The following is a 288358-nucleotide window of genomic DNA, read 5'->3' as shown; positions in this document are numbered from 1 at the left end:
AACATTTTTTCCCTTTTTGATTGCTCAGTTAAATACCTCAGCTAAATAACGTGTTTTATATAAATCTATATTGCGAATAGAACTTTTTGTTAATAAACTGTATTTTACGAACCGTTACATATTAAAAAATACTAAAATATTAAGTAATATATATTGTGTCAGTTATTGTGAATAATTGCCCGTTGCGATCACTCAACCGAAGTTTATCGTTGTTAATTTTATTGGATAATATTACTGATGAGATGGTGAGAGCTTCATACATTATTTCTATGATAGCGTAACACGCTTCCATATAACTTATTAATGTGCTCTATCCAGGTCTAGACAAACAAAGGTTAAATACAACCCAATAAATATATGAATTTTCGTTTTGATCAAGGAGGTTGAATTTGGAAAATAGCTCATTTAGTTTCTTAAACAATTTATTATCTTGAATATATGAATTTATCTGGCGCGGGTATTGTGTTATCTCTAAGTTTTATATACATTAATTTAGTAGTCATTTCAGGTAGCAGTATACAAAAAAAAACGTGTCCTCATTTATTAATAAACATTCATCACACCTATGACTTTTATTAATTTTAAATATAGAATACTAGCAAATTGGTAACTTGTTGCTTAGTATTACCTCCGCTCATTGATATCGGTCATGTAAGAAATGCCGTAAATACGTCATTACACATATAATACGTATATAATAATTATTATCTACACTTTAACAAGGACTCAGAATGTAGAGTTCGTTTTTGTGTGTACTACAGAAAAATATAAATAATCGTTACAATTAACGACAAAGTAGTTATGAATCGCTAACTAAGTAATAATTTCTTATTTATAGCAGAATAACTGAACCCAAGTGGATGATATCAACCCAAATTGACTTGGAAGATGGTCGTTTAGAAATTATTTATATTGAAAATATATGTAATAAATCATGAATTATATAAACTTTACTTATTTTTCTTTTTAATCTATTTTCATTTTTTTTTATAGTACATATTTTCGGTGCATAATTTCAAACATAACGAGAATATATATAGTATGTATATAGTATATAATATAGTTCGCAGAATTCCCACTGCTTAGCAAGGAACATCATGTGTTTTAAGGAGAAGGAGTTGAAGTATACCACTTGCGTTCCATTACGGGTTGCTAAATAATATACATGTCTCAGAATTTTATCCGACGGATGCAATTTTCTTTACGACGTTAACCTTTATCGCCGAGCACGAAATGCTACCACAATAGCGGCGGTAAATTATTTAACTCAGATTTTGTCGAAGCTACATATGTATCGTGCACTGCACTTCTTCGGCTCTAAATTAATATTTTTTATGGGAATAATTAAAAGCTCATGTTAAATTAACAGATAATAGGCCATAGAAAAAAAAATACATTATCGTTGAAGAGGTGAACGGTAAAAATATACGGTCGAAAGAGCCGCTCAGGCAGCAATAAAATAATGAATGATGTGATACTTTAATTGTAGCTTCCGGAATAAAGCAATAACTGCTCCTTCATTAGTATCACCTTTTGAAGTGGCGCGACCAGCTAATTACAGGACACCTTGTATTAAGCCTTTGACAGCACATGGCGTTATGGGCTCCCGGGGAGAAATGTCAGCGTATGTGAATGTCACCATTAATAAGTATTAGATCAAAGTAATGGGGTCTTACTGTTATTACTGTGTCATATTTAACATCTTTATTATTGAAATATGAATTAATGAATGTGAAAGAACATTGCGATACGCTATTATATATCTAATTATGTAAAATTAAATTTGAATTTATATGAATTCACAGTCATTGGCGAGTGAACGTAAAAGTTTAAGTCAAGCCTGACGAATGTACATTTTTTTTAATGAAATTTACGACATAACTAATATGGCGATAAAGTACAAAACGTAATCTATTTTAATAGACAGCCAAGAATTACATCTTAGAAAGCCAGGATGTAGTATCTCAAATCGAAGGAAGGAAAGACAGTCGGAGGTCTGTCCGATCAGTCGATTCATAAAGATGGTTGGCCTGTGATAATGCAATCGTTACGGATGCTGCAGCGATAGCCGCCCTGTCTCCTCAGGCAGGGCAGCCCGTTTCATTACGTCTGCCACGCATTAATATGTCATAGGGCCATGATAATAAGGTATTTATGATGCTAAATGGTAATTTGGTGAGCGTTTATAAGATGTAAATCATCTGCACCTGCCGGCCGCTTGCATCTCGCGATCTCAGCACGCCTGTGCAACACGACTTTGAATTGTTTTAGGTGTAATAAGATTTCGTACGAAATCGAATATTTTTTCTTAAATTTAGTGAATAGTCCGTATTATATAACTATATCAATTAAGTCTGTAGTCTATCTCCTAATTCGAAATTACAAACATGAATGTATACCTAATATTCTCCACTGTTTGACTTTTTTTTCAACTAATGGATTCATTCATTGGCAAAAGCCTTCCTTATATAAGTCGTAATTTTGATTTGCTTAACTTTTTCATTGCTTTCATGAAAACTGATTTTCTTTCACCGATTATGCTCAGATCAGTTATTTTCTTTTACTAAACGGTGGTAGTTTTTACTTTGACCATCATCATAATTATATTGAATTTGTTTTTTAATTTAATTCAGAATATAAATATATTTAAAAAGTAACTGTTTTTATTCCTGTCAAGAAGTTCTTGATAACAGCTCGGATTTAGATTATTTGCGGTGTGCACTTATTTCCCTTGAAAAACACTTAATCAAGCATTAATTCTCTATTTCAATTCGTGAAAGATTCCGAGGAACAAGCCGATACTACAGATCTCCAACGAAGCTAGTGGCTAGTATCCATTGGGTTTGTGGAGGAAATAAAACGTGTTTTTTTTGATAAATTATAGAAACTTTCAGGGAATTATTAATATATAATAATAATATTCCTCTTCTACCCTCTATTTAAAGGAACTTGTGTTAATGTGAATGACAATAATGACATAAGGATTCGGGATCAAACCTGTAGCTTGCACAGCTCTAGTCAGCCTTTATTTCGCTTAACTATTGAGACTACAGTTAAGACGCTTGAATTAAAACAAATATTTCATGATACATCCGCAATCATTAACAACTTGTGCAATTAGTTGTATTTAATAAACTTGTAAATCTACTTTCTCGTGGAGTTTGTTAACACGTAATTAAAAAATATTTATTAAAATGAAGATTCTAATAGATACAACAGACACTCCATCTAATATTATTGCTACTAATTCGCGCAATTATAATTTTGAACAGAGGCATTTTTTAATATTATTTATTGAAACCGTTAAAAGCCGTGGTGAGTAGACCAGTAGGTATATGACGTGAATCTTAAGCGATGATTCTGATTTTAAAGTCTGGGCCCACTGATTTCATGTGTTTAATTTGTATTTATAATTCATCTCGTAGTCAGCGGGAAAGGAAAACATCGTGAGGAAACCTGATGAGGATCTGCCACGTGTATTCACTGACCCGCAATGGAGCAGCATAGTGGAATAAGCTCCAAGCCTTATCCTCAAAATGGAGAGTTTACTTATTTAATCAAATTATATATATATATATATTTGTATTATTTATATATCTTGTTATATACTCAGTAGTGGTAGTATATGTAAATAATTCACATCTAATAAGTTTTGACCGAGATGGCCCAGTGGTTAGAACGCGTGTATCTTAACCAATGATTTCGGGTTTTCATGTGCTTAATTTGTGTTTGTAATTCATCTCGTGCTCAACGGTGAAGGAAAACATTGTGAGGGAACCTGCATGTGTCTAATTCCAACGAAATTCAGCCACATGTGTATTCGACCAACCCGCATTGGAGCAGCGTGGTGGAATATACTCCAAACCTTCTGCTCAAAGGGTGAGGAGGCCTTAGTTCAGCAGTGGGAAATTTATAACATAACACAAATAACATTGTTACGTATGTAACGTAACGTGTTTTACAAATTAACATTAACTAAATCCGCGTAAATTTTAAATTCACTATATTACATAGTCTTAGTAAATTAGCTATTCGTGTTTGGTATTTTTAACATATTACATAATATGGGTATAATTGTAAGTTGCTTATAATGATTTATGCATTAAATTTTATGTTTATATTCAAGGAAAAGCGCGTTGATTGCCCAGTAATTAGAACACTTGAAATTTAACCAAAGATTGTGGGTTACCTGACCTTCACGTGTTTAATTTGTGTCAATAATTCATCTCGTGGTCGACGGAAGTAAAACTAATCTAAATCTGCCACACGTATATCCACCAAACAGCAGAGTAGCGTGGTGGAGCTCTCTTAGCTCCTCCTTCTCTGCAAACAGAGAGGATGCTTAGCCTAGCAGTGTAACATTTACAGACTATTGCCTACTATTCAAAAATGTTAGTATATATAGATATACTTAATATTGTTTTATTTTATTTTGTAATATAGTAGCTGTATATGGATAGTGCTAAAATAAAAAGTTAAGTGACAGCCACCTCTTCTCTTAAAGGCACGTTTTGCAGCTTTCACCACAAAAATAATTTCAGAAGAAACCAATTTTTTGTAAACTACTGTTACACATGAAAAAACAATGGTGCTTGGCCGGATTTGATACTACGACCTCCGACTCGGACTCTGTAATTCCATCCAATGGGCTAACTTGGTTTAATAATTATGTTATATTTTAATTATAAGGTATGCTATCAGTTGAACTCTTTGAGATAAATAGATTTTTTTTTATAATTTTACGAGACCTTTTTTTGGAATGTTAGTACCTACTCTATGTTAATAAAATAAATTTTCATTCCATGAGACTCACACAGACAATATTTATATTGTATATCTTAGTGCCCGTCACAATTATAAATTCCACAACAAAAATATTTCATTGAAAAAAAAGAAATAGAACAATCCTGTCATATTTTTATTATAGTTAGATTATTTTAAGGACTGTCAAAACCGGCAATCACATAAGATTTAAAGTTTGATGTTATCAGTAAGGTGACTTCGCACCTTTGCCGAAAGTTATCGATCCCATATCTGGGAGAAGCTGGGTATTGTGTTAGAAGCGACGGCCGGTCGAGCTCTCATCCATCAAGTGCTAAGCCCTCAAGAAACAGCCGCCACCGGCCTTGATCATGACGCATCCTTACAAATATTTATGATACGATTTCACTTTTGATGAACCGTAATCTTTGTTATTCTTCCATATAAAAAGTTAAGTCACACCGTGTGACCTACAAATGTTTATTACTTATTTATTATTTTATCTGTGGACATACTAATTGTATACTATAATTTGAAATTGACGGTTAATAATAATAACAGAATTTTGGATATTATTTTTAATGGCAACCCAGAATATATTTTTACCTTGTTTTTCACTTCAGTACAAGTGAGTACGTAATACCGACTCCATGAAATATGATAGCCATAGAATATGATATGTACCTACTGGCAGCAAACGACGGCAACAAAGTGTTCGTGTGGCTCAAAGCACTCCGTCTTCGCGTTTATTTATTAAACGTTCCGGGAAACGTCGCGTCGATCAACCCTTTGAAAGGTTCGCATGAATTATCGGGACTTTTTTGTTTATTGGTCTTATATCGCGATGAGTACTGTTTGTATTAAAAAGCAAACATTTCTGTTGAAGAGGCGCTTTTGTGGCTTATGTTTTATATACAAATATTCGTTCGTTCGTTTTCTGTGTATTATATTGTCAATGAATGTTTACAGACAGGTGAACTTTAAACCAGTTTCGTATTGGCTTCTGGACAATAACCTTTTCTTTTGGATTTTCATGTCATAATTGTAAGTTTTGAAAGTTAAATAATAGCCTATCATTATTTAAATAATAAAGTCTTCTATCAATATCTCAATAATAAATAATGAAATATGATATGTGCTAATATTATAAATGCGATGTTTGTTACTTCTTCAGATTCGATTTACATAATATATCGTTTAGAGTCCCGGCGAACACAGACTACTTTTTTAATTCATCACATATTCGAAATTTTCTTGTCTATTGCTCTTTCATTTGCAGGTAGTCTCAGCATGAACTAAAACATTGCACAATTAATATTAACGAAACAATTAACATGAATTAACCACATATATGTAAATCTGAATACATTGAAAGTTGAAAGAAATTTCAATTTGTTTAATTATATTATTAAAAAAATTCTAAACGTGTTTTTAAGATACACTCACTATGCACAGAATCTTTTTCACTATTTTGATGCATACCAAATGAAGTAATATTTAATATCGGTGTAATATCCACAGTTAACATCTAGGTAGACATAATATTATGCGTCAACATAACGCAAGTTGTAAGGATCATAAATATTTAATAGATATTTTCCCACAATGGGGTAGTCATTGACACCCGTTAACCCTCAAGAGCGTTGTAAAGAATCGATTGGAATGAAATAAATTCCATCAACCCCCCAGAGCTTACTAAGCAAAATTATTAGCTCTCATTCATTGTTACCATTCAGTAACGTTATTTAATACCACTAGGAATAATTTTGCTATTAACTATAATACGACCATTTAAAAAATATATTTTATTACGTGAATGTATTAAGACATTAAAGTTGTATAATAGTCGGTTCTTTTTTATCTTATTGGTAAGTGATGTCGAAGAGATATAAATGTTATCTAAAGGTTCATCATATATAAAAGATTAAACAGAGTCGCTCCTGTGCATATGACGGCTTTATGAAAATTGATATATATATTTTTTAATTGAGACAGGCAAGCGTCTTAGCTTTTATGGTTTGTTTGGACCCATTATGCAGAAATGATTGATACCTAAAAATATACATATATTGAGAATTCAACCGAAGAAAAACTAAATATAAACAGACCCTAGATTTACGTATTCCATGCAATTCGTTAATAGCTCAGCTATATAATAATTGTACTCTACTAATAGTTCTAGAATAATATATCTTTATTTATAATACAAGACTATTCCAATTCGCTACTTATATCCACTTTTTAGTTTTACTTCCAAAGTTCCGACAACAGCTTCGTCGACGTTTAAAACATATTTTTTTCGCAAATGCATAATTAATGTCATAGATTATTTAAGTTCTCGACCAATGATATCGCCTCAATTCCATATCATATTTTATTCATTCAGCTCTTGTTTTTTTTACATTGAAGTTCAAATTTAATAACGTGTATTTATTTCTTTGCATTAAACGTAAAACTACCTATTCGGGATGTAGATTTTACCGAGAAGAACCGGCAACGATCTACGTACTTAGTTACTTTTGCCAACATTTCAGATACAAAGTTATATCAATCAAATACGACAAAAATTGTAAGTATAGATATCCTGGCTGAAAGTCAGCAAGTATTAGCTCCAGGCTTTTATCATCTTTATAATCATGTGTTGCATAATATACCTCATTCGTATCTTTTTTTAACAAGCTATTTGAATTCCGCCCTATGGTTCTTTATACAGTATCATCCCGCAAATGACCTTAAGCTGGGCAAAGGACTTGGTGGATATTTCATACTTATCAATTTTGTTCACATAATGTTTGTTTCACTTTTTACAGACATTGCATCTTTACCTTTATCATAAAGTACGACATTATCATAATCACAAATTAGGCACGTGAAGATAAAGTGGTGTTTACTGGTATTTGAACCTATTATGAAACTGTAATAATTCACGAATTACTTACTGGACCACTCAACACAGAACTCTTTTTCTATTTTTATAAATTATTATTTTATGTGAATTTATTAACGTTAAATACCAAATATTCCACTTATCCGAGATAGAGTAAACCAGAATCCTTCTCCTTAAGTTGGGCTATTATTACTAATATACATTTTTATTCATTGTTATCATTTGATTCGATCGTGTGTTATAAATAATAAAAAATTCCAATGTCATGTCGACTTTTGAAACGGTTCCGCCTATTAGTTGTTAATTGACGCCTACGACTTTTATAAAATTCTGGGTCACTGCTGTCCGTCGCGTTATTGACAAGTTTCGGAGAGAACTGCTACCGGCTACATTAATATTTACTTAGAAGATAAAACACCGGACGTTTGCTTGAACTTCGTTTATAATAATTACTAATAAACAGTAATAAATGCAACATAAAAACATGAATGTAATATTTTTAATAGGTTTTATGGGTTTGGAGAAACGAGATAGCTCAGAGGTTAGAATACCTGAATCTTAACCGAAGATTTTAATTTTGAGCCGTGGCCAGTGCCACTGAATTTCCATGAGCTCAATTTGTGTTTATAATTCCGCTCGTGCTGGGTGGTAAAGGAAAATATCGTGAGGAAATCTGCATGAAACAGATAGAGATCTACTATGTCTACACCCATCAATCCGCGTTAGAACACATTGCTATGTTACTCTCGGTAGAATAAGGCCCTAACCTTCTTTTCCTCAAACGGAGTCTAGGTTTTACCCCAGCAGTGTTACTACATGGGATTTAAAGGTTTTTAAAAGAAACTCATAAGTACTGTATTTGTTCACGCTCTTTCTTTAATCTCGTTAGTTTTGTAATGTATTTAGTAAACAAAAAAAAAAAACAATTATTCTTGCGTAAAGTAAACATGCATTACAAATTAAAAAATGTTTTAAATACAGTAAACGTATTGTGTAAGTACAACATGTTCAACCTTGCTTTCAAAGTGGCACGTGTAACTCCGGCATTAGACAACACTATTCACGCCTCCAGCTACTATCAATACAATGAGTTGAATATAAAATGACACATAAGACGAAATAATAGAATATATAATTAACTTTACTGCTTTGTAATAAAGTTGTTATTCGTATGTTATTGTGATTCTTTTCAATTTTCCTCCAATCGAATTTGGCTGTAACATCAATCGAGTTCCCACATTTTCCGGGCGCACTTACACAATATCAATCAGGTTTTATTGGTGTTATCGAGGCGGGTGTCTAGGGGAGGGTGGGGCTATTTGTATCAATAACCTGTCAATGGGCTCCCGCTCCGCAGGGACGAACTCCGCCACCTCGGTTACGTCTGTGACCGCACTGATTTGATTACAAATCTATTGCTCTGACCGTGTGAATGGAAGTTTTGTGCGAGACCATAAAAATCCATATTGCTCAAGGAATCATTTTGCAAAATCATTGCGAGCTTCGTCATTATTGGTCTATGTCTAGACATAGACCATCGCATCGTATCGCAGACTAACTGTTACGTAGGAAACAGTTAGTCTGCGAATTGGACTTATCGTTTTTAATATTTAATCTATTACACGTTAATAATAATTTTAACGTAAGAGTAAGTTGCGCAAAAAGTATAGATAAATGTCTTCCAATTTTATTCTTAATTCAACAATTACTCCGACAAAAGCATACTTGAAGTATAAAAACTATGTTTTCTATAAAAAATTCAAATTAATTGCTCCTCTCTCTATTATATACGTATGTGTTAGAAAAGTATATTAAAAAAAAGGCAAAATAATATATCTGTTAGAATGGGCACAAACCCAGCGTAACATTAGTTACTCTCAGTAGCGGCCGAAGAACTGTAATTGGGGACACCTTATTTCGTTGGCTGGTTTGCAAAACACGTTCACGCTTCCAACCTATTCCCACATCTCAACGCTTATAGATACTATCTGTTACACTTATTAAAAGGCCGAAAATGAGAACTTTACTTCAGATTTTTTCGTACATTACTGATTGGCTATGATAGCAATGCTGTTCATAGTCAAATTAAAACGCAATGGATACCATTGCGAATGTAGTTTCCAAATATATTTTACGTGAGTGGTACATGGTCAGGTGGGCGCCGTCTTCGGGCTGATAACACGCTAATGCCCTCAACTTTGCACCACAGAGGGGGGGATGGGGCGTGGTGAACGGGGGATGAGGCTATTCGTGGAGTAAAAATGGGAAAAGTCAGATCATTCGCTTTATTGAACAGAAATAACTTTATCGAGTTACAATAAGCGTTGTGATACGAAATGGTAAAGAATTATATCAATTGTCCGTGTAAACGCGTTTATGATATACAAATATACTTATTGAGACACTATAAAACTTGAAATCTTTGTCTGACTTTTGAACGAATAAATGACATAAAAGAGTGTCCTTTTCTTAAAAAAAAAAATTAAATAGTTTAAGCATGTGACTTGTATCTTAACTAGGGCATCGTTTCTAGTATCTCATAAGGTACGTTGAATAACATAGGTATACGTACCTTCATTAGACAACGAAAGAGTGAAAATACGAAACATAAATTAAACACAATAATGAATTACGAAGCCATTTAGCAAACGGCGCACAATTACGGATACATAATAAATAAAAATAATCAATTTATAACGACCCCTTTTGATAATATTACTTTGCGAGATTCTGTACTATATCATGGCGTAACGTATGCGTTAACGTAAATGTTTTCTATAGCAATGCGCGTTTTGTGAATACGGTGGACCGTCGATTTGTTCCGGTAGCGACTGCCAAGGTAAGTAAGTATAGGTACATATATTTGTGGTAATAAACGTAAATTTATTGCCCAGTTACGTTTGCAGTTTTCCTGAAATGTGGAGATGTGTGTGGAGCGGCGACATTAGCGCCGGCTGCTTACTACCACCCCCTCCTACCCGTGCGTTACGTAGACACCTACCTACAACATAATAAAACTTTATTTGCACGTTTAGTACCTACCAAAATATAAAAACCATCTCCGACAGCGACTTATTATGCCGTTAAACTGTTTTATGTCAGCGTTTTTCTGTATTTTTGTTTTTAAGAATATTTTGAATGCTATAGAGCCATCTTTACTGATATGTATAATCTTACTCATATGTATGACCATCGATTAAAAATAAATTATATTTGTTATAACTGTATCAAGTTATTGGTTTTAGTTTGCCTGTTGTTTTATTCTGATTTTTGCGGATATACAATATAATAAGTCGTAAATTATTGCTATGAATTATTATAATTTAAATATAAAAGTTATAATATATTTCACGTAATATTTATAAACCTCAATCACAAAATATATCAGATAGTTACGAGTATTTCTGACGGTTAAAAGAAAATACCTATTGTCGACTCCTCAATACAATAGCTTACAATAGCTAAGGAGTGCGAATGTTTGCGAAGAGAAAAACCGGAGTGTACACATTCAGGACACGTTCATCCGGGCCGGAGCCGCAGTTAAAAGCGGATTATGAGCGGAGTGGCCAATAACACGGTATTACGTGCGATACGCCCTCTGCCCAAGAAGCCTGTCGATAATCCATCTCGTACGCTTTGTTTTGAGAGCATGATGAGAAAACCCTCGTAAGATATAATAGGACTGAGAACGTATGTTTCATATATATAACATTTTATACTTATTTGTAAACCAGTCTTTATAATAACTAGAGATAATTTCCATACTTTCGTTCCTACTGTAATGTCTGTCGTTCGTTTTATTCTTAGTTACAAACAATGTTCGAAGTTTACGTCGTAATAAAAGTCATTTATCATATGAGAGATTATACGACAGCGAAATGAGAAACTCAGTGAGATGGCAAATTCAATCAGACCATGTCGAAAGTACGGCGTCATTCGAACAATTTCTACGATTGAAAACAGTTTTACAAGCAATAAATTCCTGCAGCCATCGGTGGGTACAACATTTATTAGCTACAATCCCGATTAGATTAGCGTTGCATCCCTCTAGTCCGGGACCCTCGGGAGATGAAATTTGTCCTAGTAATGTGGCCACGCGCCGAACTAATTCGATGGAGACGACCCTTCCTCTATGTGACTCGAATGTCGCCTCGCCACTGTTTCATTTTAATTGAATAGTTGGCGTGGGGTGGCGTTGTTTTCCTAGATAACTTTATAGTCGCTTTGCATAATTGCGGGTCGTGTCGCTCTAATTTGTTACAATTTCGCAATCTGTCACGCTTTGTCTCTGACATAAATCAGCGATTGTTCGCCAGCAATAAAAGCAAATGTTAAGTGAAATCTTACTGTCATTCTCTCCGCGAACATTTTAACGACAAGCTCGATTCATACATTTCGTAGTATTATTTTGTTTCGTTCTTATCAAATATATAGATAACAGTGGAATTAGTATTTATTCGTGATATTCGTCCTCACGCAGGTATCATTAACACAAAAAATACAATTACGAATTTGATAGCTTTTTATTGACACGAATTTATGTAGTTCAATTATTATTTCTCAATCAAACGATAGCAATTTGAATTGCTGTGGTACAATTTCGGGTTGAAGAGTGAGAGAGCCAGTGTAATTACTTTTACATTTACATTTGACATAACATCTAAGATACTTTGTTTGGTATCAGGTGAGCCTCCTATTCGTTTGACACGTATATCATAAAAAAAAAACAAGACTGTCCATTTGTTAGTCTGTCTTCCTAAATTGAATAAAAATTCCACTTTGGATGACGAGTAAAAATATTAAAAATAAACATGATTTGGAAACTTAATTCCTCACAAAGTATATGCTTATCCAATTACATTTATGTGTATACTAATACCAAAACTATCAACAGAGCGAATTTTCCAAACTCAACAGTTGTTTAAGCCGATGGAATGTAACTCCTCACGCCATCTACCGGTGTTTGCTTGGACAACTACAAACCGGTTCTCATGACCCCGGGCCTACTTAATGTAGAGTTACATATCTATATCAAACATCAATGAAAATATAGAGTAAATTATATGTTTTCTCGAATGTCTATCAATGGTAGAGACTAGTGACGACTGAGAAATATTTAGTCGTGATTTTGATTGCCGCTCCGATATTCTTATTACGCTGATAATGGATTAAGTTTAGCTATTGTTCTTTTGAATCGTTTTGTCTTGGAAAATCCTTATATTAGATAATGATAAGTTGGTCTGGTTGTTATGGCAAATTATATAAAAGTAAAAGATATATAATGAGAATAATATTTACTGAAATATTTCACTCACTGATATTTCATTTAGGATTAATAGAAACATTACACGCGATTACTGCTAATACCACTGCTATAAAATAATAGGCTGTAAATGTCCCACTTCCGAGATCTTCCTTTGAGGATAAAATATGGAGACAATTCCACCACGTTCCAATACGGGTTGGTGACACATGCAGCTTTTGCACGAAGTTTTCCTTTCAGTAATTCGCGTTCTAACCTCTCGGCTCGTAAACGCTAACACAAAACACCTAATTCTTGTAGGCCATACTTTTAGGCCATAATACTCAGATAATTTATTATTTTTACTGTTATTATTTAATTTACGTAATAATCATACTTTTATTTTCTATAGCATATAAGAGCGACACTTACTTTTTGATTGGTGGATGAAGTGTACCAAGCGATTACTGATTTGGGTATTGGTTAAATCTAATTCCTTTAAAATTCAGTCTTGATAATAATATAATCTAGTGAAATAATTTGCGAGACGATTATATTTTATTTGAAGTGATACGTACGCACTGTTTTATATTAATTATTCAAATTGCTATAGTTTTAATAAGTACTTTGACTTTTATTAAGTATTTTAAAGTTTTACTAAGTATTGTTGTTTTTTGCGTTTTGTAGGACGAGTAACCCAGTGTAACTTCTTTCAAAAGGTACATAATATCTTAGTTCTTAAGGTTGGTTCGGCGATCTAAGAAATGATATATAATATTTTTAGTCTAGTTATATTGTTCCATTCTTCTTGGTGGTAGGGTTTTGTGCAAGCCCGTCAGGGTAAGTACCACCCACTCATCAGATATTCTTCCGCCAAACAGCAGTACGCAGTATTGTTGTATTCCGGTTTGAAGGGTGAGTGAGCCAGTGTAACTAAAGGCACAAGGAACATAACATCTTAGTTCCCGAGGTTGGTGGCGCATTGGTGATGTAAGGAATGGTTCATATTTCTTACGTTGCGAACTTCTATGTGTGATGGTGATCACTTTCCATTTGTAGGCCCATTTGCTAGTCCACCTACCGTATTTATAAGACACCTAAATTAGAAGGAGTGTTCGTGTTGAGTATTTGGAGTTTAGTGGTTTTGCAAGACAAATGTGTCAAATAGATAAACTTCTTCGTAGTCACCTTCGCATTTACATCAAATTAGAACTTGAGTTGAATTTGAACTTCGACTTATATAAATCTATTATTTTTCAAAATAAATATCAACTATAATATTCTTTAAATTCCCATCAAACAACCACTCTTCACAATAGGCTATTTGACAATGCGAATGATTAAGTGTCAATTATTGTAATCAGTATATATTATGAGTTTAAAAATGGTTATTTATCAACGAAAGTTGAAAATAATAATTAATTTATTCAAATATCCATAAATGAAAATGCATTTTTTTAAACGTTTGTCACGTGACAGAAAACGCTCCTGATTAGTCGGGCTCATGATGACGTCACTTGCTTATTAACCTCGTTTGCCTACTGTATGTGGAGTATATGTGCCACAGATTAAAATGCAGGCAAGTGACGTCACCGACCCCATTGCAGCGCCATATTGTCAAAGTAGCGTTTTCGCGCGCTATTTAAATATGAATTTTTTATTTTGATATTTTTCGGCAAATATGTACTAGAATTAAAAAAAAACAACTTTTACTGGGTTCCTTAACCTCTACTAAATAATAAAAATGCATTTTAAAAACCAGTCTAGCCTATTGATAACAGTTTTGTGCGCTCATTAATAGTTTTACCTCTAGTAATCAGATACATAAGTAGTAAAGGAGTGATTGGCCTAGAGAAAAGTATTATTTTTTTTAATTTGCTTATCTATATTGTTAAAATTTATAAAGCTGTTTCACCGGTCAGTAAGTAGCGTGTTAATTGAAAGTATTTTCTGACGTTGTATGGAATATTTGGTGAGAATTTTGGTTTTAGAGAAAAAAATAATTTAAAAATAGTTTTATAATATTATTTTCTCTTTTGTGCTTAAAGTAGAATTCTCTCAAATCTGTATGATAAAATTTACCATTATCTACATTTATGGTTATTTTCGTGTAGATTCTTTGACTGATTACGAGGATCGTGGGGAGTTGCTTTATGCGGATAGCTTAGATTATTTATGCGTACATCTAGATAGAATTTCGCAGTACAAAAGAACTAAAATAGACGAGCCAATTTGGTGTGCATGACTGTTACGCTTGACACAAGCTAAATGTCATCCTACTTTACTAGTGTGCCTGTACTTAGTATAACTTTTAGGCTTTTTTTCGATTATTCCCAGCTTTGACGGTCTTTCTAGTCAATATCAAAGGTGTGGTGATGGCTTGGGTGTTTACTCAGTGGTAGACGTCTTTCATCTGAAATGATTATGATTATGACGATGAATGTACCTTAAAACCTACTCCAAAAATATTTGCAATTTTTTTGGTAAGGAAAAATATATCAGATATTCTTTGTCTGCTCTTCACCTATTTTAAAGATATGATTACATGCCTGAACTACGTTCAACTCTTGTAAGTGCGACAGATTAAATAAAAATAAAACAAGTTATTATATGTTAACAAACATTTAATTTTTTATTCATTATCAATATATTATTTATAATAATTATAATTTAACTACATAGTTAATATAGGTACTTCTATTTGTCCATTTATGATACCACAGAGTACCTTAAACACAGACAGCAAGTATATCTACATTTTAATTATAATATCTATCTTACTACAAACAGCTAATTTGAAACATTATGATTTCTTTTGTATTGCACATTTCACCTAACAACTTAAATCATTTGCCAACTTAAGAATAATTTGAAAATACCGGACATGTCGAAATATTTCACCAAAAGTTTTAAATTGTTACAAATGTCACTTTATTCAATGTATCGATGTTATTGTGAAAGTAAAATCAGCTAAAATAATATAATTAGGAACATAATATTATTCTATAACAATAATAATTACAACCTTAAGCTAAATTTAAATATTTTATTTTACAATATTGTACACAATGATTGGCGACACTGCGGACCTAACGTCTATAGAATTCACTCGCGAATGCAGAAGCACTATTCATTGTTTTTGTAATTAAATATGAAATGTACTAAAACTCAAATGTGCTACTATAAACACAGCGTCGCCAAATTAAACTTCGAGTTCACAAAAAAAGCATTTACAGAGATCGTTATTAACCAGTCGCTGTCACATAACGGAATGCACTAAGTGGGACTGTGCGGCGGGTGCGGAGTGTGCGGGGCGTGCGGGGGGAGCGGCGTGTGTGGCAAGGAGTGGGGGCTCGCATCACGTAATGAGTCCGGGGAAGACCCGGGCGAAGCACGCCGCGGCGGATAAGGCGAGAACCGGTGCTGAGACAGCGGCGGTACACTGCCAGGGTATACCGGACGCGGCAGCTGTAACCCGGATCCAGAAGCAAGATGCTGTTGAGCCAGTAGTTGCGGCGCCAAGCACGCCCACTGACCCCAGAGAGCCGCCGCCGGAACGCCGTACAATGGGTACGCAGCACGCAAGAACAGTTGAGACCGAGCCGCAAGTATCGCTTTTTCTTCCAGAGTTAGATTGTTGTTGTGCTGGTCCAAGTCGAACGGCCGTAATGGAGACCTTAAATAATGCTGTTCCGCTAGCATCGACTCCATCGTTTCCCTGCAAAAGTTTGAAAATTACTTAGGATTTTGCCATTTTGCAAATATACTAAACTTAAAGTACATATAATTGTATCTAGTTATCTACCTAGAATTGGCAGCGCTGTAGCGCGCGTCATCGGGGAAGACGGGTGTTCTTTCGTGCTCCCCCGTGATATAGAATCTCAAAAAGAAACAAATTCAAAATAAAATAAACGTAACCAACAAAACGTAATTAAGTCGTTTACACAGGAAGCGGCAACTTGTATTAACACAAATAACGACTATGAGAAATCGTAACAAAATTATAAACCATCGAGCACTGTAAAGCGATTCCACATTTATCTCGATTCGATTACTAAGAGTTAGAGATAGACTCGTAATTGAGTAGGCACAGGCATCAATCAGTGTCGCTGCGCTTGTTTCTGAGAGCGTGTCCGATGCTCGATTAGAGAACAGATACCAAATTCTGTCATACCCGTAATGAGGACTACTGCTCGCGGCCGAGTGAATGATATGCGGTGAGCATACCAGTAGGTGATTATTATCGTGCTTTTGCGCTGATACAGTTGACAATTTTAATGCTGGCAACTCTTTGCAATTCTTAAGAAAGTAAATTCTTACATACACAACATTTAATAAAATGATTTACAACTAAAGGTAGAATTAAATATAATATTGTTGTGTTGTAACACAGAGGTTGCCATTTTTTTTTCTAGCGGAGAGCTTTACACACGCTCACATTTATAATCTTAAACTCTATACAAAATCTATATATTGTAATATAATGATAATATTAATTTGAAAAATATAAATAAATATATACCTCTCAAATTCTGTGAGACGCGAAGAATCCCGAAATCCCTTAGCAAATGGATTACTGTCGATTTTGAGTTTAGTAATCTGTAACAAAAATAAATAACGTTATTCCTCTTTATACATTGTATTACTTGGTTGGTTGGTTTATGGATAAACTATGTTAGATTTAATAACAAATGTCATATAAAATAAAAATAACAAAATATATTTTTATTTAAAAGGTTCTAAATTTGAACTACAATTTAGTACAAATGACACTATAAAATTTGTATTTTTTAAATATGATTTGAAACTTATTATTTAATAAGTTTAATGAAATAATAAAAACATATACGTATTGTTTTAATATATGACTACTTCTAATTAATTTAAGCTCGCTATACTAATTATAGACGTAATATGACTTGTATTAAAATGTATATTATTTAACGAAAATGATAAAGTAAATACTGACGAACTTTATCGTTTGAGCCTATAGTGTATAATTATGTGTTCGTATGTAGTAGCTTTATAAATTTCTTGGAATCCAAGCGGAATTAAGTCGATGCACTCATAAAATACTCTGTTGATTTAGGTACAGTCGGAGGTGTTAAAAAATGTGTTTGGCAGAGGCCAAGTACTGTGATGAGAAATCGCCCCCTCGCTGCGCGGGCGCTCCCGCTGGGACCTCTATACAATTTGTAAATAATATTTACGACAAATCTCCCGCGAACCCGATGCCATTCAAATGGCACTCAATCGCCTAATATCCGAACAGTTAAAAGCAAGTTAATAATAAAATACTGTTTATACTGTTTTGACAGAGCTTTTGCTTCGTGTTAAAAAACAAAAGCTTAACATAAATGTAACCGGATTAAAGCAATATGGTCAAAAATTTTACTCGTACGCATAAATATAGAGCATCTTTTTTGTCCGAATACAATAACAAATATCTATTCTTTCTTAGATTTTAACTTCTTAATTTTACCTGTCAATGAATAAATTTTAATTAGAAAAGTAAAATAAAAACTGTATGTGTCTTACAAAAAATATATTTTGGATTTTTTTTTTCTAGAAACTCTGAGACCAAAGTACATAATATCAAAACATTCGTTTCAAGATTATTAGTTAGTCTAAGCGAACAGAAATAACTGAATATCACATATTGAGTGATATGTTGAAAGATAATGATCTCGTTTAAGATAAAATAATACTCGTTCTTCTAAATCAATATATTAAGCAAGCTATTTGTATTATTGGTTCTAGAAATCAATTTAGTTCATGAAGCTTAAATTGGTTTTGAAATTTCTACAAAATGTTCAATTGAATTGCCAAGTCAATTGGCGAAGTGTGAATTCGGCATTGCGGTATTTGCAATAAACAAGTCATCGGGCAGCCATCGAGCTCATGTCAATCTTTCAGCAATGCGTGTAGCGGCGGCCGGCGACGCGCCAGTAATTATCTGCCGAGTGATCCCGCACTATGCGAGCTGCTGAGCTATTCTAGCAGACATAAGCGCTACAACCTCGTCTCGCATGTTTTATTGTCCTCTTTGCTTAAGTGCTACAGCGCTGCAAATGTCACGAAGTACACGAGTGTTCCACTTGACTCGCCTACCTACACACGAGTTAATTGCATGGTATTTTGACAAGTTCGCACTAGACAGGTAATTTAGGACGATGAACTCGATGGAAGAACGTCGGAAATTGCAACGTTAACGATATTCACTGAAAAAATATTTCAATTTTTTCAAACGTTTCAAAAATATTTCAAGCGACGACGATTAAACGCTTATTTTACTGTTAAAAATGTTTATGAATCTGTTTGATCTTACGTCAAGACGGCGCGTTAATCTACGAAACGTCTTGATAAAGTCGCATAGTATTGTTCCAGATCAAAAGGAACAATAAACATTACGATATATTGACCGATTTATGTCAAGTGTTCGTGTTCTGTTAGTGAGGAATTTAATAGAAGTATCTAATTAATACGAAAATAATACGACTTTTAACTATTGCAACTCTTAAATTAGTAACGAACTTTTGTGTCTTGAAGACGAGTAACTATTTACAGTTTCGTTCAGTATTCACTTTAAATCTAACTTTATAATTAATGCATAGTCATTTGAGGTGAATAGGATTTGAGAGACACAATGAGGTCTCGTATCACGGTACGGACATGTTTCTTCGCCCCTCGGAGTGAACGAGGACCAGGGATGAGGTGTCGAGGGTCACACAGCTACTTACAATTGCACGCCCACCTGGCAAGCTATTGACTACAATGGCGTCTCTCGCGCGTGCGCCCCGTGTAATAAATGCGCCTACGATCAGGTAGCTCAAATATTGTCCTATTCTAATTATATATGTGGTGGCATTAAGTACTTAAATACGTGTAAGTTGTTGTGATCATAGCTTAAATAATGATGTAAATAAATTGTCGCTCAATCGTTTAATATGCAATCAAGACGGTTAAAAGTCAATACATTATTGAAATACTCTTTAAACATAGGTTTCGCATTATTTTGAAAGAGTGAGAGAGGTTTATTTTTTTATATAAAGTGATAAAAGATTATAGAATGTTGTGAATCGATTTACTCGTAAGATTTTTTTTTTGCAATATTGTCTGTCACCCTCGTTCGGATTTGAAAAAGATATAGTTTTATGCAACACGATATGTTAGAATACATGAATGTTTATCGTCGATCGTATGCATCACATCGTAATCTCGTATCGTGCTCGTGCTTGGGACGGATTAAATTTTGCGACGATTTCCCACTTACCCATATTTGGGCAGTGTAGTGGAATAAGCTCAAACCCATCTTCCTTAAGAAGACTGTGGCACATTTGCACATTACTTTTGATATGAAAAGTTATAATATTTTATAAGAAGTATAAATATGGTCACCATACTATAAATGTTATCATAATGACAAATTGAATTGTTTTCTTGAAATAGGGTACATACGTACTACGTAACGCACTTGAGTAATGAATGAATCGCTTTCACGTAACAGACGTTTATTAGATTTAGTACAAACATAAGGACGAGGCGTGTCAAAACAACCTAATTTAAGTATCAACAAACGTTCTTCTTGGGCGGCGTGCCGCGCTCGCTCACTGACAACATTAAAGGCGCCTTAATGACATTATTCCCGGGCGGGAGACAAAAAACTTTCAGAAAAAAGCGTTAAGACGAGGTGAATTTATATAGACGAGGTTAACTTACTGCGCCTGTGCACGCGTAGTTAATATAGAAATTTTAATAATGCCATTATTTATTGCCAACATTCTCAGAAACGATATATGGAAGATCCATTGGGATGTTGCATTCGTAAAAAAAAAAATAAGATTATTTAGAAATAATAATAAACTAGAACTTTATTGAAAATCGCAATCATTGTAAAACTAAAATTGTCGTAGGTATTTAATATTTAACAAAACTGAAACAAATATCCTTGCGGGTTTGGCTTGTAAGCTTATTTTAAAATGAAAAATAAAGAATCATTCGTGTAAACATGGCGGTACGAGGAAGGGGACATGACAGCAACATTCTAGGGAATAAATAAATGTCACGTTACCACGACCGTTCTCCTTATAGTTGTATTGATTGATATAGGGCGCTGTCTGATGTACGGGATTGTAGCTCTTAACTGTTAACTGTTTTACTGCTAATTTAACAACAACATTATTTATATTTTTAATATGATATCACTTTGACCACAATTTATAAAAATAATTCAAATTAAATTCGAAGCGTTCTATAATTAAACAAAATAAATAAAAGTTTATTTCTATTATGTATATATTTTTATTTTATTTTTTCCTTGCACTAGAAAAATTGTGCATCTTAAAAAATAATTTACTAAGTATTTATTTGAACATGTCTATGTTTAATTAACGTTAATGTTAACGTATGTAATTCCTTAAGTAGATATCTAAAGTTTCAGTGATTATAGGAATTGCGGCAAGACAATAAATTTAAAACGACCAACAGCTGCGGGAGCTGTAAACGACGATTTCGAGAATGCAATGCTTTATTATTTTGCAAGTGTTCCGAAATTACGGCCGATGCATGTGGCATCGATAAGTAGGTGAAGCCCGTTACATTCCTTCCTTTTATTTATTATAAATAAACTTGTGCTAACATAAGCATTTAAAGGTTACATTATCGACTATTCACATTAAAACAATCAAGAATCATTTAAACTAATAATTATTTCATAAATTTAAAAACTTTAAAGTCGAAATGCGTGCGAGAAGTCCGAACAAAAGGAACGTTTATAGCTCATCTTCTTCGTCCAGTAATTCGATAAGTTGTAAACTTTCACGTATTGTGCCAATCGAGAGAATAAAAGATATTTCATGTAAATTGTATAATTCATCAGCAATTTCATTTGCAATCCTTACTAGTACTCTACTCATCCACATAATTTGCAGTCGATATTTCTATCAATTATATATTTATAATTTTTTGGTTATCATTATTTATTAATTGAAATTTTAAATCATTCGTTTTATTAATTTCCATATTAAAAATGTTGATTTAATATTGAATCCCGTCGGAAGTTCCTCTAAGCTGAGTCAAAAGATCTCTTAATGGGCCCACAGTCAGTATGAGGTCGACCTTACATTCGTGTCCGTAATCACGACTGTAGATTCTAAAGATCAGTGAGTAGGCGATCTGCCACATTTCAATACAAAAACAGTTTTTATAAACAATTTACATCAAGTTACAACGGTGGTGAGAAAATAAACAGAATTGAAATGACATACGTCAAAGTCAAATCTACGGTTGGTTACATATGGTACAGATTAAAAATGTGATAATCGTGAAGTGCTCTTAAGCTAAAACAAGGTCAATTAATACGAGTATATTTGATTTAGAAAAAAGGTGTGTTGGTAAAGATGACAATTGAAGGAATATATCTACCATATAAAGCAGAAAGTGCTTATTAAAATGCCGTTAATTACTAAGACGAATCTAAGGCTCATACAGAGCCTCAATTGAGCAATAATAGCTATGATTGATTTAAAATAAGATATTCATGGTATACTCGATGGTTAGTAAATTATAAATCTAAAATATTGATTAAAATTTATTTCATTATATAAAAATTAAGATCGTGTCAAGGTTTATATTTTTCTGTTATTTTATAAATGGTACGAAAAATCTTCTTAGTGCATGATAAAATATCATCAGAAATTTATCCTCTACCGTTTATTTGATATGGTTTTTAGTTTATTAAGTAAATGTAAAGCTTAAGCTACGATATATGTATGTAGATCTTTTAAGGTGGCTGGGTGCGCAGACGCAATAAATTCAGACGGGCCGCACACGACGGCTCTGCGTGACGTCACACCTCGCGTGATCGATGGCGAGTGAGAAGGAGATCAAGCTTTACCAACCTTAGTCCGACATACCGGGAGAGAATGAGACAGAACACCGATAAATAATTTCATGTTAAATTATTTTAAATCCTCTCATAAGCAAGTACGTTGACTTCTTGTATTTTGAATATCATATTATTCGTTTAATTATATTATTATAAATATAATTTGCTTAGTAATATCAACGATTTAGATCGGATGCGAGAGTTCGGTTCAATGTTTTATGTTTAAACGTGCGAAGTTACGCTGAACATAAAGCTCGTGTGTGCGAAGCAATGACCTTATAGATAAATCATTAGTCATTTATGATATAATCGAGAAATATTAATAGCAGCTCGTTGACAAATATAAAAGGATCGTATTCATAAGAATGAATCGATTATTTGAAGAGAAAAAGAAGTGAGGGCGAGAGGTGCGCGGCGCGGAGGAGGGACACTCGTGACACCTGACCGCAGCCATTTTGGCCCGTGAAATATGTTTATTTGTCATGGCTGCCCTTTGTTATTGAAATTGTGTTTGCCTTTACTCCTTCTTTATATTGTTCGATTATGTCTGAGTAGAACTCGTTTGTGGATGTTCAATGTGAGAATAGCCTCGGATTGAAGATTTTAGAATATTGATTGTTGATACTGAGAAATGAGAAATAAATTTCAATTAAGTAGCTATTGAGCGTGTTTACGCATCTACGTACGTTTACGTACGGCTGATTAGGCGCAGTTATTTTCGTGATTATCTCCTTTAGACGTGTAATATTCTAAAGGTATGACTAACGAAACTGTTGGCTCGATCTCTCTAATCGCTATATTGTGTTTTCTATGTGCACTTCGAGTATTGAAAGTAATTTATGCACAGTCACTTGTGTTCCTAAAGGTTTTACGTAAACAAATGTTTATTAGATAATACGCTTAGGGATAAACATGTTTGAACAGTCGATCCGTCACGCCAGGTTGCCATCCGCGAGATTTTTTCCGTTCTCCCTCAACAGAGCAATCGATCTTAACAAATTCACTAGTCATCGGTTATTAAAAAACGCATTGTGTGTCGAGGACGCGTAAACTCTTACAAACATTGTCACCTCAACCCGAGTTGAATCCGGGACAAAAGATTGTTCACAAAACGAACGACTGTGTGGTGGGTGTAAAATGTTAAATATTAAAGCAGGTTCGTCGCTTTCCCGGGAAACCACCCCGCGGCGCGCGTCCTCGGCGACGTCGAGTCTCACGGCAAATGCACAAAAAATATACTTCACATATTTTTAAAGATTTTATCTCATCTCATATCAACGTTCCGATATGATAAAGCACCAATAATGATGTTATATTTTGAATCGATTTTATAACCAACGTGAATAAATTTTATTGACACATTTTGTAAAGTTGTTACATTGTTTATTACAAATATACTTATGTATGTACTTGTACTTATAATAAAAATGCTAATGTTATTAAATATCCACAAAGTACGAGCGCGATGGCTTGGTGGATAGACTAATTGAACGTTTACCGAAGATTCATGGATGAATTCGGGCAAGCGCCTCTGTTCTTAATTTGCGTATTATCAACTTGTGCTCCAAGGTGAAAATATCGTGTTGCAACTTCGATATATGCCTCAACCGACCAACTCTCACTGGAGCAACGTTATGTAATAAGGGAGGCCTTTGTCCATCTGTGGGATATTTACGGGCTTAATTATCTAAACATTACAATTAATAACTTTAACTATAATCAAAAGATCACAAACTTAAACTGATGAATGTTTATTCACGAATACCTTAAAAATATGTGTAAGTGAATTATCTTTATTTTTTAGTGATAATAGTTTATAAATGTTTTAGATTCACCGATTAAACCAAGCGACAAACACTTTATAAATTTGTTGTCAAAAATAGAATTATGTGGGTATAAGACGTATCGGTCGGCGCAGGTGCAAACACGTTAAGTGTGCTCTTATTGTTGTAAGGGATTGGGTTATCAGTGACACTATCTCCGCGTTCGACAAATGTTTAAGCTGTCAGAGTTGTGACGTCAGCCAAATCGTAGCTGCGCCCGCGCTGGCTTGTCGTGATCAAAGAGTCGATACCACTTTAAAGTTTTATTTTTATTATGACATTTTTTTTTGTAAACTATTACTTTTATTATTTTAATTTTGGTTGCTCATATAGAATACTTATTATTATTTATATTGTCGACTAACTTTGATTGAAAAACGATTTATTCCGTTAGTAGTACCAATAGGCTTTGGCTGTAAATCTAGTTGTGCGTTAGAATCAATAGTTATCAATAACCCTGCCCTGGGGAGTCATTCCTACGGCTAATCGTATAGACGAAACCATTTAGTAGAGCAAGCAAACTATTACCTATAGTAAAGGAGTTTGTTAAAAGTTAAAATTATTTGAAATAAATATTCAATAAAATCTTACACATATTGCCTGATATTAATTAACGAATTGTCCAAACATGAGTCGGAGTTAATATTTTAAGAAAACCGAAACACGAGAGCTAATTAACGGGCGAATGAAGATTTATGTAGCCCGTTGTCGATATAAAGTAACGCTTCCTTTATGAACCTCAAAACGTCCTAATTACTGCGCGGGAGAAAACAAAACGAGAAATTGTGACGCCCAAACGCTCTTGTGACAGGGAATTAATTGCTCGTGGCGACACATGCAGCGTGTGGACACGGGTGGGCTTAGCGGTACCACAAGCGGAGCGGGAAACGAATCGACCCTTTTGTGCCACTATGGTAGCAGTCTTATATCATTTTGTTATGTATTGAATTATACCAATGTATTTATTTATAACGTTTTGTTTAGCTGCCGAAATGGCCAAGTGGTTAGAACGCGTGCATCTTAACCTATGATTTCGGGTTCAAACCCAGGCAGGCACCACTGAATTTTCATGTGCTTAATTTGTGTTTATAATTCATCTCGTGCTCGGCGGTGAAGAAAAACATCGTGAAAATCTGCATGTGTCTAATTTCAACGAAATTCTGCCACATGTGTATTCCGCCAACCCGCATTGGAGCAGCGTATTGGAATATGCTCCAAACCTTCTCCTCAAAGGGAGAGGAGGCCTTTAGCCCAGCAGTGGGAAATTTACAGGCTGCTAATGCATGCAAATGCATGTTTTGTTTATACTTTTTTAAATAGACCAGGATGTATCAACCCGTTTTGATAATCGTAAAATATAATTGGAATTAAAAACTTTAATGGCGCTGAGTCGGTGACTTTAAAATATTGTTTAACAAACGTGCATAATTTTTGTGCGGTTGAGATGTAACAAGAAAATCCATTAGCATCGATAGACCGTCGATGCTCAATCGAGTCAGACAGTGGTATATTTAGCTCGGTGAAAACTTGAATCGTCAGCACGCGGCCGTCACCCGCGCTGTCCGTCCATCGTCGGCGTCGCCCTCGGTGGCCGGTTGATAAACAAAAAATTATGTGCTACCTCCCTTTGTTCAGACTGGACATACCTTTCAACGAGATGCAATTAGTGCGCCAGAAATAGATTACGTCGATAGTCAGCCGACAACTCGTTGCAATTTCAAACGTTTGCTCCTCTGATCTATTTTAGAAATCGAATGATACCCAACAAATGATGCCAAATAAAACAGTGGACATCTTATTTATGACCATCCAGACCGAGCTCGGGCAGACTATGTTACAGTATGTACTTACAAGTTGGTTCTGGTAGGCGGTGACTGCGGTAAACACGCATTCCGGAAAAATGAACGTCTTGAACTCTTCTTGCTCGAGGTCTGTTATCGGCGCGTTTATAGCACCTTCCCGTCTCAAGACAAGGTGGATACGAGGCTGATACTTGTGCATTGAATTCAACACCAACTGTGAAAAAATGCGTACAAATTATCTTATAAATTATTAATTTACATAACGTTATTTCATAAAATACGAATAATGGAAAACAATTCATTACCTGTCCATTTTTGTCCATCTCATTGTTGGTGAGCTTGACTTTCTCGAAGGAGACGACCTGCTTCCTCAATTGATCGCCGGAGAAGGGCGAGTCGGGATGCGGGTAGAGGCGCGCGGGCGCGGGCGGGTCCGCCTTGCCCGCCACCAGCCACGAGGAGCGGTGGTATGCGTAGCGGTAGCGCTTGCCGTCCACCGGCACCACGTCCAGCAACACCGCGTATCTCGCCTCAGCGCGGCACCCCGCGAACGACACACGAACAGTCGGGAACATGCGTCTGTCGATAGTTATATTTGTTAAAACAAAGTAAACTGAGATCTATATGCATTTCAAAGCATTGAGATATCGAAAGACTTTAATAATTATAAAAAGTATAAAAAATGTGACCCTAATTCAGACTATTATTTTTAATTTAGCATAAAAGGCAAGTCAAACGCATTAGTGGCATATTTTTCTTTTATTTTATCGACTTCCTCGTTCTATTGTTTTGTTAAAGCGTATATTTTCACATTAACGCAATTATTCGATAATTACTTGCATGAGTTAAAATTATCGCCTGCTGAAACCGGCACCAATCGTCTTTGCTCATTAGAGGTTAGGTTATCGCAAATAATAACAGCTACGTTGCCTTATAAATTTGCTTTTATGATATACCTTGTAATTTCATATTTAACATTTAGTAACGGATATTTTAAAGATTTCTAATATAAGAAATACATTAATAGCATATTTATAATATTTCGTAGCGTCATAGGATGTCAAAATTGATAAATATATACCACAAAAAAATACTAACAATATTAGGGACAAAAACTACTAACATTCATTAGAGCCTAAAATAGTCCAACAGTTGTAAAAAACACACAAATACATATAATTATATCAGAACGGTTCCTATACAACTATCTAACTCTAACTCCCCTTCCCCTTCTTAACAGAGACATTCTTTAATGTCTCCTGTTGTAGAAAGATGAATGGGTAGACATTTTTGTATAGGTGTGTTTTAGCTTACTGTTTGTGAAATTGCCTGTGGTTGGACAAAGTAATGGCTCTTATTACCCTATTCCCTGTGAATGTGGTTTCCTGGCATTCATTTTTTCCCTAACAAGGAGTGTTATTCGTTTAAAGTTTAACATTTCAAAACACTAATAGTAGCAGTTACTAATGAGGAACAGAACAGCGAAATTGAAATGTAAGAAAAAACGATTGAAGATAATAAACTCGTTGTAAGAAGAAAGGAGTGTCACAAAAACTGGTGTCGGTAGCGGGCGCGTGTAACACTATCTTCAAATCGACATAAAATGGTAGTCATTGAGGCGGCAAGAGCGGAAACAACAAATCTTTGATGTAAGCTGAGAACAGGAACATGTAGCGGTCGCTCACTTTTTTGTTAACATTACCAGAAGTGACTCGTATAAAAGCAATTGACAATCTCAATTTGAGCAATATGAATTATAACGTGACTTGACTCGTGACCCCAAATATAAGGCTAACCGTAGCCTCAATCGTTTAGACCACCCATAAAGATAGTTTTCATTGGATTCCTTATAATTCACAATAGCTATGATCGGTTAAAGATTTGTAATGAAATCTTTACGTTTCACGGTTATAGTCGTGGTAGTTAATGCGAGATGTAACAAAGGCAAAGCGTCATTAGCAGTGTACGTTCTAACGATTTTACAACATCGAGGGAGAACGAAAATAAGAATACCATTAATAAGATTTATGCACCTTTAGCCGTGGTCGCGCGCGTCGATTTGTGAGACGCCTCTTATAGCATTCACGATAGTGCAAGTGCGGGCACGGACAATTTCGCGCATGCGTTAATGGCGACACTCGGCGTACACCGATATATATTGCCGCAATGATATATTACCACCGACGTCGTCCATCATTCTACCACCCAAAAGTTAGCGGAAAAGCGAGTTGGAGCAAAAGGATTAAGAGACGTGTACGTACACCAGATTTAATGAGCAGATACCGAAGACAGAAATAAGGGGCGACCGTTTTACCGCGTCTCGTTATTGTTACGACATTGTTATATTCCCGTGACGTGATCGAGATAATTTGATACTACATCATATATTAAAGAATTATAACTGAAATATAGACATTCACATTTAATTTTTTTTTTGTAATATTTACACCTATATTTCAAGGATTTCATAATATAGATAAGCAATTATTTTAATATAAATACGGTTTAAAAATAAGCAAAGTGTGTTGTGTCAGTGCGCAAGCGCATTTCATCTTAATTAGAGGCGAGGTGCAAACTCGTCAATCATTGTTTCCCTACGCGTCGGTTTGATGCATCTCCTCAACGCACTATTGCATATCTCTCGACCATGAATCCCTGTCATATTTCTTTTATTAGAAGGAACCATTTATAAAAGTTCTTACTGATTCATTATCGATATTTTTGGATTTATCTTTGTTTGACAATATTTTGTAATATATACTTTGCAAGATATATACATATATATAAATTAGAATGGTTTTAAATTTTTCACGTCATAACATTTTTTTAATCTCTCAGTAATCTAAGACTCTTTTTTATATATAAATAGTCTTAAGCAACATTATTTTACAAGTGAAGTTTACACAAGTAGCTACTAATACTATTAATTAAATTTTTGAAAAATTAAAGACAGTTGGAAAATTGGTATCCGTGTGAACATAGAACAAAAATGTGAGGAATGTCTCGAAAGTCTTACATAAATATAAATTAAGATATTATTCTATGTATGATAACAGAATGGCTATTACAGGATAGGCAGTAAACATTAACGCTATGTTATCACGTCGTGATAGGGCCGCTCGACCAATCAGCGCGCGTCTAATTATACAGAAAAGCGCTTTATTATTAGCAATTATACGCCGCCATATTGCCAGCGATTTAATTAACTCGATTCGTTGATTAGGGACAGATGGCGCGCGCATATTTTGCTCATTAACGCACTTGAAGCAATCGCTTCGTATCATTAATGATGTTTTGATATATCCAGATTTATCGAGTAATAATCATTTTAATCGAATCGATTAATATCTTTAATTAAATTGACAATCAAATTACGTAGCTGAAATTTTAATATAGATGTCTTAATATCTACCATTATTAAATGTTATTGTTGTTATAACAAAATATACCAACTTTTTTCAAGTAGGCGTTTGCAAGTAATTTTGAGTAGTCATTTTTCAGTATTATATTAAATGTAAAATCACTAGTTCGAGACATCTCGAATTCAATAATTTATTGTCTTTAGGAAAATAGTTGTTCACGATTAAATCCAAATAGTTCAGGAGGACGATTATATACTGACATTTCCTAATTGAGGTATGTATGCCTCTTAATTTATTTTATAACCCGATAAGACATCGCTGCCACCTGTAGGCCTCTATGGTACTATGCTAAAATGTCGTAGGATGTCATCGTGTGTCAACAATAATATACTTCCACTCAAGCGGACATAAGAATGCTTACGGGATAGACAAACAGACAAATACGTTTTATATATTTAAATATATATCTATAATTGTAATAAAGTAGTAGTACTATAGACAAAAATATAAATGTAGATAAAGTAACTAATTACTGATACTTATTTGCTCGTTACGAAGTAGCAAATATTAGCTTAATTTAGATTTACATATATAGATCAAATATTAAAAACTCTTTGTTATTTATGGCTAACATGATTTTACATGACATCGAAGTAAATACACGTATCGATACATTAATTATCTGTGGTACATATTATGTGTGTGCGTGTGTGTGTAGCTAATTATAAGTATCAGTCTATATTTTAAATATCGCAGACGGTATATAAAATACCAATGCTCAAAATAATAATAACAAAGTAGTAGTATTTAAATAATAGGTACTAATGAAACGTATTCTTCGAAAAATATGGTCTTGGATTTGCACAGATAAAAAATTATCTAATTTAATTTAAAAAAAATCATATCGAATTTGTAGTACACGTGTTAGGTACTAGTCATAATAGTTATGAGAACATGTAGCCGTTAAATTGATTATCATGCGAGCAATTCGCATTAGTTCAAATTAGCGGTAATAGTGAGCCGCGGGTGAGTTCTGCTGCATAATTCAAGTGACAACAATCCTACCTGGTGGCCAATGAATATTTCATATCAATAATGGCTCCACTTACCGCTAATTTTACGGCCGCGGGCACATATCTAACTGTGATTATATCTACGTACATTATCATGATCAGCGAGTAATTGATATATATATGCACTTATTGTTGATTTACAAACAATGTTAAACGTATTAAAGTATTTATCTTTGGAATATCATTATATGGTAACGATTAAATATTCTTTAGGTTAGCCATTAATGTTTATGTGGAATAAAGTATAATAAAAAAGTAAAATGTTTTTTTTTTTTAAATTACAATATGGTAAAATTATATATAAAACCTTATACATCAATTAATATTATCTATATAATCTACAGTAAAAAATAAACTTGATAGAAGGTAGTGAATTCTTGTAATCATTTTTATAAGGCAGACGTATATTAAGAAACATAACCACTTCTTTAACTGGTAAAGCACCGTAATCCATGGGATATAAGTCGTTTAGGTACTTATACCTAGAGACCTTAATCCCTTGTGGCTACAATTACACTGGGTCACTCACTATTTAAACTGAAATACAGCAATAAAATGTATATGTAATGGCAGTAATTTGGAGTCTGCACAAAGATCTTAGCTCAGATAAACCATTCAATTGATGAATGAATTTTAACGATGAATCTTGTTGCTAAAAAATATCGAGAACAAATTTTATGAGGTAGTGTCTCTTATCTGTTGAAAAGTATTTTTCCATACCTTGATACTTGATTTTAATTAAATCTAATCTTTTGCCCGTTTTCGCCGAAATATTAACAACCATATTGCCTTAACAAGTCAAAATGTTCGGTATCATATTCGAGCAGTCACGGGTTTGGTATCATGACAGATTGGTATAACTGACTGACGTGCGGCGCAGTCACGACTTGTCGCCTCGCATCCGATGCGTTTGAAACACTAAACCCGAGTTTAATACGTTTGAGTGCGTCATTTATACTAATTATATAAATACTCAAAATAGCTATTAAAATCGATTTTATTGCATTAAATCGTAACTCGTTAGTAAATTGAAAATGATTTAAATTTCTCAATAATGTAATTAATTATCTTTAATTTGAAAATACAAGCTTAACATCATCGTCTGAATTTCGAGATGCGATTATGGAGAAGGGCGTAACGGCGCTGACGTGTGAGTGACGAGATGACAAATGACCGTATGACATCCCACAATAATCCTTCTTATAATAAGGATGGTACGTCCTATAAAATATCTTGAACAGATATATCTATAGAATTATATAAAGCTAAAGATTTCGCTCGTTTAATTGCATGTTCTACTAGGTAAATATGAATAAAAAAATGCTTTAGATAGTCATTGAGTAAGGATATACAAATCACGGGGGCGGAGCACTAACGCTTAGCGCGGGTAAGACCGCGCGAAGCAAAATGTATAACCTTGGTAACTTGGTACATGGGGTTTTTGGAGGTGATAAGTCGGTCTTGGCAAAAAATACGAAGTAATTCTAATATGTTACGGTGCTCACTTCGATCAAAAAGCAAAAATACTAATTCAAAATGGAAATTTCTAAATTTAACAATATTTTTTTTATCTGTATCGAAGTATTGATTTACTTAATATATATAATATAAATTTAATTCAATTTCTTAGATATTTATAATTAGTCAGTATTAAGGTGAAAAAATATCGTACCTACATTGTACTTCAATATTATTATATTTCTTTGAGTTTTTCCCGTGAAGTATAAAAATATATATTTTTGCATATTTTTTTTCTCATAACGGAATTTTATATTTAAAATTTTAGAGCATTCGTTTTTATATAAGAAAATTGTTGATTTTCAATGTAATAGAGTTTTTATGGGCATGTTGGAATGTGTGAAAGATTGATGTGTATTAGTTGCTTAATGAGCTGGTAGGGCGGGGCTGGGCGGATGGCGCATAGGGTGAAATATCGCTCTTCTTGGGAGGTCCGGGTTCGAAGCCGCGTTCAATTTTCGACACTCGCACGATTTTGTCAATTCTTCTGATTAATATCTTCGTCAGACGCGGCGGCGAGATCTCAGATACCTACTGCGCTTGTCACGGCCCACTTGCAACTTACGTATTTTTCTTGTTCTCTTTTTTTATCAGAGTAACGCTTTAAAAATTTCCTTATTGTTTTTTGTTTCTATTTATTTTTATAACTTGTTTGGCGGTCGGGTAAATGGGCGACCCGATGGTAAGTAGCCACCACTGCCCATCAAACATTGGCTCCGTATGAAATTTTAACCATTCCCTACATCGTCAATGCTCCACCAACCATCGGAACTACGATGTTTAATCCTCGTTCCTGGGGTTTCACAGTAAAGTCATAAGTTACAGTCTAGTCTAGTGACCCAGTACGAGGGTCGACATAAAAATGAATGCTAATACACATTTTAATCGGTTCACGTAAAACTCGTGTTCACACGAACAGAAAATTATAAGGTAGGAGCGCGGTGCGGCGCGCGTAGCAAATAAAACATTTCTACAATGCAACACAGCGGCCATTACTGCAGCAGATGTTGCATGTAAGTATTTATTAGCGGTTGTATAATTAGTGATTTTATACAAATATTACTTAGGCGTACAGTTTTAATTGCGTGTTGAGGCAATGACACAGTGCACTCTTGCCTCCTACCCTTATTAGGTTTTATGTAATCGAGGGGTCCATAATGAACTTTCGTTTTAAAATGTTAAATATTAAACTTTAATGAATATATGTTGTTGGATGTTTCTTTAAACGATAATTAATGTCCAACGAAGTGATCGGTTTAAATGATTTTTGCGTCACTTCGATACCATAATTATAGGTAGGTATCGTTAACGTGTATCTATATAGGTATATCATTTCTTTATTGAGTAAGCAGAAGATACAAAGATTAAATCAATGTAAAGACCTATATGGCTTTGACAGGGTCGGAGTTAAAGGTCATGGCCAGTACAGAAATATGAATAATCTTGTATATTTGATAAGTTATTAATAAAAACTATCTCATAGCAATGAGTCTCGGTTTTTGGGATCCCCTAAATGTGACCGGGGCTTATGAACTGCATTATACATTAACAGGATCAAAGCAGTAAGTCTAAAGCAAATATTGGTGGTTAATTGTAAAATCTGAATTTTAAAATTTTAGTCTTTCCAATAAACCAAGACCGTCGGACCCGGAAAGATTTCAATATTATTTAGATACTTATCCAAGTACAAGATAATATTGTTTTAGTCGCGAAATTATAAATGTTCTGTTCATATGTTATATCAAAGCAATAATTTCTAAATAGTACGAATTTTATGAGTAACATTCCTAAAAATAATCAAACAAGCGCTGAAAGTCGCAGTAAATAAACTAGTTTAACGCTTCTATATTGAATAAAGATTTTGAGTTTGACTTTAAATTATATAATAACGTACCCTTTGTACGTAAAATTACACTGACCCAAACTTCAAACCGAAAAAAAATCAAACAAAGTACTTCGGTTTAGTGATAAAATGAACAGTCATTACACAATAAAAAAATATGTTTTATCTTTGTTGGTAATGACAATCATCTCCTAACTTAACTTTAAGAAATACACTAGACGAATACATTCTTGTGTTATAGTTCTAAGTAAATTAATTGGAATTGTTCGGGATATATTGAAATAATTCGCGGTGAATACGCGTTAATACCCGCAAATCCCCCGATTTAGCACGTACGAACAGCACGGGTATATTCAAGTTACACCTGTGTTTTCGTTCTCCGCGGCGCCGAGTTTCGCAAGTCGACGCTGAAATTCAGAAGTTACGGGTAATATTATTGATACTATCTATAAATGTTTGCGTAACGAAAACGTGAACTTAAACCACGCATGACATTATTCTAAAATTAACTCGATTAGAATAATTGTATGTGTTTAAAAAAATATTCATCGATGTTGCTTATAATTTATGTAATATTTATAAAAGGACACGAATGATGATTATGTCAATTGCAAATTACGGTACATGACGACATTTGCATGCGCATAAAACACGATACTACTTAAAGTAAATACATAGAATATATTTATTCTATTCTATTACGTGCTTCGGTTAGTAGAAAAAGTGAGTCAGTGTAATTGCACAAGACTTCTCTCTAGGATCTTATGGCGGTTGATTTTACACTTCAAAGTATGTCTATGGTCAGAGGTTTAACATCAGAGGGCTCATTTTCTCGACCGCCTTCTCGCTAAAATAATAAAAAGTAATGTCAGTAGGAACTCATGCATGCGTAACAGGACCCAGTTGATTTATAAATACGTATATTATTAAACTGCGTTTAGGTCGTGGCTCAATGCATGCAGTCTATACTTAGGATGTTTTCATTTTCATAGCGATGGCGTAAACTCATTCACTTGTACGGAACTGAGGCGTAACTATAAGCAATCCAAGGCGAATGATAAGAGAAAAAAAATCCAAAAATAGAGATAACTAAAGTATGTTATAATATCATTTATGTCCTCATATAACTTAGAGAGTATGTTTGGTATGCGTTCACGTCTTAACTGCTCAACCACCAATCATCATGATTTTTCTATACATGTTGTCACGTGAAGGACTCAGAAACACCAATCACACATGGGCATACATAGTATTTAACAATAAACAATAGGTAGATATTGTTTATAGATTGATAAAAAAAATTAAAATTTAATTAAATTGAGTACGTGTCTACATGATCGTTACTTTCCCGGTATTAACTTTAAATATATATGCAAATAAATGTACAAACATATTAAAGCAAACACAACATACATTACGTGCATGCAAATAACAGTAAAGTGCATTGAATAGGTACCTACACGTTGAAACATGTAGGTACCTATTAAATAACAACAATTCCTGCCTGTACTAAAGTTTATTTTAATGTTGCTAATACGTTATTGTAAATTCGGTGCTATTTCGGACCATAATACAATAATTATCTAATTTTAAATAACATTCGACGATAAGACTTAAATATATAGCATATCGTCTAAGCACATAGTCAATAAGTAGGTATGTCAGCGTCTGGCAAGCGTGCCCTGTGTCTGCGGCTGCTAACGTCGTCAGCTGCGGAGAGGGGGCGCACGTACGGTCTGTTACACGACATGTCAGCGAGGGTGGGGCCTCCTCTAACCTACGGGGGTGGAGGTCCGTTGATTGTGTCATGACCTTGCTACTTCATTGCTGGGTTAGATAATCTGTGCTTTTTTGCTTATCTGTTCTTTTTTTAATGAATTTCTACTATAATTATCACAAATGCGACCGCATTTTACACGTATAATATAACTGTAGGCGAGTATATAACGTTATGATGTATAGTATGGAACAAAAATAGTTTTATTCAATGTAACGCCATATATGAAAAGTGAACATTCACAAAAAAAAAAAAACAAAACAGAAAAGCATTAAGTTATCTATTAAACGTCAAAAGAAAAACGATTCAAAGGATATCCTTTTTGAATAATTTTGAACTTAATTTAGAAATTTCGAACACATAATTTATTTCAATTATCAAATAGGCATAAAAATACTTATATCCTACGGTTGTCATTAATTTATTAATTTTAATGCTTACTAAGTAGTTTCAAGTGATACGTGCGCCGACAGTCGGATAACAAGCACAATAATCGTCACGTTAGCTTCTAAATCTGCCAACAAGGGAGACCGAACACAGATAGCAATGTACATGCGTCACGTGTTACAGCTTTTCTCGAAACCGGAGATCAAAGGACTAAATCATGAACGAAGTTATTATCTGCTTATAATATGTCTATTTAAAACGACGTTTGTTTAAGCTAATTTCGTATAATATAGTACTTACAAATTATAATGATATCCGTTATTAAAGTAATAAAAAAGATTTTGATTGGTAACAATCGAAGTCGTGTTTTACATTACACGAATACATAATTCTAGTACATATAGGGAGGCTACCGGATGTCATCGGCGGAAAGCGGGAGGGCTGTTGTGCGTACATAAATATTTTCCGCGTACTTACTTTCATAAATTAGTTCCCGCTAAGGCGCGGTATAAATACCCGCGAAACGCATGGTCTCTCGCTCATTACCTCTAATAGTCTTATTTATTGGTTTCCTGTTCCACTACTACTAAATCAATTGAAAATTAGTTAATGGAACGACAAGAAATAACTTAGCTTAACATTATTAATGTATCTCTAGGCTACACAGTAACACTATCTTATCGCGATCTCATAAAACTTTTCTTAAAATAACTTGTTTCGTTTCATTTAATAAACTCGCATATATAGATGCAGCGTATAATCATTCGCTTACAAAAGCAACCATCCCATCGTGGTGTTAATAATATCAAATTATATGTTAAAAACTGTTTACGAGACACTTATCCTTTAAAAAACTTTCCAACAATGACCTATCATTAGCGCGCGAGGCGTTCGGCGGCGCACAAAGGGTGACACCGGAAAAAAAACGATGAAAATTAAAAGTTTTCTCCAAACAAACCAACAGCTGTCATATTAAACCGTCAAAGTAAAGATTACAAATGAAATATTCACGGTGAAAGCGACGCTCAGCCCGTGGTTATGTAAATAAGTGGCTACGAAAATGTACATAATTAGTTTACACGTTTTCTCCGTGGCGCCCACCACCCCGGCCCCGGCATATTGCGTGGGGGCCGGGGTGCGGGTGAGATTAGCCCACGATACACTTGCTAAGGGTACATTTACATGAATCACACATCTATTACACGCTGTGTTCAAATAGGCTGCATGTGTTCACTTCACATAACCCAGAAACAACAGATAGGGTTGCACGATTTCATTAAATATGTATAGAGCTGTTTAGCCTATAAAAAACGTTACTTTGTTGAAATTAAGGTGGTCTCCTACGACGTTGTAATTAAAAACAAACTTATGTTTTTAACCATGTTATTACGAATAAGGGATTATAAGGAGACATCGATGTTTAATTTCAATAATTATTATTTATTAGTACATAAACAAAAGCCACGAAATAGTACAAGTGAGCGTAACGAAGTAAATTGAAGGTTTATTATTATTGCAAGACTGTTTATTTAAATGAAATAGCGTCGGAGAGATCGCTGCTGGAGTGACAGCTAATCTCTTAATAAGACACAAAGCGAAGTGAATTCGCGAGGTGTCGGAGCGCGAGGGGCTCCGGGCCGGGCGGCGTCGGTGTCGCCGCGTCAACGTTCGCGACGCAACCGCGGGGGCGAGGTGCCTCCTTAATTCTTTTGTCGTTTTCAGCTCCGTCAAATATCGCGTTTCCCGTTTGCATACATTTACACTGACTCCCGGCCCGCGCCTCCCCGCCACCGCTCCGACGCCATCTCTCACGAATAAAATTAGTGTCGGCAGCGTGACACCAACTGAATTTAAGCTTAATAAGATATTTATAAAGAAATTTCCGATTCAGCAGCAAAGTTCAAAATTTGCCTAGGACTACGTAAAGAGTTCGGTGGCGTTTTCAATTTAAACTTGGAGCAAGTTAAATAATGTGAGAGCTCCGGCCAACTCGATTCATTTAAGGTTTTAGTGAAATTAGCTTTTGAATTCGAATGACATTAAAATCCAGAAGCGCTTGGTGCTGAAGTTGCGGGCTCGTATTCTTTATAGGGAGTTGAATGTATTCGAAAGATCTATATAATGCAAACCTTCACTTACAAAATCTAACTTAAATATCGATACATATTAATAAGAGAGTTTCATATAACATTTTTGAGAAGAACTTTTAGATCATTAGTTACGTATGTAACTTTAGAAATTTTAGTTTAATTTCAATTATTAAAGTATGGATATACAGAGATTGACTGATATACGAAATTGTTGCGAACTGCAAGTTCAATAATATATAATAAATTGTAACACACACAACGTTCAGTAGTTACATCAGGTGAATAAGAGGTGAGGGTAATCGACCTGCGTATGCATTTGCGAGTTAGCTCGCTGGTAGTTAATATGAACATAAATCAGCAGTAACACGGTCACCCACCACCTCTCTGCCGATAAAACTCCAAATTGTTTCTCGCCCCCGGTGGGCGCCGCCCTCAGTTCGCTCTTAAACGCCGTTTCAACTTGCACTTGTGAATCTTACTTTTTACTGCTCCCAAAATTGACGTTGAGAATTACTTTTCTTCTTCGCTATTTTTGTACTGCGGCGAATTCTTCTTTGCGAATGTAACCGAAATCGGTAAGCGTTTTTTTGATTGCGAACTATAGCAAATATAGGAGACACGCTGGCATTGGCAAATGCGAGCCAATTAGAAGATAAAGCGTTGACAATTACGGTGTTGGATCGCGATCGTATATCAACAATTATCGTGCGAGCACGACAAATGGCGAGCGGCCCGTGTACGTGTAAGCGCGGTGCACCCAGCGCGACCTGCCCGGCGAATAGCTTCGCTGGATGGGTCTTGTTAGTTTCCATATATTACGACCTGACCTTTGATTATTTCTTATAATAAACATTTGATTTTTACATATTCTATTGGGATATATAAATAACTCTTGTGAATATTACATGAAAAGTTTTTAAATTAGGAACACAATTATTAAATTTTCTACATTCGACACCTAAGGTACAAGCTATGAAGAATAACGTATTCATTCATAAAAGGCCTGGAGAGAATACGAATAAGAAAATTTATAAAGATTTCTAATGATAGCGTAATAACTGACACTAGATGCGGTTTTTTTTATTTTCTTATAACTAATAGTACACAAAAATATGATTTTTAAATCAGTACAGTAAAAACATTTCTATTATTTTATTTTTTGACTTTTAATTATTTAATGGCCATAATAAATGTCACTCCTTTCATCATTGATCAAGTGACATATTTCTATCTCAATTACCCTTTGCCTAGACGCCAGATGAATTCAAAACATCAAAGCGATTCAAGGAAACAATTAGAAAACACAATGTTTTGTTTCTCGTGAAATATAAAATATTTTACGCAAGTATAAAATATGTGAATGTTATTTATCATGCGAGGATCAAATATTTATATGAAAGAAACGGTGGTGAGAAGTAAATCAAAGCGGCTGTTGTCTGCCAAGTCCGTGATTGTAATGCGTTGGCAACATCGCGCCGGAAAACATCTTAGCCACGCTCCGTTGCCGCTTCACGATAGACTCTTATATCAAAACATGTTAATTTAAATCAATTAAGACAAGTTTACAATCGCCATTTACAATATCAAAAGCGATATCAAAGCGTAAGATTTATGAGCTCAATATATTGAGTTTTATTTTCATCTGGTTCTAATCGTGTTTACCGATTTAATAATTATAACGTAACTCACCAAATACGTTTATCGATTTTTCGTTCCGTTACACGTCGTCATTTTTATCGTAAATTGTTGTGATTATAATAATACGTAAATTTACGAAGACATCGTTTAAAAAATATCTTCATTAAAAATGAACCATATTAACGTCATAATATTTGCTGAACGAATGAAATATGCACAGTAATTGAATGGAGTGAAGGCTCACAAAGACTGTCTTTATAATGATGTTTACCGTGTTAGATCCGCGCGCGATTAGCATGACAACAAACCACCACGAGATGGTTACTTACATTATTCTATTACGCTTGTTATGATAATCTCTTAGGGGTGAATGCGGCTAATGTACTCGGATTTAACAACACCACATTTTTCCTGTGCCCTCGTCGATGTATATGCAAATCAAGTCAATTTCGCCGCATTATTCTTAGTCTCTTTAAACAACATAACGTTAAGCGAAAAAAGAATTAAATCGTCTCTGCGGTGACCGAAATGATATAGTAGCAATAAAAACCCGTTAGATTAAGTGGGTGCACCTGACTCGGCATTTGCAACAATTCAGCAGATCTCAGTAGGGCAATTCAATTACATCGAAAGATCCCTCATAAGCGAATCGTTTTTCCGAGTCATTAATTTTTTCGAACGACACAGGGCTCCGCGTGATACGGCGGGGTGGGTCCAGGCGCGGCTATCTCGCGAGATAATGCTGATTTATTTGAGCGAGCAACGGTCGCGATTCGTCGCGCATCGTCCTGCGACATGTGAATGTCGTGCGATCGCATGCCCTCCTCGTTGTTTGTTTAGTTGAATGCGTGTATTCGGCAGTGTATCTGCTGCTCATTTGTGACGGTTAGTTGGCGAGATTTATGCTAATCGACGAGGCCGACTCGGATAAGTCCGCGTGACGGCGTGTGGCAAATTGTCTCCCAATGTGACTTTTGAAGCCCAGTTTGAGCCTTTAATCTTTTTATACGACCGTATCGAAATGTAAATGATAAAATTGGGCATCATATAACATAGACAAAAAACAAACTTTTATCGATACTCGACAAAAATATTTTAAAATATACAATTAAATGCAATCTTACTTATAAAGTATTGTATTGTTTTAAGTGGTATCAATTTTTTTCATAATTATTATGAATCAACACAACATAAAACACACATTGTGAATGCCATGCTTCGCTTGATTTGAAAATAAATGCGACTGTTATATTTTCGAATGTCGTATTTTATGGTGCATGGTAGAAAAAACTGAATGCTTGACGTCGTTAACTCGAGAACATTATAACGTATAAATATGTAAGGTACTCGTATCAATGTGCCTTTAAAGTCCATGAAAGAGCGTTCATTGTTTCGTGCACTTAATCTACTTACGATGATATTTAGTGGCATTGCAGAATAATTTAACTTGTAATTGCTCTGATGCCTTAAACTTCTCACACAATATTATAAAAAACCTTTAACTGATTTACTAATCAGTAATTTTGAATTGTCCATATTCTGTGTGAGATAATACTCTGCAAATATTACTGAAACCAAAATACTGTTATCTAAAAAGAAATATAATCATTTTGAAAGGAATCTGTGAAATGAAATAGGTCTAGCTTATCAGAAGATTGCGTTAGCGAATTTGTCACGATCGGCGAACTGTCGCGTTGATTTACGTCGCCCGATAACGTCGCCGCATGCGACGTAACCGCTATGGACGTCGCCTTGTTCATACGATAATTCCAACAATTACTAATTTAGCAAATAAGCGCACCTTTCGAATTACATGTTTCTTTATTAGGCACGTATTATAAAGCACGAGTAAATAATGCATTTTAGTTTAAGTAAAATTGCCGATAGTCTAATTCTATACTGGCATAAGTAATACATCCATGCATGCTCCGCTAGCCGCCCGTGGTTTGTAGGGGGCCCAACTAGCGTGCTAGCCCCACGTGAAAGGCTGCCCCGCCGGCCACGCATAATCCCGGAGTTGCTCCATCGTTCCGGTTGGCGACCGGATGGAGAGGACCCGATGGCGACTCCCGGGGGCGTTCGGGCGTCCCCGCGCTCTCCAAACAAGTTCCCCATCGGTGTATTGTTCCTTGCGGGCTGCTTGTCTCCTGGTTTGGTACTTTTTCCCAACTTCTTTCCCCTTCCCCTATTCACTCTAACTATGAAAAGAACCAAAAAGAAAAGCAAGTTTAACCAGCGGTTGCACTTCCTCTTCCTTAAAGTGCATTTCTCTAATATCGGAGGATTGCACTCAAATCTCAATGATGTCCATCACCATCTCGAGACTGAAAGACCTCACTTACTCTTTCTAACGGAGACGCAAATCTGTAACCCGTCCGATCCAACATACCTGCACTATCCAGGGTATATCCTGGAGACCCAATTCCGTGCCCACGCAGTGCGTATACATCAGGGACGTGATCTGCTGTCAGCGTCTTCGTAACTTGGAGGTTCCTGACCTTTCTGTTTTATGGGTTCTTGTGAATACTGGCCTTGATCATTTGATCAATGAACTGGCGTAAACTATTTAGTTTACGCCAGTGTCTACCGTTCGCATAGCGGGGACCAGGAGACGACTAGGCTTTTTAACCATTTCACCACCACTCGGGACATCGGATCATTGTGTGGTGAAATCTGTGTCGCACTACTCGCCTCCTGACACCAGTCCTAAAGGTACTAGGCGAGTGTGGCGATACAAGACAGCGGATTGGAATGAGATGCGTCCCTTTTTCGCCTCTTATCCTTGGACGCAGGTATGTTTTTCTTCTAGAGATCCATCGTGCTGCGCATATTCTGTCTCGAGTGTGATTTATCAAGCTATGGAGTATTTTATTCCTTTTGCTGAAGTATCCCTTGAGACCAAAGCTCGCCCGTGGTTTAATGCTGAATACCCCTTAACTGAAAAGCGTAAGCATGAAGCCTATTTGTCCTGGGCTGACGCTCGTAAAAGTAAAGCCTTGGATATCCAGGCAAAGAAGAACATACAACGCAGCTACTAAATCTTGTAAAAAAGCGATAAGAAAAGCTCGTTTTGACCACATTAGCCGTATAGGGGGAAAGTTAGCTTCTTTTCCCTCAGGGAGCAAAGCTTTCTGGAGCCTCGCCAAGTCGGTTGAGAAAAACTTCTGTCGCTCTTCGCTGCCTCCTCTGCACAAACCTGACGGATCCCTGACCCACAGCGCTAAGGAGAAGACAAATTTATTTTCCCAATCTCTTCGCAGAGTATTCTCGTCTGGACAGCAACGGTAAGTGTCCACCTCAGTTACCTCCGTTTGGCCCTAAAATGAGCGCCGTTAAAATCCACCAAAAAGAGGTACTGAAATGTTTGCTGAACCTGGATGTTAATAAGGCCAGTGGTCCTGATGGCATTCCAGCAGTGGTACTGAATTGTCGTGCCCCGAGTTGTCTCCTCTTCTGACCCGTCTATACCAACTCTCTCTAGAAACTGGTAAAGTTCCGAGATCCTGGAAGCTTGCTAATGTTCAGCCTATTCCCAAAAAAGGAAGCCGTGCAGACCCAGCCAATTACAGACCTGTCGCGATCACCTCTATAATCTGTAAGATTATGGAGCGTATCTTAAATAATCGTCTCCTGATAACCAATATGGTTTTCGCAGGGGACACTCGACCGGAGATATGCTAATATATGCCACCCACCTTTGGAGCGAGGCCTTGGAGGGTCACGGTGAAGCAATAGCCGTTTCATTAGACATCTCAAAGGCCTTTTACCGGGTCTGGCACGAGGCACTACTTAGTAAGCTTCCAGCAAACGGCATACCTACTGAGCTCTGCGAATGGATATGTGACTTCCTGAGGGAACGGTCGATTCGAGTTGTCTTGGATGGCTGCTCTTCCGATCTAATGGCAATCAATGCTGGGGTACCTCTAGGATCTGTTCTCTCTGCTACCTTGTTTTTGTTGCACATAAACGATCTTTTAAAACCCGGTATTATTAGCTACGCCGATGACAGCACCGTAATTGAGAGGTACGTGTCCAACTCGCGAGCTAGTCCAGAGGAAATACGGTCCTTGAGAGAGTCCATGATTGAACGGGTGAATGAGACATTGCAGTGGGTGTCCGATAGGGGTGACGCCAATCTTGTCCAGTTCAACCCTTTCAAAATACAGGCGTGTCTTTTCTCCGCGAAAAAGAGTAGCTTAGATGTAACACCCACTTTCAAAAGTGTATCCTTACCGATTACTAATCATCTAGGGCTTCTAGGTATTACCATCACCTCTAACCTCAACTTTGGCCAACAAATTGAGTCTATGGCACAAGCGGCATCCAAGAAATTATCAATTATTTCAAAGGTTCGGCGGTACTTCAACTCTGAACAACTGCTTAATCTTTACACTGCCCAAGTTCGATCCCGCATGGAGTACTGCAGTCATCTTTTGAACGGTGCAGCCAAATATCATCTGGAAGCTTTGGATTAAGTTGACCGAAGAGCCCGTAGGTTAATTAACAACGAAAAGCTCTCAAATAGCAGACTACCCTTGAGCATCGTCGTCGAGTTGCCAGCTTATCGGTTTTTTATAGGATACACTTCGGAGAGTGCTCGAAGGCTCTTTTCGAACTGATTGAGCCATGTCCATTCCTTTATCGGACAACTAGGCGCAGGCAAAAGTTTCATCCATACGTTGTTGACATACCCAAAATTCGAACTAAACGGTTTGACAGCTCGTTTTTGGTGAGAGTCGCCAAAATTTGGAACGACCTGCCTGGGTCTATTTTTCCTGATGAGTTGAACTCTGGAGCCTTTAAGAGTAGAGTGAACATGTTTCTTTTGGATGGGCGTGTACCACCTTCGTCTTCATCTACACTTTCCATTTTTTATTTTGTTATCCAAACAATACTGCCCAGGGCACAAACAAAATTATCATGTTCCAAAGATTTCTATATAGATATAGACTTACAGGTCAAACTAATAAAAGCTTAAAAGAGGTTTAGTTCTTGATTTTAATTGCAGTAATTATGGTAAAGAGTTTCGATACATTAATGTTTAGCAGTGTATATTTAGTCGCTTCCTTTAAAAATCGGAAATGTATCCTAAGTAATTTTTAATAATAATTTGTCCCGTTATCTAGTTAAATCGCTGTAACTTCAAACCTAGCATGTCTTGGGTCGCTTTTATTAGCTATATCAAGAGCATTATTTACGTACGATTAAATAGTAACACTAATTTTTCGTATAAGCAATTGGTCCTAGTGGAATTTCATGTCCGTTTTGGTGAGCGGCGGTTGGTCTCACGATTACCCATTGTTCGATAGCGAGGCGCGACCGATACGCCTCGCGCCGCCGCGCCGTGTGCCACCTACCTTATCGACATCAACGCTACGATATTGCATTGATTTCGTTCAAACAATGATTTCAATTACCTACCACCGCGATTTTTAACTCTGCTGTTGTGAATTTGTACATGATTCGACATGACGGTTTATTTTTGTAAATTACGACGAATTTCTTGGGCTTCAAACTACGTAACGTCTACAAATGTATAGTATCAGATTCATATTCTAATGGGGAAGGTCTGTATTTTTGTTATGTCGTCACGATTTAACTATTGAACCGATCGTAATGAATTTTGACTCAGTAGTTGCTACCTCTGATTTTAACCGTAGATAAGTAGCGGGAAAAGCTAAATTGCCGCGGATGGAGGCTTAAGTTCCACCCTTGAAGTCATACTCTTGGAATCTAAAATCGGTCTTAATTAATTTAATATATTTAAGTGTTTATTTAATAGTTATTGTAATTATTGTGTTTATATGAAAATAATAAAAATGTAGAATTATAATACCTTCCAGTTTTCGTGATGATCATTTCAGTTCCCAGTTCGTTGAACTTGTCCCATAACTCCTTAGTTTCAAGATGGCACTGTATGTGTCGCATCTCCTCACTTGACCAACGCTCCGCGAGCTGCGGGTTGCGGGGTGGAGGAGAGAGTGCTCGCGAGCCGCTCGGAGCGCCGCTCGCCGAACCTGCCTCGGAGGTTGACGAAACATCGACAGGGGAATCTCGCTCGTATTCAGCTAACGGTGGCGAAGGTGACCCAGAAGCTGACGCCGTCGCATCCACAAACTTTTCTGTAAATATGTACGTTTTATAAGACCCAATTTCTGAATTAACTATAATATTCCATTATTTTTTTTTGAATTCTAAATATGAATTTTTTATTCGGCTACACTAAACCCTTTTTATGATTCGTATACTGTAATTTTATTTATTGATTTATATTGTATACTTAAATTTACTACATTATTAGAAAACTGTATGAATTCCATAAAATAGTTCATAGTATCTAATTCTATAAACAGTTTTTATTTTGTTTAAAATTTGGCATCCTATCCTAAATATGTTAAATATACATTAAATAAAAATAAGCTTTAGTCGAGTAACACATACTAGCTGTCTGTAAAGAAAGTTGATATAATTTAAATTATTTTTTCAAGATGAACAACTAAACGTCAACCTACCGCAGAGTATTAATTCTAATCAGACGGAATAATGTGAAAATGTTTACGGATGTTTCAAAAATAAATTAAAATTTCAGAATAATAAACGCTAGCTCTATTTACGCTGTATTATGTAACTTTTGTATCGAGTCTTAGTAGGAAAAACGAAGTATTCTTTTGTAATTATTTAAACATAATATTATATACTTGATGAAACATTAAATGATATTTAATAATAGGGCATGTAGGTTGTGTAATTAAATTGAACTAACTACTTGCTAATTAAAACAAAACATAATACACATTGAAACCTTGAAAAACATTTATAAATGCCTCGATAAGAATAATTAATAGCGATTACAAATGTTTAAAAATTAAAAATATATTAACGAAATATCTGCATTCGGTTGAAGCTTCGTCAATGATGTACGTACATTATCGTTTAACATAAAAAAATGGTGTTATTTAAAATTTACATTTTGTATGCGAAATATTTAAAAATTAGGTTTTTTAAAATTTCAAGTTATTTTTGTTATATTTTTTTGTGAGTGTATTGTATATTTTATATACAAATACATATTTTGTTCTTTTCTTATGTGTATTTACGAAACGCTAAACATATTTACAACTCGTTAGTTGTTCTAATCACGTGCAAGGAGATTTCTGCCATAGATATATGTAGATGCAATAGACAGACGATCGGATATTTTGTTAACAAATAATTTAGATTACAACGCCCGGTCGTTAGCTATTATTAAATTTGTATTTTTACGGGACAATATATATTTATAGTTATATAATATTTGGTTTCTTTAAAACGATAATATAAATTAATTATCGGAAGGTATAAAATATTCTCTGGTTAAAATAAAATAAATTAAAAATATATTTGGAATTTTTATTGGTAAGTCTAATTTTAGGTTCAGTGGAATTATTTATACGATAAAAAAAAATATCCCGGTAATGCTATAGGTAGTTCTATCAACTAATTTAATGTTATGTTATATAACACATTGCAGTGTAGGTAATATATTTAACCTTTTTGCGTGTTATATGATGATTGATGATGATTTTATTATTCTATGAGAGTTATAATTAAATATTGTTAAATAGAATGAGATATTTAAAAAATCTTAGTGATTTTTAATATATGTATTGGATGCTCTAAAACTATAAATTTAATTGTTTTTCTATGTTATACAATAATTGATTTATTTACATAAGAATCATTTTATAATTATTAATTGATTAAAACTGATAGATTAATAAAAATGTATAAAAATGAAAATTTATTATTCATGTTACATGTTTCGGAATATACCTAGAATGAAATGAAGTTACCTTCATATTGTATTTTTGAACGACTATTTAATAACTTATATTTATGTATTTAATCTAACCTTTGTAAGTTTATATTATTGGGATGTTCTGTTTAATCCTTTGCCTTTTATTTATTTAAGGTAAATAAGAAATAACGTATCTGTTTCTGAGTTTATTTTATAAATATGATACGTGATATAAGTTGCATTAAATTTTTTTATAAAATATAAAATAAAATCCAGATTATGTTTTATAACAGTATTACTTATTCATTTGGCGTAAATTGTTTATGTAGTATTATTTTAAAACCTAGGTTTTTAATTTAAAGACAAGAGATAAATTATATACTTGACACTAAAAATATATTTTACAACAAATATATAATATATAAAATACACTTTTTATTGAATTCACATTTTATGTGAATTACATACAAAATGCAGAGCAAATTGACATTTGCTTAAATGAAATACTCTCGTCAAGTTCTCTACGTACATTGCCCTGCGTCAAGGTTTGCTGGTGATGGTTTACTTTTAATAAAATATTCTTAGTATAGCTAAGTTCGTAAACAAAGATGAGATCTAGTAAAGTAAACGTAAAATTCAGTACCTACTTATTATAGTTTTAAATAAATATTTATCTAATGATATTTTTTAAAATGGTGGTAACGGGTACCTTCCATCTTAAGTTTACTTTGTGGTGGCAGTTACTTGCTTCATCCTTAGTCTAGTATTTGAAAAGGAGTTATCTTAAATTAATGTTAACAAGAATAATACGAAAACAAAATATGTAATTGGTTGTTGACTAACCTAAGGGCGTAAGTGTGTCTTCCCTGGGGTCTCTGTGTCTCCTCCGTTCCCTGCGCTCCTGCCGATCCCTGGCCATTATAGCAGCGATGGAGAAGTCAGTGGCGCATGGCCGCGCCGAACAATCATCCTCCATGGCAGGCCCCCGGCCTTCACCCTGCAGCAGCATCAAGCTCACGGCTTCTGAGAACCTGCGGCCCCACGCTTCACCGACTGTACATCCCATCAGTGGCACATATCATAGTCTTCAAAGAGCTCAATATAATTATATCTTGCTACCACTTAAATGTCTTTTGTATATTATATTTGCTGCTTGACTTTTATAGATAATACTCGAAACTGGATTCTTTTTATAATTCTAAATGTAAATGTATTTTTGAAATATCACTAATATTCTACACAAGTAATATATATTAGTTCATAAACGCTTTGTCAATAAACTTATTCGTGTCGATAACTGAAATAAGTTTAGGTGTGTTGTCACCGCGATCAGAAGTTTCGGAATAGTAGGAAAACTTTTTACGCGCGGAAAGGAAGGCGATAGAGCGGACCGGTGCGACTCCGCGCGCTGTGAACCCGACTGAGGCGGCGGCGAGGCGGCGACGAGCCACAGGGAGGGGCCTGATCGCCGCCCTATGCCACCACACTCCGACCACGCACACAACCGCTTTTTTATTACTTCTTTCTTATTACGTCCGTCTCGCTCGCTCCGGCCGCGCGTCTCGTGCCATGTCCCTTTCGTCCGGCGAGTTTTTCTCCGCGCGATAACTATTGAAATTTGCTAAATGGCTCACCGCGGCTCTGAAAAGGCTTTGGTTAAACAGCGAACCAATTCTATCGAAGTACTTATTTGCGTTTCTCGTTCACATCACTATCTATGGACTTTAAAAGCTCACCATGGGATTGCGTTTCTATTGAATCGCTAATATTTCTAAAAAAAAAACTTTATAAGCAACTATTAATATCTCGTGAAAAGTACCGTGAAATGTTGTAATAAAGATGAAGTGTTTGATTAGGTTAACATATTTTTGAGTTTAACATATTATGTCTGTATTGTAATATTATTTACATTTACATTATTTAGTAGGAACTTTTTTTTTATATATATGTATATCTTATTATTGTCGTTTTTACGTACTGGGTATTATTATGTTAAATAACCCATATTTTAATGATAACGTGTCACAAATATATTTTAGCAGACATCATAGAATAAAGCTCTACATAGTCTACAATACAATAACTAATTGAAAAAGTTAATTATGCTACACACACATTGCAGCACTAAATCAAATTTGCGTAAAATTGAACAACAATCTTTCGGTTAGTATGTTTAAAATAATTTACAACGTAAGGGTTCAAACTAACCGTATCGTTACGCAGTAAACTGTTATCGGGAGTTTTGAACGTTAGTTAGGTCGGTAATGGTCGTTCAAATGTTGCCGATGCGCGAATTGTGACGAATCGAATTAATTATTTTGTTCGATTTTTATATCTTAACTTAACAATCAAATTTTGTTCGTTGAGTCGCTAAGTTTGCACCGTTGTACGTTCATACCGTATATATAAACATAGTTTTTATAGATTGTTACAAATTTATCATAACAAAATGAAAGATCAATTGAAATTCTAAAGAACTGGGTAGATATAATCATGAATCATGAAAATTTTAATAAATGTTAACAGCATTTTATTAGTGTAATTTAAATATATATATTTTTTTACTTTTTAAAATAAATAAACATCTTTGTTGCAAATTAAGGATGAATAGAAGTTTAAACTTTAAATGTTTTTTCTGTTTGTTTTAATATTTTTCTTTAGTAGTTCTTTGAGTAATGTGTGCTATGAATTGATATTAAATAATGAAATAGGTATTCCTCCTTGCGAGATTAGAGTAAAATATTTTAATAAATATTAATTTTCATGCTCAATATAATCGTGTGATATTTCTTTAAATGAAATAATAATAAACTATATAATATAATAAATAATAAACGGTTTACAATGTAGTAAAAAAATATAAATAATACAATATATATTTACTTTGCCATGATTTGGCAATTATTTTTTTAGCTCCATTTGTAAAATAAACCATACAAATATTGTAACCGATCAATTTTCTCAAAAATACGTTTAATAGATTACCTATTTTTTAACATTTTCATATTTTAATATATTCAATAGAAATCTATGTATTACAAAATATAATATCGAAATTATTTTTATTGACTACATATTTAAATAAAAATATCTCTACTATTAAACTTGCAATAACAAATATTATCTATTAAATTCTTCTTACTGAAAATAGTTGTTATAGTAAATAATAAACTGATAGATAATCTATAAAATATTAAATTAAAACATAAAATTAATATATGTCATCTGTGCGTTAAGAAGGCTGACTGTCCCTCGTTGGTATCAGAGGCTTTTAACTTGTCACTGGACACGTTCATTCCACTTTTTGTACAAATCAACAGCCGAGTTGTGATTAAAATTTAAAAATAAGCAAGTTGTGTGAACGCACTCGATGCTACTCGGAGGGGGGAGCGACGCCCCTTGGAGGCGGGCCGAGGGTGGCAATAGTGAAAAACGACTCTATTATCTAGGGCATAAGTGTTATTATTAGTTCGACATCTGGGTGCATAGAATGCAAGCTGTGTTGGAGTGAGGGTCTTGCTAAGTAGCGTAATAAGCATTCTGGTAGTGTAGTTTTTTCGTTTGAACCCTTCACGATATCATCGATTCCATTGTAATGTCCATGGTTTAAGGGTGGAATGGACATTGGTCAACCTATTATTATCGAGGGACCGAATGTTTCGTATCTATTTAAAATTATAGCTTTCTTAGATTGCTATGAGTAATAAAATTATGAAACCGTAGGTAATCGTTCAAGATAATAATTTATATACAAATTTAGTCAGCATCTTAATTGTTCTATTAAAACCATCAGTGTTTGTTTGGTTGTTACGGTGAATCTCAAGATCTATTATTATGTTCGTTTAATCTCTATTTACTTTTTTTATTTTCATGTTCAGCTAAAATCGGATAAGGTATCTAGTATTATGCATTACGTATGTGTAAAGATTAGATCAAACAGAATAGCTCCACATGTTGTAAGAACCCTTATTCGAACAATGAAGTCATGAAATTGAAGTACCAACGCGATATTGAAACAACTAAATCACACATTTTAACCTAAGAACATCTCTGTATCCTGTACGTAATGTGATCGTAGCGATATTAACCTGTAGCCTACCTACCTACACGTGTAATATCTGCTACACGTGGCTAGAATGTATTCAAGAAATATATATCATATTTGATTACTAACTGGCTATTACGAGAATATAAGTCGACATGATTTAGTTGATAGGACAATGGAACTTAACCGAATAATGGGTTAAAATTTATGCGAGTACCAGTGAGTTTTCTTGTTAATTAATTTATTTGGTTAATAGCTTAGTGCTCAAAGGTGAAATGGATATCTGTGTTGAATGAAAAATTGCTTTATCTGACCAAACCACTGTGTTTGCCGATAAGCTTCCTTCCAAACAAGAGGAGATGCCATTGCCCTACAGTGGGTCACATACGGTCTACTTCTTAATAATACCTTAGATCCCGATTGATTTATTAAACGTGTTTGCATATTTCATCAAAATAAAATAGTATTTAATTGTTTCTATTATAAATAAAAATATACACTCATTTAAACAAATATTTTCATGAAATTGCGAATATCTCTACATAACTGAAAAAATACTAATTAGTTGTTCTTTAGAAATAACATAATGTTAAGTTATTCAAGAAGCTTAGCACGTTTCAAGAATATAATTGATTCTCAGTGTAGAGGAAAGAAACTAAAGGATGACACTTTTCTTTTAAAATAACAATGGACATAGTTTAGTGACAGAATTCAAAGCACACATGTCACAGGATCAATCAGAGAAGCAGACAAGTCCTTGATGGAGGCCTTGATTAGGTAATTGCAGCAAAGAGCAACCATGTGAACCGATATCTGGAAACTTTGACACATCTTGAAAGGCCTTCCAGCAGTCGTCCGAAAAAGGTTGTGAGATAGTATACCTACTATTTTCAGACGGATATATCAACAGAAACATATATTTTTTAATCATAGATGCAGTAACCATTGTTGATATTACAATTAGATAATACTAAATATTTCACTTATTAGTCGTGAATCTGACGGAAAATAATGGACAAATTATAATGCATTTACACGTGTATAAATCACGTGTGTTAACATAAATGTTGCTTAATTGGTGGTAAAACATTACATACCTAAGTAACTTACCTACTAGGTAGAACTTACATTTTAAATTTAATGTAAAAGCCATCAAAGTGCTTGTTTGAATTCTACTTAAATAAATTGTGATGATTTTTTTATTGATTTTTAAAATTTACATCATCATCAAATATGGGTTCTTCCATCCAGTAGACTTCAAAAAGTTTCGGGTGGCATAGAAACTCTTTTAAAGTCCCACACAGTCTTCATTTTTCGACGAAATATAATCCCTGTAGGTACAAATTAATAAGGGTTAAAGTAATAACTTGGATACATCAGGTACTATTGTAATAAATTACTTTACAATGTATCGGTCGTGTAGCGATACTAGAAGACAAGGGTACAAGCGGCAAAACGTCGCAGTAGCGATCTTATGTCACTTAAATAAATTAGGACGGTCCGATCTTAATTAATGGCCGACAATTACGCTACTACTTTTATCGTGATTAACAGACTTAAAATATTTAATGAATTTGTGTTATATGTACCGACTAACAAAATTCGGATTTGAAAAGTTTTGTAGGAGAATTCTGATGGAATATACAGAGTTCTGGGGTTTTGATAATGTTTTTTTTTTTAATATCCACTCATCATATGTTACTCACTCTTGAATTTTATCTCAAATGTCACAAAACGTATGATTATTATAATTTTATTTGAATCGTCGAGCTGAAATATTAAACTGCATATAGATTCTAAACTCGAGACGAACCAGAAGGAAACTTGGTAACAACTCTCTTTAATCAATAAAATTATATATTAAGACATTTTATATTAAGACTATAATACGCCTTATTTATTAATAAATTTTTAAAACGAGATTTAAAAGAAGAGTAACATCGCCTCCAAATTAATTTTATTCGAAGCGTAATTGATTAGGTTTTCATCGAATTGAGTTGAGCGATTTATCTTCATTTTAAAAACTGTTTCCGTTTTGTTTCAAACCATAAGTTCTTAGTACGGATAAAACGATTTTTTGTGTTATCTCGTTAAGTTTATGATCTTACTAGATCAAGATCTGAGAAAAATATGTATAAGTATAAGTTGTAGATAAATACAATTACAGCCTCATTTTAAACTCTGTTTAATTAAAGCTTGTTTTCTCTCTTTTTTTATTATCAATTTAATATTCGAAAGGCGAAGACATAACATTGTTTATATAATCATCCCGTAAGCATTGTGTGTCGCCAGGCAAAGTCAAATTCAAGATTCAAGTTCATGTAACTAAAAATATGCATGTAATTAACATATGGGAATGTGTTCATTTGTCTTATTGACATTTAAAATTATTGGAGAGTTGAATTTTACCTTCGATTGTTTTTAATGTCCAAATAATTTGATACTACAAATATATTTATAACAACAAAAAATACATTAAGTTGTTTGTATGATCAAATTTTGCAATTATCAAGTTATGAACAAGTGGAGTAAAGGTGGTCCTCGGTAAAGAACACTTTATATGTATGACCTGCTGTGACATGCTGTTTAAGCAAATCTATATATATATTTTCCAATGTAAAACATTTAGAAGGTATTTTTAATTAAAAAAGGCAAAAAGCCATTTTATATTCGACATTGCATGCTAAGATTGGGACCAAAATCAATCTTAATAACTGAATAATGTTATTTGTAACCAATAGGCTACTCGGCTCTCCGACTATTACGTATTTTTTTTTAATTCCTTCTAATATAACGGTACCAATAAAATTACTAATTTTTTTTCTAGTTGGGATATTACTAGAAAATAAATTACTTTATCATAATTTATTAAAGTTAAATATATAAAGAATTAAGAAAAAATCTCAAAAAGTATTTAATGTAAATTATTAGTAATATATATTATCTGTGCCTTAAGTCGATTATATTTTTAATCTATTATTTATACAATACATTCGCTAAGACGAATATAAAAATACGTAAACATATAAAAAGTCAATTTATTTTAAGCAAACAGATCCTTGCCGTGTGAATCCCCAGTGTGGGGTGACAATTCGATGTGTGGCAGATGGACAACTCTTCAGGGATTTGTTAAATGTAGCGTTATACTCCTTTTATTTAATCTCTTTTGTGTATTCTTATTAAAGATTTTTAAATTCAAAAATAGAACAATAGTGTCTTCAAGTGAATTTAAATCGACACTGATGAGTTTTTCAATATCTTAATTTCTATATAAATAATAATATAGGTACATCTATTTATTATGTGATGACGGAAAATATTGTAAGGAAAAACATTTTTTTTTTATTTTTACTTAAAAACATTAAAAGATTCTTCATTGCTCACTCACCTCTGCCATTATACTCTGATATCAGTTAATCAATCAATGACCCAATAAAATGTAACGTCATAGATCATTATAATATTTTTTTTTATATTGCATTCCTTCAGGGGTTAATGAGAGCTAACATAATAAAAATAAAACTACACCTATTCTGGGTTGAAGAGTGAAGTTACTCTCTTAACCCTTTCACAGATTGTCATTGAACAAAATTGTATTTTAATATGTGAAAATTTATGTGGTGTGATATGGGTCTCCTGATTTATCGTGGTCACCACCGCCCATAGACTTTGGCGCTGTTAGAAATATTAAATATCCCTTTCTTCGCCAATGCGCCACCAACCTTGGGAACTAAGATGTTATGTCCCTTGTGCCTGTAGTTACACTGGCTCACTCACCCTTCAAATCGGAACACAACAATACCAAGTATTGCTGCTCAACAACATTACACCAACTCATTCTAAGAATAGAAGTCAATTTGGTCATGAAATGCAATATCTGTAGAATACTTTATATTTAATAAAAAATATTTCATATTTTAATTCACTTTACCGAAGCGGGAGGGTAACGGCTAATTTATAATATATACAGGTACTTATATCCGCCAATCCGCAATAGAGACGCGTGATGGATTAAGCTCAGAATCCTTCTCCCTAACAGGAGAACCTTTTTCTATTAGTGGAGCATTTGTAGGACGTTACTTGACTTAAAATCAATAAGCCTATGTTACAAATACTTTTCTGAAATATCGATAGTGCGTACTAATATGTATATACGTGTACACGAAATATATTTTTAGGTTACGATAGTATCGAAGGAGGATTGTTTTGGATATTTATTTAAATAAAAATAAAACAGGTACATTTTTTTTATAAATAAAAATATAAAATAAATGTAAAATATGTTTTTATAAATAAAAGCATTATTGATTTATTATAATTTGTATATTTTTTTTGGCTGGATATATTAAAATAGTTTTACAAGGATATTAAAAAAAAATATATTAAGAAAATAGACTTGCAATGCGATGTTCTAATAGAACAGCGTCCACATAGTCATAATGTGCAAACGCCAAGCTCTCCGCGTTTGGCTGACAGTGTTCCTCGTTGGTGGTGAGGCTTAGTCCCACTGTAAGCGACGATTTTCGAAGATCAAGATGAAATCCAAACTATGCTTATCATTTAACAAAAAAATTAAATGTTATGAGTTGTTCATTTGTTTAAGATTCAGTTATTTTAATAATATTTTGACTTTAAAACATCTTAAGTATCATAGCGTTTTCGAACTAAAAACCTTCACGTATTCACCCTATCTTATGATTTAACATGTCATTTTTGAATGGTATTTTTGTTTAAATATGTAATAAAACATTCATTGAAGCAAATTACGTTTGCGACAGACAGGGGTTAAAAAAACCGAAATGATTTTTAAATTAACTATAATTATATTTTATTTAAAAAACTTATTACAAATTAATCCTACGAACGGAGATTCCACTTCAAAGTGGAGTATGGAATAATCGTTCTTACAATTTTATTATTATAAATGAATTTGTAAAATGGTTACATAATTGCTGCATTGACAATTTAATATATCAAATATAATTCAATAGAAATGTAACGTCGGCGTTCTATAATATAAGTACAAAATATTAATTAAAGGAAACCGTTTATATACAAGCTAACCGATCCAATACAATACAATATCAATTGTTGTAATCATAAAATAAACGAAATAAAAAAATCCATAGGTGACGATTTCCAACAATCGGTCGTAAATAACCAACTCCGCCAACAATAAGAACTTACTAGAGCCACCGAGGCAGAGAGAGGCGCGAGCTTGCTTTATCTGCGCTGGCTCTGCGCGAAACAATATATTTATTGGACAGTAGCACGCGGCACGGCGATCCGGCGGATGATCTATTCACTGCACACTTACCGCAGAGAACAATAACACAGAGCTATTTGAGTACACGGACCAAGATTAAGATTTGACAATTTTTTCGTTTTATCAGGAGCAAAGATTGATTTGAGTGCTGTCATTACAAATTTCATCGCTGTAATTACCTTGATGATAAATATACCTATTATAGTTTATCAACTCAGCAGCGATTCAAATTATATTGAACAGAAACAAATTATACTTGTTATTATAGATATATTATTAATAAATAAACTAAAATAATAAACAGTGTTGTTACTTATATGTACGTATGTTGTAGTTTTATCAAACTTAAAGTATGCTGTGAAAAATACTAGTAAAATAAATGTTTTGATATTTTACTGTTTAGTGTTAGTCTACGGCGCGCAGCGGAGCGCAAACCGTCCCTCATTCGAGAAGGTCACAGTTTGCACAGCCCGCCGCCGCCCCCGTCCTGTCGTGCTGCTCCTGTTTTACGACACACCGCAGTTTTGTTTCCAAGATTAAGCGAAACTAAACTGCTGCCGTACACTACTCACTGACCTCACATATTTATCGCCATTTTACTAACAATATAAATACACCTTATCTTTTTTCTTCTAAGCAAACAAATAAAAAGCCTTCGTAAAGTCTAGAAGCATTTTAGGTATAAATAAAGATTCAGGAGACTCAATCACGACCCTATTTGTTCGAAACTGGTCTCGAGAGAGGCGAACAAGATGGATCGTTGTGTCAACAAGAATTTGCATCCCTTGTTTGTCTCCACGGAGTCTCGGTGAAAAAAACACCGCAATCTCATTGGGTCGGTGCACCGAGCGGTTCGCATCAGTTATTCGCCGGTGCGGCCGGCTAACACGATTATCTGTCGTTTCGACCGAGACGTTCTTTTTTTCCATTTCCTTGTTTTCCAACTTCATGTCTACTCCGTGTTTTTCTGAATAGGAAATGGGATATGTCAGACGAAAAATTGTCAAAAATATGGCCGGCACCGATGGAAATAGTGGGTTTTGCGATTACATCAGCGGAATCCACCGAATCCCGCCGCGTGCTATCAAAATTTATTTACAAGATGATTTCCTTGTTTTTGCAGATTGTTTGCTACTATATTTTTGTTATCATATTTCAAGCTATTTCTTTTTTTTTTTTGACAAGTCCACATAAGATTGTTTTGTTTACACTCTGAAATGATTTACTAATGGTTAATGTTGTTTTTATGTTAAAATGAATTTGCTTTTGTCCAATATTTATTCATGCATTGTAAAAACATTCAGTTATAAGTAGGTGACTCTTATGTGTTACAGATTACAATAAGTGTAATGCTAGATTAAAACGTACTTTATTTAAAACAATGTAGTAATAATTAATACATCAGCTTATTAATATATAATAAACATAAATATTAAAAAAAATAAACTAGTAAATTGTACCGTATGTGTGCAGAATAAGGTGTTTTTTCTTAAACAATAATCTCATTAGCGCCAGCGGTGGCAAAAACTAACAAAAACCTGTTCCTACAAAAACCGCGGGTTGAGAGACGCGATTCCAAATATTTCGGCGATTCAAAGTCCTTCGTAACAAGACACTCATCTGTGATTTATTACGCCTCGTAAACCATTACAAATTGTTTTCGAAAATGTGGAATGTCATTAATTTTTTTTCATTCGAGTCGTTTATGAAAAGTAAACACTATTAGTTTCATACAAAACATATTTTCCAAAGATCAAGCTCGTTATTTTTTCAATTGTTTCCAAAACATTATGAGAATTCAATGGACAATTTAACCTACTGTATACTCTTAGCACGCAAGAGATTACGGAGATCGTTCTAATGTCTTTATTTGACTTTTTTAAATGGACACGAAACTACTGGGAACGGATCCACTAAAGTAATAATTTCCTCAAATTCAAACTCCCCACAATACCTCACACGCTCTAGCCAAACCACTGATTACGTCTTGATTATATCGAACAAAAACAATTCATGACCCGGAACTTCCATTACCTGCAATAGCAAAAAAATAATATAACGCCTTATGATAGTAATTAGCACCCATCTGCTGGTCATTTTAAAACTCATATTAGATTCACTTTAAGCAATTATACCAATTATAATGAGAAAATAATATCTGTATATAGATTAGTTGCTTTATTGAAAGCGAATAAGGATTTATTTGGATTCTAGCGTTACGCCACAGATAGGAGCGTATGGAGGTGTGAAGCTTACGCCTCTATCGGACGGCGCAAGCGGACCACCCGCACCGTCCACCGGCCTCACGAGGCGTGCACTACACATGGACAAATTTCGAACTCGAAGCTCGTTTGTGCAAAAAATATGTATTATTGCTTTACTGCTGAATAGTTTTTTGTATACAACGTAGCGAATCAAGATACAACATAGCTCGAACTCATGACTAATTGTTATTAGATTTACCGACCACATTTTTCAACGATCTCTGCTCTTAACTTGTTTTTGCAGACGTTACCAGCTATAAAGAGTACTATCGTTATTCGTCTTTTAGATAATGATCGTTCGAATGATTTACATACGTCAACAGGGTTGACCTAGAACGGTATGTTCTCATGGCTCTCAGTCTGTTCCAGTGTGGTCCGTCGTCCACGACGCTGTCGGCGCATGCGCACCGGCACGCGCGCTATGCGACCGCGCGAGCGCACCTCTTACTCTCACAGATTAATAAATGACCAGCGTACAGTATTAGGCGGATCGAATATATCATTTATGTAAATTATGACGAAGACATATCTAGCCAGCTCGGGCGCTGCCTTCACTCCACACGACTCGCATTCCATGCCGGCTGGTTAACACAAATAGTTAGTGCTTATAGTCGCGTTTTTAAACATGACTTATGTTCCAGTTTTATATCGACAAGGACATATTGTCGTAATTTAAAAATAGTAGCAAGAAAGTTTTCTAAATTACAAAAGATTTGTCGAAACTAAAGTTTCCTAATTGAATAAATACATATGATATTTATATATTCTGATTAAATTTTAGGAATAATTGAGCATCTAAAAGTATATCTTCAGAAAATTCTCACCAGGTGTAATTCCAAAGGTCCTCTTGTTGACTCTTGGTTTTGTATAGTATTGATTTCTATTGTATTCATGTATGTCGCAAAAGATCTTTCAATTGCTTTTACACATCGATAGGCTATTGTTTGTTGAACAATTCTTTATTGTAGTGTTGTGACAACTATTTGGTGACTCAATCTAAACAAGATTGATTGGGGGATATCTGTCTCACTTTGAACATTGAATACTTATAAACTCTTTGCGACGCTTTTTAGTTTCTCTTAAACTTTTGCGCAATTTATCTAACAATTATTTAGTTGGGATGATCTTAATCGTTTGGCATTGACTTACGAATGTTCCTAAGAATTTATTAGTTACATTTCTAAATCAATATTTGGCTGTCTTATATGTAGTAGAAAACATTTATAATTATTATGAGCGAATAAAAATATTTTTTTAGAACTAAATTTATAAACAAAATCTTTTAATTTTAAATTAATGTCTATTTCACACCTATAAAAGGGCAGTGGTGACCACTTGCCATCAGGTAGCTTCCGTCAATCTATATTGCTCATCCGTCAACCTATATCACAAAAACGTATTAAACTGTTTTAACTGTAGACAATGTTATTGTCAACCAATTTTCATTTATTTTGTTCGATAGCTACTGATGAGTTTAAGTGTTGTTAAGAAAAAAATATTTGAAATTAGATTAGAAATTTGAAAATGATTATGAACACTCTCGGCGAAAGCTAGTCAAAATAAAAAAAAAAAAGCGCGTGCCTTTAAAAATTGGTAACTTGCTTCGTTAGAAACGTTATGAACTGTCCACTTATAAAGATATACTCAATAGGAAGAAGTTTTTTTCACGTTAAATGCTATACATATTGCAAAGTCATACATTAACTATTAGCCCCTACCGAGTATCATTCATACTATTGACTCTTGACTCAATTACGAAGTTTGCAATACAATGCTTTTGTACTTTGAAATATTGTGGGCGTTCCTTACAATGGTCTTATAAATACAATAGTTTGCGGTAAAAAAAGGCGTGTGTGCGGTAACTATATTGTAACATGAGTTTTATTTTACCTTTTATTTGTAATGTAAACTGCTTCAATTATTTCTATTCATAATTGAGAGATCCACTTATATCTGGTCAATTTATGGACATAAATAATAATGGACATTATCTATTAATAATAATACGTTAAAGAGGATGTGAATAAATTTAAAATAATAATGTAATATAAAGTACTTACAAAAATTGAAATTTATAATCAAATTTTGTATTTTCACTTTCAGTAAATTATAAAGTAAATATAAAAAATTTCATTTCAATAAAAGTAGTAACCTAACAAATGAGTCGTTAAAGGTAATCAATAGTTTTATTTTACGAATATTTCAATTTGCACGTGTCATATAATGGTCGGTTTCGCCACGTGTCGGTATCGCCTCCGGAGGTCTGTTTGGACATGTCACCCGCCATTAACATCGCATCTAGCCCGCACCCTGCGGTTCCGTTAAACTTTTTCCATTGCCTCCTCTGTTTGTCATCTTGCACATTAGCCAAGGTGTTTCCACACTGGAGGTCTGATTTTTTGCGCGTCGTTAATTGGTGACAATAGTGATCATCAACCATTCTAGTGAAGAGAGATGTTTCCTCAACAGAATTTTTTTTTTTATTTGTCTTCCAACTGTCTCGACATCATTATATTGTCATAAGTTTTTTTGGACTAAGTTGTAGCTTATTTGAATAGTAATATGAATTGTTGTGCAATGCTGGCTATCAATAACGAAGAGGCTAACCGAATACCATCTAGACCAGCCTAGGAATCCAGTCCAACTAAGATTATGAACATAAGAAAGAAAACTGACACGTAATAGGGATATAATAAGGAAGCCACAAACATAAAAATACAATAACGGCAATTAGAATCGCTATGATTAAATTGCGATTATGTTGCTGCCTAGAAATGAAAACATGCAGAAATATCAAACTACTAATTTTAATTAAAATTATATAGATATACTCTGAGATAGAGATAGGTTAAAGCTTTAGGCTTAATACTGTTCTGTAAAATTATAACTCAAAAGTGCTGGTAAGTAAAAGAAAAAATATATTATACATGTTGTTATGAATTTATAAATAATTGAATAATTAATTTTGATTTTGAAATAATAAAAAAACAGCGCTGACTTCTCTAAATAAAATATCTTTCAATTTGTAAATCGTATTCGTGTGCAGATATAAGAACAGGCAATTTTTATAATGTCGTGCGAAATACAGGCGAGATAATACAACAAAATATACTATATGTATAATTTAATATGAATCGATGAGCAATGAAATAACTATCCTCTCTCAGAAAATATACAAGTACACAAATATTCAAATGTAATTCATTATAAATTAGCGGTGAAGGAAATTATCCTCAGGGATCCTCTATAATGGATCAAGTATGACTCACATCCACCAAATAAAGGTCCTTGATAACAGAGGAGCTTATGCCCAGACATTTACCGACCGTAAACATTATCATTATATTATATAGTACATAATGATTTAAAGTTTAACTACATGCCTTATTATGTATAATTATAGCACAGATTATAAAAAAGGGTGTTGGCAGAATGAAGTTACCCCAGTATAATTATTCTTTGTGACGTCATCATAGTTTAAATATGGCGGACGCAGTACGAAAAAAGTATGCACAGTTAAATGCACTTTTAAATAGTAACATTTTTACTTTTATAAATAAAACATTTCGTTTCGTTTTTATTTTATGATTAACTAGTTTAATTTTGAAAAGATTAATTGAAGTGGATGCAAGTGCACGAACTCAGATAAGCGGGCCATATGCAGTTTTTCTATATGTCTATTTCTGGTATATTGAGAGCCGAAAGCAATATTCGGCGGCTCTGTTGGAGATTAGTTGAGACTCTTACATGCATTTCTGTTATCTTAATACAAGCTTTAAACTCGTAACTTCTGCTTTAGTGATTCACAATAACAATATAAAATAAATAGTGATCGATTTTCATAGATGTTATACGAAACGTTTTATTAAACGCTTAATCAAAAATTATAATTCAGATTTTCTTCCTAATAAATATTATTTTAATTGTGCAAGCTTCTGATTGAATGAGCATTTAGTAATTCTTCTAATCCTAAACCAAATTTCTGTATCGGTGTGTTCCGATTTGGCGGGTGAGTGAGCCAGTGTAATTACAGACACATTGGACATAACATCTTAGTTTTGGGTGTAACCCCGTGCTTAAAGTACCCTCAAAGTTCCGATGTTACCCGTCTATTTGAAATTAGAGATAAAAAATGTTTTCAAATATTTTTGTAGTGGTTTATATAATACATTACATTGAAGAATTAGAAATTGATTTATAATAGAGTTTTATTAAACAGTATTATTTTAGCAATAAAATGAAGACTGACTCAAATGGGTCTGTTAATATACAAATGTAGTATATCCTTACCACAGGTAGCAAGTTCAAAAGCGCATTATGATTAAGTTGTAAACTGACTTTTATTCCCTTTTATGAAATAAGGTTAAATGAAGTAAATCTATAGAAATCCTACCCAATAAAAATTCAAAATGTTTTATTGCTTGTGAAAATAAGTTTGTAAAAATTGACGCACGGATTTTTTTAATTATGAAGTTTGATTGAATAAATTATCAACAATCTCACAGCTTGGCCATATTTTTTCACTAAAAGTAGAATTAGTAATATAGTAGTAGTAAAAAACAGTTTGTAAAGTATGTCAATATTTTATGTATAAGGAATATACTACAAGTCAATATATAAAATCAGTGTAATCACAGGCACAAGGGACATAACATCTTAGTTTCCAAGGTGCCACCAATCTTGGGAACATAGGTGATGTAAGGAATGGTTAATATTTCTTACAGCGCCTTTGACGGTCGTGGTGACCACTTGCCATCAGGTGGGCCATATGCTGGTCCGCCAACTAATACCATAAAAAAAAATAGTAGGAAAGAAAAATCGAAATGTGTATTTATATATAATTATATTTTACTTAAATTTAAAATTATTAAATATTATGAATATTCATAATATATAAAACAGCCAATTTAAGAACATCCTTCTGATTTTTACTTCAATACTGAAATCCACAATCATTTGATTATTTCTTTTTGAACTTTATTTAACAGCTTACTACTTAAGAAGTTTTTTTTTTTTTAAATATATTATATGTACTTACATAAATTGTCTGCTTGTTGATGGAATCGAAAAGCTAACTTCAAAAATCGATTATTATGTTAAATCGCATCTTAAACACCTGTGGCTGTTTAAGGTACTTCCTTGCAAACACCGCACTCCCACGGTACAGACAGAAAATACTATTTAGAAAATTATTAAATCAACATTACAGGTATAATCTTATTAAATGCAATAGTTAAAGTTTTCGGTTTGTAACTCGATCAGACACGAGAGACTGGATGGATTCTAATGAAATTTCGTATGCTATATTTTAATTTAATCCTTGCAAAACGGACAGACAGGAAACAACTAATACAATTAGTCAGAATCGTGTCTGTATTTTATAATTACCTGTTTGTTTTGTGTTGCAGGATTTGAAAAAATAATTGATAATAGTTTGTAAAGGGAGGCTTATATATACGGTAGCTATCACACAAGAAAATAATTTTTTTACTGGAATTTTTAAAAATTCTGGATTTATTTATTCAATTTTTAAAGAACATTGTCATGTCAAATTGTAAACAATTAAATGTGCCAGTGTGTCCTTATCTTCTATGAAATATAAATATATATGAAACATATTGTTTACCCAACCGTAATTTTTTTATCGCCTTTATTCATAAGTGAAACAGAGTTATTTTACTTTTACTACAAAAGAGTAGTTTTAGTAAATTCTACGAAGGAAAATTGTGATTTTAAAATTTTACACGAATAAGAAACAAGAATTTTGTTTAAAAACAAAATTCCTAAACCTATTCGAGATATATATTTTCAAAAATCAACATTAGACAGGAAAAAATAAAATAATAATAAAATAATCCATTCCATTGGATACATGATCCATTGGACAATGGACAATCCATTCCATTCCATTCCATTGGAAAGGTATTCATTGTTTTGTTATTTTAAAAGAACCATGAAGCTTCATATTTACGATTTTAATTAAAAATTCAATAAATAAAGAGGGGCACAAAGTTTATTTATTTTGTTTATAAAGATTTAATATGTAAAAATAAACATTTTGACGCAAATATATTCTCTACAACTAGTTATGTTTAAAACACAGTATAATTATACGATATTCCATAAAAGTTATACGCAACGAAAGTTGAATCGGTATTAACCGATTCATAAACTTAATTTATATTACTTACAAATGTTTGTAATTTTGTATCTATAGTAACGCTAATTAATAGTGTGTTCGCAATTAAATTAAAAAAAAAATTAAAATATATTTGTAACACTTAAAAGAAATATTATTCTTAAAATGATCGTGAACATAAAAATACGAGGTAGACATGAACAGTAAATGTATTCTATGTCAATATAATTACTTAATGTTAGTTAATTGTCTTAAATAAATACACATATACTGTATATTGTTTTTAGTATCCACCGAATTGGAAACCATAAATATTTGAAACAATCCGTACTGAGTAGTGTTTTAATCAAAAATATAACTTAGTCAAACATTGAACCGTATTCAGAATCTAAAGATTGTTTGTTTTGCTAACGCTACAAGTACTTGTTAGCTAGGTACAGTAAAGGTTTTTTTTAAAATTTCATTTAAGTTCGATGGGTCTACTCATCCGATACTTAAAGCTTGGATGTTTATGTTACTATGTAATTTTAAAAAGAAAATAATAACAAATACAAAATGTTATTCAAAACAATGTTACCAAAGTTACAAGTGCTCAGTCAATAAAAATAATGACTAATCAAATTCAACGAAAAACTTTAAAATTAAACGATAACATGTACATCTGTTAGATACGTAATTATATAATAAGAATTCACATTCACACACGTTGAAAGAGTTATTACTTTTTTTGCATAACACCATCGCTAGCAATCAAAACTAATTACAACACTGTCGTGTTTCGTGCTAGTGAAATAACCTTTTTGCGCTAACGTTCTCGGTAGTCATGTTATATCGCATAAACGATACGCCTCCTTAATGACGATAAACATATTACGCGGCCACTCTTCACCAGCTAGTAAGCAGCCTAATTGTTTTAAACACCTCAATGATGCCATTACTAGAACGATAATAGGTGGTCGCTTATATTGCTTTCGTGTCGGCATGGGGCTAATGAGCTTGCTTTAAATTATAATTAGAGTATAATGTAAATTTTAGAAATTGCTATGGCCTTCATTATTTATTAGTTGTAGCCAGCGGGTTCGCTCGTGTTTAACGGTTTGGTTACCGACCTTGGCTCAAGCTCAATCAACTTGGTCCATACCAAATTTCATCAAATTCGGTTCTGTAGTTTGACCGTGAAAGAGCAACAGACAGACAGAGTTACTTTCGCATTTATAATATTAGTATGGATGATTTAGGTGGAATATATTTTTGCTCGCAGATATGAATTCCATTTTTGAAGTAGATGTATTTGAATTAGAGATGGGGCGAGTGTGAGTTGAATCGAATACGAAATTCAGCGAACGTTCGATGAAAATAAAAAACGGTTCAGATTCGCTGCGCTTTCTCGAAAGCGACAAGTCCTAAAGTACTATAATATACAGGGTTATTCGATAAATATATATAATAACCTCATAAATACTGATTGTAGTTCCCAAATGTTCAACTTTTTGTATCGGAGCAATATCGGAAACTCAAAAACCAATTACTTGCTCATACTAAATAACGGATCAGCTGTTAGAGTTTGTATGGAGAAACGAAATAATTTAATTTTTATCACATTGTAAGTTAATGTTTACTTGTTCCTACAAAAATAAATGGCCATGAGTAGGTATATAAAGGTCTAGTTTAATTTTACAGTTATGTATGATGAATAGTATGATGTCCGTTAATTTCAGTCAAAATAGTGCAAGTAGGTGTTTTATTTTACTTTATCCTTGCACCGAATGTTTGGTATATGAACTGAATTTCGGCCGAATGTCGAAGTTTGGTTCGAGCTGCCGAAATTGGGTTCATCCCATCCCTAATTTGAAACCTTTTTTCGTGCCGAGAGAGCACAGTTTATTTCGCCAGTATCACGTGCGATTGAACATATTAAGTTGAAGTTTGGCGAAACAACAAAATTACTGCCTCTATAATCTATACAAATACATAAAATTAAAGTCGTTTATATAAAAATATCTGCCATTTTTTAAGCTAATAACTATTTACCTACTATTAAAATAACCAACACTTTAATTTGTGTCCGTCTGACTTTTTTCCAGTATAATTAAAATACTTAATTTAAATATTAAATGAACTATTCTAAGGCACCGTTAAGTGTTAATTTCCTCAAATTATATTAAAAGGTATAATAATAACATACATATAATAATAACAATTAAAATAATAACTTTAGGTTTACGGACTTTGTTTAAAGTTGGTTTAGAAAAAAAAAATAGTATGAGTATTTTAGTCATTTAAATATTTTCAGGATTTTCAAGCAACAAGATGTAAGTATATTCACAGGGCACCGTTCATAATAAAGATGCATCACTCCACACCACACATCTCTCTTATTAAAGAGAAGCCTTGGAGCTTATTCCACCATACAGCTCTAGTGCGTGTTGGTCGACACACGTATTGCAGCAGAAAAGTATTTATAAAATATTTTTCTTAACTTTTAGGCACATGATGAATTTCAAACACAATTAAGCCCATGGAGACACAACATTACTTGCCCGGACACGAGCCTGCGATTTTCGTTAAATATCCACAAATTCTAAAGACTATTAAGTTTTAAAACCAATTACGAATTTGAATTATGATCGTTTTAACAAATGTAGTTAGATGTTAAATCAAAGGAAGCGATATGCGCAAATTCGCTTCACTTCTGTTAGCATCGCGTAGGTTGGCTAATGGCTATTCACGCTTATTGATGGAAGCTGGCAGACGAGTAATAAAACGCGTCGGTGGTCGTAAACTGGCACTCGAAGCCCTCGCTGCCGGCGCCCGCGCACCTATCAAAGATGCATACCGACAAAGACGCCGCCGCTTGAACGCACTTCCCACCCTGTCAACGCGGTCACGGTCCATAGGTGTGCTTGGTATATTTTCCGCGCTTTAGAATTAAATCATTGGTAACTGAACTCGAAGATGTCATCAATCTTTTAAAATAAATCAAAATTAATTGTATTGTTAAAGTTTAGTGTTTGCTTATTATGAGACATATGGACTGAATTTAAACATTAAAAGTTGATATGATTAATGTTTAATTTTAAAAAATCTTACACGATGTTGAATTGACTACAAGCAAGGAAATAATATGTAGTCTACATATATTTTTGTTAATTTTTTTTTAATCTTCTTAAATTTTACTATTATACTTATTACTTTCAAAACTCACATAGAGTTAATACTGTAGTGTCGCCAAAGTAATCTTAATCCTGCTGGAACGAGCCCAAAAACTGCGGGCGTCTTAAGATGGGAGTCGCCGTTTTAATTGGTCGCATTATACTTGATCCCCTTATTAATAGGTTGATTACTTGCGGGCCGGCGGCTCAAGACGGACGCTAAACCACCATACGAATCTTATGCGACAACGTTAAGAAAATCTCTAGAACTGCAGCTGCATTTACGAACACTAAATTCGTACTAATACCCAAAGAAGCGTTTAAAATACAATTTTAGATACCATTATAAAGATTGATTGTTATTCGTGTTGGTTATTTCACTTTGTAGAGTACTTTAACGCGTTGGAAGTTGATAGGTACAGTGAGTCGAAAATATCAATATTGTCCGGAAATAGCCGCCATATCGGCACTGCGGCTATAAATCTGCGAGGTGTCGGCTGCTATCGGACGATCATTCTCCGCGTGATGGTTTGTATCATTTGCAAAGCAACACACAAAGTATTAAAAGTACCCGAGTATCGGTTGAGATCATGGATTTACATTTTATTGTACCTTTTATCGGGTGTGTAATATAAAATAAAGTTGCATGGTGTAATTACGATTGCCATTAAAAAGAAATGCTTCGTTTAGAAATTTATAAGGATATAATATATTTTTTTACTATTTTATTCATTTTATAACATTCACTTTTAGCGTTTATTATTTCAAATAAATTCAAAGAAAGTTCATTATTATTTATATATATAGATATTGATATTATAACTACTTGGTTCAAAACTACATGCTATTATTTCAGAAGAAAAAGAAAGACGTATGCATTTTTTATGATAGACTTTTATTATCAAGCTTGTTGCATATTAGAGACTTTATATTAAACTGACAGTTTCGTATGAATATATTGTCATCTATGTTTAACAGTAATGCAAATAAAAACTAACAGTGGGCGTTCAATATTACTTAATTTGCATAAATAAATTAAGCTTAAAAAGTTATAGGCATTTAAGCCAAAAATAAATCATGCCTCACCAATCACATCGTCGTTCAAGTACAGTTTCGATTGTTAGCGGGCGACGCTTAAGTGGGCAACATGTGAATCCAGAAGTTTCTGAACTTACTCTGCTAAAAGAAGAACCTCACACCGGAGATCATTTTCTGTCACCCACACAATTGGAAGTTGTTTATCGCACAAATGTCAAAAATGGTCTTACAGAGAATTTCGCACAAGAACTATTAATTCATCATGGCCCAAATCAATTAAAGAAACTTAAAGGTAACAGCTATTGGAAAATATTTCGCCACAATTTATTTGGATGGTTTCAATGTGTTCTTTGGATGGGTGCTCTTTTAAATTTTATCGGGTTTTTCTTTTCTGAGAAGATTGATGCCGGAAGTGATGGACACTCCGGCAAAGATTATTTGTACCTTGGCTGTGTAATCACGGCTACTATTGTAGGTACCGGACTTTTTGGATTTTATCAAGAAGCAAAAAATATGGCTGTCATGAGTGGCTTCGAAAAACTGGTACCACCTAATGCTACTGTTATCCGAGAAGGCCTTAAGAAGGTTATACCTAATAGTGAGATAGTGATCGGTGATATAGTCGAAATGTCTGGAGGAGAAGTTGTACCCGCTGATGTTAGAATTCTAACTTGTACTAACTTTAAAACCGATATGTCGTCACTGACTGGAGAATCCGAACCTATTAAACACAGACCAGAATGTACTAATACAAATCCGCTAGAATCTAAAAATATGGTCTTTTTTGGCTGTCCGATTACAGAAGGCACGGCGAAGGGTATCGTTATAGCTACAGGCGAATTAACACAGATGGGAAAAATCGCTGGATTAGTCACCGGCTTAGAAAAGGAAGAAACGCCCATAGCCAAAGAAATAACTCATTTTATTAAACTCATATGTGGTGTAGCATTTACTTTTGGCTTATTATTTTTTATAATGGTATATTTCATTCAACATAGCTGGTTAGCGGCGTTACAATATATGCTTGGAATTATATTAGCAAATGTACCAGAAGGCCTAATTGTTACTTTAACTGTTTGTATGACTCTATCAGCAAACCAGCTAAAAAAGAAGAATTGTCTGGCTAAAACCCTTCAAGCTGTAGAAACTTTAGGTTCAACTTCTTGTATCTGTTCTGATAAAACAGGAACTCTGACAGAAAATCAAATGAACGTTTCACATTTATTTTGCAACTATACAATATATGATAAAACAGATCATGCTCACGTTTCTGATCACGCATACGCTACATTGAGTTTAGCCGCTTCATTGAATTTAAAAGCTACATTTGCACATGACAGTCTTAATATTCCTATAGAAAAACGAAAAATAATTGGAGATGCTTCCGAATCTGCTATACTTAGATATATGGAAATCAATCGATCTGCCACAACAACACGCGCAGAAAATCCTAAAGAAGCTGAGATACCTTTCAGCTCAGCATACAAGTATCAAGTTACTATACACCGAATGAAAGCTACGCAGAGCTACTATTTAATAATGAAAGGTGCTCCAGAAATTATATTAGAATTTTGTATTAAAATACTTACCAATGAAGAAGATCAACCCATGACACCACAAGCAAAGAAGGAACTAAAAGCTAATTTTATTAAACTAGCTAATATGGGTGAGCGTGTTATTGGATATTGTGATTATGTATTATCTTTAGACAATTATCCATTGGGATACAAATTTGATACCCAGCAACGAAATTTCCCTGTTGAAAATTTAAGATTTTTAGGTGCGATTTCAATGATTGACCCTCCAAGACGTGATATTGATAAATCAATTGCGCTTTGTCGTCAGGCCGGTATTCGAGTTATAATGGTTACTGGTGATCATCCGGTAACAGCTTTAGCTATATCAAAGCAATGTGGCACTATAACTCAGCCAACGGCTTATGATTATGCCTTTGAGCACCACATAGACCTATCTGATGTTCCAGTACATATTAAACAACAGTTTCGTTCCGCTGTAATTACTGGTGACGAATTACGAAAAATGAGCGTGAATGATTTAAAAGCAGCCCAAATGAAATATGATGAAATAACTTTTGCTAGAACAAGTCCACAGCAAAAATTAATCATCGTGGAGACGTATCAAGCCTTAAGTCATGTGGTTGCTGTAACAGGAGACGGTGTTAATGATTCTCCTGCCTTAAAAAGAGCAGATATTGGAATAGCCATGGGTATTACTGGTACTGAAGTTTCAAAGCAAGCTGCCGATATGATACTGCTAGATGATAATTTTGCTTCTATAGTTTTGGGTATACAGGAGGGAAGACGTATTTTTGACAACTTAAAGAAAACAATTGCTTACACTCTTACTTCAAACACTCCTGAAATGTTACCGTTCGTCCTGTACGCTTGTCTAGGCATGCCATTGCCTATGACCTTAATTCTGATTCTTGTTGTTAATGTAGGCACAGATTTGTTACCTGCAATGAGTCTTGCTTATGAGACCTCAGAACAAGATATCATGTCGATCCCTCCTCGTAAGCCAACTGACCATCTTGTCAATAGGGTACTTATATATATGGCATATTTTCAAATAGGATTAATTCAATTTTATGCTGGTATGTACGCATACTTTATCATATTTGCTCAAAGTGGGTTTTTTCCATCCAGTTTAATCTTTGTCCGCAAAGAATGGGAATCTCCAACAACAACCGTCGAAGACACATTAGGTCGCCCTTGGTATTTTGCTGATCGAAAAAGAATAGAGAGAAAAGCACAAACCGCTTATTTCGTTGCTGTATGCTGGACTCAAGTGTCCGATGTTATTATTTGCAAAACTCGACGAATCTCTTTACTTCAAAAGGGAATGAAAAATCATGTTCTGAACATGAGCATTGTAGTTAATCTAATAGCGGCACTGATTGTGACCTATCTGCCTATATGCCATGAGATTTTTGGTACGGAACCAATATCCTGGTATGATTTCTTTCTTGCCTCGCCATTTTTTGTTCTAATGATTTTTGGTGATGAACTTAGAAGATACCTCATTAGACGTGGCATTTCTAAATGGGTAGAACAAGAAACCTATTACTGAAATTATTTTTAAGTCTAACGTAAGGTATTTGTTTCAATTAAAATATTTTATTTGCAAGAATATATTGTTATAATTTATTTTAAGAATTAAATTATTTTTGTTATATTGTTTTGGCTTATATATATGTATATTGTACTTTTTTATGTTACTAGAAGCCTGTAGGATTTTTTTATACAAAACACAAACAAAATATTTGTTGATATTCAAAGTCGCCATTTTATTCTATGAGATGCTCTCACGTTTGATTGAATAAAAGAACCATTTATTTATTTTCTTAACATAAATGTCTTCTATTAAGTAATATTTGGAACAATATTTCAATATTAAAAAGGAACAGACAAGTGTAAAATATTTATTTGTAAAATAAAGAAAAACTATTTTACTATTAACAAACATGAGTTTTATTTTAATTGTATTCAATATTTGAATATTGTATCCAAATAAAGACCAGAAAACTAAAATCTAAATATTGCAAATAAACTTTATTGGTCTTGTTAAAGATTATAAGGCAAATAAAAAAGAAATTTTAATATTTTCGTAAAACTACACTGTTTAAAACAATACATTTAAATATTGTCTAAAGATTTATTTTTCTGCCGTCCATACAAGTGAAATCAAAGATGATTGCGGCGCGGCTGGCACGTGCTGTTTGAATCAGCGAGGTAAGTGCTGGCCACAATTAAGATTGTACCAATGAAGACACATGCTGAAGTGTTTTCTAATTATGTTCAACATCAATCACAGCTCAGCCAGAGCCGGCCAGAACACTGCCAATCAAGTAATTGCATCGCGTGCATCGACTTTTCGGCCCTCGATAATAATAGGCATTTTATTGCCAGTAATGGAGTCTCTAGGGCCGTGGTAAATGTTCGACGTTTGGTAACAGTCCCTGCTTTTAATTTAAATTAACATATTTAGGAAGCAAGCTCTCATATCCTCGCTATAGGTGGGGAGGTAGCGTTGTTTTTATAATCAATTAAACGGATGTTAGCTTGTCTATTTATATTGAACGATAATGGAATAGTGATATCGTTGAGTGGTAGCTATCATTTTGATTGATTTAAAAAACACGCGATCGTCCCTTATGGTTCGGAACGTGGAGTGCCATGAGTCAGCCTCTAATCCAGCGGCGCATCATGTCAGCTAGGATTCTTTGACACGGCATAACGAAAACGATTTCAATATAAGAAACGGGATGTTTGTCCGTGACCTACACGAAATAGATGATATTAATCGGACAGGTGGGTTGATGAGCGCTCTTGGAATCTTATTCATAATTCAAGATTATACAAAAGAAATCAGTAATCATAATTTTTGTATTAAAATTATAATTTGTCAACGTGCTAGAGTTAAAGACTGATGGTAAAGTGGTTAGAACAAGAGAATCTTAACCGAAGATTACGAGTTCAAAGCCAGGCAAGCACTTACTTACTAGTAATTTTGTATTTTTATAGCGATCTGATGATCACGTTCGTAATAAATTCGTAATAAATTTTAACTATTACTTACAAATACCCCACCAACCTTGGGAACTGAGATGTTATATCCCTTGTGCATGTAGTGACACTGGCTCACTTACCCTTCAAACCGGAATACACCAAGACTAAGTATTACTGCTTGCCGTTCGAATATATGATGAGTGCTTGAACAAAGCCCTACCACCAATTTATGTTTATAATAACTCGTGCTCCGCGATACAGGAAAATATCATAAAGAGATTTATTTCTACCATTTGTATCGTATCAAAATCTGCCAAATGTGTTGCCAACAATCCGTATACGACATTTTAAGCTACAAATGTTCTTATCAAAATGAAAGAAGGTCGCAGCCCAACCGTGGGACATTCATTATTATCAGCACAGCATTGTGAATATTATTATTTACTTTATTACCAAATACATAATCATACGTAACATAGTTATATAGGTATGAATTGTTTTGATAGGGTTTCCATTTAACAGTTAAGTCTTGGTATTCCGAATCATACGACATCAATCACCAAACGTAAGCCTCGAAAATGTACCACGCAATTGTGATATTTCACAAAAAAGGAGTTCTTTGTTCGATTTCTATAAATTGATCGTTTTGTAGCAACGAATTCGGCTATCGACGATCGAAATTGTAATACCAGATCACCTATCAGCGTCCGATGTGTTCGTAAATCATGATCAGCCGTTGATCGAACGAGATGCGATGTCAGATTACGACGCTCCCTAGCTTTTTGTTTGTAATTTGTGATCGCCGCCGAGATGCCTGGATGACTGGCACGGTAGTGGCCTAATCAAGAAACATTTAACAAGCATTATAGATACAAGAGCTGTTTTTTTTTTTAATTATGTAATCTTTTAATATACGAAGACCATACATTTTTCAACGGGCTTAAAAATAAATATGTTTTGGAGTTTATAAATATTTACAAATATTACATTGTATGTGTAATTATTACATTTTCTTTTCAAAACTGTTTACAGGCTTATTGCAATGAAAATATTATTGAGATATCCTATATTTAATAACAGATTAAAACTGCCCGCGGCTTCACTCCCGTATGAGGCACGGGTATTCAGATGTTAGGATATTTTTTCTAGGACAAAAAATAGACAATGTACTATTTCAGACTATCTCTGTGTCAAATTTCGGATCCGTTCTGACGTGATTGAGTAACAAACATTTATCCATACAAACTTTCGCATTTATAATTTCAGTATATATTATAATAATAACAAAAAGAAGGCATGGAAGGAAATGTAAAAGGCGATGAAGAAATTAATAGTGACTGGCGACCCAGCATATTGAGAATTGAGATTTCTTTATTAATTTTAAAATATTATGTTTATCTCTTATAAAAATAGTCTTATTTAATAAATAATAATTCAATTATGAAAGTTATATTAATTGTTTTGTTTGAACATAACAGATATTACCCGAGGATAAAATAAAACGCAGGCCGCAATTACCGTCGGCTTTATGTCCAACTGCATTGCGCTCATAATGTAACTTCCTATATAATACTATTATTTAAATATAATTATATATTAACAGATTATCTGGATCTTGTCAGTGCGTTTTATACTATTGTATCAAAATAAAGTTGGATCAATTAAAAGTCAAGAATGCGCCATCAATATCAATTACACTTTTAGTGATATAAATTATAGGTATTTATTAAAATAAAATAGTCTTATACTATTTTAATATTGCAATATATCGAAATACAATCACACATAATAAAATATAATCGATAATAATCTCAGTATATCGTGACATAATGTCTAAAATCTTCTTTGAAAACTGGTGAAAATGAATAAAACTATTTGGTGAAAATTTACTTGAACACAGTATATTTATTTCCATTTATGAATGGTTACAGCACATGTACACATAACACATATATTTTCCTCTATAATGGAAAAGCGATTCATAAAACTTTTATTTTACTGAGACTTTTATTTTATTCATTTCTTAAAAAGCCGGTGGAAGGGTTATCATGCCCATCAATGTATATAACTCCCCAGTACTTCTAAGATTCTTAGCTACACTTTGTATTCCCGTGATCTGATTCAAGGGATGAGTGAGCCAGTATAACGACAGGGCACAGAGGACGTTATATCTCAGATCTCGTGGTTGGTGGCGCATTGGCGGTGTCATATGGGGCTTGTACTTCAAACAGAGCTGGTGTCTGTCTGCGAAGGTACCTTTCGGTGAAACATTTGCTCATCTGCATGTTAGAAAAAAATATGTCGATAGGCCTTGTGTTTAGGAGAAAACGTCAATTGGTCCATAAGTGGTTTCTGACATCTTGTTTTTAAATTTGTCATAACACCAATATGTTCTCTTAATTAACCCAAGATATTTCAAAAACATAAGAATTCATTAAAAACAAGACTACTTGGCCAGATTTGACACTGCGATTTTCGGTTAAACGAAACGCTTCCTACCTATTGGGCTTCTCGTCTCGACGCCGTACGGTGTAAATAAAACCCCAAAACATGAATGTATATTTTATTTGAAAGCAATAGTCGGCACTGAAAAGGTGGCTTACACAAAAGGCGTATATGCGCATAAGCGGCTAACAGTCAGGTAATCCGTCACCGAGCGACACGACATGCGGCTTGCTTGACACGAACACAAAAGGCCAACTAAACTACGGACCACCACTACCCTCTGGATTCTCGTATTAGCTTTTTTACAATTTATTTCAAGTATTTTCCTATCTTACATGTCGTACGATTTAGATTAAGGTACTTTGATTTTTCTTTATTAATCTAGTCAAGTATATATAAAACAGTGTCAAGAATACTTTGATTCCTACGAATATACTACGGTATATTTGCAAATATTGTGTAACTACTATATTGCTAAACGACTTTTTTTATTAATACAAATTGGAGCGACAACAAACGATTGCAACTTCCTCGAGACGTAACGTGACGTGAAAAATTCAGGACAAAGGAGTGCAATATAAATGAATAAATAAGTGCAAACGTTTGCGTGTTGGCTACTCGGCTGGCTACAAACGGCAAATATTGGCTGGACTGATTGTAATTAAATTTGGAACATATGACAATTGTATCGTGGATAAAATACAGAATGCCTTTTTTAAATATGCGCTTGTAACTATATATTCACTTAATCCATACAAATCATCACAATATTGCTATTAGAATAGCTGGCAATACTGGTCATACTGCTCATCATAGGTTAGATTAACCTCAGAAATTTATTAAGAAGATCCACTTTTATATTATATAGTTAGACGGACGAGCAAATGGGCAACCTAAAGGTATGTGGTCACCGCCGCCCTTGGACATTGGCGCTGAAAGAAATATTAATCAGTCCTTCGATCGCCAATGCGCCACAAACCTTGGGAACTAAGATGCTATATCCCTCGTGCAGTTAGACACAACTAATACATACTTGTTTTTTTTTTAAATTACATACTTAGCAAAAAAAAATTAAAAATCATAAAAATAATTGATGCAAAAAACGTTTACAAAACAGAATGTTCAAAATGTGTTATGAATACAACCTCAAAAAAAAAGAATTCAAAACTAATCGTTCAAATTTTCTGACAGGTTTGTGCAACTTGACAGCAGAGCCTTCTGGCATGCAATAAGCGATGCGGTACTAACGCGTCTATCTTTTAAACATCTACACGTATTATTCTAACATCCTAACTATATTTTATTGTAACAATTATAATTTAAGAATTTGCAAAGAAGTTTGCGAAGTCATACTGTCGATTGCTAAAATATATAGAAATTGAAAAGTAAAGAAAGTTATGATGACGATATTATATATATTTTCAGAAATAGCTTAACTTATTTTATATTTCATAGAATATGTATATATGTACTAATCTGTAATAAACAAATTGAGACAACTTTACTTGGTATTTCTTTACACAAGCATATGCATAGCATAAAAATAAGCAAGAAAAACGGTAGAAGAAATTTAATGTTATACAACAATTTTTCATGAATGATGAGTTCGAGTTGACGTAGTAAAACAATTATTTTCTACTTTATTTTTTATATGACAGAACTCTAAGAATTAACATTTATATTTATCTCAACACGTTTCATCGAACGTAGAAATAAAAAGCCTTAACACGTCTTATATGTAGTTAGTATATTCCTCAATATACATGACTACTAAGAATATGGAATTATTACCCAAGTTACCAAGCCACAAAAATCAATACAAAAGCTAGCCACTTACCGTTATGTTATTACTTACATTCATAAATACATTTCATTGTGCGATTTTGTATCAAAGGGGGAATAATAGGACAGCGAAGTTTAGGTCATGTATTCATAGTCGGTTCCGCATAATTCTCCATTGAAAACAACTGTCATTCAAATGTCAAAACAGCGTCAGTTGACATTCGCGTTAATTTTCCGTAACATTCGCGATGTTTGATACGGTCACAGCTTGTGGTAAAATACTTACAATGCCGTGAAAAATGTATTTTGACATGTTTTTACAAACATTATATTGATATTTTGCACCAACACGCTATTCATTAATGCGTAAAATAATGTAAAGAAATCGTATATATCGTATTTACTCGTACGAAATGCGACACAAGTAACTGATTAATGGCAGTATCATATTACACTTATAACGCTACTGTCTAGTGAGAAATGTTGATGATTCAACATTTATTAAGAGAGTTCTTGACGCGAGCTTGCGTGCGCGCAGCGGCGAGCGGCATCCAGCAAATTATAGACAAAACTTGAGGAGGTATTATTTTTTCAACGCGTCCGGGTGAGAAATGCGTGATTGGGGGCCGGCACGAGATTACAGAGCGGGACTCGCCACCAGCCGCGCTCTCACCCACTTATAATCATTATTTAGGCTATAATAAAGTGCTAGCTTAATAATTATTACCACCCAAGTAAGAACGTAGAGACAAATTGAGATCATCTCGCATCCATCAACCGTAGCTAAATTACTATGCTAATTTTCACACGTTTAAATTGATCAGAGAAAATTTATAATAATAGTTCAATTTACATAAGTGTTTTTGAATAAATACATTAATAAGTGTATAATGTATCCTATTTAAATACCTATATGTTGTATCGAATCTCTACCGTAGAAGATCGACAGGGTCATTCAATCTTGAATGATAATACACTATTATTTTGTTCGAAATAATATTTTTGGAAACTAAAACTATGAATATACGCCAAAAATAATGTGTTTTTTTTTTTTTAAAAAAATTAAATTAAAATAAAAAATGAAAATGAATTAATAGCGTTTTGTTTTTACTATGTGAGAAGTAACCGATATAACCGCTATAAAGACATACAAAAATTTAACCTTTATTTCACATATGAGATAATTATTACTCTCGGGCAATGAGAAACAAAATATCAGTAACAAATTAATTTGATGTTAATATGTGTTTCAGAGCCCGGAGCGGCACGTCTGATTATAAGGCGGCGGGTAATATGCACCCGAGCCACCCTACACTCAAGTTAATGCTCTCGCAATTTCACTCAAAATAACGAACACGGATAAAAAAAGAAATATTTCGGTGCATTTCTAAATGATTATTGGCGACGTGATCGTTCACCGTGCGGTTATTGATCTAATAACAATTTAAATGGTCATCGATATACCTTACATTGATTTTATGAGTTTAATCAATTTAAACTTTGAAGTCCCATGATAGTACAACTATAAGTCTGTAATGTTTTAATTATTAGGTTACTTATCATTACAAGAGGTCCTTAATACTTAAGATATTTTTTTAGTAAGTGTTACATAGAAATTACCTAGATATTATAAAAAAGAGCCAGTCCAGAGTGCGTGGGCCAGAATGCGTGCATCTTAACCGTTTATTGCGGGTACAAACTCAAAAAAGTACCACTGAATTTACATGTGTTCAATTAATATAATTAATCTCGTGTTCGGCGTTTAAGGAAATTATCGTGATGGAACCTGCATGTTTTTCATTTCAATTAAATTCAGCCACATGTGTATCGACCAACCCCCATTGGAGTACTGTGTAAGAATAAACTACAAATGTTCTCCTCAAAGGTCTCACCCAACCCAGACGGCCCAACAGCGGGGCATGTAGAGTCTGTTACTTTACTTAACTTTTACTTTATACATAAATCTGTATATAAATAATTTATAAATATTTAAGGATAAAATTTTAAAGTTCCATTGATATTTTCGTAGTAAACTACATCAAAAACAAACAATGCTTGCATTTTAAGATATCTTAATAAATATTATGTCTTCTAGACCAATTTCGCCTATGTGGCTATTTTCAACGGTGACCAACGTAAATGTCTCACTTCTGGACACGTGCCTCTTCAGGAAATGTGGGGCCTTGGCATCTGTGCCATAATATACATATTTAACTACTAGATAAACGTGAAATACACACTAGAAAAATTTTGATTATTCGATTGTAGCACTTGGACTTTGAAGTAGTAGTGCAAAAACCTTCATTAAAACTATAACATCTCTCTTTATTACCTCCACCGGTGACAAGAGGGCTGGTTCATTTCTTGCCCAGAGGATCGGAACTGCGACTCAACGGTGAAATGCTGCCAGCATTCTCACCACCAATCCACGCGGTCATGATTTATACAGTAACAATTTGTAATTCATATTTGTATACATTAAAGGCCTTTATTGTAATATTTTTTGCCTAATGGATACAATAAATATAAACAGTTCAATCTTGTAGTTAGTAGCTACTGTATGTATATTTAATTATTGTGTGATATTAATTAAATATTTAAACAAAATAAATGTTAAATGTGAATATTGTGAAGTGATCGTCGAGCTTACAACGTACCTCACGTAGTACGAGTACTTTGAATGCGGTTAAGCCTGCGATGTCCCCGCGGACCATCTGATAACGCTAGGGTATGACGACAGTTTGCAACCTTCGTCTTAGATAACGAACATAAAAATATAATGGCGAAGACCTATGGAAATAAAAACTGTAATAAAGCCGTGTTAACGTGAAATGTTTAGAGGAATGATTGTGATTACGTATGACATAATGTTATTTTAACGCAACGAACAAAAATACAATTTTTAATTGTTATTTGACGTTCAAATAACAATTAAAGAAATAATTGTTAGTTCAAAATTCCCTCTTGCGTATTTGCATTTGAATCAATATTGAAAATTAAAATATAGTTATATTTTCTGTCGGGGATGAAGGGAATACTAGTAATCTCGTACGAATTGAACACAACTGAGGTCGTCAAAACATAAAAGAAATCTAAAATAAGCTCGTTTCAAAATAAAAAGTCGTATATCCATATTATTAATATATTTTGAAATATTGTATATATTATAAAAAATGTGTAAATTACAAAACCTAAGAAAGTCATAGAGGCAAAATAAAACCGAAACAGATGAACACGCGCAAGGGGACTGGGGAGGTAGATAGCCACATCAGAACATGCGCCCATCTGATAGCGCCTAATACGACGACAATTCGCAGCCTCCCGCTCAACTCCACAAATAGAGGAGCACCCTCCACATGAGCGTGATTTTTTAATCCATTTAATTCGTTCACGCTCAGTGGCCAAATTGCGTTTCCTTGTGAATTGCTTTTCGTTGTAAAGTGTAAAATTGAAATTCACGATTCATGTCGTATTTAGCGTTTCGTTATACGGAGGAAACGTTATTTGCAAATCTGCTTAGAATTATATATTTTCAGACTGCAAAATATGAAACAGATATCAGTTAAATTAAATACTAAAACCAATCAGCAATTGTACTTCTTTTTAATTCTACGACATAAAGTAAAGACTAACATGATACCACAAACTAAAGTTCAAAGCATTTTTATTTTTTTAGACTTCTCAAGTTTTTACATATAAGCCTAGTAACTTTATCTTTTAAAAACAACACATGCATTATTTGTGTGAATGGTATAATTAAATACAAAGTTGAATACGTTGTTAATTCAAAAGACCTTCGAAATCATCTGGAATGACATTAAGCGACAACATCAAACAATAATTTCCGAAAAAGCAATTATCATTATACGGATAGAAGGGTGCAGGGCGATCGCATTAACATCATAAAAGGGGCGAAGTTTGTCTACGCGCCCCCGGGACACCCGTCGGCGACGAGACAGTTACATATTACGCAATAAAGAGCTGTTCTCGGGAAAGGAAGTGTGAAAATGAACAACATCAAGGGGTTATCTTGAATTACTCACTAAAAACTTATTGCTGAGCGTCGTCAGGCGTCGCGGGTGTCGGGAGGCGAGCGGGGGCGGATTTGCCGCGAACAGATAAGGGCGCGCTATTGGGATCGCCTCGTTCTCATCCAATTACACGGTCGAGCGCGCGCGGCGAGGCGCGCAGATAAAAAGCAAAGTTGCCTGCTGCTGTCTCCGCGGGGATTGTCGCTCGCCTAACGTTTTCACCTACCACCCAACCTCTATGTACGTTTTTAAAAATAATTCTAATGAGATGATAATTTCTGCTCTATATTTATTGCTGTGAGACATGTGTTTACTTTTTATAACAATGACGACCTTTCTGAGCGGCGTACCTTGATTCGAGCTCGAGATATGTATATTTGTAATAACCGTATAAAAATTAGTGACAATTTCAGTAAATAAATTTTTACCGCTATTGTCATAAAATCGAATTCTATAATATAATAAAACCAAATACCAAACTAAAAGATATTCCAAAATTGAAAAATAACTTATTTCATTTGTCTACATTAACGATCAGTTTTAATACTATTAAAAAAAAACATCAAAGTTACAGAAAGCAATCTAAGTTGACGTGCGAAGGGAATTGCCAACCACGCAAGCGTTTCTTGCTCTTGATTCAATTAGACTAATCGCCGCGGGACCCTCTCGGGTGTGGCGCTTGTCACTCGGCTATCGTATGGTCAGATTGCAATCACAAACTATGTCAAACATGAAAATGTTTTTTATTGTAAATTTTGAATAAAGGCATTTTCCGTCTTAGGCCTAATAGCACTGTAACCTAATAAATAACAGTGACATTTGTTTTCGGTACTAAGCCCCACCCTCTGTCACAACAGAACCCAATCCGACAGCGCGGCCGCCGCCGTATGTAAATAGTTTACCGAAAGTCGCCGCTCGTCCATCACGCGTTGTCACATAAATTATGCCGCGGCGAATCCGCGGTCGAATCATTGTTTGACTTTTATCTTATTACGTATATCTCCCGATTTTGTTCGCGTCATATTTCTTCTGACTTATCGGCTTTTATCTATCGTTTTGTAGCGAGTATCGCTATCGATCACTCGATCCCTGGCAGACCGACAAATGTCTCTGTATGTTTTGAGTGGATTAGGCGAACTGACGGTGTCGTCCGATGGAGGTCGGTCACCGTGATGACTAATGCACATCCCAGCTTATTTAGAGCGCGTATCGACTTATTGTCGCTTATCTGATGATGCGCTTGCAAGCGCTTTAAAGCCATCGCCATCGCGACGCGGTCAGCGGGAACCCGCAGCGCTCCTTCCGTCGCCACCACTCACACAATGACTAATGACGGCTCCTCTGCATGTCCAACCAATGTTACTACAGATCGTTTTAATATTTTAGGTCACGTATTGACAATACAATGAACATACTTAATTCCAAATTGCATTTCAACTTAAAGTTTTATTATTATTTTTTTTTCTTTATAAAAATATAATTTTACAAAAAAACGCCTTCATTCCAAAGGGTCGATGTGAAAATGAAGAAGTGTATACGGTAGGAGCTCTAGCATCTTATCTCACCATCACCGACCACCATCGGACAACATCCGATACCTTCTTCAAATTTCCAAAACACGTTAAATTAATGAAAACATCCAGCCATAAAGACTCAGACGCCTCTGCCTTCTTATGAATGAAATTCCAACCTGCACGGATTCGAATCCTTTTTTATGACGATCATAAATTAAGCGACCAATTTCCAGCGAGTGTCGCAGCGCGGATAAAGGAATCATTTTTATAATATCCTCAGCGCTTAACAAGGGTACAAATAATACCCACGCGTATTCACACAGCTATAAGTCCGGATCCAGCGAGCTGGCCACTGACTGCTAAACTGTTAATATAAATAATGAACTGTGTTATGGCCTGATGTGGTGGGTAGCCGTTTATTGACTAATAAGATTTTTGTCACGCGACGTACTATATGACTTGTGCCGTGATATGTGTAATCGAAAATCGAAAAGTCCATTACTAAATAATTAATATTAATATATATATTACTATCTCACCAAACCATCTGAAAGACTTTATATTATAGTAAATTTATGGCTCTAAAGAGTGTAAGCTAACGAAATATTCTGAATGGAGCAATCAATTTACAATAAAACGCATATATTTCGACACTTCACAATCCGTTAGGTTAGGTTAATTTAATTGAAAGTTCTATTGATATTGTAAAAATGATCTTAGAGCTATACAATAAAATAAATATCATGAATTACTTTAATATTATTCATCCATAAATATGAGTAACTAACTAAAGCATTCGGACTACAATTCCTAATAAAATGCCAAGATTAATCCATGGTAATTTCGCTTCATGAACTCAAATGTTTAGTAGCATTTTATACCGTAAAGCTTTTTCAACCCTTATAAAATAGTTTAATTGATTCCTTTGAAACTCTATCCCATGAACTCGCATTGATAAAAAGTCTAGATTTGCTTAGGCTACTAGCCGCGCGCATCCCACGCACCCGCCGTGACGCACTGCACGAGGCAAAACGAGCAATTATTTATTACGCTACCTGAACCAGCTTGCTGACTTATGACAGCCACTCTTTACCCTTTTATGTCCTTATCCACGACTCCAAGTCACATACACTCGTTAACTATGTACTTGCTACTGTATAATTCAAGGAATGTACACTTTACTATATTTGCCAATATCAGTATCTTGTACATGACTCTGCAGTATAATGTATTAGCGCGTACTAGCGAGTTACCAAGTTAATACTACTTAAATTTTTATTTTATTTTATGTAATAAATAGATGTAAAACGTTCCTCAAGCTTGTGACAAGTTGTAAGGTGAAACTGATCTGTTATATTTTTTTTATAATAGCTTGTAAATTTTTCACAATCAACATCTGTAATTTCTGAAAAAAATAACGAAGCCATTGATGATTGTTTATCAATAATAATACAATTAAGGTCCATTTTTGCCTATTACAAACATTTTTCGATTTATAAAAAAGGCATAATATTAAATACATAAATAATCTAGAAATTATTTTAGCTCTTCTTAAATTTAAGCTCGATGTAGCAAGTTCCTTTGGCCACAGTTATATTAGTCGAGGAGACATTACGAGCGCTGCAAGTACTATCTGGGCGTAGGGTCGTATAATGTGTCCGCGTTAATGATTAAGTGCTAAGTTACGAGCAGCGCGGCGCGCGCGCAGCGTGGCTCCATCCTCCATTCACGACCGGTATAAAATTACCTTACCGCCGAAAATATCAAATCGACAGGCTCAGATGTTATCTCAACGGAATGTTATAAAATTGAATATTTTCATATATTAAGCACCTACTTGGTGTCCCTGCCGTGCACCTCTTCCGGCGTGCTTGACGTCCAGCGTCCGTCCATCTCGGACAGTTTATGTTACGTTTTATAGTGAATAGAGACGTTATTTAATATCGTTGTTAACGTCTCTACAATATTTGAAGATGCTCTTCTTATTTTTTTACTTTGATCCCATATCACTTGACTAGCTTTATGATATCCAATAAATATTTAAAATATAAAAGAATACACAACGCATAACTTTTTTATTGTTACAAACGTTTGATGACCCTTTACGACATAACCCCATCTACCCCATAAACTGCCACGGAGTGAAAGACATGAACGAGTATGAATAATTCAAAAAAAGTAAGAATATTTCCCCTTGACTTGCAATCAATGATACTGTTATTACGTAAACACAACAATGTAACGTAAGGCAAAGTGTACAATTATAAAAGTCTTTGGAAAAAAATTGAATACTTATAGTGTAACAAAAATATAACATTAGCTTAATTTAATTAACAGCTAACGCCATCTTGTTTAATAATAAGTAATAATTGTATATAACATAATAAGAGAAGTGATCCTTCTCTTCAGCCTAACTTTTTAACAATGTAAGCTATCAAATAATTTCAAATAAATGTACGGAACTCAATAACTGGAATCGTATAACAGTAGGCTCTCAGCGTGACGGGCTTTATCTGCCACGATGAAATTAAATCAATTGAAAACTATAAAAGAACACTTTAAATAAATACTCCATTAAAGTTAAACAAAGATCCTCGAGTCTTAAATATATAATTTATTTACTTGGATTACAAAACAATTACCTAACAAGTTGACATACGATCCGAAACACTTAAGTAAAATTATATCGTCATAACACAATAATATGATTTAAAAAAATTAAAAGCACAATTTGTTTATGTCGTAATCAATCTGTTTTTATTTCTTTTATGGCATAGGTTGGCAGACGAGCATGTGGGTCACCTGATGGTAAGTGGCCACCATCGCCCATAGACAATGGCGCTGTAAGAAATATTAACCATTCATTGCATCACCAATGTGCCACCAACCTTCGGAACTAAGATGTCATGTCCCTTGTGCCTGTAGTTACACTGGCTCACTTATTTATTTAAATACTTTATTGACCACCACAAAGTTAATGGGACAAAAGGCGGACTTAATGCCTGAAGGCATTCTCTGCCAGTCAACCTTTAGGTCAATCAGAAAACCATGAAGGCGGTAATTAAAAAGGAATTAACAATATATAACAATAAATGCACATACTTATATAAAACTACATAAAAAAAACGTATACATACATAATAATCATAATCATAATCATAATCAGCCTGTAAATTTTCCACTGCTGGGCTAAGGCCTCCTCTCCCGTTGAGGAGAAGGTATGGAGCATATTCCACCACGCTGCTCCAATGCGGGTTGGTGGAATACACATGTGGCAGAATTTCGTTGAAATTAGACACATGCAGGTTTCCTCACGATGTTTTCCTTCACCGCCGAGCACGAGATGAATTATAAACAAATTAAGCACATGTAAATTCAGTGGTGCCTGCCTGGGTTTGAACCCGAAATCATCGGTTAAGATGCACGCGTTCTAACCACTGGGCCATCTCGGCTCATACATATCCATATAGTATCTTACCTTTCAAACCGGAACACAACACTTACTGAGTAGTGTTGTTTGGCGGTAGAATATCTGATGAGTGGGTGGTACATACCCCGACGGGCTTGCACAAAGCCATACTATATAAAATATATATAAATTTATAAATTATAATGCAACTACAAAATATTAGTATAGGGAGTAGCTTGAAAAGCGCTTACCGGGAATTTGGACAATTATATTTGAAATGTGAAATTTTATATGTTTGGATGTTTTTCACACAAAACATCTTCCTAACATGCCCCGCCTCTCCTCGCGCATTCATAGTCATAGGAACATGGTAAACAATACAATATAAAGTTAATTTGTTAAGCCATAAATCCGATTAAAAAGTGCATTCGATAGTCTTAGTAGTAGTTAGTACTTAGCGGTATGGCTTTGTGCCCATCTGGATAGGTACCACCCACTCATCAAATATTTTACCGCGAATCAATAATACTTAGTCTTGTGGTGTCCCGGCGTTAAGGATGAGTGAGTCAGAGTAACTAGAAGCACAAGGGACATAACATCTTAGGTTAGTGGCCCATTGGCGATGTAATTAATAGTTAACATCTCTTACTGCGTCAATGCATATGGAACACTTACCATTAGATGGCTTGTCCGCCCACCTGTATTATAAAAAAAGTATTATAGATTATCTAACTACGTTACAGTCGAGTAAGCTCGGAACAGTGGCCATGTATGACATCAATATGGCTATAGCAAGCACATATCATCAAAAATCAGCAAAATCGGACACAGCTGGGTTATATTATAAAGTTAGACGGTTTTATGGCTTAACGTACTTAATGAGTTGAATTATTGTACATAGATATAATTTTATTAAATTTGTAGCTAAAAATGTGCAAATAAGTATGAAGCCACACACTGGAGCGAAACCGCGTTATTAAAACTAGTATTATATAAATAACTCACTTTTAATATATCCGTGTGATTCGTTAAGCAATTAACGTATGTAAAATTTAAATACGTCTAATATAGATATACACATACTCGTACCTATCCGAGTCATGATAAACGAAATTTAGAAATCTATATATGGATATCTTTGGCAATAGAATATATAGCACGATGCATTTATTGCTTCTTAATAGCAGTTTAGCAACATATCTGCCAATGTAAATGGTAATATAGCGATCGTAAGCGCAAATCATTACCATTTTAAACATTGTCACTGCGGGAGGGGAGCTTGTTTGTGCTAATTTGATTCAACGCCTACGTCTAAATGTTTTCGTGTCAAACATTGAATAATCATTTGAAAGCAATAATATTTGTTTAAACTTTAAGATTTTGCAATGTTATGTCCTTTAGCTAGAAGAATAGATTTTTGGAAAGAGAAAAGATTAAGATAACCAAGCTACTCTACTGCGAGAAAGGTACACTTTTTGGAATTATGCTTCAAATGACGTCTCTCAATAGTTTAATATGTGCGAAAGTGTAAAATTGTTGTCTGAACCCTTGGACTGTTTAATCCTATTTTTTAAGTGTAAAGATAGAATAAGAAAATGTTTTATATATACGTATTAATAGATATATAAGAATATAGTTTGAACTCATAAAATTACACTAAGCAAGGGAGCGAACTTATACAGATAAACTCAAAATGTGGAAAGGGTGGAAAATCATTGCAGATACAACATAATTATTGATAAAAATAACCTAACTCAAACGAATGTCGAAAGTTAGAAGGAACGATAAAGGAAATAAAATAAACTTTTATAAGAATTATGTACATCGACGAATAAAAAAGTATACCTATATAAATTAAAACTAAAAATAAGTACTTTCCAAATCATGCCCGTGAGAAATAAAGAAAGGAGGTCGCAGAAATGCTAGCAGTACTCCTTCATTGAATCACAATTCAGAATCTAAATATATGTTATGTACCTAACAACAATTATACAAAATCATTTTAACTAAAATAACAAATGATTAAAAAACGGAGTCATAAAACAGCATGAAGTTGTACTTTTATTGACCTTGCGATATATTTTAGTATGAATACTACTTTAGGCGAATACAGATCAAAGACAGCCTCGTTTTTCGAAGTCCGTTAAAAAACGTAAATCAATGAGCGTAAGTGTCATGGCGAATATCAATGAATAGGCGTCGCTGCGCGCGACTGCAAAAGTGTAAAGTGCAGTGAGGCGGCGCGCGTTACGTAAATCACGCGCCGATCCGTAAACCGACAGCGCTGAAATACGACAGCCTGGCCCTGTATGCTCTGGGATCTGAGATAGCTCTAATATTTTTATCTGGTCTGCCATTAACTCTTTGTTACCTTTATTTACTGGGAAAATTATACTAATAAGTATTTTAATTAAACATTACATATAAATGATACTAAAGCAAACTATCGCAACGTTTAATTTTAAATTTATGTCTAAAATTTCAGAATCCAAGACTTACGTGCATTTTATGGATACCATTTTCTATTCGATGTTTATGAAAACAATACAACATCGAAAAGGATACACGGCACCTAAGCGTTTGTGACACTACAAAAATATGAACTAGCAATAAAAATATATATTTAATTTTACAAAATACTCAAACAATAAACCAAATCAATTCCACGGGACACCGGTGAACTAGAAAAACATATTGATACATTTCCACAGTGGATGGGCCGCGGGCGCGAGGCCGGCACCCACGGCCCAGCGCGTACAGCACACGGCATGCGAAAATTATTGCCGTTCGGATTTTTCGAGAGCATTAATGCAAATTTATCGAGCCGCGCAGCGCTAATTGCGAACGACGCTCGCCCGCTGATTGTTTTCTCGTCCAATTTATGGCAACACCTATTGCAGATTTAAAGCTTTAATTGTAAACCGTTCACGTGTTTTATTGGATAGTCGGCCCCGTATTTATTTGGGTGGGCGCACTCAGTGCGGTTTCGTTTATTGATTTTCCGACGAGCCTGTTTGTACTGACTCGTAGTTTTAAGTTTTACCTGTCGGTATCGGAGTGGACTCGACGCATGACATGATCTATTGCTACTTCTATTGTTCGGCTGAAGGTAATATCTGTGGACACTGGAAATGAAAAATTATATATAAATTTTACGAGGCTATGTTTCAAATTGCAAGACTGTATTCAATAATTATATCTGTGTACAATTTTATATTTATAGTTTTAAGGAATGTAAAACATGCCCATAAAAAACTTTTGGTTACATTAATAACTAATCTAAATTCCATTTGGAATACTAACTAACTAACTAACAGTTTTTTCTTGATAATTCAAACTAATTTTACATAATATTATTAAAATGCATTTCATATTATTTGTATACTTACATACATTATATTTCTGGTTTATAATACTCCGGCTACCACAAGTCCCTAAATTAACTTAAATTTTAAACATAAGTAAAAATGTGAAAACTGAAAAGTATCATTAACCGTTAAAATTAACAACGAAGGTAGGAACGTGTTAATAAATTAAATGGCGTCACATCCGAGCGGTTAACAAAGTTAAGCGGCGGCCGGGGGCAGTTCTTGCTTTTTTCGCTTAAGTTTTCACGCTCCGGGCGGAAGTTCCACCATTATTATTTTACGCGGGCAACAAGCGGTGCGATAATATCCTACGCCTCAGCCTCGTCCGCCTTCAGACCGCTTTAATGGTTGAACGTGTCTTCTTACTTTATGCTTAATAGGTGTCATAACTTAAACAAAACGTAAGATCTAAAATTGAAGTTTCAGAAATATCTTTACGATATTGATCATTGACATTTCTATTCATAATAATTAATAACCTAAGTTTGAAATCAGACCATAAAATTATATTTAGACTTTAGTTCAATCAAAATGATTACTCATAACTTTATAATTTAATATTTACAAAACTAATAATTTTATTTATATTATTTAATGACAACAAAACAAATTACATAGATAAATAAACAAGAATAAGTAGCACCCGAAAAGTTTTCCTATTCAATGTATATTCACTTCGCCAAACGTCACGGCCGGTTGCCGTGTTTTGCGTAATTCGGGATAAGCTTTAGTTAGGAGCAAGCCGGGATAAGGTCGGGACGGTGTATCGCACTTCGTCCCGTAAATCAATCCCGGCTAGTTGAGACGACGCGGCAAAAATAAGAGGTCGCTACTTCGCCTCAACTTGTCCTGAAAATCCGCTTACACGTCCGCTTTCAAACAAGACGGCCTTATGGTCAGCTCGGGTATAGTTTAAATTGATTTCGAAATTCTGTTTCGATGTAAAGGGGAAATTTAGGAGGAAGTGAATTTTAAGTTCCTACAATATAGGTACTACTTGATATTCTATTATAAATAGTTCTTAAATTAGGTAACATTTAACAGCACCAATTCAGGTCCATAATTCTTGGGTTGAAATCCCGACTCAAGTCTATAAATGTTTATTTTTAGATTCACAATACCAGCCCAGAGTTCAGTTCACAGTGTCATTGGTCCTGAGCCTTAGCTCATAATGAGACTAAAGGAATATAAATGAAAATTGTACGTGTGATGGCACACACATTTGTGTAATAATATTGTTAGTGCGAGTATGACCCCCGTAGCCGGAAGAGAGGCAAGAGAATCCTCAATAATTTAGTTAAATAATAATCAAACAGATTCTCTCAAACTAAGCTACACAGTGTATACGAAAACGAAATGTTATATTTTGTGTAATAGCATCATAATATACTTATTACAAATATAGATAATAAAATAAGATCTTTATCTTCTGAATGAAATTAAAAGGTGGTTTATTTTTTATTAATAATTGATGCCCTACAGGCAAATTTCAAGTAATAAAATAAATTACGCAAAGCGATAATAACATTAATTAGAGAACACAAAATGAGCGAGTGTCAATCGGATTTGCGACTCAACGGGAACATGGTGCTTACAATCTTGCTTCCGTTCCACGCATACGTCATTCTTATTTAAAATGTAATAAGTGTTTAACCAAACGTACATAATATCAACCCAAACCGACTATATGGGTAAAATTATAACGCAGCAGTACAAAGCCAAATGATGTATTCGCCCATACTGTTTTAATATATCTTTTAGCCCGTTCCTCATTATTCGGCATTTAGTTATTGCGTGTAATGGAAACACAGAGAAAACATTGTCCTCCATAATATTAATGTGTAAAAAAAAAAAAACATCACAATTAGTAATGGCTTAAAATAAAAATTATTGAAATAACTTTCACTAGATAAGTGATCTCAGCAAAGACATTTACGTATTGTAAGACGAAATGTTGAAAATAGACAAAATATCATGTAGTTAGTTGTCTGTTAAATTAATCACGAAATACATTTGTCGGTCTAAATCTTCTCGAGATCAAGCGATAACAAGGAACTAAGAACACAAGCGTTTCCATACTTCACAGTGGAACTGGGCCTGAAATAAAACACGACTGATGACAGTCGTGACTGCGTTATATTATTATGGTTAATGATAGTTTCAACTATTTCTATGGAACATTTTACATAAGATCCTATTGTGTTATATCTATATAGGTTCATTTAAACAACATTATGGTACTTATATTATACGTTATGCGTATAGGTACGCGTATATATAATTAGTAACGGCTCGTTCGTGAATAGTCGGGTCCAGACTGCAATTTGTTTTAAACGGTATTAATATATTAATAATTATCTATTGGTTACTTTTTTTTGCACAAACAAATATTACATAATTATGCGAAATTCTAGTTATTATTGTAATAACACAATATTAAAACGCAGATGGGTAAATCGTGATCATGAAGCTTTCATCACATTTATTGAGTTTACGATCCGAAATTCGTATTAGATACATTGTAGAGCTAATTTCAAAGCCCGGGGGCCAAGACTATTAAAAATTAATCGTGCACTTTCATTGATATGTAGCTAATACGAGTGCGCACATCCGGCGCGGGCGAACGGGCGAACGGGCGAGCCTTCATTAACCGCCCGACAATTCAATTCGACACATCTTCAGGGTTTCACCTCGCCCAATAATTACTGAGCACTATCATTAAGCCGCGTGCACAACAAAACGTAATAACCTCGCAATTAGACGGTGGCTGTCATTAGATTGTAATAGAGTTTCGTACAACAATTTGTGAGTAAAATCGTCAAGCGTGTCACATTACCGGCGTCCATTAGGGCATTTACACAACGTGGAATTGGAACGAACAGTCCACAGATTATCGTGATAGACAAACAGAGCGCTTTGTCTCGATAATAACACCTTATAGCGGGTGTTCCTCCGCCCTGTTCTATTGAATACCCTGAAATATTGATTGTGTGACACATTCTATTAAGGGATCCTTCGTATTTTTCATAACATGACAAAATGATTCATGAGTAATTTTATTATCAATAAAGGATTTGCACTAATTTAAATAAAGAATTGAACAATCTTATTCAATGTATATGTGACAAAAAACAGTTTATTATATTATATAGAAACGATGAATATTTAAAATAAAATTGAAGTAGTATTAACATCACGCTATATATAAAAGTATCAAATTAAAAATACATAGGAGCCAATAGTATCCGGCATTTCGGCAGCTCCTATAATATACACACGTCGGGAATTAGGATCTCGCGATAAGATCCTATCGGGGCACGTTAAATAACACGTTTCCTGCAATCATTGCGGTTACTTTATAATGTGATTACAATTTTCGTAGCTTTCAGTTCCCTAACGGATCACATGAATTTTGAAACAAATCATACTTCAAATAATTAATTAAAATTTTTAATTAATGATTTGAAGTAATATACAGAGCATTTTCACGGCAATCTCCTAATGTTAATACATAATAATAATTATTAATCAATAAAATCAATAAATAAGTAACTATTGGATAAAGATTTATTTAATGTATTTTGAAATATTTTTTTAAATCAAAAAGATGTTTCAAAATTTAAAAGATTAAAACGAAATATTTTTTTAATTGTTTATTAATCCATTTTATTTACGTATTCGTGTTACTGGATTATTATATTTATTTACAGTATTTCTAATTTAAAAAATCCGGTAGTTAGCAAAAGTATAGAACGTCGCAATTAGCTTTTATCCACTGTCCAACAAAGGTCTTTAATCCTTTCAAGAAATATGAGTGTTAACGAGAAATAGAAAAATAGTTGTTAAAAAATAAACAATTCACGCCATTTCTACCGTTATATTATTACATAAACTGATTTATAACATCCTCATAAACCTAATGTGTTTTTTTAATTAACTGAGCATCTATTAAGAGTCATTTTCATTATTTCATTAGAAGTGCTACGGCGCTCATTAAGTACACTTTTTGCGTAAATTAATTATAAACATCCTATTAGCTGCCAGCTATCTTTTAGACACGCTCTATCAAAACTATAATTATTTAAAAACTGTTGATTTCCTTTAGTAAAATCGTAACATGCCATAAAATATAACCTTCTAAAGTGAAAATAAATAAAATAAAATCATAAAATAAACTTATTTCAGTAGGCTTTTACAACCACTACTAAACGGAATATATTCACAAAGTGTTGCTATTTACAATAAAAGAGAAAGTTCAATCGGTACTGGTTTAAAATTCAGTTACAAGTTTAAAGATGGATAGAGGTGTCTGATTAAATATGATTTTCAATTCGGGAGATTTAGATAAAATTCTACTTATTCGTTTGTGTATTATATGAATCACTTTAAATAATTTTGAAACGCTTCAGGAACATAAAAAATATAATACTTAACATTATACGAACCTCGAATTCCATAATTATGAAAATAATATATGTTATAACTTACACGTAATAAATACATAATGTCGTCACATTAGGAGGCAGTCAGTAATATACTGCGGCCGCCGCTAATGACAGTGCCAGCTTATTGTTTTAAATCGCCGCCGCCTTCTAATTCGTTGCGTGGCCCCTAATTACTGCCTCACCCAGCAAAAAATAACGAATTCACCCCTTCGATGTGCCATCTGTAAGATATATGGAGCGAGCCTAATCTTATGATTATAAAATGTTTAAGCCCCTGTAATTTCAGAAATAAGGTTTACTAGCTCGTCCCTGTAGCGTCCTATCTAACTTATCTAACTTAGGAAAACTCTCCACTTTCGATTGCGTAAACAGTTAAAACAAAAAGTTCGTAACGACCGTCCAATTAGTTTAAGAATCCTCACAGAAGCGCTTCGCCGACCCTAAATTTTTCTCCAATTAAATGCAAAACTCGCTTTGAGCACCGGCGTCGGTTATATAAAATTTAAAGTCCACACAATTCGCGCAACACAAATTTTTATTACCTACGCCCTTTAAGTAAGTAAAGAAAAAGAACAAATTAGCCAAAGCTTCAGTAGAAGACGTCCGCGCTATATCCCACTCGGGACACAAGGGTGTAAAAAGTAAAACAATAAGGATTCTGTGCGGCTGCGAGGGGATATTTATTGTTAATGAAAATGGCGGGATTTGAACTAACGTCTTGTAACTAAATACCCCCTCACGGTTAAAGCGAGTACTAATTTGGTTTTTATAGCGCGTCCTTAATTTGATTTGGCGGCATCGCGGCCGCGCCACTATTGCGAGTAGCTGCAATTAATTTGGTCGGATTATATTTTTCCAGGCGCCTGCGAACGAACGGCGAGCTAGCGGGCTACTCGCGCGCTCCCGCAACGCGATCGACCAGAAGAGGAAAAAATAAAATAAAACTTAAGCCCCGTTTAATTTGAAGGGTGGTTCTGGGCTATTAAAGTAACACGCTTATGTATTGCAAATTATATTGAAATTTGTCTTCCATTACCGAGCGTCTTCCTCACACAAATGTTGCCCGCATTACGAGCGGGAGATTTTTATTCTTCGTTACGCCCACCCTTGTCTCCCGGTTTTTTACATCGGAAGTTCTGTGGTGCCTTTTTTTTCTCGCTAATTAAAACTCTTCCGCGCTGTTTCCTTTTCGAAACGAGATCCGATCAATTAATTTTTCGGCAGTGTAAGCCATCTCTCTAAATTTAGTGGCCTACTAAAAAACAATTTGTTTTCTAACAAAAATATATATACACGTGTAATTTACGTAATAAAATAAATAATAGATAACATTGTAAGTGAAAAAAATATTTATAACCTTACCGCAATTTAAAAACGGCACAGAACGTATCAATTTAAGTAGTAATAATGTTCTAATGATAAGACGCCGCTTTGTCTAGAGAAAATTGAGCAGATTATTACAATAGGAGCGGGAACTGTGGAGCAGTGGCATCAAGGTAAATGAGACGGTAGCTTGGAGTAGATCGAGTCACGCATTCAATTGTCTAAGCAATAGAGATGCTTAATAATAACTTAACTTTCATGGCAGAGACACCCGTGAGGTTTATTGTAATTCGCGGTTTTTTAAACTAAATCGATTCATCACATGCATTGATATTATAATTTAAATTAAATTAATTATAAGAAAGTAACTTTTGTTTAAAAGAGTACAAATTAAAAAAGACCCATTGTAGGTATTTGAGAAAAAATTATAACAATGTTTTATGTTACTTGCTAGGTTATAATATAAATATGTATGATCATATCTAATATTGTAGAGTTTAGTTTTTCCCGGGTGTTATTTTTTGTGTTAGTGTTATTACAATATTTTTATACAAAATCTTTCAATCCGATTAATATGGAACCCTCACACTACGATATGTTAAGTTTTGGACGGCTATAAAAAGTATATTAAGTAAGGCTATAAGATATAGCTTATCATACCAACATGGTCAAAAAATCGTCGTTGCGCGCGCTTTTCAAGCGAACACCGAACGTATAAAACTACAAGAAACTCTTTGTAAGTAAGATTTGTAAATTTTGGATATGGCTACAGAGTTTAATTAATATTTTAATCAATTTGTTTGTAAAACATTACAAATACTTATGAAAATAAAAAAAGACAATCCTAAGTGTTTTCAAGGAAAAACTAATTGTCCTTCTGAGTACGTATACGGGTAAATAACTGAAATCGGCTTTAAGATGGATTGTATTTTTTGATTTTGCATATTAGCGTCGTATAAAAAATCAAATATCCCTTACATCGCCAATGAACCACCAACCTTGGGAACTGAGATCTTATGTCCCTTGTACCTGTAGTTACATTGGCCTTCAAACTGGAACACAAAATACTAAGTATTGCTGCTTGGCGGTAGATTATATGGTAAATATCTACCCGAGCTGGCACAAAGCCCTATCATCAAATTTATAAATAATTTGATGATTTAATTGAATAATAATAATAATTTAACGATATTACAAAATAAAAAAATAAAAACACTTTTTTTAATTTAAAAAAATAACATTTTATCAAGAAAATGAAATAATAATTTAGCTCTCAGTGTAACGTATTCAATCCATAAATACAACTTAAATAATAGTGACGAGATCCGAAAACCCAAACAGTAAAGCGCCCTTCAATCAGATGTAATGAAGGCGGCAAGCATTTTGTCGGCAACGGCAATGACCAGCGGTAGGCAGCGAGAGCACGCGCCGGATTAAATGGAAATCAATAGCAATCGCCGACGTGACCGACGCGGCCCTTCATCATCTCCCATCACAAACACTGCCTGTGAGAACTGAGAGCGAAATCTGAGACGCATTGCAACTAATGCGACAGATGATTTTTGAGCAGGCATGCCTAACCACTTCAAAACATTCATCTAAGTTGTGTAATATATACGACTTATAAAAATCAATTTTGTATTCGTCAATCTTACCTAGATTATGGTTTAAATAATCTGAAGAAGAATTAGATTAACGCGCTTTAATATTAATATCACATTGACAAGAGTTTTATAATACATAGTACGTATTAATGTTTTTTGTCATGTTTACAGAACTACTTCGTGTACTATTATTAAACCTTATAAAAAAATAATATTTTGTCTTTCTTTCAGAATAAAAAATAATGTATCGATATATTTGTTTCTTGTAAAAATAATATCTAAGAGTAAATCCCAATACCGAAGAGACTCATCGATTTCAATTGCCAGTAAGTAACTCCGTATTAGTTCGATCTTTCTACGGGAGTCCGTAGAACAATTCCTGTTGAAATCACTACTCTTGAAAACAATGACGGAATCAATCGAAATCGCTTGCTATTACGTACAAAGACTAAAATATATCTCAGGTCAGAGGAACCATTATTAGATTAAGAAATATTGAAAAAACCGGAAGTTTATAAATAGTATATAATATAATTACTGTAAAAATATGAAGTGTGAAGTGAAAATAAACGAGACATTCGTTAAGAGCTATTCAGTGGTTGTTATTAAAATAATTTGTTACGATATATTTTTACCAATACGTTTAAGAAAATAACTACAGGTAAAAAATCCAATGATTCACCATAAGGCATATTATCAAACTAGTCTCGTTGGGACTATCAATGTTTTCTAGCTAGCCAGAGCGAGTTATTTTTTATTAATATCATATTTATTTGTTACTCTTAAACATGTAAGGTAAGATTATCTGTATGAGAATGCTTGAACCATTAAGGTAATATTACTACAATTCATTGATCAAATTATTATTTTTTACGTCACTTTTGTCTATGAACAAGATGATAAAATACGAAGACATTTCCATATTAAAATTGATAGTTCTGCCATAAAATAATCTATGGTCCTCTGGGGTATATTCAGTGAACACGTCCGCGGACAATGCGGCTGTAGAGTCGAAGCACTTCCTTCGATTGTGGGTGTCCGATGATTGATCAATCAATGCATTAGAAAGGCTTAATTGCATCAATTCGAATTTATTTGTACTGACGACGTTCTTACATTGTACGTAAATACGTAATTACCTAATGCGGTTCAACGGAATCGGTTTCATAGACATGACATAGAGTTTTTTTTTATTACAACTATAAATCTTTTATATTATATAAGTTATAAAATAAGTTATTATTAAATATGAATACTTAAGTACTTGCTGTATTTATTACACACGGAAATGTTTTTAATATCATAAGAGTTATTAACATTAAGTCCTTAACTATATACAAATAAGAATTAATTATTAATTAACATTGAATATATTTTGAAATATAACATATTATTGCATATAGTATATATTTGTAAAAAATATTTATATATACATACATCCTGTGAACTTTTTTTTTAAAATACCTCTATATCAATTCATGCAATTAAGTAATTTAGTTCAAATGACATTTTATTTAACGTTACCCTTGATTGACTCACTTAAAACTCGTTTAAAAATCAAACTGGATAATTCAACGGATTAAGAACGCATTACCTGAAGTGACAAAAGATACCATGTGAATGAAAAGTATATAATTAACAGTATCTTAGCATAGATAATAAAATTTACAAAAGCAAAAAATATATTTGGCACAGATAAAAATAAATAAATATGTATAATATATTTTTCATTTTTTTTATTACCGCTACTAACAATCACGCTTAAACATACAGATATACAAACTTAATTTAAAATTAATCTAACAAAATGTAGTGATTAATAATTATTATAAACTAACAGAATATACATATATAATAATCACAACTCACAACAGTTTAATATGAAATAAGGAAAAATAATAACAAATTAAAGATTAGAGTACGTAGTTTTCGTATTAAATAGTTGTAATTATATTATAAAAATTGACTTTTTTTGATTCTTTAATATTATGTATATTTATATGCCGCCACTTATACTTAACATTATAAATGCGAAATTAACCACTTCACGCTTAAACCGCTGTACCAATTTAGATGAAGTTTGGTGGGGAGATATTTTGGGTCCTGGAGAAAGACATAGACTTTTTTTTATTATTCACCCCTCGAAAGGGTAAAATGGGGGGTGAATTTGTATACTTTATCTAAGTTTTAAAAATTTCGCATGGATTCAGCCATTTATATATATAATCTGTTACAAATCTAAAAATCCCACGTAAATCGAATTTGAAACCTATAGTTAAATGAACTCCATTCAATGTATCATTGTATCAATTGCGGTCGCGTAACACCGAATACTAAATTAAAATAGACTACAGATCATTGGCATAGCCATACATTCCAGGGATCAGCGATTGATTCAACTTATTGTATTATGACACAACTAATATTGGAATATTACCGGTTATTTTTGGTGCATAGTTAAATATAAATCTTACCAATCGGTAAGTTTTTTAAAAATATATTATGAAGCATATAATAAATATAATATACCATGTCATTTTATTGTGTAGGATACATCGTTGTACTTATTTTTAAGCGAATACCACCTAACCAAATACAGCGATCAGATTTGTTTTAGGTACACCATACCCCAACACTAACTTAGTAAAGCAATATCTGCAAAAGGACAAAATATCGCTGCAAATAAACATTTAAGTTTATGGAGTCGAAAGATATTACCGATTCGTGATCTCCTTTTTCTTTAGTTTCGCGTTTCGGTCGAGCGGCCATCTTGGCGACATGTGGCGGGAGATTTAGGCGGGAAACGTGCCCCGTCATATTAGATTATGTCGAAATGAATTGAGCGCCACTATTGGATATGTTATTGACGTAGATTTGCGATCGAAGGAACGAACTGATATTTCGTATTGTTATTAAAGCCGCTCCCCGCGGACGTGCGCCGCGTCTCAACTACATCTCCCGATACGCCGTCCTTATGGACCTATCGTTTAGGCCTCTTTATATTTTTCTTATGTAAATACGGTTTCATATCCGATGAGCTTTATTTATGTGGGAATCGTTTTAGCGAGATAAGTCTCTGTTCGGTTCCAGTGTTCAACTCTTGTGACGCATGTGAATTTCCTTTCACATAACATACGAGTAGCTTGATTTATTTGACGCGAAAATCCGAATTTTATATTATGTTAGAACTTTTATTGTTATTGTAATTTTACATTTTGAAACGGTAATAGTATATTGAATCATGCCTGTATATTAAATAAATAAACGGTCGCCAAAAATCTTGACAGGATTTCCACGACAAATCAAATTTACAGTACCGTCTGTGTACCAACATTACTAAAACCTTAGATTATGTATATGTTAAAGAACTTAAATATACAAGCCAACTTTATTATCTTGGTGTGCATGCAGCTACGCTTGACACTCGACAAAATTAATACTACCTACTTCACTAGTGCGAGATACGCAGTAGCCAGCAGTTGGCTGCTATTTTTCGACGCATGCTTAGCTTTAAAGTCTGTCTAGACATATAAATAATCAAAATCTTAAACATAAGTCGCTTACATAAATGAAAGCATTACATACACAATTTTAACTAATTTCAGAACAGTTTTATGTAGTGATGTATATTCAAGCAGTCTTCAGCTGTTCCGTTTCTATATGGCTTTGACTTGTGGATTTAGAATATTCACATATACCTACGTACCTTATGTATCTCATTAACTAAATAACATTTTCAAACTACATAATGTCTATACGGAAAAAGAGTGCGTCCTTTGGCCACTTCTGCTTCGCAGACTTGGTTACAGATTATTAGTTTTATTGACATAAACGTCGACTAAAAAAGACTGGCAAACTATATAGACATAATATGTAGGAATTTTGAAATCGAACTTTTCGTTTCTGTGATTAAAACATTCAAATTTAAAAACAATCTTGTGTTACTGCCAGTAGAATAAGGTATAACAAGATTAAAACTTCAATAAAGTTAACTTGTCTTTCTTTTATGGTTTCTTAAAAATAATTCACAATTATAAACACTTAAACTAGTTGTATACACATATTCATCAAGGAATGCTCAAAGCTTGAAGAAGACTACGATTCTCATTATTATGGCGCAGACACGTCGACATCTCGTCGCCAACTCAACATTCCTCGACAAAAAACATAAGCGAAACTGTAAACATAGTAAAACGAATATTTACGTATAACGACTTAAAATTTTACGCCTTATTGGAATTGTAATAAAAGGAAAATATATACATTTATTTAACTATAAACAAATAAATGAAATACGTATTAGTTCAAAACGGTAATTGATAAATTCCTAGAGCACACATTACATAATAACAACTCAATCAGAATTTACAAACAAACAGTTTAAAAGTACGCCGAATTTAAAGTGTCGTCAAAGATCAAAGATGGTTGTGCACTGAGTGATGTTTAAACATCTTCAAGAGCCCTGAGCGGTAAACAGTAGTAGACACTTCGGTCCAAGTTACAGGAAATAAATTGATTAACATTTTAATTCCTATTTATATATGAAATAGTAAAACCATTTTTATTAAATGTTTCGTTTTCAATTTCATTATTTGTAAATGAATTTGTTAAACGTAAATATTTCTCTTATTTGATTCAATTTATGAATAATAAAATTATAAATATAGCTGTTATTAAATTGCATTGTGGTAGAATATATACATATCTCTTAATTATTTAGAAAGGGTAGAGGAGCCCGACGTGCCTTGCTTAGGGCCCCAACATTGTTAATCCAGCCTTGATGACATCACGTTGTTAACTCAACATTCCTCGAGAAAAATCCCGGTAATCTTTACTTTTGCGCCGTTATTATAATATAAGGAAATTTTATTATTAATATACATGGTAACGAACAGTTACAGTTATTTTTGTTGTTATACGTAATACACAATTGCTAGCAGCATTATAGTGTTTTATAATACGTGTATGTTAACTTACTTTATTGTCTGTCTATTTTTTAATTTATACTTCTTTACTTTCTTTTAAATTAAGAAATAATAATAAATAAATAAATTATTTTTTACATTTAGAGTAACAAAGCATAATTATAATTTATAACTTAAATAATTTCACTAATATTTAGCATAAATTAGAATAGATTATATAATCGCTGACACCGGTGGTGTGTGCAAATGTTGGTTTATCCATTGATTTAAATTGGTTTGTCATTACAACACTTTTATTATTTTATAAGATTTCAGCCACACATAGTAACATAATTTTGTAATAATATAAACTTGGTATCTTCCTTTGTTTTATAATTTTGTTTTGTGTATAGAACACGTGTGTCCACGTTTTTAGCGTGAGTATGAACTTGATGTTCGTGTTTTACTATATATATTTAAGTAGATAATATATTTAGATGTCTAAATAGACTATTAGCTTATTTTAACAAAATTAATTAATTAATTCTCTTTATTTAATAAAATGTTTATGAAAAACAAGGAAATATATTTAACATTTGGGTATGCTTACATATTTAAATGTAGATTAAAAAATTTAAAAACAACTTCTCTGTCTTTGTATAAAGCACTATAAATTAATATTACTGTTCGCTTTCACTCGCCTAAATTGCAATTATAAAAAATAATTAATTAATTTCACCCTTAGAAGCATAATTTCTTTGACCTGATTTAAAAAGAAAACGATATAAATAACAGCGAAGAATCTAAACACAAGGCGATTGCCATGGTTACGCTTATCACTTGGGACGCGATGTGTGCCGCCGCGGCATGCTTTGAACTTCAGGGTAGTTATGAAAATTAATAAAGCGACGTGTAATTGCTTCCGATAAGCGGCTGCGCAGGAGCACTCCCGTTTTTTGTCGATCATTTAATGACTTAACGAGCGCAATTCGTTTTTTTATAAATGTAATAGTAATCTAAATAACTGAACTAAATCAAAATATTATTTGTATATATTATAATTTATAGTCATAAATTGTCATGTTATACCCGATTGAGAAGTCTACCAGCATCCCATCTCAACCTATTGGTGTCGTAAGAGCAGTCTAACGTTTCTTTTGTTTGTGTTCAGCCTAGCAGCGTAACCTTCAGTTCAAATCCTTTCGACGTCTCAATCTCAACAACCGACATGCCGGAAAATCCGAAAATAAATCCTAACTTGCCGTTTACACAGGTTATATAATACAATATATTATAAATCCAGAAAAATATAGCAGGTGCAAATACTTGTTGCCATTTAGAATACATTAACATATTTAAATAAAAATAAATTGTTTATTTAAAATTATTTTACGGCTGATTAATTACTCTTGAACGTGGTATATTTTAATGGGTTTTTGAACATGCTTCTGTGAATTTGTGATAACTTTATCTCGTGTAAGTAGCACTGCACCCGTCGGAGATACAAAGGAAAACGAACTTCGCCGGTAAGTCGTCTAGCAATTGCGCCGCACTTCAATGGCGCCACTACTCATGAAAAAAGTATTATTTTAAGAACCTTTTAAGTAAGGTAGCCGTTAAGTGGGCCCTTTAATAAGCACCACAGATATTATTTAAGAATATTATCGAGTATTGCCATATAATAGAATAGAGTATTTGCTGTTATAATTATAGCTCTTTTCACCAATATCTGACATACTACTTAGAGTGTACTCCAAGGCCATACTCGCTGCAGTCTTCCTCTAAAAAGTTATATAGTGAGTACCTTCTACTAGTTGTCGCCCCCGGCTCCGCTTTAGTTTTAGGGCTTAGTCGTCAGGTGATGAGGATAAAAAGATAGCCTATGTCCTTCTTTGAAGTTCATTAGCTTCATATCAAAGTTGATTTAATTCGATTCCGTGGTTTGGCTGTGAAAGAGCAACAGACAGCTAGATAGAGTTACTTTCGCATTTATAATATTAATATAGACTAGCGCACCCCGTCTTGGTAAGGGTGCGATTTATCAATAAAGAAAATGATATGATATACATATAATTTATACACCATTACACCCAAAAATAATGTGAAAAAAATTAAAAATAGGATCATTAGTTTCAGAGATATACAAAATTGTTTTGTTATTAATAAATAATTATTAATATTAATTAGTAATTATTAAAGTTCCTCCCTATAATATTAGTATAAATATACATTTGACGCAAAAACTTGTTTTCTGATAAGACTGCTTGTTCCTGAGATCAGCGAAATCAACCTTACACACTCTCCAGCTATGTGCTACAAATATGCACACTAGCCGAAAAAAGTATTAATTAAATGTAAAACCATTCAAATAAAAGTCACAATTTCTAAGACTTAAACTCGATAAACTTTCCAAACATTGGCGTTATAAAATCGCATGCAAAAATGTCAATCATATTGAAGTAAATCATTACGAATTACTTTATATTTATGCGTCACCCGCGAGTCGCGACCCACCTCAAGAAACGTATAAGCCAAAAGGACCTATCAATAAAACCGAACTTAACGTGTTCCTATATAAAACACTTTGTTATTAAGTTGACAAGCAACCGTAAAAATGTTCCTTTAAAATGTTAAATAAACAGATCAATCATGTTAAAGCGATCCCACCGGGCTCGATCCCCGAAAAGAAGCCTACGTAAGCGTCTATTATAAAAGCACACAGATGTTACCACAAGACCGATTTTATAATATCTCCCTTTCCCTCGTGCATTTCCTTTTACTGTTTAAGCGAGACAGAAAATAAAAGTGATAGGCATTTTTTATTCTTTTTCGAAATACGAATTGTTCTACATTCAGGAGAGTGATTGACACACGGTCGCCGGCGGCGAGCGGCGCCCCCCGACGCGCGGTATTAAGCATTTCACAAGATGGCCCTACCAGTATTATCATTTTATAATTTATTACGCTAATTATGAAAGGTCCGCATTAAAAATAAAACAAAGGTACAACAGGGGTCATTTTTATTTCGTAGGCTTTGCGAACGTACGTTGTGTTACTTTTCCGGTAAATAAATCTACGAGGGCACATCAATCAAGTTGTCGTATGAACGGGAAGTCTCGTTTCACATTATTATGTAGATCTATGATTAAACGATTTAAAAAGTAACGAATTCACGATGTTGCGGTAACATTATGTAACCCTTTTTTATTTTGATACTTTTTAATTTCGACGAGAATATTATTTATTTTTCTACTTACATTTATGTCAGTTACGCTAAGCTATGAATTTTATGACAAATATTAATATTATTTTCGTAACAAGCTACGGGTTTAATTTAAAGCATATATGAATCACGATCATACTATAAAGAGTACCATATATAAATGTACAATAGAATATTATAAATATTTATTGCGGCGTATCCATGGTTAGTAATAAAGCAATATGGGCATGGATGGGTCGCTCTAATTGAATCCGGCACGACGTGAGAAGACTAACCATCGACTAATCCCTGGACCCTACCAGAACATGCTTATAATTGGAGATTTCACGAGATAACACTATGACAACTAATTAAGGCCCGGCCTTCTAGACAGTATCGACCAAATGCCGTAGTAAATAAAATACCGTAATAAAATTTCTTCATATGAAGATGATTCAAAGTCAAAGTCAAAAATCTTTTTTTAATATAAAAGTGCTACACTTGTTTATTGATAGTCAAAATATCATACATCTACCACCGGTTCGGAAATAAACACATCGGACTTAAGAAGAACCGGCGAAAGAAACTCTACGGGATTTATTTTTTTAAATGCCCTATTTTACAATTATTGATTTCATACAATAACAATGAATATATTTTCGTTACTTGAAAGAGCCTGGAGGCCGATCATGTCATCCCCAAAGTGTGCAATCAAATAAGAAATATTTTAGCACACAAACGCTCTTTGACGATTCTTTGAAATTTTACTTTTAATTGAATATTTTCGAACATTTTCTGGGATCCCGTTGTAAATATGGCAGATGATCCAATGAATAAAGATGATGCATTCATGCTAATAACATTATCATCAGTAATTCCAGAGATGGATAAGATTACCCAAACTCAGCTCATTCGAATTAACTGAGCGCGTGAATTTACAATCTACTTAACAAATACACGAGCCCACGCTCCAATACCTAACTATTAGTGAGTTAATGTGACTTACGAAACTGTCGTAAGTCTAAACAACAGCCAAACATGGAAGTAAGGGATATGGCAAATAAAATAAGCGAAGGCGGTATTGCATTTTGCGTAACGATTTCTCAGCTTAGGTTTTATATTTAATGCGTAAATTCATTTATATTATTTTAACTACAAGTTATAAATCTTATACAATTTTAGTAGATCATGTTATTACGTATCAAGCAATTTTGACAAATAGGTATCGTGTAAATATCCCAAGTGCCATATTATGGCAACACGACGTCTTTATAGATCAAGAGCGAATAGCATTACGACAATACAATAAATTCGTAAGTATTTTTTTTTCACGCGCAAAAACTAGTAATCCTAATTATTTGGCACATTCGATTTATCTTAGGTTGGATTTTTAGAACATCAGACATAAGTAAAGCTTTGAGTTTTTATGTTGTATATTTTTAACAAAAAAAAAGTAATATGTATATAGAGAATTTTTTTTCAATCAAAACGGTTTCTAAGCGAACGCTGCCAATGCTATGATAGATAAAGAAAAACTTATGATTTGTAGAACTCCAAATTTCTACACTAAGGTCAGCAACGACCTACATAACATATTAGTTAGATAAGACATAATAAACAGGGAGTTCATATACATATTACAAGATATTTTAACTTTATAATTTTTTAAATGCGTAGACGCTTGAATATAGCCGTGGGGCATACGGTAAGATATATTAGAACTTTCCGGATAGTAGATCGCTTAGCTTCTATAGTGTCTTGCGGAAAAAAAACTAACTACTGAGTTTTTTGATGGTTTTTCTCGGTAGAATCGACATAACGAACCTGTGGTAGAATTTCATTTAATATCCTGTATAGTGCTTGTAAAAGCCTTCAATAAAGTTTATATTGATTTTGTTCTTGTATTTTTACTTATATATAGATATATGTATATTGCTTATATGATATGTAGAAATCCTTACATTACCCGGGACAAGCAAAGTCTGGACGAGTAATGCAGTAAGTAACTGATATACATGGAGCAATGCTATGTTCATGTAATGATAGTGGCTTCTCTAGCAATGTCATAACCATAAAGCATTTAAGTTTTAAATTTCTAGAATGATTAAGCGAATCGTGAAGACGTCAAAATGCCTTACATACACTATCAGTTCAATATTTTAACCAATAGAATAAAACTACAGAGCCCAATAATTACTTTGTACTTGAACTATTTATACTTTTGTTGTGTAATTTATACTTTTGTTGCGGGATAATTCGTTTAACCGCTCCCGCCCTGATGTACATCAAGGACCGAGGTTTGAAATTCAATCAACGTTAGCTAACTTGTTATTTGGTTGAAGTTCACATAGACTTATTTAGACATCAAGATAAGCGAAACAGGGATTTAATGCGTATTTCGTCGCGTTTCCCTGCTCTCACTCTGAGCCGGTAAGCCGCGGCGCACTCGCAATTCAAACATCGCCACTGAGCCTAAAACCGCTTTGGCTTAGCGCTTCTCGCGTCGAACTTGATACCCGTCCTTCAACTTGTAATTCGAGATATAGGCGCCGAAATAACGCAAATTCGCGCAACTCAGTTTATCCTCGATACTAAAATTGCTTCTTATTGGACCGAAAATGTATATAATATATAATCGAGTCGTAGTCTTGTAACAAACTATGGTGGCAGGATTATTTGACACGAGACTGCTGCGGTATAGCAACGTCACAAAGGCTGTCCTGCGTCCACTCCGCAAGACTACGTGGTCACGAGCGTAATCCTTATTTATGGTAAGACGCCGAGCGACGCCTCCGCTGAACTAACTATTTGTCAGGCCCAGCGTCCGCTGCCAGTATCAATCTCGATGGCAGGCTTAGCATATCGACTACACCGCTCGCGTAATATATCATTATAACATCTCTATTCACTTTCAATTCAATACGCCCCTGCTGTTGGTAAACACGAGCTATTAACTGCAAACGTGAACGATAATAATAGAGTCAGAAACTGACCAACAAAAGTGAATCTGAATCACCCCCGGCAGCTTAAATACAGCGGGAGAGGCGCCCGTTGGACAAACGACACCAGCCCCGAGCGGTCGTTACGAGATCGCTCTAAATTACGCGCAAGTTACGCGGGCATCTCTGACTATTACAGCTCTATTTTGGCAAGTCATAACAGGCCGGGTGTGTCCGTAGCGGGCGGTCAGGGTTGACCATTATACTGTTCCACGTTTTTTCAATGACCACACTGACCGCAGCCCCTATGGTGTGTACGAGATAAAATCGTAAATTATAACCCAATTCCATAGCTGTTAAAACTTGACAGATGAAAAGGCTTAAAGCCAAGCGTGAGTATCGTTGCTATATCGTTAACATTTCAAATAAAATAGGGGCACTTCAGTGTTAGGACATTATAGAATGATTAACGTTGTATGCTTTGTCTGTGTTTCCATAAAACGGGATAAGATTTTAAATTGTATTTAAAATGAGCGATGGCCGCTGTGGCTCCTAAATCTATTACGTCGAAAGCTAAATCGTTGTCGGAGGATAAAAAAAGCGAATCAAGTCCTTTTATTAATTAATCTAGTAAGAATTATAGATATCTTTTGCCATATGTCTTTGACCACACTTTTTAAACGATATTTTTTTAAATACAGACAACACGATTAATTAAACTTTGCACCGTGTAATCGGTGCACGTGCTACGGCCTGATATCGAAATTGCCGTTCGTAGATCAACCTACTTAAAATTACTCTTAAAGGGAAATAATTGTATAATGTTGCTTGGATAAAAGTACAGAATACTTTAAGTCTTACCCATACATTTGGACAAACATTTGAGTTTAAGAAATAACCAACATTAATGATGTCGCCGAATAATAAGTTTTATAATCAGGCTATGTTTAAATAAAAATGTACTTAGCCCAATTGAAGTTTTTTGTAAAACGCAAAAATTTTACTGCTACCTTGATCATAATATTACAAATGTATTTAATACATTTGAGTCTAAAAAGTTTTAATATTTTTTAATATAAATGCCATGAATTTCATGGTCTATTACATTTGAAATGCGATTATTAAATTAAATCACAGGATCGCGTTGAACGCCGGCCCCCTGCCGTTCGGTCCATTCTACGCGCCCACTATGTGCTCAAACATTGGTACTCATAGATTTCGTAGTTCGACCAACTAATCCTGGTATTTAGAATGTGGTTTTTTTTCTAACAAACTTTCCAGGCGAATTTATATTCCTCTTTTTATTTTTGATTGAATATATTATAAAGTTATAGTAAATTAAGCGTATGAAAAGATCTCATGGTTTAGAAACACGAAATTTATAAATTTTAGCAATATCTAAGAAGTTTCTTATTTTTGAATTATAAACTAATACATAACTCAAATTAATTTTATATGATGCCTTACTATATTTACTCTTCATTACAACACGATAAATTGCAAAGATAAAACAGTTCTTAATCATTTTAGGTAAAAAAATATTAATTTATTATTTTGTTATTATTTATTTTTTGTATTACATACTTGAAAAATAATGTTTTAATCAACATACCTATAATAATAAGAGAGGTACCGAGTAATTTCCATAAAATAGAAATACTTGATTTTATTTCAAATATCAAGTTCTCATAATCCGAGCAGCGCCTATCATTAATGCCTAAACAATAAAGGTGACCAGTGATTGTGGACAAACGACTTGTGCATGCGGGACAGACGACTTCCAGGACTTTATTAATTTATTACATACTATCAAGTCACAAGTATGAACAACGTCCGCTGATAAGGCTGAAACGTAACTTTAAAATTATTAAATTTACTAGAAAGAAGCTATTCTAAGCTATTGGTTTTACTCGCGTTACTGTTCGCTTTCACGTCTTAACAACTCAAGCGGTCATCGTCAATGTTGTCCAGAAAGAGACATAAAATACCTAACACCCGCCCCTCCCCTCACATCTACAACCTTTTTTAATTCCTTCTAACGTAAAAAACAATGAGATCAGTAGATCCTGAGGTTAACGCGTTAAATGCGTTAAATAGGTATGTAATTACACAAATTAACTATTTATATTACACTCAAATCTGTAGATGTATGAATTGAATTAAACATGCAATTAATTATAAATAATTTTATGTAAGCATAAATTTAGACGGAGCTTTGTGTAGTCGTTGCAATAATATATCTTGTTAATAAAAGTAGAAACGTTCTTGTATTTTATATACAATAGAAATAGATGTACTTTTATGTCTTATTACTGGCACACTTGACTGTGGATGGCACACTTAAATCTTATAAAGATTGTAAATTAAAATATTTAGTTTAAAATGTTTTTTTTTTTTATAATCACGCCGAATTGTCTAGACAGATTCTACTGAAAAATCCCAAAATGTTTAGTAACGTGAAATCAAAAACGACTTAATGGTTCAAAATTCTCATTTTTATTATATTATGAAACGAGAAGGCAAAGCGCAGTATATATAAAAAAAAAAAGAAATTTGCTTTAGCTGTTTACATACGAGGTACATATTTAGAGAATACAAGTTTAAATGCTCTATAAATAATAATAAGACTATTAATCTTAGCATTTAAGTACAATAAATAATTAGATCTACCCGATTCACGTTCCATGTTGAAAGTTATTTAAAAAACTACCAATAAAGATGTTGCGTTGTAAATCGAAAGATTATATTTCTACGGTGTAATAAACAAACGCTGTCTTTACGATCTATGACAAATCAGAATTACTATCATAACCTTTGTCCAACGGAGGTGCACTTGACGCATTCAGGCCAATAAAATAACTCATGTCCAATTTATGTTAATACAATAAATACTAACATAAATAATTTTGAGTGAAGGCTCAAAAGACAATTTAAATTTATGTATAGAAACGGACCTTCTTAGATTATTAGCTATGCGCTTCACTTTTGTAGCCTCGGCGCGAAGCTATAATATAATATATTAACTAACTTACGTTAAACTATCTCCTGAGTTACTTTATTTTAATTAAAACATGACAAAGTGCGTACTAATTTAAACAATAGCTATGAAATAATATACAAAGCTTACTATTATTAGTTTGTTCTTACGTTACGTCCTTCTGTTGGGCATCTTCTTTTTTAAAGACTTGGAGATCATTTGGCCACGCTTCTCCAATGCGTGTTGGTGGATACACGTGAGTTAAAATTTTATTTAATACATACAGGTTTATTTATCGTAGTTGCGTTTATCACTGAACGCTATTTAAAATAAGCACAAGCTAAGTACATAAATTATAACTGGTGCTTGCTCGGCGACGGACTCTGCCTCTTCGGTTAAAACTCATGTGTTTTGATGTATATATATATATATATATATATATAAATTCTAACCATCGGGCCAAGGTTCATTAGTAATGAAACGAAATTTTCACGAAAAAAGTAGTGGAGCGAATACAAGGTTGTAAAATATTTAAAACTCCTAATAAAATTTTACATGACTCGAGGCAATTTTGGTCGAAACGAAAGTGTTCGCGTGAAGGAACATGAACCGCAATCATAATAATACACTAAATAATTCATAATTTTAATATAGTAGTCATTTAATTGGAAAAAGCGACAAACCGACAGATGCTTGCGGCCATCTTGCGGCTGAGGAAACTATCGTATGCCGCCTTCGTGACTTTGCGGTCAAAATGTCACCGTTTAAAATCAAATTTTGGAAAAGAACATTAAAAAATATTTTAAATTCATCATTAAAGAATTATTAAAACGACTGAGCCTTGAATAACGGAAAAAGGGTCCAATGTAATTTGTATCCCGTCTAATTTTATTATTCGAACATAATTATAAAATGTCAAAACATAAATTACATACATACATTATTATTTACCGGAAATATTTACATTATATTATTTTGAGGTACCATAGAAAGTTAAATTATTTTAATACGAAGTAAAACTAAGCTATTAATCAACTTCTTAAAGTATCATAAAATGATGACTATAATGCAATTTAATTTTTTTTTTTTTTATTATAAATTATTGGCCAATGGCCTAAAATTATTTTCTCGGTTTGTTCGACGTAGGAAATTGAAATCACTCATTACTAGTAGAATTTAGTGTAGGCTTATCAGCAAACATTCATGATTTTTTATTTTTAGGAAACGTTAAGACAAGCTACTCTTCTCATTGCTTCGATACGCTTGAAATATTTCATCAGATTTTAGATTTAGTCGATGTCCCATGGTTCGCAACACATTGGCAATGTAAAGAAAAACATCTTACAATACTAATGGGGCAAAAGTGACCACTTAACCTTAAGTAGCTCAATTGTTCGTCTTCATTCGAACAATAAAAAATATAAAACAGGAGTCTTAAAGTCTATTCCAAGTTTGATTAAAAATAATAGACAGAATAACTTATCTAAAATTTACATCAATCTCGTAACGTAAACGTCTGTAAGGAGCTGTGCGGGGTTTATTAATCAAGCGGAGACAATCCGGACTCGTAGTATTTTTCTCGAATCTTCATTATTTCCCCGGAGCTAGAGCTGATGAGAAATTAATCCGGGCCAGGTGGCCGCAGGTGGCCAATCTTATATCGTAGTACGCGACAGTAATACGTGCGTTTACTTTTCCTTCAAATCACTTCGAGATATTCTAAGACCAGCATTTACTGATTACACCAGCTAATCATTGATTTGTATGGTAGGTAACAGCAATAGCAAATTGCATGCAAAGTGGAAAACCTAGAACATTAAAGTAAAAGTTCGGAAATAAAACTAAATTGACTTCTATGAATTCTGAGAGCAAACATTATATGACTGTTTGATTTACTTAAATAATATAACTTATAAATTCACATTGTATATGTTTATTTTTACAAAAGTTTTTATAAAAAAACAATAGTTAATTCTATAACAATAAAATATGAAAGTAATAATGTTATGGAAAAATAGTGAAACATTCATTTCAGTTTTAAATTGTCATCTTGGTGGAGACTAAGCGGTTTCAGCTGTAAACTTGGTAGAAAAGCGGCAGATTTGAAGGAAACTCGAGGCTGCGGCGCGCCGTAATCCGGACATATCTCAGTGCATTGCTCAGCGCGACACAGCGGGACTTAGCGAAAGCCGCGCCGCAGATGCTTATCTCAATAACAGTTTTATTTATTTTTGCAAGCGCCTGATCCGCTCCCGGCGGATTCGTCTTAAATGAAAAAAGAGGGGCGTGTTCACCTTGCGATGTTAAGTGACGTACATTCGTGTCGAGCCGTATCAAAGCTACTGTGAATTCCTTTCGCAAGGATGAATTTTAAACACTTTTGAATCGTAAGGAAATTAAATTTATTCCACAGAACTTGATAAACTTAAGTAGTCAGAATAATTTATAGGTATTCAATTAAGTAAGAAAGAAGAAAAAAGATATTACACATAAAAAAGTTAACGACAATATAATTAACAACCTTACTAAAGTAAGACGTCATTTTCTAAGGAATCTCTTACATTACTCCCATTAACTTAGACATCTATTTAAAACATATTAGAAAACAGCAATGGAATATATTTTAAAATAATTATCATTTTTTTAGTACAATATAAGAATATATTGATAGCACGATAGGTAGTTCAGATCTGAGTTGTATCTACTAATGAGGAAAAAAAACAGTATCGGATTGGATCACAAGACGAAGCAAAAACTGTTCCAAATAATCAATAACTAAACATAACATTACATGGTCCATGTCCATATTCCTGGTCACGCTACAATATCAAGGACATGCCGACGAATAAAACAATATGATTAAGTATAATCAGAATTTTAGCTATAATAATGATGACCTTTAATCAAAATTTAAATAGCCTTTAATTCTTTCGAAAAGAAACCGACAAGAAACTAAATATTTACTTTCTTCCGATAATTACCTGCATGTATATTTAACAAAATAATTTTTCAGCGAGTCGTAGCAAGTAAAGCAAACGGCGTCTAATTAGGTCGTTTGACGTAATTGCTAGCTCCAGATTGGTTTTTTCGCGTCAACAATGTCCCACGAGGACGGAGTCGGTTGCTCTAATGAACATGTCTAGCGTTAAACAAAATTAAAAAACGTATGAATATACAACGCTTTCAGTAATTAGAAATCTTTATTTCAAAAATAAATAAACTTTTGATTCACTATTTCAAAATACACTCAAGCGATGTTTCTATAAGTAGTTACAATATTTTCTAAGTTAGGTATTCTCTTGGAATTTTCATTTTTAATTTGGGCTGTAGTAAAAATTTGTATCCTCCCCCCCCCCTCTAATTGCTAGATTGTTTTTAAAACAAAATTGACAATAATTAACACAAATTCTAAATATTTAAGCTAGGACAAATAAATATTAATAGATTTATTTTTTATTAGTACATTGGACTCAAAATTTACATTTCCGAAGTAGATAACTCAATAACTGGAGGATGTTGAAGCGTTTTCTCTCTCTTGCGAAGCTCATCTCGCAGAAGGGTCAGATTCTCGTAGTGTTCCGCCGAGGTGTCCATGAGCTGAACACACGCTCTAACAGCAGTCGCCTGACGATCTTTTTCTTCCTCCATCGCTACTTCCGTAGCTTGACGGACGTTTAAAACATTTTCCACCATTTCATCTAATCTAAAAAACAAATATCCTCGTTAAATTACTGTATCTTCTTGAACTTGTGATGTTTTAGAATTATTATTAAATATTAAACTAATCCGGGATGTAAATTCTGAAGTAAAAACCATCAGTAACGTCGTATCATTTTAAAAATATTAACGCTTTTTAATTAAACAAAAAAAGTTAATAAACCAATAGAAAGAATAAGATATATTGTTTTTAACACTAAGATTAATATTATCATTTAACACTCTCGAATATTAAATAAATAATATTATAAAAATAAATTGAATATATTCAGATGACTAAGAGAGGTTATACGGGATAAACGAATGTTTTATTGTAACATAACATCACATTCGTTTGTAGATTTTATATTGATTCTGCTTTTAAATACGAATTCCTTTTAATGAATCAAAACTTACGCGCGTTTTCTTATTTCCAGGTAGAAACAGAAGAAAAGTACCAGCAGCGTCATGAGAGTGCAGTTAAGCTGTGTCCACGAGAAATAGTAGTCGAAGATATGAAAACGCGTTATACGGACTTTTGGAAGAATGTCCCATACTGAAAAACTGGGCACCAAAAGTGTTAGCGGCAGAGCAAATACTACTAATGCCACCGCTACGGATACCGCATCGCAATCGTTTTTATTAGACGACATTACTTTTACACGGAAACATTTGGAAAGAATTGAAGTGTCACTTTTTTTGCTTTATGTCATTTAATTCCGTCTCGTGAGTATAGATTATTTAAGCAATATACAGCTACGAAGGAGATTTGTCGATTTTTACCAAAAGGTATATATAGAAATAAAAAAAAACTAAAAACCAAACATTATAAAATCAATACTATGAATACTTGAGAATAAATTTTATAAAACTTACAATTTAACCATTTATATATGCTATAGTAAAGTATAAAAATAAAATTACGACTTTTATATAGAAACATTACAAATACGTAATCAAAATAAAAGTAAAGTTGTCGCTCTGCTGGTCAAGCAATCCTAAGTGTATGAAAATGCAAAGAGCTCATATCACTCATTGCCATTTTAATTTCGTTTTGTGCTGAAGTAAAGTGAACAAATGAGCGCGCGCGAGGCCGTTTTCCTTCAGCATGTGACGCTAGCCGGCACTCGCACGGCATATCAATTTCGACTAGGTACACACAATAAAATTGGACGGTCTCTGGAGAGGGCTTAAACGATTCGCCGTTTTGTCTCGGGCCCAGCTGCGTAATGACCGGAGCAGGAAAAAATTGTCAGCAAGAAAACGCGAGGGTAGTTGGGTTTATGCGAGCGCGGCAGCTGGCGGCGGCGGCGACGCGCTCCTAACTGCCTCTGCTTACCTCGCAAAACCCGCGCCAATTTTATTTATCGAAAATATAAACCGATTTGCAGAGCACCCTCGTAAATCTGCACGACCGATTTATAGCTGTTACCAGCCGCGCTTAAAACAAAGTTGCTTCTTAAGAACTTTCCCCGTACTTGCTGTTTCGATAAAATATTATACTGGTTTGATAAGCATATATATATATATATATATTATGATGCAAATACTCCTAGTATTACTTACCATAGGAAATGAACATTTACCATAAAGAAATGTAACCATTTAATTTCAAAACGGTTACATTTAAATAACACTTAGATATCGTAATTCAAGCTGTAATTTACATTTTTATAAGCAGATGCAATTTCAAGAAACAAGTCTAATGAATTCAAATAACGAGAGACCTACAATTTAGGCATTGCTAATTTCAATTTCCACCTTGAAAAACATAATGAAATCCAAAACAGAACAAGGCAGGTTGAACAGAAATTATTTAACACGATAATATCGTTGATATCGGCCCTTTAAGCTCCCATATTCTTTTCGCACTCGGAATCGATATATGAATTAATAAGTGCATTAGCCGATCGAAATTACCGTGTAATCAAACGTCGATCGAAGGGACCGCATATCATAATCATTACAAAGGGCGATTTGAGCCGAATTCATTAACTTTATGAAGGGAAAATTGTTTTGGTGAATCCCTTAACAATTTAGTTAATATATCGGCTTTATGACATCGACTCATCGAATCCATAATCATTGCTACTTACGCATTTTAATGATATATTCTTAATTTAATAATGATCCTTGAATAAGTGGAATTTAAAAACAGTATTATTAATTTATTTTATGTTTTCGTATTTTTAAGGTTTGTTCATTTGAAAGGTAAGGTTATAATAAACATATTGACATAACGTTTTTAACTAAGTTAGCCAACGGGCAAATGGGCTAACTCATGCTAAGTGCCCAACTGCCCGTAGACATTGGCGCCGTAAGAAATTTTAATTCATACTTACGCCAATGCGCCACCAACCTTGGGAACTAAGATTTTATACACCTTGTAGTTGAGGCTGTTTACACTGACACATTCATCCATCAAACCGGAATACAACAGTACTAAGTATTTCTGCTTGGTAGTAGAGTATATGATGAGTGGGTGGTACCTACCCAGACGAGCCTACACAGAGTCCTACCACCAAGCACCACCTCACAGATTTGAAATAAACATTGTGTAATTTATTTATGAAAACTAGAAAAATAATAATATTATAAGAGAAGTGCCTTCAGCTTCGCCCGAAGTACCAACCTTCGCTGAGGCTCGGCCCCTTCCTTCGCGACAACGCGAATATTCGCGGTATCGCGATGACTGAATATGACAAAGAAGTAAGTAAATAAAAGAGTTTAACAAAATTAATATCATTAACTTAACTTTATCGTTTATATGGATAAATTTGTTATGAATTAAAATACTGTCACTTTTCAATATACATACTTATATTTGATAAAGTGATTTATTTTACTTTTATTTTTACGAAGAATATCATCAATAATAAACGTTTGTATCTAAAAGGATATTATAAAACTAATGACTTCTTAGAATAGATGATAACACACTTTGATATTAAAAGATCGTTTGAAAGATGACAGAAAAAAAATATCTAGCCGAGTTTATTTCGCTAGTTCTTGTCAGGAGTTTACTCCCGAACTGGTGGTAGAGTTTTTAACAGCCAATAAGTTAGTGTAATGCTTCTATATTGAATAAAGATTTTGAACTTAACTTTGTCTAATCCCTTCTCTAACATATTTTGATAGGATGGCACTAACAACGAAAGAGTCAAGTGCAGGAATAAACGGCTTTACGAGCAACTATCTGACATCTCACAACTATGGAACTCCAAGCCTCTATGTGTTGAGAATCACATGACAGAAAAACCCAATAAGTATTTGTTAAGAATATAACAAGTCATTAAAGATAGTAAAATTGTCTATGTCCAAATCAGTGCGGTTCTGCCGTCTTTTAAATCAGTAGATTTAGACGTAGACAATTTATACGAAGGCTGTGTGTCTGTAATAATAATCAGTTTATAGTGTAATTAGTAGTTACAAAAGATATTAATTTTATATTCATAATAGTACAGTGATATTGGTCTGAGCGAGGGATTTAACACGGACTCTGTATACCGTGATTATCTGTATACATGTATACTGTAGACTCTGTATACATGCTAGTCACTAGACCAAGAAGCAATTGTAGATCTGATAGATTACTTGTAAGACACTTGGCAGAAGTCATTTTTACAGAGGTGAGATAGTTACGAGAAAACACGCAGATAGACTTTTCTGATACAAGCATGACTAAATTTTCATGTCCTTAATTTTTTAACTTAAATAATATGAGTATCCCGTACAATCGTAATAGTAGTTTTTGTTTAATAAACAAAACCTCCTAATATTCCTTAAATTATTTAAATTATGCATAACAATTTTATTTTCCCTCGACTAAATATATAAATCCAACATCGTCCATGTGTCGTCAAATCTTTGTAAAGTTAAAAACAAAGGAATTATATAAAAATAAAAAAGAAATTGGGTGAAACTTATTGTCCTCAAATACAGTACACAATTTAAGTTCGCTTTATGCTTTTTTTACAATAAAAAGAACTGAATCAATTTAATATAAAATTAATTCCATTATGCAACGCTTCGGACTAAAATCATCTGCAGTTATTATCATAATATGTACTCAATACGAAAAAAAGTTCACGAACATAAAAACACAAGACACCTTTCAACAAAATCGATTTCTGTGAACTGTACCTAATAGGAAGATTAATCAAAGTAATCGTCCTGTTATCGCCCTGGTAATTCCACCGTACTAAAATTATAAATTTATTTATTTTTTATCTGAATATACTTAAATATTGCAGAGTATCAAAAACAATTTATGAATTAACAAAACGACCATTTTAAAGGCCATCACATTTTTTAGGATATTTTGAATTTACTATTTTTACCTGCTACACAGTTTTGTTTTATATCACAAAAGTAAATATACTTTTACTGAAAAATTAATGAAAATATTACCATATAAAAAATAAAACATTTTCAAATATATTATATTTATTATGGCTACAAATGTACAAAATATCAGTCACCTTAATCAATAAAATAATATCATAGAAAAAATTAAGCGATTTCGGATTAAATAATTTTACTTACGAATTACATTTAATTATTATTACTAAGATTATAATGATAAAACTATCGAGTATAATATAAGAGTTAAAAACGTAATGCATTATTTGATGATGTAAATAATATACTTAACATTTAATATTTACTTTCATCGTATTATTAATAGAAAATAAAAAAAGCGAAAGCCTACATCAGTGATAGAATTTTAAGTTAATTTATTGAAAAGCATAGACAAAAAGTAATACAAATACTTTAAACAATTGTATTTAGCGTTCTATCTTACACTATGGTTTTAAAGCAAGTAAAGGCTCATTTTAGTTGATATTTATTTCAAACTAGGTTTTCTTGGCAATTATCATACATTGCAATGCCTTATTCTTTCTTTGTAAACAAGAATCCATTAAAATACACGCGTCCACCGTTGTACTTTGATAGTACTATTACAGAAATCACGCAAATGTCAAACATTCATTTTTAAATAAACGATTCTGTATAACTAATATGTATACATTAAAATTTGGTGTTTTGTTTTGAGTCTATTCAAAATCTATATATGAAAAATATCCCATTGCCAAATAAAATCACCCCTGTTGTGGAAGTCGAGCGGCTTTTTTAACCCGCAACTATTTCGGCTTTCTTGAGATATTTTAAACAAAGCTATGTAACATAAATCAGTTTTACGAATTAAACACTTATCAAGCAAATCACTAAGTTGAAATACATAATTATCACTAGACTAGATAATCTTATATTGAATGCATTTTTAAAACTAAGTCTATATTTATTGTTTTTCTAATATCACTGAACATGACGAAGTTTTATTAAAACTACGAACATAAAGATTAGACTGACCAGAAATTAGACAGATCTCTTCACTTCATTCACTTTGTCTCGTTAACAGTTTGACAAACTCTTAACGAGACAAAGTGAATGTGCGACGAACCAGTCTGCAGCGTAGCAGCGTGGTGGAATTGCATCTAAATACTTTTTAACAGGAAAGATTTCCTTTGACCAACAATGGAGCCAATTACGTATTATTGTTGTTTATTTATTTATTTTTTGGTTCAACAATACATTTTTAAATAACTGTCCGCACGATCGCTTTATCTTTTGCATTTTCGTCCATATTGAATTTGACAGCTGTAGAAGGAATCAAAATATTATTTTGTTTATGGTTACAACATTACAATAATCATATTCTCACTATTACATTATCAATTGACATATTCGAGAAAAAAACGTTTTACGATAAGAACAAACAAAAAAATACTTTTTAATAGCGGTTAATTGTGTATAACATTGTTTTTTTTGGATTTGTTAATGAGACGAGGACTTAACGTATAATTGAGTTGTTTAGAACCAACATTACTGTTTATTGCAAGCACTATATTTAAAATTTCAATGTAAATAAAATCACAGTTCACTAATCATCCTTCTACGAACGAATATCAAGTTTTGTAAAATGTTATATACAATAAGAGACCAGCAAATATCACAATTCAATAATTATGCTCCGATCCAATTTAATACTAAGTTAGGCACATTTTATTTTTAGGCGATTTAGTTTTTAGCAGCTAGAACATTTAGCTGCTTAATAAATACCGCGTAACATATTAATTGCCTTATAAAAAGTCGTAAATTTTAAAATCACGTAAAGAAATGAGCAAGGCATGAAATAGCAGCCAATCCATGAAAAACAACTACTATACAATTTAATTCAATCCTTGGGTAGAGACAGTAACGCCATCTGTTATTCGTATATATGAACTTAATAATTCAAATAATAATGACAAGTCAACGAGTAGCCATTTTTAACGAGTTCCAAGCTGTCTACTTAAAATAATATCTATTTAGGACAATATTGCATATCGCAAGACACAATGTGACACCAGTATATTTAAAAATTTGAAATGATAATTCTTTTTAATTAAAGAATTACCATTTCAAATTCTTAAAAAATATATATTTGGAAAAATCAATCTTAGGACAGGTTATTGAAAGAGTGCTATCATAATAATAATACTGAATGGATTATTGACCATAAGTAAGCTTAGTAATTATTCAACATTCATTGTTAAATGTTTATTATTAATTATATTCAAAAATATTGGATACTGTATAACTCAAAATGTAGGTATCTGTACTAACTTTTGCAAATCCAAACTATAATAATAATTTTATAGACAGAGTATTATTCATTTATATATCATTTGGTTTGATTTGCAAAAGTTAATAGTCGGCCAGTAAACATTCTCAATTCCTGTGTTCAGTTTCAAAAACTGTTTATAGTGAAATAAAATAATAATAAAATAAAATTACGATGACTTAATATCAAGAAAGCACGTTTCATTCAAATTTAATCTGAAATCGGTTAACTTTGAATACACTAGAATAAACATTACATATTATTAATTTTACACAAATACAATAAAATAAAATTCCTATTCCGTTATATATCCGGCAGTTATCTATCTGCAAGATTAATAGCATTATTTCTATCTATACCAAAGTACACAATGTACAGACAAGCGACATGCAATATTGTGTGTTTAAGTTTATCACAAAAAAATTATAATACATAGTATGTAATTAAAAACTATCGAATATTATTAATGAAAGTGTAACATTGACTAATAATTAAATCATTAAAATGCTTACGTTATAATATTATCTTAGGTAATAAGTAAGAAATAAAATTGCTGATTGCAGATCTATCATGGTCTAAATCGTATTCGGTAAAAATGTCGTCATTAAACATTTAATAATAAATAAGTCAAAATAAGATATTAAAAAAAAGCAGGTACAAATAAAGTGAAGGTCTTCTAACACTATAATAATATTAGTCGATTTTTATACTTAAACTAGATAGCTAACATGATTTAAATTAACAAAATACTAGTCTGAATAAATATACTTGACTAATTAACATGCTAAAATAATATGAAATATTATCATATTCAATGTGGCCTTCTAAAAACTATTTCTAATTTGTTAAAGCACTGTATCTCTTAAGATATTATTAAATTGTTGCATCCAAGCTGTCTACAGCTTCCATCAGGCTCGGCACAGAGTCGACTTTCATTCCCTTTTTACGTAGTGAGTTCAACTCTTCAACCAGCCTTGCCTTATCACGACCCAGGGTTTCCCTGAAATTGATTATTTTATTTTGTATCATTTGAACATGTTAAAAGATATATACAAAAAAATCAGGCATCATCTAAATTATACTTGGTGATAGGGCTTTGTGCAAGTCCATCAAGGTAGGTAACACCCACTCATCAGATATTCTGCCGCCATAACAATATTGTTGTGTTCCATTTTTAAGTGTGTGAGCCAGTAACTACAGGCACAGGGGACATAATATCTAGTAAAATGTTATGTCCATGCCAAAAGAATGCCACCAACCCTGGGAAGTATCCCAGGGTTGGTGGCACATTGGCAAAGTAAAGGATGTTATTAATATTTCTAACAGTGCCAATGTCTATGACCATTTAACATCAGGTAGCCCATTTGCCGGTCCGCCTACAGATGACATAAAAAAACTGGTTTTCATATGCCATTTACACCACTTTCTGTCACTAACTTGAATCTATAAAAAAATATTATATTTGTGTTACTATGTGATTTTTTGTTAGCTACACATATGTATATGATTTGAACTCAGGGCATAGAAGCACACAGTCAAGAGTTGATGTATCCAATATAAAAATTAAGAGATCAATTTTTATTTTCATTTAAATCCTTTTTTAAGTTAGTTTTAAGTTTACTAATTCAAAATACAAGCATGGATGTAACAATACTTAAACATTAGGTATTATGATTACCTCATTTATACTAGAATTGAATAAATTGTATTATATTTATACAACAAACATACATTACTTCAAGTATAAAACTAGTCTCTGTTGAAAACCAAATTGTGAATGCAGTATTGATTATTGTACATAAATTAGTTATCAGTGACATTATTTACCATATAGAAATGCATGTGTGCAAAAGTGGTATATAAATGAGCAGTAAGTCAGAGTCACTGACTGCTTCATATCGTCTGAGTGCTAATTGAGCCCATTTTTCCACAGGACCCGCCAAGGCTCCACCACTGGATCCTGCACATGCCACTATTCTGCATAGAACACTTAAGACTACTCGAGATCTATCTGTGTACACCTATAAAGAAATTTAGGTTAATAATTACATACTCAATATTTTGTCAAATTAAATACTTGATAAAAAATATAATAGATTTAAGGCACGCAGCACTATACCTTATTTAATAATTTAAAGCTTGTTTCTAATAAAGATAGAGCTTGGTCAAATTTCCCATCATCAATTAATTTTCTTGCTTCCTTTAATTCTATATCCTGAAAGAATGCAATAGCTGCAGGGGCATCCCTCAGGCGTGACTCATTTGCTATTAAATTTAGTAATGACTCAAATGCAGCACATCTAGTTGATATTAAATTCGGATCAAAGTTGCCAACGACTATCTGCAATAAAAGGCTTATCAATAATAATTATAATTATTACATCTATATCCTGAAAGAATGCAATAGCTGCAGGGGCATCCCTCAGGCGTGACTCATTTGCTATTAAATTTAGTAATGACTCAAATGCAGCACATCTAGTTGATATTAAATTCGGATCAAAGTTGCCAACGACTATCTGCAATAAAAGGCTTATCAATAATAATTATAATTATTACATCACTAATGCTATTTAGGTTACATGGTATTTACTAGAACATCTTGGAACATTATGTACAATTTCTAGATGAACTAAACAAAGCTCTATTCCAAGGGCAGTAAGAACTAAGTAGAGTAGTCATAGAATTGAAATTGTATTAGACAAATTAAATTACACACACTTTTGCAATATCGTAAATGCCATTTACTCAAATGTATGAATACTAATTTATTCATAGTTCAATTTGTATGTTTAGCATCGCTGTAACACAAAGCAAACAAAGGTTTGTTTACTAAAAATAATGAGTCATACCTTCCGCGGAAATGAAATGGTATTTAATAATGCTGGATATTCTTTCTTCAAGCCATTGTACAAATCGAGAAAGTGGGTGTATCTTCTCTCTACATTCGCTGGGTCTGGATCGAAAACTCGTGACTCGGTAGCATCCTGTCTAACTTGTAACATATACGCTACATATTTTTTCTCTTTGTCGACGCCCTCCACCGTTCGAGAAGACACTATTTCAAACTTCAACATTCCCTATAATTTATTTAAATGAAGTTTATTGATAAATGAAATCGTATATATTAAATAAAAATCTTAATAACGTTATGATCTCTACGAACACATACTATAAATAAATGTTGGTTGTCGAACTAATTATGCCTACAGTGACAAATGACAATCCACAATCATAACAAAGAAATTTGATTACAAATGTCAGAACTCAGATGTCAATGTATGTGTCAAGAGTATTTTAATAATTGTTGTATTTTCTTCATCTGTTGCGATATAATCTGTATATTAATGAATCGGTTGCAAATTTAAAGTTTCAGGTAGGTAATATAAGTGGAAATAATAGCTAAAACACGGATTAATATAGCTTGAATAAAAATAAAAATTTAAAAACAATGTTAATAGTACCATTATGATAATTTTATAAGTTATTACAATTGTTTGAGAACTTAAAACAAGTACCGACAATGTTAATAGTACTATTATGATGATTTTACAACTTATCACAAATAAGTATATTAAGGTAATTTATAACAAATTAGCAGTTTAATCAGTTGTGTCTGCAATTAGATGTAACCTTACTATTTTCATTGAAGAAGATTTTCTAGGATAAAATACTACGTTTTACCCATTCCACCGTAAAATGTATTGTAGATTTATATAAATATGCGTTTTCTTTAAATAATAATCATTCTTCGTTTTATGGTCACACACACACACACGCACACATTAACGTCAATACCCTCACTCTATTTATCCGAAAGGACGGCGAATCTGACACGCACGGTAAAAAGTGTAATAGCTGAGCTTTAACTGCTTTATTTATTACTAGCGACCCGCCCCGGCTTCGCACGGGTGCAATGCTGATACTATAGATACTACAGAATGTCTTATAACGTTCACGTTAAATCTGTAAAATCTTCGAAAATAATAGTTTTTCGAAAATTTCGTAAAATTACATGCTGCAAAGGGGTATATTAGGTAATCTATATTAAATGGACAATGTATTTAAGGTACTTAATTGGATAAAGATTAATGCTGTATTGCGTAAAATCGCTTCGAAAATAAGCCACTATTTCTTGTAAAAAGTAAAGGATAAAAAATGGTTATTGTGGATTATACCTAAGAGATAGACATATACCATCGCGGACTTTTTTGAATACCTTTTTAAGGTATATGATTCTGTAGTACGTTATTTTAATCTATCTCGTAAGGTTCAGCCAGCATTTGCAATGTAAGCGCAAAAAATGTTTTTATTTAATGTTTCTCTACTATATTGTGCATGTATTATACATATAAACCTTCCTCTTGAATCAATCTATCTATTTAAAAAAACTGCACCAAAATCCGTTGTGTAATTTTAAAGATCTAAGCATACATGGGGACTGACAGCGGTAAGCGACTTTGTTTAATACTATGTAATGAAGATAATGATGATGATAGAGAAACGGAAGTCTAAGGACTATCAAATTCAGACAGAACTCTGTGCCACTTCTGACTCGTATATATAAGTAAGATTTTAAAGTAAACATAATTATATACATAATCTTAAAACTTAGGGTGTCTGTATTATGAGCCAAAATAAAAAATAACAATCAAATTCCTGGTACATTTTAATATTGCAAGTTCAATATAGTATACGCCACATTTATAATATTATTTAAATGTTACAATAGTATTTAATACATAATATAATTAAGTAAATTATATAGAAATTGGTAATATTCTGTTCGTTTTTTAATTTAAATATAACAAAATATATTGTTAAATAATTAATATATGCGAATATTTAATTATACACTTATTTAAAGCTATGAGTAGTATTATATTATACATTGCACATAATATAAGAAATACAACCATTTGATAGCAGTTTGTGTAAACATAATACATATATAGATATTATTTTCTATACTTTTTTAACTAGCTACCTGTCCCGTCTTTGTAGGGGTATTATAAGGAAGTTTATATTGAAAGACAAAAATACAGTTATTAATTTATTAAGTAGGCGTAGACAGTTAATGAGGCAATGGAAAATATTTTGACCCACACGGTCAATGCGTGATGACGCATCCATCCATTGTCCATCTCTCTCAATACTCAAGCCGGAACAGAGCAATACAATGCTAGGCGGTAAATTATTTCATGTGGGGACGAGTTTGATGACCTACAAGGACGGGCTTGATGACTTATGCTGGGTTGGATTTGGTAGCTTGGCTGAGGACAGAGGTCTAGGGGACCTATAAAAGATTGCTGACCGCTACACCCCGTAAAGCCCTAAAAATTGAATGATGTATATACAATTTAGTATTTTTTCAAATTAAAATTTAATTGTTTTTAAACTTTAAGGCATGGGTAACTGTAACTTCCAAAAAAAGCGCCTAAGTACTATACATTTCTTTTTTGCTTTCTCTAGGGGATAGTTAAATAAGTATTAAAATTAACAAATATTTTAATTTTATCACTGTTAAAAGAAACAAATTAAATTCTTATAGATGTGCTACAGGGCACAGATGATTTTGCGGACATCATGTAGGATGGAGAAGACAGCATATTTTATCATCATTTCAAAAACCGATTTAGTTATGATATAACTTAAAAGTCAAAATTCATTACTATTGATACATCTTTAAGTAAATCTACAGTAATGCGGAATTTTTTAGTTGATTAGCTTTATTTTATATTAAGATAACATAATACTTCATCTCCTAATATTTCATTTCCAGACAATTTTTAAATACTATATTACAGATTTTTGTCTATGTATTTGATTGCATGCATGTTTGTGACTAGTGAAGTGGAATTTCTGAGTTCTCATAGTTTAATTTTAATTATTTCATTCTTACTGGTTAATATAGAATCAATGAGAATCAGTGTATTCGATGGCGTTTATTTTGTTTGAATTATTTCATTTATCTGTACGCAGCATAACGATACGACTGCATTAAGTCGTGCGCATTCGAGTATTAGTGCCACTATATAAATATTTATTAGGTAATGAGTTGTACTACTACATTAAGAGATTATATAATTATTTAATACAGTTACATAATATTTTTGATCGTAGCTATATAAGCTATCTTTAAATATCTTATTTTTTACTAATTACTATTTATAATATTGGTTTGCATACTATTTATTATACAGACAATTATAAAAAAATATTATTTGACAAAGTACTTGTTTTGTTTATTTCATGCATTCCTCTTTGACAAGGCACAGGTATGTTACAATACAGCCATGGTCCGATTTTTAAATAATATCTACTTAAGTTAAAAGATTTCAAATATAAGTCTTCAATTGATGATGTCGATTAAAAATAAGTTATAAATAGAGCACATTGGATTCGTTTAAGCACTATATTTATACACAATAATAGCTTAACACATCGCACAAAATTAGGAATGTATTATATCCTTACTTAATATTATATACTATATACATTTAAGTAAAACAGTATTTAAATTGTAATAAGACAAAACACATATACCATTTGTATATAAATAATGAACATCCTTTAATTAATTTAAAATATAAATTTGTTTAAAACAAAGAGAGCAATTACAATTCTTAATGAATATAAAATACTCTATTACGTATGTATTATTAGTTGTATTAAACCAGTAAAAAATTTTTTTATAAAAATTATGTGCGAAAATTACTTATTTATATTTTTAATTCCAGTTTTTTTTAATATAAATTCATAACATGAGTGATATCTTCAACTTGATCTCTTATTTAATAAAAATGTTTGGTCAAACTTACAATTTGAACTATAATTCATTTAACTTACGCGTCTTTTTATTTAATCCAATAATTTATACGATTATAAAAAACGAGATAATAATATATTATTTAAAATTCGCTTACAAATACTGATATAGATATTAATTTACGAGTTAAATATATATTATGAGTTTAGTCTCGTAATGTTAATAAATTCTACTTATTAATCTGTCGATAAACCATTCCGCTGTATAATAAATAAAAATGTAAACGCTATAACAACATCAATAAGACACCAAATATCCAATAAATACTCTTCAACTATAAACGTACAATAGTACACATTGGTCCATTATAAGAAAGCTCATATATCTTCATTATTGCAACATTCATTCGTTCAATTAGATAGTTTCTCCAATGAATCGACGTAAATACAAGAGCATAATTTCTGCAGGAACTTTAATACACAGCCTGAGAAAGCGTTGTAGCATTGTGGTTTGCCTTTCCACTTCACACAGACATAGTACACTGGGATACCGGATAGAAGAATCGCTAATCCTATCCCCGTGTCCATCGGATTGGTGATCGCTGGTATGAAAACCAGACAGCCAATCGCAATGAGGAAGACGTAGGGTATGATAAGGTTGACTTTGATAGGTCTCGGCATGTCGGGCTTGGTTCTTCGGAGCCATAGCATGCCGACGACTGACGCGCCGACGGATAGCCACAACGTTTGCGAGAAATAATTGATTAGATCGAAGACATTGCTCGTCGTCAGCATCAGTAGTGAGAAGAAGCACTGGAAATAAAATACAGTGTTATTTTAACGCGATATCAATTTCCATTAATATATACAAATACTGAAACAAAACTAAAATAAATTGGTTTGTATGTAGGTGATATCTGGTACTATTAATCCAAATACAGAAAAAAATCACTGGTAAAAAGCTACACCTGCGTTTTTAGGGTAAATTATAATTTTATCGTATTATATTTTTTTTAATAATAAACTGAAATCTTGCGAAGCTAGTAGAATAGTAGTAGAAGCGCTAGTATAATAATAGAATTATCTATTTTATAATTAATATGTATTATATTTTAATTTCATATTACAAAACGTGATAGAGTTTTCGATGTAATTTTTGGCTGTAAAATAAATCCTAGAACAAGAAGAAACAATTTTCTAGCTATGACGTAATCTCGTTCCATACAAAAGTGTTACTAGACTACTCTCATTAATAGTCACAATATGTCATCATTATCAACAAAGCTATTCTGTAAGAAGCGGACGCTCGATGATCAATCCGATCGTAAAATGTTGAAAAGTGGCTTCCGGTACAACGCTCAAATAATGTATCTTTCAAATTTTTTTTTTTTTTTATAAAATGATTGTAGTCAAATTTGCATACAGGTCTATTCACACAATACGAAATTAATTAATTAAAGTATAGTAGAATAAACTTAAGTAATTTGTATTTTTGTGTATTTAAACTTTGTCGTTTCAAGCAAACTAGGCACATTGTAAGCATGAATGTCATTCATATCACGCACGCCGATAATAATTTAACGTGGAGGGGCGCGCCGTCGTGAGTGAATTAATCTGTATAAATATCACAGAGTTATTCTGAAAGACAAATTCCAAACTAACCGGCATATACGATCCGCGAAATGTCAAACAGCAGAGCGATTCTGTAGGAATTCACTTCTATACCTAAATTTTATAATTATTATAGTCAATGTCACATATCACATTCAGTGTTTTCACAGTCGTGTTCTACGATGAGATTTGAATTTCTTGTTACAGAATAGCCCTACAGAAACATCACAGAAAATCACAGAAAAATCTATATTTATTATGTGACATTTACTATAATTATAATGAAAATATTTAAAGGATACAGATATCAAAATAGCCTAGCAATTAATGTCGGTTTCTAAGATTTCACGAGTAATTTAACGATCGAGTTTTGCGTCGATAGTTTCGTCATGTATTTAGAGAATAGCTTCACGGTAATAAGTTTGTCTTTAATTCAGTTCCGCAAATTCAGCACGCCCAATATATTACGCGAGTTTATCTTTCATATGACATACATACTAATAGAAAAACAAAACACGATATTTATTTTATGTTCGTTTTCACTTTCTCGAATCTATTACAAGTCGGGACACTAACATCTTATATGAAAGCAATAATGAGGTTTATGTTATGAAAATTTCAGTGATATTTGAATTTCGTTATATATTATATGCATTTATTTGATTTGATTGTTATTATTTTATAAAAGTAAGGAAAACACTTTAGTTGGATTTGAAAAGTCGAAAAAAAAAAAAATTGTAAATTCAAAATCACTTACTGTAAATATAAGTGATGGTATCGGCGTCTGCTTGTCCACGTGGAACAGAGTAAAGAATCCGGGCATGTGACCTTCTTGTGCCCCCGTAGCGAAGAGGCGCGCTGACGTAAACAGTACTCCATTGACTCCTCCGAATGTTGACAGAGCCACGAATACGGGGATCAACCAGCTCCACCCGCCGAATAGGCGGTCACCGAAAACCTGGAAATATTGCCATTTTCTTCAAAAACCTAAATATAATTTGAACATTTTAGGAGCAGGTTTGGTTAATAATTAAATATAATTAAAAATGAATGAATGAAATTTCTGGGGGCCTCGAATAGGCCACGCTTCAACAAATTTAGGTTCGGATAAAATTATGGATTACTAGTCTTTTTCTAGAGAGTGCGACAAGTTTCCTTGCAGAGTGCCCATACCTCATCTAGCTACGCTAATGAATCAGATTTAGACTATTGTATTAATATGAATTATAATATCATCATTGAATTCTTAACAGCGGAAAAATTACATTGTAGCTATTTTTATTCAAAGCATTCGAAAATTGGTGACATGGCTGTATGGATATGAGAAATTATGAAAATTACGCCGAACGCTTGCTTTTTATCCTATTCTTTAATTTATTTAATTCATCTCATAACTCTAAAAGTATCTTTCAGAACATCTAGCTCGTATAATTACTATTGAACTAAATCAGAAGCAACTACCGGTTCGGAAAGTTTCAACGAAAAGAGCTAACGAGATTTCAGTAGGTACTTAATCTTTTTTATCAATCATTTTACAGATATTAAGACTTACCGCAGCAACAGCCGGATTGGACATCATCTCCATTTTGGACACCACAGCGAAGTAGGCCAAGTTCGCCATCACGTAAATAATTGTCACCATCGGCATAGCGATCCATATCGCACGCGGCAAATTCCTGAAACGCAATAACTATCACCATGAAAGAGTTCCTTGGCATACTTAAGAGATAACGCATTTTATTATATTAGGGACGGCATTATCATGGAAATAAAAAATATTATCAGAATTTTTCATGTCTTTAATCTTTTTAAGATTATTATCCCAGTTTTATAATTGTTGAAGGCTTTGCCTTAAAGAAAAGCGAACTTTAGTGACATTTTATTGTATTTTGTATTTTTTTTTAGAATTATCTAAGTGATTATTTTTAAGTTTAACCTTTGCATCAATCAATTATCTATTTGATTTAACTTTATATTAGTTGTATATAATAATAATTTTGTGGGTAGTTAGAAATCAATCAGTACGAACATTTGCTTGCAACCTAGTTGATTGAACGTGATTTTATTATTAAACATATCGTATTGTATTAAATCTCTATTGTATAGCGACATGTCACGTCAGTTTAATAATAGATCTAATATTCACTTTACTGCGTCACTCCTCATCTCATCTTAATCAGGTATAAAATATTTTTTGCAAAATATTTGATTATTTGATTACGTTCCGAGTACTGCTATATTTTAAGTTCAATCAATTGAAATTAAAATTTTATAAAAACTAAATAAATGAACATATTTAAATAAAGTCTGTTACTCTGTTCCTAACTCATAAAATCTAAACTAATTAGGTGTAATATATAAATATAATTTATACTTTGTCACTAGTAAATATTGTCACTAGTGGATAAGTTTAATGCGGGTTGTTTCCGATATGAACATTCTAAACTAGTTCCGAATAAAAAGCGAAACTCTTTTTGAACTGAAATCCAACATTATTTTTAACAATATAAATTGGTATAATGTTATTTATATAACTAATAAAACATTCACATATTAACGGAGTGTGTCCGAAGTGAGGTGCCAGACAGAATGTTGGGATTCGAAAACATCGTTTTGACTAATCCAACATCCGCAGCAGCAAAAAGGATGTACAAGATGATGCGCAATAATATGAATCGTAGAATTAATTAGTTTTAAGTTAGTGATAGTTTAGTTTTTGTTTTATATAAGTTAGCCTTACGAGAACTACATAGTCATCATATGGTCAATATGATGACTATGTAGTTCTTAAAATGAGAAAAGAAAACTTATAAAACATAAAAGGTTTCTTGAATAGCTAATATATATATTACTAAATAAATTAATAGCCTACGTACATATAAAAAAGAATCATTACTAGAGCCGATTCTTTTCAGTCGAGTATTTATAACAAAACATTCAGTAACATATATTTCATATAAAAGCTATAAACTTTTAAAATGATTTATTAGAGCCTGACACAGCAAATATATTCAAATAAAACATAACTTTATTTGACAATTACGATGATAATTGATATCGTCGTAACGTATTATATGATCTAGTAATATTTTTATTTATACTCTAAAATAAGTTAAAAAAAAATTGCCTCGGTAATATTTGGTCCCCCAACATCAACTCCACTCTCGACTTCCTAATAAAATTCGCTGGGATAAAATTGGCGATACCATTTTTCTTTGATTTAACTTATTCGGTTTTAACGAAATCACAATTCAAGGTTTATTATTGCGTACACATCGGATATAATAATAAATTGAAGTTGATGTTATTTTTGATCACGTGAGATAAAAAAGAACAAAGACGGTTAATCAAACTCGGGGGAATATTCCAAAGCCGCTAAAATTATTTCAAATGTGACAAAAATCATATATAGAATTACATTAGACAACAAATACCTACTATCGATAAAACTAGGTACTATCGATAGTCGGTAAGCAGACAAAGAAATATCGTGCGAAAAGGAAAAGTGCAAGATAGGATCAGAGAGCCGCGCGAATTTGGCTGTAAGTAAATATTATTCGTTCAAAAAAGGTAGGTGTCGTACACATTTTTGTAGTCGAATCAAACAAATATTAGTACTTGAAATCAATTTTCATATTAAGCATCATTGGCGCGCCTTGAGGGGGTTAGACCGACTTATGCTGTGACGACAAACGACTTGACGCTCTCGTATGCCACTATGGCCTCTCCGCCGCCGGTATGTTCCCCTTGTGTATGCATGGTAAGTATATACATAGTTCGTTGGTATATTTCAAAGTCATATTAATGTAAAATGTCTTCCCCTATTTAAAACGAACTGGAAACCCACAATGACTCACCTATTCGAAATGAAATTTTGTACCCTTTTTATGAACAATAATGTATCCCACGATTATTTAAAAATACACACACAAATAAACCAAACATGTCCATTTAAGTTATATTGCATGTAGTATATGTATGAAGCTGACGCGCTGAGTAAGGATTGTATGAATAATGTATAAAATAAGATAAGAGCAAAGGCGCCGAATGAAAGTGAAATATATGTAGATGTCGATACATATGTATGTACATACGACCTGACACGGTCACTTGAATTACGATAACGAAACATGTATGAATACGTCATTCAATCTCTATACAGTGGACATTATACAATAAAAGGTATATTATAGATTAAAAAATCTTTATAGGTAATCGTGAATTACTTTCATATAGGTATGGTAAATATATCTTTATTATAATTAATCTTTTTAAGCAAGTCAGTGACTAACCTCTATTTCATTTTTGGGGCGGTTTTTTTTCTTCAAACTTAAATATGACTTCGGCTTATCTCGAATCACAATCGTATATACAAAAAATAAATTTACATTTAAAATCAGTTCTATAAACAACGACAGTTAACAGACGAGTTACTTGATTAGAAACGTGTTGAGGTTCTCGCACGGTCTTCGATAATCAGTTCATGTTTTACTTGCAAACGTTAGAATAATAATTTTCTTTGTTTAGGTAGAATTTAATTAAGGTAATTTCTTTAAACATTCACGTTATAATATAGTAACGTAAGCATCTCAACCAGCATAATATATTTGCAGGTGACCAATTAACCAGCAAATATATACCCAAAGAAGATTACTGTCAGACAGGCGGCGTGCCACGAAATCTACAAAATTCTAAACGCAAATATTCAGCTTTCGTGTTTGATTTGCACACTGCCCTGAACGAAAATTTATTTGAATACATTCAAATTCACGCGAATGATGAATGATGATTTGATTAATTTTTTTTATTGTGTTTCAATCGTCACAAAAGAAGCAGGCCGCATATAAAACTCTCGTGCAAAAAACGCACACAACTTCTATTGTTTTACGAGCGCGCTTTATCAAGCAATGATCAATGTGTACGTTATTAATTATAGTACCAGCTGTTTAATATTTCCCCCGAGATTCACAGCAATTTATCCCTCTATATTCAAGCGCTCTTTATATATCAACTGCGGGAATCGTCTCGATAAAAGTCTATTTACCGAGCTCTCGCGGGAACTCCTTCAAATGGTTTGTCCACTTTCATTAACTGTGTCAATCTTCTCTAGCTTAGTTGACTGTTCACTGTTGGGAGTAAATAAAAATAAAACGTTCGCTTAAATCGCGCTCTACGCTTACTCATCTCTATATTTTTAAAATTAAAATCGTAGAGTTATATAAAACTAAGCCGAGATGTTTAGAAAGTTTAAAGTTATTTTAAAAATCTTAACCGACGATCGCGAGTTATAACTCAGAATTTCCATGTGCCTTATTTATGTGTTATTTTTTGTATGATAAATCATCTCGTGCTCAGCGGTTAAGGAAAACATCGTGAGGTACCTACATGTGTCTAATTTCCATAGTGTGTCCACCAATCCGCAATGGAGCAGCGTGGTGTAAATAACTCTAAGCCTTCTCCTCAAAGAGAGAGAAGGCCTTAGCCCATTACAAACTAACACAGTTTGTACTGTGTTTGTACAGTTTGTACTGTAATTCTGTTACTTAACTTTATATAGTGTAGGTTTATTTGAACATCTAGAGCTAGAATAAGTAGAAAAACTATATACTAACCTATTTTGTAATAGAATATAATTTCTAAATCACAAAACAGGCATGTTGATTACACATGTAGATGCAGAGCATCGTAACATTATATTGAAAAACATATAAATTTATCATTTCGAATACATAAAAATTAAATTAAAATTACAAAATTTAATGCATTCCATTTTTTATTGAATAAATATATTTAATGGCCTGGAACCGACATTAAGTACCAACTATAAATTACCTTTGTATTAAAAAAATGCAATTCACAGTTTAATTAAATTTTTTTGTGAGGTCTGGTCTGAGGATGATTCTTTATTTTATGAGGTCGTTTTTTTATTGTAAATATTTTATGTATCAATTTTAAAGCATAAATATAATTAGCGTAATTGGGATGAGTGAACTAGTTAGGCTATTATATTGTATAATAATGTCAAATAGTTTAAACGAAAGTTAAAAGTAGAGAATGCGAGTAAGTGAGCGATAATATAACCTGCTTTATTATACAACAAAAATACTACGGAACCGATATACGAATATACGAACCTAGAAAAAAGACGTTAATTATACCGAGTCAGATGCCTCGTTTCAAAAAAATTCGATGACTGTCCACAGCGAAAATTTCCCGATTTTCTTTGTAAAATATGTATGTATATCAAAGCAAAATATATGTAACCTCCAGATCTATTCAATAGATTACAAAATCACAATACGAGTTAATTCAACCGAACAAAAAGAACACAGTTGTGTAGAACAACATTTTTAATAGATGTTAAAATTTAAATTAACTATTGTCATTCATACTTTAGTATTTTGTATAATTCTTTCAAACACTATTGTTATTCGAGTTTAACGAGGAAAAATGTTTCATAGATATTGTTGCTGAACTATAACGAATATAATTTAATGTTAATTTTAATCTATACTAACATAATGCTAAAATAACTGTTTGTTAACTCTTTAAACTTAAATCGCTGAACCGAATACGATGAAATTTGGTGTGGAGATAGTTTGAGTCCCGGAGAATGACATCAGCTACTATTCTTTCATTCACCCGTAGAGGGGAATGAGGGAGGTGAGGTAAAAATATATTGGTCAAATACTTTATTAATAGTTTAGCGTGAATGAATGAATGAATGATTACTCGAAGACATAAAATATCAGTAACTACATTATAGTATATAATATAGGAACCCACAGAACATATTGTTTTTATAAAAAACTAATAGTCGACCACACGGTTTCGTTCGCCTTTTAGTCGTCAGTGCTAGGCAAAAGAACAACCAATGTTCTTGCTTGGAAGCTGGCTTCATATCAAATTTCATTCAGTGGTTTGGCCGTGAAACAGCGACAGATAGAAAGACAGACAAAGTTACTTTCGCATTTGTAATATCAGTTTAAATATAACATAAAAGGCCGTTTAACTTTTATCAGGAGCGTGACACTCGTGCTGATACCAAACGAAGCTCGTTAGATAAATACGTAGAAAACTTAAACGCAATAAATATCTTACTCGTATAGTAATAATCGATCTAGGCAACAATTATAATATTATTCTTTCATTTATATAAAATATAGAATTTGTTATAAATTATTTTTTTAAGGAAATTAAAGAATTATTTACGTCGACCATTTTTATATTAATAAGTATTTTTCCTTAACCTAAACGATACCGCAAAGGGCAAGGACATTAGAGCTAGGATCGAACAACCGATTTTTACATCTCTTCACAACCCGTATACCGTTAAACTATTGCGACTAGCAGGCCTCTTTATAATTTGGTTGTTATGAAATATTTATTATAAGCGACAGAATTTCAACTAAAACTTTTTTCTCACGATTATTTTCATTGTATTTTCATGGATATAGAGGTAGGGGACGACCAAAGCAACAATGGATGGATTGAAAGACGATATGGCTAGAAAGAATGTTACTTGTGAGATGACGTTACACAGAGAAGTATGGAAGAAGAAGATATGCTGCGCTGGCCCTAATAAAATTGAGATAAGGGCAGGAGGATGAATGGATGAATGATGATATTTTCATTGTATTAATACAAATCTAGCGAAAGCGCATTTATAGCGCATAAACGTAAGGCTACCACCGGTTGGGAATGTATATTTTACCGAGAAGAACCAGCAAGTAAATCAGTTGTTACTCTTTTCCAAATTTTGAAATACAAAGTTATGTTGTTAATCAAATACAATTTAAGTCATATAATATAATCTGCCCGAAAATCAACAAGTATAAGTTCCACGTTTTTTCATCATCTCGTGTTAAACGATATGCCTTATTTATTTATGTTTTTTTAACAAACGATGCCAAATTATGGATCGGCATAGTTAAAAATATTTGCGGAAATTTATTAAAGAAACGAATGCCTTGCCCCAGGAAAGATTTATCAACCGTGGAGTCGGAAACTTGGCATTATAAACTTATCCTTATTTCTCGATAATAGACTAAAGCTATTATAATAAATATAATAGGTTATTTTATTTGAATTACAGGAAATATTTATTGAAGTGTCAATAAAAATAAACAACAAGTTCACGTCATGCTAACCGCAGGCTAAGTTATATTTTCATACGACACAGTCCGACTGTAAATCGAAATCTTATTAATTTGAAATAAAGTTTTCTGAGTAACAAGACGGACGGTTTACAAATTTAATATACGATGAATATACCATTCAGAGCGAAGACCAAACCTAAATTCGTTTATGCATTCATTCATTCAATTGAAACTTATATAAAGGGGTTGACTCTGTCTAATTTAGTTCTAAATCCATAGTTTTTTTAAATTTAATTTACATAAAATATTATTTTTCGTTAGATAAATAATTATTTTAAAATTATATGTCTACTTACTACCGATATGTTTTAATTTATTTTGTAACTGTATCTGCTTGTTATATCTTCATAAGCATTGATCCGTTTATTACGTCTTTTATCTGTATGTCATGTATGTTTTTGTGAATGTTACACCAATCTCCAAAAATGATTATTATTTGATACATCACACTATAAATCGATAGTAATTCTATAATAATATAAGGTATTATGTACTTACTTATAAGGATCTTGCAGTTCTTCAGTGACGAAGTTAAGGTAGTTCCAGCCTCCGAACGCAAATAGACCCGAATAGAACGCTAAAGCCACCTTTCCGGCACTATACTCGCCTTCGAAAGCATTCTGGAAGTTTTCGTGATGGCCTGCATAAAATAAAGCACATTCAAATACATTACACTTTCTGTTAACGAATCTAAAACTTCATTTCAGATATCAGACTAAGGCTGGTTTTACATGCTTTCTGAGGCACGCAAGTTTAAGCACTCTCAATTTCCAGACTCCGGACTATTACTATCTGAATATCTGGATAAAAATAAAAAAACTACTTTTTTTCAATTCGCTTGATCACATGACCTTGGGATTTGCCTATACCCAATAGACCAACGAGACAGACATGCACCACAAGTAGATGTGAATTGAATTTAAAATATATTAATTAACCACCAGATGTCACCCGCGGCTTCGCCAGCATTGAAGTTGCTACATAACAATTTCATCAAATTCGGTTCGCAACAAACAGACAGATTTACTTTTGCATTTATAATATTAAGTATAGATAATACGTATACAGTCATTTACGTGCGTTAAATTTGTGAAACTTTATCCCTATTGTATCGATTCTCGCGCCGGCGGTGTAATTGGCTTGACATAATGGAATAAAAACGTTGACAACAGACGTAAGAACATAAAATGAGTTAATTTAGTTCAAACATGTCGAAATATTTAACAAGCCGGAACTTTTTATGTTGTAGTCGTCAGTTCATTTACCTTTTGGCTACTAAAATACTCTCGGTACCTAGTTTGTATTAAAATAGATTTAATTATATATTTATATATCAATTCGCGTAAGATTACAAAATGGAACTCCGATAATGTAACAAGAATAATGTTGTGTTCAAAATAATACGTTATTGAGAAGTTTCAAAGAGATACTAAAATATATTCCTATCTGAGAGGTATTTAGGACCTTATCTAAAATGTTTACTTAAATTTTTATCATACTTATATTTAACTTTGTTAAATTATATAACAGTTCTATAAGTACATATTACATTATTGCTCACGATTTTTCAAGATTTTAAAAGATTTTTTCTTTTGTGAATTTGTAAATGTTATACACCTTTTAAATGTGTCACAGCTAGAATAGGGACTCAAAAGTACCTAAGATATATTAAAATATAATTTGCGATATTTACTTGCGGTGATGTCGAGATTCGAATTCTGGGTAGACCCAATTAAGGTTATTAATATCAACTGTTCTTTAAGACATTTTCACAGCCTGGAATTAAGAAGTCGGATGTGATACACTTGTTCCTCGAAAAATACGTTAAGCCAGTTAATCGTATGCTACTCGGGTGTTACTCCTGTAGTGTCAAACACCCGTCTCACTCTCACATACAGAATAATGTTTTGATTGTTCGACAAATTTTTGAATTAATCAACATATCGTCGTTCCCCCTGCAAAAGTCGCTATGTGTTTTCAATACGCACGTACTCTAAAAACTGTTTTGTGATAACTTCAATAATAATTTAAAAGTTTTAAAATTTAGCTTTGTGACGTTCACACATCGAAAGCTACATAAATTGAAATAACGATTAAAACGGCATAAAAATCTAAAAATAATAAAAAAAAACACATAACGACTTTTGCAGGCGCAACGACGATATGCCGGTTTCCTTAAGATGTTTTTCTTTAATACAGAATCCGTGATGAGTTATTAACACAAATTAAACACGTGAAAACAAAGTGGTATTAACTTGTATTTAACCCACGTTTGTTTATGATATGCACATAGTTCACAAATTATTGAGTCTGTGCATTATTTTATCCAATAAGGAATAATCAGCTGTTTTTTTTTTGTTATTATAGGTACTGTTTTATGTTGTCACTTACCGATGCATATGTAGTATAATCCTGATATTATGATAACGACCAAAGCTAAAAGCTTCGATGTTGTAAACACGTCTTGTATGCGCATCGTCCATCTCACACTAATGCAATTGATTGCTGTCAGCACACCTGTCAGAGAATAATTTATTTAATTTAAAATTATTAAACATATAATTTGTGTGTATATGTACCTACGTAAAGCAGGAAGTCCACAGGTCCACGTTGATATGATTGTGAAATAAATAAAAGTAGCAAGGATTCAAAAAATCACCTTTATGTACAATATTCCTTCATTTATGTACCCGTGTAACTAACACTACAATGTTATTATGTTCCTTGTGCTTCGGGCACGACATCTCAACGTTACCTTAGGTAAGATTAGTGACTTTTGTCAATGGTTCATATTTCGTAAAGTGCCCATGTTTATGACCGATGGTGACCACTCACCACTCAGGTACTAATAAATAAATAATAAAAAAAAATACTAATAAATCAGAGGAAAAATAAATGTCAGGAATAATGCATCAGATTTATATCTTTGACACGGACAGACACATATATGATTTATTGCGAACATATTTATCAATCTAAATTTGTATCTTCATTATGCATGCGATTAAAATATCGCGTCTACAACATTGTCCTCTGATAACTGATTCCTTGAACCTTTTCTCTGAGATAATCAATACTACAAGCCAAACCATAATTATGTGGACCGTAATTATTCCACAGACAAAAACTGTAACGAGGTCGTCAATAAATGAAAAATTTTAATATTGTTGTAAACATTATATAAATACTTTACGTGGTGGTAGGGCTTTGTGCAAGCCGGTCTGAGTAGGTATAATATCTACTCATGACATATTCCACCCCCAAACAACAATACTCAGTATTGTTGTTTGGTAAATGAGCCAGTAAGATATAAAGTTTCATCTCAGTTTGTACCGCTTTGATGTTGTAATGAATGGTTAATATTCTGGTGTTTAAGCAAATTTCTATGGACGATGGTGGGCACTTTCCATCAGTTCGCCTATTTACTCATCTATAAAAAAAGGATTTTGACAGAATATAAAAGTCATGAGGTAGATTTTCATTCTAGACATGAAAATGGAGATTAATTATAAACCCAAATTAAACACCTGAAAATTAATAAGTGCTTGTCTGGGTACTCATAATATTCGGCTAAGATTCACTTAATCTAACCACAAGATCACCTAAGTTCTTATGCAACACAAGGATAAAATACCAATCACTTACTCTAATACAGCACACGGATTATATTATAACGAAATATAACTACATAAATAACATTCGAAAAAAAAATCTCTGTGAAATTTTACTAATATTGTTGGAATAACTTGAGTAATAGCGCAAAAAATGTCTTAAAGATGTAACATTCTATCTGGCACTCCACTGGTGACAGAGAAGTGAGCTTAGTTTCGTCCAGAGTATCCAGCCAAGGATAATAAATAGTACTAGCATTTCAACCACAATTCAACGCGGTCATATTATGTACAGTTTTTAATTTTAATATTGGGTTAAGTCTTCAATGTAAAAACATATTAATTAAATAGGTAAATGCGTTTTATCTTATATATTTCTCTATAAACCGAGACTATACCGATACAAGACTTGTATTCGCTTGTTCCACTAGATGAATATACATAAAGGAAATCGTCGCAAATAACATACTTTGACGACACGAAATTTTGTAGGCTTTAGTTTAAAGTTTCTCCCTGCGTCATATTCACTCGTAAACTAACATACTTATAATGAGAATATACAACTGTATGTTTATATGTCCTAACTCTTACTCTCCGAACAGTAATTGGGTTAAGTGGAAATTTCCGCAACAACAAGGAAGATAAATTACAGACAGTTTTTAAAGTATGTTAGTGTATCAATACCTAACACATTTATGTAAAAAATATCACTTGCAACATAATTTACGCAATTTCTTTAATTATGTTTTAAAATGTGACAATGTATTTAAAAAGAAAAATTAAATAAAATTGTAATCATTTTGCTAATATAACAAAATATGTTCATATATAATTTTCTTCCTACGAATTAAATTTTGTTTCATTTGCTGGACATATGTTTCAATTTATTTTTCAAATCCTATATGTGTATATATTACGTAAAAAATTAAAAAAATCCTATTGAACGAATAGTGCCATAGTAACCAATCTCAAAACTTTCAGCGCTGAAGATATATAACTCCGACAAAATTGTTTGCGCGGACTCATCATCGCAGCATCTGAGTCTAACGGAGAACGCGAAGAACCAGCCTTTTAGTGCACTTCCAGGCACCTTTAACTGTAACTAAGCTTTGAACCTCAGGATTGCGAGTCTCATAGGGTTTTTGCCTATTATTGCTATATAAGCTACATTGTTCGACTATGATTTATACTAGAATATATACTCGAAGACTCGAATGAACAATTATATGATTACATTAAAGCTCCCTTATGAATAACAACTAATAATGTTTACCTTTAATGTTGCGCGAATATCATTAATTATGAATATTTCGAATCTGCTTGTCATAAATTCCTTCATATCATTATTTCAATAAAATTTACCCGATCGCATTAATAATTCTGTTTAATATTGAAAATAATGAGATTTACCTTTTGATTGACCTTTTAAATTAAATATACGCTTCTAAGTGGTCAGTCATATCAATATGACTGACAAACTTTAAGTTTAGGACAATAGTTAAAGTATATAGTACACCTATATTTTAAAAGTACTTAAATAAGTAATTAAATATAGAAATTAGCTACGGAATGTTAGCAAGAATACCAACACAATTTTGCCGTTGAATCCTAATTCCAATTCTTTGGACGTAAAATAAACTAGCCCTGTCAGTAGTGGAGTCAATAACACGAGTTGTTATATATTTAATAAAGGTTTTTGTTATGAACTAATATGATAACTGATTGCACACCTTGGGAATGAGATGATCGCCTCCAGGTTGTTTCAAATAACGAAAATATGTTTATTATTATTGTACATGAAAACAAGCATTGATTGCTTGTTTTCATACTTGTTATTATGAAATTTAAAAAAAACCCGCTGAGTTCCGTTCACCGGTTCTTCTCAGGTCCGAGGTGTTAATTTCTGAACCAGTGGAAGATTTTTGACTTTCAATAAGCAAGTGTAACACTTCCATATTGAATAAAGATTTTTGACTTTGACTTTGACTTTTTAATAAAAATAAACGGATACTATACGCGACCTTTTAGCACGCACTAAGCTCATCAATATTTCGTTAATCTCGGTACATATTATGGGGAGTATCCCAAGATACTATTCTGTCCCGATTTTATTTAAATCGATTATATCATTTTATGTCTTTAAATTCAAAGTATGCGACATTTGTATTGAGGAAAGTATCAATGATTCATACATTGACTGTATGTCAATTTACGAACTCATTTAGTCTGGTGTAATAGGATGAAGTGAATATCCGATGCCCAACCTCTGATCAATCTCTCGTATTGACAATGATCAGTGATCTGGGGCGTCTCTATATACACATATACTCGTACAAGCGGTGTGCCGTATTTAGTAGACATTGACTGATTTTGATCTCTTTACATAAATAAAATTAATCTCTTAACTATCTACAACAAACATATTATTTTAAACTTTCGATTTATTTATTATTTTATTTGCTATATAAGCTCAGATCGGACTTTAAAATTTTCTATATGTGAAATATCACATCAACTTTGTTATAAAAAACCGTAAATGTTATTATATTTCTTTTCTCTTTTCATTTCGTCTTAAATTAGTATTGAAAGTTTTAATAAAAATAACAATAAAACTATGTAAAAACTAAACTATTTTAAATCGAGTCAGAAGTAAAACATTTAATAGGATAATATAATAGCCCAAGATCGCAGTGGCGACGATCATATTTACACTCAAAAGGACAGCGAACTGTATTACCGGTATCTGCAAGGCATTTAATAGCTTTGAAGTAACTGTATTTATTCCCAAGATATACATGGTGTTATTGAAAGTGAAATAAACCGAAGGATGGAAATGAGCTCGCAAATAGATAAACTTTTTATTTTTTAAGTCCTGGGCTGTTGACTGAGTAATTACAACATACATTAATTTAATCAATCTAACTTTATGTTACATTACTGTGTGTGCTAATGCTTTTCTTTAATGCATATTACCAGAGAATTCCTTTATTTATCGTTTGGTCTCATTTAATGTGAATATTTTTTATTTAATTTTATATTATTTTATTATATATTGTGTATACTTTTAACATAAATCTTTAAAAGTGAGCCCAGATAATTTCAACGAAGATATAATCGCAATTTTCATATCATAACGAAAGTTATAAATAAAAACAAAATGGATCCTTTCAAGATGGCGAAGAAAGCTAATCTTGGTTGACATTTTCTAAATACATAAGTAATGTATTATTATCACTCTTAACAACATTCTCCGGCATAGACTCTACTCATACAGCCATTTAGCGTAATATCTAAAAATCATCCAACTAATTTTGAATTTTGTTAACTGGACTATCGCTTGTATTAACCATAGGTGAAATACTTTACTTGCGATACAACATATTTGCTTTTCTTTCAAAATTTCGTTAAAGCAATGTATATGGAGAGAGATTAGCGTAATTATATTATGATGAGATCTTACCCGTAGATAATGTTTGTCGTCCTACTGGCGCCAACGAAATGACTTTATGAGTCATATAATTATTCTATAGGATTTGCTTAAACAAATTTAATAAAAACTGACTTACTATGTGAAATAAGGTATAACGTTTGTTTCTCCTTAATTATAATATTTTTCAAAATTGGAATATTAGACTTATGAATGTTTATGTATGAATTAATTTAAATATAAAATACACATACGCATTGAGTTTATTCATAGAAATTTCTCTATTGACATTTTTTTTTCCTGAACTTATAATTTATGTACATGCAAAGTATTTCCCTGTAACTTCGCATATATTGAAAAGATACAAAAAATATCGACGAAATCATATATTTTTTAAACCATACTAAATTTTCCCTAGTAGGGTACCCATAATACACACCAATTTTAAGAAAATAAAGTATCTAGTAAGATAATCATAATAATGAGTCTTGTCTGAAACGCCTGATTAATCTGTCTTGAATAATTAAGGTCAGCACTAATAGCTTAAGCCTTAAGTATGTCAGCAGCTAAAAAATGCGTTTTTATTTTACGAGAATTATCACACATATCAACATATCTACATATATGGTATGTACATTTAATATATGTTATTAATAAACTATTTATTAAGGTTAATAATTTTGAAAGTGGTTTGTTGTCGTATTTCTTCACATTGTCAACGGTTATTTCTATAACTTGACTATGACCTTAAAATGCGAAATATTTTAAACATAAAAAGTACAAAACTTCGAGTGCTTAAATTTTGGTTAAAATTTACAAGGAAATATGTTTCGAATCCTAATCCTCAGAGAATTTCGTGAGGTGACCTTCGACAACTATAATCCAAATGGTCTTAAATACAACTTCAGTTAAGATTCTCAGAGCCTTTTAAGTTTTTGTTCAATATTTTTTAAATTTCAAATTATACAACCTAATTTTACTCACATAGACAAACAGCAGCAAGAAGTTTGACGGCATCTTGAGGTGGATCACATTCGGGGAAGAATGGCTTAACGACATAATGTCCAAACGTGAGCGCCACGATTGCCTGGGTCGTCGGTCTGATGATAAGTAGAGCTATCCACATCCTCAGGAAGGCAGGCAAGGGACCGAAAGCGGTATAGATGTAAGCGTAATCACCGCCCGACCGGCATATTGAGGTGCCGAGTTCGGCGTAGCAGAGTGCCCCTAATGTCGATAATAGCCCACACACGAGCCATATCAGTAAAGACGCGGCTACTGATCTGTAACAAATAAATAATACATCAATATACGAATAAAACGTTAAAAACAAAAATTAAATTTAACACAATAAGTTTACTAGTAAAAATTGATGTTGCATAATTTCATAAAAAATGATACAGGAAGTGATCACTGTGTGAGTTGTGACACCGCTAACAGTTTCGTTTCTTATAATCAACTCCATAAGAATTTTCCACGAAATGGAATGAAATATAATACTGTTTACTGCGTACGTACTTATACGGTGTGCTCCTATAACATGATCTGAGAAGGATTGGTATTTGGGTGAAACCACAGTGAAATAGGATATGACATATGACTTCGCTTAGGATTAACATTTATCGCTTTTAAAAAAAAATAAAGAAGTAATGTGTCTCTACATAAAATGTAACAAAGTCCCCTAATAGCAATGAATTTAGTAATTTTATATACTAAATTAATGTAGATTCGGTTTTCACAATTCAAAAGACCGATGGAAGATTATTATTAGAAAACACTTTTTTTATATTTATGGCATTGGTTGGCGGACGAGCATATGGGCCACCTGATGGTAAGTGGTCACCAGCGCCCATAGACAATGGCGCTGTAAGAAATATTAACCAATCCTTACATCGGCTCACTATAGTTACTCTGGCTCACTCGTCTTTCAAACTGGAACATAAGTATAGTAAGTATTGTTGTTTGGCGGTAGAATATCTGATGAGTGAATGGTACCTACTCAGGCGGGCTTGCAAAAAGCCTTACCACCAAAGTGGTTGTATCAAAAATATAAACCTCAAGCAAAACTATTGGTGAGTAAAAAGTCATTACACATTCGTAAAACTATGGCAAGAAAAGAAGATTAGGTAGGTCGTGTGCCTATGTTACTAAAACTACAAAAATGTTTTCATTAAATTTACAAACACGATCGGTTATTATCGTGATTGTAAATGAAATAAAAACGATTTTGTAGTTTTAAGTATGACGTGCTAAACATTTAAATAAACTAAGGGTCGTTTCGGAAAGGTGATAACTTTGGTGTGTCGATAAACTAGGTTCTGATCAGCCTTGGCCCTGTTGCCAACTCGTTGCGTTCACTATTCAACTGTATTTAGCAAGTTCGATTTAATTACTGTAAACATTACAATTAATAATTTGTGTTGCTATAAGAAAATAAAGAAATCAAATAGTTTTTAGTAAAAAAATATTTTTAAGGAAAATCTTTTAGTATACACAAAATTTTATATAATTCTAATATGTATTATGATCAATATCAGTATTTTCATATAATAGTATAATATGTAGCTAGTTAATAGTTATATGATATTTTTTCTCTTTAATTCGCTGTTTAATGTGTATCTCTTTTGCGTGTGTTGTTTGCTATAAGCTTTATCTCTCTGTTGCCAGAAGTGTGTCCAAATTTTTAGCTCAACTGGATGGAAATTATTTCAAATTAATAAATATCAATTTCATAAAAAAAAAATTAGAAAGAGATATTATTACTCAATAAAAGCATATATGATACGGTAGAGTTGGCATTTCTGGTAGAGGATAACTAATAAATTTAATAGTATTTAATTATTACAACTATGTAAATTGGTGGAAAAGGGTAACTAATGAGTTTCTCGTCGGTTCTTTTCAGTAGAATCAACTTTTAGAATCTGTCTTAGCTTTACATTTTATTCAATAAATTGGCGATTCAAAATTAAGAATATTTTGATATTTTTATCTTAAGCTTATCAGAAATATTTAAATTTTGTTTTCAATAAAAACGGGTACTGAAATATAAAACATTATATAACTTTAATCCTTCCACATGACAATTAAAGGAATACATTACAAGTACTTGTGTTAATTGGTACAGTTAAAATTGAAGATGAAAATTGATACCCATTCTCTTATTTGTGAAATTAATTCTAATTTTCAACTGACTTGGTGCGTAATACAAACCTTTAATATATATCTATATATATATTTATTCAGTTATAATTATACATTAGACACGAACTGTTACGATCACTATTCTGTAAGAATTTACATCGAATCTCACTCATGAAATGTTGCCAACTGATTTATCTTCGTTTCATTTTTAATATCGTATAAATGTTATAATTATTAAGATTGACAATTTGCTTTATGAATTTCTGACTTTCTTTCACAATATTGTTCTACAATTGAGTTATTTCTTAGAAAAGCCCAACGGAAAGAATTAGTGTACAATACTACATGTATTGTACACTAATTCTTTCCAGAAGATATTACCGAAATGGCGGAAAAAATAAGCGAACAAACGGCGAACAAAAAATAAACGATGTGACCGTCAAAAATTTTGAAACGGAAAGATTTTTCAAGTCATAATAATATTTCATTCAAGATTATTTTGTAAGTTTTTTATGTCTGACTATAAATTGTCAAAACAGACAGAATGTTCCAGTTATGGTCCACATAACTGTTTAGTCGACCCACACAATCCTATTTAACAGCTTATTACGCATTGTCTTATTTTAAATCTTAAGTGTTTTTCTATTGAAAGAATGTAGAACTAGAAACCTAGGAACCAAACTAAAAACCTATGTGCTATTCCAGATCAGTTTAACCGTTCTGGAGTGATTAAGATTGTATAAAACTAAGGAACATTTAACAAGTTGTCTTAATCCTAGTCTTGAAATATTACGCTGCGATAAAAAAGGTCTATTATTATTCTTGTTTCAAGCTGTCAGGCCAAATGGTTCATTCAATCATTACATCACACAATAGCATGTTTTACAGTTTAAATATGCATATGTAGGTATAATTTGAGTAGTTAGAACACGTAAATTTTAACCGATAATTGCGGGCACAAACCCAGGCAAGCAGTGACTGAAGTTTCACGTGCTCATCTAGTTCTTGGCGGTGAACGAAAATATTATGAAGACCTGCATGTATCGGATGAATATCTGCCACATGTGACTCCAGAGCAGCGGCTCTAATGCCGTTTGGTGAAAAGGCTACACTTAAATATCTTCTCAAAAAGAGAGGCGGCTTTAGCCCAGCAATGGGATATTTACAGGCTGTTGCTACTTTATAATAATAATGACAAGATCCATAACGATCTATAGTTCCAGTTTGTTTGATTGTTTATCTTTATTCCTTGAACCTTAGATTTACGTAGGTAGTCTATCCGAAGTGTTCTTGATTATTATATATTTATTTATAACGCACCACTAATCCACTTTACTACTTATATCCAACTTAATTTTACTTCCAAAGTTCCGACAACAGCTTCGTCGACGTTCAAAATGCAATTTTTCGCAAATCAATAATGAATAATACCGTAGATTATTCAAGCTCTCGATCAATGATATCGCATGAATTCGCCGTCAATTGTAGTTTATTTGCCTTATGTCCTATTGTGGTTAGAATATAGTATAGTAAATTTTATAGACTGACTTTACTCGCGACTTAGGTATCGTGAACAAAAAAAATTGTGTTGTCTTTTCAAATAATATTACTACTATTCTCTCTCCATGAAAATTATTTCATGATATATATATAAATCTAACTGTGAGTAATTAATATAAGTAATGACTTAGAATAATGAGTTAATCTATCTATTTTCTGATACAGTGGTATATTACATTTAACTAAGTATTATTAGGTGAGTCATAAGTTCTTATAAAAAAACTCTTGATTGGTTTTATTTTACTATAGGAAAATGATAAACATTATATTTAATGTATCGCCTTTTCCTCTTCCCAGATCAGCGTTATCTATACATGTCAATAATAAATTATTTTACGTACGCGTGTAATAATAATGATATAATAATTTAATATTATAAAAAAATCTACGACTTTAGCGCAACGCCTCCGGTCCGATCTAAAAAAACACAGGTACCCATTCAATTACACAAAAAAAAACACCAATCGTTTAGGAGGAGTTCAATGATATGTACAGATGTATGAGTAATTACAATTGGTCGTAGGGTTTTGTGCATAATATGCCACACCGCCTATCTGTGGCAAATAAAAAAATGGCAGTACCATTCGTTCAAGTGTTATAAATGTAATAACTTCATTAATAATAATAAATTTTAATCAATTCCTCGACGAAATCTATACCATTATATTCTCAGTTATACTGGTCTAAATACATGTAGTTACTGCCTCAAGAATCAAGTTTATAAAATTGAATTTGCATACAGTTACTCGTGTTCAACAAAAATTAAGAAATTAATGCAAAGATATACACTTAGCTGCCTAATACTGAAGGCTAAAGGTTATTGCAGGTATGTCTGAATTCTGCACAATTATTGCGTTTCATTTCCTTTCTTTTAAAATAATTAATAATTATTAAAGGCAACTCCATTTTTAATACTACGCGAATCTTATGGAAAAATTGCAGGTTCATAGCTTTTCGTAACAATTAATCATGCGGTCAGATACAATGGAAACCAACCCGCGTGTTTTGAATGAAATTCACATTGGTGCAATTTGGTGGAGCATACTTCAAAATTTCTCCACAAGACGAAGCTTTTAAATAGCAGTGAGCTGTTACTTTACTAATGTAAAGTTTTAAGCTTTTTTAGCTATAATAACATTTATTTGTTAACGTTTATACGTACTATAAGATTTCAATTTATTAATTGGAAAAATGTAATAATAATTTGTTATAATGTAATGAGAACCATTTACTAATAAATTAAAATATGTAAAATTATAATTATTAAAAAATAAACTTAACTGTATAACAAGATTTGTCACGGTCATAATTGTATTAACTTTATTAGCTTATTATTTGTTTTTTTAATCTTATTGCCTCTTACAACGTGAATTACTACAATTTTTCACAATGGCTCATATATTATCATCTGCTTTCATGCTTCATTCAAAACTATTCAAACTAAGTAGAGCCCTCTTTAATATTACATTTACGGCTAAATTAGATACTAATTGCAAACCATTACTAAAAAAAAAAAGATGCCTAAATTAATAATTATTATATTTTTTTCAATAATATCGTTACTCTATATATTATATCTACGTGTTCTATTTCTTTAAAAACAAATAACGTATGTACCTATTTATTGTAACCGTTTTCACCATTTTCGCCATTGAATATATTTCGTGTTTAATGAAGTTCCTATTTTTGTTAATTTATTACAAATTAAACAACAGAGCATGCGCATTGCGTTATTTCTATTTTGCGAGCAAAAACAATATTAATAGAAATGTAGAGGCGGGAATTTTGACACATTTACTCACCCCGTGTAAAGAAAAACTCCAGTCGGAGATATAAATATTCCTGAGCCAATTATTGTCCCAATTATTATACCAACACCATTAAATAGCGTTATTTTACGTTTTAATGTCACTTTTCCGTCGCCGGCTTGAGTTTCTTCGCCCATGCCGCAAAAATCAATCACGAACAGCGATAAACAAAATGCACGTGGCTCAGTGAGCTTCAAATGCTACACTGTGTGAAACGAAAACTTACGAACTGTTCGAAGCGGTATTTATTACACGACTGATTCACTTTCTGTTACCATCTTTACGATCTCCCAAACTAGACACGAAGAGAAGTTGACGTCAAAAAGTACGTGAAACGTGTGACGCGTAATAGGCGAGTAGCCACCTCGGCGCATGTGTGGCCTGTGATTTTATGAATGCGATTACTGAGTAGTGAGTACCCCGGTCGTGGTCGCTACTCGCTGCCGTTTCATACGCAATGAGCGAGATAACAAATATTTAAATCGGTTGTGAGACAGAGTAAAAACATCGCTCTGTCAATGTTAAACTAATGCTACAGCGGGAATTTTTTAAAATAATAAGAAGTAACGGTTTGATTTTTTTTCGTTGGACCCTACTCAATAAAGATGGGAAATAGATCTTATTTTAAACAAATAATAGTTTTAACTTTTGTAATTTGAACGGGGTTACAAATGTTATAATTTAAAAGCAAGACATAATACTGATGGCATTTAAAGAACTTGTTGCATCATTTTCTTGAAGCTCTACATTGATCTACATCGTTCTAACCGACAACAATTTACTATTTACCAAACATCCGTCTACCTACTCATATAAAAGCAGCGTTAGCATTATCAATTATAATAAAAACATTACCTCATACAATTAAATGACAACTGTATTATTATTATACAATCACTTGTAATATAAAGAGAGCTGTTATATGAATGATTTGGACCTCTATATTTATAAACAGTTATATAATAAATAAATGTTAAAAAATAATAATAGAATTATGGAATTTATAGAAAGAACATTATATCACTTAAATGTAGTATGTACCATAATTATTGTTTATTTTAGAAACTATATTTCGTCAGTTTATTATAAAAAATAACATTGAAGTCAATGTCGCATATAACTTTCTTACTTTACAATCGTGTTTTACCTGGGTACAAGTTGAGTTCGAGATTTTTCTTGAAAAAGAACTCTAATGTACTACTACATTTTATTTTAAACCTAAAAATTAAGAACATTAAAAAAATTTTGACTGATTGCCGCGCTCATAACCGAAAGCAATTTAAAGGAAGATGATTTCGAAATAGGAATCTAAAAATTTGAGAAACCGGACGCGCTAGACTTTATAATATCATTATTTATTTTTTTAAATCCATCCTGTGTAAACATAATTAACATAAAAATATACCTATATAATTAAATATTTTATATTCAAAAATGTATTCGTAATTAATTTTATTGGAAGACAAAATAGCACATAATGTTAGTATGACCAACATATCAACACATTACTCACCCCGAAATGCTGGTGATATTATGTATATCACATAATGAAACATTTTTTTTGTATATATTTAAGATACCTATGGCTTAATTTAGATTTCCGAGGGATAACTTGGGCTTTTTCTTTTTAAAAATATATTTTAATTTATCTTTCTTTTTCTTTCTGTAAACTGTATCTATAATTTTTCATAAACGTCCAACAGTCAAACAACAAAAAAATAAACATATAGTTTATTTTCATTTCGTAATACATCGAATATAATTACAATATGTTGTTATTTATGGCAGTGTTCAATAATTAATGCAGACCATACTATATACGAGTAGGCATAAACAAACAAAAAGTTCCATAAATCTATAATAAGCACATTTATCCCGTTTGCCTAGATATCGCACCAGTATTGATAGATGGGTCAATGTAATTGAAGTCACAAGTATACAATCTTCTATTTTATTTCCATAACACATTATAAGTTTACCGTAGTATCGTTAGCTATGCTTTGTTAATTAACGAAATGGTCAATTATAGTCTACTATAAACTATGTCAAGTTGACTTATTTGGCAGACTAATCTAGTAGGTATTCACATATCATTTTATTCAACATTTTTCTCGAAATTTAAATTAACAGTAAAATTTTTTTTTATGGAGTTTTTCTCGAAATTTAAATTAACAGTAATTACTTTGTTTTGATGGAGGATATGATATCTATATCATATCATATGAACATTTGTCTTACATTTTTGTAAAATAATTTTCACATTGTATTTTAATCAATAATCAAATCAAACGGTCACAACCGAGTAAAGTTTTACCTTGTATCACAGTGCCTGCTAACAGTTGAAGTTGTCATTGAAATGTAATTTTCTCTATGATTCCAAGATTCATGTGCTTCAACTACAAATGGCCAAAATATATAATTTGATATTATGTAGATACGAATAATTACGCCACTTGCCCGCTAGAGCATTCATTTCCGATGTGATTATGATATTTTTGACAGTATGGCCTATGACCCTGTTCCAATAAATAAGAATCGGTTTATCAAGAGATTGTTCCTAGTCAGGTCTCATCATGACGACGAATTCCAAAGCACTCAATAGGAGCAGGAACTTCGATGGCCGCAAGAGCTTCTATTATCGTGGACTAGGAGAAATTTAGCGCAAAAGTCTACCTTAATTCCTAACATAAGAAATACCGTGTAATCCAAAACAATTCGGCACTTGTTACTCGTTACGGGTATCTGTCTTCAAAGCACAGCGTTGTTAACAATCGGAAATCTTTTGCTATGGGATATCTCTCATAATCAAATCAAATAAGTGTCCTGAGATTTTACACAGTTCGCATGTAACCTTTGACTTGACTAGCTCCATAAATAAGTAAATTAATTTTATTAATTTACTTTCAATTTCATATAAAGTACATATCGATATTCATTTAAAGCAAAAAATAACAAAAAAATATGTATCATCAATATCAGTTTATTTATTTAGAGAAAAACGTGTTACTTGTTTGACATGATGGATAAATTAAAATAAACATCTATAAAATTTAGTTGTTTATAATGCGACAGCATTTGCAATCAAGTTTAAAGACATCGCGGGAGACATCCTGAAATAACATGAATTTGCAGTACGGCGGTGCGCCGGCGCAGTGGCGCTGTAGTCGTACGCTTATCCGCCGCCATTTTCACACAGTCCACGAGCTTTCCCACAAACAGGTACGTACCTTCTATTTTCTTATTTTTTTATTAGGCTTAACAAATTTTATCTTGTAATTTTCATAACCTTTATTAATCATTGAAAGTTAATAAAAATAAACAAATGAAGATAATACATATTAGGGAAGGAACAATGACCTCGACAGCACACGTAATAGTTAACATGTTTTTTGTTTTTTATGATAATTGCTGAATACAATTTCAAGAATTGTTAACTGTTAAAATAAGTATGATATCTTAGCTCAAATATTGGATAAATGAATGACTATTTCCACGATTTTACAATTCTTAGGAGCTAATAACATCTGAAATTGATCGTAGGAATGTGACCGTCATGTTTCGGTTACATCAACGCATAGATTGAATACCAACAATGCGCTCTTCATGCGTCCAAAGTAATCGGACAGTATTCTATTCCATGTTTAAAAGACAATCTATTTATGTCATGATGTCCTTATTTTTTAATAGATCAACAAGCATCCCCCGCAACGTTTAAGTTTCGAGACACGAGAGTGTCGCAAGCCGTGGTGCCCTTCGCACGTGCTCAACTACCACACACCTACAGAAAAATATAAGTTTTAGTGACAGTTTTGATACTCCACCGACACACGCATACCGATGACGCTGATTCAAAGAGACAGCGAGGCGAAAGTGGAAAAAATGGAGAGTTCATCTAGAGAAGATGGAAAATCCTTAAGACCTGTAAGAAACAGACGGTACACACGGTTAGTGAATATGAGTCATTATTTTCAGACTTAAGTAAATAATTGCCTTTGTGCGTCATTCATGAAATGACTTACATTTATGTCCTTTTGTTGAAATTTCTTAATTATCAACGCTAATATTCCTTTCTTATTTACACGAACAATGATTTCACAACAAAAAAACAAGGTACGATAACTATTATTACTCTTGCAGGAGATGTTTAGTAGCAGGACAGCGGCCACAGAAGAGGCTTTTTACTCCAGAAATAAAACGGTATTTGAAAGATTGGCTCGTCCGACGGAGAGACAATCCTTATCCAAACCGTGAAGAAAAGAAACAATTGTCGCGTGAAACTGGACTAACATATATTCAAGTAAGTGTTTAGTAAACTTAGAAACAAAATAGTATAAAGTTCTGTAAAAATAATATAATTTTTATTTGGTTAGAATCTTTAGTAACATATCGGTACCTACCTATAGTCAGCCTAATTGGCGCAATGCCAAGAATTGCTATTTGTACATAAATAGGCACTATTTTTGTCACTGCCTGGTTAAACACAATTTAGCTTTGTTTCCACCTTAAGTTTTTAAATATATCTCTGATCATGTTTCTGATGCAGTTACTTTACTTGTAGTAAATATTTATTTTTTGCTCAATGCTTATGATTATCTTTTGTCTTTGGAAAGCCGTAAATAAATATTAATAACAACTAATTAAAAATCTAATGAGTGTTATGTTTCCATTTAACGTTATTATAACACAAAATTAAACGTCGACCAAAACGTTTAAATGACATGTATCATTTTAGATTTGTAATTGGTTTGCTAACTGGCGGAGAAAATTGAAAAATGTTAATGCAGACAGAAATCAACTTACATGGGGTCATCTAATTCGAACGTACAATGATCGCGCTCAAGGCAACGTGGAACAGTTCAGCATTTGTTCAGATGACAGCATATGGAGCGAGCCAGAACTCACAAGTCCCGAACATGAAACTCTAGTCATCGAAACAAGGTTCGACAACAGTCCTGAATCAGAAACGGTTTGTAAACAGGACGACACAGACGGATCTTCCACGTCGCACGAGAAATATGAAAGTTTTAATAACAATTCCAATGAAATAGAACGATGCGATAAGATTAATTGTGATAACAAAGCGATAACTAGCCCTGTGCTATTAAGTAAATGGCTAGAAAGTGCAGCTAGGTTTCAGCCTAGTGAAGCAAATTATTCTTGGTGGGCGGAAGGAAGGCGGCGAAAGATACGATTAGCAGTTAATCCCGTACGCCATGGTAGAGACGAAGTTGAAGCTGCAGTAGCCCTAACTACTTTAGCGTCTGCAACCAATCGCATTACAGCACCTTGATCCAGATATATAAAAACATTATTTTGTAAAATTCCTTTAAATGTAAGTTAAACGTATATCCATGATCCCATTATTATTAACGATCTTGCTCAAGCTTGTTTCATGTCCATTTATTAATAAGTAGATACGTAGGTACTGATCTCTCAAATACTAGATTAAGTCAAACCATACCAAAGATTGTAAGTACTTAAAATTAAAATACAAGTGTTGTTAAAACATTACTTTTATTTTGCTCCAAATACACCATAATTTTGCAAATGTATTGTAGTACTCTTTGTAATTCTCTTAACTTTATTATTAAAGCGAAAGTTTATGTTTTTTGCATAATAACGCCCGATCCTAATCAAATGTGTATAGGATCCTAATCAAATCTGGTGTGTAAGTGGATTATGTATAAAATAATTAAATATTTTGATATATACCCAAAAAAGCCTAAGGAAACAGGTAGTATGTACAGATATTGTATACCTGATATTTATAGGACGTAGAAGAGAAAAATACTGAATAAAAAGCATTTAAATTGCTTAATTTTTTTTGGGTTTGCCGTTTTCTTAATGCGTCAAAAGTGCTGTCACTTTTATTATGAATTATTGACGTATTAACAAAAAGACGCATCCAATCGCACTACCAGAAATTATAATTTTTTTTTAAATTTTATATTCACAAGCAACAGTTGCTTTACTATATTTGGCGTGCTTTATCTGGAGAAAATATATATAATAATTTTTACTCATTCAGTAATTTTACAGGTACATATAGCATAAAATAAACACAATATTTATCGAAATCATTTTATTTTTATCAACTACATTATATTATATTTATTTTGTTGAATTCATACAAAGAGTAAAATATTATTATCATAGTTTTAAGATTCACTCTCTGTACTTGTGCTTGCATTGTCTGTGGGCTTATTCTGTATTTCTATGTGTTTCTCGAGATGAGATACAAGCATCTGTTGATTCTGATTGAGTTGTCCTACCAGACATGATCCTGCACTTTGCAATACCGAGCAAAGCTGACTCCTTACTACATCCAAGCTAGGCAATTTACTGTATTCCACCAAGTCATTCTTTGATAATAACTTATCTTGAATAATACCACCTGTAAAATACAATTATTAAGAAATAAATAATACGAATAATTTCAAAACTAATATCAATTTTAATTATTTGATACATCTGTCAATTATGACTCTTTGTCTAATTGTTTTGTTTTAAAATAAATTGATTTAATAATGTTAATGTTTATTTATAATTCCAAGTACTATAATTTGGGTACTAAGTAGCAGACTAAAAAATATCAATGCATTATGAAGAATTCAGCATAACCAATAGAATACTAAAATACTTTTTTTTACATACAAAAATGTATCATCAATAACTTAAACTAAAATTTCAAATTATATGATAGCCAATGTGGTTAGATTAACCAATCATAGGCTGTTTTAACATATATATGCATCTTGGCAGAAATGTTAAAATCATTAAAAGTATTCTATAACATACAATAAGACTAGCAAATGAATACATATTTCATACCCATAACAACTAATTGAGGAGTCTTCCGAAGTATTTTAAACATTTTTGCTGCATTTTCAGGTTGACCAAATATAACATTTTGATGAGAGGTAAACAATTGATTAATAACCTCATAACGAGTTCCTTTGGTGGCCATGCTGACAATTTTTTTACCATAAGTTCTTAAATGCATATCATTCTTTTTCAATGCTGCAAAAATCGGTGTTTTATCTTCCATGCTTATTGAATTAACGTGTAAAAAGACAACCATCTTAGATGTGTTAAACCAATCCAAGCATTCTTTAGCTAAAATTCTTTCAAACGGATTATCGATTTCTCTTTTGGCAAATCTTGTACTCTTATTTGTACACAGTTCAATATCAGGTAACGAATTTTTGGGTGGACCATAAAAAGGTTTTGATATATCAAGCAAAAGTTGCCTTTCAAAATGTGGCTTACGAGGTTTTTGTACATTTATTTTACCACGAAATCGTTTAGCAACTAAAAATGGCACAGGACTCTGCAACAAAGCTGTGAAAGTTTTTTTTATTCATTAATTTATTAAAGTAATATAATGAACATCACCTGAAATAAAAACACAGCAAAATAGTACCTTTTTTAATAGATGACATATTTGAAATGTTTTATGTATACTAACAATTATCAATTATTAATAATTATATGTATATTAATTGAAGATTTGTTCTAATCTTTTTTACTTATATTTGTATTTATAACCTTAAAAAATAAAATGACACTGACAATTGATAGGAATGTCAAATTATTGCAACTACGACTAAGAACCGGCTGTGTTTAAGTCATTTTATTCATTCAGTAAATATATATTATCAGGTATAAGAACAAAAGATCACCAGAATTTAATTAATGTTTTTATCTCTTCATCTTAAACAACTCTACTGTTCTCTACTCTCCTACTCTACTCTTTTTGAATAACAGTAGAGCTTAGCAGAACCTACATTCGTAAAATGACCACCAAGTACTGTACCCTTAGCCCTTAAATGCATAGTAAAGTATTTCTGCTCTAAAAAAATATATGTGTTAGGAAAAGGCGCATAAAGGATTAGAAAAATAATTTAAAAAATCCATCACAATTATATAATATATATTTTTCAAAAAATCTTTTTGTATCGATAACGATACGACATGCAATAATGGTATGTTTTTATATGATGGCAGCTAAATATTCTTAATATTATGAAATGCTGTAAAACAGTCTTTCGACTTTTTTGAACATAAATGTACATTACATTTAGCACATTTTATGATGCTGAGTAAATGGCAGGATGGCATCATACATCTACCACGAAATTCAGTTCGTAGCTGGTTGTGGTCGATTTTATCCATTCTCACTTCCAATGGTGGCAATATTTGGCATGGTTTACCTCTTCGGATTTTAGGTTTAGGTCCTTCGATTGTGTTGACTGTGCTGGAAATGCTTGAGCGGCCTCTGGGAGCAGAAGGTATATATTTAGTTAAAGTTTCGGCGAGATCCGATCTAAAATCAGCCAAACTCAGGACATTTTTTTGCAAAACACCTTTGCGAGCTGCGACTTTTCTGTAGAGGATCCAAGAGTTGATCACCGACAAGTCTAGAAGATGGCAAACAATCCGCATATACCACTTTCTACTCTTCATACGGATTCTGTACCTACCCAAGTAATAATCTGTTTACTATCCTTCCAGCTGACAGTGGATATGTCGACGCCATCAAAGGTTACATATTCTTCAAACATTCCTCTTGGAACTGAACTTTTCGTGACTACCTGTTTGCTCGGTAATTTGCAAAATTTGCCAAGGCGGTTTCTCTGTATGGTTCCTAGAGAATGAACTCCTTCTTTTGCTAATGTATACATGAGAGGCAAGGATGTGTAGTAGTTATCGAAGTACACAATATGGTTTTGGTGTCTTGGTATCACTCTCAGTAGCTTGAGTACAGTTTCACCTACCACTCCCACTTCTGGTTCATTGGGTAATCGGTCAGTGGTTTCTTTGCCGACATAAACTTGAAATTGATAAGCATAGCCCATCAAATTGCACAAAACAAATAGTATGAAGCCCCATTTGTGCGGTTTGTTTGGCAAGTATTGTTTAAGGAAATGTCCAATTTTCGTAGCGCACATTTGTTCATCTATTGATAATCTCTGTTCTATTGTTATGCTGGAAAATTGTCTATTGAGCTGGTCTAATATTGGTCTAAGTTTATGTAACTTGTCGTGATGCGTTTGGCTGACTGGTAGGTGGTTTTCATTATTGTTAAAGTGTAACATCATTCGAATCCTTTCGAATTTGTTGACCGACATAGCTTCTTTGATAGGCGAAAAGCCAAACTTATTAGACCAATATGATCTAGTGCTCGTATAATAATAAACTGACATATATATCAGAATACCTAAATATTTATGGAGGTCCGACATTGTCACGACTTCCGGCCTATCTGGCTGCTTTTGTATACTATATCGGGTGGTCTCAGTGACTATATTTTCTAACAAATCTTTCGTAGAAAAATATGCGAAGAACTGATATGGAGTTTGCAATTCCATAATATCCGAAGAAAATTCTTCGCTGCCTCCAAATTTGATTTTATTTTCATCGAATACTAGCGACTGCTTCTTCCAAACTAAGTTTCTTGCGCTGTTTATCACATCTGGCAATTGAGAACTTGTACCTGGTAATGTTGACTCAGCTTCATTCTCTATCACTATGACTATTCTTGATCTAGCTCGGAAGTTATTAGTTCTTCAAAAGTAGTCTTATCATAACTTTTTTTAAGCTCCCGGACCAATTCTTCTGGGGACGTATAGTAGGGTATATCTTCCCCATCTGACTCCAAATCATCCTCCGAAAGCTCCCCATTTTCTAACTGCTGAAGTACTTCTTCTATGCCTCGATCTAAAAATTAACATAAAACATGCAAAACAAGCCAACCCACACAGAAAAATAACCAAACACCTAGTAAGTTATAATTCAAACCACCACCATAAAATATAATGTAAATGCATGAAGTATCGAAATTGATACATGTATAAAAATCTTATTTCAGAAAAAGCCAAGCACATATTGCAACAAATATCTGCACACATAGGTAACAGTTGAATTTACCATCCGTTTCGTATTTTTTTTCAGCTTTTATATTAACTTTCTCTTGATAATTACTATATTTCAAAATTGCCGGTAACACATATAACGAACTTCGACGACAACCAATTTTGAAAGTGTTACGGCCGAATACTGAAACGTCACTTAAATATTTAAGTCCAACTCAACTATTTGAGACGCCGTTAAATTAAAATTTCGCATACTCAAACGTCATTTTTGAGCGTCACTCAAATTTGAGAGTGACTCAAAATAACTACTAATACTAATACTAGCCTTTAAACACCACTCAAAGTAAAAACAGTATACTGAAACGCCACTCAACGAATGACAAATGTCAAAAAGCCCACTCAAATTATTTGAGACGCCGTTAAATTTGAGAGTGGTCGCTAGCTAACTTAAATCGTTTTTCAGTGTTTTATAAGTTTAAAAAATGTCACTATCTTCACTTTCTTCACTTTCGGACGACGAAACGACATCCCGTAGCAGCCGTAAGAATGAAGAAAAGTTAAATGGCTTCGAAAAATATGATGACAACCAATTTCTAAGTCGGTTCCGTGTTTCCAAAGATACGATATTATACCTGGAGTCATTGTTTGGCAAGGAAATCGCGCCTTTGACGAAACGCAACCGAGCCTTACAGCCAAGAGACCAAATTTTGATAGCTCTTCGATTTTACGCTACTGGCAGTTATCAAAAAGTTATATCCACGTCGAACAAGTAACTGTTCACCGTGTGGTACATAAAGTCACAGCTGCAATAGCAAAACTCAGTTGCAATTTCATTAAAATGCCGGATTCCCAAGAACGAATAGAAGTGGCAAACGACTTTTACTCCATTGCAGGATTTCCGAGGATATTGGGAGCTATTGATTGTACACACATTAAAATCAATTCACCAGGTACCTACTTACATTAGTACAAGAAGTATTAATATGTGTCGCTTAAATGGGAACACAATTAAATTTTTAAATTTTGTTTACAGGGGGATATCAAGCTGAAACTTTTTGCAACAGAAAAGGGTTTTTTCGTTAAATGTGCAAATTGTATGTGATGCTAAATTATGCATCCGAAATGTGGTAGCAAGATGGCCGAGCTTTGTACATGACAGTACAATTTTTAATGACTCCTTTATGTGCACAATTTGAGCGTGGTGATTATGCAGATTTTGTGCTTTTAGGAGACTGGTTACCCATATCAACATTATTTGCTTACCCCTCTATTAAATCCAAATACAATAGCTGAAGAAGCATATAATAGAGCTCAGGTAGCATCAAGGAACCCTATTGAAAGGCTTTTTGGTCTTCTCAAACGTAGATTTCCATGTTTACATAACGGCCTAGGAGTAAATGTAAAAAATATTCCACCAATTATTGTGGCATGTGCAGTGCTTCATAATATTGCACTGTCTAGGCAAGATAACATAATAGTTGAAGAGGATACTTTAAACAGTGTTGAGGAAATACGAACTGATGAAACAATCCATGAAGGCAATCAGAATTTTGTTGTTCGATCATCAATAATTAATACACATTTTACTTATTAATCACTATTTTATTTTCAATTTAGTATAAGCATCTTTTAAATAATAAACTTTAATCTAATAATTTAGCAATAAAAATCAGTCTCATATTTCCAAAAAAATAAGTTATTAATATTCCTTAACAAATCAATAAATATGTTTATAAAAGTATAGATAAATTTACAAAAAAACTATGGTCGACCCTGTAATCTTTTCTTCCTCAATTGAAGTATTTCCATTTCTATTTTATATTTGTTATTCTCCCTTTTTTCCCTGTTTATTAAATATTTTTTTTCTAGTCTGGCAGTTTGTAATTTAGTTTTAAAATATTGTTCTTTAATGGATCCACAGGCAATGCATTTCTTTTTTATTGTTTTTTGTTCTGCTTCTTCTGGAATTATAAATATATGCTATGTTATATTGATAATTTTAAAATTATTAACATCCATAAGCTATTTAAGGTTTATATTTGTGAATTAAAAATAAAATAACCACAGTATTTGTTTCAATATTTACCATTGTTAACCTTCTCTTTATCTTGTGCTTGGCTATTTATTAAAGTCTTTTGCTGTGTTACATTGTTATCTAAGAAACAGATTTATACATATATTAGGATTTCATCTTAAATACATCCATTAACATTAATAAAAATAATAGTCAATTACCATTTACTTGTGAAGTTGATGGAACAGAACCCATAACATTACTATCATATACTCTTTCATCTAAAACAATAGTTTTTGTCATTCAATTATATTTTAAATAACATGTTTTTAAGTTTTACTTTGAAACTGTTAAAAAATGACATATCTGTCAACTGTCATAGTTGACTTATTTCGTTCAAAAATATGTAAAAACACTGTTAAAATTATCAACCAAAACCACAGACTAAAAAAAATACAAAGTAAAACGCATCGAATATGTTGTTTCATTTTCGATACAAAATGCAGACCCAATACTTGTTGGCTGTTGATTTTTTCGAATAAACTATGTTTTTGATTTTGACGAGTGCTGCTACCGCTTCGAAATCTGCCATTACTTATGATTATGAAGATCCAATATTACTCTCAAATCTTTTGTGGGCTTTATTGCAATTCTTTAATGGTCTCTTCAAATTTTACTGTACATTTTATGTGTATAATTTTCTTTTACAAATTTGAATATAAACTTAATGAATAACACAATTATTATTTTATTCCTTAACCTGAATAATATAAATAATACCCGAATAATATCTTCAATATCAGTTTCGAAACTCGTAAATTTTACTATGAATTATTTTTATTCTGAAAAATCGATAATATATTTTTTTTTTTCTTTTCTGGCATGTATCTACGCTAGTTGGGCGGGAAATATTTTATTTATATCACGCATTGAAAAAAATTTACTTATTATGAGATTAATTGGTAAAAATTGAATATTATTAATAAAATACCAATAATTATCGTTCTGTGGGCCATGTTCCATTTCAACTTTTTGGAGTCCATATTGACGTTTTTGACAATTTTTAATCTGACAGTGGCAGAATAACATAAACATGTGATTTGTGCAATATTACTGTAAGCTGCAATTATAACCTTTCTACAGAACTAAGTGCAACAAAATTGCGTTATCTTTTAAGTTTTATCAAACAATATTAATTTATTCTCTTCTTTTGTTTATTCTGGTCATTTGGAACTAGGACAAATAAAAAAGTAGACTGTCGATACATAAATAATAGTTAGCAAACCCAAAATGAGGAAAGAGCAAGAAGATACACCGCCTTCGTCAATAAATGGTGATGAAATTGGCAGTATGGATGATGAGGGCATATATTATGAAGAAATGGAAGAAATAAATCTAGACGATGAAGACATGGACGGGATAGATTATCAAGAAGACATGGAAATGGAGAAACCAGAAGACCATGCTATTATGGTATTCGATAAACACAATGGTTCCATATTTTGTTGTGATTTACATCCTAGTGGTAAACTTGCAATCACTGGAGGAGAAGATGATAAAGCATATGTCTGGTCTGTAGAGACTGGTGATGTTGTAATGGACTGTACTGGTCACAAGGATTCTGTTATTTTTGTCGGGTTTAGTTTTGATGGAGCCTTCGTAGCCAGTGTCGATATGTGTGGACTAATAAAAGTTTGGAAATGTAACTTGGAAGGTAGTCAACAAGAAACCTGGCCTGTTGTGTTTGAATATGAGGCAGATGATCTGAGTTGGGGTCTGTGGCACTTTGGAGCTCGAGTGCTTATATGTGGTGCTGTTACTGGAGATATATTTATTTTTAAAATACCATCAGGAGATACTAAAGTCTTGCAAGGTCATAATATTAAGACGGAGTGCGGCAAGGTGCGACAATAAGTATACTATTTATTATCTAAACTTGTTGCATTGTAATAACTAGTAAAACTACTATATTAAAACTTCACCTTCATATATTGAATGTTTGTAAGATATAATATAATGCACTGAGAACTAATTACTTATTTACAATTTCTCTAAAAACAATGTATATTTTTAAATACCATACATGTATTTTTAGATGTTTCATGATGGAGTTCGGTTGGCAGCTGGATATGAGGATGGAACTGTTAAAATTTGGGATCTGAAAACATGCACAATGTTGCAGCAGGTGCCTGCAGCAATACACCAAATACGTGTCACCGCCATAGATACCCACCCGGAAAATAGTCTTGTTGCATCCATAGGAACTGATGGTATTTTGTTTTATTATTCATGATGTCTGATTTTACTGAAGTATTATCGTGTAATCATTTTAAAAACCTGGACATGTTTTATTTAGGGAGGTGGTATTAACAATGCACCTCAAACCACAGGAATACCATATTTGAAATCTCTTGACTGTGCCTGTAATTATACTGGCTCCCTCTTTTTCAGTGTCCTAATGATTGGAAGAATAATTAATTGATAATTCGATAGTATACAACCAAATAGGTACACTCAAAGGCATACTGCTTAAAAATATTCTATCTATATCCTTTAATCAAGAGCAACTTTTGTCTGCAAGTTGTGATATATGTATGATATATACATATACATGGCCAGATTATCCTTAGGTATTATTGGCGACGGCCTCAGCCCTTAGGCAGACCACAAATTTGGAAATAAGGTTTTAAATTATCATTTTTAATGAAATTGATAAAATCAAATATTTCTCTTATTGGAATAGAATGTATGTATATTATGTAACCGCAGATGATGGTCAGACCTTGTATTTTTGATTCAGTGTCAGTTGATTGATAGCTAGTCAGCAATTCAAAATAATAACAAACTTAGGATAGCATTTCTGCAAACAAATCAAATTAAATTACATTAACGATGTTAGATGATATTTGTATATAGTAGAATAGAGGCTGTCTGTTTTGCCTTACAGCTCCATATTGGGCATTAGATGTTGTCACCAGAAATCTAATATCTTAATCAGCCATTTATAGTTGTTTGTCATATTTTTCTGTTGAATATTTTCAAGATATTGCTTATAATGGTGAGATAACTTTTTTTTAATGCTTTCAAACAAATATTTTTTCTTACACACACACATTTTGTGCAATACACGACACGAAAACTTTGTATAAGAGCATATACATATTTTTATGTTCAAAAATTTGGAATTAATAATCACAAATTTTTAATCTTTATTAAAATAAATAATATATCAATTTTGATCGTTGGAAATCCATATATAAATTGCCTTTGAAATATAGTAGTCGAAACTGTAGTTTTAAAAATATTACGAGATGTTTTAATAAAAATTTAATAATCAATATTTTACTGTGACTTATTTATTAAATAAAAAGTAATCTGACTTTTTTGTTAACATTTGAAAGGTCTAAATCTTTCATACTTTTCGTGCATCTTTAATAGGTTTCCAGTTGTCATTTTTTTTTTAATACAATCAGTACCGTCAATTAACTGCCGACTACATCAAAATATTGAAAGGACTGTATTTATCAAAATAGGTTTAATGTAAATCGGAAGGAACAAACAAAACTTATCTCTTTATATTATTACATAGCTACAGATTATCTTATTAGTTCCCTTTATGAATTTCACGTTAATTGTTCTTAGGAACTAACTGATAGTACAATGGACAATACAAACAATGATAAACGTTATTCGTTTTTTCGAGACACTAAAATTGATAATATGAAACATAATTTAGTATCGTCAAAACAGTGGTTTGAACGCAAATTTTGATCGAAACCTTTAATACGAGCTTTCGTTTAACTAGTCTTAATAATGTAATGTTGTTTGTTTCAGGTAAAATCGTCCTGACTACATCAAACAATGGTAAAGTTGTTGCTCAATTGCAAACGGAAATTGATTTAGAAGTCGTAGCCTTTTCACCAGATCCACAGCTTGAATTCCTCGCTTTGGGTAAGTTGGTGATTTTTTATAAAACATTTGTATATAATAATTATAATTTGACGTATTTCTTTATCGAGCTACTTGAAATAATTAGTCAAGTCTTTTGAAATGTGCGAAAAAAATATGGAACCATTTTATTCGCACGGGTTACTTGTTTAACTTGTCCTTGGACCCGTATCTGATGGTCTATACATATAATATGTCTTTAAAAATCTTGTTCCTACAAGTGAACCAGTTGGGAATAATAGTAATGAACGTAAAGGACATTCTTAAATACTGTATAGCTATGAAATTTGTGTCGACATCGTTCCCATAGATGTTATATTTTTTTATTTTATCCTGCAAACGTGCGGTGCTAATCGTATCACAAGAAATAATCACCCAGAGTTTTATTAAAATTCATGATTTTTCATATATAAATATGCAAAGGCGCATAATATTAATGCCGATGCCTTTATTTTTCGAACTATGTGGGCCCTTTTAATTAAAGTAAAAATAGTAAAGGTCGATGAAATTTTCCCGCGCACTTTACCTCATAGTGTTAACATGTAAAACTTTCGTTTCTAGGTACATTAAATGGATCCGTAACCGTGTGGGACACGGCGCGGCAAATGATTCGTCACCATTGTGCTAAGTCTAGCGACGATGTGGCTGCAGGCGTGACGAAAATGATCTGGGTAGACGACCAGTTAGTTACTGGCTGCCTCGATGGTTCCGTGCGAGTGTATGATGCAAGATCCGGCAGTCGAAGCCTCACGCTGACTGGACACTGGTCTGAAATACTAGACTTAAGCTACAATTCAAAGGAAAAACTTATATTGACCACCTCAGATGACGGCACTGCAAGAATATTCAAGTATGCAGTTAAAACGGAAAACGATTAACGTTCAATAAAACTTTATATTTGTAATTTATTTTTTAATAAATATATTTGAGTATGTTATTCAATACAATGTTTTATTCATCTCTATCACATACCATTTCTAGAATTTCTTGGCACAATTTCGAAGCACTTGTTTTAATATTAACTATCGTATTATATTTTAAAACACATTAAAGCTGGACTACATATATGTATGTATATCTTGACAGTGGTGATTGATCTGTGAATACTATTATCAAAAACGTGCCACAGACGGTACACCTCTGTGGCTCAGTCAATGACCCCAAATATTATAAATCAATTGTTCATATCCTTTTATATGTCAACAAGCAACAGTTATTTCATCATGACATGGGATGTAAGACTCCACTCGAGACTTCAAGGATAACTCTACAAAATATGGCAACCGTACACGTGGTTAAGACAGGCGTGAAAGAGACAGCCAAAACCCGTTGTTCAAACTTGGCAATGATTTCGTGAGTTGGTGCTTAAATTGAAAAATATACTTTATATATAATGTGCATAAGGACCATAATGTTCGGGACATACCTCATAATACGCTGTTTCGGATGTTGACTCATTTATACTGTCGGACTCGTGGTTAACTTACGAAGTAAAATGAATAGTAAAGTGGGGACGGAGAGCGTTGAACGTGTGTACATTCGTATCACTTCGAACCGTAGTTACGAACGTTGCCGGCATATAAATTTCCCGTAATATTGACTGACCAACTATCTACAAAAAAATATTTAAAATTTAATAAACATATATTTATACAAAATTAATAATTAAATAATTTTGTACAAGTAAAATGTGTGACCTATAATTTTTTAATTGAATATTTTAACCTATTCAAATTTCCATTCTGTGCATAATTATTGCGTGCATATATTACGGCGCGTGTTATCAGCAGTTGTTTAGTGGTCAACCGACTTGATCACATTGTTATCAGGACAGGACCATTTTAATGGTGTTTTACATCGCACGTGGTGTTTCCCGCGAAAGCTTAACGCAGTGTGATGCAATGTTTGCATGACGGAAGATCAGAATATCCACAGGAGCCACCAATATGTATCTTCTAAACCATGTGTATATCATTGAACATTTAATATAAAGTGTAAAATTTGGTTCAATATTTAAAGACAAAGTTTGATATTTATAAAACATTGAAAATGACGAAAGTATCAGCAGCTGAAGGTTTGACTCCGAAGGCCATGGATGTTGGTGAAAGTGGTGACAATACAATAAATGGTTCAAATGGAGGGGTACGGTTGAAAAAGGAATTAAGTTTATTGAATGGTGTAGCAATAATTGTGGGAGTTATTGTGGGGTCTGGTATCTTCGTGTCCCCCAGCTTGGCCTTGAAATACGCAGGATCGAAGGGTATGGCGCTCATAGTGTGGATACTGTCTGGATTCCTGTCGATGATTGGAGCTCTATGTTATGCAGAATTAGGTGAGTGATTTTTTTTGGCCATGAAAGTGCGTTTCTAATAAGATTTTTATCAGTTACATGACAAGTTTGATTAACATAATTGGTTTATTATTTAGTTAAGTAATTAATATTTTTATAATAATAACTAAAATGTGAATTTTGTAGCCATTGTTTTTATTATTTATAGTTATTCAGTATAATTTACGTATGCATTTAAAAAACATTAACATTTTACTTAATACGCCTGAACTCTGATATTTAACTTATTTTTTAAAGTTACAGTATAGTGATAATAAGATTTAAAATAAGCACAATATTCGTCAAGCGGAAAATGGTCACACGTAATGAGTGTCTAAACGTTTCATTTCCAACGCGTTATCCGAGGAAATATAATGGTGTCTGGACTTCAATCAAAAGATGTAGTATTAGTATAGTGGTAAAAAAAAAACAAATTAAATCTATCTTAAAAATGTAGCCTTCTCAAATTTCTTTACAAACCGTGACCTGCTTTTCTTTGATAACAACTTTCTGAATCTGTGTTACTCTACTCTGTCTTACAGTCTTTACTTATTAGATATGTGTGAAAATCGTAACAACCAAAAAAAAAGAAACATTTTTAACTTTTAATTAGTCTATTTATTAAATCTAGAATTGTTTTTTACGAAATTCCGACCAAATAAATATCAAGATTATAATATTTGTAGTATACAAAAATAATATTATTATTTTCATCGATTTATTTATTTTACACAAACATTTTACTGTTTAAAATAAAGAATTTTCATAATAAATAGGCCAGAAATATAAAAAAAAGTTAAATTTATGTAGTTTCTTTGTACAGTCGGGGTAAGAAAAGGTTCGTCACCTGAAGATCTATTTTCGTGTGCTCAGTATGAGCGATAATCTGCTTTACCGATTGAGTATGACATATTGCGTCGCAATGTCATTATATAAATAAGTCACATCTAGCAAAGAGTATAATAGCGTTTAAAAGCTATAATAATAATAAGAAGAAGCCGGCAATCGCGATGACAATTACCAATTTTTCACAAAACCTCATAGTCCTTCGTGAATGCTCGTGTAACATCGGAGATTAGGACATTGTCTTGTATCTTATAAAAGAGAGTGCATAGTAGTAATCCTACTTCCTACTAATATTATAAACGCGAAAGTCTGGCTGATTTCTCTGCGGTATGAATGGATGTTTGTTACTCTTTCACGTAATAATTACTGAACGAATAAAATTTTGCACACAGATAGAATTTGTTCTGGAATAACATATGGGACACTTTTTATCCCGGAAAAACGTAAAATCTTTCCGGAACGTGGGTGAAACAGCAGGACGGAAATAGTAAATAAAATAGTAAAAATAAATAGTAATTATGGTAAAATTTATTAATTTAAACAAATCTTATTTATTTTATTAAAAACGAGTATATCCGCCTTTCGTATCAATCACAGCTTGTAGACGCTGTCGCATTGATCCAACAAGGCGAGAGAATATGTCGGTTCCTCTGAAGCTCTCCCAAACACTTCGGCTATATTCTAAGACAGCTGCTTTGGTTCTATCGTTATTATTTATCCACCGCTGCACCATCAAACCCCATAGATTTTCGATAGGGTTTATATCCGCCGCTTTTGCAGGCCAAGGAATCACCACCACTTCCCGGTGCCGATGGAACCACTCATCACAAGTCACGTCATTACATTAACCGTCACTTAAAATAACGGCCGAATAATATTACAAGCGTTTTTATTTTAAGATTGCAAGATATTGCAAGAAAATATATGTCATATCTAATTTAAATCTTGTAATGACTTATTAGGCCATTAAAAAGGTTTCATGTCGATATGACACTAGATGTCCAAAGATGTTACGCTATTTTGAACCAAGTTATCATACTATGTTAGTTTAATTTTATATGCAGTTGTCTGTTTAGTGCTTTAGTTTCAAAAGGTACTAAGAGTTTACGACTTAATAAACGAATGAAATTGAAAATTGACGAAGTTTTTCTTACTCTGACTGTACACGATGACATAAAACCGCTAAAACCGATTAACATTGGCCTATATTGTATCGCTCTAAAGTTTTAATCACACTGACGCTTGCCGAACGAAAGCGAAACTTGTATATTATAATAATAGAACATCATGGAGATTGAAAGTTTAAAACGTAGAAAGTTTACGTGCTTTCCTGTGCTTAAAGACTGCGTTAGCACAGTGTAGGCAGCGAATCAATAAGCTTACTTGGCGTCTGCGAATGTTTATGCAACGAGTTATCGACTTTCAATGTAACTTTTAGCGTATTGCAGCTTTTACGTCCGACTATATTTAATGTAGTACGAGCCTTAAATGAAAAAAGTTGAAATTATTTCAATAGCTTATCTAAATAACGGTAAAAACTATTTATACAAACTAACAATGCAAAAATGTATATAAGTATATGTAGCTATATAAGTATATGTACATTGTCAAAGGTCAAATAAACCTTAACGATGCCTTCTTGCTAATGTCACCAAACGAATATTGCTAGAACAAGTGCGATTTCTTTTAATGTTTATAATTTTATTATCTCGTATTTCTGTTTCAAACGTAACTAAAACTAAAATATTAGACTAAACTAGACACGATCTACAACAAAAAAAACTACACGTCAAATTTTAATGATTGTGACATTAATATTCATTATCAATTAATAAAATTGAATTACCTAAATTTCGAACTGCAATGATCTTGGAACAAAAATATTTAATAATATAATATTATTATCTCAAATATAAACAATTATATGATTATACCAATATATAACTATATTTACCCGAGTAGGTTGAAGTGCCGTTTGACCTGACACGACCTCCCTTTATCTGCAGTAACCTGTAGTGCAGATAAAAGGATCTGTATGAAACTTTTCACTTATTTGGGTTATCCTACCATCCTACCTATCTTAAATTTTGCATGGAAAAATGAAGTAAGAAACATGAATTCAACAATATCAGCTGTTGTAAGATGATAAAATCTGTTCTAAAAATGTGTCGAAGATGACTCATCTCGTTAAACTTTTATTTCTATTCAAATAGGTTCCGTCTGTATGATTTTTTGCGCCTCAGTGATATGTAATCATCATCATATCAAGAATGCTCATATTATATTACTTTATCTAAAAATATATAGCCTACTTCACTAGCTCACTTTTGTTCTATTTCTGTACTTCTTTCTACTCTTCCTTAATATTCTCTTCCTTTATTAATAGTGTCCTAGACCTTATTCACGAACAGCTTAGTGAAGAAGTCTCCTGAAAATGTAGCAGACTTGGTTTTTATCCGTGTGTTATAGCACAGTTACTAGTTTTATGATGGTTTAAGAGAATATAAGATGTGATATTAAAAATTGCCAAGCTGCTAAATCTATCACTTCTAGGTTATACTCGTATCCGTGTATCCCAGTCCATTACGAATGCAGTGAGATTATTGAACTCGCTGTCGAACTCTCTTTGCCCAAGCAAGTCTATTTTTATTTTTAAGAAAAAGTTGAAACTGTTCATGTCACTAATATCTTATTTTTCTGTATTCATTAAAGTCTTTATACTTATAATTTGTAGCCACACTTGTTATTAAAAAACATAACAATGAAATAGTCCGACGCAGATTTTCTAAAGAGCCAGTATAATGTAGGTCTACGGCGATAAGTTTCGAATGCGACAAGGACAGATTCTCGGATGTAGATTTTTCCGCGTCCATTGATATTTGTATGATATATTTGGGTTTAGAAGTAAGGAGGTCTTCTCCGGGACATTTACGACCTATTTAACATTATGTAATGTAAATATCCTTGTTTATTTTTATAAATAGATAGCTAATTAAATCATTATTTAACTACGATAATTAATTAAATAAATAAGGTAATTAAATACAAAGTCAAAATTACTATAATTTAGTATAAAAGTTAAACAAAATATATATATAGTTAGTTGATAACAAGAATTATAATATTTAAAAAAATTAAGTGCATATTCAAAACTAAAAAACGAGTTAATAAAGGAATTCAGCCCATAATCATTTAGCTAGCTTGTCGATGTCAGCGACTTCAAGTTTTTGTTATAGTCTAGAAAGTATCAATCTTCGCTTCTATGCAAGCATTATAAGGAGAGACTTGCTACTTATGAGTAAACTAATAAACTGCTAGACCGAGGCAGATTTTACTAGTAAATAAATAAATAAAAAAATTATATGATATCGTAATGGTTCTATTGTTATCTTTTATAATTATTTGTAGAGAATACAATGATTAAACTGTAATACTAATTTAATATTTTTTCTTAATAGCGTCTTTCATATATTTATGTTATGTATTTATATTGTGGCACTATTTATATAGAATAAAAATGGCCGAGGCCATTATATCCAGTTTTGTGCTTCATATTTTTGTCATAATTCGATTAATAATAATATTTAAATTCTTAATTGGACTATTAACAATTCTATAAAAGTAAATTTTATTTTATGATCAAAAAAGTCTTATTAACAAACCATATTTTTAAAACTGTATCGTTTTGTAAATGATCAGTAACTTATTGCATCTAATTTAATAGAATTTGTCTATATTTTATTGATTGGATTAAATTTCATAACACTATTTCTTCTGAAGTAACTTACTACATGTTTAATTAGGCTCGTGGAAAAAGGTAAACTGTTACTGGGAATATGTAATTTTATGAGAGGTTATTGAACTTAACTGTCCAACGTATTTCCAATGAAAATTACCGCATAATATGTAATTACTTTTTCTGAGCGACAGAGACTGGACGAGCTTAATACATTTCCTGTAAAATTTCTTAGTTAAGACCGTTACCTTTGATTTTGTAAATAGAAAGAAGTAGTATGTAACAAAAATATACATATTTATATTCAATCCGCAAATTAAAATCACAAAATAATTACGAAATATTCTTATACATTGTTTGAAATTATTAATAATAATTTCATATACAAAATGCTCATCAGTCAAGACTGAAGATCTAACTTAAAAATCGTGTGTTGTTTAAGTTCATATGTACGGAATAAGTTGCAAATGTGTTTATATCTTAATATTAATTTCAGGTACAATGATTCCAAAATCAGGAGGTGACTATGCCTACATTGGCGAGGCATTTGGAGATCTCCCAGCATTCCTCTACCTGTGGGTGGCGCTGTTCATCCTGGTGCCCACTGGCAACGCCATCACAGCACTCACTTTTGCTCAAAACATACTTAAGCCTCTATGGCCAGTTTGTGAACCTCCTGCAGATGCTGTGAGCCTTATAGCTGCTGTTATTACATGTAAATACAACATTTTTTATTTTTTTACATAGGAAACTATTTGATTATAATATTAGAACTTTATTATTATAGGAACTAACGCGTAAACTACGTAATAATGCCTATGATTTTTCATTATCCTCTCTTAGTATTATATAGTATTCATGATTAGCTCGCAAGCCTAGTCTGCAAACGGATATTGGTGACCAAACCTCGGGTATAACAAATAAAATGTTATTGGGATATTCTGTCAAAAACTTTTCAGTAGCAGAATTCAGAAGATGCACTTCCGCGCCTCGGAAAACACATAAAGCTGTTCATCTTGCCCCTGAAGTAAATCCTATTAAGTCGCAATGCTGACCTATCTGCTGGCTTTGAAAATATAGAAATGGGATAAATATTAGATACCCTATTCATATTAAAGGGCACTTATCCTTTGTATTTCGTAGTCTCCAATGAGATTGGCCGTCGATATATTCCTCGCTCAAGTTACAATGTATACTTTGTATCATAAATTATATTCGTCTTATTACATACTTTTATTTCTTTTAATGCCATCATGGAAACATTGGTCAGTAATTTATAAATCATGTTGCGTTTCGTACTTCCAAAAATATTTAAAGACCCTTGTCTTCATAAGAACTTTGCAGGAAACATGACGCGCTCATTAAATTCGTATTTATTCCTCGAAACGTTCCCATCGTATCATCAATCAGAAATTCGTTATTCTTTTGTACGTAAATAAATATAATCTCTTTGCACAGCAACGTCGTGGTCTTTCGGTTATTTAAAAACAACCGTTTCTGTTTAAACCAGTGAAGATACTCGCAGTACATTAATGATACGACTTTTTGGTATGTCTTATTGCGTGGAGGTGAACGTCCATTTGATGTTATGAAGAATTTAATCGTACATATAATGGTAGTAAATTACGAACAGTCTTGTAACTTACGTCGATGAGAAACTGCACTTTTTTCATATCAACTGGCTTTAAAAATTTCGGTTATTTATTTCCTTCGTTGGTTTCGAATAACCAAATAAACAGTTTCGATGTTTGATATGTTCTTACTGGTAAAAAGTATTAATAAAAATTATTTCGTGGAACGTAATTAATTATTTACAATAGTCGTTTTATGTTTTCAATAATATTAATGCGACTGATGTTGTCTTTAGGAATAAATGACAGCACAATAAATTTCACATCTCGTGACGAATTTTAAAAGTAATAATAATTACAGTGAGAAATAATTTAACAGTTTACTATCACCTTGCTCTTATCTTTTTTAAGTTACACACATACACATATTACATAAATTACATAAATTACGCCGTGGTAACGATGCTGCCATTAAAACTGTATTCGTTCTTGAAAAAAGAGCTATACCGGCTATTTATAATCTTCGAGCTCGAGATTCCCTTCGGGATGTTCTTAATAAAGTAGTTGTACTTACGCGAGCGTCACAATATACATACGCTTAAGAACCATAATGATTATTTTAATAGACAAAGTGAAAATGGTTGAACGCTAGCAGTAGTTATAAACTTAATACCATATTTCCGATTATTTAAAATCAATATATCCTTCCTGTGGGCAGGCCTATTCGATCCTATAATATAATACCTACCGCAGTCCTTTTTACGTTTGCCATGCTGATATACAAAAAAAAAACAATTATTTGTTTGTGATAAACATATTATTAATTAATTATCACAGATAAAATTATCGCTGATTATGAATTAACTGACTACTTATTATGTAGTTGTTAAAAATGAAACTTTTTAATTTCTAGCTAACCCTACTAATATAAATACCTTTACAAAAAAACTATAATTCATAATCTCACGAGAAAAATCGTGTCAGTGTCGATGCAATAAAAATGAATGAATACTAGCCAGGGCATCTATTTGTCGCCTCCATCCGCGTCTTTATACTGTCGTTGTGGTGGCGCGCAGTACTGATTGTGCCTGACAGGATAATGACGGTTTCCTCCCGCATCATACTGACACGTACTCTGTGCAAAATTATCCGATCGTAGGTAACATAAGGGCCCGTAATGACTTGCTGTGATTATATTTGTCCTCTAAACCAGCTTTGCCGTAACTGTGAAACTTCGGTCTACCTAAATATTTATTTTGACTGCCCATGGTGCACAAATTCATGCAATCTATTATGTGAATTATATTGGTGTTCAAAATTAATTATTCTATAAAGCAAAAACAACTATGTCTTCTTCTTTTGAATTTAAAATTAGTAATTACGACAGAGAGGCAGAAATCGGCGTATTACTATTCCAACCCTATCCAATTATTATTAGTAAAGGCGATAAAACATAATTTCTATTTGTATAAATATGTACTTAGAAAAAACGATAATTCTTTTAAAATTAATTATAACTCTGTAAGTACAATCATTAGTCATTTTTGTTGTTACTTTCCTTATATATAACATTTTACTTACCGAAATTAATTTCAACCAAATATTTTGGGACAAATTTTGTTTATAATTAAATGTCTATGTAAATAAAACTATTTATTGTTTAACATTATAGAAATATACTAAGACAACTTTAGGTTATGACGCGTTATATAATAATAATTATAATTAACTTATTCTAACAAAATAAAAACAATAAAATACAGAATTATTGTTACTAGTGTTCGCTTTGTCGTCAAAATTCGTCCATAATAATTATTGAAAGTTTGAGAAGAACAAATTTATTTAATTAAAAGTTTATTTATAATACAAAAAAGTTATCGATTGACGAACAGCGAAGGAAAAAGTTTTTCTGCTTTTTCATTGCCTATCTGTGTATAGATTTTTTTTCAATGAATGAAGAATTTATAATTTGTTTTATGGGCATGAGCTTGACAATAAATAATAATTCTTCGAGGCATATTGGGGCCCAATGAAATAAAATAATTAGTTAACTGCGTGAGTCGAATGACGACAAATATTTCTTTAAAATAAATCTACTGTCAGTGCCCTATAATATATACAATTTTTTTAATAAAAGAGAAAACATAGCTTATGCAAATAATTAGTAGGTATGCTAAAACATTTGATATACAATATCTTATAAGATACAAAAACAAACTAATTAAAACACTTTATTATTAAAATTTCTGAACTCTCTGATAACGGTTTTCCATAATAATTTAAAATATCTCTCTATGTTTTCAAAATATTTTATTATCGTTGACCTCTTCCTCTCCTCAATTTTTAAACAAATATAAAGTTATAATCTTTAATTAATAACTATTGATAAAAGCCACTAAAAGAGATGATTGCGCGTCCAATTCAGAGTCATCAATGAATATTCAAATTTATAATTGCGTTTATATTTCATTACGTGCTCGATGGTGAAGTAAAATATCATGAGCGTCTGTATGATTGAGTTAAATTCTGCCATATGTCTATCCAATGTCTAAGCGACCTGCATTGCAGCAGCGTCATAGAATAAAATTCGAATCTTCTCCTGAAATGAGAGGTAATTTTCCCACACCTGCCCAAAAGTAATGTATTTAGTGTAATTTTTTTAGAGCTCTTGTATGTATTTATGTGATTTTTTTTTTCAACAATAGCTTTTAAGTCTGAACCAACTTGGATGGTTAACGTTAGAATCAAATCAACCTCCATCATTGCGATATATATAAATTAATTCATTCATTCAGGGCAATCGTGATTATTAAACATTTTATGGTTAAAAAATATATTATATAATAAAAGTTTTTTTTTCAGGTTTTTTGACAGCTCTTAACTGCTTCAACGTGAAATGGGTGACTCGTATCCAAGATTCGTTTACAGCGGCGAAAATATTAGCATTACTAATAACATTCTTCGCCAGCTTGTGGTACTTATTCTCTGGTCACACTGAGAACCTTGAAAACATGATGCAGGGAACTATTACTGAACCAGGAAATATTGCTATCGCTTTTTATACGGGCCTCTTCTCGTATTCCGGCTGGAATTATTTGAATTTTGTAACGGAAGAACTGAAGGAACCGTACAAGTGAGTTTTAACTTTTAAAAAGCTAATCGGTTTTTAACAAAACATTTATCACATAAATATATCTGCAAAACCATGGAAACAGTTAAGACACGAAAAATTGCATTACAAAGACGGATACCTCGTATTAGTTATAATACTAAATCTCTTGACTCGTATATCCCTAAATACTCTATATACTTATTATTGTAAAGTCATACCTGACATAGACACTACTGACACTAGCCTTGTAGCGTATATCATATTAAGATATTATATTAAGATGTTCCAATAGACAATTTCTACTGCTGTAAACTACTTAGATAAATTCCGTACATTATTAAATAATTTTGCAATATATTGCAGGAATGGAGCACTATTTAATAATGCTTGTTATTAAATTATTAATTTGAGTTATCAGTTTCAGTCTATTCTTTAAAGAATACAATTTTTCTATACAAAAATTTGCATTATCAGTAACATTCTACACTTATCTATATTAAATAATATATATCATATGTTATGAAATTTATTCTCATTTATAATAATACTAGGCTTCGCCCGCGTGAGAACGTAGAAGAGGGGTGTAAGTTAGGGAGTTTGGGTACATTTTTTCTGGGGTAAAGTAAAAAGTAAAAAGTCAACAAACTTTAGCTCATGAAAGTTTGCGATTATGAAATGCGATCTATTTAATTATTATTGGACGTTAATTTTTATATAAATATTTACTTACACATTTACATTACTCTGTAAGCAGTAAAACATGAGACAGTTTATTAATAATATTTATAAACAAATGTTTATTTTACGTTCCTTAATTTCAGAAACCTTCCACGTGCCATCTGCATATCCATGCCAGTGGTGACCTTAGTCTACGCATTAACCAACGTTGCATATTTCGCTGTACTTACAAATAATGAGATTGGCGCCTCTGAAGCGGTGGCCGTAACATTTAGTGAGAAAATCTTGGGTGTTATGTCGTGGATCATGCCTCTCTTCGTGGCACTCTGTACTTTCGGATCTCTCAATGGAGCTATTTATGCATCTTCACGGCTATTCTTCGTCGGAGCAAGGAACGGACATTTGCCTTTGGCGATTTCTCTCATCGACATAAAGCGTCTCACACCTGTGCCTTCACTTATTTTTATGGTATGTCTTTAATTTTATATTTGTTTTCATTTCAAATAAATTGAGCATGATTGTTGACCATCAGGCTCGATGGAGGGGCCCTCCATAATTAGGAGCCTGAACCTGATGGCTGGTGAAGGGGACAGATAACAGTGAAATATAAATCGTATATTTTATATATCTTTGTTTAATAATACAGTGTTACTCGTTATATGCAGAATACTTTCAATTATTAATAATTGATTTCTCATGACCAAATAGTATAGAAAGGTTTTCTGAAATGTAATAAATGTCATAAAAGAGTCATTAACCGCCACTAAATATTCTTACCACTTGTTTAAAAAACATTACCTAAAATAAATCATGGAAGGTGTTTGCAATAATAAAAATAGAACAGTTACTTAAGTACAACTTGTATACCTACATATAACATTGTATACAAATTGATTGTAGGTGTACCATGACTAATATCGTCAACTAGTTGAAACAAAGTTTTTATAATACTAACGATAAGTGAAAAATTGTTGTGACGTTTTCTTCAACAGAGTATCAATACATAAGGCAGCGATACACAGAGTAGTAGAAGGTTAATGAAAATGGCAAGATCATAATTAACTAAATCCACCTTTGACATCGAATATTTTTAGTAGACATTGGATTAAAGGGAGTTTCTCATATTTCATTTTTAGCGTTCCGTACCTAACGGTAAAAACCGGATCCTATTTTTAAGCATTCGCTGTCGGTCCGTCCGTCTGTCTGTCACCAGGCTGTATATCAAAAACCGCGATAGCTAGACAGTTAAAATTTTCACAAATTATATATGTATTTCTGTTGCCGCTATAACAACAAATACTAAAAACAAAATAAAATAAATATTTAAGCTCCCATACAAAAAACGCCATAATTTGATTATTTTGCTCGATATCAATACATGTTTGTACCTACTGTTGTGCGAGTCCGACTCGCACTTGGACGGTTTTTAAAGTATACTTATCATAAGAGTTGTACCAAAATTAAACTCTATGCGAATTATTGTTAGTTAAAATGTCCATTTTGACAGAACTAATAAGAAAACATATAATACTATTTTTTTGTCCATTCCATTAAGTAGTAACGCTTTGATACGTTCATAATACAATATCTGTAATAACCATGACGATAATACTATCAGTATGTACAATGTCAGCTTTGTAAGAGAAAAAATCATAGGCAAAGAATTTAGATTAACATAGTAGCAAATTACGAATTCGATTTTAAAAATGGAAAGCGATTTTTTTACGTGTAATTCATTTATACAACATGACAGTTGTTATCCTTGACATAAATTGTAACGATTTTTGTATAAAATCTAAATAAATTAGAGTATTAATAAATACCTACGGACTTGATGTGTCTACTGTCTACAGATCAAGACCAGTTTTCTTAGAAATATTTTAATGATTTTAAAAATCACAACACACACTCGACATATAAACAAGCATTAAATAATATTAAAAAACTTAAATAAAATTAATCATTCTTACCAGATGTATAATTTTTTTAAGTAACAACGACGAAAGTTAAGAGTGGGAGAATTAAATAAGGTAAAGTCATTGATTCAGTTGTCCATTTCAGTACAATCATATTTAAAATTAAAATAAAATTAAAGTTGCTCTAAATTTGTTTCAAGTTTATGTTATTATTTCACAATATATCTGAATAATTTTACGAGTAAAATGAGGTGTAACATATCTATTTATACACATAGATAGATAAATAGATAATTTATCTCTTTAATTATTAATTCTTAGGAGGTGTTGAAATGTTTCTTTTACTGGAAATAAAATTAGAGTTTTAAATCGAAACAAAGGTTTGTTAGATTTTTATTGTTTACCTCTGTAATTGGGACTATGTAGCTCAAATAGTATACATAAGTAAGACAATTACTAATAATTTATCGTTTTGCATATTGGCCTGGAAAGTTTGCGACACGTATTTTTGCAAAAATTAGGTTTATTTCGTAGACTTTACATAATTTTTTTAAAATTAAAATATTGGTAATCCTGACATTAGATCAAATTCATAACATCGAAAAACACCATAAAGCTGGTAGCACACAAATAGAAAGTAAATTAAACAGTTTTTCTTAAACTGTAGGTTTCATATTGTTCATCTAGTAAATATCAAACAAAAATGAAATGTACATATAAAAATCATAAAACATACATTTTTACCACTCGAAACCATTTCGACCTCTTTTAACTGGGGCATCTTTAAATAATGTTTGACTATTTGAACAATTGGGTGAATTGAGTCTTTAAAGTGATAAAAAACCGAGGTCTCTTAAGATCCTACTAAGGTATCCAAGTTAGCAAAATATTTTATTTTATATAAAAATGTTAATTAATTTTTTTTTCTTTACAGTGCCTTGTGACACTCGTGCTTCTGCTGTCCAACAACGTGGAGTCTCTGATCGTGTACGTTACTGCGGTGGAAGCTCTATTCATCTTGTGCTCAGTGGCTGGACTCTTGTGGTTGCGGTACACTCGCGCTGACCTGCAACGACCGATCCGCGTCAACCTCCTTCTACCAATAGCATTCCTAATAATTTGTACATTCCTTGTAGTCTTCTCCTGTTTTACTCACCCTATGGAGGTTGGGATCGGTGTGGCCTTCATAGCACTCGGTGTTCCAGTATTTTGGGTGTTCATTGTATGGAAAGACAGGCCGAGCTGGCTGCTGAACGCATGCAACAGTTTCAACGTTTTCTGCTCCAAAATGTTCCTATGTCTACCAGAAGACTCGAAAGATTTATGATCGTTAAGACTTCAGCTTAAAGAGTGATGTGCTTTCGTTATTAATACTATATAATGTGCGCTTATGAGCATAATTAAGTTTAGATCTGCTTAGTCAATTAGTAAGCTTAAAATGATTCCTGTAAAATAAGATTGAGTTTGTAATAGACTTTCAAATTATAATAAATTTCTTATACATTGTGGCCTTTATTTATGTAACTTACATGTAATAATTCCTTTAGAATTCATTTACCATCGCATCTATAGAGGTAATTACTATTTTTATATTATTTTTTACGTTTTCACTTGCAAAACAAATAATAATAAACATTATCTAACGGAATATACATCTTATTCCACGACAATCAGGTCCACTTTTAGTTAAAAAATACAAAATTAGAAACAAAGTTGTACTTCTGATAAATATGAAAATCCGGTAAAATAAAGTACCCGATAAAGTAGTCATAAGTAGTATAATACACTTTAAAAAATGTACACATGCATTTTATTTGAATATATATATTTATTGGCGCCTAAATCGGATTAATGGATAAGGTTGGCTATAAAACAGTCTTTCAGTGAAGGTATCTTGTATACGGCATATAGAAGTAAAAATTGATCCATCACAATCCTTAGTTGGGACTCTTGAAGTTAGTGGTTAAATTTGAAGAATCGTGTCAATACTCATTAGAGTAAAATGGAATTGGAGAGAAACTTAAAAATCTGCCTTCAAAACCTGCTACTTAATTTTCCTTTTATTAAACCCATGTATTAATTCTAAATTATAAACACCGAAATATTCAATGCACGTTATATACTCTCTCTAATTCATACATTTTGACGCTTTTTCGGGGTGAGACCAATATAAGATACATCTCCTCACCTCTACATTTTAAAATCAAGTTCATTCGTTTTACAAGTTAGCTTAATTTCATAAAAAAGTGTTTGCTTTAATAAACGCAAAGGCGCTATTTATTTTAATTGGCCTTATTTATTTTGGTTATATGATTATTTAAAATTCAACCAATAGTTAAGAGTTAGAGTCGCTTTTTGTTAAATGCGGTCAAATGGAAGAAGCGGGTACTGGGGAGTTCCCATACAGAGATGAGAGCAAACTTCATGTAGGCCAGGTTTTGCGCCTTGTAGAGTTTTAGGCGATGCGCTGACGTAAAGTTCTGTTTCATCTTTCGTTTCTTCGAAACTGAACGACCGGTCAACGCGGAATTTGAGTTTTATTGGGGTTGAATCGAACCAAATATAGTTGACATCAGTCCGCAGTTTTGCATAACATCAATTCGATTTCAGACACAAGCTTTATCCGATTCTCTTCGACGTGTTCCCGAGAAATATTAGCGCAGTCTGTATAAAATGTCTACATTATGTCGCCTGCATAACAATAGTAAGAGATGGAACGCAGCCTGGTGGTACTCAAATTGTGCTACGATCTGTTAAAAACCTGGTGATCCAGTTGCTTAATTTTCCGAGATCCCTATAGAAAAGGAACTTCGAAAGAAGTGATTTGTATCACAACCGATCGAAGGCTTACCCTATATCCACATTGACTGCTAATTCCTTCGCCTTGAACTCAACTGCTGCAGCCCATCGATGAGCCAGGTAAACCGTAACAACGATCGCTATTCAACTGGTAAATCTTCATCTTTATCTTTAGCAGAAGCTGAAAGTTAATTATGGACTCCATTATGTTGGAAAACAAGGAAGGTTATGGCTTTAGTTCGCTATCTCGGGTGCACCAAACGCAGTCTTCCAAGAGTTCAAGACTACACCCAAAGTGTAGGACAATCGGAAAACACACATTAAGACCGGTGCTAACTCTGGAACAGAAATACGCATCACGAGAGAAGAGATGCCATCGGGCCTACACTGTAATAATTCATTTCGTATTACACTCGTGAAATGTTGACAACATTACTGAAATATGTTGCTACGCCATTTTTAAACGTGTACTATGAATTTTATATTTATTTAATTTTATAGCCTATATCGCATATGACATTCTGATATTTCACACTTGTGTTATGCTGTGATTTTGGAGTACATTCTCAGAGAATCTATACTGAAGAAAATTACGAATAACGGATACAATAACTATAATGCGTAACGTAATACTCATATAATAGGGTATAAAAATGTTAACTCAGACTAGTCTTCTATCTGAGCAAAGCGAATCGTTTTTAAAAGTTACTTGTTTATAATAGCAAAAATAGAGCTGTATATTCTGCGCAAATAGTCTCCCTTGTAGTTGCTATGACCAAAATGGATCAGGAGGCTTAATAGTGCTATAATGCGTGAATAATAACTTATGCTTCGTATTGATCCTGCTAAAAACATTTATTTTTTCCTAACATCATATCATTCTAAAAACATGCCTTGACTAAAATGTAGACTATTATTTGTTCTGTTGTAAAATACCTAATAGACACTGATTTAATTTTTAAATAAACAGTACTTTATACCAGCAAAGTCACAAGATAACATTTGACAGCTCATAGAATAGAACGTAAACAATTTTAACTGTACGAATTCAGTGAACCGTGAAACAGACACGTAAATGTTTCTCTAAGAAACATTGTAGTCGTCTGGAGCTTGGCCACGACGTCTCTATTGTGTTTCAGCCGAGGAAATTGAGGTTTCATAACCACTACGGAACTAAGAAACGTGTTATTGGAAAATGTCTATTAAAACGATTTTAAATGAATAAATTGTTACATTTTTTCATCAGTTATAGTTGATATTATATAAAATATAATTTCAATCATCATTTAATAGCTGATATGGGCTTTGGTGTATAAAACACGTAAATCTTAACTGAAAATCGCTGGTCCACATAATCATACAAATGGCCACTTACGTTGCTACACATACACATCAATAGAAATATCATAAAATACTTTAAAATTTTATTTATCTTGATAGAGGACTATACTAAAAATATTTTTAATAATATTTGTTCAACACTTCCGGTGTTCACGTTGTAAAGTAAACCTGTCGTGTAAACATCGTAACCCTTTACGGAACGGACAACAATATTAATATCAGTCAATGAAATTGACATCAGAACTTTTTTTAAAGTGAAAAACACGCAAAGGTCGGGTGGTAGATAAGCTGTTGACCAAACATTTTAGTTTAATTTACTCTAAAAGAAAATTCAATATTTATTTTCAGTTACACTATAAGCTTCAATATAGTTATCATTAATTTATCTCGATAAATTGAATGTAATTCTTTAGAATATATATATTCGGTAAAATCGTCATTGCTCTATATTACATGTGTAATACACAGGCATAAAATTTAGCAAAATATTTATTTAACTGATAAGTAAATTTACTTTTTCGCGAGGATGTTGTAATAATGTTTAACGTGAATATTATGTGTCCAATCCTAAAGGGATTGCGTTATCATTATAATATATAACATCAGTTAAAAATATTCTTCTTTAGTTGTTGAATTTGTAGAGAGTAAGTTCATATTAAATCGTAAAGTTTTCATGTAAAATAAAATATACTAAGGTAAGTTGAATTTGCATTAGTGATCCCTTCATTTCTAGTTGGAAAGTGAGAATTATTATTCATCCAAATATGACCTATATATTAATTATTTTAACTTTAATTAACTCCTCTGACTTATAGCGAAATAGGTTGTTGCGTATTGGCTACTTTCCTAGTAGCCGAGTAGTGCTATTCCTAAGGCGGGAAAATCTAGAGGGCGGCCTCTGTTAACTCTGTGACTGTAACACCTTCCAAATAACCCCATATGAATATTTTAAATAAAAGTGGTAATAAGCATCTAAAGACACTTCTTGTACTTCACAGAAAGCGGTAATATTCTATATAGGCCTCGGGCAGCCAAGGTATCAAAGTAACCCCTGTGCACAGGAGATATTTTAGTAGAGCAATGTATTCGCAAACATAATTACACTGTATCTCTCATAATTGGAAGAAATAGCAATCTGATACAGCCTGAAAGATCAGGCTCTGAACCACCGATTACGTGTTTAACGAGGTATCAGAATAAATCTGTCAATCTTACCCTGGGCTAAGACTCTATATATATCGAAAATGGTTAGGCATCAACTCATTATCAGACACTATGATATCCGAAATGTAAGTCTATTCGTTTTCGTTCATAATATATTTCCCTTTTGATATTCCCTTAACTATGACACTTTCGGCTGTCCCGTTTTCTCCCCGTCATAATGACGTTGCCAGCATGTACGATAAAAATAAATAAATCCTAATTAAACTTTTTGATGCTTTTAATGGAGACCAGTCAATAGTCCAAGTAATCCGAACTATTAATATATACCGAGTTTCTTGCGAATTTTTCTTGGTAGTATTTACATTCCGAACCGGTGGTAGCTTGACGTTTAATACAGTTCTATAAAGTGACGATTCAAAAGTTCTTGTATAAGCCTATATAATTGAATAAAGTATAATTTGACTTTGATTTGATATAAGACCGGTCCTCGTCCGGTTTAACGCCGATTACCGATTCAACAGAATTTCCTGTAACATGATAAGTCGACTTCTATTCGGATGAATTTAATTTACAATCTAAAGTTGAAATTTAGGAATTTATATTATAAATAAAAAACAATTGATAATGAAAGATCATGCAAATGAAATAACAGCGTGTCTTGTTATCAAAACTAGATAAAACCTGCCATCTCATGCGCACAATAGATGGAGAATCAGATATTGTCATACAAGTAATAAATAGCGATAGCATCTGAATCATGTTAATGTAACAAAAAAAACTATAACACAATTTTCACTAGTATTTTATTAAAAAATAAAAGCAATTAGATGCTATTAAAAATAATATAAAGAAGAGGAACACCGAAACCAATTTATATACTACGATATTATCATACGAACTGATTTACGAAACTCCTCGACGATCAACTTCTACTCGAAATTATATCGATACGATTTCGATTCTCTTCCGATCTAACATCGACCGAAATGCAACTGAATCGGTGTGTAGAAAAATGTGTGTGTGTGTATATAGAAAAATCGCGAAAAGGCAACGATCACGTTTCGATTTATTTGAGATAAATTGACAAATTGTAGTAGATTTATGTGTAAGGCCTGGGCTTAAGGTGGCAAAATTCAGGAACAGCGACTAAAACAATAATAAGCTCATGTATAGTAGGTTATATAAAATATTAGTTTAGCCGAAGTTTACTTTTTTTTACTAAGAACTATCTTTAATATTATAATACCTCTCATGCTAAGGAGTATAAGATTCTAATTTAAAATTACCAATTGACCGAATGACTGGTTAGACAAACGGCAGACATTTTACAAAGACTTCATTAAAAAAAAAAGGTAAATAAAATAGAAACCAAAAAAAGCAACTAAGGTACCATACTTACGCGATAATAGAAAATACATTACGCATTTTCCTCATTTATAGAGATTTAATTGAAAGTTTACGTCTTCAGAGTAAATTAAATGTTTGTTATAGTATAGATATCGCTTATTTTCATTAATATCAGATTTAATATTGACTCTTGCTATCTGTGACGGTAGCTGGGAATATTTGTTGGGTGCAGTTGGTAAATATAAAATGTGACATCGATCGTGTACATGATTGGTTAATAAATAAAAGATTGGTACATTGACCGGTATAACATTGAAACGGATTAAATTAAGTGGAAGAGTCATGGCCGGTAACATGTATACAAGTACATTTTTATTGTTTGTTCTATTCGACTTTTATCTACTTATGATTTATTTGTTCATATCTTAAAGGATACTACTACGGTACTACGGTATTTTTTAATCCTATAAATGCTTTAATAGTACATTAGTAAGGTTGCTCCGCTACTTAAAAGCATTGTATCTATTCTTGTTTGACGAAAACATTAAATCATATAACGCAATAGGTATATTAATGAGTATTAATTGATTTTTTAAATATAATTTTCAGTATATTCTAAATTAGTAATACCTATCTGTAAAAGACAAAAATAAATACACTTTTTTCAATACATTTTACTACATCTAAAACTCATAATAGAATATAATTAGAAACATAATTCTAAAACTCATAATTATAACTGAAATTTACAAGCTGATTGATTAAAAATCGAACCAGAAATTCCGTTCCAATTTTTTTATTGGAAGAGATACACTATTATTATACTAAATAGATAAGATACTTAAAATACAGTACTTTTCACATTGAAAAACTGATGCTCAATCACTTGTAACCGTAACCTTACTTTCATCACTTTCAAAGTAGAGTTTTTTTAGAATTTAATTGCTGTTTTTTTTAACATTGCCCTTGAATTTATATTTTTTATAACCAGTCATGGACAAAGATATAACCGATATAATCTATGGATTACGTTATACACCGTATTTATCTACATTAAAATAGATTCTGTGGGCACTTTAAAACAATGTGAAAATATATGTACGTACTGACCGACGGAACACACAGATTGAAATGTACATGTAAATGTAATTTTAAGTGTACCTTTGATAGAGATTCATTTATCATATTCAATGAAAATTTGTTTTCCTTTCGGCATATATTCTGCATAATCGTGACAATTATTTGTGATTGTTAAATTAGATTCGACTCTATATATTATTTTGAATTTTAACAAATACTCTTTTGTTTTTGCGGAGACACTCCTTTTTCATATTGTTTTTTCAAAACTAAAAATAGATTTTTTAAGTATTTTAATTTAATTAGTGATTAATAGGCGAGATCCAGAAATCATTAATGCATCTTGTCAAATATAAGACTCATAAGATAGTTTTTAATAACTAACTGTCTGCTTAGCTTAAAAAGGCCATACTTTGGCCTATTAACGATTTATTAAATCAAACAAATCTAGCGATGGCAAATAGGGCTCCACTGGAGCTTTGAAATTTTTAATTTAAGCTTAATAGAATTGAAAACGAACGATTTTTTTGGGTTTTGGGTTTGTATTTTACGTATGTGAAGTATACTGTATTGTATTTTCATTAAAATATATAATTTTACCCGTAATCTAATCTTTTGAGATTTATAATATGTAGATTAAATAAATTCGGATTTTTTTGATGATTATTTTAAATATACAATGATATTTTTTGTTATATAGCAAAGGTATCTTGTGCAATTCAATTGAATTGGTTATCTTTACGACATTATAATATTTGTGTTGATATTGTTACTATTAAAAGAGTATAATTATGTAATTTGACCTATATTACAATTAGAACATAGGTTATTTTTAAAGATACTAAAATTATAAAATTAGTATTTTTATTAGGACGCTCCTTAAAATTTAAGAATCATTAACAACTGAATAGATTATAGGTAAGAGGTCACTGGCCAGCGTCTATGAAGGGTTACCTCTTATATTTCTTACAGGGGTAACAAAAAAATACCATACCATACAACACAGCCGATGGGCGGCCAACCGACGAATCTTGTCTCATACACTGGCTCACTCACAATTAAAACGTAGCCGTAAAACGAGTTATTGCTGCCCCTCCACCAGTAAAAATATGACTATCACAAATTGCCTGGTGGATGTAAAACAGAAAAATTAATTGTTCTTGAAACAATTTATAATTAAATAAAAATAATAAATAATTTATATAAGGCAAAATAATTAAAAACATAGATCTTCGTTTTTAAAATAAATATATTCTTTTATTGGTATAAAAGAATATATTTAGGATCCACTACCGTGCTGATTATGTAATATTACTTCATTTATAAAACAATACAATATCACTCACTAGCTATATCCACTTTAATTTTACTTCCAGAGATCCAATAACTACTTCGACGACATTTTTTACGACGATTAAAATCCAAAGATTATTCAAAATCTCGCTCAATGATACCATGACAGTTCAATATAATTTAAAGAAAAAATGTTTATAAATATTTAATACTAGTTGACGTTTATTCTCCCTATGATTAGAATAGGCTAAAGTATACGAGCGGCGTAAATGGCGGTGATGGAGAGCATGACGTTACAGCATATGCGGTTCGTCAAGATCCGACGATGACGCCGCGACGGCATACATCTCGACCTTACCCCCAAGCAGTACCAATACCATTGATTAATGTTTCGCATCAAAATTATACTAAATTGCAAAACAGTTAAATTATCAATTGATTTTCTAAGCTAAGAGTCAGTGATGCTAATGGAAAATCATATTTATTTTTACAATACAAAACGCTTTGCTATCTAGCTGAGTTGAATATTAAATGTGCGCGTATTCAGACGTGATTCCTTTTAAATGTTTAAAAACATACATATTAATAAAACAAAACTTTATTTAAATATTGATAGGATCCGTACTGGGTATAGATCCATTTAGTATACCATCCTGTACGATTGTTAAAACAAAAAATTATCGGATAAATTTAATTTACTATATATATATATATAGTTATATAAGACAATGAACGTATAAAGCTTTATTTGAAATGCGTTCAGGAAAATTATTGGGATCAGGCAGTTAAAATTCAACTCAAGGAAGGTTTTCCACAGGCAGATTTATTCAACCGAACTAAACCTGAAAGACCAATGGCCTCTGTCAAATAAAACTGAGTTTGTAAAAACTGAAGTGAAATGTGAACATGCTTAACATATTGCCATAGAAAAATAAATAGGACATTAAATTATAGTGACTAAACGCGGACAATAGTATTGTTTTGGGTAATACCTGCGTAAGATCGCACGAAAGGAAATGACGATGTGTCACCACTATGGCGCTGACTTTGTAGACGCTGGAGACTTGCCCCGCATGCTTTGCTGAGAGACAGAACCTACCTGCCCGGTCCTGTCTGGTCAACGAAATTATACGAGACCTCTCACTCGGAGCAATCACGTCGACGATAATCCGCGGGAGATTGACAATCATTAGAGCCGTAGCTTCCTTCTGTGAGAGCGTCGGAACTGCTTAATACTGATGATGAATTCTTCGCCTTAATCCTCCTAAGGCCCCGACGCCGGGGCTTAAAAAATGGAGCTCGAACCTGGGGCAGTGGACGCATGAGATGGGGCCTCACCACTTGTACTATTTCTGATGGCTCACGTATACTGTTTCAAAAGACGACAGCCGGGGTAGCCTCGTGCTACCGTACGCACTAGCAAGGAGCACAGGGGGCGGGGACCGATATTACCTTTGCTCACTGAGGACAGGTCACTGAAAAGATGCATTAAATCAACACAACCACGCCGATCCGTGCCGAATACGGTCAACGCAGTGGTTTTAGTAGGTAAGAATCCATTAATGCCAAATTCCCACACCAGACCGGATATCTTAATGAAAGTTTCCAGTGCGTGAAAAAGAAATGGAGTCTTCAGATTTTTTTAAAAACTAACATCATCTCCTATAAAATAACTCAAAATGCCCCGAAAAAGTTTTTGTAAACAAGTAACCTTACAATAATTCCCACCTATTAATCACGAATCATACATATATTTGTATATAATACATATTAGGATCTACAGCGTGTTTTAATTATAAAATTATTTAATGACAACATTAAGATATTTAACAATTTTTACGATACAAAAATGCGGAAGTAAACATTCCCATTCACAGGCTGTTTATCAAATGCGATAATGAGTGTTTGTTTGTTTATTTGTTCGCTTAGAATTAATAATAATTATGCATATGAACGTAAACAGTTTTGTTATTTCTTATACAATGTATACTACTGATACTTCTGTACTAATGATTAGATTGTTTAATTAAGGTCTTTCATTTCAATGATAAGCGAATAATGAAACAAGAAATTTAAAAGATACCTTCTATTCAATCGTTGTTACGAAATTATTATTAGTATTATGAGATGGTACCTAAGCACATGTCTAAAGTATCTACAGGAATTATAATATTAATTTGTTTACATGCATGTAATAGATACTAAAATTAAATGAGCAAGTTATTATTTCACAATCAAGATAAAGGTGGCAATAGTCCATATCTATAGAATTTGTATACTACTAGACACATAAAACACTCGTATAGTAATTCTTTAGTTATATTGTAAGAGTATTCACTTAAGATCAGATAATTATTTAAATGTTTCTTAATCGATTGACATTAATCGATGTAGTATACAATTTATTGACTCGTCATAACATAGGAAGTATTTGAGTGCTACGAGATACTTATTGTTATCCTTTAATGATTCCGGGATACATTCGTACTCGAATTGAAGTAATGGCCGTGAAGCGCTACGCAAACAACTCTTTATCAGTAACGGTGTTAGAACCGGCCTCAAAGACACCAGTGAGCGACGGGTGAAAGTCTCAGACGCATACTTTACTTCGACTTAAGAAGTCGCCTGTTTAACGTTCAAAGCCGGTTCGCGATTTCGTTAGCGATTATCACGGATAAATAAACAAAATAGCGCGGGTCGTGTAAGCGTGGTCGTAACGTGGCGCGTCATATCAGGTCGAGCGAGTCATTCGAAGTTGATCGGTTGATAGTGTTGTGCGGAGACGCGAGACCGCCGCCGGCGCACCGGCCACCTGCGCACTCAGTCACTACTATGTTGACAACGTGCGCCATCGTCCTCTTAGCGGTAGACGCGTTCTACGCCGCTAATCTTCAAACATTAGATACAGACCAGAACAACACCCTTCCAGCTGAAAAATACTTTATAGACAAGATATTCGATAAATATGGAGACAAAGGAGTCATTACATTTGAGGTATGTAATCAAACAATAATAAGTATTTAAACGTTTCATACAAATTTTAGTAATTCAATCCTTTTTTAACAATGTAAATTACTATCATAATTCTACACCAAGTGACATATCAACGTTCTCTTTTTATCGTAATGCGATTCCCACACTTCACGGCTCAAGCTCAACGGAAAATTTCTATAACAATTTTCTAATACACCTTTCCCTATTTCGTAAACGGAAGTTCATCGAACTTAAATATTACAACAAATCGATTGGTTATCTTAATCAAAAAATTCTTATCATTTCAAATATAATCTATTAAGAACATGTCTAGCTTCCTTATAGTTAACTAATAAACGTAATCCAAAAGTAATACGAGTTTGTTTAATATTAGGGGATTTAAAGTGTTTGTTTTTTCATATTATCTAACTTATACATAATTTTATCAGAAACTATTTAATTATGTAATTTTTCATTTTGATATCTTAAATATTAGTTAATGTAAATAAGTAATATAAAAATTGCTTTTTAAGATAAACAGAAGTTTTAATAATTTTATTCAATTGTAAATATTAACTATAAAACAAGTTGAATTTCAGTAATATACTATTTAAAACTTATGTTTAGAGCTTAAAAACTCTAATATTCAAATAAATCATGAATTTGATAGAGGATATATTCAAACATAAGATTTATAATTTTATTTAACTTTAACTATAAGAGATCGTTATCATGAAATAACATACTACATACTAAGTATTCTACCTGGGTGTGATATTATCAAACATACGCTCATTCTTTATTTATTATGCTGATTGAATGGACTCGAGTGATTTATCCTTTGTATTACATCTAGTCTCAGTAGTACGCGAGTCTAGATTGCGGAAAAGGAAGTAGCGAATTTAAATCCTAGCAGGATGAATTAGGCATGGGTAATATGATTTTTATTCGACGAAGACAAAATGTTTTTAAATGACTGTGAATATTTTACACTTATATTAAAGCTTTTTAATATCTTATTATTTATTTTACCATTTTATATTATTATAATTAAAAACTATTATTGTATCTACAAACAGTATAGATGACACTTTAATCAATATTTTTATAAATCATTCAATAGACGAATTTATATTATGTCTAAATGAAAATGAAATAAATGTCTGCCATAAACATTCCAATAATGGGAACTATTGGAATGTTTATGGCTCTGAACTTACCATCTTCAGTTTTTTCAACCGAAAAAAATGTCTTTTTGATTGAGGACTAATCAGCTTTTGCCGCGAATTATGATATTATTAAAAAAAAAATGGTTAAAAATGTATTTTTTGTTTATTTTTATATTTTTTATGACAATAAATGAATAGTTGTTCTATTCCAAATGGATTTGTTGAATTAACAAATACAGTACCGAGACTCGTAATTACTTTGTATCAGGTAGAGTTATTTGAAACAATCTCTAATGGCGTTCGCTATTGATTGCGATCCCATTGTTAACTAATACCCTTCTATTCTTAATTAAGAATATACTTACAGTGGAAAGTAGAATGATGTTGATAACTTTCTCGTATATAAAATGAGGTTAAAAAGTAATAAATATGGCATATCAAATTGTACAAACAAACAATGTTCTTGACGGTGAATAATAATTCAATTTATAAAACACAGTGTAGACCATGCTTTTTTGTTGTAACGAATAATGTAATTTTACTAGTTACTTTATTAGTTATGTACAGCTAATTACTGTACATAACTAATAAACTTATCTTTGCCTCATTCGCCGAGCTATAACAAAATAAACAATACATACATATTATTTAACTTTACTTGCTTTTTAAATTGACATATAACTTTCTTGAGATCTAAGAAGTCATTATTTCTTCTTTTTATGGGTTTATTTTGAAGTATAATGAATACAATTTACGGTTTTGTCTTTGATTGGATTTTATAATTAGAAAATGAGAATAACAAAACTCATTTACAAGGTCTCAGGGATACGTTCAAGTCTTTTTATTTCTGTACAGCGCAAAAATCATTAATTTATGTTTTTTTTTTCACACTAACTATTAGCCTAATATATATTATATTAGGTTTTTTTAAGTTTGTAGAATTGTCTATTATACAAACTTATTGTTACTTGTCCGGTACTATTTTGTTACAAACTCAAATAACTTTGTCACGTCCGTTTGTCGGCTAAGCAATTATTATTCAAAGGGAAGTATAACTTCATTGCATTATTTTAACAATCTTTAAAGTCAATTACAGTTATTCAAAACATTTTATTATTTATCTATTAAAAACTTAACATGTGAGTTCTTATTTTAAATTAAGTATATTCTGATTTCAAGGAATGTATGTCTGGAGGACCATGTTTATGTAAGATTAAATTATTATAATAATAAATTAGCGATATTTAGCTTCCAAAATTTATTTACATATGATCAATTGGCGTAAGCTTACTCTTATTATTTAGGGCGAAGAATTACTTAAATAAACTGTATTGCATTATGTAATTGAATATGAAATAAAATAAATATTTTTACTCATAAACACACTCTTTATAAAAAATAAAATACCAATATAGTTCAGGATTTTTAGGGTAACTATAAATTTCTTTAAGGCAATAAAATATAAAGCAAAAATAACTGTATTTAAAAAAAAATAAACTAATCGTCACAGCGACAGCGGAGAGTTACTTCGTTGTACGTACACGAAAATACTCTAACGTAACATTAACGAACTATAACGACGTTTCTTATATAAGAATACGCAGACGCCTATTCATTTTCAATCTAAAATAAACTATGCTGCGAATTTTGTTTCACAGATATTTTTAAAACGTCTGTCATTTTAAATATAAAATAGCTTCCGTTACCTACGTATAAACATGTAGATACAATTTGCAAACTAACGAAAAATAAATACAGTTATAAATATAATTTATTCAGTAAAAAACAGTAAATTAAAAAAAAAATAAGAACCAATACTATGAAAATCTTGTACTTGAATTTTTTTTTTAAATAAATTTATATCATCGATTATACTTTTTTTATTTCGATTTAATAATTCAGTGTAGGGATCATACAGCAAAAATGGTAATATTTTTTATTTATTTATACTATCCCCAATTCCGAACGATTGTAAAATAATTCATACTGGATTTTTTGATAATTATTAAATAACAATTAAAAAATATAAAATTTGATAAAAATAAATTAAAATTGCTATGTCGGAAACTCTTTATCACATTTAATAAAAATATTTAAATATTTACTTCTATATTATTAAATGTAGTAAGAATAATAAACAAAAACATACAGATATTTATTATGGAAATATTATATCAATATCAAAAATACACGCGTTAATATTAACATTAACTACGTGTTAGCACAGCCCAGGTGTACACGACGATGTTCTTTATTTTTAATTTTGCTACTGAACTCATAAAACTGCGAAAACTTTGCCTTAGAGCATTGTTCTCAAAAGAAAGTAATATTGTAGCGAAACGGACTTAGGGTTGACAAAACATAAAAATAAAGACACTAAAAAAATAATATATACAGAGATAAATAAAAAAATAACAGAAAAAGCATACAGACAGTAATTCGGATGAGATCGTTTTATTGAGAGGCGAATTGATAATAATTGACAATAATGTATAACACTCAATTATTGACTATGTGTGTGAACATTTTTTGTTTCGTGTTATTTAAATAACACGGACAACAATATGCGGCAACAATCATTCATTTGGACCCAGGATGGTAACTCAAAATAGTATAGTCATTCAAAAAGTAAGCATAACGAATCGCGTTTTGCTTATATTTTTTATTGAAACAAAATTATCTATCATCTTCGTATATTTACCATACTATCTTTATTTTAGCCTTTAAATCAGTAAGTAGCATGCCAATGATGATAGCTTCTGAATTACGCCTCGAAAACGACTTAATAACGCGATTCTAATTATCACTAACTAGTTATTTTTTTATGTATAACAAATTACCGTGTTATGGGTTGATCTTTATTATGTCTTAATATCACCTAAAAGAAAATATGTTATTATTAATATAAAAATAATTATTTTTATTTTTTTTCCGCAGCGATAACCCTGTCAAATGACGCATGTAGTTTACTTGGCACCTACTAATGTCGAACAGTGGATTCGAATCAAAATAAATATAAACGTGTTTTTTAGCAATGTGAATTTGTCACATATAAACATTTTTGTAACTATTGATAAATTATATAAACATTTACAAAAGCATTTTTAATTGAATTAATATGTTATACATATTAACTATCGGAAATAAAACATAGATTAATCACAGCATTGTCATTCCATCTTGTTCTTAAAAGCTATTTTCAATATTACATACAATTCGGAAACTATATACGAATTACTTTTGTATTATCTTTTATGAGCTTTTATGTATAACACGATGTTTAATTTTTCATCTGAATTGACTAGCGATATTAGAGTTTATGATTTGTATAATTATAGACTCGGTCTTTCAACTCTTTGCGTGGGAAGAAGACCAGATTAAAAATTAATGAAATGTCACACTAGCATGCATACCATAAATACAAAAAAACACAGTAGTTACTCTTTGATAAATACTGTATAATCTGTATACTGTGTATTATTGTTTTATTTTCCTAGCCTTACGTTAACGTGGATGTTACCACGTGTGGTATTCATTATATAAAAACATTGTTATATATTTTGATAATAGATGACATGAGCAGTGTGCAGATTTCCGTAGATTCTGAATTCAAATATCGACAAGAAACAATGCGTTTTTATAATAATTTTGTATCTGTGTGAATCAGAGCATTATGGAGTATACTTCAAGTTAATAAATTACGGATCGTTACATCAAAAACACTATAACTCTATTATCCAATACATCATTAATATAAAAATTAACGCTGATTTTGTTTGTATTTTGTACGTTCACATACCCGAATGAGTTAGAACCTTGTACAGTTTTCGTCGGCAGAGGCGACGAGCGAATTGTATCGGATAATTGTTTACAAAAAATAATAATGAGGCGTTGCAACGCATGCCGGAAGTTAGCTAGTATCACATAAATACGAGACAGTGAATCGCGGACAGTAATACATCAAACAAAAATGATTAGACGCAGATCATAATTACAAGACAATGGAATATTACTTTTGCAAACTAAATATATCGTAGAAATCAAATATCGTGTGTTAAATTAATTGTTATTGTAAACTGAAATCTTCGATAACACGATGTCTCTTGACCGTTTTTGGACTATAGCTGCTTTTCTCAATGGGAAATAAAGCGCGCACAAATGTGAGCACAAACACAAGTGCATTCCCTGTGCATTTCCTATTCATTCACTTTTATAGATAAATAACATGACATAAAGGTACATATTATTAATATTCTTTTTTTTTTAGATTTTTAATATAGTATATTGCCCTAGGAAGGACGTATTAAGTTTTTGATTGTTGTTTACCCTCTGTTGTAATGTTGGGTTTATTTACTAACTCTACATCTCAAAATAATGACAACTACGTATTTAACAAATGTATTTTCTGAAATAATATACTATATATGTATATAAAAGCAAAGCTTACAGGGTGTACACATCTGCTAAGAACGGATTTTACGAAACTCCACTTCTAAGGGGGTAAAACGGGGATTGGAAGTTTGTGTTTTATACATTTCGCGCGGGCAAAGCCGCAGGTTCAGCTAGTACTATATATATGTATGTATATATTGTACATTATGTGGAAAATTGTAATTGCTTTATAAAAAATACATCAATATGTATTCTAAAAATTTGGACACGGCTAAATTGGTTATCAATAACTGTTAATTTAGCAAAGAAGAGTTTAAGAACCTTTTTATTTAACACTTACCATTAGAGGAACAGTTTGCAAATACTTCGTTACATATAAAAATATGTAATAAAATATATTTCGCTGTTATAAATGATATCTTAGTAATCTCTCTTTACAGCGTTGAATAGCAAATAATGATATAAAATATGTCTAAACAAAATCGATAAACAGTGGCATGTCGTTAAAGTGATTACTTTGTAAGCATTTATTACTCAATTGAAAATACTAAACTGATATAGCAACGTTGATTTAAATGGTTAGAAAAACTGTAAATCGAATGCACTACACTTTCCGTACAAATTAATAAAAGTGTGTGTTTTACAAGTACTCTTGAATCGTCATGTATGGAATTGTATTAAAATATGTAAAGCTGTTATTTCGGGATGAAGATTCTACTTAGAATAACCGTCAAGAAACTCAGTGGTTACTTTTTCCAAAATTTATAACATATTTATTTTTAATAATATTAAATACATGTTTAATTGTACTATTTTATAAAAGATCCTGTCTGAAAGTCAACAAAGACATAACTAACACGCTCTTTTTGCATCTATATAGTCTCGTATTGAGTAATAATATACCTTATTTATTAATGTTTTTTTAATTTCAATGTACGCATAGGCAAAGTTAAATATATTTGCAGATTTTTATTATAAAAACGAATAAGGGAATCACATTAGATTTCAGTATAACTTTTTTTTTGTTTATATGGTTATTTGTGAGATAACAAAACTGTCTGTCTGTTTTTATGTAAAAATTGCAGAAATAAATGATTACATGATTATAGGGATTCCAATGTGTACGCGGGGCACGGCTATTTCATAATATCTACAAGTTACAGTTTCGCACGAGTAAAACTAAGAAAAGCGGTCTTTATAATACATTTACACTGAATAACAAATATACATATTAAAAATCTCGTTTTTTGTACTAGAAACATTCTCGAGCATATCCAGAAAAACTAACCAAAGATTCATCACAATCGGACAAAACATTCACACCACACATTCAAAGAACTCTTACACGAACTAACTCTTGAAGTATTTTTTTATTTTGTGAATGTAAATCCGCTCTTTATTGTACATAATAAGTTTATATAGAACTAAATGAACCTGCGGGTTTACACGCACGTCAATTAGCCATTTAAGGTGAGGCGAATTAAAAAAAGTCGTCAATGTCCTTTGCCGGGACTTACCAAACTACTATCTTCATATCAAATTTCATATAAATTCTGAATTAATTTATACGGTTTAAGCGTGAAGAGGTAAAAGACAGAGTTACGAGTACGTTCGCATTTATAATATTAAGAATATATATTAACAAAGTACATAGTGCAAGACAGTTCTTATCGCTTTAACATAGGCGATCAAGAGACCTTTTTGTGTCTATTACTGTTTTAAAATAGCTTATGATGTCAACGTAGTAAAAAAGAATATTGACGATCGGGGCGCTTTCTAATCGAACACCAAAACTACACGAAAACAATATCACATTTTTAGATCTAAGAGTTTGTAGACAAGTCGATGACATACATACCATAATTTCTAGATAAGTCAAATTATGTTCCAAAAAATTTAAAAATAAACTTAACAATTCGTAATTACTATTTCTTTTTAGTTATACCATATAATATTTGAATGAAATTAAAATGTGAGGAAATTTGTTTTTTTTAATATTTAGCTTAAAAAGCCGCAGGGCTAAATGTCTTAAACTCAAATCCAGGTACAGGTTAAAACATTAATTACGTTTTCCTATCTTAATTATAATTATAGTAGACTTACTCGAAAAATTTTTAAACATAAAACCCAATGGTTTTTTATTTTTCGATCAGGGCTTTATTTATGGAGAACATCAAGACAAGACAGGCCAAGATAAACGAGATAGACAAGTCATAATACACAAATATAATTGTCAAAATAATCACACTAAACATTGTTAACTGGCTAGAAAATAATCAAAAATAGTAATTATAGCATTTCTAATATGCATCCAATATATTTTATTCAGGGTTTCTATCACGACTCAGTGATGATCAACAAAACGCCTCAAATTTTTTTGGGGACCATATAAATTTCTTTTTAATAGTTTCTTAATATAATTTAATACTAATAAATCTTTAGTGATGTCGCTTAATAAAAATCCGAACATCAACTAAGATGGAGACTAATCAAAGAAATTTCGATCTTCTTTAGACGAAAATCGACTATTTATTGTGCAGCTGTTAAACCCTACTTCTTTAATTGATTATAAGTATTATTAAGATAAAGAACGATTTTTTTTTTGTATTTATAATAAACACGCCCCTTTTCAATACTCACATTTATTAATTTGCTATTATTTAATGAATAATAGTTATCGTAAATGCCCAAAATTATTGAAATATAATAAGTTCTGAATGTGGACAAAAACTTGTCCAACAATGTTGTGACATGCCTGTTCTAATGTAAAGTTTAAAAGGCTTCCATTGTCATATATAAGTGTTCTTAAAAAAATATGGTAAGTACTTCAAAAATGTAACTAATCCATATTGGCTACACTCAATTGAATACAATTAAAGTAAAATATAATGTATTTGTTACGTAATATCCAAATTTTAAAATGTTATTTTGATTTTAAATTCACAACATTGATCCTAAATCTTTTAGACTTAACAAATTAGTCAAATAAAAGTAGCTTTACATAAAAAAAAATATTTCTCTTAAAACTGTTTTTCGCGTAAACGGCTATATTAATTTACTGAATTAAATGATGATGATTATCATATGATTACCTGATTCGTTTCATTTACGGCGGCAAATCTTAAGAGAGTCTATCCATAAACGCAGGACATATTAATAGTGCATAAGCGTATACGCAAACAGTAGTGCATGTTTTCCCTCGTTCTCATAATCCGATCGAAAGCTAATCCCACACGACGAGGAAGAGTCCAGTCGCAGGTTCAACAGCTTTACTTGCTTTGCAAGGTACGGGTATGGAATCACTCCCAACTTCTAGACTTCGGGCTGGACTTCTAGAACCATTAGCCTTATTATATTATATTATTTACAGCCATTAGCTAGTCACAAGTTTGTCAAATTTAATATAAATGTGTTTTACACTAAAAATTCCTATCGAAATGAATTATATAAATGATGGTGAAGATTATATTTCAATATGACGATGTTGCTTGGAATTAATTAGGGTGATATTGGAAATAATATTTTTTTTTTTAGAAAAATGATATTTAGCTTTGTATAAATAGAAAAAGTAATAATTTCTTCTTTAGCCCATGACCTCTCGTCTTGGACTAAAGAAGAAAAAATTACAATATAATACTGATATAATGGTTATATCTGAAATACAGGTATTTATTTATCTAGTTCAGAAACAGGTACTTTGTTGATCTATTTGATCAAGTTTTACATTGTAACTGTTAACCTTGTTTCCTCTTAGTTTGTAAATAAAACAAACAAAATAAACTTACCGCGACAAACTCTTAGATACCATTTAAAGGCAGGCAGTATTAAACAAAACGTTTGGAAAACAAACATATTTTTACCGAAAGTTAGGAATTACCACTTTTATCAACTTCATTAGAAGACACCCTTTCTTTTTTATGAAGTAAATTAAAGCCAGTATTTCATAAATAAAGGAAATATAACATAATTACTCTACGCAATTATATACTACGTAGTGTAATTATGTATTGATGTATGTGATTTTTTATAAATTTTTAGTTAATACTAATTCTCATTGATTTACTTATTTAAATAAAGACAATATTCCGTTTAGCATATTAATTAAATCAGTAAAACACAATTACAAACAGAAGAATCGAAAGACAATAAGTACGGTACCCTCGGTCAAATAAAAACACTGTAGAGCTACTATGAAATTTATGCGGAAATATCGCAATCATTGAAAGTGATACCAAGTGGAGTGGTCTCACAAAACTCGATTAACATTCTTTGCTCACATTTGGCGCTGTCTTAGGCTAAAGAGAAAGAAGTAGTGCCAAGTAAAAGATGTCAAAATCCTCAAAACAGTTAGAAGAAAAAAAATGTAAAAAAAAATAACATTGCGTAGCGCGGGGAGACTGCAATAGTTACTTATGATCATGATGTTACGAGTTTAATTCTAGTTAAGGTTATAAGGATATCATTTAGATTAATACTGGGGCGAAGTCTCTTATAATGACGCCAATATGGTACAAGGGGAAAGATAACTTGCTCTACCGTGATAAAGGGCTAGTGCTGGCGTTTGTCAGATTGTTAAAGTAACAATATCATTCTTAAGTACTAAAGTAATAAAAGATCATTCGGTTGTATACAACGATTTAAGTATCATTTCTAAAATCGGGAACAGTGATCACATATTATTAAAAGTTCTATACGGTGGACTGGCAGATCTATTATTAAAGGCCTTTTCATCAATGTACCTACAGTAGTGCCCAACGTTAGCATGCAATGGCTCACTAGTTTAATAACGCACGTTAAGATATATTAATTATTTATTTTGAAAAAAAAAACAATCTGCAATAAATTTTGCAGTGGAATATAAATATGATATTATACTAAGATATCTTTAATCTTTAACATTTTTATAATCTACTAAAAGCACATAAGTTTTGTGTGCTGTTCCCTGGCTGTTATTATTGTTTACAATGGCTAATAACTGTCATTAAACTAATTGAGTGCACCTTTATGTTATTTAAGTGAAATGTATGCTTTAAAATAAGATATAAAGATTTAGAATTACTGAAACTGAAAGTGAAACTGATAATTTAGTACAAATAACATTAAAATGTCAAAATTGAATATTTTTTCACTTAAGACGTTTATCTACTAAACCATGATATGTTTTACATAATGAACATTCTACGAATCTAATGAATAGTAGCAAGTTACAATAAATAACATTTGTAATACACCGCAATATATAATACGAAAATGATTCATATGTCTAAATAAAAAAATATATATATACAAAAATGTTCTATTTATTAAGTTGCATAATAGCAGAATAATATATTAAAATAAAACTCGGAGATTACTTTCAGGCGTGTAAAAGAATATTTAATAACAATACGAGTATTACATATTATTATTTATAAGGTAAAACGTAAAGAGCTAATAATAATTATTTACGAAGTATTTTAATATATTTGATAATGAGGATAAAACCACATATCAATAAAGATAAAACGTAACCTTCACCTTGATATTTCTGACAATTTAAATACTTAACTCGTGTTACTTTATTTTTATTGTATTTTACAGGGCTTCGAGCATTTGCTGGATAGTCTTGGTTTGGGAGGACGCGTCTTTAGCTCGCCACACGACCTCGCCCTTCATCGAATCAATGGCAGCTTTCAACAACTGCACGATACGCAGCACCGACATAAGAGATCACCCCCATCTTGTTAGTAAATTGACTGATTACATTATCGTAAAACTGTTAGGTTAATCGATTACAAACGGTTACGGTTATAAGTTTACGGTACGATTATGGTAACAAATTATTTTCGTAATATAAAACAATATTTGTCTGAATTTTATTATATTATTCAAGCTAATTTCATATTATGAAAATATGGCTATATTATCTAAAAAATCCGTTATTTGGCTTTAAAATGAGGATTGTTTTAACAATTAATAACTTGGTTTTCTTTATTTCGTAAGTTACCTACTCGAAATGGTTTTCTTTGTGTTCATATAAAGATAAACCCTTCTATTTGTATGTTATATTATTAGTAAACTCTTATGATATTTATTTTTGTGTTATTGTATCAACAAACATACACACATTTCAACACAACACTGAAAGACATAGATTATAATAACTAAATAAATTTATTTTATAAACTAAGTTTATAGGTACACACGATTTAATAGTAATAAGTCATTGATTAGTCTTATAAGTTTACATTTAATTTGATTAAGTAGATAATTATTACGAAATAAAAAAATGCAAAGGTTAGACAAATTTATAAGTAATTTACAAATAAACATTCATAGTTCGTAAGTGACGTTTACAAGGTCAGCGAAAGAAGGAAACTTCTATAAATGTAGGTATCAGAAAATTAGACAGGATCAGTCCGTTGAGTCCTTGATCAATGATCATTGTAACGGATATCTCTGAATGTTGACCTTCATGCTACTCACTCACTCAAAGTGTGCGTAGCTATTGTTCGGTACCTCCAGCCGAATAATGACAAATCGTGGTCGTAAATTCCAATATAAAATAGATTCATTTTTTTTCAATTACCAAGAGCACCAAGAAGTTAAGAAACCGTTTCATTGGATGAAAAGAAAAATGATTTACGTGAAAACATAACACAAACACTTTTTTGGTATTCGTTTCGTTGCTAAACTTATTGATGAAATGTATTTTTTGTGTTTATTCATTACTGTGACCATTTTCTATTGATTGTGTTTCGTCCTCCATGACGGTCGATGATCTAAACGAATATTCAGACTATTATTGTAGTTACATACATCTTACCATAACACAAACCAAAGCCTTATGATGACATAAAAAGTAGTTATGAAATATGTCCCAATATTAACATGTATAAAAACGACCCACCCAAAAACTAACGTAGTTTTATACTGTTTATTAGCTACGATTTTATCTATTGGTACATATTTAAATAAACTGTCGCTGCTATTTTCATTCGGTATTTCATTCATAGAGAAATGGTGATGCTAAATCAGCAAACAAGAACGTTACTATGGAATATTAGAAACCTACGCTATTTAGCTCATATCATTTAAAATAATTTTATATCAATGTCAAACTAAACCTTAATTATGATATCAAATAAATTATAATGTAATGAGAAACGTAATATATAAATGGTCACTATTCACGGCATGTTGTTTAGTGAAGATCTTTAGTGCGCAATAAGACTGTGTAGCATTCGTCATTTATGAACCCGCTATTATCCAATTATGGTCTTAGTGACGTTCCCGCTTATTGTGCGACGACCCTTTCGTTCATATCCTTGTACGAGTATAAAAAATTCAATGCTACATTATTTATAGATTTTTTTTTCTAGTATAGAACTCAAAAGCGTACCGAAAAATTAAATTTGTCTATGGGTACATGTTATCTCTTGATGACAATAATAATGCAATAATATTCCCTATTTATAATTATGTAAATTGTAAAAAAAATACATTGTTTTTAAGGTATATTTAAATATACTTACTATTACTAATCAATACAATGCTTTACAGCAACACCTATATTGAAGAAGTCATGTCTATCTCCAAAAGAAATATTAGAAGTATATGGAATGGAAAACGAGCCAGGTATTATTACCATAAATCCGAAAACATTTTTGGAAATGTGTCCTGCTCTTGTTTATCAGTTAGATCAAAGATCATGCTACAAGACTGATGCGCCTACGCCAAAACTCGACAGGGTTTGGAGTAAGTAACATTTTTATTTCTATTTATCGAATGACCATCGTTAAATAATTTTTAATAATTTATTTATCAAAATTCGTTTGTTTCAGCATGGGTATATGCAAGTTTAAGCATTCTAGTAATTAGTGCTACTGGATTGTTAGGAGTTGCTATAGTTCCTATGTTAAAGTCCGTAATTTTCAGCCATGTGATACACTTTTTAGTAGCCGTCGCTGTGGGTACTTTATGTGGTGACGCGCTGCTACATCTTATGCCGCACGCACTTAAATCACATGGATCACCAAATGAACCTCAAGAAGAAACCGATGTTATCCTTAAATGTAGCGTAACCTTCTTAACTATTCTCATATTCTACTCCGTCGAAGCTATCATGCAACTTTTTAACGGAGGCCATTCCCATTCTCATGATGCGACAAATAAATCCGTTGAAGAATTGAAAGTCGAATCGGCAAAACAGATAGAGCCAATAGAGCTTGGTGCTATGATGCCTGGATCGCCACCACCACCAGTTGAGCGCCCAATGACATCAACCGCTCTCATGGTCATAGTTGGTGACGGGTTGCATAATCTAACTGATGGTCTAGCGATTGGAGCAGCATTTAGTGGAGATCCAGTGACGGGTTTTGCAACAGCACTTGCCGTATTCTGCCACGAGCTTCCCCATGAGTTAGGAGATTTTGCAGTATTACTTCGTTCCGGCATGAGTATAAAACGTGCTTTGTATTATAATTTACTTTCTTCCGCTCTCAGTTTTATGGGAATGGCAGGCGGTATCTGGCTTGCTGAAGATCACGAATCTGCTTCGCAGTGGATATATGCTGCGACAGCCGGTACGTTCTTCTATATCGCATTAGCAGACTTAATACCAGAAATAAATGAAAACAATAAAGGGAAAAGTGTGCATTTAGTACTCGCTATTTTCGGGTTCCTTACTGGTGGTATAATTATGCTACTTATTGCCCTCCATGAGGATTCAATACAAAACCTTTTCAGAAATTCCGAACAATGATAAAGAATTGTACCGTGTGATAATAATTATCGTAAACTACTCATGGTTGTTGTTAAAATTATTTTTAAAAAAATAGATAAATTTAAAAATAAGTGTTATTATTAAGTTTAACTTAAAATCTAAACTGCTCAAGCAATTTTTGAACATTATTACGAACTGAAAATAAAATTTATACATTCCAAGGAATATTTAAGTTATTTAAATATTTTGCGAAGTCTTCTATTAAACATATGTAATAGGATATTGTTCTAGTACTTTGTCTCCTGAGCAAATAATAAATAGATAAAAATAACATATAAACTGTATTTAATTTTAAGTCTGTTTTAGTTCTATTATGTTCTGTAATATTAATTGTTTGTCTTCCGATGACTATATGAGGATGCATGTTTGTTGTCTTTGTAAATATGAATTCTATGAAAGCAAATATAAAGCCTAGACATAAGTTTACGTATTTTTAAGTGATAGTATAGTAATAGAATGCAAAGTGTTTGAATAGTATTTTATGCCAGATGTAATTGAACAAATAAAATAAAATGGATTGTGCAGTTTAAAATATAATACTTCTGTATTAATTTCACCTTCTAATCATTCTAAACTATAAAAGTATTTCATAATTTATTGTAAATGATAATAATCTGTAATGTTATATTGTAAAATGAAATCTTCAACTTTTGTATTGTATTCATCATTGTTCCTTTACATCAACGGTGAATGTTTATTTTTACCTTAATATTTTAAGGTCATCACTTTATATTTCGTTTTTTCAGAGGTTTTTCAAAATCCTGCCAAAAATATTCTTTATTACAGATACAATATCCTACGGTCATATCAATCGGTTCACAAAACAGTTACAGTGGACATATTTTAATGACAACAAAAAAGTAATACTCTAATATTAACTATAAATTAATTTATTCGGAAAATACTGATTCATTCGAAACTTTATTAAACAAAACATTACTATTGGCTATTTATGGAGTATGGATAATTGTTTTTACTACATTTACCATTTCATGCAATACAATGCAATGTTATTTTTGTATGCGCTATAAATCGAGAGTATTAATCACGTAAATAAACAATATTCTAGATGATTATAATTGATAACATATTAGGGTAATCTTCTATTATTTTAACACAGGTTTTGTTTTATTATTTACTTATTCACCCTTAAACCGAAGTTGTGCTCTGGTTTGAAGGTTGAGTCAGTTTAACTACAAGCAAAGGCTCTTAAAGGTAGCTCCATCACACTGGAACCCGTTTTGGGATAAACTAAAGTATTTAATGCATTTTTTAAAATAAAAACAATGCGTATGATTGAAGTAAGCGTTATTTTTTTTTTGCAGTTTCATTGATTATGTAGAAAAATCAATCAATCAATTAATACTGCTTAAAGCACTTTAAATATTAAAAATAAATCGACATAAAGTGTAAAATGAGTGCTAAATCGTCTGTAGTTTAACGTAGTTACAAAAATGCATCATTTGTAGTATTTAAAAAAAAAAACAATTTTTTCCAAAAGCGGTATGATGGCGTGATGGAGCTTTTGAAGGTCCCAAGGTTGGCAATGCATTGACAATGTAAAAGATAATCAGATATCTAATGTTTGCCAGGCCGCCTACCTATCTGAAATAATAATAAGAGTACAATCAATCAATAATTCTCTCATGTGAAAAAAAAAATGAAAAATTTATGTAGGCAATTATTTCTTTAAATTAGTTTATTTGGCAACACTAAACGACTAAACATCACTGTCACCAGTGTCATCGTCAGCTGGTATGGGCTATTATGATATTAAAAATATCTTAAAATAAAGTTTCTTGAACGTAGAATAGTCGACCTCGTAGCATTTTTTACAAAAATCTTACTATAAGCTAATAAATTAATAAGTTTTCATGGTATTTCTAAGCAAAATGTTGAAAGGATTGGTAAGTACAGTTAATTTTACAAAATATAGTTAATTCTACTAATTACAAATTTACAACGTTGTAAGAACCCATTGTAACAGTTTTTAGAGACATTCATACAATGAACACAAAGAGATCATTCATGCTATTTTAGGCAATAATGACTATGCACTTTTTAATTCTCAGTTGTCCCAATTTTACTATAAATATTACTAAAATTAATAAATACATTTACTTAAAAATAATCACAATTATGTGAAAAACTTATATTATTATTGTGTACTAGTGTCTAGTCTTGAACTTAGAACACTCAATTCCTCACCCAATAATTTGTAATGTTATGAAAGACTTTTTTGTTATATTGATAAATATAAATTATCAAGTATTAATGCATTTGAAACTATTATTTGAAATAAACCTCGATTTTAAAAAATTTGTAGGTATAATATGTTGCTATGTATATCTTAACATTATTAGAATCGGTCATACAATTTGTCATTTTAATTTTGACAGAAACTTTCAAATATAGAAAATCAATTTTGATAATAAATATCATTTTTTATGTCAATAATACACAACAGTTGTAAGCTGTTTTATTTGTGAAACATGTAGAACATTAAATTACCAAGTAGGAATGAAATATATTTTTATAAATAAATAAATAAAAGGTCAAACAATGGGCTGTTTTACATCTGTTTTAAAAACTACAGTAAGTTAAGTACCAACTATTTAGACATACAAATTATTTATGAAAAATGAGATATTAATGAGAAACTTTAATGTTATTGTCTGGTTGATACTTATTCATGGGATCCATGGGTCCTTTTTTAATTTTTAACAGTTAATTTAATTATTTAAAATTTAATTTTAACAGGTCTTAAATATATATCTATATCTATTTATATTGTTATATAAGAGAATTCAATTTATTTAAACTTAATATTAGTTGTTTATTTATACATGTATGTCCTAGAATAATGTTACTAAATATATCTTCATTCATCCATTAATTTTTTTTGTAATAAAAATATATAATTAATTTAACCAAAATTTTTCTATTTTGCAGATCATTTTTGGAACGGGTGTGTACACAGGTGTTTACATAGCACAAAATTATCAGGTATAAAAAGTGCCTGTTTAAATATAACATACATATCAGGGTACTAAACACTATTTTTCATATCAATCCATGGTCTCCGTGTATGTGTATATCCAAGTATCTGATCAATAAATTAAGTTTGTTTTAATGTTTGTAAAACTATTTACAGCAACATTGAAAATTAATCATCAGTCTAGAATAATTTAACAAGCAACAGTAATTTGTTATGAATAATTTAAATAAATATTTGCAATATTGCCACACTTTATTTTTAGTAAAGGTATATTGGATTCACAAAGGAGGCCATATTCATTTTTATTAAACAAAATGATTATATAGATAATGCCAAAATTTTTATCATTAGCCAAAAAAAAAAGTACATAAAAATTATTCTTGGTTCAAATATTATTTTTATATTACTGTAATGGCCTCTTTTGACACATTTCTGATGAATTACCAAGATTTATCAAGTATGTTTTTGATGCAGGGTGCTGTTGAATTACTCTGTAAGAAAACAGCTCAGGAATGTGACAGGGCTCTGGATAAAAGAAATGGTTTGTTTTGTTTTTTGTTGCTAAACTTCTTTTGAACCAGGAATAATTTATTATTCAAAGATGAAATTTACTTTTGTCACATCAGACATTATCCAAATTTTTAACTTATGTATTAATAATTTGTGCTAAAATCTCTCAATTGCGCTACTTCTAGATAAGTTCTATGTATATTGGTTAAGTAGTTTTCTCAATTCCGCATTACAAAAAAACTCATTTATTAGCATCAAAAATATTTTTAGAAACCAGTGTTCATCTGGTGGTCATAATTCATAGTTATCTTTAAGATACAGCTAATTTAAAAAATATATATACTAAAAAATATATCACTTTCATAATTGAAAACTGACAAATTGAAACAAAAACAGACATATATAATCAAAATTTTAAACAACTTCAAATTTTCAGTTTAATAAACTTTTTTTTTTAGATCGATAAAGTCGAAGACCCCAAAGTATTATTTGGAAAAGCACAAGCCTTCATAAAGGCTAAACTAGATGAAATGAATGAAGGCAACAAAAATGGAAAGGATTGAAATGGATATACCAAGACATTTATTAAATTTTATTTATTGTAAATAATATTGTAATGATTTTAAATAAAGGAAAGTAGGAATATAACAGAATTTATGTATTGTTTTACTTAAAGCATGGATAAACCACCTCCAACATATTCAACCCTTGTTATTGGTTCTTCAAATGCTAACCAATCACTTGAATGGGTTGGTAGTAATCCCATACTTTGACACTTATAGAGGGCTAAAAATATATTTACTATGTTTCCAATGATATAAACAAACTTTTGCCCAGCTGCTTGAGTACCTTCAACCATTTTAAATGTGCTCTGAGTTGAAAATAATGCCTTAATTGGCCTCACTATCAACATACCCACCATCATTATGGGGAATATCGATATAGAGTTTCCCGCCATATACATTATGAATAAATTCATAGGCACCTGTTTCAAAGGTCCAAGGGCAACATCCCAAAGTTTTTTTATTAAAAGTAAATTAGAGTCGGTTTCCTTTGATGATTCTGTATAGCTAGCATTGGCAGATTGACTATAACCGGGTGGTGAGGGTAATTCAGCCGCTTGGGTTTTGTTTCTGTAATTATAAAACATTGATTAATGTAATGGAATTGATAATGTAATTACAAAGCAAATTTTGGAAAAAATCACTTACTTTTGATTATAGTCTAATGCCCATTTAAATTTTTTGTTGGATTTTACTTGAGACATCTTGTAATTTTTACTCAATAAATAAATGAACGTGAATTCTGTATTCTATACACCACTTAAAACTACGAGTTTAGGTGACAATGACAGTAATAATTATTGTTCTAGATTTGACATCTTTGATAATACTGCTGTTACGACGGCGCCAGACTTTCGATATAAAAGCATGCGATCGTTTTAAGCTAATACTGTCTCCAATAGTCTCTAAACATCCAATCTTATAATTATCCAATAATATAAGTATTTTCTCTATTATATATATTTTAGTTATTCTCCATCCCCTTATCTAATTTAGTGTAGTTAGTTAGTTATTTGTGACATATCCTCCTTCAAAGATTTATTTTTGTTATACTCTGTAATTATTTTTAATATTTTTATGTACATACTATTTATTTGAGCTATTTATGTTTAGTTCTACTATTTTCTGCTAGGTATTTTTGGTTTAAAATTGTTACATTTTACAAACAAAAAATTAATAAATATGTTTAGGTGTTACATTTATAAATTGGAAGATACTTAAATATATTTTTTTTACTATTTGTATTACGTCCTTACATGTGAAATTTGCGTTTTGTCCGGGAGGAATATAATTTTATTTTGTATAATATATGTAATTAATCAAAGTATGCACCGTTGTTATCTATGCACTTTTGCCATCTCATAGGTAGTTTTGCTCCCTTTACTAAAAAAACCATGGGGGTGAGAATCAATAAACTCTTTGAAGGCGGTTTGGTCTGTCGCATCGGAGTTGAATTTTTATCCTTGTAAGAAGTTGTCCAAATTCCGGAAAAATTGGAAATCTGTTGAAGCAAGATCGACGGTGGATGTCGCAGTCATTCCAATTGTAGCTCATCTAACTTAGTGGTTGTTTGTTGTGCAGTGTGTGATCTTGCGTTGTCGTGAAGCAGCAGTGGCCTAGAGCGATTGACTTATCTCGGGTGTTTAGCAGTTAGTTCTTCCTTTATGATTTGCAGTTGCTGACAATAGATATCTGCCGTATTCGTTTGGCCAGATTTTAGAAAGCTGTAGTGAACGACACCAGCGCTAGTCCACCAAACATTCACAAGTAACTTTTTATGAGTCAATTTTCGTTTAAAGCAGGATTTGGCTGATTCTCCAGGATTCAGCCATTGCGACGAGCGCTTCCGATCATCATACAGTATCCACTTTTCATCACAAGTAACGTTTCGATTTAAAATCCCTTCATTATTGTGACGGTTGAGCAAAGTAACACAGCAGTCGACGCGTGTTTGTAAGTTGGATTCGCTCAATTCATGATATACCCATCGTTCAAGTTTTTTTACTTTCCCGATTTGCCTCAAGTAGATTAATGCAGTTTTACCACTTACCACGAAGCCTGCAGCTATCTCTGAAGTACTTTGTGATGGATCCGCTTCCACAATATTCCACAATAGCTTTCACTTTGAACTCCAGCCGTGCACGGAGTTGGTTCTGAAGGTCGAAATTTCCAAAACGAAAACGTTGTAACCCTAAACGTACCGTGCTCTCTTTTGTGACACACAACGCCACAACGCCATACACATAATTAATCCTTCGAGCTGTTTCTGCAGCACTGGTGCCACGGTAGAACTCGTACTCGTAATTATACTGATATTTCATGTTTTCCATGTTGAGGTAATAAGAGACGCCAAAAAAAAAAATTAGGAAAAAACAAATGAATCACTGTTTTCAAAACCCAAATATACCAGCTAAATGAATTTATAAATTTGAATTAGGGATTCTTAACCAAAGAGGAGATCGTTCAAATCAAAGTGGTCGGTACGATAAAACGCTAATATGTAAGTACCTAATATACTTATTTAATGCATCAATCATATTAGGCTTATAACATAACATAATAATCAGCCTGTAAATTTCCCACTGCTGGGCTAAGGCCTCCTCTCCCGTTGAGGAGAAGGTATGGAGCATATTCCACCACGCTGCTCCAATGCGGGTTGGTGGAATACACATGTGGCAGAATTTCGTTGAAATTAGACACATGCAGGTTTCCTCACGATGTTTTCCTTCACCGCCGAGCACGAGATGAATTATAAACATAAATTAAGCACATGAAAATTCAGTGGTGCCTGCCTGGGTTTGAACCCGAAATCATCGGTTAAGATGCACGCGTTCTAACCACTGGGCCATCTCGGCTCTCATATATTAGGCTTGATCGTCGATAATTCGAGCCGCTCTACGTTGGATACGGTCAAATGGAAGGAGCTGGTACTGGGGAGCACCCGCCCAGAGGTGAGAGCAGTACTCCATGTGTGGCCGAATTTGTGCCTTGTAGAGTCTTAGACGACGGGCCGACGTGAAATACTGTCTTGCCTTGCTGAGCACACCGAGCTTTTTTGATGCCAATTTGGCTTTGCCTTCCAATTGACCGCGGAACTGAACGAGGCTCGAAATATCGACGCCAAGTATTCCGATACTAGCTGTGGGGGCTAACGGAATGTTCTCAAATCATAGAGATACGACAAATGGTGTTTTTTTAGCAGTCAACGCGCAAACTTGCGTCTTTTTGGGGTTGAAATGGACTAGATTTCGCCGGCCCCAGTTCGAGACTTTGTTTAACGAAGACTCGATTTCAGACACAAGTTTGTTCCGGTTTTCTTCGACGTTTTCCCGAAAAATATTAGCACGGCCGGTTTATGAGATGTCCACGGTGCTGTCGTCTGCATAGCAGTGAATGTTACTGATTTGCAACGTCATTGATATGCAGAAAAAACAGAGTGGTTGATAGAACGCAGCCTTGTGGAACACCAGCATTGACGAATTTTAAGTCAGAGTATGCACCGTCGACAACGACTTTGATGCTCCGATCTGCCAAAAAACTGGTAATCCAATTGCATAATTTCTCGGGAAGCCCATAGGAATGAAGCTTCGAAAGAAGCGCTTTGTGTCACATGCGATCGAAGGCCTTCGCTATGTCCAGACTGGCTGCTAATGCCTCCCCCTTGCTCTCAACTATTTCCGCCCTTTTATGAGTCAGGTAAACTAGAAGATCACCGGCTGAGCGACCCCGACGGAAACCGTACTGGCTGTCGCTAATCAGCTGGTACTCCTCTAGGTACCGCAGGAGCTGGCAGTTTATAATGGACTCCATTACCTTGGAGAACAAGAAGGTGATGGCTATAGGCCTATAATTGGACGGGTCTGAGTGGTTGCCCTTTTTAGGGATCGGATGCACCAAAGCAGTCTTCCAGGAGTTCGGGACGACGCCGAATGCATAGGATTGCCAGAAAAGACGCGTTAAGACAGGCGCCAACTCGGGAGTACAAGTCTGTAGCACGATTGGAGGGATGCCATCGGGTCCAGTCGACTTATGAATATCCAAGGAAAGAAGTGCTTTACGAACTGCACTTTGCCGGAATTTAACCTCCGGCATCGTAACCTCGGTCATCCAGAGTCGAGTTCGCCGCGAAGAGAGAGCCTAAAAGATCAGCTTTCTCCTTCGCGGTATGGGCCAATGACTCACCGTCCCTGTGCAAAGATGGAAAAGAGGGCTGACAGAAATTCCCTAAGACAGCCTTAACGCGAGACCAGAACGCACGTGTTCCTGAAGGGAGGCGCACCAGTCTCTCGCCAATTCTGCCAATGTACTCCGTCTTCGCCTTAACAATCACGTTTTTGAAGGACCTAGAGGCAGAGTTATATTCCTTTCTGAATGCGCTGGTATTTACATCACGAAACGCCGATGCGTTAGCCCAGTCTTGTTGGCGTTCCCATTTTCGGGGTGAAGCCGTTTTGCAGAAACGACCAAACCAGGGCTGAGACTTGCCACCGATGGGGACCGCAGAATAAGGAATGAATAGATCCATACCCTGAAGTACCACATCGGTGACAGAGTCAGCAACAACGCTCGGATCATCCGGCGAGAAACAAACCTGCCCCCATGGGAAGGATGCAAAGAAGAACCGCATCCTATCCCAATCTGCTGACTTGTAGTGCCACACTCGGCGGCAGCCCACGAAACGAGGTCGTGAGTACCGCGCAACCGGCACTGTACTCCGGACGAGACAGCGGTCCGACGAGCCCAGAGGGGGATCGACGATAACATGGTAACCATCCGGATGGGAAGTCAGCAAAAGGTCCAACAGGGAAGGTGTATGATCCTCCACGTCTGGTATTCGCGTTGGCGAGGTGACTAGTTGTGTCAAATCATATTCTAAAGCGAAGTCGAGATCACCCGCATGATCGGTAGTGCGCGATCCAAGCCATTCGGCATGGTGTGCATTAAAATCGCCAAGAACTACGATCTATGCGGATGGGATCTGCAGCAGCAATCTGTAGCCATTTAGACGTGCACAACCAGTCGGTCGGTTTCGGCATTACCGCTATGGGACCTATAAAGGCACGCGTAGATTCGCGGATGGTCATCGCAGTCTACGCGCAGCCAGATAATCGATAGGTCCTGCCCTTCAAGGCTGCCGAGGCGTCGAGAGCAGATATCATCTCTGACGTAAACGCACACCCCAGCTCGTGGTACAATGGAATGTTTCAATTTGTACCCGGGGTAAGAGAGAAAAGTCGTATCGGTAGGAGAGGATATCTGGGTCTCGGTAAGAAAGAGCAAGGCCGGCTTCGCCGTCTCAAGTGACGGTGGACGGCGTTCAAGTTGGAGTTGAGTCCTCTTATGTTGCAATCCACAGTGAGGGTGGTAGGGGTTGCCTTATAATGCCTGCTCCGCTTGCCCCGAACAGTGGCGAGCGCAAAATCCCCCCCCCCCCCCAGAATTCGGAGGTCAGCCTGGGCATCCCTGCTTAGGTGGTGTACGTCCTGAGCATGGATGCCCAGAGAGGGATTCTCAACCGCAGTCGCTGATGGTACCCTCCTGGGATAATAAACCCAAATTCTGCACCACCATTATGTTTTGGGGGAGGGGGATCGGGTCTCCGAGACTCTCACATACCGAACGAAACGCGGTAGCATAGCTACCACTCTTCGCCGATTTTAAGTGAGAGAGTGGTACTTCCCCGGGCGTGCCGGCCCATTCGGCTGCAACCCGAAGGTATGCAGTGTGGCACTACCACTTAGTGATAATGAAATCCACATAATTACAACAACCTGGGTATATTACAGCATGGTCAAATAGAATAAGTTTGCATGACATAATGAATTATACCTAGCTGTCTGTCCCGACTTCGTACGGGTAAAATTAATGATTTTATACCGATTTTTTTAAAACTATAAAACAATTATTAGCATATACCTATATGCTATTATTAATGATTTCTTCTGTACAAATTTTGAAGACGTAATATTTAGGAAACGACAAACATACTAAAATTACCTCTTTATAAAATTAGTATAATTTATTTTCATTATATTTCTTTTTCGTGGGAACTTTTTTAGTATATACAAATACATTAATGATTATAAAGACAGCCTCTGAGTTTGAGATGACTATTGTCAATAAATAGACAGTTGGGAACACATGACAAAGTTGAGATTCCATGGGGGAGTCGACTTAAACAAAAAAAAACGTTCTTGGTTTCATTATTTATTTTATAAAAAATAACAAAAGTAAAAACTTAATTATATAAACCACTGGCTACAATTATATCTAAATAGACTTATTATTATATTTCATTATCATGCACTCTGTAAGTACCCATTGACTATAATATTAGTAGGTAACTACTAGAAATGACTTTATTATGGTAATTCGTTATGGTTATACTTTAAATTGACTTCAATTGTAAACTTTACAATAAATACTAAAAAGCAAAAATTCAGGTTAACGAGATACAAAAAAAAACTGTATTTTTAAAACAAAAAAAAAAAATAGGTTGGTATGTACAAATAGTAATAGATATAAATAATTTTCCAAAGACTAATTTTGCTATAAACTTTTCTTGCTGGAAACGTATATTTTCTTACAAACATACTATCTTAACTATCTATCTCATATAATTTTTTGTATATATTTTGTATAAAACAGTATGAAAGTACTTTTATTAGTTCACAATCGTTTTTTTCTCAACACTTAAATAAAACTAAGTTTACCTTAGTATACTTAATAAAAATACAAAATTGTAGGTACATATCTGCCCGTCAAAGAGCAGGACTGCAAAAAAAAAGACAATTGGTTACATAAGATATTAATCTTGATTTCTTAAAGTAAATTAAGCAGACATTAATCTACAAATCGGTGTGGTTTATATTATTTTAAATTAACAAAACAACAATGAAGACGTTACAAACATGTCGGGAGACATCAAACTGCATTTCAGAGGTTGTTCAATAGTTCTTCTTTCCTTAAAGCAATATTTTTATAAAATATTTGTATGGACCCTGATCGACGAGCAGGCTTTTTTCAGTTTTGGAAGCTCACTATATCTATTAACATATCTTTTATCCACCAGAAATGTTGCATTAACAAATTCTAAAAATAATAGTTTGGTCTGCCCGAGGGCCAGGAATGACGCAAGTAAAACCACTGCAATTTATATCGCAAGCTTGTGGCACGCTCGTAAATTAGAGCCTCAAGCTATGCATTATACTATTTAATTAACCTAAGCTACGCGAGCGTCATTGTCACATATAACTTGAACATCCGTCGTTATCGATACATCCTCTTCAATATCTTTTCTCTTCTCACTAAAAACTACGTGTTCTTTACAAAATAATACGATCCTCTGACATGCTTCTCGCATTTTATCTTCAGGTATTGTTAATACAATTCGCATGAAGTTTGGATAGTCGAAGCACTGAAAAGAGAATATTTGTTATTAAACAAATTTACTTTTAAATGAGATCTTTTCAATATAATTAAACTGGAATAAACTAAAAGTTACAATCTAGCCATCTTATAAAAATTCGTTTACAACAACTTATAAACTTGTTTACGCACCTCACCTGTGTTTGCGCAGACACTTGTGCAATATCTCCTGCGCAAATGACTAGTCTGAGATTTTCCGCCGTGGTCAATATTATTATCTAATTAGTTAGCATGAACATCATATCGAATAGCGAAGTTATTGTTCATGTACGCAAAAGAAGACATTAGCGTAATATAAAGATATGTTAAATTATAAAAAATGTTTATCTTACCGTCCCTGGTAAACAAAAGACTGATTGTTCTGATACCATACACTCTATAAACTCGAATTCATTGCTAAATTCAGGGAAATTAGATAATTTAATTTCAATCATCATATACATTGCTCCTTGAGGCATGATTGGTCGTAATCCTGGTGCGTGCCGAAGTTCTTCAAAAGCGAGTTTCGCTTGATCCTGTAAAAAAAGTGACTTTATTTCATTAATATAATGAAAAAAAGAATGTTCTTTAATGTATTTTTATACACGTTATAGTCCAGTCATTATATACCTACATTTGGAAATGCAAATGAACCGAGAAAGCTGATTTTTAAATATGTTATAAAAACGTCGTAACTGCAAGATGACTTTATTTCTCAGTTTCGTTCTCAATATCTCGATAACCATCAATCGTAGCTCAAAAATGTATAGGACCTGAATTGTAGAACGTAAATAAAGCAACAAAAAAGCATCTTATCATAATTCTCGTATCACGACACTCAGTCGAGCTATCGCAAAAAACATCAGTCAGGCCTTTTTTCAAGATGGCGGCGGAGGCACATAGGAAATCGAGGTCGATTCAAGTTAAGCTTTTCTAACCCTTTTCACAACATATCCAAAAATGTGCCTTCTCGGTTCATTTGCATTTCTCGACCTGGTTTTAGTCTATAATGAGTGGACTATTATGTACGACTCGTTAATAACTATATTTTAAGTCTATATCATCCCATAATAAAATCATTTAAAAACAAATTGCATCATGACGCCATGGAACTTTCCACTCACCTCAATAAACAACAACACGTCGTCAAAGAAACTTTGCGGCGTATATTCTAAAATAGCAGGTAAAGCTCTCTGAATTAATGTATTCGGACCGAGTATTTTCATCGAAAGGTTTGATAAACCTTGTCGTATTTCCTTTCCTAAAATATTATTTCGATCATGTATGATCACCCAACCCATTCTCCAGCCTGGTACTAAGAACCGTTTCGTGAGTCCACCACATGTAAGAACAGGTACATCTTGGGATAAAGACGATATAGCTGTAAATTTATTCCCGGAAAAAATAAAATGTTCATATATTTCGTCAGCTATTATTGGCACTCTGTTCCTTGAAGCTATATCCAAAATTTCATTCAAGTGGTCTTTGTCATATACGGATCCACAAGGATTGGATGGGTTAATGACTACTATAGCGACAGTATCATCGTCTATTTGGCTTTCTAAATCATCAAGATCAACCTTCCATTGTTCATCTGGCTGTAAAATAAAATATGATATATTTTATAAAATATGCTTTATCATGCTTATTCACAAAATATAATATATAATTATTGCCAATAAGGTCCCAACGAGTTACAATTACTTACGAAACACGCTACGCGAGTTGTGTATGATCTCTATTATATTTTTATTATTAAAGAATTATTATATAATCAACACACAACGCAGGATTTAATAAGTTGTTTAGAGAATGCGGCGCAAATATGCAAATAAGGACCACAATGAAACAGAACTTGTTCTGTTTCTCAAACTCGTTTACGGTTATAGTATATGTTAAATGAAGTGAGGTGATATGCCGAAAATCCTGTTAATGGCAATAATAAGTAGTTTATTTTAAGCCTGTTACACCTTCATCAAAATAGTAGACTTAGATTAACGATTCATGTTTGTCTGACTAGAATAGCTAGTATTTTATCACTCGTAGCACTATATTGAAATTGTCCACGTTCTATTGTCACTGACGTAATTTGTTTACATCATGCATTTTATTAAAAATAAATTGTTTTGATGATTTCAATAATTTTTAGACATTTAACAGTTTAATAACTGAAGATTCATGAAAAATGATGCCAAAAACATGGGATGGTGTCCATTTGTGGGAGTCCATCACATATTTTTGGCACTATAATTTGTAGTAATGTAATTTTAAGATGGTCTCTATATATATATATGTATCTCAATGAGTTGTACATTATGTAATATGTAAAACTCAAGGACTTACCAGGAGATTATAATGCTTTATAACAATTCCCATTCCTTCTGCTAGAGTCTGGTATATAGAAAAACCTGGCCGGGGTATGAGAACATTTTGACCACAATCTGCAAGTGCTGTTATAACCATTTCAATCGCATGTGAACAGCCGCTAGATAATATAACGTCATCTGGGTGAACATTGCCTTGATGAGCGCTGTATTTTGCTACGGCAACCCTTGCTTCGTAATGCCCTTTAGAAGGGGCGTAGCCTCGGCTTGTATTTAGCTCAATACTATCGCGAACAGCTTGTAAAACTTGTTCCGGCGGATTTAAATTTCCAAATGTTGTTGGATCACCTGTGAATTTCACATAGGATGAGTACAATATAATTATAGCAATTTCCGACTTCTCATCTATCTAACGATCACTATCTACCGTCAAGTTGCAATACTAAAACATCTCTCCATGTTTATATTTTCAACAATATTGAATTCGTAATACATAAAAGATTTCGTATAATATTTATCTATAAAATTTATTTTCAACATAATTTATAGTATAAAACAAAATAATGCCTCCTTTACTAGTCATGAAATGATATTGCATAAATCAAGATATTTTGATCCGAAAGTATTATAGTTAATGTTGATAATATCTGTGCAAAATTTGAAGTCAATCGAATTAATGGTTTAGGAACGCAAGTAAAAAACATTGGTCTATACTACATAGGTAAAAAAAATTAAAATAGAAGTATTGTATAAATATTATGAAGTAAAAAGTTTGTCCTTTGTGTTTGTTTGAATGCGGTAATCTCAGCATCTATCGCGCCGATGTTCAAAAAATGACTTTGCTCTAGATGTTCCATTTTTTAATAAAGATTATAGATTACATTACCATGCGCTTACGACCCACGAGGGCGGAGCTTTAACGCTTAACGCGGGTGAAACACGCGCGGTTTCATCACAACTTGTTTTTATATAATACTACTTCTGCGGCTTTGTTCGCATTTTAGGAACATCGGTCCTCCATAGGAGTTCAAGCTTGATTCATACAAAATTTCATCAAATTCAGTGGCTTAGTCGTGAAAGAGCAACAGAGAGACAGAGTTACTTTCGCATTTATAATATTAGTATTATCATTTTAACAAAAAAGGAAAAATAAATTATTCATTTGATATTAATGTGACTTAACCTGTCATGATGATGATTATCAACTATACATAAACTACTAAATAAAGTATAAACCTAACTTGGTTTTATATTAACGAAAGTTACCTAAAAGGGTAGTTTAACATTAACCAATAAAGATATCATGAACAACTCATATGTTAATTGCTTATGTTGTTTTGGCAATTGTTTTATTTTGAAAATTCAGAGTGCACAAACAAAACGATTAATAAATAACATTAATAACGATTTTCATATGATTTTATGTTTGAAAATAAATTGATTTTAAAGACAAGTTTGGATCGTGTTAACCTTGAATTACGCATTATTTCTGACCCAATAGACTCCTTTCCAAAAAATAATAGAGTCAATAGGTATAGCATAAATATATATAAAAACATTCAATTTCGACCAAAAACAAATGGATACGAATTAATCATGATTTAAAAAAAAGGAAATAAAGTATCCAATTTGTTAATATTCAATACAAATGTGTTTTATACATGTTTCATACACAAAAAATTAAAACTATATACTTATTTTAAAATATGTTTTGACCAATAATTAAATATAACTAGGTCGTTGACTATAAATTTATAATTCGAATAAATATTATATTGTTACTACTTGTTTTAATAATAATTTAAGATAACTTATGTAAATGCAAATTAAAGTTAAAAAAAATATGGGAATTGCGATTTAACGAAGAAATACTGGCAAGCATTGTTGCCATCATTTCGATCATTTCACGCGGTCATAATAATGTAGAATTTTATAGTAATAATTTTCGATTTTGAACTAATGTATATTTTGTTTATAATTTAGTCTTCAATTATATAAGAAATTAAACTATACAAATGTATTTTACTGTTAACAGTTCTTTTTCCAGTTCTGTAAGCATTTCACAACAATCCGATTTATTTTCTTTAAATACTTCGATTTATGTTGCTATTACAAAATTATTGTTGTTTGTTGTAAAGCCTCAAGTACATGATTACTTCTCTGTATCAAAAGTAAAAAATAATAATTAGTAATTATGTTTTACATAACATAACATAATCAGCCTGTAAATTTCCCACTGCTGGGCTAAGGCCTCCTCTCCCGTTGAGGAGAAGGTATGGAGCATATTCCACCACGCTACTCCAATGCGGGTTGATGGAATACACATGTGGCAGAATTTCGTTGAAATTAGACACATGCAGGTTTCCTCACGATGTTTTCCTTCACCGCCGAGCACGAGATGAATTATAAACACAAATTAAGCACATGAAAATTCAGTGGTGCCTGCCTGGGTTTGAACCCGAAATCATCGGTTAAGATGCACGCGTACTAACCACTGGGCCATCTCGGCCATCTTTTGTATTTCACAAAACATTATGTTTTGTGAAATACAAAAGTTTTATTTATTTATCTAGATAGAACGTAATTTGATGGTAACAGGTACATATGTTGTAAATAATAATTATTTAAAACTTTAAATTAATAAATAATTTAGACATGCCTTGATGCTTATCTTGCCATATTGCTTCGCCTTATGCGTCCTTTGAATTTTGTAAAGCATATGGCTTGGATTGGAATATTGACATTTTTGTTTCAGGATGCTTTATTAATTATATTTTTGAGTTTATTTTTTTTATTCAAAATTCGTTTTACCTGTGTAATATTTTTATTTTACTCTTTGAGTTCGGCCTAAAAAAGTTCGTTCCCCATTTACAATTTATCTTTAAAAATCGAAAGATTTTACTGGAATGTTCCAGATTTTTATTGTTCAAGTTTCATAAAAATCTTAAATTTTGCTAGGTTCTAAATCAGATTGGATCTTCTATTTGTTTAAGTTATACAACTGTTCACTTCTTTACATTGCTCTTTTATTACCGATCAAATTAAAATTATATCTCCTATTAAAATTAAACCACACGCAAAATTACGCAATTATGCAACTTTCTAGAAATATATTCCAATGATGCGTCGTAGTATGTATTGATAACTTAACTAACTTACCAATGGATAAGGCGATAAGTTCTTTGTTAGGGTTCGGTTCCACCTGCAGGTTCTCAACGATACGTCGGATAAGATTTGTAGTTTTCCTAGCTAGAGTAGAAGCGCACACCTCCCACTCCTGTCTGCTTCGGGTTCTTCGCGACATCAGCACAAAAGTTGCTGTAGATTCAAAGCTGCGGCAAAACGTGAAACAAGAATAGAGCTTGCCTTTCGATACGTCTCAGTTTTGTATGAATACTGCCATTTGGCGGATACTAACTTCCAAGTCGCGGAACTGGTTTGAAAATGTATATGAGATGACGACAACGGAGCCAGTTGTTTAAATATTCCACCCTTGGCTACTGCGACACTTAAGATACATATAATATTTACAATAGTATCGATCCAAGGGTACTAAACAAATACATACGTTAAAAATATATTTAGATATTATTTAAGATTCCGAGTATTCCGAGTTAGTATAAATCAATAAATAAGTAAATAAATAATAGCGAAATGCAATATTAATATTAGCCCAAAATAACAAGAATCTGCATTCATCTAATAATTAATTTCGTAGGATTCACCATAGACAAACTTTGTACTCTGAAAGTTGTTCAGGACGGACCTACTGAGTTTAATATAAGTTTGTATTTAAAAAAAACAATAATTTTCATAATTGCACCGAGGAAATCTTATGTACGCACTGTTCATACAATTTTCATAAATAGGAATAGTTTGTGCATAGACTTACTCTATAGATCTTTAAACTCTAACAAATCGTTAAATGCTTGTAACTTGTACTACACTACGGAGGCTTTTCTTGAGATTTATCTAGAATGTAATAGAACGTTTTCGTAGCTAACCTTTCTAGTAGTGATGGAAACTTAACCAATCAATATAACCCACTTCGATGTTATAACTAGCACCTAAATTACCAAAAAGAAGGGCTCAGTTTTATACGTAGGTATGTTTATAAAATTAGCATAGTCGTTGACTCTACAAACAAACAAGGTCGATAAATATTGTTGTTTTGTTACGGATACAAAATTAAATTGCATCAATGACTAATAATAATTAATTATTTTTCTTCAGACTAGATAAACATATTTTTCATTGACTCTTATATTGAGCAATGTATACATTTAAAAGATTACATGAAAACCGAATCACACATAAACTTTTCCTATATGTTAATAATAAGCATGCTTCGTATAGTAACATTTAATTAATTAAAATATTATGTAATTGTCCACGAAAATAGACTAAAATACGAATTTGAGATAAGTTTGAGGGTTGATCCTTTTCTTTTAAGCTCCTTGATTTTTATATTCAGCTTTCATGCTTGATGAACAAACATCTTTATTGTTTTATGTTTAACTTTATTGTTTTTTTTATTAACTTAATAATATATATTTTAGTTTTTAACCATTTGGATATAATTATAAAATATAAAAAATGTATATGTAACGTATAAGTTATAATACTTAGCTTAACTTGAGCTTATTATAGTTATTCTTAATAAAAACTATAATATTATCAAATCACATATAACATATATTTTGAGGTAGTGTTCAAATAATGTATATGCAATGTTAATATTAAAATATAAACAAGTTTAAAATTATTTTGTTTAAATTAAAATAATTAATAGTGAAGTAATTATGTACCTTCAAAAATTTACCCACCCCACGGGTGAAAATATTTTTATTATTTCTTATTCACTATGATGTCACGTAATATAAAATTTTAATTTATAACCATAACTCACTATAGGCAAAGTTCGAATAAATAATGATAGCGTAAGCCCCTCTTTTAAAACGACATTTTGATATGATATAACTTAATGTAATTTGCTTAGGTAATTAATATAACGGCTAGGGTTCAGCGCTCTTTAAAAATACATGTAAACTCATACACATTTTACTATTTTCACTATATGATAACATTTTTTGGCATTCATATCATCTAATGACCGATGATAGTACAATAATTTAATAATTCTGGCCAGGATCATCAGGATAACGAAATAAAATAAAAAAAGTTGGTATTAAAACCTTTGCGTCGTCAAATGTTAGTCTTTCGCCAGATTTTTTAGCTTTGTTAAACCATTATACTTTTAATATGTATACATTAAAGAAGGCAATGAGCATGATGAGCAATTTCGTTTCCTGTCAAAGTTGGCCATACCTGCACCTCGAATCACTTCTTATGTTATGGCCATTGCTAACAAAGGGATGAGTGATTTTGCGTTAGAGCGGCCGTACACGGACTGCTCGAGCAGTTAACGGCTGACCAACGTATACGGACCGCTCGAGCAAGTGTGTTGTTGACTGGTAGAGCTGTCGCCACCAACCACTCGAGCAGTTGATTTTATACCGCAGTCGAGTCATGGATTCTGACGAGGAAGCAATGATTTTGATGCTCAAGCATAGACGACGGCGGCGACATCAAAGGAGAAAATTTTGGGTTCATCCAATTTTGGAATTAAGAGAACAACCTGGACAATTCCATCATTTATTTATGGAACTTAGTGAAGAATTATCAGGAAAATTTTTTCAACTATATTAGGATGTCAAGGTCTTCGGGAAGGGGGAGGTCGGAAAGCTGTCTACTGCTCTAGCGCAGTCAACGGCTCGAGCAGTCGGTGTTTGCTTTGCGACCGCTCGCGAGCGGTCAACGGCACGATGGAATTTCGTCATTCTTTAATTAGCACATTATATGTAATTTGTTTAAATCAAAATATTTTATAAAAAAAGTACTAATTTAAATAAATTATTGCAAAATTTAAAGACATTACCTTAAGACTGAAATTTCTCAAACCAAATCTTTTTACTCAAAGTTCCAAGATTTTTGTTCCTGTTTCTTTTTCTCTATTAACCTAAATTCCAAAGACGTTAAGTCCTTTCGATCTTCATTGTACCTTCTTTTCTATTCTTTTAATTTACGTTATATTTATGTGCCTACATGTTTTTATTTTCCGACAGCATCACAATATACTTTTTTGTAATTTCTAGATTGCATCCTTTTAACTTATATCCATACAATATTAGATAAGATTATTAGTTAGATAGCATTTAAAGTATTGATTAAATAGTCTAATGTGTTATTCTCGACGCGATTGCACAAATGCAATTAGTATAACTAAGTACCACCTATAAATGTATTTAGAAAATATCATTATCCTATAATTATACAATGCATTCATGTGCCTCCGGAAAACATACAGCATGGCATGTGAAGAAGCAGTGTATACTTTGCCATTTACTTACGGTCTGTTGAATATAGTTATCTGTGGTACAACTACCCTATACTAAATGACGGTAGTGGAAAATTCAGCTAGGACACGGTTAACCGTTGTCAGTTTGATCGTCATAGCGGTGTGTACTTTCGCCGATTGCGGTCATAATCCAAAAATATTAAAATAATCCGTGGATAATTTCGAAAAATATTTTTCCGAAGTGTTAGCTTAACTAATATGAAATCAATAGCTATTAGTATTTTGGTGTTTTACCGGCTCTTATACCCATAATGAATCGCGCGCCTAGTTAGGTTGATGAAGCTATCGAGGCAGACCGACCAATTGACTCCTATTCACCGACGATCGAGAGGGACCGAGGACAAGTGGAAGATGACTCTTCCTGTTCCAGCAATGCGACAAGCAGCGAGTCTGATATTGAGGAACCTCCGCGCAAGAAATCGAAACGCGACGCTCATGTAACGGTCGATTCTCTGACCGACGTGTTATACGAACAGGTCAGTTTCCTCACTAATTTAATTATGCAGTAACAATGTGCTTTATCTATAAACACAAATGTAACCGAAAAAAATAATGACGTGATTGAGCGACCTAAACAGAGTAAGGGTGATTTCTTGATTAATCCTTGTACTAGTACACCAAAATCATTAGATTTAGGTATTTGTAAAACTCATTTCGATGAGAAAAATGTTTTAAAACCAACCGATGAGCAACGTTTAAAACAGTAAATAAAGATTTCCTGGCCTCAACAGAAGAAATTATGGCTGCAATTACCAATGATTTATTATTCCAAAGGCAATTATTACAATCAGGTCTATAAGAAATTGTTAATTGGTACCACGATACTCCTACAGAAGATAGAAAAAGATATACAATCTCAAAGTAACTATAAATCAATCGTTACTACAAAGACAGATCAGCTTTGCGAATTACAGGGTCTACTGGGACAGTTCAATTTTGCCAGTTTTGTCATACCTCGAGGCAGGTTACATTGTCGATAAGCGTAAATCTTGCTTCGACATTTCAACAAGAAGCAACCACGGCAGAGTAAATAAATCCCCCACGTGGTGTATCAAGAGATGAGGTGGTGGTTCAGCGCTCAGCGCAGAGGCAGCACACAAAAAGCCGGTTACCCATTTCCTAACGATGGACGCTTCGGATTTAGGTTGGGGTGCCCATCTTAATGGGCATCTAATGGGGAACCTGATCTCCTCAGCAATGAAGATGGCACAGCAACAGGAAAGAGCTGTATGCAGTAATGGCTGCGATCAGAGCACTGCAGCCCTAAGCAAATCTCATGTACTCATCCAATTGGACAATCGAATTTTAATTGCGTATATTCGGAAAGAGGGCGGAACGAGATCGTTGACACTACTAGGGTTGACGTACGAACTACTAACTCTAATAAAACAGTTCAAGATAACTCTGTCGGCAAATTACATACTAGGAAGGTACCACACAATAGCAGACCGATTGTCACGAAAGAAAGAGGTTGCAGAATGGCACCTCTTGCCCCAAGCAACTGGAGAAGTCTTCAGGAAATGGGGTCCACACAGTTTCGGCACACCTGAACCATGCGACAGGGACTTATTTGATAGTAGTACCGGACTGGCCCCAGACTTTTTTGTTGCAAGATCTGAAGTCCAGAGCGTTGGATCACCCACACAAAGCACCTAGTCCGGCTGACCTCACAAAATTTTTAATTTATCTTTCCTTAAATGAAAACTTATCTTATAGCACTATTTTAATTCACAAATCAGTAATATTAACTTTCTATAGTCCTTTTGTAGAACAACAAGCATTTACAAGCTTCATCATTAAACATTAAGGCAAGTGGGGTAGCTAAACCAAAATAATTAGGCCTTTAATTACCCTGAACCGCTAATTCACCTAAAGAAACGCCATTTGAAACATCTCGTAGAACAGCAACAATGTTGTTACTAGTTACTTGACGTAGTCCACGACCTTAATTTGCTGCGAATTTCCAAAGTCAAATATCGTGATAACGGGGAAAACATATATATAATACTAGTATTTGGGTCAAAGACTGACAGACATGACTGTCGTCAATCCGCTTGGTAATTGTCTAAACACCCTGACAAGAACATCTGTCCTGTTAGTTTAGTTAGGTGCTTAATAGAGAAAACCAAGCAAAGAAGATCGGATATTAGAGACTTGACAACCTTTTCATTCCAATATTTGTTATAAAGTTAAAAATGCTTCGCGCACTGTAATCAACAACGCTGTATGATTTCTCTCTCGGCAGATAATATCGGTTTTATTGTTGTGTAAAACCGTTATATTAAATTTATTTTATCAAAAATTTAAATTAAAGGTTTTATAATTCTATGCTATTATTTTAAATAGTTATCTAAGTAGGTCTTTCATATCTATGAGTTTAGGTAACAATTAACAACTATTCTATTTACTTTAACGGGTACAATTACAAATGTTTATCTTTTATATTATTTTTGCAAACGTAACTAAATAGCATATTCGACCTGAAACTGGGTACAAAATGAAATAATATAAAAATGGAACTATCTGGCCTGGACCACAACCACAGGGTGTTGGCGACCACCTATCCCATATGCATATACATATGTGACGTGAAGGTTGTGACATTCGCGACGGTGCAACCTGAATCTGCTCTCGTACTTTCTACCAAGAAGTTTTCAAGAAGTCTTAAGTGATTTTTTTTTATAAGTGCCAAGTCACACGCCTAAGTCATTAGAATATTACTACAACTTACCTTCAATGTTTCCAATACTAATACATAAACATTTTCACCACAAAATGTATTTAATAAAAATTACATAGGTACACTGTCATACCATTAGTGTCTTTACGTTAAACTAAGTTAAAGTATTAGTTTTGTCCTAAATTATTTAGTCATTGTAATGAACAGTAATTTGGTATTAAATTCATAAATGATAATTATGCAAATGATTATTGAATAGGTAGGTATTTGTGTGAAAATTCAACTTAACGCCACTTAAATATTACAATTCAAATATTTATGCCTACTTTCAACTTAATGGTACGTTTTTTTTTTCAGATATTTTTCGGAACCTACCACCTCTCCATCAATGTCACCGTTGCTGAAATTCGGTCAAGAATCCATATTCTGTTTAAGAGTAATCTGTCTACTAAAACTCAATATTTTTGGGTGCGTAGATAATATACTGTTGCTACCAGCGCCGGACCGTAAGTTTAGGGGGCCCTGGGCTAACACTACTTAGGGGCCCACCTAAAATATATCCGAACGTCGACTTGAATTAAATTAATTGAATGGGTTTGATTAATTACAGGACTCGCAGGGCTACAAACCATACTATCGGTTTAATTTAATAAAATTATGGATTCTTTCGCATTATTTTTTATTTTTGACTTAGACTTGACTTAGCTGGGGCCCCTTTGAATCCACAGGGCCCTGGGCTGAAGCCCAAAAAGCCATATGGTAGATCCGGCCCTGGTTGCTACTGTTGCTTGTTTAAATTTCATTAATTTATGATCAGTTATAGAGCCTGCGTTGTTTCGCAAGCAAAACAGTGGATCCTGTTAAATTGACTCCAAATGTAATGACTTATTCTAACATCTCATCCAATCAGAATAAAAAAGAGCAAAATTAGTTACTTAAAACCTTAGTATCCTGAACACGATTAAAGGATACTCTCGAAGACTATTCTCCTTGAAAATTTAGCTAAGGTACGGTTCGAGACAAAATCTTCTTAATCTTAAGCCTTAATCTTTATTTAAATGCGTAGCGATTGCTACCCCATTCAATTCGTCAAATTGCACTGAATGAAGTAGATATATAAGTATACCTTTTTGTGGATACTTTGTTGGCATTTCAAAAAGGCAATAAATGAAAGAGCTTTCACCGTTCTAATGTTAGCATTTTGAAAGGAAAATGTTTAAAATATTTTTCTTAAACTGGGTTCCTTGTCTAGGTTGTCATTTTTAATAAAGTATTTTACTTTTTTTTAAAGCATTTTACTTCCATTGCGTTTTTGAATATTTTGTGTATTTATATTTAATTAAGTACATGAAATATTAAAAATAATGATTATTATTTTGTATCTAAAACTTGATTCCTTAAAGTATAAAATATAAAGTAAAGAAAAAAATACTTGCGCGGAATAATGTGAAAACTGACAACTGCGTTTAGTTCCGTATTTTTTAATTCATCATCAATGTATGTTTGTATTTAGGTACCGACTTATATTTGGTTTCTACATTGATTCCGATACAAATGGAATCGATTAAAATTGCTTCATATAACCATTATTTAGTATTAAGGATTTTTTATTGTAAATAAAGAAAATAAGGTTGTAGATTATTGATGTCTCTTATTTTACATACAAACAGCCTACACCGAAGTAATTAAAAAAAAAAGGGTAAACCACATCACTATTTGTAATAGTTCGCAGCCAAGTGTAGATTTCTGGATCGAGACTGTGAAAAGGAGCTACACTTTTTGGGCATAGGTAAACAGTCTTTCTTGTCCAAGGAGTTCAGGTAGTCATTTCCGCCTCGGTTTTGTTTATTCCATAAAAAGGACTCTTGCTACTATCGTTGTCCAGCTGATATCGAGCCCCGTGGAATTAGTGCGATGGTGGCATTCCTGAAGGCACACTAAGTCCCTGGGAACTAAGTGGGGCTCTAGTTTGAGACGCTGTATGCTTTGATACACTGGCGATATACTGGCTTTGCCACACATCACATAACAGTACTAAGGGCCGGAGCTAAAGCAAGCAAACGATAGAAATATGACGAATATTTATATCGTCTTGTTTCTAATAATATCTTTGTTCGAATTGCAGTTGAAACATCTTGGAGTAATAGTGAAAAACCCTTAATAAAAGTTTAACACCTTATCACGTTGTTTCCATTATGCACTCGGAGGATCAGAATTGCGATTCAACGTTGAAATGCTGCTAGCATTATTGCAACCATTACACGCGGCCATGGTTTGTACAGTAGCTAATATTATTTTTTATATATTATATGGTAATTAAAAGAAATAGGAAATAATGACCTGACGTAGTGGTTACCTACTCTGTGTTTAGTGACAGTGAACTGACATTTGACATTGGAAATTTGAAGTATATATTTTTCAAGGGAGATCTCTCTTACGAGTTATTTGAATTTAATTACTATTTAAATAAAATGAACATTAATACAATTCCTTAATAGTAACTAAAAAATAATTTAAATATCATATAATTAGTTTGAAATATATAATTAACTATACTACCACACTTAATAATATATATTTCATAAACTAAACATGTTTTACCATTTAAAGAATACCCTTAGGATTTATCCATTAACAAGATCTGTAACCCAAAAAGCCACATCAAGTAAAAACTCACTACAATATTGTGCAAACATTGTAAGGTAAAATTAAAGAAATCTATTTACTAGTACTAAAATAAGGAAATAAAACATTTAGGATTTTTTTAAAAGAAAACCTTCTCGTACTTCTTAATTTTCCACAGGTAGACAGCATGATTATGAAAATTACTTAGCAACACTGCTCATGACCAAAGCTCTTCGATCTCCAGCTTTTGTTGTACGAGCTTTCAATGCTGAAATAGCAAGGGTTCAGGATCAAACTACAGATCCTCAAACTGCAGCAATGAGACTTCAGTTCTGGCAAGATGCTGTCAACTTGATATATCAAAACCAACAGTCATACAAAATACCGGCCAATCCCATTACTCAAGAATTATACAAGGTAAATAAAAATTTACTGATCTAAAAAGACAAGCATAAGTTCCATCACAATATATTTACAACTATTATATCACTTTGTAGGTTTGTATTAGTTACAAATTACCAAAAAGATATATAGAAAGGCTTATTTCATCAAGGCAAAGTTTACTCAAAACAAAATACTTCAGAACAATGGAAGATGTGGAAATATACACTGAGAATACAGTTTCAACAATATATTACTTACTTCTCTGTATTGCCGGTGTAACAAATGTACATGCAGACCATGCTGCCTCCCATTTGGGTAAAGCACAGGGAATGGCTAATATACTCAGGTATGGTTTGATATTATAACAACTGATCTTACAATTGTGATACTGTATGGGTTTTATGATAGAAAAGTCTATGAATTTCTCATTTTATTAGATAATTACTATAATTACAACATAATTAAGAATTTTATAGAAAAATATCACCTTAGGTGTTAGCAGGAGCCAAAGAGGAAAGCGCTTATGGAATACATTTCACATGAGGTTATTTTAACTATGTATAAGTTTGAAGATATAACTCATAATTAATAATAGATTATTTTTTATTTTTTTGTTGGTCCAAGTTTCCTATGTTGTTCAACATCTAAAAAAGACCTGCTTTAGCTTTAGTGTACTTATAAAACCCTTAGTTCTGTGCTTAATCAATAGCAGTATGAGTGAGGGTACACTATTATAGTGCACAAAAGAGTGCAAAATCAACATTCACCTTTGCACTATAACAAGATCTCAAGATCCTCAAGATCCTCTGAGTATGACTCCATTGCTGGAATTATGTCAAAAAGCCATTATTATTATACCAGAATTTCATAAATAATGTGATTTGTGATATTTACCAAATAATGTATAAACTATTAGTTACGATAACAATACTTTTCAGGTCAGTCCATGTATTTAACTATCATAAGACAGTATCTTTACCAATGGATATATTGATGAAGCATCAAGTCAGTCAAGAGTCTGTTCTAAGAGGAAATGATAATGAAAATATGAGAAATGTCATATTTGAGGTAGCTAGCAGAGCCAACAGCCACTTGGAAAAGGTACTATATGTAGATAATTAAGATTTAAGAGTAATGTCTAATACATTCCAGATTTAAAATTGGAACTGTTGACTTGAGACCAATGTAATAATTAAAATATGTAATTTTTTTTTTAAATATACATATATTATAGATTTAGAATTCAATAAGCCTTGCTGTAATTTAAAGAAATTAGGTTTTTACAAGTTTTCTCAGAAACATTGTAATATTCAAATGATACTAAAATTTGTTTAAATTATTATCAATTGACAATAATTACAACTTTTGTTCCAGGCTAGAAGTATTCAAGTACCAAAAATAACAAATCAGATTTTCTTACCAGCAATTGCCATTGATAAATATTTAACAAAACTTCAGAAAGTAAACTTTAATGTATTTGATAAAAGATTGTTACAAGGTAGTCCAACATTGCCTCTAACTTTGTATTACAAGAGGATTTTAAATAAATTTTAACCATAATGAATATTTTTTAGGAAATTAAAGTTTATATTTAATTAATTAATGTCTCTAGGGGAAATAAAAAACATTGTTAGAAAAAATTGCACTTTTACTTCCAAGCCTTTTCATTCATGCAAATAAATAATCACATTTGAGATTCAAGCAGTTTGGCAACTCGAGTAGATATATGTAGTACCATAAATATTTGTAATACTTTCAGATACATTGTGTTTAAAAATCAGTAAAAAAAATATGGTAATTTATACAATAATGATAGGAAGTAACTTTTAATATAATTACTATAATTATTAAACTACAGTGGTATTCAACAATTTATTGTGTTATGTCTTTGTTTTTTCGAGCCTGTTAGAAAATATTTAAATCCAATGTATTATGAATATCATTCTCATTGTAATGTACACTTTGGTTGAGACTGAAAAAATCTTTGGTTACACTCAATTCCATTAAATGTAATTCATATTAATATAAGTGTTTCAAACACATTAATAAATTACAAAAGTACATGTTATATTTAACAAAAACCTTTTTGGCTACAGACCATCAAGGGAACTTGAAACTCAATTGTTCCTATCACCCCTCAGTCCTATTATACAACTCTTAAGAGTAAATCAGTAAGTGTGTACAAAGTGGGCTCTATGTGGCTTTTGGTGTTTGCAACACAAATTAATTGCTCTAAGGAGATAATGAGCACTGGTTGTTTCTTTGAAAATAGTTTTAAAGTTATCTTTGAAAAATTGAACTATTTTATGTAAAATAGAATTTGGAAGTCACTAGCTAGATTCACACACATAAATTCCCGTTTAAAATAATATAAAAATAAGTACAATGACATTGCAGAATCTTGAATTAATAATTTTAGATTACAACCTTTCTCCATAATTTAATGTCCTCATTTAGTAAAAAACTTCTCTTTAAATGCATTTTAATTCATGAAGAACTGGATCTAGTCTAACTTTATAATTATTAAAAAATATTTAAAATTATTTTAATGACTATTTTACATTTTGACTTTGTAAAGAGAATTTATTATTATCGAAGTAGTAAAAATTACCTGTATAGTTAAGAATAATAGTATGTCCAATATATATATCATGCAAGATTATTTTATTTATCAGTGCTTCTCCCTAATTATGTAAATTATTATTAGTGCGTGGTGTATTTCTATGAGCCTAATAATAGTTAACACAGCCAATTAAATAATTAATTAATTTGGAATGTAAAAGTAAAAATAGGAAAACAATAAATTAATATAAAACATTTGACACTTATGTCTAAGATAAAAAAGCTAAATTTAAGTACTACTATTCAATCACAATAAGCTTGCTGCACGTTAAAAAGCTATTGAGTGTCTTTGTTTATAAAATATTATTCAGAGGGTGTCAAGTCTTTTTCAGGCTCGCCTTCAGACAGTATTTGTTGTAGGAGATCATATACTGGTTCAAAAGCCTTCCGACAAGCTGCATTAGTTGGTATGAGGTAGTCGTGCATATCATGGTGGCTAATTGTGCCATCACTTTGTATGAAACCTTTATCTATTGATACCATCTCTACCTTATTGAAGCAAGGAACCTTGTCACGCAAGAGTTGATTGATTTTAGAATTTTTTTCTCTCAGAATATTTGGATACTGACCCCTTGGAAGTAGACTCTAAAACAATTTTCATTTGTTAATATTATGTACATGAGTTTTATTATTTCAATAACATAATTTCTACTTACTGGTAATACAATATATACACTTGGATGTTTTTCTCTGATTGTATTGACTATTTCTAAAATACCTTCACAGACTTGTTCGGGAGTATGATCAACATTGTTTGTTCCCACGTGCAAAACTATCACCTAGAAAATTTAAGCTTTAATAATATAGATAAATAAGTATTATTGTATAAAAAGTAATGAATATTGTAGAAACTATTAAAAAATATATTTTATCAAATAACCAATATGAGCAATTAGTAATAATCAGCAAAAAAAATATAATTATATATAATACTTTATAACATACTCTTGGATCGACATGATCAAGTTCGCCATTTTTTATACGCCATAAAACATTTTGAGTTTGATCTTTGTGAATGCTAAAATTAAGGCAGTGAAGTGGGGCAAACCACTGGTTCCATACTTCCGTGTGTTCTAATGCTTGTAAAATAGAATCGCCAATGAAAATAACATCTCCATCTTTCCCTTTAGCATCAGAAAGAAATCTGTTATGCTGTAAAACACAAAAAAAACATTTAATTCATTAACACAATATATCAAAAACACAATTATTGTATATATTATTTTACACGATTTGAATTATAATATTTTATTTAAATAAAGTTAAAAACTTTTTTTAAATATAAAATTATGTTTTATATTTAAAAAAAGTTTAAACTTAAAATGAACAAAAATAACTTAAAACTTACAATGCTATTCCATCTGCCATCACCATCAGTATCTTGTTGTGGGGCTGCCACAGAACAAGGATTCATTTTAACAGTATTTTATGCTATTTAACTTATAATAACCCTTAATTATTCTTTAACCTTTATTGAAATAATACTTATTACCTAAACTATAACTGTTTTTGAATACAAATTAACAATTAAAGAAAATTTTACAACCAAGTTACCAAATACCAAAAGCAAACAGATAAAAAATAATTATATTTTAGCTTCTCTGATCTTTCATTTTTGACTAGAAAAAAATTCATTACTTAATTTAAAAAATCTGAATACAAAATTACAGACAGGATCATTATAATTTTGTATATATAGTGTTTGTCATTTTACGTAATCTTTTAAATCTTATTCAAAATAAATTTATATTTATAAAACTGCTTTCAAGGAACACGTAAATTGCAATTTCTATTGTAAAACTGATAATTTCTTGATGTCAATCTAATCAAATTTAATGTTTTAATAAAATACAATATGGTATAGTCGACCTGGATTCAATAATCATTGTCTGTATTATTTAATGCCAAAACTGTACTCTGTATATAAAATTCTATAATTATTCTATAATAATTATATATCTATTAGTCCAGCTCTGACTTCTGAGTAAGAATTAGTGATTGTACTTGTAAACTATTTGCTTCGAGTTCTGAGTACAATCAGTGCCGCAAACTCTATCAACTTTTTATTTAATTAAGCCCAAGGTGTGAGAACGGTATAAATAAATGCTTAATCATTATAAGAAAGTAACATGAATCGTCTCATATCATGAGAAATATATTTGATGAGAACATATTGTATTAAAAATCATTTCAATTGATTGTAGCATGAGCTTCTGCTCGGTAATTTCATTAGTTCAATAAAATAAGTTTAAATTTTTTTTTTATTATTATTTTTTAAAAAAAGATCGTGCTCTCGTACATCTACTTACTTTTTATGTTTATATTTTTTTTCTGTAAAAATGCCAATAACATTTGGGCATTACCCGATATGTAAAAATGCTAATAGCATTAGGGCATTTGTACAAACGACGAAATTTGAGCTGAAAAATATTGAAATCTGTTGAGTCAACAGCCAATGCTGGATAAGGCAAAATACTTTTACTTTAGAATAAAAAAACAACAGCTTCAGCACCAAAGATGCCACTTAAATTAATATCTTTCTAAAAGTTTATTTGAAGTTCAGTACAATTTATTATTTAAATTTGTGAAGTAAACTTAGTACACAATCATAAAAACTATTAAAGTATGATATGAAATCTATTACTATTTTAAAAATATTTTTATTTTTAATATTCCTATTTTAATTTTAAATATTAACGGTCCGTGGAAAAAGCACATACTTATTCTGAAGTATTTTTTAAATTTTAAAAAAGAAGTGGCAGAACTACTTAGTTTTCAGTAGGATTGGTCTTGAAAGCTACGAACTATTGAAATTACATCTACATACATACAAGGCAAAGTTCGAGCTAGTCACACTGAACACAATAGACATTATATACTTATATAGAGACTAGTAAAGTAGGAACATATAGATTGACAAGTGACATCTGCAATTTCTGCAAATACATCTAACCTCAAAATTTTAAGTCATACTTAGAAATAGTTTCATCTTACATACTCTAATATTTTTAAAGTTCATCTTTTTTAAATACATTTACAATTTAAATATCACATATTTTATATATTATGGCAGACATCAGTGAAGAAGATGAAACACTTAAATTAGAGCAAAAGCACAAGAAAGAAAAAAAAGAGCTACAAGCGCAAATTCAGGCTCTGAAAAAGGCTGCCAAAAATGATAAAACAAAGAAAAAAGAACTCAACGCAGAAATAACAAAATTAGAATCTAATTTAGAAGAACGCCATAGAAATGAAATTGAAACAAATGGAAATGGTACAAGCCCTGAAATAGAATCAGATGTACAAGTTGTAGAAAGCGATATTAAACCAAAAATTTCAAAAGCCCAAAAACGCAGAGATAAAAAAATACAACAAGAGAGAGATCGTGAGAAAGAAATCAAAATGCAGGAAATAGAAAATATCAATGGACCTCGAAACATAGAGAATCAAGCAATAAGTAAACGATTAGAAGAAAGAAATTTGAAAATTTGCCCAATACCTTCGGATGGTGATTGCCTTTATAAAGCTGTTGCCCATCAATATGAACTTAAGTATGATAAGAAATTACAAGTAGATGCTTTAAGAGATAGTGTATCCCAGTATATTTTAGAACACAAAGAAGATTTTATGCCATTCCTCACTAATACTGATACAAATGAAATGCTAACTGATCAAGAATTTGAAGAATATTGTGATAAAATAAAAAATACAAAGGTGTGGGGTGGACAGTTAGAGATAAGGGCCATTTCCAATTGTTTAAAATGTCCCCTTACTGTGATACAGGCTTCAGGACCTGAAGCAATAGAACAAGGTACCGAGTTTCCTGGTCAGGCGCTAACCATTTCGTACCACAGACATATGTACAGTCTAGGGGAACATTACAATTCTACTCAAATTATCAATAAAAATGATGTTAAGTTAGAGGCGTAAGTTTTGTATAGCGTCAACACAAACCACTACTATAAACTTCTGATTATCAGTAGGAATGAATGGACTCTAAATAGTCAATAGAATTAAGACAAGTATTATTTGAAAATATTTTATTTACATAAAAATAGCAGTATCATAATAATTGGTTAATGTACTGACTTAATAAAAAAATACCATTTACTTTTGTATTTGTAAATGATGTTTTTTTTTAACCCTTTAGCTGCCAAAGTGATTGTGTGATGCTGATTTTGCAACAAACTAGAGAGTATGTTGACTTTCTTTATTAACTTTTGATATATTTTCGATTAATAGAGTATTCTTAAAGGCAGTAGATACATAGTTTTAGTCTATTCAGGAACAGCATCACCAGGGTGTGACGTGCGCCACAAGGTCAAACAATATCATATTTTTTTTAAATAGTCAGTTCCATCATCGTTATTATGATAATATGTGTGTTTTATTTACTTATTGTTATTATTATTTGTGTGTAGCATTGTTTGTCACTATCAACTATTGAATATTTAAAAATAAAATAATAATATTCTTAGTTTTGCTGATGTACAGATTGTATCCATCATGTTGTGTCCAGGGTATTAATAATTATTTTTAAAAAAAGTATAAAGACTTTCTTGGTGGTGGGGCTTTTTGCTAGGCCCTCTGGATAGTCACCACATACTTATCATATTCTACCGCCAAACCTACATGCACAAGGTACATATAATCTCAGTGCCTAAGTTCATTGGTACATAGTACAAGACATTAATAAAAAATTCTATGGTGTCAATGTCTATGGCAGTGGTTATCAGGTACTATCAGATGGTCTATTCCCCACATCATGCTAATCCAAGCATGGTAGTTAAAGGGTCAACATTGTGTTAAAAAAATATAGCAACCTTTTCATTTTTTCATATAAATATGGATACCTGATACTCAGAAGATTAATGTGCGTAATAATAATTTATATACTCTAAATTTGAAAGTTATAGCTTGTAAGTTAGAAGCAATATTGCTTTAAAATATATTGAAATGAGCTGCATTTATGCAATCACAGGCCCTTATTATTGAATATAAAGGATTTTAAAATAAACAATGATGTTTTGATGATGATTTATTATAAAAAGCTTTATTTCTTTAGAAAAATCATCATTAATACAGAAAAAAACACTGAATTGTTTTTCTTAGATCTAATTATTTACACCCCATTCTGAGTTGATTGTACATCAGGTGAAGGTTCTTCTTCAGAATGTTTATTGGGATCATCGGGCTTCATGGCTGGGAATAAGAGTACCTCCTGGAAAATAAAATTATATTAGAAATATGATGACTATCTCTATGCTAATGATAAGTATGTGTATCTTTAATTCTTTATTGATCAATCTTGTAACAAAAGGAGCAAAATAATAAAAAAAAAACATGATCAATCTATAGTTTTAGGAAAGCTAAATTTAATTTTTGTTTATAGTCTAATATAAATATTACAAAAAAAGAGGAGAAGGAGAAATTTCAATTTGCATATTGCAAATTGAAATTTAAATAAATAAAGAAATTGGCAGAATGTAAATACACTTACTTTTATATTATTACAATCTGTCAAGAACATAGTTAGCCGGTCTATTCCCATTCCCCATCCACCAGTTGGTGGAAGACCATACTCTAGAGCGGTACAAAATGCTTCATCTGTTGGAGGTGTCTCATCATCACCAGCAGCACGATCTTTAGCTTGTTGTTCAAAACGTTCTCGTTGTGTTGCAGGATCATTCAACTCAGTGTAGGCATTGCATACTTCTTTTTTCATAATAAATAATTCAAACCTAAAATGTAAATGTAGACTTCAGAATTAAGTACATAAATAACATCCTTTTTTAAGTACATTAATACAGAAAGATAATAATTATTATAAATATGATCTAAAATAGATGAAAATTTATTGGATAATGGTGGAGATATGCAGAGGATATTTATATCTAAAGAAAGTTCTCTAACTGCTTTTACACTTTTACTTCAATCTCTACAGAAAATATATATCATTAATAACTCCATATTAATTTATTTTTCAATTCTTTGATATAAAATAATGTGTAAACAAGATAAGTAAGATTAAATCGTATTTGACATATATGTGTTAATTAACATGATTTGTTATACATTATAACAATTAAAATTAAGTGATCATAACATAAAAATATTAAATCTTAAGATTATTTCAACCTGATGATGCAAGCAAAAAGTAGATATTGTTCAATGTTTATACTTATTGAGTTTATCAAAAAGTCATAGAGATAAGAAAACATAAAATCAAATATAAAAAGTTTTGTTGTATTAATATAATACAATAAGATAAATTACCTCTCTGTGAGGCCAGGTATTTCTCTATGGTACTTAGATAACGGGCTCATAATTTGTGGATGATCAATAATAAATGTAGGATTAATACATTTTTCTTCAATAAATTCCCCAACAAGTTTATCCAATAGTCTAGCTGTAGTTCTTGGTGCTGGACATTCCACCTAGAATAAGTTGTAAGCCAAATGCTATAAAAATAACTTATTATTTTCCACAGAATTTTTGTCTTAATTGTACATACCTCATACTTCTCACATAATTGGCTCAGAAAAGCATTTGCTTCAGAAGTGTCTAATTTATCAGGTGCTGGAAGTTTTACATTCAAAACTTTTTCCAGTGTTGCAATCATAGGAACTCTTGCAAATGGTGGTGTAAAATCGACTTCTACCTCCTCACCTTCAGTTCCATCTGGGTGATATTTTATCTACAAAATATGGTTAATAGTTAAAATAAAAGTTAGCAAGACAAATAATGCTTCTTCGTTGTAAATAATGTTTACCTTGTAAGTACCATGAATAGATTTAATCATCCCTGACAGCATTGTTTCAGTTATTGTTATCAGATCATTGTAATCAGCATAAGCCATGTAAAATTCACAGGTAGTGAACTCGGGGTTGTGAGTCAGATCAATACCTTCGTTTCTAAATTGTCTACCAATTTCATATACTCTGTCTAATCCTCCAACAACCAACATTTTGTGATATAATTCAGGTGCTATTCTCATGTAGAGATCCATATTAAGATCATTGTGATGTGTTATGAATGGTTTGGCAGTTGCACCTCCAGGAATCATGTTCATCATAGGAGTCTCTATTTCAAGAAAACCCATGTTATCTAAAAAGCGTCTTACATATGCAATAATTTTAGCTCTGGTATAGAATATTTGCCTGACCTGTAATGATATTATAAGATATTATATTATTTTTTAAATGGATTAATATAATTATTGGCATTTGAGTATTTGCCTTTATGCAAATGTAAAGCTTATACTATTATTTTTACTAACTATAGTTCATTTGAATATGTTTATACAAAAAAGATCAATATATCATTAATAAATTGTCAAATGTCATAACTACATTACCTTGTCATTCAAAATTAGATCCAAATATCTCTTTCTAAATCTTGTTTCTTTGTCTTTAAGACCAAAATGTAAATGTGGCAGCATGTGCAGGCATGGAGAAAGCAGCTTCACAGTTTTTGGTATGACAGAGAGCTCTCCTTTCTTGGTTTTCCCAGGATGACCAATGCAACCAATAATATCTCCTCTCCTCAGTTTGTCAGTGTCAGAAGTAAATTTGGCCTCCGATTCATACATCTTAGCATTTGCCATCACCTTGTAAAAATTGAGACAATTAGAAATAGATAAAACCCTTTCACCTTTGTTATTTCATTTTATACTCTATTCTAATACAGTTGATCCATGGTAATTCAGCAGCTCCTATATTATTATGTATTATATTAACAGTACATACAAAGTACATTTACTGCATCTATATCTAAAAATCTTCATCAAAGTTTTTTAAGCATGTATGCATACACTTGTTTACCGCAAAGTAGCTATGTAATTTGTCAGATTACAAAGTACTCCACAAAAACAGTTCTTTATTTGAAGGAATCGGTGGCATAAGTCTATTGTCCAACAAAATTGATCTTTTTTGACAATGTGCCTTCCCTGACAAATTGTTTGTCAGATTACCATGGGTAAACTGTACACAGTTGTTAAGTACCTGAATTTTTACACCCTCTCCTCTTAAATCGTAAAAAATAAGCTTTGCACCGGATTCTCTAATTGAGTGCACTCTACCAGCCACTGACAATGTCACATTTTCTAAAACTTCTCCACTATTTAAATTATTATACTTTTCAATGAATTCCTCTAATGATATAGTAACCGTAAATTTGTGAGGGTATGGATGATCTTCTTTGGCTCCATCCTTCAGAGCTGCTATTGCGCCTGAGCGAAGTTTATAATATTCATTTGGGCTTATTTCTTCCTCAGCTTTAACATCTTTTTTCTCTATTACAATTACAGGTTGCTGTGCAGCCTTTTCAGCTTTTTCCTTCAACTTCTGTTCAGCTTTCAATCGACGTTTTAATTCACTGTAAAAGTATATTAAACAATTTTATTATAGATCTATCGTAATGTCTTAATCGTAAGGGGTAAAACCAACCGTGTATTCACTGCTGCAAAACGTTTTACTGAATTTGGTATATATTTAAAATTCCTTTCAGCCAAGGTAGGAAAGGACGAAGCAATATTCTTCAATATAAACATTTTGACTAAATTTCTCACACAATACTCACTTTTTTGAAATTTTTTCACTGGACGCGTCAGCCATTTTTACTGAAAACCTTCGCTTTATTTATAGTTTATATTCACAAATAAATTGATTCTAACCTAGGAAAAAATGGCAAAGACACGTTCAAAAATTCTTGAAATGTCATAAACTTTAATTTGGCGTTGACTGATGACTGAGATATCTTATTTAATAGACAAAACTAAAGGCGTACCTACACACAAATACAGCACAGTAATCACGATATGATAAGAAAATGGTAAGACTGTAATACCTAATTTCTATAATAATCAAATAATATATATATATTATTTGATTAATGTACTATGTATTAATAAATGTTGAATGTAAGAACAGCAAGCCTTACATTTAATTTGAGTAAAATAAATGAGTTATGTTGTCTTCAGTTAATCCATATCACCAATCTTACTTGCTTTGGTTGTTATCCAGTATGGAACAATAGTGATCAAGTGTAATTACACTACACAATTTACATTGTCCGTTACTACGCCCCATTATTTGCGATTCATTGATAGTACCAGCTATAATTTACCTTTATCACATTGTCTACATGGGCGATAGTAACCGCTTACCATCAGGAAACCAATTAGTCTGTCATGCAAATAAATAAAAATATAAATTTTATAACATATAAATATAATTTTCTATTATATTTATTTTATAGGAAACTTCATCGATTATGACCATTGAACGTTAATCACATTAATAATATTGTTGGGTTATTAGCTTAGTAATCAACCCTCCCGGTTCTACGGACTATTGGCTTATGGCTCTGTTTCATAAAGAAATAAAAATTCAGAAATTACAATATTTAAAGCGAATTAATAAAAATATAATATCACTAATAACTGATGATTACGTGTTAATATAAGATATTAAACTTAAATTTATAAAAAATGATCCTGTTAACTTTTTTCTGCAATTTAATAAAGTTGATTTTATATTACTGGCAATATTTGTATTGACATCACAGCTGTTCGTTTCATCTGCCTGTCTGTGCTCTGTGTCGCTAGATACGATTTTATTTTAATAATTATTGGACATTTGAGTGAAATTTTGTTTTATTACCATAGAACAGGAAAAACCAATCTAAAGATATATTTGACATTCGGAGATAGTGTGCCAGGTTGGCGAGCGTTTTATAAACTATTCAAATACCATTTTTATTTCTCTTGCATTGTAGTGAACATTAAGTGCATGTACTTAGTTCTGTGATCTTGTCATAGTCTGTTTTTGTGTATAATTGTTTATTCCAGGTACATCTTATGTAGACGGTTGTTACGAATATCACTCGTGTAAGTTATTTAAATACTATGCCTCTTTTTGGGAAATCTCAGAAGAGCCCCGCGGAGTTAGTAAGATCCTTAAAAGATGCGGTTACTGCATTAGAAAGAGGTGACAAGAAAGCAGAAAAAGCACAGGAAGATGTGAGCAAGAATTTGGTAGGTTATAATTATTAATTGTGTTTTTTTATGTTCTTTTTTCAAGGATAGTAATATAACCTTTTTAAATGCAGGTTTTAATCAAGAATATGCTTTATGGAACATCTGATGCAGAGCCACAAACTGACATTATTGTAGCTCAACTTGCACAGGAGCTTTATAATACAAACCTTCTTCTTCTTCTGATTCAAGTAAAAATATTTAAATAAAACAATTCTGTATATTATTCTTATTTCTCCATTTTTATTAATCTTATTTTCATACAGAATTTAAACCGTATTGACTTTGAAGGCAAGAAGGATGTAGCCCAAGTGTTCAATAATGTTTTAAGGCGTCAAATAGGAACTCGCTCCCCTACAGTTGAGTACATATGTACTAAGCCAGAGATTTTGTTTACTCTGATGTCAGGGTAAGATCCATATATATTAGTAAACTTTACATAATTGTTTTATTATCACTATATTATGTAAATATTTGTTTAATGAGCCTAATAGTAAATATATTTCAATTATATACATACTGCATATTACCTATAAACATATTTCAAAATTACTAATGATTAGCTAATAAGTAATTAGTGTCATAATGCATAAATTAAATTTTATCATTGTTTCATTACAGATATGAACACCAGGAAATAGCTTCCAACTGTGGGACTATGCTGCGAGAGTGTGCTAGATATGAAGCTTTAGCCAAGATAATGTTATATTCAGATGATTTTTACAATTTCTTCCGTTATGTAGAAGTATCCACTTTTGATATTGCCTCTGATGCCTTTTCTACATTTAAGGTTTGTTGAAATTATTTAAATAATTTGCAAGCTATAGTTGTATTTGTTTTCAACATATGGCTGTTACAGGAATGAAGCTAGTGTGGTAATAAAGTCTTACATTACCTGTCAAAGCTTGATAAGTATGAATTATTCATGTCTGACATAAAATAAATACTTCAATTAATTTTTTTTAAAATCACTACTGTCTTTATTTTTACTTTTCTTTAATATCAACTTTTGTTAATTTCATCATTCATTTGAGATTGAAATTAAAGATAAACTCCCATATCAATCTTATCAGAACAATTGTTAATAATTTTTTCTGAATGTTATAATTGATTTAGTAAAAAAAAAAGATAGCAGAAGCTCTTTTGGCTTCAAAATAATGTCTTAGTAGTGACTTATTATTAACAAAACACATTTTATTTCAAGGAATTATTAACTCGACACAAAATCTTGTGTGCTGAGTTTTTAGAAGCTAACTATGATAAGGTGTTTAGTCATTATCAACGACTGTTGAATTCTGAAAACTATGTTACTCGACGGCAAAGTCTGAAGTTACTCGGAGAGTTGCTTTTAGACAGACACAACTTTTCTATAATGACGCGCTATATTACCAACCCCGACAACCTTAAACTGATGATGAATATGCTTAAAGAAAAGTCACGTAACATACAATTTGAAGCTTTCCATGTTTTTAAGGTAAACATTTTTTTGTAAAATTATGCATGTGCAATATGTTATTTTGTTAATTTTGCTGTTGTTTAGTGTTGTTTATGTCTTTTATATTTTCTTTCTTCTTCAAGACACCTTACACGTCCTGACACCAATACATTTGAATATTTATAAAACATTCATATAGGCTTCTCTGAACTTTAAATCCAAGATTATAATTAATTATTATGATTTTTTGTGTTTAAAATATATATATATGTATAAATGTATAAGTTACAATCAACAATGGTGAGAAAAAATAGTAATTCTTTTATGTTTTGTATGTGTATTGGTTACTACCTATTCAAAATTCTAAACAGATTTTTAAAAGGTTTAATTAAGTATCAATCATTACCTATGTAATATTGCTAAATAAGGTCAGAATACTTATCTATTCAGAATATTTCTCAATAATTAGTGACAAATTTTACAAGTTGTATAAATTATCTTTTATCTTCATGAAACTATATGATAGATTAAACTATGGACAGGTTTTTCCTATGTTTAGACTATAATTCTTAAAAATCGTTAGCTAATTGACAAATAAAAGCATCATTTTGTAATTTCGGAGAAACTAGAATCTAGTGTGATATCATTTGCAACTTTTACATTAAGAAAAGTTATTATATTAATAGTTTCAAAGCTCAATAATGACATTAATGGTGTATTATGTTGCAGGTATTTGTAGCAAATCCAAATAAACCGAAACCAATACTGGACATTCTGTTAAGAAATCAAGACAAGTTGGTAGATTTCCTCACTAAGTTCCACACAGACCGTTCTGAAGACGAGCAGTTTAATGATGAGAAGGCTTATCTAATAAAGCAAATTAAAGAGCTGAAGCCATTAGAACACTAACATTTATTTTATTGCATTTTAAAAAATCGCCACTTCCTCCTCGAAAGAAGTTAGTTATAGATGCTATTATATTTAAACGCTTCTAAGTCACCAGAGGGTGTTGTGTGCTGAGACAGGGCTCTGTAAAAATAAAACATTCGAATTCTAATGGATTTTACATTCGGTCTGTGATGAGTCAGGAAGAAAGTATATTTGTGCTACGAGCAAATTAACATTTTTTAATAAAGATTTGTAGGAATTCGCATTATTTTATTGGTTTTACTTATATCTTTTGTAAGTTGTTAAAACCATTTTTAGTTTTATGACGTGTTTTGTGACAGTTCCTAAGTCACAATGGAAATAGTATATTTTATCACATTAGCTTACGAACCATTGTTGAAATTTGAACATAACAGAATCGAAATTTGGAAAGTCGAGATCTAAGGATTTGTAAATATGTCATCTTTTTTTTGTTTTTTTTTGTACTCTCAATATCAGAAATATAGATTGTTAAATATGAAGGAAATATATTTTATATATTGTCAGTATTGGTTATTTATTACGCGATAGTAATATTGTTCCATATTTTCTGTACTACATTATTTTGATATAACATTGCTGTGCTTAAACATTGTAATAGTATTTGCAATATTTTCATGAATATCTTTTTTGTATGTATTATCGAAATTTCTTTATCCTATATTTTAAAGTCTATTTTATTTTATCAGCGACATTAATGCAGATACATTTTTGAAACTGAATAAAACATTTGTATCATTATTATTTATTTTTAATTTATTTTTACCCTTGAGCTATAATTAATTATTCCGACACATTAAAAAACTAAGTTTACGTAATGAACTCCTAAGAAATAAATTTAAGAACTAAGTTGCAACTTAGGTACTGTACAATTCGGCTATGAGATTATTTAGCTAGGATTTTGAGGATAAATTTGAGAACAAATATATGTATATTTTTTACTTAATAAGAAATATTAAGTAAACTTGAACAGACATGTGCCTGTGCTTTAAGTGTATTTTTTTTTAATTTAAAATAGGATGGCCAATTAGGTCTCCTGATGGTAATTCGTAACTAACACCCGTAGACATTGGCACTAAGAAATATTAACCATTCCTTACGTCGCTGATCCGCCACCAACCTTGGAAACGAAATCTTGAAGACGTTATGCCCATTGTGCCTTTATTTGGCTTGGCAAGGGCTAACTCTTACACAACAACATTAAGTATTGTTTTTGGCGGTTAGAATATATGAGGAGTAGGTGGTATCTACCCAGACGAGCTTATTATTGGTAGTCTCTACGTCTTTTTATGTCCAGACAGCATCAAACAAAATTTTAGGATTTTTAATGTGTTAGAAAAGTTACAATTTTGCTGACGTTGCTGTGAAAGGTATATTGATTTGGAAAAATAATTCTATTATATTATTTGATGTACTACCCTCCTTTTCCGCAGAATCTTGGATTATCTCGGCAGGCTTATTACCGCCTGTAGGAAGAATTACGTGTTAGCCTTCACGGTATTTAATAGATGATGAATGAAAACACTGCAATTTCTACTGTCATAATTTTTATTAGACAAGCAATCCACTGTACACCTTGACTTAACTATGGTTAATAAAACATAGTTTTAAAAAGTAACATTTCATATTTATCACAAAATACAAATAAAATATATACATATGAAAAATAAGACATAAATTATTAGCTATGTAAAATGTTTTTGCGGTATTATGTATATATTTTGGAACAGTACAAAGTGTCGTTTCTGAGTTAATGAATGTTAATTGTGTGTTTTTTGAAACGTGCATTTCATAGACCAACGATGATAAAATCTCAATTTTATTATTATTAGTTTGAACAACATTCACAAAACTAGATCTTCAACTACTAATGTAAATAATAGTCAAGGCCGAATTTATTCATGCATTTGTAATGACAGTGTGACAATTTTCTTTTACTATCGTGACATAAAAATAAATTGTAGAGATAAAATTCATCATACATGATTATTAAATTCGGCTTATGTTATATCTTAAGTATAATACAGTAAAATTTCTAGTTATGTGGCAATAAATATCGGTATAAAACATTATCTTAATGCAATATATTGTGATATTCATTGTGTATTTTCACGGTCGGCTTTGCAATGAACAATTACAGGATCATTACTCATTAAACTGCAATTTATTCCATCCGATATTCGTTTTGGTTTTTGTGTCTAAACAGTTATACAAAGTTAAAAAACGAATGCACTTGTTTCAACGATTTGAACAGACTAAGTTTATGACAATAACGCTTTTTATTTTTATAGAAAAAAATAAAAACCAAAAATTATATCTCTGTCACGTCTTAGGCCGGTGAATTTTAATTTTTAATACAGTTCTTAAATATATATAAAAAAACATTGTCAACATTAAAATACATATATATGATAAGTAGGAATACGGGCAGTGTCAGTTGTAATGTCGTAGACATAGTACCTTTATTTTATAAATATTAATGTTATTGTTCGATCAGAGTTAAAGTGGTATTGGTATTACAATTTTTTTCCTGTATTATGTGTATTGCACGATTTTATAATTAAAAAATTAAGGAGGATTCCTTTAAAAAGGGGTCTCTCTGAGTCAAACTTAATTCATTTTTATTTAAAAAGGTTACATACATATATAACCAAAAGGTACATATCATTTGAAAAGTACTGCGTATTTTATAAAAAGAGAAATGAAAATGAAACTTCATTTGATAAGAAGTAACTAAGAAACTAGAACTTAGTACATTATTTTCACAAAATATTAGTTATTCTAGTTCTACTCAAGCGATTTAATGACTCTTATTAAGTTACTGGGAAATCTTTAAGCACACATACAGATTTAGAAATATTATTTACATGGATTTAAAAAACTGGTGTACTATACCCTATTTTATTACAGTTTGTATTTATATGTTTGAAAACAATTACAATTTTGAAATAATTATACATCCACAAATAACGAGCTGTTACTGGTAATAGTTTATATAATTTGACATTAAACTCCAATAAAATCTCTAATATTCTTTTAATGTTTTCTTTTCGTACAACTTGTAATAAAATAAAATCAATATTTGAATATATATTAACAACATAATGATACATAATATGTACATGAGAATTGTATTTTGATTATTTTCAGAAATAAAAAAGTTATTTACAAAATATATTAATATAATAAATGGATAGTATTTAGGAAACTGATCTGCTTTAGACTTACAATAAAATATGAATACCACTAGCCTATATAGTAAAAGTCGAACCATTCACTTAGAGTTTCGTGATATTATGAGACGGAATAGAGAAACAGACATCTTACGGTACTACGCTATTCACTTTGAAGTGAAGCGGGCTCTACGACAATCTAATAATAATATATGAAATCTACAAATTTATATGACACTAAGATTTTTTTTAAGAAGTGAAAATTATTATACTCATAAAATTGCACAAGAGCCGTGTTTATAGACGAAGTTCAAGAGCAAAATTATTCGAAGTTATCTATCGGAACTGTGAAATCTTTGTAATAAGTTTAATGAAATCTGTACAAGTGATATCGTGAATGTAACTTGTAGTCTGGGGTACAGCAGTGCGTCTGCTATAAAAATCCTCCTCATCACCGTTACTTAACCTTTTTTGCGCCGCAAACCCTATATGGGAAACCTTATATCGCATAAAAAATACTTTAGCTCTTAGTTTATTATGTGTTACTTGGAGGAATTATTTACATTTAATGTAAATTAAATACTTCATTCAGTAACAAAAGGTTTGATATACTGCTTTGTCATTTATCAAATTGCAGCCCTCCCCTGAGACCCAACTGAAGGTCACCCCAAAGGTCAAGAAACGACGATCCATGTAAACGATTTTAGTCACAAAAGAACTCTCACTTTTGATATTACATTATAGTTCAAACTAAAACGAAAGAATATTCATATATGAATAAGTTATTTAAGTTTTAAAATTAATTTGTAGTTATAATAAATTACATTCATACAAATATAAATTCTAAGGAATTTCGTTGTAACAGAAATGAGAAGTTATGGGATACATACAACGTAATGGAGCATTCGGAAGGCAGATATTGTAAATAAAAAAAGCAAATATGGCAGTTGAACTCCTCGTTACTAATATAAAAAAAAATTAAGTAACTATGACATTAAAATGTGCTTTGTTAATTTTATCGCGAATGTCCATAGCCTTTTTGTGATAGGGTTGTCCAATGATGATATTTAAAATAATTAGGAACCTTAAACTAATTTTGCCGTGTAGATATAATTACAAACTAGTGTTATATTATGAAATTATTTTAAGACCGCATAATACAAAGAGATCAATCATATTAAGAACACTAATTTCATGAACTGTACAATGCTTCCGCAATAATTTACAACAGGCGTTTAAATCTATATAATTTTGTTAAATATTATTATACGCAAAACATAATTTATATTTTACTAACCGATTTCTTGTAAAAAGTATAGATTCGATTTCATTTTAATAATACAATATAATTACACTCAGAATTTTAAATTTTCACAAATCATAAAATTATGAACCATTAGGTTTCCGTTTCTAATAATATTCCAAATTTAAATCAATCGTTAGTTTGATAAAGAAATTCTGAGGATATGTGTTAGAAGAAAATTATAATGTATTTTCGTACTAACTGTAAACGGCTGAAGAGATTTGGTACGAATGGGAGACCACAAGGTCGAGCTGAGGTTATCGTAACCGCACATTATAGATTTCTTATCGCATAGTTTAGTCGCAGCCAATGGTTAAGAGAATACAATGAAGTGTGCACGTTTATCAATTGAAAATCCGAATAGATTGTCTAAACTATGCGCAATATAGGGCGCTCTATAACATTAGGTCAGTTCAACTCATAATAATGAGTTGTCCGGTATTGTTGGCATACACGAGTCCTTGTCCCGGCTGTGGAGCCCATCGTAAGCAGTTGAGACTCGTAAAACCGTGCTCCCAGGTCTGCTCCAACTCCTTGATAGGTGACAGACCGGTTCGACTCGAGCTCTCTGAAATGCAAAAGTTTTTTGTTTTATTTTTTAATTTCAAGTGTTTGACGTTTTTAATGAGATTAAAATTTGTCTGATGTTATGAATATGCCTGTGGGTTTTTGCTAGATGTATATGCGACACAAGATTATCCTATTAATGTATTTATATTAATTTTATCCTATTAATTTTAAATCGAGCGGGTAACGGGTACACTCAATTTCTCTATAAATAAATATTCGGCCGAGTTTGTAAGGCACGGCGGACTAACGAATAAAATCGAACAAATCGAAAGCTAACTAAAAATCACTATCGAAATTATAGGATCACTGACTGCTTTGTTGAATTTTAATTGAACTTTAATTCTTGTTACATGTTGGCCTTTCAAAGGCTATGTCGCTCGCAGCCAGTGGTTTTTTTAAGGATGTTAATAGACTCCGTGGTATTTCAGAGACTTAATGCAGGAGAAAATTTTCCTTACACGATTTTTATTTCTACGTCATTGGACAGTTTCTCAGGTGCGACCGAGACAAAGGAACGACAGGAATAGATCAGGCGTGCGATAGTAAGAGAAGCAGGTCACCCAGGGGGTCGAGGCGGTAGAGCAGCGCGAAGACGTTGGTGCGCGCGTGCGGCGCGGACGTGAAGCGGCGCGAGCCCAGCCCCACGGCCAGGTGGCGCGCCGTGGGCGACAGCGCCACCGACACCGCGCTCTGCTCCAGCACCGCCGTGTGCAGGCACTGGCCCAGGCGCGACCACTCCAGCGAGTACACGCCTGCAATGAGCAGCTTCGGTTACTACCGCCCTTGTAACGTTGGAGCTGCAGTAGCTACTCGCACTCTTAATTGATCACTGATCGAAATCAAAATCACTAATTTTTGGTAATTAATGATATATTTCTTAGTGTACATACCATGTTTTGGAAATTCCTGTAGAATTGTAACGAAAAGTAGTAAGAGAAAATAGCATATCGATGGTCCACTATCTATAGACAATGTATTGTCTATAGATAGTATCGTCACGTGTCAATACTATCGATAGTATCGATAGCTCCCTATGAGTCGACTATCGATAGTCAAATTGTCGATGATTTTGCAACACTGTCTTAAATCTGTAACCTTTTAGTTGTAGTATCGGAATAAAGGATTTTTTTACAATAACTATTACTTTTCAAATTTAGAGGGTTGTCGATGTTTTACTAAGAGTGCATATTAACTATTCCTAACAGTCATTACGCCGTATAATGATAAGACGTTACGTCATCATATGTTCCTGCGATTAAGCTGGCTTTCTTTAAATGTCATTTTAATATAAAGACACCATAACACTATAAATAACAAATTTAATAAAATAACAAAATGCAGATAAAGAGCGAGGATTATTTTATATTATTTGAAAGGATTGATTCCAAATCAAATTTCAAATATTCCGGTTCCAAGTCTGTTCATAAGTCATCAAAATGTTTGCCAATTATTTTGCGTTTTCCGGGAGTCACGCCGAATCGAATGCACGCAACTACAATTATGAGCAAATTACTTAGTAAAGTTCATAACAACATCCCGCGATAACGCATAACCCTGGCGGTCTGCCTTAAGTTGTTTCTTTGTTGCAGAATGATTTTGACCATCAGCCCCAAGACAACCGCGACAAATATTTTAGTACCGTTGTTTTATATATTGAATAAGTTGCCTCTCTATGTCTGTCCTTAATCAACTGGACAAAAACGATTGCTATTGAACAATCGCCAGCGATAAAAGTTCAGATGGAAGCTAACGTAAGCAAGTCATATATAGAAATGCTCGATGGCTGCCTAACCATTAAGCGACGTGGAAGCGGTAGTTACTATTTTATATAAAAACTTGCTTTACTCACGACAGTAATAGAATAAGCAAAGTATAAAATTCCTTAAACGAACTCACCTAACCAGTGATTAGTATTTCTGATTCGAGGCACTGGAAGCAAGGCGACCAGGAGCCTTCCGTCTTTGGATATGTCGATGCTAGCGTCATTGTGTATTCTGCACCTCTGAACCACCACATTTTTTGAACCTAAACATTTTCATAAGTTCAATGATTTTTTGCAGTATTTTTCAGGATAACATTAATTTAGTGTCGACAGTGTATGATCGGACTCTCTTTCTTATATATTTTATATAATGTATATTAAATTTCTTATATATTTTATATTAAACGAACACTTACTATCTGCGATATCCGGAGTGTTACCCGTAGTGAAATCCCAGGCTTGCACCCGATGCGACGACGCGGGGAGCGCCTCGGAGATGATTCCCGCATCCAGCAGTCCCGCCATACCAGTCATACGCCGAACTCCACCTAGCCCTCCTCCTCCACCTGGTCCCCCACCCCCGGGGGCCCTTCCACCAGCACCACCGCTTCCTCCACCGCCTTCAGCATTTCCCTCGTCGTCCACCACCATAGCATTCTGGTGAAACAATAAGTTTAACGTTTGTAAAGATCTGCACTAAGACCGACGTCCGTGTTGTTTTATACAAATCAAAAGTACTCACTTGAGCAAGTATTATCGGTTGCAAATACTCATGGATTCTCGGTAGCCTCTGGTTTTGATTTCCTTGAGCGTCGGGATTGTTGATACTGAGATCACCAACTTGCATCAACGGTACCGAGGCATTGGTTATGACCGCATGGAATTCACCAGACTCTTGAGAGGGCCTGTTAGCAGATCCTCTAGAGAAAATGCGTTCTCGAGTTAGAATATGAGGTCTGTAGTCGTACGAAGTGAAAGAACGACGATTGGTGTCCGAATTACTTTGTAAAGGAGATCTGTTCTCGTGCGGGTTTTCATTATCCGGCTGTAAAGTAAACATTTCGCGAACCGAGGATGGAGTATACAAGCGAATCGTTTGAAGACGTCGAAACCGGCTCCGTGCGGCATTTCGTAATCTAACCGCTTGCATGTGTGCCATTCGTATTAAATTTATTCTATGCTCGAATTCATTCATAACGTCAGGGGGCAATCGCGATGGACCGCTTGGTTCACCGTCATTACCAGAGAGAATACGGGAAGGGCCGGCTACGGGTTCTGTGCTCTGAGAATTCCTTGAGGCAATTAAAGTCCTAGGAATTCTTCTACTAGGTAATAAACGCAGTGTTGGAATTCTGTAAGTGGACGCCGGAGGAAGTGCCTTCTTTTTAATCATAGGATGAGCGTTTGGATTTGTTTTATGCAAAGCTTTAAGTCGCCTACTTTCAATATATAATTCACGTCTGTTCCTAGCAGTCGCTGAATTATTTCTATTGGCAGCGGCGATCTGTACAGCGAGACGATTACTCCACGCTTGGATTGCGCTACTTTGAGATATAATTGGGGCAGGTTGATTTGTATTGTCCCTTGCACTATTATCAACTGGTGTCGGTTGAGCAGTTGGTGATGTTTCTCTTTTCATACGTTTATTAGCATTGCTTTGCAAACGATCTTCTTCTGTTTCACTAGCAATTGATTGGTGTGGTGATTCATCAGGACCATCTACGTTAACAGGGCCAGTGTGATCAACATTTTCCAAGCGGATGACGTTCAAAGAATCCACGCGTTGCGGTGAAGCATTGTTACTGGCCCGCCCGTTGTTTCTATTTGTCATTAACATTAAGCATGTGAGTGCTAATGCCTTTTTTAAAGTACGTAACATATTTATAATTAATTGACTTAAGCCTCGCTCCTCCAAACACATCATCATCATGTTAAACATAACAGAGAGCACTTGCATCGCTCGCATACGTATTTCATGTCTTGTCGCGCTTATTTCTATAGCTCTTGCAAAATCCCTTCGCGGTCTGTTTGAATATCTATTAGACAATCGGTTCGCAGCGGAATTTCTTGATCGTCGTCTCAGTTCATCTTCTGGCCTCCATCTATAACTAGACTGTAATCTTCTCCTAAGCGACGGAGACGAACGAATATTAGGTCTGGTTTGAGAAGTTCTACTTGTCTGTGGCTGCCGATTGTCATTTGTATTTTCCCTTGAAGTACTTTGTTCGGGTTCGGCAGGAACAGTTGTAGTTTCTGAAGTAGATGGTTCATCTCGAACAGGTTCCGAATTTCTATTGCTCTCAGAATTTCCTTGATTACTATTGCCTGCGGGTCTCGCGCTTCTGCTAGAGCCACGGGTAACATTATCCGTCATTTCAGTTAGCATCATACATCTTTCTAAAAGTGACCTGGTATAATAACTCGGCAAGTCTTGACGACCAGTTTCTCTATGTAACATTAATATCCTTCTGCGTAGGTTCTCCCACATATTACGTAACTCTGGCATCGTGGTTCGATTACCTCGCAGCCACATGTTAGTGAGTTGCATGGTATGCTTCTGCAATGCACTTACACCAGCTCTTACTTTTCTAAACGCCTCATCCGGTGGTACTACGCAACCGTTAGCCCAAAAATTGTCTCTGCTAGTAGACGGCCTGTTGGGGTTGAATTCACTGGTATTGTTTTGAGATTGTGTTTCTTGGGCATTCGGGCCTTCAGTATTACTTGTACTCGGGCCCTCACTTGGAGTGTTACTTTGTGTCCGAACACGAAATCGGCTGCTGTTTGCTGAAACATTTATGCCACCTGTCTCAGAATTAGCATTTTGCGTCCTGGAATCGTCAAGGTCGAAAACAAGCCTATCTGTGGGATTTAGAGGTCTCTCAGGAGCTGTAGAAGTCGAAGGTTCTGCAGGAGGTCTCTCTGTTTCTGTTGTGTCATCTTCTCTAAATGTAGAATTCCTAGTTCTAAAAATATTTACTTCTGGAGACTGATCACTGTCTGATTCAGAGCTAGTTGATAGGAATCCAGGACGTAAGTGCGAGCTAAAAATTCGAGCACGTGGTGGTGTCTCTCGCGGACTTTCTCCTTCATTGTTGTTGTCTGCTTGTGTCCGAGTCGTCCTAGTACGGCGAGGTAGCTCTTCCTCGACGCTGGCCAACGTCGAAAGTGACATATTTGTAATCAAGTTCAATAGTCTTGTCCCAGAATCTCTTAAAATATCTCGTATCAAATCGAGACTTTCGTTGATGGTTTGTGCATCAACGGGTGCAGAAGTAGAAGACTGGGTTTGCGAAGAAGAGTACGAGGTGGATGGCCTTTGTGTAGAATTAGCTGTAGAAGCGACAGGTGTTTCCTGTACGGGCGGATTGTTTGTAGGAGAAACATTGTCTGTGAGAGTTGACGAGTTCTCGTTTGGCACTGAAACAAAAATTCGCCGGCTACCACTCCATCTGCGCGGTGACAAGTCCAGGATCGATGGAGAATCTGGTCTATAAGCTGGAAATATACTTGTACGCGATGTATTGGGAACATTATCAGTTGTTTGTGTCGATGGACTGCTTGTGAATGAAATTATGCTTGGCCGGTGTGACCCACTGGTCGATGAAAAAGGATTCGGCAAAAGTCTAGACGCTCTTTCGTTTTGATCAACTGTTCGGAACGATCTTCCAGGGTTATCATTAAGAGGGTGGAATGCAGAAGGTCGTGATCCAAACAAGGAATGTACGTGACGGTCTAAGTTACGCTCCCTGTAAAAAAAATATAAAAAGAAATAGAAAATCCATGTGTTTATGAAATTGATATATTTTTCCATTAAATCTTTAATGCTTTACCTAGAAGGGCCACTGTCAAAAGACAAGGCGTCAAGATTAAGGAGACGGCTACTTCCTTCTCCATCGTCATTTTCAGTATTCTCTTGTGTATTATTAGAAGAACTTGAAGGCGGGTTTTCTGTAAACAAATCAATATATAAGGCCTGACGTCGTACAGATACAAACATTCGCCAAACGATTTATTCGACCGCACCGTGCAATAGGAATTGCGTATTTTTCAGGCATTTATTTAAATATCTTGTTATTACAATAAAACTACTGGTTTGAATTGTCAAATGTAAAAGGCAATATTATTTATTTACATAAAATGTTTAAAATTAATATGTTACTTATTTTGATAAGGATTTATTCTTGTGACAATTAAACTGAACTACAGTTATTTTTTACCCTTTTAATTCAACATAAAATAATTATTGAGGTTATTTATAAAAGATAGATACATAATTTCGCTGACTTCTCTGTACACATTATTGGATCTGCAAATCTTTGCTTGGACCTAAAATTTTCTATTAAACCTAAAGCAAAAAGCATATACAGCGCACGGATCAATTGAAGAAACAAAAGCGAATACAAATTCTCGATAGTGCGAAACGACACGTAATTTCATTAATACGTCGGGTGTGGTGTCACTATAATTTTTTTTTATTGACGTTTTAACAACTAACTAACAACTAGCTAACAACTGGCTAGCTTGTTTCACTTTATATTTCCGTGCGCTGCAATGGCGGTTTGGCATTTTTTTCCGATTACCGTGAATTTATATATTTTATATAGTAACTTATATCAAATTATATGGAACATATTAGTTCAATATATTTTGATGTTATGGTGACATCTCAGATTATAAATCACAAGATTTATAAAATAACATAGCTCTTAATATGAACGTGTTATAAATTCTCATTTGCTTTTTACGTTAATATCAGAAATTATAGAACATTTCGTACATTGCTTTAAGATATTATGACTCTTGTAATCGATATAACATTGGTCCACTCACCCTGCAACCCAGTAGGCAGTAGGTGGCATCCGCCCAGATTGATCTACAGCCACTACCACCACCGATAATTTTTGTTATATATTTAATTTATTTGTATGTTACCTTCTTCGTTCGTCGTGTGCGTCGTAGATGATTGTGATGTTTGAGATGTTTGTGCTGTTCGAGTGAAACTGTTTGCTTCCGGCGACGGATCCGTTTCCATGGGGTCCGTGCCGCGGTCCATCTACAAAATTTAAAAATTAACTAGTACATTAAACTTGTAGATTTATAATTGTTGCACAAAAACTTCAATTTTAAACATCCGTGTTATATTGAAACTATGTAATAGATTTTTTTTTATTTTACATGAAAATATTTAGTTATCTACCGTGCTAGGTGGAGGTGGGGTGACTGTTAGTCTGTGCCGGACCATAAAGAGCCGTTGATAATTCCTCACTAGGCTATCGTATCTTTGCACTAAATTCTGATAAGAATTCACAATAATATCCTGTGTGGAACCAGAATTGTCCTGAGGCCTGTTGTTTCCTGGACTGTTGTCAGTGTCGTCTCTTCTTACATTGCTTTGGTTGTTTGCAGGATTTAACGTTGAATTTTGTTGCAGAACAGAGCTGCTCATTCCTGCAACCGTCGCTCTCAATGATATTCCTGTTATTAGTTTATAACCGAGAGAATCAAAAGCCACATATCTGAAATAAAAATAAATAGAAACTTTAATTTTTATCTGGACTTATGAATTCTTACAGAAGTATGTCTTGATTAATATTTCAATTTCTTTATTGATTTTTTCCATTACCTGACTTTCTCGTTAATATTATTCGTAGAAACTTTGGTAAAAGGTGCGGGTTGACTCCAATCCCAAAAGTAGAGTTCATTGTATGTACCAATCACTAATAATTGTTCTCTAGGATGGAATGCTATAGAAGCTATGACTGTTTCATTTCTTACGTTCCAAACTTCACTGCCACCCTGTACATAATGTGCCACTTAAAAATTTATAATGAACTACATGTAGATTACATTTATTATCTGTATATTAAAAAAAAAAAAAAAATCTAATAATTCTTTGTTTCATACCAAATTGATTTAATAATTTTAATTGTTTAAGATCTATTGGATAAGATAAGTTAGGTGCATGCTTTAAATCTGGTAGAAAATGTGTGAAATAGCTTACACTAGATATATCCCACACTCTCACTTGACCACCCAGGCAACCTGATCCTATTAGTTGAGGATGGGAAGGATGAAATGCAATGCACCACGGTGTTCGTGGATGACCTTTCAATATTCTAACATGTTTGCCACTTGCCAACTCTGATACATATACATTGTGGTTTCCATGTGTAGATGCAACTTTAGTTCTAAAAACATGGAAAATAGATATTATTTTCCTTAAATTTGTATCTTAGTTATAAATAGTAATAATAAATATGTATATTTACTAAAACAATGTTGTTTTTTGTTGATTCTAGATACTACAATCCACACAACCAGTGATAGATTTAACTTTTAATCGGGCTGATTATATTCATTTTATACCTTGACATTAACAGTATTTGTCGTTCATAGTTTAGGATGTACTAAAATTATATCCTTAGACTTTCACTTATTTTTTTCATTTAATTAGATAGATTTAAGTACTGGAAAATGGGGAAATTCTTTCAATTTCCACAAATCATAGTATTTTATTACCGTCTCCTAATAAGAAGAGGAGACCTTAGTGCAGCAGTGGTCCCTTTCGTGGACAATCTGTATTGTTAATTTTTAATGGTTTTTTAATATTTAGAAAAATGTCTAATTCAGTAAAGTACCCACTAATTTTACTATTTTTATGTATTATTAATACAAACACTCTAATTACTAACAAAATTTTAGCAAGCAAAGAAGTAATTAGTTTATATATATAATATATTTTTGTTCATAGTACAACATATACAAATATATTAACAAAATGCTATAAAATGTCGTATTATTAAGCAAGGACATCTATTGGTTCAGAACATTACACAATAAATGAATACAATTGAATTTTGATGTATAGTCTATTGGAATGTCAGTTAGAGTAAACGAAAACAACTTAGACTTTGAATTGACATAATGTCGTTTTAGTTGATATCTTAAAGAATCTATGGTATTATGCATTCATGAATAAGGCGTTTTGAATGTCGGCGAAGTTGTTATCGGAACTTTGGAAGCAAAATTAGAGTGGATATGGATATTTTAAATAAAATCATTAATCACGAACTATTAAAAGAAGAATACGTCAGAATTATTAGCTAAAAGCTTGGAATATATAAATCGAAGGATTGTTAAAGGAATAGGCATACCTATTCCTTTTTTTTTAGAATATGCTATAGAAAATTTATTATCTTAATATTCAATCTCATAAAAATGCTGGCAAGTACTAACCAATTATAATAGTGGTACTATGAGCCCGTATATGAATTAAGACTAAATCATATGCTATATACACCAAGTAGGGTATTTAAAGACTGAAACTGATTCTTGTCTTGAAATTTACTTTAAAACATGCCAGTTTACTCAAAAAATGTCGCTTCACAATATGACAAATTGTAAGAAGAATTAAGGTACCACAATAAAATATTATTAGTTTACATGAAGTACTTACCCATCTGGACTAAATACCATGAGATAAGTTGATCTTGGATATCCTGGTAAATCGCAACACTGTAATTAAAATTAATTTTCATTTATGTATAATATAACAAATTACAATATAAATTTTCGTAACTGATTATTTACTTCATGCTCATTAGATTATTATGTAACATTTAAATATAATTTTTTATAGTTCTATGTGTGTGTGGTAAGAACTGGAGGAGCTTGTCCTACCATGCTGTTTACTGTTTATTTAAAACTGATTGACATTGTAAAAAATTAAAAAGTACAATATGAATTTCCATAACGACGAATCATACTATAGATATGATACTTATATATACATTTATATTATTCTTAAATATACAACTAGTCATAAAATACAAAGGTTATATATGTTTATTTTGGTCTCATAATGTATTTGAAAATAAATATTAATCGTAATTTTATTTAATCAATAATGTATAATAAAAATCTGTAAGTAACGCTTTATGGCTTACGAAGTCGACTGATTAAGAACTTATTTTGACACGAGCCATGTACCCAATGCAATATCACTTTGACATTGTTTATGAATTGTTGATTTTTTGTATAATTTGATTGTTCCATATATGGTTTAATATTTAAATTTGGTCACAGCTAAGGTAAATTAGTTACACATAAACAAAAAAAGAGACCACAGGGATTACCCATTTTTAACTACAAAAACGAAGAACTTCGCATAAAAAGCTTTGTCCCTTATTGTATAAGGAATGTCAAAAATCACTGACACAACTGACTTTTATTTATAAATAATATTTTATATAATCTGTATTTACATACTTCTAAACATAATGGGATTAGCTGAGCAATGTCATAATAGCTATCTATATAACCATTTGGCAATAGAGATTTATGCAATGCTATCTAGATATGTACCACTCATGCATCAGCTATTCTTCCACCAACCTGCCATATTTTGTATTCATATGTTCCAAATTGAAGGCGAGTGAGAGATGCAGTTTAATATCAAATCTTGGTTTCCATGATTGGGAAACACATTGACTACATAAAGAATCTCCTTTTTAGGCATTTCTTTATGTATTTTTGGGTTATTTTTAAATTATGTTATATTTTATACTTCCTAAAGAAAATTTGGTACTACGGCTGGAACAGGTTAATCTTAACCTATGGCGGGTTTGAACCAAGGTAAGTTTTCATATGCATATTTTGTATTTATAATTCATCTCATGTTCAGTTGTGAAGGAAAACATTACAAGTGTATTTGTATATGGCAGATGGTACGCTGCCACATGTGTACGTATACCAAACGCCATTGAAGCAGCATAATGAATCAACCTTCAAACCATATTAGCCAACGTAGAGAATATGCAGCTATTTTTCATTACTCAAAGAAATGTTTATGAAAAGAAAAATCTTTAATTACACATCTGATATTCAAGTTTATTTGCCAGAAATAGTAACCGGCCGTTCATTTCAAATATATTTAAGGCATTAATTTTAGGTACTTGATATCTCATTGCTATCATTTAACAGAAACCAGCACAAGTTTTATTTTTAATTTGTTAAAATAATTTCCTATAAGCGAGGAACATACATATTATGCAATAATGTTGTTTTGAACATAGTAAAACCTTAGTCTCGATTCTTAGTAATTATATGTATTATAATATATATTAAGACTTACTCTTATTTTAAGTGGTTTTTGAACAAGTATGTCCTCAGCGACATTTTCAAGTACAGTCTTGTTGGGAGGGGAATTTAAGGGGTCAATTCCTCTCTCCCTCCATTGCCAACTTCTGACAACATTGCCCACATTTTGGGCTTCATCAACTGCATCATTCTTGGATCCAAGCCATTCATTATCTAACACTGGATCCATTACCTACGAAAGGTTTGATTTGTATTCATAAATTTACAATATTTTAAAATACAAAATCTCATTGGAAAATTTCGTTGGTAAAAAAAGATGTTAGTAATTCGAGTTTGATTTCTTTATAAAAACAAAGTTATTATGTAAGAAATTTTTATTACCTTCTTAATTTATGAAAAAAGATGAAGGAAAGAACGAAGAAATCTGAAAAATAAACATTATACGAATAGTTGTTTAGTTTCTAATTTGAATAACAACTAATTACAAGACATTACTTTTATTTTAAGTATCTCATGAATTACGTTTCCAAAAGAAATTCATGTACAAATTTTGTTAATAGATTCGCATTAATAATATGAAAAACAAACAGTCCATTTATATATATGCAGAAATCGAAGTATATCTATCTTCCCGTAAATGATAGATTGAAGTGAGCCATATTGGAAAATGTCAACCTATTACCTAGCGTCAATCATTCCATTTATTTATGCTAATATTTCTCAAATTGATCATAGTATATTAGAAAGGAGCACAGGTCGAAAGTGTATCGCTTAAAATTATGTACACAATCTGTCGATGAATCGCACTTATTAATGTCGATAAACAATGGCAGTTACCTGGATCATATTGTAATTATGTTTGAAAATGTTTGTATAAACGTATTATGGTTTGTTTGATTGCATTAATTAAACTTGTAAATTATATTTGTTTATTGAAATTACTGTAATTTTGGTTGTATGATACAAAATTCTTAATGAAACTCGTTCGGCAAACATTCAGCTGCGAACTGTCAAAATCAACTAATGCGTTCGAAAACTAACGTCAGAATAATACAGATGATAAAATAAGCCACTTAAATTTTTAAATTATTAAGTGTTAAATGAATATAAGTTTTGGATATTAATGGAATCATTACATCATATAGAATCTACTTTTAGTCTTAGATAAAATTTTATAGAATGTACATAATTAAAGCTTAAATTATAGCACTGTGGTCGAAAACAAATTGAAACGTAACTAGGAAATTATATTTTTTTTTTTCAAATATAATAATTAATGAAAGTGTTTTTAAGAAATATGACGGTAATAGTATTTTATGATTTAAAAACGAAAAATGCTTTGCTAGTTTCTTGTGGCGTAATTATTTTGCTTAGGTTTTATAAAATGGACATTTTGTAAGTAAAATTTATAACAACTTATAGCCCATTCGACGAATGCTTAAAGAGTTTCCTATAAAACCATAAAACCTCAGAACCTCACTAGACTAAATTGAGCTAAGCGTTGATCTTGGCGCAAAATAACTTCCTTGTAGACTTTAAGTTCTTAGTCTTGTTTTAGACACTTTTACAAAAATTAAAACTTGTAGCCATAATGTTGCGAGTTTTTTGTACGATAAGATTATAGTTTTCGAGTTATATGTGAAAATCCAAAACACTCAAATTTTAAAGTCCAATTTGTCTGGTTAACGACTCCTTATCAATTTTTGACTTAAAAAAATGTGATCCTTATTTTACGAATATTGCAAGGAGTACATATTATGGTTGATGGATGAAGCGGCTTTAATACTCAAAGTATTAGTATTATTATCAGTTATTTAAGAGCTTACAATAGCATACATAATTAAATTTACCTCAATACCTTAATCTAATTTACCAATTTCATAAAATTTTTCAAATATAGGTTACTATTAGCTCCTGTAGTTTACACATCTAAAGCAAATGTTACTTACTCTTTATTAGGAGTAAGATTATTATAAGAAACTTATAATTATTAAACCTATAATATGTAATACACTTTACTAGAAACAATCAGGCACTAAATAAGTGCCCAATAAAAAGTGTTGTAACCAATATTTTTCATTAAAATAGTAGTTCCAGTGTAGGTACTGTTAGTTGTTATACTTTAATTTTATTTTGAATTAAAAATTTTTTATTTAAAACTTTTTTTAACTTGGTAATTTTATGTTAGGTGTCTGTTCTTATTTCCCTTTGACTATCGCAGTAAAAATAAAGAAATCTTTTTCATTTCACATCTGTACAAATAAATTCACAGAGTCGATGTACTCATAAATAAAATATTAACAGGACTCTACAGAAAGAGAAAACTTCAAGGTTAAGGAGCAATTCTTGAGGTATTTTTTATGACGATCTCAAGCATTATTATGTTCAAAGAAAAAATAACAACAAACGACAAAAATAACGAAGAATTATTTAATAAAATAAAATATATGCTAAGTGCTACCTAATAAAACTAATTTAATGTTAAAAATTACGTTATGTGAGATATGCCCGATCTATTTCGATTAATATTCTTGGCATTCCTATGAATACATGAAATTGCTTCAGAAGCTTCCTGGAATATTGGAAATACTGTTTATACTGTTTTGTATCCAAAACAGTATAAACAGTATTTCCAATATAAAATACCTTTTTTTTTTTGACTTCCCTTATAAAACTGGTTTAATTCATGAATATAATATTAAATTAAGTATCAACTCATACAATCGATATTTGATATAATTTCGTCGAAGTAATATTTTGTGATTATTAGATTAAAAATTATTGTTAAGATATCTATACTAATATATAAAGCGGAAGAGTTTGTTTGTTTGTTTGTTTAAACGCGCTAATCTCAGGAACTACTGGTCCGATTTGAAAAATTCTTTTTTTGTTGAATAGTCCAATTATAGAGGAAGGCTTTAGGCTATATAACATTACGCTGCGACCAATAGGAGCGCAGCGACAGTGAGAAATGTTGCAAAAACGGGGAAAATTATTCACATTTATGGACTTTCGATGCGTGCGTAAATTTTTTTTGTTTGAAAGGTAGTGCTCCCCGTGGGGCCCCATTTTAATTTTATCCTGTTACGATGATGGTATCCTTATGAAAACGATATAAGTCTTAAATGTGCATTATGTATGTGCGCGATAAATAGGTGAATAACTCAAAATTGTGCCAACCAGTTTTAATGATTCTTTTTATAAAGGATATACTTCAAGGGTACTATGGTGAAAGTTTGGTAAGGTTCTGAGCATAGGATCCATGACAAAGTAACGGTACGGAAGGGAACGGAACAATTCTAAGGAGCACGTTAGCGATACTCGGCCGAATCTTTTAGAAACAAAAATTTTGACAAAAAAAAACCGACTTCAAAAAAGAAAAAAAATAATATGCTCTAAAAAGTAAAAAATAATTGCTTATTATTCTACAACTTAATAATCAAGTAACTTATTCTACTTACCAATATGTAGGTACGTTCTGTGTTTCCACGCAGGGAGATAAGTATGTACCTACCCACTTTAAATCTAACTTAACACAAACCTATGAATAACAAACAATGATCACAATATTTTTTAGATTTAAACTATGTAAAATGAAATTAAAAATATTTAGACTATTTAAAAGTCAGCAAAGTTATTACGATAATATATTATAGTTAAAATTATTGTTATTTTTGGAGGCGGTGTCAGCCAAGGTAGGTTTGTAAATATATGATATACTCCAAATTTGTAAATCTGGTCTATCGATAAATACACTTCTTCTTGATGTTTTTTTAAACCCTATACGTACATAGTGGTCCTATATAATGACAGAAAATTGGAATCAAAATTGAGTGTTTAAGCAAACATGTCTACCGTCAGGTATTACAATTCATGAACTTTTCTCCTAATCCAAGACAAAGAAAAGTCATTCAGATTTACTATTACATTTCCTGTTGAACGTTTTGTTTGTTTTGGCAGAGTATGAATTTTGTTTGTGATTTATTTATTTACAATTGACTTTTTCTTTTGTCTTACATCCAGATGTCGATACACCTGCATCGAATTGTTAACAAAAAAAATATTCGCAATCGTACACTATTGTACAATATTTCTTTTATGTTTAAGAAAAGGGTTGTCATAATTGACCGTATAACAATAAGCAATAAAAACACAGATGTTGGTAATTTATTTAGACAAACTTTACCGGTAATTTTAAGAGGAACTAGAGCAGACATTGTAAGGTCTTGCCTTAAAAGTTCACCGTTATGGAAATTTGTCCATACCTTAAAACTATCTACGAATATGAGAGCACATTTGGGGGGAGGAAGTACAAATTTTCCTTCAAAGTTACTTTTAATAGGAGATGGAAAAGTACCTCATTCTGAAAATAAAATTGAAATTGATCGCGATTTAGGAGAAAAAGTGACTAGCATAGAGGATTTAATATCAAAAGTGGTAAACTTTTGATATTAAATCCTCTAATCTATCTAAATCATCTAATCCTAATATCGTCGAAATAGAAAATAAAGATTACCAATGGATGTGTCAAAGGGCAATATTGGCGGCGAGAAATAGTAGCGTTGACGAAATTAACGACCTAATTTTAACCAAACTTCCAGGCGATATAACTACCTACCCATCTATTGATAATGTAATGGATCAAGAAGATGCTGTCCATTACCCACAAGAGTTTCTCAATTCTTTAAACCCGAGCGGCCTTCCACCACATTCCCTGAAGTTAAAAATAGGTGCTGCGATAATTTTACTCAGAAATCTTAAACCACCAAATTTATGTAACGGGACCCGCCTTCAAGTAAAATTCCTTCGCAATAACGTGATCGTTGCAACAGTTTTGACTGGTCCGGCAGTTGGTCAAACAGTGCTTATACCTCGCATCCCAATGATTCCAAATGATTTACCTTTTAATTTTAAAATAATTCAATTTCCCATTAAGTTATCTTTTGCCGTAACCATTAATAAATCACAGGGCCAAACATTTAAACACGTAGGAATCGATTTACGTCAAGACTGCTTTTCACACGGCCAACTATATGTCGCGTTGTCAAGATCGGGTTGCGGGCAAAATCAGTATGTTCTTCTACCACAAGAAAATAAAACTAAAAATATAATCTACGCTGAAGTACTGTAAAACATATTATTAAATCTTATTGACGATTATAATAACAAAAACCAACGTGAGCAATCAAACGATAATCATGATAGTGTTTCCGACAACTACGCGAACGAAGTCGCGGGCACAGCTAGTATGCCATAAAAGTTAAGCAATAGGTATATCATTTCGATTTAATATATTTCATTATATACGTTTTATATTAACAATAAAGACATAATGTAACAATAAAACGATATTTAATAGCCTTAATGAAGAAACTTATTTTTTCATATATATTTTAGCTCAAAGAAGCAGTGGTTTGTTCTTACATGGGTGAATAAGTGGCACCTGAGAGAAAAAAAAGGCACATAAGTAAGCGTATGAAGGAAATGGTGTAATGAAATCTATTGGAAAATATGTAAAGATTAAATTGTGTTACCAGTTTACTGAAATACATTTCAAATGTTCGGTTTGTAAGAGCAGATAAATCGAGTTGTCACATCAAGAAAACCGCAAAGCCACTGAGCAGATATTGTTGAAACATCATAAACAATCTCGTTTACTCACATATTTTGATCTCAAACGGTTTGCGGTAGCGCACGAGATTGTTTCCTTTGAGTATGCACAGCACGTTTATCTGTTAGAGCATATAACAAGGAAATTAAGTACGACTCGTCACAAAGTAGCTTTTGCAAAAGACATTTTAGTTTTTCTTTCTTTTATAATAAAAAAATAATAGATGAGATGTAGATATTTTACAAAAAATCTCAGTTCATAATTTTGTATTACTAAGCAATCGAATATGGTTTTTTTTTTAATTTGTTTTGAAATAGTTTTTTTATGTGTAAGTTAGTAAAATATATTGTATCATGAAGACAGGTTTAAGTTATAATAGTCTGTTTTAATATCATACAGGTACGGGGTACACATCAACATATATTATAGACGAGGACGAGATAACGAGATATTTTCCAAAATTTGATTCCCGGCAATTTTGCGCGCGGGATAGATTATTTTTTTGCGAGAAGATGCGTCGTTTCGTCTTGATTCAATTTTAACCCTACAATCTAAATATTAAAACGTATGATTTATGAATTTACATAACGTTACATCAAAGCCACACATTTTCTATGTAAAAGACTGATGAATATCTTCAACCAGAGACTATTAAACGTACCGGAAAATGGAACGTCGAGGATTTGTTTATACGAGGAGGATCTGTTACATAATGTAAAAATGGTATTAAAATATAAAGAAAATCATTTTTTACTTGTCATGCGATTTGCGACGAACATTTTCTATGATGATTCGAGTATGATTGAGTGCGATCGCTCGTGAAATGGATTCTCTGATCCTTTCTCAAGCTGTTTTTAAAATATACATGTAGATTTGATAGTAACTTGTTTATAGTTTTTTTAATACGTTAACTATTCAATAATAACAAAAACGAAATATAATAAAAAAAATGTTTAAGTGGCTTACATTTATAATATGTTTTCTATGTTTTCACATTGTTAAAATGAAAAATTAGGTTTCTTGCTAAAAGCTTTTATTTTTTCTTATGAACTTTTAATATTTCTTAACTTAACTAACATCGCTACTACGGCAAAGAAGGTACTTTATTTTTTAAATGACTTTATACTTATAGTTTTCTGTGCATTTTTGAAAAAGCTTTCCCTGCTAAGACTCCTTAATATAGCTTATAAGTCTGTCGACCCCGGGGTCGTAGGTTCTAATCCCGGTTTAGACAAATAAAAGATTAAATTTTTCTATTCAAATTTTCGCGACCAACCTGGCTTATGGAAGCCGGTAGTCTAACTAAGATGTTCTGCCTCTTGTGTCTGTGGTTACACTGGCTTACTTTTTAACCCAGAACACTACTATACTAAACATTGCTGTTGGACAGCAGGATATGTGATTAGTGGGTACCACCAGACAGGCTTGCACAAAGCCTTTCTACAAATATAAACAACCATACAAACTTTTCACTTGACAACTTGAGATCTACTTAAGTTACAAGTAAAATGTGTACAAAATGTAAGAAGCAATATTATTTACTATCGAAAGCCTTATTAAAAACGAAGAGCGGAAAAAGTCTTATTATTTTGTTCATAAAAAATATAAAATTTAAAAATATAAACGACAACTGTGGAATAAAATAATAAATACAATAATAGCGTTTTATTTCAGAGCAGTGTAAGCTCTTTCGATTAAATGGCACACTGCACAGACTTCAGGCAATTTTCCCGATTTAGACGCTGCTGTCTTGCTTCCTTGCTGAGACTAGCTTGGCATCTGCTAAAATATTTACTTCAAACCAAGAATAGCCTTTTACTGTTACATAATATTTGTCTGTAACTCTTGCATCTATATATATATATTATAACTTATAGCAAAATAAATTTTGTAAGCACATAAAATATTTTATACATGCGTTTTATTTGACAGAAAATCAAAATTTTATTTACATAAGAATTATTAACATTAAGTCCTCAAATATATATAAATATGAAATCAAAATATTTACTGTACCTATAAATTTTGACCGCGTGGAATACTGGCAAGAATATTGTTTTTAATAAATTACCAATTCTAAATTTTGTTTAATCAAAAAAAAAAATATTATGCGATTTTGAAATTTTGATTAAATTGCATCGACAACAATGGACGTGATTGACGTAGAAGATAAAATATTTTGCCCTTTGTATTTATGTTAAACAACAAAGGTTCCTACGGAGTGGTTACTGATGTTCTTTGTTCCTTTTTGTTAATTAAGAATTTTCATTTTAGAATTTGTGTCTTTATTAAAGACCGCAAAGACTTGATTGACAAAAGTAAGATCCGTAGTCATTATTTATTACCTAATGTAGAACTGTTCATAAAATTATTAACCTAGGTCTACATTACTATGAAGTTAAAAACAAAATACTTTAAATAGATTTTGGTACGTTGTTATTTGTATAACTATAATACCATTTTTGTTATTATTAAATAGCAAATATATACTATATTGCCATTATTTTTTTACTACTTTTTTATACGATTAATATTTAGAAGCTTTTGTTCCACGCATCTCCTCTCGTAAAGTTTAACCTATTTTGCGCATTGCGTAGGATATTCGTACGTACCATACCCACATAACTTTTATGTAAAGGACTACGCGCTCTTTATATTGTAATTAATACTTATGTAATAATAAAGCGTTAGTACGTGGAGTTATATACCGAATTTATATTAATTATCTAATATTTAAATTTAATTATTGTATCCTATAATAAAAATGCATAATCGTCGTCATATTCTTCTGTTAAATTATCTTGTGAAAATGATTTAAATACACTTTGAAAGAATAAAGTATAGTTTGTTTTCTTATTGGCATACATATTGGGATAAACATACCTTTCGGCTAACACGGTCATTCTTGTTCAAGTAGTTCAGGTAGGATTTTCCTCCTTGGTTCACGGTAATGCAAATAATAATTCTCATTTAAATATATAAGAAAATAAAAAGGACAAGATACCTACATATTTTAAAAATATTTTTCTAAAAATTTAACATGTATCAATTTTTGTCCAACGTTAAATAGAGGTTTTGTCACGTTTGCATACTCTTATAGCAAGTCAGTATGTGAAGGATTGTTTGTCGACGCGCACTAATTGTTAGAACCCTGTAGTCTTGGACTGTATTTTGTGTTTGAAGTTTGAAGCCGACTGTAACAGATGTCCCTTTATTACTACCCTAGGATGTAGCGGCTTTCTTTGAGATACGCTAGATGAAAGAAAAGATAAAAATATCACAGCTAGAAAAAGTGTCCATGTATCTTGTACACGTTTTTTAAAAATATTTCCTAATATTTTATTTTACCTAACAAGTGGGGCAGTGGACTAAACAATACTTTTCCTTATACGTTATAAAACTCATACAACAGTTATTACTTATTTTATTGGTGCTTTTAAAGTTCTGAAAGTAGGTATGTTTTAACAAATTTTCAGTTAAATATTCTTGCTAAGCTCTCACGAACACATTAATTAAATTTATCACATTGTTACTTGGGCGGGTTAAGCTAAAAGCGAGCGAAGCAGTATTTAATAGCACACAATTATTTTGGGTGCTTGTTACGCAGACGGAAAAATATTAAAATCAAAATTAGTAATGTCGTGATGCTGATTATTATTCACTTAGATCAAATAATAATATAAAATATATTAAATAATAATATAAAATATATTATTATTTGATGGATGTAATTTATTCCCACTATCACGACTTGAAAATTATGTTTAAAACTTAGGGAAACTTTGTTGAGTTTGCTCCTTGTTGTGCGCCTCATGGGAGATATTTACATTTATACGTCGCATATTTACTTAAAATAAGAGTTAAATTGTGTTACGTATTATTTCATAAATTTACTAGAATAATACTTTTATGGCGTGTTACTGTGAAATTATGTCTGTTTTGTTAAAATATTGAAAACATATGTGTTTCTAAAACAATCTATAATTCACGGATATTTTTCTTGCGTCGTTTATTATAAAAAATAAGAATATACCTACTCGTAAAGTTACATACAGATTGTGGAACAATTTCATTCGATGCGCAATGATTTAAAAATATATTTGAATAAAAGGTACTTACCATATGGTTCGGCAGAGTAGAATAGAAACTCTCCATTTAAACCCGTGGGTTTTGTAAGTGCCAACTAAGGGAATTTTCCCAAGGGGAGTTGGCGTCAGGCAGGCGACCGACCGTAAAAATCTGCCAAATCCCTCCCAGCAGTAAAGTGCAAATTGCTTTCCAGATGTCTGTACACTGTACCAACTCCGACTTCGAACAAATGGGAAAGAAACAATCGAATGCTGATGATGAAAATGAAATATTCATAATCCATAAAAAATATAGATTCTATATTTCAGGCGAGGTAGTATTAGTTTATTTTCATGTCAAAGACCAAGTTTAATTACGTAAATAAAGCAATAGTAACTACTGAATCTCTTGCTGGTGTTTTTATACTTCCCATTCCCAGCCATCAGTAGTAGCCGGTAGCATTACATTTAATCAAATGTGTAATTAGGATACAAAATGACTTGTAAGAATCTAATTGAATTGAAAGTTTTTTTAAACTTAATAGAAGGTCTTTGCGCTTTTTCATTTCATTTATGAATAAAGTGTTTTAATTAATATTGTGTAGGTATTATATTGGATAAAAACAATTTGTTAATCCAGTCTGTAAATATACCTTCTACTGGATAGATAAAATAAAGTTGATATAGCTTTAGTTTAAATCCTAAGACATTATATGGACCGTATGTCATGCCACGTCCAAAGTCTAGACGCGATCGAGGAGGCGACCATAAGTTCATCTCATTTGTTATAAAATGTGTATTATATAAAAAACTCGGTCAATCAAAGTTATCAGACTTATTTATTATCTAGAATTTATTTTTGTTTAAGTAACAATTATGTTTTAATATAATTTGACCTCGTTTCGGGAAAAACTTTCGGTTTTATAAATATGTTGCATTTAAAGTAATAGCAAAATATTGATTTATAAAATTTTCCATTTTTCCATCATCCGGGAAAACAAATGCCAATTAGCGTTGTGAAAGTCAGCGAAACATTTTGGACCCAATATTTCGATACAATGCAGTGAGATTTTTATGAAAAAAAAAAATGGACCGAAAATATCACCCGTATAATATTACCCAGTGATTAATTTATACTTTTACTGTTTTGCTACATATATTCTATGTATTAAATATATCTCATTTTATACGTATTTGTTAAAGTGAGTTGTTTTTATCCACTTTTTTCTGTTATATATTTTTTGAAACTATATTTAATACTTTCGTCTAGCTTTCAGACAATGCTTGCATTAACCTCGTTTCTTGTTTACACTTGTGTGATAAAGTACCTATTTGTATACTTAAATATATTTTTTTTAATAGAAAAAATATAAAAATCCTTCCTTTTATTTTCATTTGATTTAAATAAGTATTCATTTCCTATTTAACTCTAAAAGTGTAATTTACTAATTTGTTACCTATTTTATTTGTCTAATAAATACAAAATATATTACATAATACAAAAGTAAGCAAAAAAATATATTTTTGTATATAATATAGCAATGTCTCACTTCATAGGCCATCAATCTTAAGCCTATTTTTTCGTTTCGTAAATGGATTGAAAGCGGGGTTGACGTGTGATCGGTTTCAAATTTCGGATAACGTTCTATGTTGTTGTACCGAGTTAGACCAATCTCCTTTACGTAAAGTGTAAATATAGATGCCTCTAAAAAAGTAGCCTCCTAAATGTCCTAGTTCAAGCTTGCTTCAAAGCAAATTTCATTAAATTCAGATCAGAGACAAAGACAGACAGATTTATTTTCGTATTTATAATATTAGTATAGACCATTGTTATTCTTACCATCTTAAAATATAATTTGATAAACTTTATATATATTTATTAAACAAATCGTTTTGAATGAAACCGTTTCTATTTACTAAACAAAACCTGCTCATTCAAGTGTAAAGATAATAGCTATTAGCAATAAAGGAAATAAATAGCTCGGCTGACGGCTTCGTCAAAGAAGGGTACAGTTCAACCTAACTGCCATCAGCCCGGACCAAAATATCGTCAACGCTTTTTACTCCGTTCTAACTGAATTAGTTCTACTCATTTATATTCAAATCAAATATTTATTGCTCAAACGAAAGGGTTTCTGTTGTATTCTGAATTCAGTGTCGTAAATTATTTAATATAATTCTAAAATTAAGCGGTTTGAAAAATTGAAAAATCGTTTTTTTGTTAGATAAAATTAGTGATTGAGCTAGACCATATTTTTATGGTAATACAATGACTGAATAATGTATTTTGACACAATGTATGAATGAATGAAATCATTGTATGTTCAGTAATAAACGTAATAATAAATAGAAAAACATTTTTTTAAATGAGATATTTGGAATTTGTAATAAAAAATAAATAAATGTCTGTAATGTTCCACAGCTGGGCTTAGACCTCCTCTCCTATTGAGAAATTTTTTTGAAGCTTATTTGGCCACGCTGCTCCGATACGGGTTGTTGGATACACATGGAAGATTTTTAACGTCATGTAGAGGTTTCCTCACGATTGATTGTTTGTGTTCACCGCTGAGTGCGAGATGAATTATTACAAACACAAAATAAGCACTGATTTTCCGATAAACCGATTATCATTTTTGATGCTTACCCGGCTGTCACGGATTCACCGCAATCCTCGGTTAAAATTCACGAAATCTTAACACTGAGCTATCTCGGCTGGCTGGCTGGGATTTGTAATGATTGAGGGTAAAACGTTAATAATAAAAAATACTAGACAAAAGGCGAGACATATAAATATTGACTAAATATTTTATTAAATTATTGAGGAAACTGCATGATGTACATTTTTGAGAGCGAATGAATAAACACAGTTTGCTATTTCGGTATAAAAAATGTATGGAACAACTCGATGTACAATACACTCACAGAATACTTTATTTATTTTCAAGTGAATCCATTCAATTTATTTTATGATTTTTACTGAATAACAAAAGACAAATAGTATAAATGATTTTTAGCAATTATATTCAGCCAATTAAACAGATGGGTATATATATTGATAGTGAATAAAATATACTATGACTATACAGTTTTAATATCATTGAATGGTTAATGTGAAACTCGATGTACCTATAATTTAAACATGAATAAAATAATTCGAATGAATAAATCATTTTTCGATATTTTTGTGTATGAGAGCTCGTGTTTTACCTGTCAAACTTACAAATATCCTCAAACTTGATCGAATTTTTATTCGTTTTGTAAAATCCCGTTCGTCAGTGCAATTTACTCGACAAACTGGGAACTGCAATCGAGTAATTTAATGAACACAGCCCTAATCGAGTGAAGAGTTGAGAGCTGCTTAAATGAAAAATGACATTTAAAAATGCCAGTTTACACTTCATAGAGTCGCTTAATCAATTATAATGTCGATTATATCCCGAGTAATTTTAATAAATATCTATATATAAAATATTTTTAATAAGTATTTGATGAAAGTAAAATTTTTGTATCAAATAAATCGATGTTTATAAAATATTCTTCTTATTTTGAATTTTTTTTTAATGGTTTGTTTCTGTCATTTTGAAGATTTATTAATTTATTAAGATATTGATCGAAGGACGTTATAAAAAAACGTCATAGAAAAAAAACAAGTGCAAAATGTAATTGTTATTAATAAATATTGGACTGAGTTTTGCTACTCGTGTTTTATATATATATATAAACAAAGGATTTTCAATTCAAACAAGTGGAGTTCCTGCAGTTTTCATACAGCTGTATATCCGTTGCATTTAAAACAGGATGGTGCGGACTACTTTAGAAAGCAGGTCAAAAGGGTAATTTACTGTAGTGGATGTAAGTGTCATATTCAATACCTGAAATTACAATGTTTTAGAAAACGAATATTATAGTATGTTCTACGAAATAAAACGAGCAAATAAAATTTGATCGAAATTAACGATATTAAAAAGTGTGTATTTTTGTTAAATTTACTATCAATGTTTTAATATTTAAAAGTAGAATTGACATTTTAAATTTATCATGGAAAACATCAGATATCAAATAAAAAAATTATCATTATTCCGTATTGAAAGGCAATATTATTATTTAATGTAACACGGCTTCACAGATATATATGTATGTTTTGAATGAGAACAAAAAACAAAAAAATACCAGATTAGCAGCGTCATATAATAAACGTAAAACTTCGATTAATTATTTGCTTAGACGATGATGTTCGTATATGCAACACATTGAAAAAAATACCAGCCAACAGTTAGCTGATCAGTCCTGAAACTGTCATTATAAAGTAAACACGCCTTATGCGGTCTACCGTTTGGTTGTCTAAAATGACAATTTTCGCTGTAATACTGTGCATATACCTATGTCATCAGACGATTAAATATAAATATAAAAAATATTAACGATGTATTTGATAAAAATTAAAGCAACTATTAATTTAATAAATTATAAATGAATCACGCGATGAATAGGTACGCCATGTTTACAGTGCCGATTTTTGTATATATATATATATATAGATACAATAAAAAGCGGCCATTTGCGAGTCGGACTCGCCCATGTAGGGTTCCGTAGAAGCAAGTAACAAGGTTTATGTTCATGAAATTATTTTTATATTTTAGTTGATTGAATGATAGATAAATTGCGGTTTACGATTTATAACGTTTTAAAAAAAATACTTACTAGATCTCGGTTAAACAAATTTTCAGTGGAAGTTTGCATGGTAATGTACATTACATATATTTTTTAGTTTTATCATTCTCTTATTTTAGAAGTTACAGGTGGGGGGGACACACATTTTACCACTTTGGAAGTGTCTCTTGCGCAAACTATTCAGTTTAGAAAAAAATTATATTAGTAACCTCAATATCATTTATGAAGACCTATCCACACCCCATATGTATGGGTTTGACAAAAAAATGTTTTTTGGTTTTCAGTTCAAGTATGGGGAACCCCCAAAATTTTTTATTTTTTTTTTATTTTTGTGGGAAAATCTTAATGCGGTTCACAGAATATATTTACTTACCAAGTTTCAACAGTATAGTTCTTATAGTTTCGGAGAAAAGTGGCAAAAAAATAATCAAAAAGAAAATATATTTAAAAAGCACAACAGCATTGCTCTTTAAATCTATTTGTTTTTCTCGTAAACTTTTTAGTTATACATATTATTACTGCAAATATTGATATTTAAAAATATTGATAATTGATATTTGAAGAATATTTAATAGATGGCGTCATTCGGCACGTAAACATCAACCATCTTCACGTGCAGTGCGCACGTAAAACAATAGACGTTATCCATGTGATTTTTAAATGCGATTTAAGGGCAACGCAAAGAAAATAAGAATAATATGTTATATTATATACTTTTACAGAGTTTAATCAATTTGATAATTAAATATTAATGTGGTAGATACAATTTTGAATATTTTATAATATCGAGTTCAGTAACTCTTACTCTTTATCATTTTTTTGCTTTCACAAATTCAAAGTATTGTTTTCTTCATAGGGTAGTTAATATTCAACATAACTTGAACAGTTAATTTATAATGACTATATCCATAGCATAAACTTTTAAAAATAAATAATTTATAAACATAAATAACCTTACTATAACAGAGTAGTTAACCAATAGGTCGTTGGAAAATTATTTTTAGCTACTACTCGTATTCATGTCATGAAGTTATCTAATGCTTTCTGTTGCTTTGAATACTGCCTCAGTGCAACCTGTCTGTGTATGATAAGCCGATTTCCTCTTGTACCTATTGTCTAAAATTTAGTTCGTCGTGAAATATATTTGTTACGTACAGATATGTGGAATGTGTAAAATTTGTGACGTAATTATTAGTTATGAAGTTTCAGACAGCTTAACAATTTATGTTGACGAAAGCTGATTTTGAAACGTAAGAAATTTAAGTGATTTCATGTTTTTTTTTTTAAATTAAACAGTTGTCAAATAGTTCAATAACAAATAATCCTGCAGGATCATTTTTCATAATATGTAATACCATTTATTTTCAAGTTGTCGACAACTTACAGAAACGATCGGAAATAAATTTGTAATTTCTATCACTTGAAGACAAATAAAGAGAAACAAAAGAATAAATAATAATTACTTTATTAGGACATGTAGAATCTTATAATAATATATAAGATGAGCTATTGATTTTGACGACAAAATTTTGCTTGCATCTGTTGCGCATTAAGCTGCTTCAGGCGGTTTCACCCGCAGTATGTTCCACTCTGGTGGTCATATGTATCTTACTCAGTGAGATAAAAAGGCTAGGCTATTAAATATAAATGAGCGCTTTAAAAGTTACAAATAAACTCTTCATCTTTAATAATTTAATATTTATTTTCTAATAGTATGGATTATTGTCATTTCTATAAAATCATTCACTAGCAAAGAAAAAAAAATCAAAAATCAATGTCTCATTACATGTAGCATGATCTCCTTCTTCATTAAGGATCGAACATATTTTAAATCCACACGCATTAAGTCATGCAAAAATACTGCAATCAATTTTTCATCAAGCACACGACCACAACATCTGCAATTTTCCAGCTTTGTTCATAAAAGTTATAAAAAAGGTAATCGTAATGCATTTTTAAATATATAGACATTACAAAACGAACGAAACAAAAAATTCCTAAATGACCTTAACACGCGATTTATTCTTTTTATTGAGGATCGTCTTAATTATTCGTAATAGATATATTAATTATTTATCTTTTTTATATTTGTGATGAACGTATGTAAATTTTTAATATAATATATATTTTATTTTAAAATTAGATATGAGAATCACTAAATAATATAAAAAAGTTCATTCGCCCTGTGTATCTTTCACTGAAAGACACTGGTGAAAATTTTCACTGAAAGTTTTAAGTTTTCAATAGATGGAGTGATTCACGGGGAAGGTTTCGGTGTATAATTCATTTGGATTTTGTGTAAATGAGCTGAAATAAGATGATGATATTTGAAGATGTGAGATGAAAATGTAGAAAAAAAATTTGTCGACTGAGTGATAGACTAACATGCAGGGTGATACGGTATAAAAGTTTACCCTTACTACCTGTGCGAAGCCGGTAGGGGTAGCTAGTAATACATACTATGACTATGAGCGAGAATCACGATGCAAGTAATACTAAAGCATTTCAAGGGCCAGATATTGTTGTTGTAATACTCGATAATATTTTTGTAATACTCTTTCGTTGCTATGTATTGCAATATAATTGTTAAAGACAATGGCGTATGCATTTCATCAATTTTATTGTCTTTAAGCTGTACTTCTTTTTTACTTTAATAAGATTAATTATCTTTAAACAAACAAAAGTACTGCAGTTGTGTTGTGCCGCCATATCGTCTCGCGTCACCCTAGACTTTTATTGTTGCGAGTTTTCCAATTACATTTGGAATGAAAATACTTGCGCGCCCCATCGCCGCCAACTTGATATTAGGGACCCGTTCTTACTCGTTTTGAATTCGTTATTTTCATTTGACACTTGGTTGAAATACGGAGCACGATAACGTTATAATATTCGAATGAGAATTTATGAAATTTAATCGATTATGATATCATTTTATGCCGACAGTGTAAAATAAAAAGTAATAATCTGTGAGTGTACTATTGCTGGGCTTCCTCTTTAAGGAGGTATAAACCTGGCTTCACCTCCTCCTTCCTCTAATGTGAATTGTAGATACACGTATGGGAGATTTTGTTCTATCGACATAAGCTTCCTTTACGATGTTTTCCTTCACCAAGCACCAGATAAATTATAAACGCAAATTACATGAAAATTCAGTAGTTTCGACCTGGTTTGAACCCGCAATCTTCGGTGAAAAATCATGCCAACCACTGGACCATCTTGACTGTGTGCAAATTGCAATATACCGCACAAAGATATAATGTGTAACATATATATAAACATTTACTATATTTATTGAATGTTCTTTTTAAGAGTGAGCCGTATTTATTTTTACTATAACTTGTTTAGATAATATCCTAAATATTGAGTTAATTTTTAATTACGATGAATTATTAAATACATATTTTGTACATTGATTTAACACGAAATTTGAATAAGGCGATCTGCCCATTAAAGAAATGCATAAGGCCAGGAGACAAGAATTCGAAACAGAATTCGGCTCCTCTATGAGTTTAGGAATGATTTTGAATATCTTCAAATGCAACCTGAGTGACACGATACTTTTTTTATCCAAGAGGATGAGATAGAATGAAATAACAAATTTGCTTCAAAAAACATATAAGTTTAACATGAAGTTGAGTTTCATCCGTAATTTTAACTATATTTTCAGTATATTACTTAATTAAAATGTTCAGAGCAAAAAATATAAGTTTTGTTATTGTATAGTACTTCTTGAAGAAAATAATAAAAAAAACCAAGTTTTAATGTATTTAATGAAGTTAACTATACATTTCTATTTTTAAAATTAAAATTACAAAATAGAGCGATGGGTACCTAGTAGAATGAGAAAATAAAACAATTATATAATCTAATTATTTCATTCCGAATATAAAGTAAGCTGAAGCCGCGTTCAATCATAATAGTCGATTCCAACCACAAGAGGACAAAAGCCAAATAAATAACATTTGAAATAGAATTGATGGGATATAATTGGTCGAGTACTTGAATAATATATGATATTCATTATAGGTTTGCAAAAAATTACGTTTTTAACGTCGACGAAACTGTTATCCCTCTAACTCTCTATAACGAAAGTGTCATATATATTAAACGAAATAAAACGTAAAAAAAATGTTAATGTGTGTTTTAATATCCGTTTTTCTGTGCGTCTTCTAGTTTATTTTGTATTCTGAAGTTTTATAATACACAAAATAGTTTACGTGTAGTGAATACAAATTTGTAAGCTAATTAAAATAGATAAATCAGACACAAATTAGAACGCAGAAGTAATTTATTTCACAAATACACCGTTTTTATTTTATTATAAATAATATTTTATAGTGTTTATAACAAAGAATTAATGGTCACGCCACACCGTTTTACGTGAAACGCTACATAATTTTGCCATAAAAAATATTTTAGAATACTAAATTTATGACAATGTTTTAACCTCGAGCTAAAACGAATGACATCAAATTGGAATGATCTAAATAATGTGTTAAATATTTATCTTTATAAATGAATAAAGAACAAAAATATATATTTATAATAAATATCCTAATACTGAGATATCTCATTTATTATTTAATTTAATTTCAGTTTTTTTTAACTTTTTTCTTTAGCATATATAACTATGATGATGTTTGTATTGTATTTGTGGTAAATTAGAGTTTTTTGGCTTTATAATTTTATTTCTTAGTCTTAATTAATTACGATGTTGCATTACGAATAAACAAAAATATATGTACCGAACCTTTTGACAGTAGCTACCAAGTAATGTGAAAGAACTTATAAAAATGAAATAGCAATTTTAAATCGAATTCGCGACAATTTAAAGAACATTAATAAGTAAGACTAAAAGCCATTAATGGTTCGTTCAAAGACCTCTACTTCTAACGAGATAGAAAAGTTATGAATTTCCCTCGTGCAGGTGAAATTCGTACTACGAAATAATAAATTATTCACACTTTATCTCTTAGTTACGTGTTCCCGACAACTTCAATAAAAAGATAATTACAGTGAGCGAATAACGTCGGACGGTCCGTTACTAAAATAGAAGGCTCAAACGTGATGGATCACAACTCTAGTTATTCAACATCACGTAATTGGATATCAGGCAACTACGCCACCACAAATATAATCGACCAAATATAAGACGGTATTATTATATATCATATTTTTGAAGTGATTTTATTACTTAGTAAATTTGAAAAAGTAAAGTTATTTTTAACCAAATGAATTGACTTTAATTTTGCACTCTTTCAAACCTGCGAATATATATCAATAGAATATATCTATTATTGTAAGATACAAAAAAAATAATCTTGATAAATCGTATTAATTATAAAGCCTATGACTCTGTAATCTGTTTATATTTATTAACAATCATACATACCTACGTAATATATATTCCAACAAATAATTCGGATAAAAATATATTTTATAATAGTCTTTATGTTACCAATTACCTATTTTGCTAAATCTAATTTTATTCTTACTTTGTTTGACGTTACAAAGAAACATGAAGCCCTAAAAAAAATAATGATATTGAATACCAGTATAGGATATCCCGTCTAACAACTTGTGAGAACTTGATCCTTCCATCTTGGCTCTCAGAAAGTTTTATGAATCGGATAAGATAGATTGAGCTCAGAATGCATTATTGGCTATCGAAGATTGTGTCACAGCTCACATCTCGGACGGGGTTTATTGATTGAAGGTACGGTAAAGTGAGCGTATAGTTTGTGTATTTTGGATTACATTTTATTTAACACACAAATCATTCAATAAATTAATATAAAATAAAAATAAATCTATCTCATTATGTGGATGACTTATCATTCATTGTAAATATCCTACTAATATTATAAATGCGATAGTTTGTTAGGATGTATGTCTGTTACCCTTTACGCAAAAACTACTTGATTTTAATATAACTTAACAACAATATAGATTATAAAACATAATTTAATATCAAGACATTGTCTATTTATAATTATTGAAATATACAATATTGGCATATTACCAGTATATCATATTGGCAGTATCTTTTTATCTTTATTTAATGCACGGCATTGAAATGTACCTACGCTTAAACCACTAATCCGATTTAAATTGATTTCGTTATTACTAATGAATATGTGTAAGAAACATTTCAGAGTTGAGCCTTTCGAATCGAATCAAAATATACTTTATTCAAGTAAGCTTTTACAAGCACTTTTGAATCGTCATTTAACAAACTACTTATATTAAGTAAAGCTACCACCGGTTCGGAATGTAGATTCTACCGAGAAGAACCGGCAAGATACTCAGTAGTTACTCTTTCCACTTCAAAAACATCGCTCTGATATTGAGTCACTCATGATGCTGTTTACTAAGCTCAGTAAAATATATGAAAATAGCTAATAATAGATAATGTAGATTGGTAAATTCAAACAATCACGACAGACTAAGTATTGAGCACCCGAACATTATGCGCCATACATTCGTTCACCTGTCCAGAGTTTTTACCATGGTATTCCATTTGTATGTAGGATACTCCAAAATAGCTGAAATATAAGACTCGTAATGTAACTAATAAGGTAAGGTATGTAAGGTAAAATAGACAATATACACGATGAGTAGCTAGAAAATAATTTTGGTTTAAAGCTTATCCACTAAAATGTAATATTTTATCAGCAAAATACTGTCCTATGCTACGCCAGCAAAATATATACCGTATAATGGATATTTATTAGTAAAAAGCTTAAAATATCTCCTATCATATAATGTTTAGTGGCGGGACTCTCGGATAAGACTAGACCTACAATTATTAGCTGACTTTATGAGAGTACTTAAAGGCCGATGTTCGAATTAAATTAATTTCATCAAATCAGTAGACATCGCAGTCGCAATCATACATATTAAGCAGTAAGTAGGATGAAATAACGGTTTATATTTATTTTAATAAGTTGATTAATGACTAAACGACTAAGAGAATAATGAGAAAAAGCAAGATATTGGTTAATGGATAATTATTTTGAGTTACTAAATAAAACATACACATACAACCACACACACTACACATACATACATACATACATATACATATAACCTACCTATAACGAAATATCTCATTAAATTAATCTTTTTATGCACTTTTAATTTAGTTTTGCAATGAGAGTCAAGTCGGTCGATGATATCAGCTGAAGGCAGCTCGCAGCGTCAAGTAGCAAACTTTGTCAAATCGCAGTCTAATCCTCACATTGCAGTTCTGTTTACATTCAAACTGCGAAATTGGAATTATGAAGATGGAGGCGATTGTGCTAAACTTGTTGGGAGACAGCCGCTTTCTTATTCAAATGCAGATTTAGGTCAGACGTCAATTGACTTCGAATATTGTAATTAAGGAAGACTTTTAGAAGTTAGATTGCTTTATTTCATTGTCTGTTGTCGAAATTTATACGCAGTTAAATTTACGGTATAGACATTTTTTTTTCTTTTCTCAAATTGATGAACAAGGGTCTTTAAACATAATGCCCGCCCAAATTTTTTTTTAAATGTTGGAATAAATCTTTTTGTAGATCCTATTAATTCATATTTTTCGTGAAAATGTTGGGAAGAAAATCAAATATAATCAAAGATTTCGCAGATATGACCGTTATATCATTTTCAAATATAAATATTATGAAAGTTGGCACACATGTGTATTTTGTCATGTAGATTATTTTTCATATTATACATCTTATTGTAACTTGATAATCATGACAATTTGTCCATGGCAGCACAAAGTCTATCGGGTTTTTCTAGTTTTATATTGAAGCTCATAGTTTATTCTATCCACAAATTTTACTCTAACAACTATTTCCAATTATATGCATTCTGAGTGTGCATACATGAAATATCAGCAAAAATAAGGGTTCCACAATATCAGGGCAGACACCAAGTAAAAAATTAAATTACTTTTCCATTAGGAATATTAAATTATAACATTATAAAAGCACGCCCGGCGCAAATTCATAAAAATAGGTATTATTTTTTCAAACAAGCTTTATCTTTTACTTTTTCAAGTAAAATAACAGCTTGTAAAGTGTAATAATGTTCGGCTATGGCCTCCTGTGCTTCTGGAGGTGTAGGTTTGCAGAACTTATTGCACTACGCTGC

The 288358-nt window shown here is 32.3% G+C and overlaps 17 protein-coding genes and 1 long non-coding RNA gene across 23 annotated transcripts; 9 read left to right on the top strand and 9 right to left on the bottom strand.

Moving 5' to 3' along the window:
• Positions 1-15503: 15503 nt before the first annotated feature.
• Positions 15504-49312, bottom strand: LOC113402698 (T-box transcription factor TBX20-like). Of its 2 annotated transcripts, XM_064220721.1 has the most exons (7): positions 48710-49312; positions 45926-46211; positions 26707-26980; positions 26451-26615; positions 17413-17489; positions 16696-16770; positions 15504-16608 (listed from the first exon to the last, which is right to left on the bottom strand). In XM_064220721.1, exons 1-7 carry the CDS (start codon positions 48930-48932, stop codon positions 16167-16169), a joined length of 1542 nt encoding a protein of 513 aa, XP_064076791.1. In that variant the 5' UTR covers positions 48933-49312; the 3' UTR covers positions 15504-16166. The 2 variants fall into 2 exon arrangements, with proteins under 2 accessions (XP_064076791.1, XP_064076792.1); XM_064220722.1 differs by lacking the exon at positions 16696-16770.
• A 20497-nt stretch (positions 49313-69809) lies between these two features.
• Positions 69810-73769, top strand: LOC113394530 (sodium/potassium-transporting ATPase subunit alpha-like). The gene is made up of 2 exons (XM_026631876.2): positions 69810-72587; positions 73614-73769. The coding sequence occupies exons 1-2, from the start codon at positions 69810-69812 to the stop codon at positions 73767-73769; spliced, it is 2934 nt and encodes a 977-aa protein (XP_026487661.1).
• Positions 73770-120364: 46595 nt separating this feature from the next.
• On the bottom strand, positions 120365-125864 carry LOC113394549 (sorting nexin-21). 2 transcript variants are annotated; one of them, XM_064220631.1, is made up of 5 exons: positions 125775-125864; positions 125455-125682; positions 124725-124946; positions 124433-124626; positions 120365-123605 (listed from the first exon to the last, which is right to left on the bottom strand). In XM_064220631.1, exons 2-5 carry the CDS (start codon positions 125677-125679, stop codon positions 123479-123481), a joined length of 768 nt encoding a protein of 255 aa, XP_064076701.1. In that variant the 5' UTR covers positions 125680-125682; positions 125775-125864; the 3' UTR covers positions 120365-123478. The 2 variants fall into 2 exon arrangements, with proteins under 2 accessions (XP_064076701.1, XP_064076700.1); XM_064220630.1 differs by having other exon boundaries at positions 125455-125828.
• Positions 125865-129609: 3745 nt separating this feature from the next.
• On the bottom strand, positions 129610-153097 carry LOC113394545 (large neutral amino acids transporter small subunit 2). Its single transcript, XM_026631893.2, has 7 exons — positions 152682-153097; positions 147163-147461; positions 141532-141657; positions 139639-139780; positions 132534-132657; positions 131739-131939; positions 129610-130183 (listed from the first exon to the last, which is right to left on the bottom strand). Exons 1-7 carry the CDS (start codon positions 152822-152824, stop codon positions 129782-129784), a joined length of 1437 nt encoding a protein of 478 aa, XP_026487678.2. The 5' UTR covers positions 152825-153097; the 3' UTR covers positions 129610-129781.
• Positions 153098-155846: 2749 nt separating this feature from the next.
• Positions 155847-158193, top strand: LOC113394547 (homeobox protein Mohawk). The gene is made up of 4 exons (XM_026631895.2): positions 155847-155906; positions 156375-156631; positions 156825-156984; positions 157420-158193. Exons 2-4 carry the CDS (start codon positions 156525-156527, stop codon positions 157975-157977), a joined length of 825 nt encoding a protein of 274 aa, XP_026487680.1. The 5' UTR covers positions 155847-155906; positions 156375-156524; the 3' UTR covers positions 157978-158193.
• Positions 158194-158754: 561 nt separating this feature from the next.
• Positions 158755-160265, bottom strand: LOC113394548 (large ribosomal subunit protein uL10m). Its single transcript, XM_026631896.2, has 3 exons — positions 160111-160265; positions 159519-160028; positions 158755-159081 (listed from the first exon to the last, which is right to left on the bottom strand). Exons 1-3 carry the CDS (start codon positions 160127-160129, stop codon positions 158846-158848), a joined length of 765 nt encoding a protein of 254 aa, XP_026487681.1. The 5' UTR covers positions 160130-160265; the 3' UTR covers positions 158755-158845.
• Positions 160266-165757: 5492 nt separating this feature from the next.
• Positions 165758-169462, top strand: LOC113394546 (angio-associated migratory cell protein). The gene is made up of 4 exons (XM_026631894.2): positions 165758-166478; positions 166672-166846; positions 168411-168527; positions 169086-169462. Exons 1-4 carry the CDS (start codon positions 165867-165869, stop codon positions 169400-169402), a joined length of 1221 nt encoding a protein of 406 aa, XP_026487679.1. The 5' UTR covers positions 165758-165866; the 3' UTR covers positions 169403-169462.
• A 549-nt stretch (positions 169463-170011) lies between these two features.
• LOC113394544 (large neutral amino acids transporter small subunit 1) lies at positions 170012-184218 on the top strand. Its single transcript, XM_026631891.2, has 5 exons — positions 170012-170856; positions 175932-176150; positions 179869-180139; positions 180940-181264; positions 183647-184218. Exons 1-5 carry the CDS (start codon positions 170574-170576, stop codon positions 184037-184039), a joined length of 1491 nt encoding a protein of 496 aa, XP_026487676.2. The 5' UTR covers positions 170012-170573; the 3' UTR covers positions 184040-184218.
• Positions 184219-194296: 10078 nt separating this feature from the next.
• Positions 194297-209455, top strand: LOC113394327 (zinc transporter ZIP10). Its single transcript, XM_026631595.2, has 4 exons — positions 194297-194727; positions 205848-205989; positions 207810-208004; positions 208091-209455. Exons 1-4 carry the CDS (start codon positions 194566-194568, stop codon positions 209008-209010), a joined length of 1419 nt encoding a protein of 472 aa, XP_026487380.1. The 5' UTR covers positions 194297-194565; the 3' UTR covers positions 209011-209455.
• A 1305-nt stretch (positions 209456-210760) lies between these two features.
• On the top strand, positions 210761-213192 carry LOC113394330 (uncharacterized). The gene is made up of 3 exons (XR_003368566.2): positions 210761-210938; positions 211984-212037; positions 212998-213192. It is a non-coding gene; the product is annotated as an uncharacterized LOC113394330 (long non-coding RNA).
• Positions 213118-213909, bottom strand: LOC113394329 (ER membrane protein complex subunit 4). The gene is made up of 2 exons (XM_026631598.2): positions 213751-213909; positions 213118-213672 (listed from the first exon to the last, which is right to left on the bottom strand). The coding sequence occupies exons 1-2, from the start codon at positions 213804-213806 to the stop codon at positions 213210-213212; spliced, it is 519 nt and encodes a 172-aa protein (XP_026487383.1). The 5' UTR covers positions 213807-213909; the 3' UTR covers positions 213118-213209.
• Positions 213910-219293: 5384 nt separating this feature from the next.
• LOC113394328 (tyrosine aminotransferase) lies at positions 219294-226283 on the bottom strand. Its single transcript, XM_026631596.2, has 5 exons — positions 225993-226283; positions 222853-223181; positions 221634-222107; positions 220863-221045; positions 219294-220519 (listed from the first exon to the last, which is right to left on the bottom strand). The coding sequence occupies exons 1-5, from the start codon at positions 226135-226137 to the stop codon at positions 220325-220327; spliced, it is 1326 nt and encodes a 441-aa protein (XP_026487381.1). The 5' UTR covers positions 226138-226283; the 3' UTR covers positions 219294-220324.
• Positions 226284-234356: 8073 nt separating this feature from the next.
• On the top strand, positions 234357-236549 carry LOC113394359 (NADH dehydrogenase (ubiquinone) complex I, assembly factor 6). Of its 3 annotated transcripts, none has more exons than XM_026631644.2 (5): positions 234357-234633; positions 234739-234973; positions 235054-235286; positions 235879-236041; positions 236315-236549. In XM_026631644.2, exons 1-5 carry the CDS (start codon positions 234524-234526, stop codon positions 236492-236494), a joined length of 921 nt encoding a protein of 306 aa, XP_026487429.1. In that variant the 5' UTR covers positions 234357-234523; the 3' UTR covers positions 236495-236549. The 3 variants fall into 3 exon arrangements, with proteins under 3 accessions (XP_026487429.1, XP_064076674.1, XP_026487430.1); XM_064220604.1 differs by having other exon boundaries at positions 235054-235291; positions 235884-236041; XM_026631645.2 differs by having other exon boundaries at positions 234735-234973.
• An 18-nt stretch (positions 236550-236567) lies between these two features.
• On the bottom strand, positions 236568-239185 carry LOC113394361 (platelet-activating factor acetylhydrolase IB subunit beta homolog). Its single transcript, XM_026631647.2, has 4 exons — positions 238911-239185; positions 238508-238714; positions 238219-238341; positions 236568-238147 (listed from the first exon to the last, which is right to left on the bottom strand). The coding sequence occupies exons 1-4, from the start codon at positions 238974-238976 to the stop codon at positions 237866-237868; spliced, it is 678 nt and encodes a 225-aa protein (XP_026487432.1). The 5' UTR covers positions 238977-239185; the 3' UTR covers positions 236568-237865.
• A 1334-nt stretch (positions 239186-240519) lies between these two features.
• Positions 240520-241976, top strand: LOC113394360 (deubiquitinase OTUD6B). The gene has a single exon (XM_026631646.2). It carries the CDS (start codon positions 240629-240631, stop codon positions 241490-241492), a length of 864 nt encoding a protein of 287 aa, XP_026487431.2. The 5' UTR covers positions 240520-240628; the 3' UTR covers positions 241493-241976.
• A 611-nt stretch (positions 241977-242587) lies between these two features.
• Positions 242588-246299, bottom strand: LOC113394357 (lysine--tRNA ligase). 2 transcript variants are annotated; one of them, XM_026631642.2, is made up of 8 exons: positions 246143-246299; positions 245566-245938; positions 244920-245171; positions 244335-244727; positions 244077-244259; positions 243839-243999; positions 243063-243303; positions 242588-242783 (listed from the first exon to the last, which is right to left on the bottom strand). In XM_026631642.2, the coding sequence occupies exons 1-8, from the start codon at positions 246175-246177 to the stop codon at positions 242685-242687; spliced, it is 1737 nt and encodes a 578-aa protein (XP_026487427.1). In that variant the 5' UTR covers positions 246178-246299; the 3' UTR covers positions 242588-242684. The 2 variants fall into 2 exon arrangements, with proteins under 2 accessions (XP_026487427.1, XP_026487426.1); XM_026631641.2 differs by having other exon boundaries at positions 246010-246255.
• An 818-nt stretch (positions 246300-247117) lies between these two features.
• On the top strand, positions 247118-250701 carry LOC113394358 (protein Mo25). Its single transcript, XM_026631643.2, has 7 exons — positions 247118-247282; positions 247413-247598; positions 247673-247789; positions 247865-248007; positions 248220-248388; positions 248803-249072; positions 249763-250701. The coding sequence occupies exons 2-7, from the start codon at positions 247470-247472 to the stop codon at positions 249940-249942; spliced, it is 1008 nt and encodes a 335-aa protein (XP_026487428.1). The 5' UTR covers positions 247118-247282; positions 247413-247469; the 3' UTR covers positions 249943-250701.
• A 789-nt stretch (positions 250702-251490) lies between these two features.
• On the bottom strand, positions 251491-266875 carry LOC113394356 (uncharacterized). Its single transcript, XM_026631639.2, has 14 exons — positions 266708-266875; positions 266252-266294; positions 265905-266102; positions 264228-264286; positions 262773-262959; positions 262395-262567; positions 261969-262287; positions 261704-261824; positions 260602-260719; positions 257511-260517; positions 257185-257425; positions 256903-257031; positions 255567-255758; positions 251491-255004 (listed from the first exon to the last, which is right to left on the bottom strand). Exons 3-14 carry the CDS (start codon positions 266097-266099, stop codon positions 254850-254852), a joined length of 4896 nt encoding a protein of 1631 aa, XP_026487424.2. The 5' UTR covers positions 266100-266102; positions 266252-266294; positions 266708-266875; the 3' UTR covers positions 251491-254849.
• Between the last annotated feature and the right edge of the window lie 21483 nt (positions 266876-288358).

The sequence above is a fragment of the Vanessa tameamea genome, chromosome 4 (assembly GCF_037043105.1).
Source record: "Vanessa tameamea isolate UH-Manoa-2023 chromosome 4, ilVanTame1 primary haplotype, whole genome shotgun sequence".
NCBI lineage: Eukaryota > Metazoa > Arthropoda > Insecta > Lepidoptera > Nymphalidae > Vanessa > Vanessa tameamea.
This window is presented reverse-complemented; position numbering and strand designations above follow the sequence as displayed.

Bases quoted from the DNA above. Each gene is read 5' to 3' on its own strand.
- LOC113394545 (XM_026631893.2), bottom strand. From the start codon at position 152,824: ATGGGCGAAGAAACTCAAGCCGGCGACGGAAAAGTGACATTAAAACGT. The intron at 147,462-152,681 runs GTGAGTAAATGT...TATTTGTTACAG, and splicing joins GGAGTTTTTCTTTACACGGG to ATCAGTAGCCGCGTCTTTAC. The intron at 131,940-132,533 runs GTAAGTCTTAAT...CAATATTTCCAG, and splicing joins CCAATCCGGCTGTTGCTGCG to GTTTTCGGTGACCGCCTATT.
- LOC113394360 (XM_026631646.2), top strand. From the start codon at position 240,629: ATGGCAGACATCAGTGAAGAAGATGAAACACTTAAATTAGAGCAAAAG.
- LOC113402698 (XM_064220721.1), bottom strand. From the start codon at position 48,932: ATGGGATGTACAGTCGGTGAAGCGTGGGGCCGCAGGTTCTCAGAAGCC. The intron at 46,212-48,709 runs GTTAGTCAACAA...ACATATTTACAG, and splicing joins AGACACACTTACGCCCTTAG to AAAAGTTTGTGGATGCGACG. The intron at 26,981-45,925 runs GTATTATAATTC...AACTATCGACAG, and splicing joins ATCATCACGAAAACTGGAAG to ACGCATGTTCCCGACTGTTC.
- LOC113394357 (XM_026631641.2), bottom strand. From the start codon at position 246,113: ATGTTTATATTGAAGAATATTGCTTCGTCCTTTCCTACCTTGGCTGAA. The intron at 244,260-244,334 runs GTAAACATTATT...CATATTTTGTAG, and splicing joins CTATTCATGGTACTTACAAG to ATAAAATATCACCCAGATGG. The intron at 242,784-243,062 runs GTAAGTGTATTT...TTTATTTTCCAG, and splicing joins CAGATTGTAATAATATAAAA to GAGGTACTCTTATTCCCAGC.
- LOC113394549 (XM_064220631.1), bottom strand. From the start codon at position 125,679: ATGTTGAAGTTTGAAATAGTGTCTTCTCGAACGGTGGAGGGCGTCGAC. The intron at 124,947-125,454 runs GTATGACTCATT...CTTTTATTGCAG, and splicing joins CCATTTCATTTCCGCGGAAG to ATAGTCGTTGGCAACTTTGA. The intron at 124,627-124,724 runs GTATAGTGCTGC...ATTTCTTTATAG, and splicing joins GCTTTAAATTATTAAATAAG to GTGTACACAGATAGATCTCG.
- LOC113394329 (XM_026631598.2), bottom strand. From the start codon at position 213,806: ATGTCTCAAGTAAAATCCAACAAAAAATTTAAATGGGCATTAGACTAT. The intron at 213,673-213,750 runs GTAAGTGATTTT...TTATAATTACAG, and splicing joins GCATTAGACTATAATCAAAA to AAACAAAACCCAAGCGGCTG.
- LOC113394547 (XM_026631895.2), top strand. From the start codon at position 156,525: ATGACGCTGATTCAAAGAGACAGCGAGGCGAAAGTGGAAAAAATGGAG. The intron at 156,632-156,824 runs GTTAGTGAATAT...TTACTCTTGCAG, and splicing joins AGAAACAGACGGTACACACG to GAGATGTTTAGTAGCAGGAC. The intron at 156,985-157,419 runs GTAAGTGTTTAG...GTATCATTTTAG, and splicing joins CTGGACTAACATATATTCAA to ATTTGTAATTGGTTTGCTAA.
- LOC113394327 (XM_026631595.2), top strand. From the start codon at position 194,566: ATGTTGACAACGTGCGCCATCGTCCTCTTAGCGGTAGACGCGTTCTAC. The intron at 194,728-205,847 runs GTATGTAATCAA...TGTATTTTACAG, and splicing joins AAGGAGTCATTACATTTGAG to GGCTTCGAGCATTTGCTGGA. The intron at 205,990-207,809 runs GTTAGTAAATTG...AATGCTTTACAG, and splicing joins TAAGAGATCACCCCCATCTT to CAACACCTATATTGAAGAAG.
- LOC113394358 (XM_026631643.2), top strand. From the start codon at position 247,470: ATGCCTCTTTTTGGGAAATCTCAGAAGAGCCCCGCGGAGTTAGTAAGA. The intron at 248,008-248,219 runs GTAAGATCCATA...GTTTCATTACAG, and splicing joins TTGTTTACTCTGATGTCAGG to ATATGAACACCAGGAAATAG. The intron at 248,389-248,802 runs GTTTGTTGAAAT...TTTTATTTCAAG, and splicing joins ATGCCTTTTCTACATTTAAG to GAATTATTAACTCGACACAA.
- LOC113394359 (XM_026631644.2), top strand. From the start codon at position 234,524: ATGTTTTACCATTTAAAGAATACCCTTAGGATTTATCCATTAACAAGA. The intron at 234,634-234,738 runs GTAAAATTAAAG...TTCCACAGGTAG, and splicing joins TATTGTGCAAACATTGTAAG to ACAGCATGATTATGAAAATT. The intron at 234,974-235,053 runs GTAAATAAAAAT...ATCACTTTGTAG, and splicing joins TTACTCAAGAATTATACAAG to GTTTGTATTAGTTACAAATT.
- LOC113394356 (XM_026631639.2), bottom strand. From the start codon at position 266,099: ATGGATCCAGTGTTAGATAATGAATGGCTTGGATCCAAGAATGATGCA. The intron at 260,518-260,601 runs GTAAAGCATTAA...TTTTTTTTACAG, and splicing joins TTTGACAGTGGCCCTTCTAG to GGAGCGTAACTTAGACCGTC. The intron at 255,005-255,566 runs GTGACCTGCTTC...TTTGCATTTCAG, and splicing joins CTACCGCCTCGACCCCCTGG to AGAGCTCGAGTCGAACCGGT.
- LOC113394530 (XM_026631876.2), top strand. From the start codon at position 69,810: ATGCCTCACCAATCACATCGTCGTTCAAGTACAGTTTCGATTGTTAGC. The intron at 72,588-73,613 runs GTTATTATTTGC...CAGCTCAGCCAG, and splicing joins GCTGGACTCAAGTGTCCGAT to AGCCGGCCAGAACACTGCCA.
- LOC113394548 (XM_026631896.2), bottom strand. The intron at 159,082-159,518 runs GTATGAAATATG...TGTATTTTACAG, and splicing joins TCCTCAATTAGTTGTTATGG to GTGGTATTATTCAAGATAAG.
- LOC113394544 (XM_026631891.2), top strand. From the start codon at position 170,574: ATGACGAAAGTATCAGCAGCTGAAGGTTTGACTCCGAAGGCCATGGAT. The intron at 180,140-180,939 runs GTGAGTTTTAAC...CCTTAATTTCAG, and splicing joins GAACTGAAGGAACCGTACAA to AAACCTTCCACGTGCCATCT. The intron at 181,265-183,646 runs GTATGTCTTTAA...TTTTCTTTACAG, and splicing joins TGCCTTCACTTATTTTTATG to TGCCTTGTGACACTCGTGCT.
- LOC113394361 (XM_026631647.2), bottom strand. From the start codon at position 238,976: ATGAATCCTTGTTCTGTGGCAGCCCCACAACAAGATACTGATGGTGAT. The intron at 238,715-238,910 runs GTAAGTTTTAAG...TGTGTTTTACAG, and splicing joins ATGGCAGATGGAATAGCATT to CATAACAGATTTCTTTCTGA. The intron at 238,342-238,507 runs GTATGTTATAAA...TAAATTTTCTAG, and splicing joins TTGATCATGTCGATCCAAGA to GTGATAGTTTTGCACGTGGG.
- LOC113394546 (XM_026631894.2), top strand. From the start codon at position 165,867: ATGAGGAAAGAGCAAGAAGATACACCGCCTTCGTCAATAAATGGTGAT. The intron at 166,479-166,671 runs GTGCGACAATAA...ATGTATTTTTAG, and splicing joins TTAAGACGGAGTGCGGCAAG to ATGTTTCATGATGGAGTTCG. The intron at 166,847-168,410 runs GTATTTTGTTTT...TGTTTGTTTCAG, and splicing joins TGCATCCATAGGAACTGATG to GTAAAATCGTCCTGACTACA.
- LOC113394328 (XM_026631596.2), bottom strand. From the start codon at position 226,137: ATGTCGCGAAGAACCCGAAGCAGACAGGAGTGGGAGGTGTGCGCTTCT. The intron at 223,182-225,992 runs GTAAGTTAGTTA...TGAAATTCACAG, and splicing joins ACTTATCGCCTTATCCATTG to GTGATCCAACAACATTTGGA. The intron at 221,046-221,633 runs GTGAGTGGAAAG...CTTTTTTTACAG, and splicing joins ACGTGTTGTTGTTTATTGAG to GATCAAGCGAAACTCGCTTT.